The following is a 254017-nucleotide window of genomic DNA, read 5'->3' on the forward strand; positions in this document are numbered from 1 at the left end:
CTGGTCCTTCTTCCCAGCTCTTGGAGAGGAGACAGTCTGACTCTGTTTAGAGCAGCTGCTCTTGCCTTACAAAGCCCTCCTGGAATTCCTACCTGGAAGGTTAGTACTTACATGTCTCCACGCCTCCCTCTTGGGAATTCTGATGCCCTGGGTAGGGGTGGGGAGCTAAACAGGGCCCCACACACACACTCTGAAACCAAGGGTGGGCTCTAATTTCATAACAAGCCCATGATTTCCCATTTCCACCCTCCCCCTCAACCCTTGCACCCTGAAAAGCAAACACAGACACCAGAGTGGTTTCTAGCAGGGTAGTATCTGAAAAGTTATTAATAGAAACTTAATGCTTTACTATATTATTTATCCTTAGAGGCCATTCCAGTAGCCCCACTCCATCCACATCCTTCACTGTGAATTTCCTTCCACACTTGGTCTCATAAAGCTAACAGGGATGTGAGTGAGTGGACAGTGCATAGCTTGTTTTGTTCTAAGTAGTAACCACCACTACCTTGAGAACCCAGAGGAAGTTAACATCGCTTAACCTGAATTCTTCATAATTCCATAAACCAAATGAATAGGGGCCATTACATTTTTTTTCAAAAGCCTTGGTTTGTGACTTCTGGCTGTGGTGACTCGCTCCTCAGGCCCTAGGCTGCAGCCCCTCACCTACCCAATATCATTCCCAGCGTCTCAGTGGAATGGAGCATATATCATCTATGAGAAGAGTCCAGAGGGATCTTGAGGGCTTTGGATGAAAACGACCCATCGTATGAAAACAACAATTTATTTATCCATTCTACTATTGATGAACAATGTGAATGTGTCCGGTTTGGGGCCATTATGAATGAAGATGCTATGATCATCTACTAAGGTAAACTTATGCTACTGGGATATCCCTTTTTTGTGAATTACCTAGTCTCATTTTTGTTTTGTTTAGTTTGGGGTTTTGCCCTCTTTCAATTGATTAAGCTATCTTTTCTTTTGCTTTTTAGGAGCTTTTTAATTCCTGGATATCAGTCCTTCATCCAATAAATGTGTTACAGATATTATCTCCTACCTGTGGCTCACCTTTCCATGCTTTGAGTCTGTGAGAAACGTTCTCAACAAACTATGACTAAAAAGGAATCTTCTTAATTTGATAACATGTATCTACAAAAACAGCGGACACTATACATACTTAATGGTGAAATCGTGAATGTTTTTCCTTGAGTTCAGAAAAAAGACAAAGAAGTCCAACATCACCACTCCTATTCAACGTCCTATTGGAGGCTCTTGCCAGCACAATAAAGGGAAAAAAAGGAGGCAGAAGAGGGAGTATAAAGATTGGAAGGGAAGGAAAAGGGAAGAAATAACATTATCAGTATTTGCAGATAACATAATTGTGTGGATAGAAACATCCAAAAAAGCTACAGCTAATCTATCAGAATTCATATGTGAATTTAGCAAGGCTGTTGGATAAAAGGTCAGTATACAAAAATCAAGTATAATTCGATATACTAGCAATAATCAAATAGTACGTAAAAAATTTTAAATACCACTTATGATAATTTTAAAAGATATAAAATATCTAGGGATAAGTTGAATGAAAGACATGCAAAACCTCTATACATGAAACCATCAGACATTTGTTATGGGCTAAATTGCATCCCCCACCAAATTCATGTGTTGAAGTCCTAAGCCCCTTTAAAGAGGGGCCTTTAAAGAGGTAATTAAGGTAAAAAGGACATATGGGTCCCAATGCAGGGGGACCGGGTTCGATTAGGGAACTAGATCCTGCATGCCACAACTAAGACCTGGCGCGGCCAAATAAATACATTTTTTAAAAAACAAAATAGTGCAATCTATGTAATTATTAACTGTCTTTATTATTATTACATGCACAGGAACCAGAATGAGAAAAAAAACTTCTGCACACAGGGAGGGAAAGAACCCTGTGATATCATAACCAAAGCCTCTCCCAAGGCCATGAATCAAACTAGCTCCGTCCTCTGCCTCTCCCCAGCTACTCAGATGGTCTGTGACTTCATGAGGAGGAGTACAGCATGGTATTTAGCCGTGCAGGCTCCTGAGTCGGGCTGCCTTGGGTTAAATCCTGGGCTCACTACTTCCCAGATATGTGTCTTTGAGAAAGCCACTTACCCGCGCTAAGCCTCACTTTCTACACTTGTGAAATGAACATAAAAGCAATGTCAATTCCAATGAGGATTAAATGAGGAAACACAGGTAGAGTTTTTAGCACATCCTCTGGTCATTATCCTCATATGAAGCCACTTTCCAGGTGAGTGGCTTGCCCAGGCCTCAGGAATGTTTGCGGCCCCTTTCCTTAAAGGCTGTCTTGTTAAGATGATGCAGGACTGAGCTCAAAGGGAAAAAAACAGAGACCAACCTGACTCCTCCCAGATCTATGTGCCAGTTCCTAGAACAGTACCTGGTGCAAATTGGTGCTCAAAAAATAGTTGTTAAATGAATGAATGAATCAAGGAATCAATGTGCTTACAGCTCCCATCAAGTGCGCTCACAAAATGCCAGCTTTAAAAAAACCCACGCTGGGCTTCCCTGGTGGCGCAGTGGTTGAGCGTCCGCCTGCCGATGCAGGGGACGCGGGTTTGTGCCCCGGTCCGGGAAGATCCCACATGCCGCAAAGTGGCTGGGCCCATGAGCCATGGCCGCTGAGCCTGCGCGTCCGGAGCCTGTGCTCCGCAACGGGAGAGGCCACAGCAGTGAGAGGCCCGCGTACCGCAAAAAACAAACAAACAAACAAAAAAAAACCATGCTCCAGGCTCAGAATTCACTAGTGTTGCCCGTCATACCCACACCAGGATTCACCCAGGCTTCTGCCATTGGCACACACCTGGGAATGCTGAGCCAGATGTGAAATGGGAGAGGAGGACGCCAACTCCAGATGGGAACCCTCTAGAGAACCAAGCCTCTGGCCTCGTTTATTAGCGATTCCCAGCTCCGGTTTCTGGCACTTGCCTTGAGGCCCAAGAGACTTTTAGGCTCTTAGCTTCTTTCCAAAGGGCTTTAATTAAAACATATTTACATACCACAGAAAGCATGCCAGCCACGGCTGCGGTGCCCCAAGAGGTAGAAAAAATATTCATGGGGTCATTAAGTCCCAGGTTAGGTGAATGACTGACTATGGGTAGTCACAGCGTCCCAGGCCCGTGGTCCCTCGACTCCACAACGGGGACATGTCTTCCACATCCAGATCTCTTTTATTCTCTAACCTGGGTTTAAAGACCCGGACTAGCAGAATCCCAAGGAGAAATGAGGAAAACAAATAATTATGACTGACCTTCTGCTTTTGTGATAATAATAAACACTATGATTTACTATTCCAGGCACTCTGCATTCTAGCCCTCACAAGAATCTGTCAAAATGACACTTATCATGTTGACAAAATGACATATTGTCACTACGTGTTAGCTGAAGAAAGAGAGGCTCAGAGAGATGAAGGCATTACCCAAGGACACACAGTGAGGGAGTCAGACGGAGGATTCCCCAAGCTCAGGTTCATGCCACTGCTCCCAGGCGCTTCCTCTCTTCACACCCTGGGTCCAGACAAAAGGCCCTCTGACCCTACATGCATTCACATCATCAGAATAAAAAGTGAACCTTCCACTACCTGAAATGGAAAACCACCTACTGTAATAATCACTTTCAGCACAGATTTGTCCAAAACCACCACCGACACTGGAACAACTGTCCATTGTGGAGGATCCTGTGCTAAGACTCTGCAATCGTCCCAGAATTGGCAAATGCCTCTGGAGTGGGCTGAAGGGTAGCCCCCTAAAATATATGTCCATATCCCAATCCTAGAACCTGTGAATATTATTTTATATGACGGAAGATGTGATTAAGTTAAGGACCTAGAAAGAAGCGTCTCATCCAGGATCATCCAGGGGTCCCAAACACAATCACACGTATCCTTAGAAGAGAGGGGCAGAGGGACTTTCAGGACAGAGGCAGAGGAGGCAGCGATGTGAAGATGGAAGCAGAGGTCTGAGTGATGTGGCTACAGGACAAGGAACACCCAGGACTGTAGACAGCCACCAGAAGCTGGAAGAGGCTCCAGACATCTGGAGAAAGCACGCACTGGCTCTCGGACTTCTGGCCTCCCGAGCTGTGAGAGCTATTGCTTGAAGCCACCAACTTTGTGTTACTCCGTTACAGCAGCCACAGGTAACTAATACACCCTCCTAACATGCAAACTTCCTTGGCCAGGTCCCAACAGAGGTCAGGAATGATACGGCTCAGAGATGAGGTTATGGGCTCCTAGATGTTGTCTTAGGGTCCCTTAGCAACAAAAAATCCACAGATCCTTTTCATGGATGAACTAGAAAGATGTTCAGTTCGAAAATAAACCTCCCGAGGTAGGAAGAAACCAAACCGATGTCAAGAAGAGAGTTGAGGGACTTCCCTGGTGGCGCAGTGGTTAAGAATCCGCCTGCCGCCTGGAGATGGAAACAACCTAAGTGTCCACCAACAGATGAATGGATAAAGAAGATGTGGCACATATATACAATGGAATACTACTCAGCCATAAAAAGAAACGAAATTGAGTTATTTGTAATGAGGTGGATGGACCTGGAGTCTGTCATACATAGTGAAGTAAGTCAGAAAGAGAGAGACAGGTACCGTATGCTAACATATATATATGGAATTTAAAAAAAAAAATGTCATGAAGAACCTAGGGGTAAGACAGGAATAAAGACACAGACCTACTAGAGAATGGACTTGAGGATATGGGGAGGGGGAAGGGTAAGCTGTGATGAGGCGAGAGAGTGGCATGGACATATATACACTACCAAACGTAAGGTAGCTAGCTAGTGGGAAGCAGCCACATAGCACAGGGAGATCAGCTCGGTGCTTTGTGACTACCTGGAGTGGTGGGATAGGGAGGGTGGGAGGGAGGAGACATGGGAACGTATGTATATGTATAACTGATTCACTTTGTTATAAAGCAGAAACTAACACACCGTTGTAAAGCAATTATACTCCAGTAAAGATGTAAAAAAAAAAAAAAATCTGCCTGCCAATGCAGGGGACACGGGTTCGAGCCCCGGCCTGGGAAGATCCCACATGCCGTGGAGCAACGAAGCCCGTGCGCCACAACTACTGAGCCCGCGCTCTAGAGCCCAAGAGCCACTACTGAGCCCGCGTGCCACAACTACTGAAGCCCGTGTGCCTAGAGCCCGTGCTCTGCAACGAAGAGTAGCCCCCGCTCGCCACAGCTAGAGAAAGCCCGTGTGCAGCAATGAAGACACAGTGCTGCCAAATATAAATAAATAAATAAATTTATTTTTAAAAAAAGAAGAAGAGTTGAGGCCCAAAGACTCGGCCTGCCGTTTGACTGGAACCCGAGCTGTGCAGAATTAGACAAGCTTGGGGGAAAAGGAAGCTCCATATTAGGGTGGAGAGAAGATCCCCAAAGCATTGCTCAAATGTTCTAGAGCAGTAAGCACATGGCTAGGTGATCCGCATTTTGAATTTTAGGAAGAGATCTGTACTCAGGCTGGCTGATGATGGAGGAACAGCAACCCCTTCCAGCTGGCGTTTTCGGCCTCTGTAACAAGGGCAATGACTTATACTCCAGCATGGCTGAAAGGATTAAGGAAGTAACTTGAGACCTTGGAAGTTCTGAGAACACAAACTCTGGAAGCATTATGGGAAGTTTCTATTCTTCTGCTTCCCGCAACACAGGTGTGGAGTTGGCCAACCTCGTTCATTCCTTCCCCCAATATGTATGGTGCACCCTCAATGTGCCAGGCACTGAAACAGAACCCTAGTATAAAACAGAGATCACCAGAGCCACAATCCTGCTCTCCTGGGGGGTTCCCTAGAGCAATGGGTCTAAACTGGGTGTTATTTTGCCCCCTAGGGGGCATCTGGCAACGTCTGGAGACATTTCTGGTTGTCATGACTGGTGGGAAGGGGGTGCTTCTGGCATCTCGTGGGTAGAGACCAGGGATGCTAACACCCTACAGTGCATAGGACAGTCCCCCACAGCAAAGAATGATCCAGTCCCAAAGGTCCACAGAACCGAGCGGTGTTATTAGTGGCCTAACAAGGCCACCCCCATTGACACGATGGCGGATGAGAATGTTAATGACAGGGAAAGACAGGAAGCTGAAAGATCACAGACACCATCACTATCATCTACGTGGAGACCGGAAGGTTGAGGAATGAGGCTGCAGGAGCAGAGCAGACCTTCCAGGCAGAGGGCAACTGCATCTTTGAAAGCAGAAGGGCAAAAATGCTTTTAGGGGAAAGCGAGTGTGTGCTGCAGAGGGGGTTGGAACAAACAAGGAAGCCATCCAAAGGATCATCCCATCACTCCATGTGGGAGAAGGACCATCTTTACTACGCAAGGGGGCATAATTTGCTATCAAGAGCATGGGTTTGGAGTCAGGGCTGAATTTAAATCCCAGCTCCACCACCCTACAGGCTGTGTGGTTTTGGACAAGACACACACTCCGAGTTCCCAAACCCAGTTTTAGAAAATAAAGCAGAGAGTGGAGGGGGAGGATAATATCTACCTCAGGGGGTAGGCGTTAGGATGAAATGAGAAAATGCCCATCAGTGGCTTAGCACACTGCCACAAAGAACAGATATTGTCATTTGTGTTTTCAAAAGTCACTCTGGTCCCAGCGTGCAAAATAAAATGGGGAAGGACAACCAGAATCACTCCTTCCCGGGAATACAAAGCAAATGAAAACAAAATATCAAGATTTTACAGAACAAAACTCACCTTGAGCAAAGCAGAGCTTCCAAGAAAAGTCCTTAAGGACAACACCATGTAACCGTATGTAACAAGGGCAGTGACACACACAGCTTCCGTGCCCAATGAAATCACGTCCTTTGCAGGTGAGGCTGTCCAGATATGTGGAACCACGTATGCCTCCATCCATCCATCCATCCGTCCGTCCTAGCCAGCGTGAGGAATGAATGCAGTGGAAACCTTAGGAAGATCTTTACTGTGGCCCCTGGTTGACGATGGGGATGAACGCGCACCCCGGCCAGGGGAGAGCCCTGAACTTGAGTCTCAGGGATGGCAAGAGTCCTCCACGCAAACTTGTAATGGAAGCACCTTGATCCAATTTTCTAAAAACCTTCTTGCTTAACAACTGCTCACCCTGGCATCGCTCCCTGCATGTTAATTCTTAGAAAGAAATAAGGATACTTTCACATCAATGATCCTTGAAATGGCAATGATGTGGTTTCTTAAATCCCCTCCTGGCGAACTAAGTCTCATGAACCGGAATGAAATCATTTCTGCTTGATACTCTGGGAGGGCCGACTGAGATACATCCGAGTGACAGTCTTACAGCCAGAAGAGTGATATTTGCTTTCAGAAATGAACTAATCAGGTACATAAAGTGTGGCAAACGGACACTAAGAATGGGGGCAGGGGGCAGGTGGAAAGCAACCCCTCATAAGAGTTCAAGGCCCCTTTCTGGTATCCAAGTCACCACCCACCACCCATACCAACCACGGGGTCTCAAGTTCCAGCTTGGGAAAACATTTCTCTTGGTTAAGGCGGATCCAGCTTCCCCAGAAATAAAAGCCAAACTACAGAAACAAGTGACCAGCCTTTATCTGCACTAAGTTGCTTTTATTAATCCAGAACGGCATGCTACAGATACTGTACAGCATGAACATTTATTCATTACAAAAATGGCTTCCAAACCATTAAAAATGAAATTGGAATAAGAGCATAAAACGGAACAGTAACATCACAACTGTTAGGAAACATTCAAAGTATTCACAAAAAATGTTATAGTTAGCATTTTAATAAACCAGAGAAAAATCGGAGACAGTTTTACAATCGCTTCATGTCAACTACAATGGCACTGAATGAACAGGTTTCAGCTTTATACAGCATTTTGTAACATCAACATGCCTAGGTTTTTTTTATTTTTAAAGTTTGCTACCTACTTGTATGTCATACGTGTACATAAAAGCGGCAGCTGGTTTTTCCTTTAAGAGTAATCTAATATACAGAATTTTTGGCCCTTAAGGGTTTATACCTCTTCATTTAAAATGCTTTCTGGACAATCTGCTACCAAACACATCTTGTTATAGGTGACATTAAAACTACATACAAATCTACCTATGTAACATCACAGCAAAACATGATGAACAAAAATTACAGCATCAAAAGAGAGAGAAAGCTAAAGTCACTGAGAATTTTGGCACATAAAGTTTTGCACACGGTCAGTCCATGTCCTCAGGGTGCAGGGCGCTCGCCTGCGAGTTCACAGGGGAAACGGGATAATTTCCACTGTTGCTCGTACAGCGTCGCTAAAATTCCCTCACTAATTTTCAAGTCTTGTTTTACATAATGGCTTTTAAAGCAACTTTTGTTAATGCTACTGATCCTTTAATGCAACTATTAATGTCCATTTGGCGGCATCTGGGTTTCATACGGCAAAAAAAAAAAAAAAAAAAAAAATGTCCAAAAGGGAAACAAAAAATATATATATACACATTTTATATATAAACTTAAAAACCTTGTACAAATGAGTTGTTATATATAAGATGCTTATGCTAAGGGGAAAAAAACTTTATACAGTTTCAAGAAAAAGGAAAACATATTTTAAAAGGGACAACGTACAGGTTTGACAAGCAACCTCTAAAGCAATAAATACTACTGGTCCAACAGCGTTGTGATTCCATTAATTGTTGAATAGCATCCCCCTCCCCCCAAAAGAACAACACCATGGAACAAGGTATATTAACACATTTTAACCCTTTGTTTCTGTACATTTAAACAATAACAAGTAACATCACAATAAAAGTTGTTTCACACAGGAAAAAAAAAAAAGTAAATGGCACTGCATTCATTGTGCCCTTATGGTTTAAAAACCAGATGGAAAATGATTGGTTCGCAAGCTCGTATTTAATACAAATAATACAGAACCAACTCCTTTTGGAGGGCTGCTTCAAAATTGCTTCTTTTTTTTCCTTTTTGTTTTTTAATCAGTCTTTTAAAACTAAGCTATCCGAACTACATAACAGTTATGTATATATATATATTTTTTAAACGCTACAAAGACTTTAAACAGCTGTTGATAAAAATTTTGGTAGAATCATGAGGTTCTTCTCTCATCTACATATTTAAAAGGAGAAATTGAAATAAGAATGGGTCAAATATTGACCAATGAACTCGATAAACATTAACTAATGTAGCCACGTGGCACAAACGGAAAAGAGGACAAAACAAAAACCTGGCAGAAGGGGGCGCGGCAAATAAAGAAAAGCAGAACGCAACACTCCACAAAAGAGCAACCGGAGCTGAGGAAGGTAAAGCTATTCTAAAGACTTGGTGACGAGGGAGAGCGGCTGCGGCTGCGTCCCGGCCAGAGAGCCGTGGGAATGTAAGGAAGATGTCGACGGCTGCGCCAGGGATGAGGGAGGGATGGCGGGAGGCAGGTCCAGGGCCCCGTTGGCACAGAGGGCGGGGGCCTTGCCGTGGGCGGCCTCGGCAAGCAGAAGGGCGGGCGGCGGAGGCATCATGGGCAGGTGGGCCAGGGGATCGGGCTTCAGGGACAGCGAGAGAGGCTGGGTCTGCTCAGTCTGTGACTTGGCGTCTTGGGGAGGGGAGCCTAGCAGGTTGGGGGAGGAAGGAGGCGAGTCTAGTAAGCTTCCATCTGAAGAGGGTGGACTGAGGCAGCTGCCTTCACCTTGTATGTAGCGAACGCACTTTTTTTTTCTCCTAGAAACAGGGGAAGAGAGTTATCTGTGAATAAAGGGCAAAGATGCCGCGGGAGAGAGTTCTCTAATGCTCAGAGCCGAGGTGACGTCACCTAGCGGATGCCCTGCGGAGGCACGCCCAGCGGCCAGGGGACGATTACAGTCACGCTGGGGTGCCGCGCTCACTGAGCTAAGCCTGCTCCAGCAAACCGAGCATGTCAGACCACAGAACTCCCTACCTACCTGCTTCCCCTGCCCCCACTAAATACCCAGCGCCCCACCCGTGCCCAAATACAAGCCAGCAAGCGAAAGGGTACCACCTGTAGGCGGCGGCACAGATTTGCCAGAAGGTGGCTAGGTGCAAACTGAGGTGAACTCAAAAGTTTGTTATTTCTCTTTTGGCTTAGACACGCCCTCACTCCCCATCATAACCACCCTCCTCCATTTCCACCACTACCATCCCTACCCCGCCAATGGAGTGTGTGTGAGTGTGAGTGTGAGTGTGTGTGTGTGTGTGAGAGAAAGAAAAAGACAGAGCTCCCACCCCAGGCGCCTCGTATCAATCTGAAACTCTCAAAATGCTGACTGTTGAGCCCACAGAGCTGAAGGCAGTGCTAGCAAGAGGCTTAAAGGTTTTAACCCGTCACCATCACCACCATTACCACCATCACCACCACCATCACCACCACCACCACCACCACCACCACCACCACCACCAGAGGCTGCTGGCGCCCAGAGAGTTTTTGGGCTTGTCTGTTAAGAACCACACCAAATCAAGAGAGGTCAGAATCGGGGTGGGGTTGAGGGGGGGAGGGGTGGGGGAACGAAAAGAAAATCAAATAAACTCAAAAAGAAAACAAAAACAAAAAATAAAAAACCAAAACAAAAAAACCACCAAAAAACAGGTAGAAGAGGATAAACAAAGGTGGGGGAGGGGGAAGAATAAGAAAAACAGAAAATGATCCAAAGGAACGAGAATAACTGGTTGTATGGCCTGCAGGTTGTGGATTAAATTATGATTCAAACTTGATTTTTTTTTTTTTTAAGATTTGGGGTCTTCCCCTCCCCCACCCCATAGTGAGAAGGCTAGAAGGAGAGACAGTGAGGATGGGACGGAGGGGCATCCTGCCCTGGTCCACATGCCGGGGCCAGTGAATGGAGGGTACAGCCTGTCACAAGGAAGTGATGACAAAGAAGAAGTACCAGGGAATCACAGCATGGACCTTGTTGAATGGGGGTCGTCAGGATTAGGGTTTAAACCAGAAAGACTAATTTTGCCCTGCACCAAAACGAGAATCTCCCCTCTCCATTTCCTGTTTATGTAAGAAATAGGAATGAGAATTTCAGAGCCTCTCTTGCTTATCATCTAAAGTTGGGGACATCCATTCAAGACATTAAGCGTGTGACCTCAAAGCTTCTCCTATTATTCATCCCAGTCTGATGGGATAATATTTGGTAGGAAGAGTGATCCTGGCGATCAACCCCACACGTGCTATAAAAGTAATGCAGATACAGGGAATGTGCTGATCTAAGGAGAATACAGTCAGAACTACAGCTGATAACGCTCTGTCTGTAAGCGCCGGCTGGCTTCCGGTCATGGGAAAGCAACTAAGATGCTGCCTGGTTGAAGGCAACCACTGTCAGATGTCACTGGCCTTTGAAAGGAAGTGGGTGTAATGAGTTTCTCCTTGGTTCTGTGCCCCAGAGCTGTCTGATGATGCCCCTCGGTGCGTGGGCTGTGGACTCCGCAAGATGGCAGGAGGGGGGGGTGTGTGAAAGGGCACATGCTCAGCCCTTCCTGACTCCCAGAGGCCAAGACCCACCGGACTGGTGGCCTCAGGGTCTATCCATCCCTGCTCTGGGTCCAAAGGAACTCTAGGAAAGCAAGGGCAGCGCCCCCCTTCACCTTCAATTTGACAAGGTTCCTTTTTCTCCTCTGGGATAGACTAAAATAGACTGTGGGTTCTGCTCCCGTCCCAGAAACTCAAGACAAATAATTAAGCCTCTCAGAGTTTTAAACCACCTTAGCCTGCAGATCAAAACATGCTCAAAAAACTATGTCCATGCATTTTAAAAACGGGAGAAGAAAGGGGGTGGGGTGGGGGGCATAAGCAAAACTGAGAAAGCAACAGGGACAAATGGGAGAGAGGACAGGGACAAATGAGAGAAAGAGGGGAAAAAAATAACAGGAAACAAGGGAATGACATCCAGCAGCGTTCCATGCTATATTAGGGCAGAGTGAAAAAGATGGGAAAAGCAACTTGGTGGGCTCAAAACAGAATCTTGTTAAAATGTCCTCAAATGTCAAATAAAATTAGAAACCCTGCGCAGGGAGTGAGGAGCCCTGATTGGCTAGGAGCGTTTCTGGTGCGCCCCTCCCCCCTCCTGCCCTCCTCATGATAGGACGTTTCCGTGGTCGTGGGGATGAGTGGGGGCATCTGAACACGGGACACGAAGACTATGTTGACAGGGCGACCGCTCCTTCTAAGAGGTGGCGGAGCAGACGGCAGTGGAACACGTCCATTTCGGACAGGCCAGAAAATGCCTCGTTTTGCAACTTCCTTTTTTTTTAAGCACTTACTGATTTAGCATCAAGCTAGATCCTGGCAAAGTCAAGAAGAAACATTGAGGAAAAAAGGGACAAACCCCATTCTCTTACCCTCCCCCACCTACGCTCCTTCTCCCAGCAAGGGGTGGCCCCTTAAAAATCCATTTTTAGCTTCTTATGGATTCACTCTGAAAGGAAAGTAAGAGCTCTTCCTGACCCTATTTTGGAATTAGGCACTTAAAGGAGCAGAAACGCATGTGCTAAAGCTTTCAGAGTACGAAACGATATCCCCAACAGAGGAAGAAGGGCCCCACGGAAGGTCTAAGGGCGCTGAGGCGGGAAAGAGGAAGGATGGTGCTAAGGAGAGAGGAAGGACCTCTGAGCACCTGCGCTGCCACACTGACAGCTGCCCCCCCGCCCCCAAGCTGCACTTTAGAGAACCATGTTGATGAAGCAGCTCCGAAGGCTTGGGGTGGTTTGTTTTTGTTCTGTGAAAATGTCATGAAAATTCTCGTTTCTGAGGAAGATTCCACACTCCGCTTTAAGCAAGGTGCAGCTGGGTGTGAGAAAGGACTGTCTGTCTGGTCAATGTTGGTCATGATTAACTTTCATCCCCCAAAGTGCCAAGTCTAACTTGCAGTTACCTGCTTCCAAAGCAGAAAAAGGGACTCGTAAGCCACCACTCGCCTCCCACAAAATAAAATACACAAACCAGGCAACAAAGCACATTGCGAGGGGCGCACGATGGTGTCGGCCATGTGTTTCTACAGAGCGTGAGAAACCCTCCCTTAGGAGTGGGCATTGCAATCAGCTAACCCTTCACCGCGGCAGGCGTCTCAGAGCAGGATTCCGTAGCTAATTAACTTCCCACTCAGCGCAAAGAACAATCTGACACAAATTCACCGCCTAGATAGGGTCGGCAGAGTTCCCATCTTCCAGGCCAGCCCTAATGAAATGCCTAACACCCTCCACCAACTGCATCGTGAAACTTTTCTGTTGCACAGACAAGACCCCGGGACTGCGTGGCAAGGCCACCTGTCACCTCCGTGGGCACGGTCAACTCATAGAATGGGGGGGGTCCCTCTCTCGCTGGACATGCACCCAAGGCCCCCCGGTCCTCCATCAATGGGCATGAGGGTCGCCTGTGGAGGGCAGCCTCTGTCAAGACAGACTCTCGGGCCCTCTCTCTCCCCTCAACGCTTGCTCAACGCGAAGCACTTCGCCCATGTCTCGTCAGGCGTCAGGGGAGGGGAAGAGACACAGGAGACTGGTGGGCATGCACGTAATGGAATGGACATCTGAGCTAACGTCTAAACACGGAACACATGGCAGGGCGTGGAGGAGAGGGACACGTGACAAGGGAGGCACTACAGACAGGGGAGCGTGTTTGGGTGTTGAGATACCTACCATCATAATATTCCAAATTCAAAGACTGCTTGTATCAGAACAAAGAAACAACAAATTTAACCAAAGGTGGTCATTAAAGGAAAGGAAATGAGACAGGAACTAGTTGGTATCCCTCCACCAAGAAGGAAGTACCTACACCTTCACCTTCCCTGAAATTACAGGTTGGATGGAACCTGCAGGTGGAACACAGGCGTTTAATTTGGACTCTCCTGATTCACTTTGGAACCAGTGCTCTCTCTGTCTCTCTAGATATATGTATAGAAATATATTTTTCATTCTGCAGGCTACCAGCACTGCAGTACGTGACTGCACGACTCACTGCTTGCAGCCCTGCAGCTGGTGCATGCCGTTCAATGCCACGCTTCTTTTCAGCACTGTAAAACAATGTCAGCTAACCAAGCTCCTCTGTCCAGAGACGTGGTTTTGAAACAGAAAACAAACAAAAAAACAAAACGAAACCAAAAAAAGCCTGCCCCAGAGCCCTTCTCCAAGTGCCTGGACTCCAAGTGCATGGGAATGCTACTGCTGCCAATTTGAGCTCATTGAAACCTCGGGACATGGTGGCGCTCTCTCTGTCCTGCAGACACGCCACGGAAGCACTGACAGGGCCGGGCCAGTTCCAGAATGCTGGCTTTCAAAGCAAAAGGGTAAGTGCCCGTCCTGGTCTGTGAGGGCTGTGGTCTAGGTCCTACCACCAGGGATATGTTATTTGTAAGAGCAGGGGAAAGAGAGAAAGAGAAAAGTAGGGAGAGGACACGGCATAAAATTAGCAAGGAAATTTTGAAGAATGAGGATCATTAGTCATTGATACCAGCGGGGAAGTAGATAGGAATGAGGTCAAAATATATTGACACACTAAGGTACCAGAAGGACAGAATGCTTTGATTTTTCCCAAAGGCCTCGCAGTAGGGAATATACCTGCACGGTTTGCACCATAAAGTCTGTCGGTCAAGCCCGAACAGTGCCCGACACTTCTTTGGAGTATTTGCATCTGTTAGCATAAGGTAAACACAAAAAATACAACACAATGGTGGGTCGTGCTCAGTTGGATGTGAAATCTCAGCTACAGCTGACTTGTCTTCGCTATCATCTCGGTTCTATTTGACTGTCTTCCCTCACCAAGGACATGAAAGGAAAGGACTTCTATGCATCGAAAGAAAAAAAATAAAATAAAACGATAAAACACAAAGAAAAAAACAACAACCAGAAACCAAAAAACAACAAGGAAAAAATAAAAACAGAGAGAGAAGAGGAGGGGAAAAGGTGACGTTATTTGCTTCTACCTAGGCCAGGCATACGATGGATGTCACTGAGCCCCCATCCTGGGCTGTCGGGAGGAAGGGGCTGGCAGGCAACATTCCCTGGGAGGGGGCGCGCTGGGGTTTGCTGTCGCTGACCCGAGGAGGCACGAATGATGCTGTTTTACAGTGGCATTTTGGCTAGCAGCAGCGAGGAGGACAAGCACGTCCCTCACAGAGCAGTGTCCCGCGCCCTCCTGTCTCCTAAGATCCACACACAGAGCTACAAAGCAACAGGCCAGAGAAGGGGGGAAAGGACCAAATAGACCAGCTGCAAACCAGCACAGCGAATCTGGGAAATCTATACACACCTGCAAGGGCCGCACCAGTTATTCTGTTGATCAAGGCCAAAGCGCGCTCGGCATTTCTTAGGAGCGCTCAGGTCTGAATGAGTTCAAGAGAGAAGCGAGCGGAAGAGGAGGACGTGGGAGAGAGGGAGAGGGAGAGGGAGAGGAGAGAAGAGGAAGAGAGAGAGAGAGAGAGAGAGAGAGAGAGGGAGGGAGGGAGGGAGAGAGAGGGAAGGAGAGAGGAGGGGGGAAGAGAAAGATACAAATAAGAAAAAAATAAAAATAAAAAAGGGAATAAATCAATGACCTGGTTACTAATTACATAATATTGACTTTCGTTTTTAACTTTCTTTAATTAAAAAAAAAAAGGTAAAAAAATCACATTCTTATTCAACTTGTGAAATTAGCTGTTGCAAATAAAGCTGCAGTATCCCTTCTTTAAGGACTGTCTCTCCGATTTGGTTTGAACTGATAAAGGGAAGTTAGATACTGAAGAACTAAGTTTTAAATGTTTTTCCTCTTTTGGTTCTGCTTTTTGTTTTTTTCTCTCTCTCTCTCTCTCAATTTGTTTTTCTTAAAGAAGAAAATAAAGCAAAGGAGGGAATTAAGTTTGTCACATGCTTTTTTCTTCTCAGAGTACAACAGTTTAAAAAAGAAAAAAAAAACTACAAATAAAAACAGAACAAAACGAAACAAAACAGAAAGAAATAAAGAAAGAAAGGGGTTGTGGTACTGGGATATTGCAGCTTTTGGAATGTTCGTATTTTCTTTTTGTAAATCTATTTTCATTAATATTAAGAGAGGAACAGATAAAGGTCAACAGGCTGTGTGAATGAGCTGTTAAGAGTTAGTTGGAAGCTCACAGCAGCATTTAAGCAGGTACAGTCAGTGAAATGCTAGTGGATTTGCAAGTTATGAGCAGAAAAGCAAAAGGAAGGAAAGAAAACTAAAATAAAAAAAAGCAAAGGAAAAAATAATCATACTGCGGATGCATGCTTGCGTGAGAAAACTTAGTGGGAGCGATGAAAAAATGCCATTAGATTAAGGAGGTTTATTACTGAATTCCTTCCATTTTGTTGTTGTTGTTGGTTTCTGTTTTTTTTGTTTTTTTTTTACCAGTCTCTTTTAAAGAAATACTGCATATTCAATTTGCACAGTTAGTTCAACTCTAAATCACTGTCATCATGGCTTAAACAACTGTTACGGGAAAAATAAATAAACAAAGCAGAAGTTAAATTAAATTCAAAAAAACAACAAAAGCAACTGAAAAAAAAATCTACCGAAACATACGAAACCGTGTAGATGGTCATTTTAAAGAATGTTCAAAGGTCATACGTGTTTCATGTTAATAAAACTATAATGGCAAGAAAAATTAAAAAAACAGTTTATCAACTATTTTAATGACTCAAAATGACATTAGCACCTGTAATCGGAGGAAGTGAAAGGCAAGGATTTAGGAAACATTCGCTGTGTTCTGAAAAAAAAGAACAAATTATACAAAGCCTTCAAAATGTTTTTGTCGTTGTTTGTAAAAGCCTGGCCTTCTCGAAGGGACCTCTGAGATTGCCTATGCAGTATTTCTAATTTCTTCTAGAGAATGACAAACCTCCTTAATTTAAATTGGGTGCAATTGACCACTGTAAAGGCATGCATCAGAACATTCAGGAACGGCCCAGTTAATATCAAACACTGGCACACACCCCTTCTGCTCCCCTAGCCCCCTCCTTCTCCCTACTCAGACACATACAGAATAAGCAGAGTGTATAAATCCCCGCCTAGGCATGCCTACCGCTCTCCACTTACAAGCTCTGCAGTTATTTTAAAACACATTCCACTAGACTTAACAATGTGCTTTTCATGCAACAATGAATGTTACTAGCTTTAAAAGGGCAGTCATGAAGCAATTAATTAAAATGCATAAACAAAAAGGCTGGCTAAGACAGGTCCCCCCCGCCCCCGCAACAATGTCCTGGCCTTGAATTTCTCCTGCCTCCCCCAGATAGAAGCCTGACATAAAAGAGTGGTCCTCAGAGTACCGCTCCCTTTCTCCATCCTGCTTATTCAAACTTACCATTGGTCTCCCCGGGCTGCTTGTCCCTTTTCCTCTTCTTCTTCTTCCCCTAGATGATGAACAGATGAAACACAGGGAATTATTTCAGGAAGCAGATGGGAGGAGGGCGCCTGGGCTCACCTGGAAGGGAGGCAGGAGGAGAGGCACTGGCTGCCACCTCCATCCGCACCGGCTCCTGAGTGTTTTCCCACCCCCCACCCCCCTTTAATCCAAGCGCCCTGCAACTGTGCTCCAGCTGAAGGAACGCGCGCCCAGCAGAAGAGAAGGGATCAGCGGGGCAGAGAGGAAAGACCTCTTTCCCGATACGTCTATGTCCATCCTCAGACCTGACCCCGAGTATCCATAAAAGGGGAGAGGAGAACTGGATGGCGAAGATTCGGGGAGGTGTGGAGAAACGGGGCTGGAAGTGGCCCAAGAGCCTGGGGACAAATGAACGACACTGAGATGGCTGTGAGAGCCTCCTTGCCCCACGCAAAGCTCTTCTTAAGGCCAAATGGTCCTCGTTCGGAATCAAAACATAAAAGCCTCAGTACGGGATTTTCTTGGCACTGTAGCGTGGGCCTTGGTTTTAACGACGGAAGGGGAGAAAAGAGGTGAAACAGAGCCAGAAACCATCTGAGCTGCTTTTCAAACTGCCGAGTGGACACCCATAAAGGGGAACATCCAGCTCTCGCCATTTTCCACTTACGTAACGACTATAATACTCTTAGTAATAACAGCTCCCATTTACTGATCACATACTATGTGCCAGACATGATTCTAAGTGTGCTATTCCTAGTGACTCATTTATCCTCACACAATCCTATACACCAGGTGTGATCATCGTTCCAATTTTACAGATAAGGACACTGGGGCACAGAGGAGTGCATGCACTCTGCTGAGATGACAGAGCTACCGGATGATGGGGCCACGTGATGGGAACCCGGGCGATCTTGGCTCCACAGCCCTTACCCGCCAGGCTACACCGCCTGCCTATTTACTGCCTTGCCCTCCGAGGAAGGCTCTCAATGGATTACGGGTGATACGCTGCATGGAGTGATTCACACTCTCCAATCTGACCCTCCCTGATATCTTGGCGGTCTGTTCCCGTCTGTGGATTTGGCATGGGAGTAGGGAAGAACTCTGTAGAGGTAACCGCCCCCTTCCAGATCTGAAACTAGTTCTCCCTCACCCCGTTAGCTCCAGTCCCATCCGTAGGAATCAGCTGCCTGGTATATACGAAGCGTCACAAACAAAAGGAACTGGTGGTCTGACATGTCTATTTGTTTCAGAATATCTAAATATTAACCTTTGCCTAAAAGTTCTCAGGGTATGTTGACGTCAACTCAAGAAGAGACAAGAACAGCCACTGGTAGAAAACTCGAGAACCCATAAGGCCCTGTAAGGAGAACCCCAAGGCAGAGATGCCACTGAGCTTCAGATCCAGCTGAGGGCTGAGAACCAACGGTTCTAGAGAAAGCCTCTCAGATCTGGGGGCCTGCGCCTCTTGGGAAATCTCTACGGGCCTTCAGTTCAGTGTTTCCATCGGAAACATTTCATGTTCCTTGGCATCCAGTTAAAAAAAAGAAAAGGAGTTCGTGTGCCTTCTCATGAACCCCAGCAGCCCATCTTCATGTCTGTGTCTCTCCCGTGTCAGGAGCAAAGTACCACCTGGCCATCTTGGAACAGGCAGGAGGGTCTAGTTTCAGTTTATTTAGGAACCTGAAAGAAAATCTCAAGTGGGGCACAGAAACAGTTCAGCTCCAGGTGGTGTCAGCATCCAGGGAGCCAAGGGCTTCCCAGTCATCTGTAATACAGGCCTCACCCACCTCCAATCTCCTGCAATATGTTCTGAAAGGCAGGTGAAAATATCCGCTACCCCTGAGAAACTGTCTGTTTAGGATACATAACTAAGATGTTCATGGCTGAGGAAATGATCATCTAGACTAAAGGCTTCTAGAGGACAGGGACTGTGTTTTAATCGGAAGAGGACATGAAGAAATAAACACTAAGTAGTGAAGGGGGAGATGCATCTCAAGGGAAGCGGCCATCCCATTATCTCGGGGCTCAAGATATGCAAATGGCCTGGGATTTATCGCGTTAACCTAACGGAGAAGAGCTAGAAAGGCAATAACTTCTATTACAAGGCCACGGGTTAGATATCACCATGGGACCAAAATGTTTCTTCTTGTGTTCCAGAATGTACCTAGTCCAACAACCCAAATGTGACTGTTTTACTCAACTCTATTTTGCTAAAATAGTGTATAAAGGCTTCTGTCACCATTGGGCTGGAAAAGCAGGAACGTGAAAGAGGGATAAGGTGATTAGCTGAGAAAAGTTTTTCTACAAGAACCTTGTGAACTTTACAGTACCCAAAGTAATTTATAGAAGCTTCTATTTCAAGTCAGTTTAAAAAGAATACTAACAAGTTCCCACCACAATCAAATCTATAAACAGTTTAACTCTAATTCTTGTTCCACAGACCATTTCCTGGGGGAGGGGAGGAGGGAGGGAGGGAAGGAGGGGGAAGAAAGGAAGGAGAGGGAGGGAGGGAGGAAAGGAGGGCTGTGCGTGTTCAAACTCATGTGTAACGAACCACTGATAAAGGAATCTGACAGTACCCCTTACAAGAGGTAAAGCTCCTAGAGCCCCAAATCCAGATCTACCTCTAAGTCTTTTCAGGGGTTCCCCTATTATACCAAACCTTATCCAAATGTAAAACTGAGCTAAAGTCATTTCAAGCGTCTCGTGAATCTTCTGAAACCTAGAAAGCACTTCACAAAAAACCTTGGGCAATACCTTGTCTGACTCCAGGGAAGTCCATGGCAGCATTCTTTCGAAGCTCTCACAAAGTCAGCTTTGTGCCTTTGTGGAGGTTTCACCCAGCACAACTCCAGGAGGCACCACACACATGGACCACAGTGTAAATGGCACACTCTAAAGTTGTGCAGTGCACGCCCTGCACAGCTGTACGTGAAGGCCCTACTATGACCCAAAATGTCTACTGGGGATAGGATACCTATAGTGTAGCTGAATTCCTCTCTGTGGTACCATTCTAGATTACTCAAAGAATTGGGTCTGTAGCAGGGAGAAGCTGGAGATGAACTCTAAGAACTTCTGACCCGAAACCAGGAAAGCAAGCTGTCCTGAAATGAGACGGCTGTGTATGTGGAGGCTGCAGAGCCTGCCTGCTGCGGGCAATCTCCACCTCGAGGTCAGGTGAGGGCAAGCAGCAAGGCTGTGGGAGAGCATTAACTTTCTTATCCTCTTCCTTTCAGCTCCAGAAGAAAGGCTTCCCCACTGCACACATGCTGAGGACAAATGGAAAGGTCCCAAGCAGTTAAGACCCTGTGCCTGACCATCTGTGAGTGACAAGGGCTCTGAGCAGAGCAAACGTGCCACTGAGAGGTACCAGCACTAATTCCTGTTTCAACTCCCGGGAGGAATACAGTCTAGTGCTGCCAGCTAAAGGCATGGGACCTACGGGGATACGGCTGGCAGCAGTGAGGGAGACACGGGCGTCTCGGTCCTCCCCCACCCACGTGGCAAAGAGCAGAGAAGCGACTGTGTGTTTATAGGGATGAGACTATGAAAAGTGATGAAAACTGCTACTCAGAGCAAGCAGAAGACAGCCCTCACTCAGGACCCACATATCCACGCAGATGGCTGGTAAGTTCTGAGAGAGTTCTGATTTAACTCTGAATCTCCACACCCTGTGTGCACAGTAAGTTCACAATCAGCGATAAATGAATGGATCTCAAGCCACATACACAGAGAGTTTCCTCACCACGGATGACGGCCAGGGGAGAGCTAGGTCAGGGAGCACTGATGGGCAGAAGAATCACCCACGGCTCTGTGCCACTGACAAGAAAGAACTGGGAGGAGAAGGCTGCTACCGGCGTTAAGACAGGTTTTGTTTTTCCCCAAAGAGCGGATGGTAAAAATCACTTCATGAAACCAAATGCCATGTAATACAGTATGAGGCAAAATAAGAGACATTTCATCCATTTAGCGAGGAGAGCTGGCCCAGAACTTGAGCTCCTGGGCAAAATACAAAATAAGAAAGAACAGACGAGAGCCAGTTTACGGGAAGAGAAGAACCCTGAGTGTCGCTCTCACTGTGATTAGTAAAGACAACAACCCTACAGTGTTTTCTAAAACTCACGGGAGGAAATTAGGCAAATGCTGCAGCCAACAAAGAGAGCCCAGGAACACACACATCGCACAACACACACACTTTCTCCCTACCCTGCTGGGCCCTGAGTCACTTCATCCATCCCGCCAAAGGATGACTTCTACTGGCTACTTTCAGGGATATTCCCATCATGCCCCTCTCAGGATGAACTAGGCTTCCAACGTCTACTGTACCACAGCCTAAGGCAACTGTTTCATTTTTCCCTCTGAAGGGTGAAGGCCCTGCTAACACAGCTGTGAGGAAGTAAACGCTCTCCCTCGACCCCTACCCCCGGTCGTCTCTGCAAGGCCACCCTCACTGCTGAGAAGCACACAAGCCTCACTGGGTGTATACCCGGAGCCACGTCTCTTCAAAGACGTGGGCAAGAAGGTGTGAACAGCCCTAAACTGACCGCACGGGCCCCCTGAGCTGGAACATTAGAACACGAGCCTCATCCCTCTTCCTTGAAGAACTATCCCACGCTGATGGGAGCCCTACAGGAAGCCAGACAAAATCCTCCAATCCGGTGCTCGGGTAAGATGCTAACGGTCCTAGGACTGGGCAGACTGCATGGTAACTGAGGCCTGACTTGTGTTGGCAGGTTGTGTTCCCTTTGTCCAGATGGACAACCAACACATCTCTACAGACTCTAGTCCTGAGAAAAAGCAACCACCTACATAGTTATCCCGTGCGGACCAGCCGGGGTACAGCTGCATGTGAAGCTGTCGCTCCTTCCGGGCCAGCTCGTAGTATTTCGCTTGCTCTTCTCTGGACAGTGCGTGCCACTGGAGGGGACACAGTGGGGGGAGAGAGAGAGATGCAGAATCGTCACAAACCACACTGTGGCTGGGGCATGGAGAGCGCCTCCAGCGGAAACGCTATCATCCGCAGGTGCCGACAGTCTGCAGGGGCCCGGCACTAACAGGAGGGCTCAGCCGGAACCTGACTTTCTGCCTATGTTGTTCTAGTCTCGCTCTCTCTGCAGGTGGGGAAAACCAGGCTGTGGCCGTTCCGAACCTCACTCGGGTTCGGGGCTGCTGGTCCCAGCTCCACGCTGGCCATGGAAGGACTCAGAGTGGCTAAAGGGAAAGGACCCTCCAAAGCAGCGGGGACAGGGACGTGTGCCAGCCCACCCAGCGCGTCCTATTCTGCCCTCTTCTCCCAGCGGGGGAGCCGCCTACCCTTCGGCCCAGGATCTGGTTGATGGCTGCACTTTCTTTCAACGTGCACTCGGCTACAACCTTCGCTCTCATTTCCTTCATATACAACATGAACGCGTTAAGAGGTTTCTTTATGTGGGGCTTCTTCTTTTCTTCTTCCTTTTTGGAGTCCTGATGCTTTCTGGATGGAGACAAAAGCGACAGACACCACCCAATAAACAATCGCAAGGTGCGGCTTCCTCCGCAGCAGAAAGCCCACCTCCTCGCCGCCTCAACACCCTAGCAGTTTGGAAGGAGAAGCGCACTCCCACTTTGGGTCTTCTCCATCCTGGAAAATGGCACAAAAACAGGTTGGGGAGGGGGGTGGAGGGGTGAGAGATTTTGCTATCACTTCCTCAAGGCTCACAAATATACAACTGTCCCAAGCTGGAGGGGAAAGCACACTGTGGCCGTTTCCATCTCAGCTGGTGTCTCTCATGCTCGCAGGACACAGAGGGGTCAGGGACGGGGAAGCGGTTGCAAATCCCAGTCCGTCCGAGGACACAAAGAAAGAGTCATGTTCTCTCCCCCGCAGTGGGCGCCAGCCGTGAAGCCCCGCGTGGTGCATGTCTCCCTCTTTGTAAAGCTGGGTGCTTCCTGGAGTCACACCAGCGCAGCCAACCTTGGACAGAGCGCCACCACCCAGGAGCCACCGGCTAAACACGCGGCAAAAGAGAAACTGATCGGAAGGAGGACACTTACGCGCTGTGGAGTGAGCCGACGTCACTCTGGGAAGATTCTTGTTTGACTGTCGGCGTGACTATGGCCGGGTGGGGAATGCCGGTCGTGTGTAGAGTATGATGTGGTGGGACCATATGGGGAGGGAACCTAGAAGACAGAAAGCTGTGTAAATTGTCAGAATCAAAATGAATGAATGGGGAGGGATGTGTACACACAATTTAAAAAAAAGAAAAAGAAACAGCACGTAACACTCACATAAAAGCAACTCAAGGCATATGAAACCTGTCAGCATTAATTAGCAATAAATTAAACATAATGATTCTTATAATGTCATTAAAGCCAATCTCCCCCTTCATTATTGCTACTGACATGAGACATTACGATTTTTAACATCTCTAGCAAAAGACAAGTTCAGCCCATATACTTGGGTGGAAAAGTAGGCTTGGACTACCTGCTGGAGATCACAGGTTTGGGGGGACATTATTAGTGACATCTAAGAAGACTATTTCCTAAGTCCTAATCAGCACTAGAATAAAAGGTGAAATCTTTTGTTGCATATAGACAGCTAAATAAAATATTAATGCGGTTGAAATATACACACATTTTTTGACAATGCTGCATAGGCCTCATTAGGCCTCATTCTGTTGATGGGAGTGCAGTCATATTTTTATTTCTCTTTTGCTGCTGTGCCCCCCATCACTTTGACAGGAATGGGAGAGAGTGAGGCAGAAAGATGGGGGACATCCAAATAGTTCCTATCTGGTTCTCAACGTAGGCCACGGACGTTTTAAATAAGTTTGTATCAAAGATGACTCAAAGCAGTATTTTACACACACACCCACAAACAAAGCTTTGAATTCTGATCTGTACATCCTTTCCCACTCTAAAATTCTAGGGTTCCTAAATTACTTTTACTTAAAACACTGCCTATGCATTGAAACGCCTTATAAATGATGATCAGAATTGTTAACAAAGAAAAGAGAAGTTTGTGTTTTTTCCTCTAATACTGTTTATTCTTAGGAAAGTTTTTTCAGACACAGTTTAGGCCGTGAATTGGCATTTCTCAACCATGCAAACTAGCCAGGACGTACAGAGCTAATTTTAAAATGCTCCGGGTCCATCTGCAAACTGACAACAGGATCCGACAAACAGCTCTCGCATTTTCTGATACGCTTAGAGTCACCATGATTTGTTCTGGGTTAGAAGAACCACCCTCTTAAAGGAACGAATACTACTGTAGAGAAAAGTGGGGTGAGGGACTACAAGGGGAGATTCCCCCAAAGAAAACAGAACGGAGGCCCCCAGGTTCCGCCCTGGCAAGATCACGCGAGATCACTCAAGTTCAGGTGAAGGGGGGATCCCAGATGAAGCAACTGTTGCTTTCAGAATAAATCCAAACCACAACAACCCCATGTACCCCCCAGGGAATGAGCACCTGTTCTTTAGGAAGCTAATTCTGCTGGGCACTGAGGTGCTAATGAGACTTTGCTGTGACAGTTATTTCACAAGGATCCTGTACTTATCTACAAGGTTCTTTTCATATATGGACTGGAAATGAAAGTAGCTTCCATTTTACCAAAAGAATGCAGCAAATGTTCATTTGAAAAATTATGAAAAATTAAAGTCCTAACTGACTCTGCATCGATCAACAGAGAAAATATCAATGAATCATGCTGATTTTTGAAGGGGGCCCAGAAGCAGACTGGACATTTGACTCAGAATTTCTACCCTGATGTGGCCCCTCTCCCATGGCTGCCTTTCCCAGTTTAAGTCAGTATCAAAGTTTGGTAACAACGGCATGATTTTTTCATAAGAACCATGCGAGTTCTTTTATGGTGTCAAGAAAAAGAAAAGAAAAACCCTGAGAAAGAGCGAGAAAATAAGAGAAAGAAAAAAAAAAAGAACTTCCAATCCCACGCCCCCAAAAAATGAAAAGTAAAGCCTTGGGAGGCACTTGGCTTCCCAAGTTACACCCTGTTCCTTCCCAGAGCTTGAAGGCCTCTGAGAAAACATAAGTGAAGAACATGTGTTCCTCGAAGCCCTTGGGTGAAGCGGTGGGCGGAGCAGCAGCTTTTGCTGTGAATTTTAAAGGCTTGACATTCCTCAGATACATATGTTCCCTTCCTGCTGAATGAGAATATGTGTACGGTGGGGGGGGGGGGGGGGGAGATAAAAACACTGTGTGTGTGTGTGAGTGTGTGTGTGTACACCAAACACCACAGGGAGACACCACAGTTTGAGTACATTCTGGGGTGGGGAAAGATTTCCGGTGTAGCCATGAAGACCAAACACTTCGAAGTTCACATACCTACATACATAGTCCTATACCTGAGAAATGTTTAGCAGAGGAAGAGATGTATGTGTGGTGTGTGTGTGTGGGGGGGGGCGCTATACGCATACCTTCGCGTAAGAAATTCCCTTCTGCAGACAACTATCTCATGCAATGCAATAAACACCCTAAAAATTCCAAGCCGCTCATTATATCCCCCCATCTGCTTTCATGGCTCCGAGCCAGGATATAATGATGAACCTTAACTTCTTAAGGACAACTAACTTTTGTTTCTGGCTGTCTCAGGGGCTTCTGCCTTCCTCGCTCTCACTTTCCTTCACTGCTGACACGTTTCTGTTAACTGGATACCATCTGCAGGCCTTGATTTCAGGCGCGGGCGGTGGGCTGCATTTTCCTGTGCAACAAGCCTGCTTTGAGCTGCATTAGGTTCGCCATTATTCTCTCATTTCCCCCCTTGCACTTGTACCATTTCATCTCTTCCTGCCTTATTTTTTGTGAGCCACGGTGCACCCACATTATGGTTTATACATGATCTCTCTCTCTTTGAAGCCGGCGGATTTCAGAGCCGCTCTCGTCAGGAGAAGAGCCTTGCGCCAATTTAGCAGGCTGAGGGCCCGGAGCTCCAACATCTCAATCTAAAGGGGGTCACAGGGTGGCACAAGTGAGTGTCAGCAAGAGCTGTTTAATTGCCAATCTAGGCTTCTCCATGGTGTTTAAAGTATAATGACCCATCACTTAATTCTGAGAAGCCCTGGCCCCGCTGCTGAAGAGAATGAATATCAAAGGGTGTTGTGGAACAGGGCAAGCTGCCTACATTCCCTATAACTGCCATAAGTATAATAGACCCATACTTCTGTCGCCCCATTACCACAATAATGTATTTAATTTGCTGTATACTCTTTTTAACTAGCTACCTTTCATAAGGCCTACCTGGGGAATCGGCCGCCTCCCCCCTGCACCTCAAGCCCCCTAAACTTCCCTCCCACCGTTCCCTTTCTTCCCTCCACCCCATGCTCACCTCGAAATCATTGGCTAACCTCCTAATGATAATTCAATCGATGAGCTTAACCTCAATCCCTATCCTACGATTACTGCACCGCTTTTAACCTCTGGAACGCACCAAAGGAACAAACACGAAAAACAATGCGTTCCACGCATGCTGCTTCGGAGGAGGGTGAGCTGTGGATTACAAGGTGCTCAGAAGCAGCTCTCCTCCTGGGAGGCTCCCTATTCGTTCCCAGGCTTTGCGAGGCTGTGATGACATTATTTAATGAGGATAACCTTCCTCTTCTCACTGGAGAAGAGGACCCACAAGCATTTTCCCACCTAACCGATACTGGTGTGGATTTAGAAATTGAGATGATCTATCACATATGGGACACGGATCTTATTAGCTCCATGATACCCATGGCATAATTACAAACGTTAGAGATGCTACAGTTGGTGTTTCTTAACGACTGTGGTTCTTACTCTTTCCTCCACCAAAATCACTGTTTTGTGAGTAGGAAAAGAGGCATCTTGGCCTGCCTTTCCCACCCTGCCTCTGGTCTTGGGTCCTCATGCTGGCTACAGAGATTGGGGGAAGAGCTTGGGGGATGGCATCTATGCCATGTTCATGCTGATTTAATTAGGTACCATCCTCAAAACGGATTAGTTGTTGCAGCCCATCGGGAAAGTCTAAACCTCCGCCGATTTAATTAACTTGACTGAAAATCAGATGAGCAGAAAATAAAACTATCATTAGGAGCAATTAGCGACTACTTAACCATACTGCTGCCAACCAGTTTGTAAATAAACTAGCAGTTGCTGAAAAATTAGTCAGAATTAATTAGAAGGGGGAAAAGGAGAACATGGGGATTAGAAAGATCTAGGTACACGTATGCAGGTGTATGTGTGTATGTATTATATATACATTTATATGCTGAAAGATATGTGAATGTACACACGCATATGACTTTTTAACTTTCAAAAACCTATCAGAGCTACACAGGCCAACGTGGTCCCCACCAGCCGCGTGTGGCTTACTAAGCACCTGAACTGTGTCCAGGCCAAACTGAAATATGGTGGACGCGTGAAATACACATCAGATTTCAAAAAACTAAGTACAAAAAAGGTAAAACCTCATTACTAGTTGCTTTACAGTGATACCACGTCAGAATGAATAATATTTTGACTCTATTAGGTTGAATAAAATATATCATGAAAAAGAATTGTCTGGGTTTTTTTTTCCCTCCTTTTAAAAAATGTGGCTACTAGAAAACTTAAAATTCCCTATGTATATTCCCTGTATATAAGGCTCACCTCCTATTTCTACTGGACACTGCTACTTCACAGAGAGGTGTGTTTGGGTTGGCGGGGGAGTAGGGTGTCCTTTCTTATTGATGCTTAACAGTCCGGAGCTTTGAAAAGACTGATAACCTTTCCTCCAATTCTTCTTTGTATAATAATAAACTTACCTGAACCCTTTCCTTCCTTACCTGGTTTAGGGCAACAGAGAAGTAACACTTTAAAAAGCTCTACACGTCCTAATTACTTCTTCCTGCCTTCTTAAGTTTTCCTTTTTTTTTTTTTTTTTGAAATATATTGACTCAGAAATTCAACCTTGAAATTCTGCCATCATCTACCTGGGAAGTTCAGGGCAATTTTTCAGTATTTTCTAGGAGGAAAGCCTAACGCACTGCGGGTCTTATACCCTTAGAACTACACGTAGCAGCAGTCCCTGGATGGTCTGGGAGCATCTAGAGAACTTTCTGAGAAGTGACCCATGGCCTTGGTTGAACGCCCTCTTTCTTGGAACTCACCTGGACATGGAAGCGTTGACGGTCAGAGCTGTGGGGTAGGGGTGACGGAATCCTCCTGTCGTGATGGGGTACACTGGCTGACCTTGCCTACAAAGAGGGGGTACACAGTGAGAGCATGCAAACAGGGGCGGAGGTGGGGAAAAGGAAAAGAAGAAAAAAGGAAAAGTTCTCTCTGCACAGTAAGCTTTATTCTCATTTTCTCAGAACAAAAATCTTGGGGATTGTACAGGAAGGATCAAAGGGAAGAAACACAGAACAATTTGAATACCATAAATCTGATAGGAATGGCTAATTAAATTTTATAACCTTTGCTTATGTCAATAGAGACCCTCTCCCCAAGCTGAAACTAGGTGTTTTGTTGTAATAATTAAAGGCGAAGTCTCGCTTGCTTTAATGGAGCCATCACACTAATTGAGGGCTACACATCCAAAGGAAAACAATAATGAATGTAAATTTATACCAAAATAAAGTACAGTGAATCAAAGGACTTCAGTTGCGCTTTGGGCCTCTTTCAGTATTTAGATCTCGGTGAGAAAACATTAAATTAACAGAGCTTAATTTGTAGCCTTTTGTCAAATTAACAAGTGTTGACAAGAGTTACCGGGGGGAGAGTCCCCAAGAAGAATTGTGGGTAACCAATAGACAATCACACCTCATTACAATAATTAAAAAATACAGCAACATGCAAAGTAGCATCCTCATGAAAGACACACAACTTTTTCTGACAGAGGGTTGTCTGAGTTGGCTATTCCTTTTTATCTATCCTTCAAATCTCTCTCCATCAGCTGAACGGGGCAAGTGATGACTGAGGACTCTGGGAGGCATGGTCCCACCCACTGAAGAAGAAATAGGACACACATTCCCATCCACGTCCACCCTCCCTAACAAGACCGAGGAGCAAAAACTCAACAGAAACTCGGCCCAGGGCTGGTATTTAGTGCAGCTACTGCGTAATACAAGATGGGTTTTTTTGTTGTTTGTTTGTTTTTAAAGTGTAGAATACGCTCAGCTAGAGAAATCAGGGTAGAACTGGGGGAGAGGAGGTGAACCCCTCCAAAACTGTATCTTCTTTAAGGCTATAAAAGTATGTCTTCCCCAAGACCCAAACTTGAGAGTTTTACCAGGAATTACTCCTGTTAAGATTCAACAAATTGTCCTGTGTTTTTTAAAGAGTAGAGATCACCGATAAACGTGGAGAAGTATATATACAAAAGCGCATCACCATAAAACACGTATTACACACATGCATACAAACACACACACACAGAATTCTTACGACATTAAAGGCCTTTCTACCGTGATTTTTAAAACACACATTTTTTAAAGTTAACTAAGCAAGGTTAGCGGGTCTATAAAAGCAAGCCCGGGCGACAGGAAGACAAATTGTAAAAGGCAGTTTGATGATCTGGGCGCTGCCAGGACCTAGGGTTGACAGGAAGGCCCCACATGCTGGAGTGAGGATTCCAGCTGCCCCGCCCGCTCCCCTCAAAATTAGATGAAGCACTCCACATGCAAAGACTCTCAGAGAGATGCTGGTTGAATAACATGGAGCTTCTCAATAGACACAAATTTCCACTGTGGTTGTCAATCTTGGGAGTGATGGTTGGGATGGGGGGTGGAGTTATAACCCCCCACCCCCACCCCCAGATTTCAAAACTAGGCTGTGCCTGTACCCACTCCACTGCTGCCTCAATCCAATGACAGGACTCCAGTTTGAGCTGCCACCAGCAGAAGAGCCATGATCAGCTTCACAGGGGAGAAGCCCTCGGAGTCTTCTGCAATTCCCAAAGCACCTTAAGGGTACCTTTGTTCACAGAGAAGAACCTAGGGCCTTTGGGGACCATGGGTTCAGAGCGCCAAGTATCAACAGCCTTTTTCTCACATCATCCACCTGAATGGCTACTGACTTGCCTGCCTTTCCACAGGGCACTTCAGCAAGCAACTTCCCCATGACCTCCCACCCACTGCCCTCCCTCCCCAACTCTGTCTTCTGCGAACACAAACATACATGCACAGAATAAATAATAAGCATGTGCCCATGTGAGAAACAAAAAAGGAAATTAAAAAATGGAACTCCTTACTGTGGTACTAACCATCCTAGCGGATGGGGGATTTGTCCTACAGCGCCGGGCGATAGCGGGTAATACGGAGATATATCTGGAGGGTGCGGAGGCCGTGGGATTCCTGAGAGAAGAAGCAGAATTTTAGGTACAAGAGAGGGAGAGAAGGAAAGAGAAACTGTCAGGTGATGGGAACAGGTAAAGGATAAAGGGAGACATTGCCTCTGTAATCCTAGCATGAGGTTCTTTTCACAATTCTGATCCTAAGAACTTGTGGGTAAGTTTCATCTCATTATCCCTCTGCCGCAGCTTGAAAAGTTTATCTCACTCTAGATGGATCCTACACTGGCTAAACGCAGACAAACTCAGAAAATGCCAGCTTGGGTATTTCTGCCTTATGTGATTGGTATGATTATTTGAATTGAAAAAAAAAAAAAAGAGGGCTTCCCTGGTGGCGCAGTGGTTGAGAGTCCACCTGCCGATGCAGGGGACATGGGTTCGTGCCCCGGTCCGGGAAGATCCCACATGCCGCGGAGCGGCTGGGCCCGTGAGCCATGGCTGCTGAGCCTGCGCATCCGGAGCCTGTGCTCCGCAACGGGAGAGGCCACAACAGTGAGGGGCCCGCATACCGCAAAAAAAAAAAAAAAAAAAAAAAAAATCTAAAAGGGTTGGCACATAGTAGGGGATCAAGTAATATTAAATCCCTTTGTCCTCACAACTTGTCCCTTCCCTCCTTCCTTTTAATTCTAATGACTTACCTACATGAGTTACTCCTCTGGTTTCTAATATACTTTTTGAGTTATGGCTTTTGAAAAGTTACCCGTGCCTTCTTTCAAAAAAGTTAATTCTGTTTAAATGTGTCCAACTCCACTTTGAAGATGAGCTGTAGGAGACACTCACACAATGCCTTGGCATCTTATCCAAGGCAGAATCTGAACTGAACAGACCAGGAGATGTTGGAGGCCTGGTCCACTCAGTTCTAGAGCCTGGTTTTCTAGAGGACCAAGTTGCCTGTGTGAGTTAACCCATCCGCTGACTGGGTACTGCTGGACCACGGGGGCTGAGGAGTGAGTTCTGAAGGCCTGTGCCACCGCACACTTATTAATTCCACAGGAACACATCCTGCAATCAATCCTTAGAAATCAAGAGGGCTGGGAGCAATTTGGACCCAGAGGAGCAGATCCACGCAGCTCACGTGGGAAGCAAAACGAACAATTCCTCAGAATTAAAACAGTATCGAAGGGCATGAGCTGCGTGTTCGCGGATGAAAACTATTTCATTTTTTAAAAAATTCTTTCAGGAAGCTTTTAATCTGTAAATTAAGCCTCCCTGGGTGACATTTTCATGCAGACATTGCTTTCTCTCTATTACAAAAACCAAACAGATTAGCTGGGCTTGGACCCTACACCAAGCCATTCGCACACTTGAAAGAACATTCGCAGAGGAAAAGTAAACAGTCCGCAGACGTTAATCATATGCTTTACGATAACCATTTAAAAGCTATTCCCTGTACTACCATTATTTAAATGAGACGTTGAAGCTGCCATTCACTCGCGGAGCCTGGGGCCGGCTGGCAGCCTCCTCCAGCCAGCCAAGCACCAGGCTGGGTCCCCCACGAGCACAAAGGGGGCTCAGAGCTGGTGAGAGCCAGCTCATGTGTGGCTTCATTCAGGGGCAGCCAAGGCGGCCTGAACAGGCAGTCTACCTCAGCTCAACACCGAACAATTCCCTCCGACAAAGTGACATGGGAATAGCCATTCTGAATCCATCCTTCTAATTAGCTAGCTGGGAAGAGAAACCAACCCCAGCCAGTGCATCGCCCAGCCAGAAAGATACACCCTTGGCCTTAGCTGTTCTCCCAAGACCACCCCGCCTTGTTTTATATCTTGTTGCAGGGAGCTATAAGTAACCTCGCCTTCTCCCTCTCTCCTCTTTAGGGAAAAAGCACATGGGATGGAAAGGAGGGACAAGCATAAAAGCTGGAGTAATGTGGCATCTTCTGCCTGAGACCCTATTGGTTGTTCCGTGATGCAATGAGGAAACCATGTTGGACTTGGGTCTTCCCATCTGCAAAACGGGCTTGATGATAAATACCTAGGATATTTCGGGGGAGGAAGACCTCAAAGAAATCAGCAAACAGAATGCAGAACCCAGTGATGTGGTCCCTCGAGGCTGTACCAAGTCATCGTCAAGTGACTATAGTCCCTTAGCCACCAAGGAAATGGGGCTTCAGGGAAACACGCCGTTGGGGCTCTTACACTTGCAAGGAGCTGAGGAGGAGTCCATGACATGCTTCCAAAACTGCTACTGCCTCCGAGTCTGTTTGAGGCTCTTGGAGTTATAAAAGCCACTCCTAAAAATCACCGAGTGACTCACAGCCAGGCCCCCCACACGGCCCCTGCAGGCGTACCCGGAGCTCTAAAGAGATCCTTAGCGCTGCAGGTGGACTCCTCCAAAGGGGAGGAGAGATCCACTCCCTCACCAGGCTCTGGCCTCCCTGAAGGGCTTCCTCCCTGAAGGGAGAGGAACAGAGCCTCTCCACCGCCACTGCAGCCAGTCCCCAAGTCAACGTCCCTCCCCAGCGGGTCCTCTGGTGGCCCTGAGACCAGCACACTCTCTTTGCACCCAAGCACTCGGCCTACCTGTTTTGGGGTCTACGTCAGCTGGTAAGTGTGGAGGCGGGTTTCCCGGCGTGAAGTGTTCATTGCTGTATGTGATAAGAGGCGTGAGAGGGTGGACATGGTGAGGGTGCTGCACAACCGGTACTTTGTTCGACTGTGGGGAGGGAAAGAACAGAGAAGGACACCGTCACGCCAGTTCCGACAGCCCAGGACTCCCGACCCTCAGGATGCCCTGACCGCTCCCCACACCCTCCCACACCTGGACTTTGTAAGATGCAGTCAACTCCGCCCACCGCCCTGGTCCACATACTAAAATACCAGACAGCTGTGATTCCGCTCTCTGGGTAGGTGCGCCTCAGTCTTTACCTCCCCCCTGGGCCTGGCTTCCTACTGTGTTCCTGCAGGTGGCGGGGAATCTCGTACCCCAGGGCCCACGGGGGGCGACCTTCAGGAGGCAGGCAGGCTTCACAGGGGACCGGCTAGGGAAACCTTTGGTTACAAGAAACCTGGCAGGGCCCTAATCCCACCACCCCAGGCTCTGAACCCCTCCTGGCCCCTTAGAACCAGTGGGCAAACTACAATCCTTTCCAGACAGCCAGGACAGGATGGAAAGCCTCACTCGTGGTCTGGTTGGGAGTGTGAACTTTACCAGAAAGCTCTACACTGCCAGGCGAGCACCTGCATACTTTATGCCCATACAACAGCCCGGGTTCATCAGGAATCTCATTAGGAAGTCGCGGGGAGTGCTAACAGATTAACTGGATGATGACGAATTGGGCTAATAAAAGGTATGTACGCATTTTAGAAATGGGCAGCTCTAGAAAAAAAGGACAAGGCGTTTTAACGTCTGGGAAGAGTTGCTAGGTGGAGAGAAGGAGACAAAAATAAAAAGAAAACCATTTTAAAGATTTTCCTAGTTGCAATGACCAGACCTTCCCAAATTATCTTATGTTCCTTCCCCCACCCCAGTCTCCACCACCCCCTCCCCAGCCCACTATGAGACGCTATAACTCAGCCCAGCAAGATCACAAAGAAAAACTTAAGCTGAAACAAGCGAACTACTGGGCCATTTACCGAGAGTAATCCAATTGCAAAAAACCCTATTCCCAATAGAGGATTTTCACTAAAATCCTACAACAGGGACATTTAACCAGATTAGGTACCAGCAAAGATAAAGAGGCTAGTATTAGATGATGAATGGATTAGAGTCAAGTTTCATTTTAGAACGTGTCTTCATTTCCTTTTATTACTTTTAGGAAGGCACAACTTGCATTAACATCAAGGAAAAGGAATTGCATTAAAAGAAAAGAAGGAAGGTTCAAGTGCTGCCCACTAGCGCCTCTTGAGTTCAGGGACCACCAAGCAGTTAGTTCTCTATGTTTTCCTTCTTGTCCTTTTTTTTTTTTAATGGGTGAAGAAAGAAGGGGCGTGATATAGTAAGAGTATTTCTTACCACAGTTAATTGTGGGGAGGACATTTTAAAAGGCGCTTCTAACTTTTTCATGGGTATGTTTGGAAAGAAAAATATGGCTTTCCTAAATGCTCCTGGAAAAAAACACAGAAAAAGAAGCCAACACGCCCAACAGCCGGGTTTAATGATTTCTATAAACAACTGGACACTTTCAGAGAAAGACGGTAGCTAGTGGCTCATGGGAGACTCGTATCGTGAGCTATCATTTTGCAATCACAACATCGAAATTAAATGCACCCAGTACCACTTCCTTCGTCAGCAGCTATGAAGGTCTGGACATGGCCCAAGTCAGCTGACTGAAGGGCAGCCACTCCAAGGCCAGTGCCAGCATCTCCTGGCCATGCACTGAGGAGTCTTTTAGGAACCATTTCTGTTTCGGACAACTTGAAAAATAACCAACAAATAAGCTCTCACTGTGTGCTAGGGTGGAGAGGGAAAAGAGCAAGAGACGAAACCTACCAGATGGAGTGGAGACCATTAGGAGGAAAGGAAAATGATAGTTGCTGCCTTCTAGAAGTTTTCTACCTGGTTGGAAAGACACACACCCGCTGAAATGAAAGAAAGCAGACCAGGGCTTCCCTGGTGGTGCAGTGGTTAAGAATCTGCCTGCCAATGCAGGGGACATGGGTTCGAGCCCTGGTCTGGGAAGATCCCACATGCCATGGAACAACTAAGCCCGTGCGCCACAACTACTGAGCCTGCACTCTAGAGCCCACGAGCCACAACTACTGAAGCCCGCCAGCCTAGAACCTGCGCTCCGCAATAAGAGAAGCCACCGCAGTGAGAAGCCCGTGCACTGTAACGAAGACCCAATGCAGCCAAAAATAAAATAAATAAGTTAAAAAAAAAGAATCCACCTGCCAATGCAGGGGACATGGGTTCGAGCCCTGGTCCAGGAAGATCCCACATGCCGCGGAGCAACTAAGCCTGTGTGCCACAACTACTGAGCCTGCGTTCTAGAGCCCGCGAGTTGCGACTACTGAAGCCCGCGCGCCTAGAGCCCGTGCTCTGCAACAAGAAGCCACCGCAGTGAGAAGCCATGAACCGCAACAAAGAGTGGTCCCCGCTCGCCGCAACTAGAGAAAGCCCGCGTGCAATAACAAAGACCCAACGCAGCCAGAAATAAATAAATACATTTATTTTAAAAAAAGAAAAGAAAGCAGACCAGTCCCAGACAGTTTAAAATAAGTGTGGAGAAACTGTGGGATCCGTGGGAAGAACCACAGATAGCCCAAGGGAGGGAAGATCGTCACTTAGGAGTCTGAAGGACTTCCAGGGAACGAGGCCCCCACAAGCAGTGGAAGAAAGCAAGTGTATAAACCTGTGATGGGAAAAGGGCAGTGAGACTTGCATTCCCCAGCTCTGCTCGAGTCAAGCATCTCTCAGGATGCTTACCACAAACTTGGATCCCTGATACTAAGAAATCTCGCAGGAGGGACCTGATTCGGTAGGTCTGGGCTCAGGACCCAGGCATCTTGGGTCTGCCCATGGAGTACCACAGGTGTCTCTTCTGTTTAGCCATGACCCCTAGACCAGAGAACCACGAGATCACAGACAAGCACAAACGTTAAGGGACTTGAGTCCTAATCATGAAGTGTGTCCTAGTTCTGACAGAATCCATGGAAAGGGCTTAGTACAAAGCCTGCCACGTGGTAAGCGCAGGAATGGTGGCTTATTATTATTGTGATTTTTGTTGTTCGGGAGAAGCTGCCCGATGGCACGGTTCTGTCTGCGGTTCAGAAGTGCATATCCCATGGCTGTCTTCCAAGCAGGAAACGCTGGGGAGACCCTCTTTCTCTACCTGTCCACTGAAGGACGAAGATAGCATTTGGGCAACAGTGAAGTTCACACGTATGTGAGAAAAATGCTCCCTCTTCCTGTTAGATACACATATAAAGGGGATTCTAACAAAAGTCGGACACCTGTTCTGGCTGCCATCACTCTCATATCATTTTGCACATCTCAGCCTACTAGCCAATTAGTCTCTTCCGGTTCAGTCAGAACTCTGTAGCATGGGGAGGGGTGGTCAGAGGAGGGTGAAGGGATCTGAAGTTTTAACTGCTGCCTGGCTTTGGGATGGGGGGATGCAGGTCCCACTGGGACATGGAACTCTTCTGATGTGACTGCATGACAGGCAAGTCCCTAGAAACAATACAATCACACGGCTCTCCGGGCTGGCTGGTTCCTAAGCAAGTGCAGGGAGATGCAGTCATACGTGTAGAAACCAGGGTCTAATTGCCACTCTCACTGAACCTGCCTGTACCTGGACTGCTTGTATGATGGGAGGACGTCCTTCTAGAAAATGCCCGTGTCTCTCCAGCCTCAGATCCCCACAGTCCTTTCTGTCTGCACCATATTATGTCCACTGCTGGGGTCGCAATAACCTTTCTCGGTGCTACCATAGCTAAGTCCCTGAGGGACAAAGACGATGTGTTGCAGACCTTTGTGTCCCCTGTAATGCCCAGCCTGTGGGAGTAGGGAGCACACTCTCACAAACTGCATAAGAACCACCAAACTGCAACAGTAAGCATCAGAAGAAGAGAAGGACAGACAGAGCCAGCCTCACAGATTAATTTCAGTAAACGTCGCTGCTCTTAAATGGCATCTACTCAGAATCACAGAGTAGAGCCGGGGAGGCAGAGAGCACTTCAGAAACCATTCGGTCCAATACCTTATTACAACAGCGTCTTTAAAAAATGGTTTTAGAGTCCACTGGCTTGCACACGGTGACCAAGAGTGAAGTCTGAGAATTCCAGGAAGACTCGGGTTTAAATCCTACTTCCATCCAGCTGTGTAACCTCTCACAGGCCTTCGTTTCTGTGTAAACTCCGGATGAGAACTGTGTCTACCGAACAGGGTTGTTGTGAAAATTAAAAGAGATCATGCCTGTAAAGTGCGTATTAGCACAGTGCCTGGCACGTCCACACATGCCGTGCAAAGAAGCTTTGAAAACTACAGTCCAATGAATACTAACAACGAGGGACCAGTGAAGGTGACGTCTGCTACCCCTCCGGTCTCTTGTCATTAAAGTCACAGGGGGCAACGCAGTCGCAGACCGCACTCCTTACTGCAAAGGCAAAGATGTGCACGGCGGGGCAAGAGTACACGGACGTCCTGCAGCCACCCTCCCTCAGGTGCACGCCCTGCTTAAAAATGCCATGTTTGGTCCATAAATATATTTTATTATGTCTTTTGAGAAAAGCCATCACTTTATTATGCTAATAAATAACACTGCCACAGAAGAGTTGAAGGTTAAACGAGAATAGCCGATGACAACCAAGGTCCTTCCAGAATCAGGGGGAGGGCCTCGAAGTAGGAGCTGATATAAACGAAACGCGGAACCACCATCCAAATAGGAAATGTCCCTTAGACTTTCCCCTTCGCTACGAACAGCTCCCACTTCTTTAAAGAGGTCTTTAAGGATTGTGTTCAAAACTGTACAAACCTAAGAAAATTCAGATGTGAAAAGTACCTTTTGTGAGGGACATGGAAAACCTTCCAGAAATGCATCCAGGAATCTAAATTAAAGCTACAATGTCTGCTGGGAGTGTCGGTGGGGTAAACAGGCTGAAATATGTATCTCCTCCCTCTTTTATCTTTCTACGGAGTCCAGCGTTCAAGGCAAACAACTGTAACATCAAACTAGGTGCCTCTTAGGCAAGCGCTTTATCTAAATATTAAATACGTCTTCAAAACTACCCAGGGGTGCGAAATCATTACCTCCAGGGACAGCTAACTAAAGTTCAAGGTTGTGAGAGTGGCAATCATGGGAGGCTGCATGGAGAGCTTAAGCTGCTGCCAGTTAAGCCTGAAAGAATATGACGAGCACTGGGAATCTCTGAGCCACAAAAAACAGCGAACATTCCTAAAATATTCCACACAAGGTCAGGGAGTTAGGCCATAGTCGCCCATACACACCAGCACTACCGGCGCCTGAAACGCACCCAGAGCGCCACTCAGGACCCCTTGCCTAGACAGTCCTCTGACCGAGACCCCTCTGGCTCACACCAGCGCAGCTCACAGCTGCCAATCTAACGGAGCCTGTGTTGAGTGGGACAGACTTTATTCAGTCCTCACAAAGAAACCTATGAAGTAGTTGCATTTCCTCACCCAGCAGGTGAGGAAACCTGTCCCAGGTCACAGGCTTTGCGAGCTCACCTGTCCGACTCTACCTCCTGCTGCTGTGTCTGCGGAGACGAGCCCTGGGACGGGGTTCGCTGCCGGGTGGGGTAGTGAGCTGCACCCAGGAAGCCCAGCCTGGGCCAGCCTTCCCAGCTGGACATAGATGCTTCAGGCCTCATAAGGGGATCTGTCCCCCGTACTCCCCACCTGCCAGTCTCTGGAACCTAGACCAGTTCAGCACACAGTGCTCCTGCCATCCCCCAATTAGGAGTAGCTCAGGGCTCCCCGCCTCAGCCAGGCACACCCCTGCTATGGAGCACGAGGCATCTTTAGCAGGGATTTTTACACCATGTGGCGGATTATGGAGGGAGGGGTGTAGAACAGTTAGTGGCATGTTTCTGCTTCTCGAATACAGACACAAGCGATATCAGGGCCCAGCAGGATTCTGGTGATAGACGTGGTCAGTTCTGGCAGCAAAGAAAAAGTCCGCTAAAAGCCCGAACTTATTAAATGAAGGAAACACCATCTATTTAAAAGGAACCAAAATCCTCATCTGACTTTAAATTATTGAGGCTTTATGTTTTCTACCTGGAGGAATGGCTGTTACTCATTTCTCCCCGGTTCTGCTCATCAAGCCCTATGGGTTTTGAGCACTGAATAGTGAAATCAGAAAGAAAAGGTCCTTTAACAGCCCTCAAAGCACACAAAGGCTTTCCACCCAAAGTATTCATCCTACTGCAGTGGGAGGAGTGGGGAGGGGGCACCCCCTGTGGCTGACCTTTGACCCCTCGAGAACCCTTAAGTCCAGTGTTCTGGCCGTGCCACCCTCATCGCCGAGCGCCCACACACCCGTCCGCCAAATGTTGCTCTCGATCGGGAACCCGGCGAGTGAAAGAGTGATTCAGGCCCTTCTAGATCCCCCTGCCGGCCCTCCTCTCACCCCAACCCCTCCACCTTCTCTAACTGTGGGGAACCAAAGGGAATGAAAGCTCGCCATTCACCCCGCAACCTATTAATCAACAGACGTTGAAAACAAATAGAGCCATTGCTAGCCCTGGCCTCTCGGGTGGCCGGCCCTCCTCTTCAATACTCCCCTATGGCTCTCCCTTTCTGAAGAAGAAAAATGGGGCCAGAAAGCGCCTTTACGGGGCCAGCACAATAAAACAAAAGCAGCACAGAGGAGCATTTGTCAGCCTTCTCCCCTCCCCAGGGTGGATATGAAGGGTCTCCAGAGTCTCAGATGACCGGCCCTCCCAGGGTCTGAAATCAGCATCAGGAAGGGACACTGTTCACTCGAGGTTTACACTGAAAAATGGGTTTATGGCTCATCTCTACGCACTTTTTTCCAGATGCCACTTACTACGGCTGCACCAAGGTCAATGGCGACTAGCGAAACGTTCATAGACGCTGCTAGTCACTGGAGTCATGGAGCGCAGATGAGAAGGAGGGGCTGGGATGAGGAGAGGCTGTTTCTTCCTCATCAACGACCCCTTGTTGACTCAACTAGTCCTATTTTTTTGGGCTATGAACCAGAGTGGAAGGGTCAGCGACGGTAACCTTCCTGCCTAAACAACCCACTGACTGCATCAACAAAGGAGCAGCCACTTCCGTTACTGGGATGATGACGTCAGGGAGGAGCCTGTATCCAGGCCGGTGCGCACAGCCTCACTTATCTGCTGAGCATCTCGCTACTGTATCCTGCACAGAGGGGAAGGGTGGCAGGCGGACATCCACCACGGCCTGAAGGGCTGCTCTCCACCCTTTACTCTGCCCCTCTCCCCTCACAGCTGTCCGAAGCCCAGCCAGCGAGGACCCACCTAGTGCAGGGGCTGTTCATGGTTGGGCACTGCTCCACTTTAAGGCCCTGCCCCCAGCTAAGGGGGCACTGTTTCCCTGGGCAAGACTTCTACTGATGGCTACAGCACTGCCTGTTGGAAATAATAAATAACACCGAGAAAGTTTTGCTTGAAGAAATGAGGTGGTTAAGAGAAAGGAGGTCTACCTATGAGATGCAAAAAAGAAACACCCATTCTGCAACTATAGCCTGTATCACCCTGCATCACCCAGCCTGCATCACCTGGCCTGCATCACCCAGCCTGCATCACCTGGCCTGAATCCTGTGCGCGTAAGGCTGCAGAGTTATAGCTTCTGCAACCACCAGAGCCTGCCACTCAGGGTGCTGCTTATTTGTTTTGTGAATTATCGATGGCTGACTTCTTCTCCCTCCCCGCCGCAACCCTTCTTTCTCTGGAATCAAATCCATTTAGACAGCAAGAAGAGGGAGAGAGAAGATTCTCCCAGCCGTCTATGAAATTCTGCCGACTCACAGTTCCTCCTGTACTCACACAGGCATTAAAATTCCTCGTGCAGGGAAATGACTGAACAGGGCAGGCAGGGAGAGAATAAACGTGCAGCCAATTTTCATCCACATTCTCATACACACATGCATATACATAGAACTAACACAAACCATCCTAAGCTCTTGGCCTTTTTCGGGACGTTTTTGGGTTTTTTTTTTTCTTTGTCTATTTGTTTGTTTTGCCCCTTCTATAATATAACAACCCGGCGGGTAACACACCAAACAGATTGCCAAGCATAAAAGGTCTAAGGGGCCAAATTCAGCATTTCTTAACGACCTTTTCTCAATCTCCCAAAAGGGGGGGGGGGGGGGGGCTGGAGGTGTTAGGGTGGGGAGTGGACGCACGAAGGGAAACATTGAAACCTTGAAAATAAAGATGTGCTCCGGCCGCCTGGCTTTGTGAATGTCGCAGCCAAGGCCCAACCCAGCAGAGCTGTGCTTCCACAGGCTCTTGAACAATTACTTCCAGTTAAGTTCATTAAATATAATTCATTTCCACTCATTCTCATTTATTTTCCAATAAAAAGAAGGCATCCCATCGTGCTTCCCCCAACTAACCTTTAAAGCACTTGCGAGCTTAAGTCTTGGCCCGCCCAGTCCAGGCTCGCCCCTGACCAGTGAGTTCCCAGGGTTTTCTTCCTGCCTGCCACAGGATCCCGGGGTGGGGGGGGGGGGGGGGGGTACGGCAGCACAAGGGGGCCCTCTGACCATCTTAATCCTCCACCAGGTCTCAGAAATGAGGACCAGCCGCTCCACCCTGAAGTAATTCCCCAGGAAAGGCAACCTCCACCCTCCCGCAAGATATTTTTCTACTACTTGGGCATTAAATGATTAGCGCTAGCATAATCGATCTTGTTAAGTGTCCGAGTTTGCAGGGAATGTTTGGGACTTGGGTAAGAGAGTACAGCTGTTTCTAGGAGAGCCGATTTTCAAAACAGAGCCAGGAATAAAACTAACCTATTCCAAATGAAGAAATCCAAAAGCTCAAATTTAAAACAACTTTTAAAAAATAATGATTTCCAGACCATCTCCCCCCGCAAACACAACAGCCCCAAATCTAGGGATTCCTAAATAAGATGGAAAGGAAATCACCAATTTTGATTTAGAATAAGTTTTAAGTACATAATGGTTATTACATCCTGGGGATTTCAAGAAAGAAGCAGTGAACAAAATCTGATACCACCTTTCTAATTTATTTATAATGAACAGCTGTATAAAAATGTCTTTCGTATTTCTTAAACACCCTGTGCCTAACTTTCCAATCTAGACGGTATTTGAAAACCATGCCTGTTACATGAGTCTGATAAGTTTCCTTCAGAGAGCAGGTAGATTTCTCTCTAGTAACAAACAGGTGAACCGAGAGGAGGGATGGACATTTTCACGGGACCCACGGATACAAATGGCCAAACCTCGGATTTGGCAGGAATTCAGCAAAGAGAGACTAAAGAGAAGACGAAAGCAAAGGCAAAACTGCATCCTTCTGCTCTATTTTGCCCCGTTAGTGTCCCAAACGTGGGCATTCTTTAACAGACATCTATAGCCTCCATAAACGATACATGTAAAAGGACACGGAAATTCAGTGTGGTAAGGAGGACACAGCACCGCTACCCCCTCTGAGTGCAGCTGTCCAAAGTTTAAGGTAACATGGGAATGACCCAAGCAAAGTTCACTTAAAAAAAAAAAAAAAAGCCTTCGAATGTGTGCAGAAGTATGTAATCTGAAGGGCATGTCAGGATTTCATCACATTCCAAAATATTGCAGAAGGAAAGAATTCCATGACATAGCTCAACCAGGCCTCCACCATCCCCAAACCACAAAGGGGAGGTTTCCCTAAAAATACAAGGTTGCAGGCTCTGTTGCTTCCAGAAAACACGGAGGCAGCAGCCTGTTGTGACAATACAAAGATCATAATATCTGTATCATCAGAGTCGGGAATTTACCCTTTCAAAGGAACTCCCTTCCCATAAGCCATAAAGAATGGAGGTTTCCCCATCCCCAAAGCAGCAGGACCGCTATGAAGTAACCCAAGTAATTTGAGTAAACAAAGGTCTGGAACCTTTCAGGAATCTGGAAACGGGAGGCTGTGCTGGGTGGGAAATTTGTGGCAACACAATTTGTACACTTGCAGTGCCAGCCTGCACTCTCTTCGCCACAATTCTTGACAGTTTACACAATTGTACATTGAACTAGAAAGTTGCACAGAACCAGAAAGGAAAACCAAGACATACATCTGTCATTCCTTCACGCTCAACCAGAGAGCTATCTACCACCTTGATAGTTCAACACGACATGTAGGATTTTAATTCATGATTCTGAAAACACAAGGACTCTTACAGTGTGTAGTATATTTCATTCCTTCTTCCCCCAAATATGGGATCTAAGAGCTGACTGACCACTGCAAATGTTTCCGTTTGGCCATTTAACAACAACAAAATAATAACGAAAGCAATAATAAAGACAATTAAGGAATCGCCTGCGAATTCAAGAGAATGCTCTTAACAGCTCGTGGCAAAGGATTTGACCCGAGAGTTGAACAGAGTATCAAGTATTCTAAGCCCCAAATTGGTATTGCAAAAGGGCCTTCTTCCTAATCATTAACAGCACAATAGGCTGTCATCAGTCTCTTGCTCAGGTTTCCAAAACACATTTTATATTAAGTTTACAAAATACAAACACCGCAAGCAAGACTGGAGCCCTAAAAGGCCAGCAGCATCTAAATTTGGAGATTGAAAATAAATACAACCAAAGACATAGCAACACAAAGTTAGCATTAAATATGAAACCACAATACACGGTTTACATAAGCCCTGCTACTGGAAAAGCCTTATAGCTCAAAAATGTCTCAAGCTTCCAAAGTATGCTCCTCTACGAGGGCATGTCATTCTTCCTTCTCTTTCTTCCAGTGGAGCCCACCCTGGTGGGTGAAGTGGAAAAAAATTATTTGTTAGAAGAAATCCCAAATCCCACCGCCCTTTTCCAGATTCCAGCTCGCCTGCACTTGGGGAGCCAGGTCTGCATCGCTATAGAACCGTAAGGATTGTGATGAAAGTCAAGCTTTCTCTCCTCCCCATCTTTTTTTTTTCTTTAACCCTTTCCCCCTCCCCCAAAAACCACTATGAAAAGTACACAGTGAAAGAGCACAGCTTGAGATGACCATTTATTCTTGTCTTGTTTTTCCTTCCCACCGTCTGAATTTTTTTAAAAAAAAAGCACAAGGGTTTAATGGTCAAGACCATAAGCAAGGACACGAACACACACACATACACACACACACACACACACACACACACACACACACACACACCCCTCACTACTCACCCAGCAATTCAAATTGAGGTGCCAACTGCCCAACTGGTGGAAGAGAGTGAGCCCAGAGGCCACCGTGCCTCCCTTCCCACTCAAATCTTCCATTCCCACTAAGATGGTATCCCTAGGGTACATAATAGCTTTGGTTTTCTTTCTCTCCACCTCAAAAAAAACTTTCTCTGTACCTTCAAGATGGGACTGGGCCAGCTTTTTTTCTCCTCCCTTATTGCTTTTCTCACTTTTCTTCTTCCTCCCAGCTTCCCCTCCCTTTATTCCTTTCACTTAAAGAGCTGAAAAAAAGCATCTTAAAAGATGGAGATGGCTCCCAATTTCTGCCCTGGGGTACTCAGAACGATCACAATGCCTGCAGTTATTTTGTTGATTCTTCCCTTTCCACACACATGCCTCAGAAACCAAAAACAAAATAAAACAAAAGAAACCAAATAATCTAGTTTCACTGGTTGCAGATTAAATTTTTAAAAGTTAATGAAAAGAAATTGCTCCTAGTTTCTACTCTGTACCACTAGGAAATCCGTGAAGGAAGGGGGAAGGCCCATCTTCCCCAGCCAGCTCAGGGCACTAAGCAGACTTCCCCTCCCTCACCGGTTACCTTGGGCAGCAGGGACAGAGCTACCGCTAAGAGTAGCTAAGAAATTACGGTCAGCCGTGAGGGAAAATGATCAACCGAATGCAGTAGGCAGGCACTTTATCTGCAAGATTGTCAAATCCCTCAAAACAAATTTCTTAGGGAGAGGGCTGCCATGGGAGAGGGGGAGGGAGGGGGAAAGTGTATTTTCCTGTCACAGTGACACGGGAGTGACACTTGGTAGGGCCTTGCCAGCCACGCGTACACACCCCTCTTTTCCTTCCAGAGTAAGACTGTGCCTGAAAGATTTTCAACTGACCTCTCTGGAAGCAGAAGAACGGAAGCTTCCTGTGTTCACTGGCATTCCAGTAGTCTGAAGGCTGACTCGCTTTTTTGATTGTGAGTTTTGTGAGCTTCCCCAGAATGAGACGGGGGGAGAGAGACAGAGGGAGAGGGAGGGGGAGGGAGAGGGAGAGGGAGAGAGGAGAGAGGAGAGGAGGAGAAAGGAGAAAGGAGAAAAGAGAAAAGGCAATCCCTGAGTCCCACCAACCCGACTTACTTTTCCGGGGTCTCTCCTAGGTTCCAGGGCCGGGTACATGTGTGTGGGTTTAACTTAATTGGAGTTGAGAGACTCAGACATCACAGGCCTGAAATCGTCCTCTTTTCCATGAAGGAGGGGAGTGTGGGAGGGTGTCTGCTCCAGGAGGGGGTTAACAACACAAGAAAGTTGCAGAGGACAGAAGTCGCCCAGAAGACCTTTCAGGTCCTTTCCCACCCCAAGTGTTAATTAAATCATTTCGCCCTCTTCAAAAGCAAACACACAACTCTGATCTGCATGCAGGTAAGAAAACACCCCTACTGCCACATGGGATCCCGGCCCTGTCTTGCTTGAAGCAAGACTGGTGGCAAAGATTCGGTTTCTTCTGGTGCGAGACACCTAACGTACAGGAGATGTTTTTAATTTACCGACTCGACTGCCCAGCTGTTTATCTGCAAACCCACAGGGCTGTTTTCATGATGTTGGTCTTTAAGCAATCTGTTAATACACCAGACAAGTTAATAACCCTCGAGCCAGGGCCCCACCCACCATACCCCCTTCCACAAAAAAACACAAGGGCTGGAAGGGCTTCCAGATAACAAAAAAGTGAGGCTTCTTAATTTTCTTCCTCTTCTCTTTTAAAATACTGCTCCGTGGCCCCTCTTTCTGGACTCATCTGGCCTTCCTGTGTAAGTGTCAGGCAGCAAGCTTTAAGGAAGGCCCTTAATACCAAAACAAAACCCTGCCATTTCCCTTTACATGGAGGTAACAAAAGCAATGAGGCTCCAGTTTGACAAGTAAAAAGCCCCAACACAGCCCCCTAATTGCCTTCCCTCCCTCTATTCACGTGGACCACCACACTGGGGCAGCTGCCTTTGTCACACATGCAATTTCTTAAGTAAACTGCCAGTTCCTTCCCCGCTGACGGACAGCTCCCAATCATTCAGCAACAATAACTCATAAAGTGCAGCCAACAGGATGGGCAACTTTGACTAGAAATTTATATTCTGGCTTTCTCAAAAGACAAGGAAAATGGAAACAGCAAGACGAGCCAACACATTCCAGACAGACCTCCTCCTCCGCAGCCACCTCCTCCTTAAAAAGGACAGGGAAATCTTGTGAATTTCTTCAAACTCAGTCCTCCTAAGAAACTATTCCCAGATATCTGCTGCCCCACTGCTCTGTTCCGAGGCGGTCCCCAAGGTGCCCCGTTGTCAGCAGTACACCCACGTTTAGAACATTTCCATTAAAAACACCCCACAAGGTGATCGAAAGCTGCAAAGTTCAGTGGGATTATTTTTAAAAAAGACGTCCTCAAACCAAAACCAAAACAAAAAAAGCCAAAAAAAAAAAAAAAAACCCAGGAGACCTTCCTTTCAACATGAAATTCACCATCATGCAGAGGAGAAATACAGTAAGACAACGGGAGGGGCTGCCCATTTACACCCCACCGCCCTCATCCACATCTTCAACAAAGTTCTGTTTTTGTTGTTTTAAATAAAGAAGTTTGAGATGGAGGTGAGAGGAAATGGGTCTTGGAAGAAAATATATAAAAAGTACAAAAATGCGGATCCTTCAGGAAAATATTTGGGGAGAGCCAGAGAGGAGGGGAGCCAGGAGGGTGGCGCGTTTAAGAGGATTTAACTTGCTGGGGCGAAAAGAAACAACGGCCCCCCCCTCCCAAATATTCCCGTCCGAGTTAAACAATAATCGTAAAGCATGTTTTTATAGTCGCGGGCTAGAAGCTCAGAATGAAAAAGTCATGTCATTTTCTTCTTTTCGTTGTGTGTGTTTTTTTAAGAGGAGTTAAAAAAAAATTACTAAAAAGACCAACTCCATCGGGCACCTTACCAGTCAAGGGACATCAATCTTAAAGTTACTGCAAAGTGACAGCGAACCCTGCGGAGGCTGAGAGCAGGAGCCTGCAACGGCCTTGGACAAGCCGGGACGCGGCAGGGCAGGCGCGGGGACGCAGCGGGCCGGCCTCCGCGCCCCGCGCGCCCGCCCGCCTGTCCGCCTGCGCGCGCGCGGGGCCGCTTACCATCTAGAGCGGGTTGCGGGGCTCTCCTTCCCGCCGCCGGCTCGCGGGCATGCTGCCGCGCGCCCCGATGGCCGCCCAGGGCCCGCGCCGGCCGCAGGCTCCACTGGAGGGCAGCACCCGCCCTGCAGCCGCGCGGCGCACCCGCGGCACAGGGGAGCAGCTCACACCAGCAGCGCCGCCAGACAGGATGCTCAAGCACAGTTCCATTCACAGAATTACCTCGCTTGATAGGGACGGGCACAGTAACTGGGATCTCCCCCGATTCCACAACAATCCACCCCCCCAAAAAAGGGAGGAGTGTTTAACAAAAAAAAAAAAAAGAAAGAAAGAAAAAGAAAAGGCAGGGCTTTCTTACTCCTTTTTTTTTTTTCTTCCCCCAACCCGGCATTCAATCAAAAGAACAAAGCCTGATATTTTGTTTGCCGACTTGGCAAACATAAAGGCAATTTCAATAGTCCAAAGAAGTTCACCTAAGTTGGCGAAAGTAATGCTTTGCAGTTCTCCAGTGAAATTAAGCTTTAATAGCTATCTGATGCCATTCAGAGAAGGAAAGGGGGGAGGGGGGGAGCCAGCAGAATTTAGATAAAGTTAGAGGACCACTTCACTCCTAAGTTTTGTGCCCGCTGAAAGTACCCTCAAAATTCTTGACAGCATCCAGAGCTTAATTATCTTGCTGAATTCTTTTTTTTTCCTTTGGTGGGGGGGGGGGGGGGGGAGTATACAAAAGTCAAAATAGACCATTAAAAACACCAATATGTAAAAGAATTCAGAACAATTTACTGTATAACATTTTCCATGACTAACTTAAAAAAAAAAAACCTACCGAAAACTTGTGGATATGTTCCTTTAAAGCAAATGGTCCTAACACATATTAAACCACCGCTGCGCATCTTCTAAGCATCGTAGGAAAAAATGACTATTGATCTTCAAATAGCGATAATTGAAAAGATCAAAAAGATTAAACAAAATCAAGAATGTGCTGACTTACCATGCTATGCTTTTTTGTTGCAACTTTGTAGAAATTTCACTCAAAGAAACTGCATCAGAGGTGTCAAATTTTTTAGCGGACTGTGATCGTATTATTTCCGCAGCCCTGCCTTCCAATGCTTCAGAACTTTTTTCCCTTTCTCTTTTTTGTTTGTGGTACCTAGCTTTTTGCTATAGACTTTAAAAGCCTTCAGCTCAGCAAACCAGCACAAATTATCTTGCCACCTTGCGCAGCTCTGATGCTTTGGCCGCTAACTTTGGAAGACCCTTTACTACTGCATCAAAATTAGCATTGTCAAAGCAGTTAATGAATATTAATATTGTATTTGTCATTGGAGCCGGCCCGTTGCTGAACTCCGAGTCATCCATCAGGGACAAGATTAAGAACACAATTATTTCTGACTGACAGGGACCAAATCTGCTAGAATTTTTTTTTTAACAATTCGGGGGGAAAAAAACCCACAATATCATCATCTTAAGGTGTCTCCCAAGAGACTGGGAACCAGATTAATACGCTTTTAATGAAGTAGAGATCATTATGTATGAAGGGAAAAAAAAAAAGATGTACTATTCAAGCTATTTAGTTATGGTGGTGGCTAGAAATTTAAAAAAAAAATGCAGATGGCATATCTTTTTCGACAGCTGTCCAGATTTTATTCATACTGTTCTAAAGAAAAAGACGATTTTTTTTTCTGAAATCTTTTCCTTTTTAAAAAAAAGAACAGAGAATGAGCGATTCGTCCCATCTGGGATAATTTTCCATGTCTTCACTTTTACTGTAGCAGCTCAGGAAAGACAGCACGGTAAATAATTCCTACACAAATTTGACAAGAAACACCTTCATCAGCTCAGCTCCTTCCACCTCTATTCCCCAGATTCCAAGCACTGTCTCTCTCACTTTATTCAGGAGGAACCATTGCATTTACAGAAACTCTTAAGTTCCCTTTAACAGTGACAATCTTTCTGTAATAAACACACAGAAAACAACACAACTCAACGAAAGCCCACTCAACACACACTGCAGATCCCGAAACGCCACCACAGAGAGAGAGTATCCAGGTACCCTCCTGGCGAGCCAAGACTGTCTAACTGATGGTACCGCAAACTTGCAATGGAAGTTTTGTCAGAAATTAAACTAACCGAAGCTTAATGACCTGAGCCATCAGCCCAGTAGCAGAAAATGTCTTACAAGATTATTAAAACGCAGAACCTTCTCTAGAAGACAGGCAAAAGACTAATTAAAAGGAATTAAGTTTAAAAACTTGCAGCTTACCTGGCATAACCAACTTATTTGAATTCACCAAAATCATTTCAACATCTATACGTCATGCAAAGTTATATCACATATAACTATACTGTACATATATACACACACAGATATGTATGGCGATTTCGTAGACGTTTTAGGAATAGCGTGCTTCACTGGCTTGCTCCATATAAATTGTCTTCGAGATGATATTTCCACCCCCCTCTTCGTATTTTAAATGTGGTAAAAAGGGGAGAACTAAAAGGGATAAAATGACAGATGTGATGGTTAATCTACCCAATGAATCGTGGGGGTCTAGGTAAAGCCGCAATGGCCACTGAGCTAATCTACAACACCCACTGACCACCCCACTGGCCTTCTAATACCATTATCAACCCTTAGATGAACATTCTAAATTAGAGTTTTGTTCGAAAAGGGTGTGAATCTGACCTTCGATGCTGGGAAGCCGGTGCTGTACATACAGATGGGGAAGTTCTTATAAAAAAAAAATTTTTTTAAGGTTTCTACTTTCTCGCGATTTGCATCTTTGAACTCTGTATCTTTACACCCTCCCCTTGGCACAAAGAAAAAAAAAACCTCTCCCCAAATCCCCTCCTGCAATAGCCACTGATGTCATCTCTACCACACACCCCACAATGTTTATGCTTATCCTTTAAGAAGACCCTAAACCAAACCATTGAAAACAAAGAAAAATCCCAAACATATATAAAAACATTCGCCCTTGACCCAACTTTTATTCTCTCTCTCAATTTTCCAGTGCCTTTACCTACTGGTTTACTTCATGTCCAACAAACTTATCATAAAAAATGTATCATATCATAAAAATGAGGAGACTTGATTGAAACCCATGTAAGGGAACGGAGATAGGGTTCAATAAACAATCCCATTTGTTTGCACACACATCGAGTTATGCTACAAAGAAGGAAAAACTTGGGGCTAAGACTTCTCCTGAAGAGCTCCTTTTTTTTTTTTTTAAAGTGGATCAAAATGGACTTGTGTCAAATTATTACTGCCTAGGTATTATTCACTTCAGGAGATATTCCCAATGCCACTTAAAAAAAAAAATCAGCATAACCCGCTATGATGCAAGCATACTTTCAAAGCTCCCTTTAAAAACCAGAAACAGATTTTGTGCCTTTTCCCCCCACACAACACCCCTTGAAAACCTACAGTGGTCCTTATGCAAAGCTCCCCTTTTATTTTAGAAAGGTAGGGGTGTGTGTGTGTGTGTGTGTGTGTGTGTGCGCGCGCGTGCGTTTCCACGGTCACATGTTTATCTCTACCAAACGGACATTGTGTACACACAGGTACATGTGTATCCAAGTAAAGATTTTTCAAGCGTGAACTAGCTTCCAGATAACCTGAGATGTCTAAATTAAGGACCCCTTGCTTTATCAATTCACGGCTTCCCCATTCCTGGCCAGAGCCTGTCTTTTCAGGGTCAGGGATAGATCGGTAATCTGCATCTTTGTGCGCTCTGTACTGGAGTTGTTAATAGGCAGCTTTCTCTGCCTCTCTCTCGGCTTCCCCAGCACGACCGCATCAGCACTAGTATCAAATTAACTCTCCGACTTTGAAACTTATTGATCTGCTATTAAGACACCAGTGAACTTGATGAAATGAGTGCTGTAGGTGCAGTCAGGACTTCAAAGTCTAGCACAGCCACATAAAGCAAGCGCCTTTGATCCTAACTCCGATCTACTGAGGGTTTAAAGCCCAGCTCTCCCTAAGCTGCCCTTCACTCTCGTCATGTCTGATGTCTTACCAACTAGTGACTTGATAATGTTAATAATGCAAATTTTACAAATGATTTTTACAATGGCAAAATTAATTATATGAATGGATGCTTCTTTCAATAGGGGTTTCTGTACTTCTCTCCCTTGTAACATAACAACTGGAGCAGTTGGGATGGCTAAGAAGGGGTTCGGGGGCCCCAGGCAATTGCAGACAACGTTTTACTGCCTTCTTTCACCTTCCCAATTTGTACTTAAAACCTAAATAATTAAAACTAAAAATTCCATTCATAATCTTAGTAACTTGTATTCTGTAGTTCTCATTTACTAGTAAATATCTACCATGGAACAGAAATAGCCCCCTCTGTACACAAGGTTTCTATGTTTGTATCACAAGTCAGTACAAAATCCTTATTTTTGTGTAGAATTTCTTCTCGATAGTTACCACAAACCCACAGTGAAGTTGTCGGATCTCATACCCTCCACTACTATTTTTTCAATTAGGAATTATCTGAAATGGTATTATGGTGAAGAATCAGAATGAACTACACAGATTCTGCGACCTGGAAAATTCATATATGCATACATTCTCACTCAATCTGGTTAAACAAAACTTTTCATCTAACAATTATTTTTATCACCAAAGAATATGTCTTGAAACATAGATAAATTTTATAAATTCCTTCAGTAAGAATTCTGAATCCTTGCTATTAAAAATACGTTTCAAACTCAAATTCTCTCTAAAAAGAAAGATAAGCATCACAATTCTCAGTTTCCCCGAGAAGTTTGGATTTAAATACTACGAAAGGTTGTTATGGTCTAGGATAAAGTAATCTTATATACACCAGAACAGCAACATTTAAGCAGAATCGCATCTTTTGATATTCCAGTGAAGAATCAATATCTGAGAACAAATCCTTTGCCAAGAGGTTATTCTCTGTATGTTGATTTTGGACAGAAGAACATTGGTAGCTCAGAGTAAAATGTGCTCCACTAATAGAAGCTTCATGGACCCCTTTTGACTTGCAGCATGTTATGTAACGTCTGTGATATTGCTATTCCGAGTCCATTTATTATAGGAAGAAACGAAGGAGTTAGAATGGATGTATTTCCCTCCATCAACATGACAATGTATCTTCCCCAATTCCTAATGTCAGGACTGGAGCCCCCCAAAATGACCAAACGTCATAACGAAAGTTTAAAAGGACCATCATTTTAATACTTGCCTTCATTTGTGTGTGTGTGTGTGTGTGTGTGTGTGTGTGTGTGTAATCCAATTAGTTTGTTTTCCAATGTGACTCTAATCATAAAATTTAGGTGGTAGTAACTTTGTGTTAGTGTTTTCCCTCCTCCAACACCCCCCCACGTTGATACTCACTTAACCTACTTGCAATTCTAAAGAAGTCAACACTTGATTGTGACAACGTTCAAAAGAATTTCCTCTGCCACTAGCACAGTAAAAAAAACTTTCACCAATTAGTGCAGGAAAAAAGGAGGGAAAAGCCACAGTGCTGGCGCTCAAAGAGCCAGGCCTTGCGGCAAATCTGTCATGTCGAGAGGATTGATCAACAGGACGGCAATTTCTAATGGCATGTTGTCATGAAAAGTCAGCCACAGGGAGCCACCTGCTTTGCTCCTCACAGACAGCTAGGAAAGGAAAGAGGAAGAGGGCGGGAGGGGGAGAGAGGGGAACCACTCTCCATTCCTAGCCCTGCCAGTTCCCTTTTGCTAACAACTTTGGTAGAGGTATCATGATTTTTCGTTCGGTTGAAATATGTCAAGTCTCCAATCATATTACCCTTCCTCTAAGACAACAGTGGTTTGAAGCCTGGCTCTTTCTTTTCCCTCAATCCCCTTTTCCCCCGTTTTCAGCAGGGGATGAGGTACCTTTATTATGCTCTACTGCCTCCCCCTTTTTGTCAACCAATACTCCTCAGATCAGAAGACATCTCTAATGGCTTTAAATCAACAAGGAGCATCCTGACTTAATAAAATCCAAGTCTGGAAGATTCTGGAAGACCAAAGAGATAGAGTGACACCATCAGCTGTTGTTTTTCTGAGCCAACTGAACGTATGTGCTGCTGGCCTCATACTTCGTGGGGCTTCGTCTAGTTGAGAAATAGTCCTGAAACTAGGTTTTGTAGGCTATAATCTAATCCATTAGAATCTACTCTGGGGAAAGTGGTGCTGATAGTTTTGGCTGTACATTTTCTGGTGCTCAATGCAACTCAATATCCCGTAACAACCTCCAACTTACCCTTGAGAAAGAGAAGATGCTCTGCCTTTGACTACTCCTCTAGAAGTTATTATTTTCTTGGTACTCAAGACTCTGATTACCAACCACTCCAAAGAAAAGGACTTTTCTTCCTCTTCCAAATGCCCTACTCAATGCTCTCTAGTCCTTTCAAAGAATGCTGGATTGGATTACTAGTACTTACAAGATACTCTAACGGTACCATTCCCCCAAATGTCAAGCTCCTGAAGGATACTAGAGGGACTCAACACAAAATCACAACATTTGAAAAAATGCTTTCCGTAGACCGGATGCCAGAGGGTTGACGTGGCTGCTCTCCATAAATGCTGGTAACACAAAGGGCCATCCTCACCATCTCCGTGAAGATGGTCCGAAATATCGCTGTGACCTACTGTCCCCGGTAATTTTCATACTTTAAACAGTCACAAATATACTCACCCCTCAACCTACTTTGAACAAAAGAAAAAAAAAGTCAAATAAAAGTTAAAGAACTTTTAAGCTCATGAAACCAAACCTCACTTGGCATGCAAATCACGTACTGTAACCTTTTATTGGCGGAGCCTCTGGTCTCATCAGTCGATGAAATTCTCAGCCCGCGGCAACAGCTTAGCCGAGGGACACAGACCAATGAGAAAATATTCATTGTGTTAGCATTTCAAATGGCGAGAAAGGAAGAAGAAGCGCTAACTGATCACTGCCCGTGGAATTAATTGGATATTCCAAGAATAATGTCTCTCACTGAAGATCCTTGGAGGCCGAGCGCTGGTAGAGACCACATTTTGTGCGGTGCCTTCAAAAAGAGACCGCTTGGGGGTACTGGACATATTAGGGTTTTAGCGCATTTCCCTAAAGGCCAGAAGATAATCAGATGCACTGAACCAAACTCAACTAATCCAATCCATAATTATACACACAAATCCAATAAACTTTGCCACATTACTGGAAAATTAAACTATTCCATTAAACTTTCAATAACTTAGAAAAATAATTTTAAGGGGCACCACGGCTAAAATGTTTCTTTTGGTGGTTGGGGACATGTAGCCAAGAACTCAATTATTATTTTTTTGCTTGCAAGTCAGAGCCTTCTGTGAGGCTCGAGGACTGATCTCAGTGCCAACTCGGTTTCTTTATTCAGGGAGGGATTTGCGTTTCGGCTTTATTGCACATAACCCAAGCATTTGCAATGACCCTGACCGATATTAGTATATCTTTCCTTAAGACACATCTTAATCTAACCTTTTTAAGACTCTTTTGCTTTCAAACTCAAAACAGCATAAAAAATAAGCATTGTTGATGGCTCCGGGAGCCTGAACTGAGGCCCTGGCGTTGTCCGAAGCAATAGCCCCCTGAATAAACAGCTGCTGGTGAAGCTAAATAACCATCGGAGACCAAAAGGTAAGGGGGGGAAAAATGAGATTAGGAACTTTCCCAAATGTTCCATCTCTCCTATCGACCACTGGCCTAGCGTGAGGTGTCAATTTTGACTCCAAAGAATTCGCAGCGGTCCCATTATGCGGTCTCCGCTCTCATTGTAAATTCTGTCAACGAAGTCAATCTTATTAACTTCCGCACTGGTTCACACATGACATTTTCTTCAATTTTCTTGCTGACATCAAAAACATCAATTAGCAGCCCGAAAATAGGAAGGAACGAATGACAGCGTCTGATAACGTCGACTATTTGAAGCCAAGGGTAAATCTATTCTCCAGTTCTGAATGCGTTCATTACAATTGCATTTTCAAAGAAGACCTCCAAATAGCAAAGAAAATTAAATTTATCATCTAGAAATGCCTAGAAATTGTTTTTTTAATCCTATGTCTATCTCTCAATCCCAGAATGTAATACAAAGTATCGCAATTGAGTTTTACGATAACATGCCCCAACTTTAATAGAAAGTTTATAAAATATGCAGCCTGGACCACACTTACTATCAAATAACAACTACAAAGCTTGGGGGGAAAAAATTTCCCCAACAGATTGTGGCCTCGCCTTGTAGGGTCCATCTATTTTCCTGTGCTGTCACTGCTGGCGAGGCAAATGTGTCGGTGAATACACACACACGCGCACACACAACAGACAACAGACAACCAGTTGGTTGAAAAGTTTTTAAAAGGAGAGAGAAAAAGCAACTAAGGTCTACAGTTCAAAACCCAAAAGTTTTTACGGAGAGCAACCAACACTATACCTCCCTATCAAATGAAAACTGTCTTACTAGCCCCATACCCTATCTCCTCCTCTCTAAGAAACAAGTTTTCACATAAAATCTTAACTCCCCCCACTGATCAACCCAAGACGTATGTACATAAGCCTTGTCCAAGTAGCCCAAGCCCGGGACAAAACACTTATTCATCTGCCCGACGCGCCCCACCTAATTATCACCCATTTCACTCGTATTGACTTTTTCCCTCCAAAATCAAATAAATAAATAATAAAAATGTCAAGTGTTCTCCCCTGACCGGAAAATGAAAATGCCCACGAGTGAATCCTCTACCCCATCTGCTGGGCTCCAGCCTGGCGAATCTGGAAATGGCTGGAAATGGATGGAGAGACCCAGGCACCCCAAACTCGGATTTCAGCGTCTTAAAAGCAAAGCTTTTATTTATTTTATCATTTATTCATGGTGGGGAGAGAGAGGGGGCGCGGGGCGAACAGGCTAACGTGCCCGCTTTGTGAAGCATCCCAGCATCTCCCAGGGAAGGAGGCAGCAACGCGACTTCGGTGCCGACCCCCCGACACCACCGCCGACTTCTGGGGGAACAGAAGGCTCCACCCTGGTAAACAGCTCGCATTCCTGCCGCCCATTGATTTTTTGATCTTTTGACATTTTTTAGTTGCTTCCATTCCCTTCCTTGTCTTTTCTTCAATGTCACAAAAGACAAAAATGTCTAAACAACTGAGGGCAGAGATATCTATTAGCTGTCAGATCGCTGTTTTCCCGGCACTGACTAAGCGCACGCCACACAGAATGCCGAGAACCGGTAAGATGACAAATTATATCATTTTTTTCCCCTTAAATAGGGATAATCATATTCCAATACCTTGGCTTCTCCTAGCCAACCAAAACATGCTGTGCGAGAAGGGAAAGAAATCTCATTGTATCCTTCTCTGCAATTTCTATTACGTTAGCTCTATTTGTTGAAAGAGGAAAGAAAAAAAAAGAAAAAATCTCTTCGAGGAACGGAGTAACATATTTCAGGTTGTAGCATCTGAGAAGCAAAGCATATCTTCCTGATTATTTTCCCTTAAGAACTGCTTCGATAGTGCAAGTACCACATTAATAAAAGAAACAATTTGTTATACTTAGGGATGAAAGACTGCAAAAAAAAATGAACGGATGTCCCCCAAGTTACTTGTTTCCCCCTGAAGACAAGCAAAGCCATTCTTTCAAAGCAGTTAAATTGTAGATTTGAAGTCCGGCCAACCTCAACTTTCTAAAATCTAAAATCTGAAACTTATCATTCCTATAAATAATGCCCTGACAGGAATACTTTTAAAAAATTATTTCAAATGGGTTCTCTCTGCTTGTGATTTGACTGCCATGAACATGTGTACATCTATGATTTCAAAGTTAAAATTCAAAACACACACTGTGCTTTCCTTCAAAACCAATAATCAACAATTTATGGACAAGAGGCTAAAATGGATCAACTGTACACTTATATTTGAGAAGATTAATGATTTTCTTTCAAGGAAGCAGTATGTTAGAAGCATTAGTATCCAGCATATATCTGTGTAGGTAATAAAAATATTAAACTGGGTAAAAATCTATTACTTAGAAACCTATTTTATAAGGAAATGATTTTTGAACACTTTTTAAAAATGGGCCCAAATTTGTAGGATGCACTTAAAAAAAAAAAGAAAAAAGAAAACAGAACTGTTCTAATTTCAAGTAACTACCACTTAATCTTATAAACAACTATTTCAGAAATAATCAAAGGAATCTCCAAATTTAATCTGTACTTGTGTTTCTATTTTACTTATACAGGTTCCTATTTGACATTTAACATCTAATGTTTATTTTTCTATTTCCAATGACGCTCTTGATAGAGACTAATAAATATTTTAAGATACTGGTGCATGTTTGCACTCTTACAATACAAGGAGAAATATTAATTAGGTATAATATTTAGATTGCAAGTGATAAAATAGAACTAATTCAAATTCAGGAGGAACGGAGCCCTATTACGCTTTTAAGAATTGTATGAAATATCCTAACAATACTCAGAATATTCAATCTATGCTTTTCAAATACAGCTTCAAACCAGCAAATATAAGAACAAATGTATAAACTCCGAAAGAGGGATGGGAATGGGGGAAAAATGGTAAATCAAATTTTTCATCCAATTATCAAGGTAAAATATGTTTGCAAACATAATGAATCCGATTTTTCTGCTGTTACAGTAAACTGATTTCTGCGTTAATGTCAGCTATATACATCAATGTGTTCTTAGCAGAGCACACCATAGTCAAATAGTTTCATTCAAACATGTTAGTAAAACAGGACCAAACTTCCTTAAATCATTCCGTAATTATGGAAGACAGGTATCGGAAAGGATCTCTCTCTCTTTCCCTCTCCCCATATACGTGTGTGTGTGTGTGTGTGTGTGTGTGTGTGTGTGTGTAAAATATTGTTTGGGTTTCTTTCAAGTTTATGAAATAAAGTATGACGTTACAGCAAACCATGTAAGTGGGGGAAGGCAGTGGGAAATCACGGCAAGAGGCAAGCAGACACGCGCACACACACACACACACACACACACACACACAAAACTGACCAAAGGTTTCAGACGGGATGGTCAGTAGTTGTGGTTTTTAAAACCGCGCACTGTCCTTGAAACGGAGGCCGCACACGGTTCCATTAGACACAGATCCAGTGCTCTTGATCTATTATTTACAAAGAAAAACCCTTCACTGCTTAAGTGCCCCCTCTACTCAGCCTTCCATTTCAACAGCTTCAAACAACTTAGTGGGAGAAAAACACAGGACACAACTTGTGTTCATCACAACATTCCACGCAAGTCAGAATTCCACTTCGATGGAAAAAATATATATATCAGAATACCCTGAACACAGGATGTCAGCTAAACGACAAACAAATGAGAGGTTTGCTCCAAAATACAGATTGTCGTTTTCTAACAACTGACGTGAGGTTTTATAATCCTTCTGTAAGAGGAATTTCTCTTGGGAAAAGAATGGGAAAAAATTCAGGAAAACCATTTTTTTACCTCAAGGATGTGAAAAGAATGTTTTCAGAATGTATATTTGGTATAAAATTCTTTAATTATCAAGTCTGCTCTTTGAATCAAACTGCATTCGATCTAATTAGTAAGCTTAGATCTCACCTTCATGCTGAACTTTAAACTCTCTGAAGCCAATTAAAAACTATTTAAATGAATATTAAAAGGATTACTGTGATCATTTCTGACATGAGAGAAAACATGCTTTTCAGCAAAAAATAGGTTTACAAAGCATGCCTGCATTTCACAAAATATTTGAATTGAGTTTTGCATTTAATCTGTCTATTACCCTTCTTCGATTCTGTCATCCAATGCTCTTCCTGGGCTGTTTTATCATCCTTGTTCAGGCATATCTGCCGCCAATACAGTTTCAACTGCAATTAGAACTGTTTTATTATTCAGTGCCCTTCAATTTTCAATAACTTATTAAGATTTACTGGATGGGACCCATTTCCCACTTTCATTTCGATACACTATTGACTTGAGCACGTATGAGGACGCACCAATAAAAGTTGGAATTAGAAAAAAACTTAGCCATTTCCAACTTGATGAGGCAAAGCATACTCAGACCACAGCAAACATCAAGTTAAATACACACTCTTTCTCTCTACATCTAGGCCTTGAAATAGCTTTTTGAGAATTAATAAATTATTCTGTTTGCTTATGAAATTAAATGCTCCCATGCAAAGCCGTTACAATAACACCACTAAATGTGTTAGGTTACACTGAAGAAAGCCTCACAGTGTAATTATATCAATGAGTCATTTAACTCACATATATTAATTCAATTTATCTTCATTTTGAACTGTGGGGACTGATGGATTGTCATCATTAGAAATGACAAAGCTCCACGCTGGAGGGAAACACAGACCTGCTAAGGCTGTGACTTCTCGCAAGACCACACATCATTCCTCCACCAAGGGCGCCCACAAGTCATCAAGGGATGTATTCTCTGTTAAGGACCAAAAAGTCAGGATGCAAAAGAATAGCAACTGGACTCTCTGGGACCTACACACCAGTGTCAATAAAGCAAATTCCTGTACAAAGATCAAAATGGTAATATGTTCTTAGCACAAGGACCATTACATATTTGGTATTAAAGAAAAACTCTCCAAATACTCCTTGGGAAAATACTACACTACAAATGCCATTTTTCCCAACCATGAACCTATTGATAAGCGTTTCTGATTTCAAACAAAAAAACACAGCAGTGCCAGAGAAAACATATTAACCAAGAGAGCTCAGCTGGGGATACTGTCAATAAAGAAGACGTTACCAGGCAAAGCAATTCCAGGATTGCTCATCAAGATTTCCTTCTGAAAACTCACAGGATTAGAGGGGTCATGATTAAGATTTTAAGAACGACTGAGACCATATTCGACCAAGCTAAACCTACCCTGATGGCCATCCTAGGTTTTGAGAAACAGAATCACTGTGGGAAATTCGAGGCTAAGTGACTGACTTTTGCGTTTGATTCTTAAAAGGATGATTTTTTAAGATCTAATACCTTGAAACTCCTGACTCAATTATTTAGTTTCCCTTCCCTCTTAAAAAGACATCCTTGAGTTCAAAGATGCCCATAATGGCATCATTTATCTCCAGTTTCTCTAATCTGGACAATGGGGAAACAAAGGAAATTAATTTTAATTTCTTTGAATGCTGGTGCAAAAGGGAGACCGCAAAGCTCTCTGGGACTAGGAGAAATGAGTACAAAGATGTACAGGAATGGAAGGCCACAACTTCTCAAGGGGGCACCCTTCCTTTCTCAAGGTCTTCGAGAACTTCTCAACCTGGCCACTGCACCCAGCCCGGTCAGCTCTCGGTGGAAGGGAGGATGCCCTATTCCCTCTGATTCATGTCCTCATAGCCACTGATCAAGTGCTGGGGGAAAAAATTACAGAAGCATATCAAGCTGTGTTGAGAAGTTAGAAGCCGCTGATCTGGTCAAATTAAAATACTTCAAAATTACACACTTATGGGGATCTTTGCATTCATTTGCTGGATCAGAACTCAGTGCTATGCATCTCCTCCACTGGTCTGCAGGGAGGGATGGAAGGACCCCACAAGGTGTCAGGGTTTCACTGGCTTGACAAGGCAGACCCAGATGGCCAGTGCTGGGGTGACTCTCTGGTTACAGAACTAGAAGACTCCTGTCACCCATGAGGCCCCTAATTAGATACCACTGCAGCAATATGACAAAAATAAGGGAATTTGGGGAGAATAAAGGGAATCTGCTTTACAGAGAACTGCGTCTCTGCTAGAACCAAGAGTTGCAATTAACAATGAATTGGGAGTTTGTGATTAGCAAAGGCAAACTATTATATATGGGATGGATAAACAACAAGATCCTACTGTATAGCACAGGGAACTATATTCAATATCCCGTGACAAACCATAATGGAAAAGAATATGAAAAAGAATATATATATTCATATATAGATATAGATATATAAATGAGTCACTTCACTGTACAGAAGAAATTAACACAACATTGTAAATCAACTACGCTTCAATAAAAAAAATTTTAAAGATGCGGGTAATAATAAATTTTAAAAAATAAATGAATTAGAAGGGAAGTCATTTTATAAACAGCAGTGACACATAGAAACTCACCAGAAAAGCATAATAAAGGAAAAGCGCCCCCGCCCACCCTCTCTAAAAGGACAAGGATCTGAGTATATGGGCACTGGCTAAACTCACCTCCTTTTACTACCTCATATGCTTAAAATACATGATTGCTCACCTCTGGGTAGAGACAACCTGCCATCAAAACATTAGAGAGAAGATGACAGCCCAGGACAGAATGATTCTGTTCTGAAATTCCTTGGTTTTCATTAACAAATAAATGATGTTTTTGTGGAGTCTGAACCTTTGCTTTTCACAGCAAATTTAGGAACATTGCCAGGAAAAGTCACCCAAACCCGGTAAGTAGATTTCAACTCTACTAAGTAAGCACGGGGACTTGCCATCCCCTTCACCACACATGTGTTCTTTGAGAAATTAGGTTCACACACGCTGCTGCCCCAGGAAATTACAGGGCTGAGGGGAGGGGATTTTAGGAAGACGGGTCTTTCTGAGCCTTCTGAGCCACTTGCTGACTGGTGATGATTTCACCCCTGGCCAGTACTGGTGCTGGATGCCAAAGAAGAGAGGGGTGTGTGTGTGAGAGAGAGAGAGAGAGAACATGCCTGGCCCTTACACTGACAAGACAGCTTTATGGACAACACAGCCTCTACCTCTTTGCTAAGCTCCTTACAAACACACCCAGAGGCTAACATACAATGGGCACATCCAGCAAATAATAAAGTAAAATTAAATTATGTCATGCCTCCCCCATAGCAATGCCCACTGGCTGTCTGGGGAGCGCCGATGCCAGTGTGCCCGCCACAGTGTGGAGTTGGAGCTCAAGTGTGCTCCTTCAAATTAGGCACAGATGGAAAGCATGTTGCTTTCCATGTTGCAACCACCCGCCTAAAGCAGACTGTGAAACTGGTTCTGGATGCAACCAAGCATCTTAGTATATAGTCTGGACTGGGGTGTTTCTTCAAAACCATCTTGTTTTTGTCTCGCACCTCTTCAAGGAAGTTTGGGAGGGTGTATTTCTCATAATCAAATAAAGTCTTAGATGACAACAGCCCCATTTTATAAACAGAAAAACAAACAAGCTCAGAGGACTTGGAAGAACGCATTTGAGATTAGCTGGTTAGTAACTTTAGCAAATGAAAAGGAGGAGAAGGAGAAATTACTGCAGCCAAGGTAGGAATCGTCCCTACATTCTACACTTAAAGATGCACTCGCTGATTCTTTCATGCCTGGCACTGTTCTAGGCACTAGGGATAAATCAGTGACCTGAGGGAAATGGTCCTTGCCCTCAGGGAACTTACAATCGAGAGAGGGCGGTAATAATTTACGAATGTCAAAGCGCTACCAGATGCACTCCTGGAATACCTTCATGGAATAATCTAGTCAAAGCCAAACAGAAACCAGTTCTCTGACTATCCAGCCCAATGTTCAACTCCAATTATTCTGTTCCTGAAATATGTAATTGAAAAGCTTGCTTCGTATGCTTAGAGAAGAAGCACAAGTTTTTAATCATCCCTTTCTTGGTTGTTTTTAAAGAATCCCAAATGCTAAATTATGCTGTCAAATCACCTACAGATGAATAGCTGTTTGCACTGGAGGTCAGAGAACATCACAGACTTGGGGAATATGGAGTAACATTCAGATGCCGGGTTTTTCACACCATCCTAAACACAGAGCTGTTGACTATTTTGTTTGATCCATATATAGTTGGCCAAATTAGTCTATGCTTGGGACAGAAACATCACTGGAGCTCAGGGAGGGATCATGAATACCAGTTAATACTAATTTAATTTCTTCTCTTTGACCCAATACATAACATGGGCTTTCTGGTGCTTCTGTACTTAATCCTGGAGCTATATAAACTACAACTCCTTAAACTACTAGCATGAACTCAACATTTTTAGCTACTTTTCCAACTATAAATTAGATAAAACATACAGGTGTAGAGGTCAAGAACAGCAAGTAGAATTTACTTCATTCTTCACTGTAATTTGGGGGCAGTCAAGCTTGTAAGAAGAGTTTCCTTTACCAAAAAAGTGGGTATATCACATGGTGATCACCATGTCCTAAGTATAAATACACAGAACAAATTAGCCCCGGGTAGATGCTCAAGAAATGTTTGTTGCAGGTATTTATATATAAAAACATTGCTGCTGGAGTACATTTTAGAAAAAAATTGAAAGAAAAACTCCAATAGACAATCTCAAAATATTTCAAAGCACATAATGGGATCAGAAATTCTTTAAATACAGCTCCTAAAATGGATTTTTTTAAACAACTGTTCAGATTGTGATGGTCTGATGAAAAGGTATCACAACTTAGTGTAAAGAATTAAAGTTCATTAGTATCTACAAAGATAGTATTGTTCTAAAAAATGCATACTCTACTCAGACATCATAGAGAGCTATAAGAACTGATTCCTCTAACAGAAGAGTTTCTTAAATGCAGGGAAAGAAGCCCACAATTACTTATGTTTGCTTTAAAATGAGTATAAAACTAGTGGTTTTTTTTAACATTTTCTAAACTTGTCTGTTTAGTGGCTTCAACAAGTGTATTTTCAAAGTGTAAGCACAGCAAAGCTAATCTGTGTGAAATTTGTTACAGTCTTCAAGCCAGAGTCATGTTTTCAAAGAACTGTAAAATATTATATACTCTGATGCAAACCACTGTTTAATTAGAATATAAAAATTATCAAAGAGGTAAAAAAAAAAAACCCAGCAAAATGAACTGTATGCATGTTATGTTTCCAAAAACAGACGACGGATGCCATTGTATCATAACCTCTAGGTTACTAAAGCGGCATGAGGTCTTACTTCATATGATGGAACACTGAATGGCCCCTGTGCAATGACGCCTAAAAGTTGTTCTTTGCCCTTTCATAAACACCTCATTTAAATCCCACACCATTCCTGGATGTTGATACCACTGTCCCTATATTTTTAGATGGCAAAACTGAGGCTCCCACGGAATAAGATAACTTCCCCAGGATAACACAGCAAGTGGCAGAGTCGAATTTGAACCCAAGTCTTCTAACGCTCCCCAGTCCTATGGCTAACATCCCCTTCCAGTCAATACTACAAGGCAGAAGTTCTAGACGGAAGCAATTCGAAAGCTGCCTGTGATCAACACATCAGTTTAGATGGCCTGCGAGTGTGTGTGCACGCGCGGGCAGACACTGTGTCAGTAGGGACTGTAGCAACTCCCTTTGCTAACCAAGGGGACAGTTGGCAAGTACGTTGGCACAATTAGTACAGATAAACCCTCCACAGCCTATCTGCCTTCTGATTTTTAAATAAACACAGGCTGAATGCTATAATTAAGATCAGAAGTGCCTCTGAAAGACCAGATGGCAAAAGGGAAGTTACACAAAAAAGTCGCTGGCAGGGAATTGGGTGTTATCCCTAAGGTGGAGTGAGTGATTTTTAACAAATGTTTTTAACTCCAGTGCCTGGAAGAGAACAGCAACCACCCTGCAGAAATGACGGGTGGGCCCAAGGCGGGCAAGCATCCTGCAGGTGCAGAGGAAGGAAAGGCCCACGACTCAGATGCACACAGCGGGCACCAGGTCTATACTGCAGGGGGCTCCAAGGAGCTTCCTATCTGGGCTGACCTTGCCCACCACTCAGGTCAGGAGTTCCTCGAGGATAATGCAGACCTAGAAAAGCAGTCAGTGCAGTCGCTACACTGATGCCTGGAGGTCCCCAGAGTCTTCCTCCTTTTCTTATGACTCAGAAAACAATGGCATCTCTATGCCCTCAATGGCTTCAGTGTGAGCCCCTCCCCGCCACAATGGCCCCATTCAATCCCCCACCAAGAGCGACTGCCCCAAGTTTAACGGCCTGTGTTAGGAGAGCACTGGACACAAAGGGAGGTGTTTCCAGGTTCAGTGAACACTTTACTTCCATTCATCAGAGAAGGAACAAAAGCAACACCACCCACACTCACCCCCGGCCATTGACCTCGGGCACTGCAGAAGCTGGGCTCTGCCAACCCCACCAAAATGCAACCTTTTCCTGGTGGAGGCAGGGACCACGCTGCGTTTCCAGATCACTGTGCAAACAGGGTTCCAGATTATTTCTACCTTCCACGAAAGACATCTACATAAAAATGGGATTCTTTTGACCCCTAAGAAGGACCAAGAGGAAACTAGGGGTTGTGGGTGGGGACCATGAGAGCAAAGGGAGAAAAAGGCTCCCAAATAAAGACCAAGATGGTCAGCGGACAGACGTTAACTTATACTTCAGAATCTTTATTAGGACACTAGCCCACCTCTTTCTTTGCTTTCAATTTTTTATTAGGGTTGACTGCTATTTTTATTAAGGAACCTAGCATTTACTTTGTACAACTGCTTAAATTACTGAGTACCACTGCTCGCAACACTTGACCAATACAGGCTAGGTGTTTAAGAAACATCATTTCACATAACCCAAAATTGTTATTTCCCCCGACTGCAAGTGATATATTCACCTTGGTGTCCTGACCACACATTTCTACAGCAATATTGGGTATCAGTCAACAGCCCCTGATTTTACTAGTTGGTCGTAGGCTCAACTTTTTTCTTCCTTTTTCAGGGGGTTGGCGGGGGCGGGGTTTGCAGAGTTTACACAAAGTGCTAACATTCAAAATAGCACAAGTCATACCTCCCTCGCTCCTCAGAGAGACACCCACCCACCCCTTTCCCCAGCCAAGTTGGATTAGTCATACTAAACATAGCCCATTCCCAATCAACCCTTCAAGCTTTGGCAGGCCTAGCCCAGCTGACATTCCGGCCCAGTTTAACGTTACATAATGAGAGCTTCACTCCCATCACCGGCTGCAAGTCAAAACAAACCTGCTGAACTTGACCCAGAGCACCAGCTTGATTCTCAGTTACAGGACGTGGGACTGCAAGGGACAGAACAGAGCTCTTAGCAAACATTTAAAAAATCACCCATGAACTCCTGAATCCATTCTTTTTGTGGTCAACTCCGTCAGGGTTGCTTTGACTTCAAGTATCGGTGATCCCCAACCTAGATACTTTCCAAGATTTATCACAGAGTGTTGGTGTCAAGCTAGCTTTCAAAGGATCATTTTCACACATTTCTATGTTTGAGCTGTAAACACGAGCCCAGAAAGCAACCCTGTAACAGGATTCCCAAAGACCAGTCCTCTGGGAAAGAAGGGGGTGGGGTTATATAAGAGGATACAATTCCCTGCCAGAGACTAGTTCATTCAAAATGCATGTATGAACGGTAAGATCTGATTTTCTACGTATTGCTAAAGCACACTCGTTGCTGGCCAAGTGTCCAAGATGGTGTGTGTGTGAATTCCTGCTCACTTCTTAGTTAACCCCTAGCAGATCGTATCAGCCCATCCTCATCACCCTCACGAGCCTCGTCATCATCACACGTCACCACATCAGCACCCAGGGCACCCCAGGTAAACACAGCCTCGCACGTGGAAAATAAGCGAATTTATACTACACTTGATCTTAGCCAAAAGGCCGAGAAGCGATGAGCGAATTCATGCTAAACACACTGAACTTCACACAGTAATCCAGAAAGAGCTGAAAATGAATGGCACTTAACACGAACAAAAATCAAACTCCACCTTAAATCAGAGGTGGCAGGATGGAAAGAGAAAAGCCGAGAGGTCTGGAGTCTGGTCTCGACTCTACCGCTATCTGGCTCCACGGCTGCATGGCCTTACGGTCATCTCCGCTCTCCAGGCCTTGGTTTCCCCAGGGTTACAGAGAGGACTGGATGGCATGGGTAGGTCTGAGTTACCACTCCGCTCTCACAGTTCTAAGATTTTATAACTGCCTCTACCCATCCACCCACCCCAACCAGAGTGAACAAATTTGTTTGCATTAATACTTGGAGGTCACGCAGGTCCGCTTCCCTGACCTGAGTTATTTGATTTGCCTTGCACCAGAGGCCCAGGCCCATATGCACAGTGACCTTACCGGCAGCCTACGACCTGTTAGGCAACATTCAAGTTAAACCTACCTGCAGGACAATCCCAGTCAATCTCCCTAGGAAACTTTGTTTCTTTTTTAAAATCCCAGAGACCACTTATTTTCTTAATGTATCAGGATCCTAATTACAAACATTGCTTACCGGAGCACTGAGGGCTGCCCCCCCATTCTAAACAACTCCAACTTACGGTGCTTTCACAGTTATTTTTCTCTCCCCTTCTTCTAAACTGTGAGAGGCTGGAATTGCCAGAGACTGCTCTGCCTGGATCTTTGGGACTGAAACAAAGACTTAATGTTGGACAAGGAAGAATGTAAATATGGTGAGAAATTCCTCAAGATGGGGAAGATGGATTTGGGGAAGAGGAGGGAGAGTGGGACCAAAAGAATGCTGCTGACCAGGCAGAAGCGAGAGATAAAGAAGCAGAGAAGGGGATGCCACCAGACGGTGGCATCTAGGCTGTGGTCAGAAGCTCCCAAACTTTGAAAGCGGACTTGTCCACAAAACACACCCTCTTCAACACGCCCTTCCATGGCGGCCTCACCACCAAGACCATTCGCACGAAGATGGAGGGATCCCGTCATGGAAGGCGTTCTAAGTTCCCCAGGAGCTCAGGAGGCAACTTCCTCTGATGATGCCTCAGAAAGGAGCAGACCTCAGGGTGGGCAGGGACTCTGCGGGAGACCAAAAGGGAGCAGAACGTCCTAGGGACTCAAGTCATAACTTCCAGCTAGAAGGGCGACTCCCTGAAGGCAAGGACTCAATCTGTCTTGCTCACACCCTCACCCCCAGCACTGAACAGCACCCGGTAACACTGTAATTAATGAGCTCAAGCTGTCCCAAGTGCTGCTGGTGTTTCTGTCCAATCACCCTGGAAGTCAACAAGACCTATTCTGCAAACTTCCTCGTAACTTGTGTCCAGAAGCATTACAGGAAGACACCATGGCTGTCCCACAAAGTCAAGTTAATCGCCTTTGTGACAGCGGTCAGTCACAAGTCTGATGTCTGAAAGACTCACCTGCATCCCCGCTTCACTCTACAACTTCCAGACTCCCTTTAATCCGAAGCTAAGCTTGTAAGTCAGGCTAATAAGACGATGCTGTCTTGTCTGCCTTATAACTTGGCCTGGGAACCAAGCCCCCAGACAGCCAGTAGAGTAAAATAATCCTTCCTGGAGTGTCACCCAATGTTACAAAAGATATGGACGGATCTTCTGGCTTTATAAACAACCAGGAGTAGAGCTCAATAATGCTGAGAAATTCAAGATCAAGTTGAACAGGTAGCTTACCAGGTATTTTTTACGCCACCTACAGGTCCATTAGGACGCTGTATCTTTTGTCCTAAAATTGTAGAGTACACGGTACCCAACACTGTGGCGTCGCCACAATTACTCTGAATGCATTGCCCTGAAAGGGATAAAGAAGAGCCTGGGAGACTGTAGCATCAAGGGGCAGCGGCATTTTACTTCTAAGACTTTTCCCCCGTGCTTCTCTACGCCCCTCCCTGGTGTCCAGATGACATCCATTAAGTTCAGGCACTGCTCCACAAGGGATCTTGGCCTCTGGCTATGAGAAGAATAGCATCAAAAAAATTGCTTGCCAATAACCCATTAATTTAAACAAGTCAGGATGGCAAGAGGAGGCTGCCTGGGAATGATCATAGAAGAGAAGTCAAAAGCAATGTGGGTTACAATGGGACACACAGCCCTCCGGCGGGATGTTCCTTCTCTTACAAAGGCAAACCCTTAAAGCTCCCACGAGGATTAGGAAATCATCTCTTCACCCATGTGACCAGTTACACTCTTAGAACGACAAGGAAGGTCTCAGTGGGGATGTGAGGGGTGAAGGATTTCCAAATGGATAGCACATCTGACTTGGTCAAAGGCACCAACTCAGACCCTGGCCCATCCTCATTCTTAGGAGAGGGTGAGAGTGAGGGGAACAACATATGAGCCAGAGCGCCAGCATCATTCGTACAGAAATGGGGGCACAGCGTGAATCATTCGGGCACAGTCCTAAGAAACCAAGAGTCCCAGCGACACTGGCTGAGTCCTCCTAACATGGAAGGAGGCCTGGTTTGTTCCTGCCTCAACGATACAATCTATACCATGGAAACTTAAGGCTGTACTAAGGCTTCCTCGTCCTCCTCCAGCCCACCATCCTGGGTTGTGGAACGCAACAGAAAGGACCACACGCCGCGTAAATATATGCTTCACACTCAGTCCTCACCCCACCTGCACAAAAGACATACCATTAATAAGTATAAAAAACGTAGGTTTCCTCCCAGAGTCATCTTGTACGTAATCCGCCCCCCCATCACTGGCAACCACCGCTAATGTCATTCGATTCTGAATTCAAACAAAGGGGGAGGTGAGAAGCAAGAAATCCCCGGCGTTTACACATCTGAAGCTCACCCTCTAAAATGAACTTTCCTTTCGAAAACCCCTTTTTAATCAGTCTACCAAATGGACTCGTTTTTTTTTTTCCTTTAATTTGCGGGATCCAAGCAATTTTTACTGTGGGTGGTAACGAGAGTCTAACTGTTTCTAATTATTTAAAAAACAGAACCACACACACAAAACAAAACAAATAAAAAATCTATGCTGCCAACTGCCGAGAGGCTCAGAAGCCACAACTTCCGGTAGTAAAGATTTTTGTTCCCAACTATCATAAACCAGCGGATCTGGAGAGCATCTGGGCATCTGCTCGACGTTTCCCATACATGAGCGCGGCGAGCGGGTACCATTCACATTTAAGGAACAGAGGCTGGCAGGACGATGGTGAGGTCAGTACCCTGACTTTGCAAACGTATGAAGATCCAGCCTGCAAATGCAAGCCCTACCACTTACTCTCAGCGGAACCAAGGACAGTTTTTTTTTTTAATTTTGTGCCACAGTTTCCTTCTTGTTAAAAATGGAGAAGATGGTTCTTACCTATTGGGAGGACGAAATGAGTTAACATATGAAAACCACGTAAACTGGAGCTGGTTCACAAAGAAGCACTCAATAAATGTTACTATTAGCTTATTTATATATAAAATTGCAAAAATCGTTTTTCCTCCTATGGAGGAGCTGTGAAGAGTGAAACAAGAGTATTTATGAAAAAGTGAACTCAGTGCCTGAATGACAGCAAATTTTTCATAAATGGTGGTTAATATTAAGCCACACCCCCACCGAAGAAAGGGTTCATCCTTCTTTCCTCTTAAACCAAAGAGATGAGTTTAAGAAAACCCACTGAGAATTAATAAGTAAGAGCTAATGTTGACAGATATACATGTACTCCACACCTTAACTCATTGGTAACTCCCAATAAATGAAGGGAGGTATGATAATTTCCCTGCTTTATAGATGGAGAAACTGAGGTCTAGAAAGGTTTCATACACAATGCACATGGTCACTCAGCCAGCCAGTAGCCAAGCCAGGGTTTGAATTCATGCTCTTAATCATTCCATTAAACAGACTCTGCAAGAACCAAAACCGAGTGCCAAAACGCATTCTCTATTCTTCTGAGGCAAGATAGCTCATGCCAAAGAGGCCTGCAAGAATTACGACTTTATCATTACATCTGAAAGAGGGAAAAACAAATAGATCCTTTTTATGGAGAGGAAATCCACTACAAAGACCCAGAAGGAGGAGCTCAACATGGTAGAAGGAGGAAGGTATTTCTTTGGCCTACCTTGGACCTCTGTGTCGACAAAACGGCCCTATTCTACTCCACGTGAAAAAGAATCCTGCATAATCCTCTACCCTCCAGCCTCCGCTTTCTCCCCCACTTGTTAACCATGCCCAAAGGGTGGCAGTAAGTTGAACTGCAGACAGTAATTTTTGTTAATGGAATTCTAAGCCCATCAGTTTTCAGCTAGGAGGATGAGAGACTCTTTCACTGTGCTTTTCTAAAGCAGATATTTAGTGCTTTCATCTTTTAGTGCCCTAACATGCAATCTGTCACCCAAATAAGAACACAGGAGAAAAAAAAAACCTTCTCATGTGTTTGTAGAAATTATATCATGTTTCCGGCGTCGATCAGACAAATGGCAAGCACTTCTGGAAGGGGACACACGTCACCCCACATGCTCTTCTCGAGGCGTCTTCCAGAGTTAGGGCAGCCGGGCCCCGTGGTTTACACTTGCTCCACTTGTGAAAATCATGCCAGCCCTGGCTTTCCACAGCACCCCTAGCACGTCAATCACGATGCAGAGAAGCAGCTTGTTTCTGAGCTGTTCTGCTCCTCTCGTTTTGCCTAGGCACCTATGCTCACGTTACCTGGTTTCGTGTGTGATCTCTTTAAAATGAGAACCATTTTTCCTCCACCTGGAGGACATTCTTCTACAGAAACCTGTTGCCAGACTACAGTAGTTTCTTATCAGCAGAACTCCCTCCTCTCAGCTAAACCATGGATGCTCTGAGCCCTATCACATTCCGAGAGATTCCTTCAGCCTGGCAAGAGAGAAAGGCAGGGAGAGGGGACACAGACAGGGAAGTGGGGGTGACTTTCGTAGAAGGCAGTTCTAATTCTTCTTCCTGATTCTAAAGCGAGTTTCGATTCCAGAAAGCCAGAAGGAGAGCTACGACTGTGTTTCTAGATGTTACCTCCCCTTTCCACCCCTATAATTTCTGTTTTCTGCTCTGGGTCACCGCTCCCACTTCTCAACTGGCTGCAATGGCAAATCTCCAAGTAATTACAAAGGCAGGAATCAGATTACACCAGATTCTACATGTGTGCGATTGTTGCCACCTTCTCCAGCAAAATCCACAGCAGAGGCACCATCAACTGTTCAGTCAAGTGTGACGTTCTGAGCTGGGGACATCTGAGGTCACCTCTCCTCGTTTCCCAAGAGGAGGACAAGCACACACACACACAGGATCACAGCACACAAACGTCCCTGCAGTTCACTTTTCCCTAAGAAAGCAAAAGCCCTGACCGCAGCAGGTGAGACACAGCTCTGGCCTTCCCGTGATCGGACCAGCTTGTGCCAGAACCTGGGTAGGGATGCACAGATAATCATGGAAGCACCTCAATTGCTGGCTTCACTTAAGTAATGGGACAAGTGAGGACAGCTGGGGAGAACCACGTTGGGCCAACAGATCTGCAGGTGATGCAGCATCTTCATCTTACACGTTATGCCCAAACCTTGATCATCTGTCCTGACATCTGGGAAGGAATAATATAGATAATTCAAAGCAGAATACTCCAGAAGTCGTTTCCCTTCACAATGCTGCCTACATGGTTAGCAAGAACAGTTCCCTCGCTAATTAGATTTGTCTTTGGCCACTGTCAGAATTAGCCCGAGTTCTCCTAAATCCACCAAGTGGCCCAAAGCATCCTAGGTGTGTGGGGCAAGGACAGCCAGTACAAAAAACAGACAAAAGCCAAACAACACTTGTCAGTAACTAACAGGCTGACTAGCCAGGCACTCTGGTTACATCTCTTTTGCTGGAGAAGGCGTGGAGAGCAGAGCAGAGACTTATAATCAACAATGAAAAATGAGCCTCTGAATGAAAGAGATGAATCAGGCCAATGCTATCTTTCGAAGGGTAAAAATGATAAAAATAAAAAAATAAAACCTACATCTCTTGTAACCATAAAAGGGTAGCACGGGAGTGTGTGCGAGGTGATGAAGCTGTTCTGATTGTGGTGGTGATAATACGAACGGATGCGAAAACTCACAGAACTGCGGACCAAAAGAAAAAGCCAATACTGTTGTATATTTTCAAATATAAACTTTCAAAATCCCACATCTCCAAAGAAACCTGCTCCTCAGACCTAAAATCTGGGGCACAGAAGTATATTCAGTAAGTGCAACTTCAAAAAATGCACAGCTGCAGGTGACCCCACCAAACCAAGACTGCAGGGAGGAAAGGCCCCCGGGAGCCTGATTCGAGTCCACTCTGCTGTCCCCAGCAGGACAGGGCCAAGGACAAACAAATGTCCGAGTCCCTTTAGAAGCGCACATATCCCTGCGTCCTGACAGCAGCGAGCCCGTGCCCAGACACTGCTGTTCCTGCCCCGCCAGGCACAGAAATGCCCCACCGTCCCTTCAGGAACTGCCCGGATTTCTGAAGCCAGTAACAGCCCCATCAGCAAGCTTGCCCTGCCTCTCGCCTCCACCCATCTTCCTCCTGGGTTCTTATAAAGGAGGCAGGAGGAGAGAAACTTGTCCAAGGGGCAGAGCCGTGAACTGGATCTCCGTCTGGATGATTCCACGTTTCTTCTACTCTCTGGTGGAGGGGCTTCTCCTTTCCCCAGGAGGAGAGGATCTCTCCCCTGCCACACTGGCTGCTGGAGAAACACCAGGCATGCCAGAAACCCAGAGGGCAGGAGCCAGGCTGAGCACGCAGTGATTGAGCTCTTCCATGCTCTCTCTGACCCCGGCCCCGTACATCATGGCCAGCCCAACACCATCTCCTGCCAGCTCTGCTTTTCAAAGCAGCAAGAGGCCCCTGCCGGGGCCTGGGGCTGCGACACAGGGGCTCCGGCGAAGCTGGGCAGACCAAGTGACAGGTGGGGCTGGGAAATAAGGCGAGCGGGGCAGCGTGTCCCTCGGCCACCCCCTGCCTCCCCACCTCCCTCCACTCTCACTTCTTCTTTCTCTGGCGTCTTTAGTTCCTTCCTTGTCCCCGCCCTCCCTTGTCAGAAGGAACTGGCTTTTCCAAAACAGAAACTTTCACTCTGAGCACAAACAGGCCTGTTATTTAGACCTTCTCAGAGAAAAACACAGCCAGCTGTGAGCAGGCTCTGGGCGGTGAGGCCTGGGAGACAGAATGCCCACGGAGGAGCGCGCGCACACACACCGGGAGGTCGCTCACAAAGGGTTTAGAACTCCCTGGCTGTACAAAGGCCACCTCCTTCCTCACCTTCAGCTCAAGCAGAGGAGGCCACCACGGACTGGGAAAGGACAGTCCAAGGAAAACGTGAACCTGGCCTCATCAGGGAAGATGAGTCCACTTCTCCCACTTAGCTCCCCAAACCACACCAAAAACATGTTTTGGTAACTACTACATTTCTTTCATGCAAACAGGCGTGACATGAACTTTCAGAGATGTGATGGGAAAAGCTGGAAAAGTGTGGAATAAAGGATGAAAGATGAGGTAGCTCCTAGAATCATCTCTTGCTAAAGGAGCAGCAACTAGTGCAATACCTCTGAATAAGGTACAGAGGACTGGCCTGACAGAGAAGGATAAAAACTAAGATCCTCCACTTCGCTTACCTGACAAGTGCCTTTAATAAAAATAAGTAAATTAAAGTTCCAGAGTCTGGGCTGAAATGTGGTTCATCTCTGTTCCCAAATTCCAAACATCTACCTCACTGACATCATTAAAAGGACTGATCATAGGAAGGTACTCTGAGAAACAAAGGTATCACAACATGGAGAGACAGACAGACAGACTTGATAGATAATGTCAAAACCGTGAGTAAAAAGCATCTATGACCTCTCTTCAACTACAGACCATGTATTATGATTTGAGGGGCCCCTAAGGTATAAAAAGCCTGAAGGTTAATTTAAACTCTCCCCTGACACAGCGTAGCCCATTAAAAACTGATCTGTGAGGGCTTCCCTGGTGGCGCAGTGGTTGAGCGTCCGCCTGCTGGTGCAGGGGACACGGGTTCGTGTCCCGGTCCGGGAAGATCCCACATGCTGCAGAGCGACTGGGCCCGTGAGCCATGGCCACTGAGCCTGCGTGTCCAGAGCCTGTGCTCCGCAACGGGAGAGGCCACACAGTGAGAGGCCCGCGTTCCGCAAAAAAAAAAAAAAAACTGATCTGTCACCTCACAGAATTCCAAAAGGGGAGGATCCAAAACAACGAACTGTGTGGATGACAAGATGTCCTGCACGGAAGGCCCAGAGTCTTCTCTATTAATGACCTTTGTCATATGAGATGCAAAGAAAACATGTGACTCACAAAGAAGGGGGAAAAGAGAGGCAGCCACAGAGATAAGAGCCGTGATCGAGTCTGTGGTGTCCGAGCGGATGTCAGGTGACCCCAGAGCCTGGATGCAGGGCCGGAAACCACTCCCACCATCCAAGGGATGGGGTCCTTAGAGGACGTCCACGCACCCTGCCTGGGCTTCCTACTCTGTATACCAACCTCCCGGGGCGGAGAAAAGTGTAAGAAGTGAAAAGAACAGTGTTCACAGCCTTTAGTCCAAGGAATGGTCAGCTTGGGAAATAGGGCCCAGAATGATCCTCTCCCTCTCTGGGCCTGTGTCCCTGGTGGGAAGCCCTGTGCAAGTTGTGGCCAAGCTGTGTCCATCCTGTAGGGGGCTCTGATAAGCAGCGGGGGAAACACCACCATTTCACCTGGGAGTGTGGCTTCTTTGAGGTGCCAGAAATTCCAAGTTAGGCACTGCAGTGCCCACCTATACTACTGGGGCCGTAATTCGGCAGAGGAAATTCACGTGCCCATTTAACCCAGAAGAATTCAACAAAGAAGCTTTGCACACAGAAAAAGGAGAAGCTCTGCAAAATAATATGAGTGGTCCCATCAGCCATCCCACCCTGAGAAGGAATTTAGGGAGGGGGTGAATTTGCCGGATCACTCGCTCAGAATGACCCAGGGCTGTGCGCGCTATCCTGGGGACATTATGGAATGTCCAAAGTCATTCTATTCTGTCTTTCTTATTTTCAACTCACACTCTCTCCCACATGAGATGCAACCAGACTGTAATAGTGGAACTTCAGAAACAGTGTGTTTGCACTGGGGCAATGACTGAGCATATCGAGAGGTACCCAATTCTGGAATGGACACCACTAGAAGTTTACCAAGAGTCTTCACAGGATACGCAGGAAAGGGCTTCTATTACAAGAGATGTGAGACAGACAGAAAGTAATTGCATATATGATAGGAGCCCACCTATGATTTTTTTAAAACACATCCTTTAAAAGACTGGAAGGAAGTATGTCAAAATGTTAACTCTGCCTTTGAGAAATATTTTTACTGTTTTCTCATCCTGCTTCTCTATGTAATCAGGAGAGGGAGGGTGAATTAAACATTTTAGCTTAACTGAATGCTTGGTAATCCAAAGTTATAATGCAGAGATTTATAAAGCAAATACTTCCCCTTTCTAATGTACTTTGTTGTGTAAATCCAGATTTTCCATACATAACATATTGAAAAACATAGAACTAACTAAGGAAGTGAAGCAATATCTATATTTGTTTCAATGACTAATAAGCAAAAATAAAACTTTGGCCATGATGCCATGCTTTTTAGAAATCAGACACATAATAAGCCACAGATTTATAGGATGTGGTCTAATAAACCTAAGAAAAGTTTCATTTCCTCTCACCAAAATGGTTAACTCCCTGTCTCTGTGACTGGCTTTGCAAAGTTAGCTGAAACCTTTTTTTTTTCCCTTAAATGCTTAACTTGAGAAGTTAATAAGCAAGTACCAGCAATAATGTGCCCCCTCCTGAATTCACACACACAACACACACACACACACACACACACACACACTCACTCACATACCCCAAAAGAAGAAACAAAATTAGGCTCAAAACTAGCAAAAAGGTAGGTCAACCAAACTATCAGAAGGGACAGAGGGTATCGTCTTCCTAACCCCCAGCCACTGACCAGGAAGAGTTCAGAGAAGCCCTTCAAGACGAAGGAATAAGAGAAGGATCTGAACAAAGAACCTTTTAAAAGTTTGTTTGCAAGCATTTCCGTAAAAATGGTATTGACTAAGCAATTACAGGAAAAAAAACTCTTTCTTTCTTATCTGAATGCATTTATGCCATGGGTCACGCCCTATTATTGTCACTATTAAACATGGTAATAGCCTCAGTGTAATGACTTTGTGTGGTGAGCTTTAAAATGGCCATGAATAGCTAACTAGAAAGAAGTGACTCATGCCTGCCCAGGTGGACGTTGACTTTCTTAGTCATAGTTAATCAATCAACTGGTCTACCAACCTTAATTCCCTAGAGGAGACAGCCTTGATTCTAAAGGGTTAGAATCAAGCCGAATCACAGGGAAGAGAGAGCAGGGACAATGAAGGTTAAGTATGGATGGGGTAGAAAGTATTCTAGATATGGTACCTGAAAAGCAAAAACTGGACTCTGGATGTCCTGAACCAGAAGTTTCCTCCCAGCTCCTGGGATGGCTGGGCGTTGAACAGGACCTAACCCAATCTCCTTTAGCAGGTGGAAGATGATTGGTGGAGAAGGCTCCAAACCACGGGCTATTTTGCCAGGGTCTTTCAATAACAGCAGTTTTAGAGCTCCACCCCTTTGTGACCTTAAGCAAGTTACCTAACCTCTCTGTGGCTCATTTGCAAAATGGCAATAATCACAGCACCTTCCTCTTAGGGGTGTTGTCAGGTTTTGACGAGTTAATATACACAAATCGCTTGCGGAAGTGCCTGGGCCGTAGGAAGCACTGTATTAAAAGTCTCTTTGATCAGTATTTCAAGGGATCCTGATAGGTGCCCAGTGAAGCAGGCTGGGCAGGGATTCCCCTACCATTCCCTTTTAACAGACACAGGGACGCCTCACAGAGGGATGAAGCATCTTGCCGGCAGAGGTGGGAGAACGCTGGACTCAAACCTAGTTCTGACTCCGGTCATGCAAGGTTCCACTATGCTGCCCAGAACCATCTCGAACACACCCAAGCTGTGCGTGGAAAGCATGCAGCACGACTGAGATACCGCCCCCCCTCCCCCCAGCAGAGGCCAGCCCATCACACGGACACACTACCAGTGTGCGATGCCTCCAGAATCCTGCTGGGTGTCTGCACCAGACCAAGCACGCCAGCACCTCTGGCCAAGCCAAGCCCCCGCTTTATATCCTCAACTCCACTGATGCTCACAACAGCTCACATGTCATCTTGGGGAGACTGAAGCACAGAGCACTTGGGTAACTTGCCTGAGGTCACACAGCCCGAGTGGTGGTGTCTCTGTGTCTGGTCTATTCACAACTTAGGGATTTAGACCCAATTCTGGAAGCTGGGTGTATTAGCACTTCCCCAAGAGATGCTTCCCTGTCCTGAGGGCAAAGCTTGAGAAACAAGCGTAGTCACTGGTAGTCACTGGCGCCGGGGATCTAATCAGCGCCTGTGGATCTTGAGTTATAAGGAAGAAACCCCGACTTTCTGTTTCATTTTCCTCAACTCAGAATGGGTGCCTGGTTCTCTTTTATCTACCTCATAACTCTGACCAAAGATTAATGAGTTACCATTTGCCAGGCCCTGGTGGAGGAATAACTATGATCGGTATGGCCTTATCGTCCACAGTCAGAATGAACAGAGACTCTTATTAAAAGCCAGACCAAGGAGTGGCTGCTGAGAAAAAGCCTCCTTCGGGTCAGGGCTGCTGCAAAGAAGTGCAACAGCTCTGTCCAACCCAGGCCAGTTAAAGACACGGCCGTACACATGCACGGGACACGTGTAATCCGGGCACAGTCCTCATCAGAAGAGGGGAAGGAGCATGTGGTGTCAAAAGACCCTAGACTACATCCTCAGTTTCAGTCACATCTGGCCAGAGGGGAACAATTAGACAGGAAGATTTCCACAAGACACCCACGCGTGAAGTTACTAACCAGAATTAAAACGCATTATGGTGTATAAGAGCAACCCAGTGAAAAGAAAAATACAAAACTCTGTAAGGTACCATTCCAATTTTACGAAACATTTTTAATTTTAGACACATGAATGACAAGAAAGAACTGCATCCAAACATTAAGAGATTATAACTAGGTAAAAAAGAACGTGGGTGTTTATATTTTCTTCTACCTGTTTCTCTTTGTGTCTCTAGTTCTCTCATAGGGCTATTTACCACTTTTTAGATCAGAACAAGCTTTTAAAGATGATTTCACCCGCCTTTTCCCTCTCCAAAGGCAAGACGCACGTACACGTTACCTGCGATTCTAGGCCTCTGCTGTGTTCTGTCCCTGCAGCCCTAACACGCAGCCCAGCAGCCAGCGCACAGTAGGGATACAATAAGTATTTTTCAAAGACAGAGGCTTTACTAATTGCCTCTTAAATATTCACTTTTCTTTCTAAAAAAACTTAAAAGCTAGCATTAGTACTCAAGCATTCACTCTTTAAGTCTAAAGAGTTACCTTACAATTTATCTGCATTGACTTGTGCTTTTCTGAAGATGAAAGTACGTTCTAGATGTTCTTTATTCTTTGGGACTACAAATTTGAAGAGAACTGGCACTCTCAAGCACCGAGCAGTGTGGGGTATTGACATCGTATTGAATTATTTAAAGGAAATTAACAACGCGCTTCCTGTCCTTGGAGAGTGACAACTGCCAGCAAAGCCATTCACGGGCTGCCTCAGGAAGATACCACTGCAGAAGGGCGGGCGTTGCCCAGCACCTTGAATTCTAAAAGAAAATCTCTAAGTTCTAAAGAACAAATAACAAAGACAAAGTTCAGGTGATAACTTCTCTTCCACTGGAAGCTCTGAAGAGTCCCAGGAAATTGTCTCCTGGGGGTCAAGTTTAATGGGATAACGTGTTGCTCATCGTTCTCACGGAAGCTCCGCGGAAGCTCCGCGGGACACCGGCCCACGTGGCTGTAACTGGGAGCCCGGCGCCTCGGGTTCGCGGGACCACCTCCCTCTATACCCTGTCCTGGTAAGCTGGCATTTTTATGGCTATGATAAACCTATCCGTGGTCAGCACACCCAGACATCATGGCACCCGAAGTGACAGCGATGTGACGGGAACTGGGGACCACGGCGGTGGGCACTGCCCTAGCGGGAGGTAAACTTTGGATGGGTGGTTTCAGTTCAGAGTCCGCTCATCTCATACCGTCATTCTGCTCCGAGACCTACCTCCAAACACCAGGGCTCCCCAACCTTTTGTAAGGAATGGCTCCTTTTCATGTCCCTGAAGACTTGAGTGCTGACAGTGAAGTCTGAGGGGGGGTAGAAGTGCTGACAGTCATGTCCCTGAGTGCAGCAAGGGAGGGGGCACTGCTGCCAGGAAGAAAGGGGAACAGAGTGAGGCTCGGGAGGGAGGCGGGGCGCAGTCAGCAAGGCATTCACGGCCCCCAGCCTGACTTCCTGTCCTACCCCCGCTTCTCTACAAACTCCAAGCGGGGAGGATCACGGTTCCCCGCACGAACCCAGAACTCTTCCACCTCCCTGCTGGCCAGAGACATCTTCAACACAACCTCCTCTTAGCAGCCTTTCTGATGCATCCCTTCCCGCTGAGCCCACCCTTGCCCATCGTTCCCCCTAGGGACACGCCACTCCTTCCTCTCAGAAGCCCGCTGGCTAGCATTTTCTCTCTCTCAACTTACCTTACTGAATCTTCCATTAGTTTAAACCATGTGATATTGCTGCTATTTCTACCCTACAAAACTGCAATTGTATAGGGTTCCACACAATGCTAGAGCTGTCTGGGGAGCTGTCTTAATACCTTTCCCTCTGCCAGGCTGCAGTCTTTTTGAGAGCAGCAACTACACTGACATATCTGGACCCCTTGAAAGATCTGGCAGCTCACACCCTGAGGGCTCAGGAAGTACGTGCTCTACTGCACTTCAACCCAGCTGGAGCCCTACGATGAGCGCTGCTTCTCTGGGGTTCTGGACAGGAATGTTCATATCATTCCGCTATTCCTCACAACCACCCTGTGAGGTAGGTACTACTGTCGTGCCCATTTTACAGACAAGGAAACTGACTCAGAGACGTTAAGGAGCATGCCCAAGGTCACACAGCTAGTAAATGGCGAGGGAGGGGGGGGACCTGGACCAGGTCTCAGTCAACTCATGGTGGTGCTATGTGGATGCATTTGCCTGTCCAGATGTTGACTATTGCTCTGTAAATGGGGTAGAGAATTGAGGGGTGTTAAGAGCGACGTGGGGTCCAAGAAGGGCTATTTCACAACAAGGAAATATCATTCTAATCGCCTTTAAAAAAAAAAAAGAAAGAAAAGATCTATGCCTTTTGTGTTCATTGCAAAGGATTATGTCTTCCTTTACAATGAAGTTTATCTGCCTTGTAAGAAGTTTAAAAACTTCTCCACTCTAGTTTTTAAAAAGTTTTTTGTGAAGGAAAAGCCCATGAACAAATTTTTCACCCTTTTTAATCCCACAGAATAGAATTCAGGATTAAGAACATGAGATTGAGCACAATATCCGATATCTTATGTTCTGCTATTCACTGAATAGCAGGATGAGCATAGTGGGTACCAAAGACTCTAGGAGTTAGGGAAGCAATGGAAATACGGACAAATCTACAGAACAGCAGCCACGTTTCTAGAATAACTTACATGGTTCCCATATAACCTGGTCCTCCGATGGGGGAGGTGGGGGCTTATCCAGGTGGATTAAAACCAGCCGAAAGCCATGTGAACACCCAAATTGAGAAGAAGCCACATCTCCTGCAAACTGGTGCTACTCTAGGGCCCTTGCTGGTTGCAACTGTCCCCGTGGCTGGACTTTTAAAGTCACCACTGCCGGGAGCCCCAAGCTCTGCTCCCAGGAAGGACAGCCGAAGCCCCAGAGGAAGCACTGGTTGCCCATCCCTGGAGGTCTCTGGTCTCCACCCAGGAAGCAGAGCCTCCCACTCTGCATTTCTCCACGGGGCTCGTTTGTAAACAGGAATGTGAGTCACTGGGCAATCATGAGTCCATTTTCAAGATTAGCCCAGCTTGACAACCAAGGTCCTCCTATTCTGCCTTGTCGCAGCCGTGACTCACCTTAACTGCCTCCCACCAAAGGGGCCATGGTTTAGCCCTCCAATTGTTCCTGAAGGGAACCCAGCAATATGGGGGTTTCAATCCTTGTCTGCTTATTTTGTTTCCTAACACAATGCTGAGAGCAAAGAGGCAAGGTTCCCGAGGGCAAGCACCCCAGGAGTTTGTAAAAGAAGTGTATCTAAGGTTACCGCAGACCACATTCTCTTTATTATCTTCCCATGGCCTTTCCTTAGGGCCTGTACTCCCACAGGGGCTTGCACACAGGCTTGTTATGCTCGTGGGCACGCGCGTGCACACACACACACGCACGCCTCTGTATAGGATCTAGATACTCTTCCATTCCTGGGAACCTCAGAGCCAAATCTGCAGGTCACTCCTACCAATACTGTAGGATCTACCAGCTTTGAAATGTGTGAGATTAACCTTACCCCCATCTTATCCTAGGGGTCTACCCTGCTTTGCTCTTTATTCTAATTTCCTTAATTATTCATTTCTAATCTTTTTACGTAATATGAGGTCTTACAAGCCAATTCAAATCTGGGGGCTATAAGATGTCTTATAAACAGATCCAAATGTATATACAAATACCAAATCCTTTTGTTCCATGACAAAACTCTAGTTGAGCCTTTCCCTACCAAACCTAAGACTCTTCGACACATCCTAAAGGCTATGAAGGCAGATGTCTGCCAAGTTTTCTGCTCAGCATCTATTCATGCTTTTTCTGGTAACAGTGCCCTGAATTACACAGCAGGTACCACCCTAACTCTCAAGCCATACAGTCTGGGTAGAGTGGACCCTATCCCGACCTGCACGGAGGGGTAGGTGTACACGGTCCAAATGCACTCAGCACATCACACCCCCTTACCCAGCCACCGATTCAGAATTGTGGGGAAGATAAAGTCTCTCTGGACTCAAACCTGCTTCCGTGCAATGAAGTCAACCTGGAGGAGAGCAGAGTCAAGGGCTGGAAGGAAGTGATGTCCTGGTATATGGGCCCCCGGATCCAGCCACGCTACCTGTATACTTTTCAATTATGGGTCAATACACTCATTTTCCTTAGGCCAGTTTGGGCTGGGTTTGAGGCAAGGGAAGGGCACCCTGACCGGAGAATTCTAGTTGCCTTAGAATGACCTCGGTAATCGTCCATCCACACATCAAGCAGTAAGGTGGAAAAAACTGGAGACGCTCCAGGAAAAGTAAATGAAGGCCTCGCCAGTTTCATGCTCCAGGCATGATGTGGGGATTATTACAAGGCAATATATTGGAGTAAGTGTCTAGTACTTTTCAAAATAAGAATGAACGTGGCTTGTGGCCAGTCTCTGGGATGGGGGTGGTAGCCTTGAGAAACCACACCCCTGCTAGAACCGTCACTCGGCCCTCCTCCTCTAGTGCCTCTGAAGCCACCAGCTACACTGACTGACTCTATTAAGATGTGGTCTCCAGAAGTTGAGGCTGTACCATGTCAAGACAGACATGGCAGGTTTCATCTTCTCTGATGGCTTGGCCCCTGAGGACATGGGGTGTTGACCAGTTCTGGACGTGGCCGCATGGAGCAGAATCAAGATGTACCACTAAGAAGTTAGAGCACTAGTTGAATATTCTACTATCTGGTTTCTTTATGAGCTTACAGCCGCCTTCAACAGGTGGCTGGGCAATATTCAAATGTTAATGCAACAGAATGGAAACCAACGAGCCAGAAAGGACAAATTGCTCTGCCAGGAAAAATAAACACAAAAGAAAAGAATATAGGAGGAGCTGAAAAGCATTTAAAAACCAAAACCCTTAAATAGACTAAAGCCTCCAGAAATAAAGATTTTCTATGAAATTTGTTATTCTGACCAAATTTGGCCAACAGCCAAGAGCTGTTGGGAGAATTCTAAACCCACCTCTTAGGGCAGGAAGAAAAAGGCAAACGCTTTCAATTTTGTTTCAGTAAAGTTTGGTGTGATTGTTAACTTTATATGTCAACTTGACTGGGCCATGGGGTGCCCAGATATTTGGTCAAACATTATTCTGAGCATTTCCGTGTTTTGGATGAGTTAAAATTGGTAGAATGAGTAAAACTGAATGCCCTTACGAATGTGGGTGGGCCTCATCCAATCTGTTGAAGGCCTGAATGGGAACAAAAGGCTGTTCCTCCCCCAAATAAGGGAGAACTCTGCCTGCCCAACTGCCTTTGAGCTGGGACACTGGGGTTTTTTTTTTTTTTTCCTACCTTCGGGATTGGACTAAGACATAGGCTCTTTCTGGGTCTCAAGCCCGCCAGCCTTTGGACCAGAACTAATACCATCAGCTCGTTTGATTCTCAGGCCTCCAGACTTCAACTACAGCTACACCATAAACTCTCCTGGGTCTCCAGCTCACCAGCTGCAGTTCTACGGGCTCGTTGGTCTTCCTAACTGCATGAGCCAGTTCCTGACCATCAGTCTCTTTTTCTACTTGTCTGTCTGTCTGTCTATCTATCTCCTATTGGTTCTGTTTCTCTGGAGAACCCTAATATATTTGGGGTTGTGTTTTTATATGTTTTCTCCCCCCAAGCAAGAGGGAAAGGATTATTTGTGGGTCTCTCAAAGATATCAGAATTGTGAAATGGAATGGGTCTTAGAAATCATGGAATTGAATTCCTTATGATTTTTTAAAATCTCTAAGTCTAGGCATAAAACTAGGACCTACCCAGGACGACACAGCTAGAAAAGAACAAACCAAAACCCAGGTTTTAAAAACTAGGAGATAGGGGTTCTATGCATAACATGGATGAGTTTTATTCTGAAACTGCAGCATCTTTGGAGGGATAAGAAATCCATTTGAGAGAAGGACGTGGGCAAGCGCCCTTCCACTGAAGAAGCAAACTAGTAAAATGACAATTTTTTAAAAATTGGAGGGAGGGCAAAAACCTCTTATCTCTTTATCATTTACTCACATACACACGCACATGTGTGTACAAACAAGGACACCAAAACAAATAAGCAACAGCAGGCAGCCAGCCATCCATCCAACCAACCAACCAGAGCCCACACACACGTACATAACCTCGAAAAGAGATTTCAGGTCTACAGGTCATGCTGATCTAGCTTTGAGTCCATCAATAATTACCACCTCTGAAGGTAAGTTAACTCTGGTGGGAACTACTTACGTTTGAAAGATCTTGCCAAACAACACAGATGCAAAAAAACTGGCATCACGGCTCCAGGCAAGCTACCATTTTTGTCATTAAAGGTGAAGCCAGTTTTTCCCCAAAACAGGATACCATCACAGACGTGGCAAATGTGTGCAACGTTATTTTTCATGATTATTTTTCCAAAATGTGAGTGTGTGTGAGTGACAAGGTGTGAGAGTCTATGTGTGGTGCGTGTGTACACACTGAACACCTGTGTGCATACAGAGGTAGGCGGGTATCCTCCAATATGGAAGACAGTGGCCTGCAGTCAGGAATGGCAAGTACCCGGCTCACCTACGGCAGCTCCCTCTTCCCTTACCCGTGTCAGTATCACCTGGCCACCCTGCTCAGAGCTGGCATGTGGTGAAACGTAATCATCACCCCTACACTCAAGGAATGTAGAAATAAAGTCTGCCTTGGCCATTGAGGACCTCATCTTAGTGAGAGAGAGACCAGGATCCAAACAGAATGAACACAAAAGGAGCCGATGTTAAGTCAACCCTTAGCCTAGCCTTTTGCAAAGCACAGTTCACCTCTTCCTCAGTCTCAGCGGAGAGACAGATGTGGGGCCTCACTGTCACTGCCACTTCCCACCAACTAGCTGTGCGCCCTGTACTTCTGGGGCTCAGTTTGTCAAGTCACGTGAGGGTGCCAGCTGCTAGATGACTTGTGAGGGCCCTGTTCACCCTCCAGCGTGCTCCAATGCTGCAGGGCGAGCAAAACGTAGAGGCGGGGGATACAATCAAGTCCTCCAATCGCTCTCAGTACAAATCCAACGTGCCTGGATATCTAGACGTGGCCATTACATAAGAGGCGATATTTACTGAAGAAAGTTATATTCAAGGAGCAAAAGCTTTCTTTTACCAGATAAAATATCTACATGGCCAAGGAAAAATATTTTAGCAATAAGGTATAACAAACGGGAATTTGTAGCATCATTTCAAAAGGTGTTTATTAGTTTAAAGAAAATGTTGCCAACTTTTGTTTTCTGGGGAAAAAAATACTTCTCAAGAAGTTGAAAATAAAACATACTTTTTAATTATGGTATAAACAATGAAGGAAAAGTCATATAAAATATCTTTTGAAGAACTGGGAATAAAGTTTAAAAAAGTTACTTGAGTAATTTTGAATAAAGCACATGCTTTTATTTTTTAGCTGACATCAACACTAAATTAACTGACTTAATTGACTAAATTATTGGTTATGTCAAATTAACTAAATTAATTGACTTTAAGTGAAGGCAAGGCTTTCTGGGGTGGTGATAACGTGAAATAGCTAACCTTAATATTGGGAATTTAGCTAAGGCATGCAAAAAATAAATGAAGTTCTAATAGACATCGCTGGAACACTAAACGAAATCCTTTCTACGGCCAACCTCATTCCTTGGACACCCATACACTAGCAGAGCACCAGTGCATCTTTCCCATCTGTTTCCTCAGACAGTGATGAGGTTCCGTGGTGACCTCAAGCAGGTGGAAAAGTGAAGCTTTTCCCTGCGACCTCCATCTCCATTATTTGCATATGGACCTGAGAGATTAACAGTGTAATCTTTCCAGACAAGCAAAATGCCAACAAGCTCATCCATTACTTTGAGAGAACAGGAGCTGATTCACACGTGTGGGCAGAGGACCCCTATGGAAGAACTGGAGGCAGAAGCTCAGGTCCACTGTGAATCCAGCTAATAAATAAATGTAATATCGTGCTGTTAATGAGATTTTTGCCAAAGGACAGCTCCTCCTCCCAGGAAAGCCTCCGGGAAGGGATGTGGGTCCATATGACGCCCCTGGGGGCCATGAAGAGCACTGCACAGAATCAAGGGACCAAGAGGGGGAGAGTCTGATTGGGATTGGTGATGTGTACTTGGTAATCCTCTCTTTAAAAACCAACGTATCGCCTACAAAAAGACAAAAAAAAAAAAAGCACCCAGAAATGGAGCTGAGAGGTTGTAAAGACAACAGAAACCAGGTGTGCCTGGGGAGCTAGTTACTACTCAGGAAGTTTAGAGTGCTTTGCTCTGAAAAAGCAAGCAGTGGAGATCAACAGCACCCTCCTCTCAGATCAATGGGGACCAAATGTTTTAGAATGCAAATAACAGGTTTCTAGACAAACCCTGGAACTTCTCCTGGAAATGTTTTTATAATTCACATCTTGTTAGCCACAGGAGCCCCAATTAAATGTCTTCTCTTCTCATTTCTACTCACCAATTATTAGCATTAGATAATAACATACTATTTTCTGCTAATATGTTTCCTGACAACATCAAACTCCAGAGGGTCTTCATGGTGCAATAACTGTGCAAATGACGGCTAACCGACGAGAAAATGTTATTTAAACCTTCTCAGCGTTTATGAAAAAACAAACCATTTTGGCTGAAATGCATTATACTAATGGCGTAAAAACTTACTGAATTGAAATAATTTGAAAAAAAAGTTCTCCCCAAACATCATGAAAGAGGGACTCACACTGCAAGGATATAAGGTTATAAATATTCAAAAACAATGGACGATATGTGGAACCTAGAAAAATGGTACAGATGAACCGGTTTGCATGGCAGAAATAGGGACACAGATGTAGAGAACAAACGTATGGACACCAAGGGGGGAAAGTGGCGAAGGGGGAGGGGGGTGATGAATTGGGAGATTGGGATTGACATATATACACCAATATGTATAAGAACCTGCTGTATAAAAAAATAAAATTCAAAAAAACACACAGAAAAAAAAAAAAAAGAATGCCCACAGGCAGGACCACTCTTGACACCATCTCATTCAGAACGGGAAGGTACATGAGAATTTGGGGAGAGGCTTGCCAGCTCCATTCTCTAACATCCCTGGTTCCAGAATGACAGTCATCCCCCAGCTGTCATCCCCCGAAAGAATCACACTATTGGTAATTTCATAACTTGAGCGGCCACCACTATTGCCACTGGGCACACACCTGGGACACCATAATGGGTCCTGCCTGGATGGGGGTGATGAATTCTCTCAGGACTATGGTATTCGGGGTTTCTCAGCTTGAAAGGGAGAGTTGGAGCCACAGGATAAAAGATAAGGGGATGAGACAAATTATCCCATGCCACCCAAGTTGTTGGCTATTCTTCTACCCCGAATACTTATATTTTTAATAAAGAGAACCTTGAGAGAGAAAAAAAAAATCCTAAATTGTGTGTGTGTGTGTGTGTGTGTGTGTAGAAGGCAACAGAGACAGTACACCCATAAGCTGAAGGAGTCAATCCCATCCTGCTCCCATTTCTTCTCACCACTAAGTGGATGGGCCCTGCTAACGTGTAGTCAGGCCCAGAAAAATCACTCACATATTCTCACTGAGATGGCTCTGAGGGAACACCTAGTTTTCAGAGTTCTCTTAAAGACTATTCAGGTTTCTTGGAGTGAAAATCATCTTCATATGGCTCACATGTGCAGCCAATAAAGAAAAAAACTCACGTGTGCCCTGAAACGTTTCCCCTCAAAGCACTTAAGGGACATGAATGCCAAAGACAGTCCTGGAGGGTAGTGATCAGAACTGATGACCAAGCGACTGACCCAGGCTGGGCCCACCACCCTGAACAGAGAAATTCCACCTTCGGCCACATCAAATCAACCACAGTGCAGACGCGAGCCAGTGCAGCAAATCGGGACAAGATGAATTTTCCTATCTCCAGAGTGTCAACATACCTGGGCTTCTTAATATTTACAACAGGTAAAACTAACAAACCAAAGCAGTAACAAAAAAACAAACCAAATATAAAACAAACAGACTCCCTAGACCTCTTCTCATCACAGTCTTAGGTGGATGCCATTTGAGTCATTACCACCTGAGGAGAAAATAAAGAAAAAGGAGATAGCGGCTATCAGGAACAAGTGTGAGTCACTGGAGATAAAATCTTAATCCTTGGTCAACATACAGAAAAACTTATTAGCAATAGTTACTACTTCCATAGATTAAACGCATTCAGTGCCTCCGGGAGACCCAAACTCTGAAGTCATCTTTATCCAATGTTTGGTTCCAAGCAGAGTCTGAGGAGGTTAAGTATGTCTTCAAATACGCAGACCACTCACAGACTTGGAAATCTTTGCCTTGTAACAGTATTTATCATAAGAGCACTTAACTTCCGATAAAAAGGAAAGGGATAATTTCAACAATTAAATACGGTCTAGATTAATATTTTTAAAATTCTGAAGTTTACCATCAACTGATAAATGGATCAATAAAATGTGATCTATCCACACAATGGAATATTATTTGGCTATAAAAAAAGTAATGAAATAGTGACAGACGCCACAACATGGATGAATATTGAAAACACTAAGCTAAGTGAAAGAAGCCAGTCCCCAAAGACCACATATTGTATGATTCCATATACGCAAAATGTCTAAAACAGACAAATCCACAGAGACAGAGAATAAATGGGGAATGGGGGATGAGTTGGGGGAAATGGGGAGTGACAGCTAATGGGTATGGAGTTTCTTCTGGAGGTGATAAAATGTTCTAAACTTGATTGTGGTGATGGTTGCAACTCTGCAAATACACTAAAAATCATTAACGTGTACACTTTAAATGGGTGAACTGCATAGTACGTGAATAAACTAATTTTTAAAAAATTCTGAAGTTTCAGTTGGTCTAACCACCATTATCGTATCTCTCACTGCTTTCTATTTGAATTCTGAGCACATTTTATTTGAAACGAATACACGACTCTGGGAAACAGGCAGGATAAGAATTATCATTCCCATTTCACAGGAAGCAGAGGTCCAGAGACCTTCTGTTTTCTTTGCACTGACTGGCTAGGTTTCCACAGGGCACAAGGAGGAGTGTGAATTATGGAGAAGTCATAGGTCTTACCGTTCCCCCAATCAGGGAGGGATTAATATCCAGCTCTTGCCAGATGTCTAGAAATGTATATGGTTCGGTCATGCAGACATGCTACTGAACAAAAGACACTGAAAAATAGCACTTGGATTACTGGAATGCAACTCTCAATAGCATGAAATTCAGGTTAAACAATTGAGCTAAAAAAGCAGGGCAGGAGGAGGAGTCGTCTCAAGTTGGTATCTGGTGGGGTGAAAATATACCCAATTAGATGTGGCCATATAATTTTCACATCAAACATCTTGCGGTCCCAAAGGCAACTAATAGCACAGCTTGCCGTGGATTTTCCCAAGTTTTCAAAAGCAATGACAGCCCTCTTCGACAAAGCCATTTAACATAACAGAAGGTTAAAGTGGGAACCACAAACACTTGCTTTTCTTAATTTACACCTTTCATTTACTTCCCCAGAAATGTCATGGAGGAGCCATGAAATTTATGATGTACTGTTCATGCATCATATGTACGGCTCCTTTTAAGAATAGGATTTAGAAAGCAGAATGTGAACTCTAGAAGGTAATCTGGAGCTATACCTTAAAAAAAAAAAAAAAAACTTTTAGTATTCCAGGAGAAACAAGATGATTTGGTTGGGTCTTGCACTTAAATTTAAAAAAAAAAAAGGGGGGGGGGGATGGAGAGAAAATATTAGGTGAGTGGGAAACTAGTGGGTTTTGACAAATGCAAATATGACGACTTCACATCATCTATTCGACTAACGAGGGACCATCAAAACCCGTTGCTGGAGCACAGCAAACAAAACACAGCTCACAGGGGCTTTTCTCTGCATCACAGACTTTTGGAAGCATGAGAAGCTACTAACTTTTAAATCATCATGTTTGTGTAGTTTTAACCATTTCTTTTTTTCTTTATTTTTTTTTTTGAAAAATAGTCTAGTAAACCACTAAGGTATTTTTTAAGTACATAAAGTCATTGGCCAAAAAAAAAGACAACTTAAAACACACATTGGCAAATTGGGATGTCATTCATTTTAAAATATTCTTTCTTAGTCCTTAGACTGTTCTTTAGTTTCAGGAATAACAGAGGGATGGTTGCTCAAACACTCACGTTAAAAGCAGGACTTCTCAACCTCAGCCCTACTGACATTTTGATAATTCTCTGTGATGCGGAGGGGGTGGGGGGGAGGCTGCCCTAGCAGTACCTCTGGCCTCTACCCACTAGATGACACTAGCATCCCCTGCCCAGCTGCGACAACCAAAAATGCATCCAGACGTTGCCAAACGTCTCCTGGAGAGCAAAACCACCCCAGCTGAGAACCAGTGAGTTAAAGATAACTGGCCTGAAAATTCTCCTATGACATGGACGGATGCAGAGGCCCTAGCTTGAAAAGGCACCCAGATCACAGCAGCAGCCGGCAGCAACAACAAAATCAGCCAACCTTCATCCAAATCCTCCAACAGCGATCAGTTTCGGAAACCCAGAAAAATATGATGATACTGTAAACATCCCCCTGAGCCTCCCCAGTGACTAGTGTGTAGCCTTCAACTGTGTGCCAAGGTCCCATAGTGCCCTGCAACTCTTTTAAGCGTCCCTAATACTGTCATTCACAAATGAAGGGACAGTACTAGCAAGATTAGTATGTGTCTAAAGGCGGGGTGGGCATGGTCCCCAGTATGTTTTGGTCTCTTTAAAACCACAGAGCTGTAGTAATCTGCTGATCTATAATAGATACCCCAGTCGCTCAAGAAAACCCAAACTACTCCCTCTTCAGAGTGGGGGGAGTCTATTGGTAGCCAGACGGCAAAACAATGAGATTTTTACCTCTGATCTCCTTAATGAAAGAATCCAAAGAACAAAATACAAAATGGAGCCCAAGTCTAATTCATAAATGCAGAAGGTTCTGCATAAAGTGAGTCTGAGGATCTACTAGATCCCAGAGGATGTTTGTGCTCAAGCAAGAGACGGGCAGCATCAACACCCTCGCGGACCTCTGGTGGATTAGTCAGCCTGCCGACGGCGCTCGAAACTGCCACGGGAAAGCATTCCTCTGCTCACCGGCCACGAGCACAAGAGGTCACAGCAGTGCCAGAGGGAGGGGGGCCAAACCCCAGACCCATCTCAAGACCCCGGTGCCTCCTGTCCAGAGTGGAGAAACGCTGCGATGCATCACCATTCCCGGGGTGTGGTTTGTTTTCTGGACGCCGTGCCAGCAACTCCCGCTGGGAGCCATCCAGGCCACGGGGATGGGCAGCATCTGGCTAAGTGACTCACGCCGAGGCCAACAGGTTGGAAAGGCTTGCAAGAATAAAAATGGGAGCGGGAAGCAGCTCCGCAGGGAAGAGTCCAGAACATCCTGTGACCCATTTAAATCCAAACCCTCTCGTGATCATCAAAAGCTAGGTTTCCAGGGTTGACACTCACCCAATGACAACTCGATGGTTCTTTCTCTACAGACCCCGAGCAGGAAGGGGGCCCAGGAACTCTGCCTGCTGTCCGAGTTCTAGACTGGAAAGACACCTGCTTGAAAGACACAGCGATCCACCCAGGTGCAGTGGGTGCGCGCCGCGCTCTCCCATCTCACGCCAGGCCACCCGGCTCTGCCCTATGGAAACACAGCCAGTCTCCGGCATCCTGGTGGCCTCGTGGACATGAGCGGTGTACTGACTCTAGTTCAGCATCCAGGTTCATCACTCAGCACTTAGCACCTGAATTCATTAGGCCGCCTCGAGAAGCCTGGTCTCCGCGTTTTTATCTAACACGCCAGAAACATCTCAGACCCAGTGCCAACCCCCATATCATTACCATGATGTATGCAGGGAAGCACCCTGCATCTTGTTTCTCTTCGCCCCAAAAGGCAGACAAGAGGGCTTCCCTGGTGGCGCAGTGGTTGAGAGTCTGCCTGCTGATGCAGGGGACATAGGTTCGTGCCCCGGTCCGGGAGGATCCCACATGCCGCGGAGTGGCTGGGCCCATGAGCCATGGCCGCTGAGCCTGAGCGTCCGAAGCCTGTGCTCCGCAGCGGGAGAGGCCACAGCAGTGAGAGGCCCGCGTACCGCAAAAAAAAAAAAAAAAAGGCAGACAAGAAACAAGAGCTAGCCAGAGATCAAGGCAAGAACCAAGCTATGAGCTCCCACCAAGTCACTGCAAATAAAAACTTCTCAGTTTCCACTGCCAGTCTTCCAAGCGTGAATAACATGGGTATCGGCTCCTCTTATCTAAGGAGTGTATAAGCGAGCGCGTCATCTGGAAGGCACTTTCCCCATTTATTAACAGCAAGTTGTCTGAACAGCCACTCTCCCTGGGGCGCGTGACTGAAGATGGGGCGCCCCGACTCTGCTTCCTCCAGCACCCACAGAGCCCCAGGCCGGCCCCCAACCCAGAGGAGCCCAGTCATCTGGGATGGCATGGCAGTCTTCCGGGGATCTGCACCCGTGTGACCTGCCTGAAGGGGTTTGCACCATCCCCGCTGTTGGGGTCGCTGACGCCCCGGGCTGCCGAGGACAAATCTCCGTGGCAGGCTCTGCCGTCTCGGGCTCAGCTTCAGTTTCAGCTCGGGCACCTCGGGCACCGACAAGGTTTGGACCCGTGCCCAGTCCCAACACTGATAACATTCCTTGCAGCTGCCCCCCCGGGAACAGAAAAGGTAAAAGATTCCTCCCTCCGATGTGTGAACCAGGGGAGAAAAGCCGGGGGGGGGGGGGGGGGGGGGGGGGGCCTGGGGGTGAGAATACAGAAAAGGAAAGGTTTCCTGAAACTCCCCTGGAGCCCCTCTTAGCACCAAGGGAATCGGTACCCTATCTCCACGTCTGTTCCAACATCACAAAAGACAGATACTCAAGCTTCTGCGGCCCAGTGTACCCTCAAAGCAGGAATTCCCCCTGGAGGTGAAGTTGAGGGAGACAGCGTTTAACCCTCTCCCCACCAACACTGGAGTCGCCACCAGGCAATAAGAGGGAGGAATCCATGGGTCCCGGGTCCAGAACTAACCCACCAAGCGTTCCACTACTAATATTCCAGCATGCTCGTCTGTCCTCACGACGACCTCTCGAGTGTTTCTATCTTCCGGCTTCTTGTAGCAAATAGGGGAGTGAGGCAGAGTTGAGGGAAGCAAAAGGACACTGACCTCCAGAAGGCTGAGGCGAAGAGGCCACCTTGGGCAAGTTTCCATCATAAGTCCCTCACTTTACTAAGTGAAAGGAACCAGACCATGAGGTGTATGATTCCATTTATCCAATATGTCCAGAAGAGGCAAATCCACAGAGACAAAAAATACAGTAGCAGTTGCCTAGGACTGGGAGGAACTGGGGGGAATGGGGAGTGGCTGCTCATGGGGACAGGGGTTCTGGAGGGAGGTGATGAAAATATTCTGCAACTGATCGTGGTGATGGCAGCAAACTCTGAATATACTACGACCATTGAACTGTACACTTTCAATGGGTGAACTGTATGGTATGTGAATTATTTCTCAATAAAACTATCGTTAAAACAAAAAGTTTAGCCATCGCAAACATGGGGCTTTCATCCTCTTCTGGCTGAGTCAGTTTTAAATGGTGTCTCCTGGACTAAAAGTAAAGATAATCTGGAAGGTCTTTAGAAAGTATCTGGATAAGCTATTAACCTGCTTGAGACTCAAGCTACTGGTACGGAGCTAACAATGTTATCTACCTTAAAATGTCACAAGGGTTCAATTCCAAGGGGAGGTAAAGAGCTTGGCACAGTGCCCTGGACATGACAGGTGCTCTACAGAACGCACCTGCTTTGCATACCCTCCTGCAGGAGGTCTCAGAGAGAAAGGCCAGGTTCTAGAGAGAAGGACTGGCAGCCATCTTTGCCTCAACCCTGTTGCTTTTTTCAGCATTCTTTCCTCACCTGCCATATTAAGAGTGTGACCAACTTAAAAAGCAATTAATAATAAATGCCAAAGTCTGGGAACTCTATGAAAGCTGTATCTGCAATGGCAGATCCTAAAAATATACTGCATACCCATTCCTACAGGGCTCTCCTTTGCCAGAGGGTCTTGCCCCTATTCAGCAGATGGGACACAGCAAAGAGCACAGGGAATATGCCCAGGATTACACTGGATTCTACAGAAGGAGGTGTCATGACCAGTTCTTAGCTCCAAAAAGGCTAACCTCTATGATCACCTTCACAAGCGAAGGCACAAAACTAATGAAGAGCATCTAGTAGATACCAGAAAAAGAGCTAAGAACTTCACAACACCTGTTTAATGCAAAATTCAATAATTATTTTTAGAAGATGTTGGGGGTAGGAGTTTATTTATTTATTTATTTTTAGCTGTGTTGGGTCTTCGTTTCTGTGCGAGGGCTTTCTCTAGTTGTGGCAAGCGGGGGCCACTCTTCATCGCGGTGCACGGGCCTCTCACTATCGCGGCCTCTCTTGTTGCGGAGCATGGGCTCCAGACCCAGCAGGCTCAGTAGTTGTGGCGCACAGACCTAGTTGCTCTGCAGCATGTGGGATCCTCCCAGACCAGGGCTCGAACCCGTGTCCCCTACATTAGCAGGCAGATTCTCAACCACGGCGCCACCAGGGAAGCCCCTAATTAATTTTTTCAGACTGACTCCAGCTAATTCCCCCAGGGAATCACCCTAACACCAGCCAGTCATGTGACCCAATGGGAGCTTCCATCTTCTTACTTGATCCCCCCTTCCCAGCCTCACTGATTGGTCCAAACTGGGGCAAGAATCCCACCAATGAAAGCCTGCGACACTACCCATCCTCCAGGACTTCCCACCAAAGCTCTGCAGTAGGAGGAAACGAAGACAACATAGAGAGGACACACTCAAAGGGCCGATGTGCCCTCGTGGGACAGCATTTCAGTTATCCCTTTAGCAAGCCCTACCTCTGCCATTCCCAAAAGTTAGTTATGGGAATCAAAGAACTCCCCTTTTCCTTGTTTAAACTTGTTCCGGTTGGGTTTCTGATACCTGTCACTACAGAATTCCATTAAAGGAGTTTTGTGGCGTTTTTTAATGTTCTATACAAAGGGGGAGGGCATTCCAGATTAGGTAACTTTGCTCTAACACACAGGTAATAAGGAATGGTGCCCAACACCTTGGCCAGCCCATCTAGCTCCAGAGCCTTGGCCGGTCCATTCCACTACACCATCCCAACCCACCACTCCTATTAAAATCCTACGCCCGAAACAGGACCCCAGGGCATTTGGTGAGGCCCTTAGTTTGCCCTTAGAGTTTTCAGAGGTTGTCTCCAAAATACATATGTGCGTACTCAAACAAGAAACCAGCAAACACAGAAGGCCCCTTCCCCCAAGTAAGCACCAAAATGATCAAACTTGGACTTCTCCAGGTCTGTGTGTGTGTGTGCGTGTGTGTGTGTGTGCGTGGTCCACCTCACACACCCCACACAGCACCGCTCTGTTACTAGATGTGATGGAACACAGGACTTCTACATTGTGGAAGTGAATATTAAAAGACAAGGAAGATATCTGTAGAATTAGTGTTTAGAACCTAGAGTTGGAAATTAGCAAGTGGAGCTCCCCAGCACAAAAGGCTCCACCAGTGCTTGAGTGAACGAAGTGTTTGAATGCCCTGAGTGAACACACTAAGCACCCAGCGTATACGCAGTCCCCCAACAAGCAGAAGACCAGATGGGTCTACTTCTTTAGACACGTCCCAATTCCATTTCTGAATAACGTCCGAGTGTTTGCGGTTGTTCGCACGGCCCCAGCACATACTCCCGGAAGGCTTCCGTGACTTAGTCCGGCAGAAAGAAACAGGCTCCCGTTACAGACACACTTCTCCCTCTGAGCTAGACACACCATCGTGCCCACCACACCCACCATCCGCCCCTGAGGAGGTCCACCCCACCCTGGGCTTCATCCCACCATGTGCAAGCCCCTCTCTGATAACTGGACTGGAGACAGCATGTCACCCAAGGACGGCCAAGGCTGGACAGTGGCCATCAGCAGGCACAGACACACCAGCCAAACAAGGGGTAGGGAACCAAATTCTCCCTCTTGGTTTTTTAGGGTTTTGGTGTACCTAATCAGGAACTCAGAATAAACTGGGACATAGAGAAGAAGTCCATGAGTTGAAAGGGCCAAGGTGGAACGTGAGTGTGGAAGTGAGGAGAACAGGGGACTCAGGCAGAGAGCATGAGGGTGCAGAGAGAAAGTGGCCTGCAGACTGGGAAGGGTTAAGAGATGATACACAAAGATGAGAGGAGACAGGCCCAGGGCTAAGTAACATCTCCGCGTGGAGCAACTCCTGCCCTGCCGTCCCTCCAGCAGCCTGGGGTTGGAAGCAGTCCCCCAGTCCCAGGACCAACGGCCAGCGGCCCCTCTCCAGCTGTTGAATTCCTGTCCGTGTCTCCAGGAGGCCAAACCACTTCAGCAGCATCTCTTCTTCCCGATTCTCCTGTGTAGCCTTAAAATAAACCCCGCAAGACTCACAGGAACCGAACTGCAGGCTCTGTTCCCCAAGCCCACATGCTCCCCGCTTTCCAAGCATCCTGGACCACTCACAAGGGCTTCTGGGTCATCACCATCCAGGTGGGCCCATTTTTACCCAAATAAATAATCTTGTTCACTGTCAACAGTGCGCAAGAGTGTACAGAAAAGAGGGGCCGTGAAAACCTTGTACACAAAAAATCGTCATATTTTGTTCAAAATGGGAAGTTGGTATAAGCTTCATGAGTCATTTTTTTTTAAAGGGGAGTTAAGTCTACACTGTTCTCACATGTCATAAATGGTCTCCCAGGACTGTTATCTCCTCAGCAGGTTTAATAAGGCACTTAAGACTTAACAAAATACTAACTTTCTAAAAGGGACTTCAGAGTTTAACTGAAGTCCATAAAGTTATACCAAATGCCATGGAGGAAGACATGTCCCCAGTTAGAGGTTCTGCGACCTCTCCCGTTGCGGAACACAGGCTCCGGACGTGCAGGCTCAGCGGCCATGGCTCACGGGCCCAGCCGCTCCGCGGCATGTGGGATCTTCCCGGACCGGGGCACGAACCCGTGTCCCCTGCATCGGCAGGCGGACTCTCAACCACTGCGCCACCAGGGAAGCCCCCAGTTACAGGGTTTTAAAGGGTACCCAGAGATGAAAGAGCGAAGAACAAGTTGAGGAGAATCCTAGCCCTCCAAGGTTATAAGGCTCTGTCCACTGACTCTATTTTCCATTTTACAGTCACAGCAGAGGCAGAGATCATTGAATCACTAAGTTTCCAAGCTACAAAGGACCCAAAAAAAACCCAATCATACATAACCCCTATTATCTTTTTTAAAATCTATGAAATAAAACATGCCATGACTTGCCCAGGGTCACACGGCAAGTTTCTGACAGGAGTAACAAAGGACTCAGTCTCCCTGGGTCTGAGCCCAGGCCTCATTCCCTTCTGGCCTGGAATTTAATTTTCAACACATTGAAAGTTTCTGTGAAATCTAAACATAATTACATCAAAAGTCTAGCACTACTTATGAAATCTAACAGAAAAATAGATTGCCTCTCAGAAGCTTCACCAGAGGAGCTTGGCAACAGAGAAAAATTATGGCTAAGTATTTCGGAGGGGGGTGGGGGGTACATAGAGGTTTGTGGATAATAAAATCACTTCCAACCCAAACTGACCCACATTTAGAAGTCCAGATCCAGTTAATCTGACATCAGTCAATTCTGCGCTGCAGTCCAAGCATTTGAAAATTTACTTTGGGCTGAGTAGCACCAGAAGATTCTTCCTGCCACTGGTCTGCAGTTCATTTCTTTGTATGACAACCTCAACACCCAGGACTCCAGTCCTTCTGGAGCTCATCCTACAGGCTCTTCACTGGTAGATTTAGTTCAAGGTCCTCAAAGTATACATCACTGTCCAATTCACATAGTATGTTAATAACTGTGGGCTATTATGTTGATTTATTCAAAACCGCTCGTGGCAGAAACACATACTCTTTGGGCCGTTCTTCCACTGTACGTTCAAATGCATCACATTTACAGTAAGGTTAACGCGAGGTGCCCATTCTTCCCGAGAGAATACAGAAGAACGGTAATACATTAAATCCTCAAATATCGCCTTCTGATGAAGCGTCTGTAATCATTGTTCCCATTGCTGCTTTAGCCCAACCCTTCCAATGGGGAGACGGGCTAAGGAGAGCTTGGAATGTGGACATATTTTCAATGGTGTGCTGATGGAGAAGCAAGCTTTGCACAGCAGCCCAGATTCATCATCTTCAACACTAGCACCTCCCTTTAATGGTCAAAAACAAGGTGAAAACTTGGAATTGCAGAATCTTCATTAACAGAATCCTGTAAAATTGGTCCACGTGATCTAAGTGCTGATCTTTGGCCGATCCTGTCTCAAGACTCTGATTTGCTTTTATTCTTTCAGCGCAGCTTAAAAACTTGATCCACAGGGGCTTCCCTGGTGGCGCAGTGGTTGAGAATCCACCTGCCAATGCAGGGAACACGGGTTGGAGCCCTGGTCCAGGAAGATTCCCACATGCCGCGGAGCAACTAAGCCCGTGCGCCCTAGAGCCCGCGAGCTACAACTAATGAAGCCTGTGGGCCTAGAGCCCCTGCTTCACGACAAGAGAAGCCACTGCAATGAGTAGCCCCTGCTCACCACAACTAGAGAAAGCCCGTACACAGCAACGAAGACCCAACACTGCCAAAAATAATTAATTATTTAATTAAAACAAAACAAAACAAAAAACCTGGTCCATACAAATCCTACACCTTTACATGATTGGAAGTGGGTCTGGAAGTTTCTTACGTAGCATTCTTTTGAAATTTAGAGTTCCAAACTGCCCAGCCTTCATTCAAATTATAAACGAACACAGGCATAGCTTCTCCATCCTAAGATTCGCATTGTTCCTCCATGTTGACATTTCTGAAATTTAGATGCATGTGATAGGTACAGAAATGTAACACAGGAGTGTTTCTTTACTCCCTGAAAATGTGTTATTAGATTAAAGGCGTATCTTACAACTGTTGGTGTATGCGGTTTAGAAAACACGGTACTGCCAATAGTCATCGTCATGCATTTCTCTGGCAGGTTCTTGCCTTCACACACAGACACAAACCAAATAATAAGAACTGACATAGCTTTATTTTGATGCAAAAGACTTATCTGCAAAGCCCTCCAAGTATTAGCAGCTCCCCCCTACTAAACATTGGGCAAAGCAACATATCCTGTTTGAAAAGCTGTTTCTCTACCAGACTCACAACTTCTCTGACTTCTCATTCCTGATGACAATCCGAGAGGGAGACAGTTATTATTTTCCTCACTTTACTGATAAGGACACAGATTGGTAACTTCCCAAGCCGACAGAGTGAGGAGCCCGCGGGTCAGGGTGAAAACCAAAGGGCGTCCATCTCCAAAGCCAGTGCTCTTAACCGCTAGGCTCCACAGCCCTGCCCCTTCAGAAGCCATGCTCATCCCCCTTCTTTACAGACGAGTAAGCTGAGGCTGCATACTAAGACGAAGATGACGTAACTGCAGGTGGAGAGGCCGGGCAGCGGGAGCCAGATACTGCGCGGGTTTGGAGGCAGGAAGTACTTTTTGCAATGCACTAGGCGAAAAGTACAGGATGGTCCCAAATGGCTCCCTTGAGATAATGAATGAATGAACGAATCAATGAATCCGTGTGTCCTTTACTTTGCACACCTGAGTATTTGGGATAAAGTTTCCACTTACATGAATGGATCTATGGACGCCTTCTCGTCTCTGCCCTTGACCCCGCCCGAAATGTTTCCCAAATGTCTGGATATTACATTCCATACTTCTAAACAAGAGGCTACTTTCCCCACATTCAAAACAGGCCTTCTGCCAACCCATGAGATTGCCGGCCTGGTAAACAGCCCTCACACTGGCCACACTAACAACCTGCCTTACTCTGGGTTCCAGAAGGAGTAGGTGGTACCGAAGAGAACGCAGCCTCTGGGAGCTGGAGCCCTGCCTGACCCAACTTCCTGGCTTCTAAATTCGATGAGAGGCAGGTCAGGGAACCTGGCTACACTTACTTTTCTCTCTGGAGAGTGGGACAACCTGGGCATCATTGACTCAAAGCCTTCTTGCCACTGGATGCGTACGTGGGGAAACATGAAGGCAGAGCATTATTTAGATGAACGGTGATTAGCGGTAACAATAGCAGTAAACAAGTTCAATTGCACGGCCCACTACTCAACACATTCTGGCGAGACACCTATTTATACTTCAGCTGAAAATCTATGAGCCTGCCTAGAGAGGGGGCGAGATTTCACTTGAAGGAATGACAGAATATTTTCCCAGGCCCTCGGCTGCTTCATTAATGCTTGCCTTATTTGGGGAAAAAGAAAAACTGGCTGAGGCATCCGTGGTAGTTTTACATGCCGTGAACTGGCAATGTTTTGGAACAAAAAACAACTTTTGCGCTGGGTACTTACGGCATCATTATCGCATTTTCCAAGCCCAGCTGCGGCGCTGCCAGGGAAAGAAGGAAGGAGCTGGGGAACAGTAGTACCTTCACCAGCGGCAGGGCTGAAACAAGGGGGCTTTAGAATAAACCTTGGTCCGTGTGCACATTTATGGCAAAAGAACCCATGTGCATTTACCTTATAAAAGTGTTACAGGTAGGCATACTTATGTAATTTATTTAATGTTCTTTAACATCCATGCTTACTTAGGTTTCATACAATTTATTAAGTTTTCAGTCTGGCCTGCAGAAATGGGAAAAATAAAAGCAGATGTGAACGGACTACCCCCATCTAAATGTTCACCAACCTCCTGCAAAGCCTGGAACCAGCTAGGAAATACCTCTGCGGCCACCATTTGCAGCCTGCCCTGGCCGGGGGGTCCTCGCTTCCATCCAGGAGAAGCCTAACCTTAAAGGTACAAGGGTCTCTGCAGCTGAGTCAAAGAATAAAAATCTCAAGCAAGAAAAGCCTGATGCCCGATTGGAAGCCTGGTAAACATCACAAAGGAAACATTCAGGAGATAAAAAGCAAGATGGTGGAGGCCCAGCCAGACCCAGCCAGTCCTTAAGAGTCTCCAAGTAGCAATGTACTCCCCCCTCTTCCTTCCTCCCAGGAGTCCCCTAGACTTGTCTATTTCAGGAACCCCACAGCCTTTTAGGAACTTCCTTAAACCTGCCTGGATGACACACAATCCACCCATCCAACAGAACACATATAACACACTTGTACTTGCAGGCACACACATCGATGAGCGTGCACGGACACGGCCTCTCACACACACACCCTTCTCCTGCTCTGCCTAATCTTCCTGCGCTTGGCCCTGTGGTTTAATATTGACCACATCTCTCGGCACATTCCCCTTTTTGCTAAATAAAAACTCTTTCATGGCTCTTTTCTTGGCCCCTTTTTCTTTCTCCAGCCTCTGGCTCCTTGGGAGAGGCTCAGAATCACCCAATTGAGGGGTCTTAAGAGAAGCCAGACCGGAGGAGAGGGAGGGCTGGGAGGCAGGGGTAGTAGATTCAATCCAACAGCTTCAGGTAATAGAATCAAAATACTGTCTGGTGTCGTTTCCTTCAGCTCACAGAGCCCACACTCCTTCCTGGGTCCACCCAGGGTCCACTGAGGCTCCCACCTCCTCCACTCTCTCCCCGGCCCTCATCGCTCCCTCCAGCCAGAGCAGGGCCGTATCTCAGGCCATCTCGGCCCATTCACCAATACAGACGGCTCTGTAAAATGTCACTGCTTCATTGTTTAAGAAACTGGGAGGAAACAAGGAGTATGTTTTTGGCCCATCATAAAAGCAGCCTAAGAGTTTGGTTTGGGGCCCCGAAGCCAATGACTGTCAAAGGGGAAGTTTATTAGTAAATACAAGCATTAGCCTATCATCAGAGAGTGTTTCTCTCTAAGGTCAAATTCACATCTGCAAATATTATTGCACTAAGAACAGAAGACATGTAGACAGTGTGTGTGTGTGTGTGTGTGTGTGTGTGTGTGTGTGTGTGTGTGTGTGTGAAGGGGGGATTGTTGGATTGTTTCATGAGCTAAGAGCTATTTCTTGAAGTTGAGCTATTTCCTAAAGCTGGGCTTAGGAAGGCTATCCCCAGAGAGATGACAGGAAGTGTGGGACTTCATAACAGAAACACTGTCCTAACTGTGAGCTCTGTGGTCAAGTAGGGGAGAGAAGGCTAGAATGCAAAGTTCCCAGGTCCAGAGTTCATTCAGTGCATTGTCTTCCCTAATGTAAAATGAGAAAGATGAGAAATTTTATGCACAGTCCCCCCTGATTATTCATGGTATATGTGTGTCTATAAACACACACACATTCATCCCCCCTCCCCCCACCTCTGTTGTTAATATTTAAGGAAAAGCATCAAACCCAATTTATTAGTCAATCTTTGGTAGTAAAGAGTTCAAAATGAAACCCTCATTTATTTATTAAGACCCCAGAGTGTCCCTCAGGCCCAAGACCCCAGGGGATTGTAACAGACCACAAAGTCCTGACCTCCTGTCTTGCTTCAACCCCTTCCCCAGCTTAGACCACTCAGTTGCTATTGAAATATCTAATGGGCCCTTAACTGGGTTGATGTTTTACCTAGTTGGCGTAAATGAAATAATCTGGTCTGGAAAGACTAAACTTCACTATTATCTGTTATCCCCTCACTGGCCACACACCCCTCCTGCCCAAAAGGGGAGGGAAACAAAAAGGGGAAAAAAAAAAAGCGCTAGGGCCGTACAAGAAACACGCAAGAAACACACAACAAAGAAATGTGACCAAAGGCAGTAAAAGACACCCCTAACATCAGGAAACTGTTGACTTATATTCCTACCGGGTTTTACCCAGGCTTTCAGGGAAATGCGGTGCGGTCCACCTTCTCGTGGCTTCACATGGATGTATTCTGCGGGCACATGGGAAGTTAAGAACTAACTGGGCACTGAGGTGCTTCCAGTCTCAGCGTGAGGCAGCCACTTCCAAGATGGCGCGGCAAGAGTGAGCAGAAGTTGGGCAGAGAACATGGGGGTCCGAGGAGGGCCTCCTGAAGGTGCCTCCGAGTTTAGCCATGGAAGAGGCAATGAAGGACTCACTGGATGGCTGACGCTCAGTCATCTTCATAGAATTCATTTCTTCCACAGGAATAACATTTCTACTGAACAGTATGTCCAAACTCTTTCAGCCATGGTGTAAGTTTAACCTTTCCCTCTCCATGCCCTCCCCCAACCCCAGCAGAAGTTTTCTAAGAGGAGTCTCCTATCCTTTGTTAACAACAAGAATAAACAGATGTAGAAAAGACGGTATTTGCCCCTTTCCTCCTATTTCTTCATGTCATGCTTCCAAAGCTCCCTTTACCTCTAAGTCACCAGAGATTCTTTTAGAAACATCTTCTAGCTCTTGCGTAGGAAGAGACTGAAAACACCCATACTCTCAAGAGGGCAGGTAGTGCCAACTTTTAACTCTTAACCTGCTGGTGTGGCCACCAGCTGACAAACTGGGAATTCCCTTTGTCAGGAAAAAGATCAGAATATAGACTGTATGGTTCCAGGGGAGAATCGATAACTGTCAGAGCGGGGGAAAGGGAGAAAAGGCAGACACTTAATTCACTGCCCTTTCATCTCAATGGAAGAACAAATTTCCTAGGTGACACTGTCTTTTCTTTCCTCCAAAGTCTTGTCCAGAGAAGACCACAGGAAATACTTATGATTTGAATGTGTCAAATTAGTGCCTGCAATGATTATTACAAACATGCTCATGAATACCTAGACATAAGGGAAAACTGAAGACTTAAGTTTTACAAGTCATTGGAGAGGTTATGCCCATCCCTTAAATTAAGGAAATAGGTCTGAAAAGCGGCAGTTTATCCTAGTCAGCATCCCAGGTAAAGACACTGGGCCTCGGCACACACTCCATCCAGGAGGGGCAGGTGGAACTGTCATCATCCCTGTGCTCTCTGTGAAGTGACCGAGAAACGCAAACCCCCCATCCAGCAACTGGGGGACATGCCAGCCAGTAACCCCAAACATCACTAAGCTGCCTCGTGAGAGAAGTTTAAACTTCTTGAGAACTTAACTTACCTGGAAGGAGGGTGTCCTTAGCTCCCTGAATAATAGATAAAGGGGAAAGAGGGTAAGTATACACACAGAGCTTGACAATGGATTCCCAAGACCTCCTGAATCTGTGACATTATCAAACAGCTTACTTGACTCCCACCCTTAAGACCTCACGGCTCCCAAGTGAACAATGTGAGATCTCTCCCAGACATGAACTTTGATGCGGCTCAGTGAGGCCAGGGCTCCCCATGGCAGCTACAAACTCCTCTTCATCCGGCAGCCGGCCACCCTTTACCGCCCCCTCGCTCCAATCAGGGCAGCAAAGCCCACCGGTTCCCAGTGGTGCCCTCGCCCTTGGGGAGGCACCCTCCTGCCAGCACCCTCTCCCCTAGGTATTTTGGGCACGCCACGATCACATGGTGTACCAATTTATGCTTCCGCATCTAGAAACACAGTCTTCTGGGAAAAACAGGCTCTTTTCGGTGTGGCCAGGGAGTTTTGCCACAGCTTGTAATTTTGGCTAAGGAAGTGATTTCCTGTCTGACAGGAAGCGGGAGCCAGAGCTGAGTTTAGCTGCTGCAAACCTCTGGCTTAAAAGTTAAAAAGGAGAGAATGGCAACCACTTCTACTTATCAGGGAGTCAGAATCCGAGTCTTCCAAGAACATGAACCTCTCCCTTGACCCCTATTTATTAAAACAAGTTTATCTAACAAACAACCCCAGTGCCTTCTGTCCCGAAAACGTGAGCTGGGTCTTTGCTTCTATAACAACACAGTCCTTTTAAAGCTTCTAAGGACATAATTACCAGTTGAGTTTTGAACTTTGCCCAGGTAAAGGCTGATACCAGGCTTTGCTATTTGTTTCTCTAATCAACTGAATTCAAGTGTGAACACAATTCTGGACTTCTTTTGTACCCATTTCTCCCTCTAAGATATAGTTACTTTTCCCCCTTTCTTCATCACGAAGTGAATTTTTATGGATAGTAGAATACGTTTTCTTTTATAAAATTCTAATCACTTGATTTTTATTCCATCAAGGCATTTTTAAGATAAAATTCTAACCACTTGATTTTTATTCCATCGAGGCATTTTTAAGAGGAACAGACACTAATAGGATATCAGCTGAAAGCTAAAATTCAAATTGTTATCAGAAATCCTGCTTCCTTCCCTAACCCCGCTGTCATATCCACTGGGGGCAGATAACTTACAGGGTAGCTATCTTTAAAAGCTGACAATATGCAAGGCTAACATTGAAATTTAAAAGGAAACACCCTGCTCTCCCTTCTCTCTGCCTCTCCGTCCCTCTCTCTCTCCCTCTCCTCTCTCTCTCTCTCTCTCTCTCACACACAAACACACACACAAACTGTACCCAGGAATATGGACTTGAATGGCAAACGATTAAGAAAGAAACAAGCCACACTTTTCCTGACACTTACTGACATCTTTAATAGTTTCTAAATAAAAGTGCGATTTTCTTTTTTATTCTTCCTTCTCAAAGCAATTTCCCAGCCAGCCTTGGGCAGTAAACAGTTAATATTCCACTCTCCCCTGCTGCCTTGAAAACCAAGGAAACAATTGAGACATTGTCCAGTGAACAAGACTCCCAGGGACTGACATTTTTGTTTATGTCCCAGTTCTCAGCCTGTCAATTTCCACTAGGCTGCCTGACCTGCACCAATACGGTCCACTGTGAGCTGAAAGGGCTCTGCTTCATTTATTTTATTAAAGCTTTGGTGTCTGTTTTTGATTCAAACTCCAAACCTCCCCACCCCCGCCTTTTCCCCAGAAAGTTGCCTCCTAACTTGGAGGCTGTGTTGCAATTCCTTCTTGGGACACGTTGCCAAGAAAAGTAACAAAATATTTTTGAATACCAACGTTTGCATGGTTTTGCCAAAGTGTGTGTGTGTGTGGGGGGGGGGGGGGGGGGTGAACCCAAACACCGTCGCCCAGCCTTGAAAGCCTCGTGTTTTTACGGAGTCCTGAAAATATTCCACTGAAATGTGTCCATAGGAGTGGATACCTACGGTGACCTAACATCCAAGCTCTGGTGCTTGGAAAACATATAAAAATCCACAGATACGTCTGAAAAACCCAAACTTCAGGTTCAAAAACAAAAAGGGTACATCAATATTTTCCTCCCAACCAATGCCCCTGCCTGACTAATTGTACAATTCCAGCCCCAAAGCTCCCTCCCCGTCCTACCTCCCCAGTCCTTCCCATGCTCCAACGACTACCCCACACTAGCCTGTGTGAGTAGGGGGGCTGCACAAGTGTTACTCTGGGGCCCCGCTCCTGACACTTTATCTGCACGAAGAGCACATACAGCAGCGACCATTTCCTGTTTGCGGAGTGGGCATGAACCAAATCACACCCTGTGCAGCAGCTATGGAATCCCACAGCATACAGCATTGTATAAGGATTTACTATGGAATAAAGGCAGCAAAGCTCTCCTGCTGCGTCATATCAAATCCTGTCACTCTGCGCCTGGAGGTCTCTCTCTTTCCCACTAACCCAAGCCCATCTCTTTCCATTAGGGTACCACACACACGCACGCACGCACGCACGCACGCGTGCAGTCCCAGACCCAAAACCTGAAACTTTTACAAGGAACAGGATACTTGAGAACTTGAAAGTCACATGGAGCCAACTTCCATCAGTCCTCCTAGATTGCTCCAGTTAAGAGACATAGCCCCCTCTTTTCACAAGCCGACCAGGAAGCCAAAGGATCAGGCTGGGGCTGCCAGCTGTCCCAGAGTGAAGTCCACGGTGAAGTCCATATCGCACTCGATCCTCAGGCACCCCACACAAACTCTGTATAAAAACCACATTTTCCAACTAACCATCTATACCATCCTTTTCCTTCTCACCCTCTCCAAAAAGAGCGTTTCTCTACCTTCCCATTGCGATTCTTTGTTTAGAACTGAGGATGCCCCAGCCCCTTTTCACCTCTGCTCTAAAGGGCGTCTTCAGACCCTTTCACAGTCTCCTCAGCGTCCCCAAGCTCAGGTCATCAGACACTGAAATAAATGGTGATACTTTTATGGTATATCTGAATGTATTCTCTCCCATTTCCTAAAAGGAAGCCCTGTTGGGCAGTCGTAGGTTATTCCTGAGCCAAGGTTGAAAGGCAGAATCCCTAAGGGCCAAAGGTAAGATTGTAACATTTACAGTCCCCAGTTCTCCCCGCTTTCAAGGCCCTAATGAACCAGCCTCCGGTCCAGGCAAGGCATTAACTCCTTGCCAGAAGGTTCCATTTGCCCCGCTGGGTGAGCATCACAGCTCTGGAACCTCGCACGGTTCCGATCTCAGCTGGGGCACTGTCTTCTTGGGGAGCCCTCCGTGACCACCCCATCTAAAACAGCCCCCAGCCCATGGTGCTTCTCTGTCCCCCTGTCCTGCTTTATCTTCTCTGTGGCTCCTACCACGATCTTAAATGACCTTGCTCATTCTCAGCTGGAAGGAGAGCACAGTGAATAAGATCTTGGCCACTGACCAAACTAATACTGCAAAGGTCTGACTTTCTAACTATGAAGAAGCCACTTCCTTCCTTTATGGGCTTCAGTTTCCTCATCTGTAAAATGGGCATATAATGACTGATGATAATAATAATACCTCTGTACTCTCCAAATGGTTGTTAAGGATCGAAGTAATACATGGAGAATCTGGCGCATAATATAAATGCTCAAAATATTGTTCTTATTATATTATTTCATCTTTTTCATATCATTTATTTACTGGTTTGGGTCTGTATGCCCTCCCCATCCATCCTGCCTATAGAATAGAAGCTCCATAAGAACAAGAATATTTTCTTGCCCATTGATATATTCCTAGCCTGTCTCCTTACGCGTAATCACTAAATATTTGTTGGAGGTTGTGAGAGAGAGAAGGAAAAGGGGCAGCGGGGAGGAAAAGGCAAATGTCTGGTTTTTCAGTTTGAGCAATCAGTAATCATCCTAATTATTATTAGTGGCTTTCCTCGACTGATATAAAGGGGCAAAGACAAAAAAGATCTTCCTTGGTTAGGAGGTCTGTGGTCTTCAGACACACTTAGACCAGATGACATTTGCATACTGGCTTCCTCACTTCCCCCCACTTGCTGGAGGAGGAAGAGTCAGGGGGTATCGGAAGGGCCTGCTCGGCAGAGCCCAACACAGGGACCAAGTCCTGGGAAACAGCCCTCAACTAGGCGTCCTCCCCGGCCTGCCCATCTGAAGTGACAATGCTTTTCCGAGTGGTAAATGAATCATGTCAGACCAAAAGCCATTTTAAAAGTACACTTTGTAAAAAACCCGTACTACAGCACATTTCATTTATTAATTATGCTATGGATTAGGGATCAAAGTGGTAGAAATCTCAGTGTACTCGAAATAAATGGCTTTTGCGGTTACCTAAATCCTCGGAGTCCCCTGGAATGTAACTCCTTAGGCAAAAACAGCTTCCCAGACTTCTTGCCTCCACCCTCACAATCATACAGAGGAGGGCGATTACTCAGCATCAGACCTGCATGATGCAATGATCTGGGCTTTTAACGTTTTAGTCTGTGAAACATGGAACTCTTCCTTTTGAACTGCCCTCCTAGTGATGGGTTTCGTTTCTATTATTGAATCTCAAAACCTTCCCCTTTTCCTTCCTGTCTTCCACCCTCACCCCCTCTTTCTTTACAATTAGATTCAAATAGAAAATAACCTATAAAGAGGTTGGAACTCAAACAAATTCCAAGTAACTTTCAAGAAGGCAATGGGGTGTAATATTAAGCACACAAGCTTTGTGGTCAGAAAGATCTGGATTTGAATGTTGGCTCTGCCACTTACCTCATAAATTTAACTTCTTTAAGCTTGGGTTTTTTATCTTTAAGTGGGGATAAAATCACCTACTTCAAGAAGGGCTGCTGGAAAGATTGATGAGGTAAAATGAGATAGCTTCTGTCCAGAGCTGGGCACCGGCACCTCATCAGTATATGACCAAGGGTTATTTATTACCTTCGTACTTCCTTATTTTCCAGATACAGGTCTGGTCCACAGTTTCTGCACCTTGCTCCAAGTGAGTTGTTTTAATCATATTTAAATTCTAGTTTAAAAAAAAAAAAACAAACCATTCCTCTGACTTAGATTCCTACCAAAGAAAAGTAATCTCCTTACATGTGACTATTAGATAGCAGACACCCAAACAAAATCACAGTCCCTACACCAACTACTTGCAGATTCGGAGCTACTTAAAGTAGGTACAAAATGAAAGCACAGGGGAAAAGGGTGACAAATTTGAAGGTATTAAAATTTAAAACTTTATTATTTAAAAACCCATCCAAGGGCTTCCCCGGTGGCGCAGTGGTTGAGGGTCCGCTTGCCGATGCAGGGGACACGGGTTCGTGCCCCGATCCGGGAAGATCCCACATGCCGCGGAGCGGCTGGGCCCGTGAGCCATGGCCGCTGAGCCTGCGCATCCGGAGCCTGTGCTCCGCAACGGGAGAGGCCACAACAGTGAGAGGCCCGCGTACCACCAAAAAAAAAATATCCAAGCAAAGTTTTAAAACATCACAAACCGGGAGAAAGTACAGTCATCCCTTGGTATTCATGGGGCATTGGTTCCAGGACACCCCCTCGCACCCCCAAGCACACGTGGATGGGTGCTCAAATCCCTTATGCGAAATGGTGCAGTATTTGCATGTAACCTACACACATCCTCCCTATACTTTAAATCATCTCTAGATTATTTATACCACCTAATACAAAGTAGATGCTATGTAAATAGCTGCTGGCACCAGTAAATTTAAGTTTTGCTTTTTGGAACTTTCTGGATTTCTTCCCCCCAAGTATTTTCAATCCATAGTTGGCTGAATTCACAGATGCAGACCCCATGGATATGAAGCGCTGACTATATTTCCAACACAAATCTCCAACTTATAATAAAGAGATCTTATAAATCAATAAGGAAAAACTATCTGATTCTTTATAATGAGCAGAGGAGTAAACCAGGCAAGCCACAGAGGAGAAAATAAACAATGACAAGATTGTCAACCTCAGGAGTCAAAGAAATGCAAATGAAAACACGATAAGATGTCACTGCACGCTAATCAGATTGGGCAAAAATTGTAAGTCTGACAAGTGTTGGTGAGATGTGGGGAAAGAAAGTGTTTATGCTTCATACTCGTGATGCAAGTACTAATTGATCCAATCATTGCACAGAGTGTGATGACGGATATCATGTGAACTATGACTGAATATTAGCATCTTATGTCCTACCAATGATTCTATATGGTATGAACCTCAGAGAAACACGTGCCAACATACACCTACCTATCCAAGAACGGTTACTGCAGCATAATTTGTAATCTTAAAAACTTGTATGCAATCCAAATAACTATCGATACAGAAATGGGAAAACGGTGGTATGTCCATACTAAGGAATAGTACATAGCAATTAAAATGGGTGAATCAGATTTAAATGTACAACAAGGGTAAAATTCATACACAATGCTGAATAAGAGAATCAAGCTAGAGAATACTATGAAATATGAAACCACTTACCTAAAATTTAAAAACCACTAACATTAATTGTAATACATTTTAATCCACATATGTATGTGCACAAAACTGTAAAAACCTGGACTGGGAAGACACCAAATTATAACAATCGTAGTTATGTATCTGGAGGGAAGATTATGGACTAGGGAGGGGAACACAGATTTGCTTTGGTTCTTTTAAAACACAAGAGAGAAGATTAATAATTGTTACCGTAGGTGGCAGGTACATGACTGTATTTGTTATATTATCCTTTTACACCATGAAAGAGTGAATGGTTGATAACCTGAGAAAAATACTCACTAAAGCCTTCCATCCCATGTAACATACCGAATAGATCTGATAATTCACCCACAAGTTTGCAGACACACACCTGTACTGCATGAAGGGAGGTATAATTTGAATGAATGGAGGGCTCAACTTGATGCAACTCTCCTTTTGTTGGCTCCTTTCTTTTGCCACGAGTTCATAACTTGTCCTCCTAAAAACCCACAAAGCCTTGTTTCCCCAACAGGAATAAACAGCATCTCAAAGGCACAACATGCCTCCAAGTTTCCTGAAGCGGCCAGGTCAGCACCGGCCTGGCTATGTGCTTCCTCCCTACGGAAGCAAAAGTAACACCTATAAGTGAGAGCCCCAGTGCTGGAGTCAGACTCCCCGCATCCAAATTCCAGCTGGCCACTCACCACCTGTGTGACCCTGGGCAGATCATCACCCCACCCTCCATGAGTCTCAGTTTCCTCATCTATAAAATGGGATCATAACAATTGTTAGCTCATAGGGTGTTATGCCAATTCAACATGACAATCATACAAATTACTTAGAACGGAAATTAGTAAAAGTAGTAAATTACTGGAACAATAAAGTTACTGGACCTAGTAAGTGCTCAATAAACCTCCAGCGTTATCATGATCTTAAGTACATCTCTCCATTTCTCAATGCACCCATTTCTTAATTATCACCATGAGGCCTTTAGACCAAGAGAACCCCCCAGTTCCCTTTCAACATGCCAATCCATGATCAACTGTGAGATTTAAACAAAAATCAGGAACAGGAGAGTGAGCACGAAAGAGAACAAGTCTCTGGTCTATCATGTGCAATTCTGTTGGAAGTGAGGCCCCAGGACAGTGCTTGAGGAAAAGTTCCCCAAGCCCCTTCCCTTGGCTTCGGTTCTGACCTCTGGTATCACAGCCCTGCACCTAACAGGATCCGGACAATCCCCACCCTTGGCTCCAGATCCAGCAGATCGATCCCACGTTGCCAACTGAAAACTTGGGAGGAAATTCACACAGGCATCCAGACACCGGAACATCTGGCCAAAGCCACCCCTGCTGGCCTCTGGATGCGGCGCTGGCCACTGCTGGAACCCCCGGCCACTTCCCCACGCCAATGGCCCGCCCTCCCTCTCCTTGACACACGCCCTCTCTGCCCACTCACTTATTCCACACAGATGTCCAAACACGCACTGGCTCAGCATATGTCTTTATTGCCTCTCAGCGGCTTATACTTTTCAAATCATGTTCTAAAGCTTAACCACGGGATTGTTGGCAAGAGAACTGTGCTTGCGACTCACATCAGGCCTGGACTCATAGAGCAAAGAATAAATCGGGATAAAAGTTATCACAGGTAGGTACCAAAAACAAACTAAATAAACAACGAGTTGGTTCATTTAAAAAAAAAAAAAGGCCTCCCTTCTAAAATAAAAGTTTAAATAGCATTAAAGTTATCACCCTCTTTAGACACATCTTGATTTTTTTAATAGGGCAACTTTTAATTGTAGGGTGGGAAGAAAGAAGAAATGTGGGCTTCATCCCTGAAGTCCATATTCTAGTAACTGTCAGAAATCTGTGTACGCTGCCAACACTTGCAGGTGTGATGCACAAAAAGTGGGCTGAATCTGCACATCACACGTGGTCCACATCATGTCCTGCAAGACCTATTGGTCCTGGAGGGCAAGGAGAGCTCCTGGCCGTGGGAGGAACTAAGTAAAATAAATCAAGGCGGCTGAGCCACAGGCCAGCTCCAAAGCTGAGGCTCATTTTCCCATCCCTGGTTCAGATAAAAAAATGTTGCTCTTTCCCATCGCTTCGTTTGGAAAAAATTTTTAAATGGTGAGTCATAAGAGTGTCCATCATAATGGACATTTGAATGGGCTCTGATAGACCCAGTAGAAGGCTCAATTTCTGACACTTTCCCCCCAAAGCAGAAATGACATTTGTGACACCGACGTCCCTCACTCCATCTTCCTTCACCCAGATATTAATCCATCAGTGCCTCCTTTCCCTTGGAGCCATGAATATAAGGCCTCAGAATCTCTCTCAACACAATGCTCCAAACAGGTACTACCTAGCCTCAGTCTAGGTACATACACTGCACTCTGCTCACAGCTCCTGCAACAACAGTTTTTTGGTGTTTTGGAGTTGCAGGATCCTCCCCTGGTGCGTGTGTGTTTTATAGGAAAATGGATAGAACCTCATCAAATAGTAAAGTTGTAATAATCAATATATCAAGCAGAAATAAACACCTGTATGCTCAGTTTGCCGGTAATTATCCATGATAAGAAAGCAGTGCTTCTAAAATAATATGAGTGAGTGTTAATACGTAGAGGAGACCACTGGTACCTCCTTATTTATGTGGGTTAAGATCACATTTTTCAACAAAAAGGGCCATGCTTATTAGTACTATTCATTAACTGGGTGTTCCTTAATTATCCCAAATAACAGAAATAAGAGCACTTTAGGGCAAAGATGACTATGTTAAGTAGAAGCCAGAAGAGAAAACTCTGTGAAACTAAAAATATGAAATCAGGAATTTCATGAAAATGCCTCAAGTTCATTTTCAAAATTCCCCATGACCACGGGAGCAAACCGTGGAAACTGCCTTTTTTTTTGCCTTTTTTTTTCACACAAGTCGAGAGAAATTCACACAAGTCTAGAAATTGTTGGTGGGAGAAATTGTATATGGTGTGTCTCCCTCAGATCAGCACGAATTAACCCAGTCTTAAAGAAGGCACGTGTGTTTCCTTCACGGGGGTCCCCATTTACATAGTAGCAGAAAAATCAGTTCACGCTCCAGTATGTTTGAAAAAACTGAAACAGGAAACATTTCTTATAAGCCTAAGGCTTGGAAAATGATTGGCTAGAACTCCTTTGGTCGTAAGTGACAGAAAACCATCTCAGACTCTTTGGCTTCCTTGGATAGTACAGGACTGGAGCTGAATACACAGAATTAAATGGTATCATATAGACACTCCCCGACTGCAAATGAGCACCCTCCATTCTGTGTGTGTGTGTGTGTGTGTGTGTGCGTGCGTGCGTGTGTGTGTGTGTGTGTGTGTGTGTCTGGAGGCAGCTGCAAAGAGCCACAGAGTTAGACCCTCTCTGCCTAGTGAAGGCTCCTAAGTATCTTTGCTTAAATCACATGCCTGCCCCTTGCCCAATCACATGTCTACCTGGACCAACCAGAATAGGGAAAAGGTAGTTCTCTATATTTAGGGGGTGAGGATGCTGTCAGCAGCAGCAAAACACACACACACATACACACACACACACCACAAAACTGGCGTAGAAATAAATGTGGACTCTGCTCCGTTGTTAACATTTGGTTTCATATACTGGAAGGTCAGTACATAGATGTTATTCTTGATTCCTGAAAACAACCTGATAATTTAAGAGGAAAGCATAATAAAGACTATGCCAATCAAGCACTTTGTGGAAATGGGATGGGAAGGGGTTTGAGGAAGAATGGAGGAGAGATGTTTGGCTGTATCGTAACCATGGAAACGGTTTCTCCCGGTCAAACACGCTTCTTCCATCTTTGACAATGTCTTGTTGCCTTGATCAGTACAATTTTGGCTTCAGACGTTCCTTCATTTATGGGCTTTGGGGGAAGGGGGGCTAGATACCTCTTCCCAAAAAACTATTTTCTCCCGAGTTTTTGCTGAATCATCCTAAATGTTTGCCCAGGAGCCCCTCCTCCCAGCCATGCTCCCCTTTCTTGTTACTGAGACTTTTTTTTTTTTTTTTAGATTTTTATGTTCTCCCTCCACCCAGCAATGTTGGCTTCTCCCTTGAGTCCGAAAGGGCTGGATAAAAACACTTCTCTCAGAATCTTATGTGCATCCCTGAGTCAGGTCTAACTGCAGGAGAATTAGAAAGGGGAAGGGTCAGACGTCAGGTCCAAAGACAAGTCTCAGTAATGGGGACCCCACACCCCCGTGGTCTCTGGGGGCCACGGGGACAGTTCGGTCCCAAGGCTGGTGGTGCAGGCCTGCCTTCCTTCTTCAGCCTTTTTAAACACTTGCTACTTTCTTCACCCCGACACCTGGGCAACACAGACAATGTTCTTGTGAGAGAAACAGGCAGCTTGCGCCCTCCAGCAAGAAGAACAGGAGGCCTTTGCCCTACTGCACTTTGGCAAATGGTGAGCCCATTTCATTCAAGCCTATTAGGCAGTCTCGGTGATGCACTGAACCACGGCCCGGATCCACTCGCTACGCAGGCTCTGGCTGGAAAACAGATTGCATCATGCCTGCCAGAGTTCCTCACGAGCTTCTCATTGCAGACAGGCTATGGCTGCAGAGACTGCACACATGCGGACATGGGAAGGCTCGGGTGTGATGCAGTGGGAGGTGGACCAGACATGGACCACATCCTGCTGCACCAGCAAAGGACTGATGGACGGGGGCTCGCTCACCCTCCCTCCAGCCAACACGACACTCTCAGTGCGGCCCGTCCTGGGCCCAGTCGACCTGTATGCTCTCCATTCTGAGAGAATCTCCAGGTCCCACTTTCCAATCAGGTGACAGAGCTAAGTACCTGTTCATAGCTGCTCTGTGTCTCTTTCAAAGGACAATATCTATCCTCCAGGTTTTCAGTAGAAGTATGCGACATGGTCTGTTTAAAGACTTAAAAGGTCATCTCAAATATAGGAATGAAGTGTAGGGACCAAGGGAGGAAAATGGGAAATGACAAAAGTGCGAACTGGGGAGAATGGGGTAGGCGCTCTGGCAACGCCCCAGTGAGAGATGCCGGCAGCCTGGACTTCAGTGGTGATGGCAGAGGTGGTAAAAATTGGTTGAATCCACAGCTATTTTGAAGGCAGAGCTGATATGCTATGTGGATGAATTATGAGCCCACAGGACAGGCTGGTGGATTGAATGTGGGGCATGAGAGGAAAAGATGAGTTAAAGATGAACTCCGGACCTCCCTGGTGGTGCAGTGGTTGAGAGTCCGCCTGCCGATGCAGGGGACATGGGTTCGTGCCCGGGTCCGGGAAGATCCCACATGCCGCGGAGCGGCTGGGCCCGTGAGCCGTGGCCGCTGAGCCGGCGCGTCCGGAGCTTGTGCTCCGCAACGGGAGAGGCCACAACAGTGAGAGGCCCACATACCGCAAAAAAAAAAAAAAAAAAAGATGAACTCCAAGATTTGGGGCCCACGCAACTGGTGAATATTGATGATCTTTACTGTGACAGTGAACAGCGGGAGGGACAGGCTTGGTGGTGGAGAGGGTGGAAATAAAAGCTTTGATTCTGAACAAGCCAATTTTCCCATGTCTATTTGGCATCCAAATGGAGGCTGAAGCAGGCACTCGGGAGAGCACAGGCTGGAGAAAGGATCTGGATAATTGTCCGAAAATGGCTATTTCTGCCCATGGAATTCTGAGCAACTCCGCTCACCCAAGGGATTTTCACATCCTTATATGCATAATGGACATAACTATGAACTTTCCCATCCAGACCCCTCTACGGTCCCTCTCTCTCTCTCCCTATTTCCCAAGTATACTCCAAGGGACAATTCTGCAATCCAGGTGTTCAATTCTATTAATTAATTAAAAGAGATAAAAATCTGACCTGCAACCCATTAACAAGCCAATCAGGAAATCACTGCACATACCCTACCTACATTGTTGAAAATACTCATTTCCCAATCATCGAATCTTAGATTTCCCAATTGGGTACCCCTTAAAAAAAAAACCTCAGGCATCCTATAACAGGATTCCTAAGAACAGCCGGTTTCAACAAGATTGGAAAGAGAAAGAAACCCTCCAAGCCCAACCTTCTGGAGCTTCTGTGTGAACCACATTTACATAAATGCTACTGGGGTGACGATACAGGTTCCGCTGTGAGCTGGAATGTATAAGGGTGGATGGTCAAGTTAGAAAGCAGACACGTGGACAAGCTCTTGTTCAGGACGATGCTGAACTCTCTATGGTAACAATGAAGTCACACTTGTTCCAGACAGAATCAACTCCTGTCTCTCACCAGAAATTGGTTTTCTGCTTAATTGACAAAGCACCCCAGTAGGAGGAGAGCAAGCCACCCGCCAAGAAATAAAACCACGGGGCTCCTTGGCTTCAAGAAACTTACAATCTGGTTGGAGAAGCAAGCCCGATACCTAGCGTGAATCAGCCGGGCAAGAAAGGACAAGCAGCACAGCACTGCTGCCAGGTGAACAATTTTGTTTTATTTCCTGGAAAGATAAACATGGGCAAATCCACGAGTGGAGCTCGAGGTACATCCATGTTCATTTAAAACAAGCTCCCACGCTGGGTAAACAGAGCAGGTACTGCAACTTTGCAGAATACGCACTGATCTTGTCCCTGAAGATGCCAAGAAGAATTCTCTAGTCAAGCAGGCCTTGGGGACTCCTCCTGCAGTTTCCAAGCACCCAGAGGAGTCAAGAGCCCGCCCTGAAGAAACCGACGCTACACAACCCAGAGCTTCCCTAAACCTCTTTAGGAGGGAACCCTTTTCCTAGTAACCTTATTAACACTCAGTGACACAAATGTCGGGAAACGCTAGCCCAGAGCTGCCAGAGATTTTTGCGCCCGAGCGCAGGCACAGCATTTGGAAATAGTCGAAACGGATCTGAAGCTGCCAGCCCCCACGCTCCCTGTGTGGACTGATCTTAAGCACAGCAAGAAATGGCGTTTTTGAAAAGCAGGTATGTTTTCCCAGAAACATAATCCAGGATCGTATTCTTAACAAGCTCATACACAGCATCAAATAAATAAGATCTTTGCCCAATAACATGCTATTAAAAGAAGAGATACTAAGACGTCAAACAACTCTACAGTTCTTTGGAGTTCTAAAACTATACTCCAAGACCTCCAAAGAATAGCCCTAAACGGGCTGCATATATTCAGGGGGGCTAATAAAATGTATCTAAAGAGGTACACTGTATCTAAAATGAATACACATCATTCTGTACAACCATGGTAACAGGAGCTGGCTTTCAAACCTGCTATAACCATAGAAGAAGCAATCATTTTGTTTGCCTGTTTCGAAGGTGAAAGGCCTTAGGAAGGGTGACTTGGATCGGGCTGGTTGGGTCTCTTTTCTGGAGCAACATGGAGTAAGAGCACATCCTTCCAGGGAAGCCTGAACTTTTTCTTTTGTTTAATTCCCCAGAGACAATAGAATCATTCTGATCATGGTAAGGCTAACTGTCACACACTGCTGATAGTTATAAAAACTGAGGCCTAGCAGGAAGATATTTGTGGTTATGTATCAAGAAACTGTTTTAAAATTTTGTTCTCTTTTACCTTTCCTCCTAGTAATCTATCGTAAGGAAATAATACAGGATGGGGGTGGGGGTGAGGAGGGAGCACACAAAGATGTCCCTCGCAGGATTATTTAGAGTAGCAGAAACAAAAGGAGATACCCTAAAGACCCAACAATACGGCACTGATTAAGTAAATTGGGGTATGATCATAGTATGGGCTATTATGTGCTTATTAAAAATCCTTAAGAATTTTAATGACATGGAGAAGTGCTTATTCACTACAGCGATTTTTATTTTAAATAAATACAAGGCTGAAAACATTAAGCACTACCATGAGCTCAAGAATGTTAAAAACAAATATTAATACACTCAGCAGAAAAAGTCTAGAAGGAAATATACCAAATATAGCAAACAATTCGTAACATAATCTCTGAGTGGTAAGGTTAGGGGCTCTTTTCCAAAGTGTCTACAATGAACATAAATTTGATGAATGAGGAAAGCTACAGTTAATAATTAATGTCACCTACTTTAGGGGTAGGATTTTTCAATCAACAACGAGCAATTCCCATCCTTAAATAGTTCAAGATCAGTCACTGAAGATGTGAGTCACAATGGGGGATAATCTTGAAGAGGAAACTTGGTGATGAGGGAAGGATGCACAAGACATACCTTCTTATTCTCAAGATGGGTAAGTGGAAGAAGCCTGAGCAGAACTGAACAGCAAAACACAAATCAAGTCTGAGCATTTCAAGGAGAGAGATTTCGGTGCAATACGAAGACAGAACTTTAAGAACCCCTGTTCTACCAAAGGAAATGGTCTGCATCAGGAGATAGACAGATGCCCCATCTCTATGTTCAAAAACAGTATGGCCAACAGAGGACTTCTGAGCAGTGATTAAACAACAGAAGGGACAGCACTGGGTGACACGACATGTGATTTGAAGGTTGTGAAACGTTCTGTGATTCTAATCTGAAGAGGATACAACTGAGCTTACACAATCCTTCCTGGTAGGATATTTCCATTGCCATGGTGGTCAGCTGCCACACCATGAACCCAAACCTCAAAACTTCAGAACTCCTCGCCGTAGAGTATTTTCTGGAAGGAGACAGGAAGCTTGGACTTTTAACCATAGACTGTTATGGACCATCCTGGGGTTTACTCCACTCTCCCTTTAAAGCACACCTGATCCGATCTACCACGTCTTCCCTGAAGAAAGATAACTTGGTTGCCTGGTTCTCATAGCTCTCCTTATAAACACACTAATATATGGGCAGGGCTCGCAGGCTTGCTTTATACCCTTACACAAAACATACACCCTTAATCGTGGTTTTTTCTGTGAAATGGGAAAGGTCTGACTCAGCCACTGTTAGGAAACACATCCTAAGTATTCTAGAAAGTCTGGCTGAGTCACAGATAAATGGATTTAAAAAAAAAAAAACACAAGAGGAAAGTGTATGTGCAGTGGACTGCAGAAAATGCACAGGGAAAGGCTTTTAGGAAGTTGGCACAGTTCACACCCTCATATCACCTGATGTTCGCCTGCCCCCGGAGCATCTGCCCTCCACTCCCACAATGTGTCAGGGAGTCTTCTGCAGTAATCACACCCAGAAACCAAATCCCTAGCTGACCTCACATCCCACTCTCCAGTGAAGCGAGCGGGTCTCCTCGGGCAAGCCCACCCTGTCCAGCGGTGGCTGGGGGCTCCACCTGGCGGTCCCCTGGCAGCACTCTGCACACGGCATTGTGCCCCAGTTACCTGTCTCTTTCTCAGCCACCTCTGGGGTCGGTGGGGTTAAGAGGATGACATGCTCTGGGGTAGGCTGCCTTGCTTCATGTCCGGACTCCCACAGCTGGGCAAATACTTCACCTCCCTGTTCTGAGTGCTTCCTTTGTAAAGTGGGGATAATTAAATATCTGAAAAGCACCTAGCACAATGCCTGGCAAAAAGGAAACGTCCCAGACTTATTTGTTATTATTGGTACTATCATTCATCACCGACTCCACTTTCTGCATCTAGAATACTTTTTTCCCCACACGGTAAGCGATCACTAGATATCTGCAGGATCAATGAATGTGGGTCAGTGACTGAATCAACGGTGAATACAAGACCAAGAGAGGAAGACCAACCAGAGCTACTCACCTAAATTTTGGGGAAGGAAAGGGAGAATTCTCCACCCTTCCATAAATACATTCTGAATAAACGGAAATCTAATAGATAATCGACATAACTCTTAAGTTTGGATTGTTAATTAAGTTTGAATTGTTCCCATTTCATATCGCCACACTGCTTTGTGGGGTCAGGAAACCTAGAATCTTAATCTCTCTAAAAAAGACAACTCAGGGAATTCCCTGGCAGTCCAGTGGTTGGGACTTGGTGCTTTCACTACCGTGGCCTGGGTTCAATCCCTGGTCTGGGAACTGAGATCCTGCAAGCCGTGAGGTGCGGCCAAAAACAAAAGAAAGACAACTCATTCAGCTGTACTCCAATTAAAAAAAGAGAGACATCTCTTGAACTGAGCAGACATTTTTCCAAAGGAGGTACATGAACTATACCAATAGGTACACAAAAAAACGCTCAACATCACTAATCATCAGGGAAACGTAAATCAAAACGACAAAGAATTAATCACCTCACAGCTGTCAGAATGGCTGTCATCAAACGACAGGAGATAGCAAGTGCTGACGAGGACGTGAAGAAAAAGGAGTCATGCGCTGTTAGTGGGAATGTAAACTGATGCGGCCGTTACGGAAAACAGCATGGAGGTTCCTCAAAAAACTTAAAAATGGAACTACCATATGATCCAGCAAACCTACTTCTGGGTATATATACAAAAGAAACAGAAACAGGATCTCAAAGAGATATCTGCACTCCCATGTTCCCTGCAGCATTATTCACAATAGCCAAGATGTGGGAACAAGCTAAGCAGCCATCAACAGATAAACGGATAAAGAAAATGTGTTACATGTAGAGAGTGGAATATCATTCAGCCATGAGAAAGGAGATTCTGCCGTTTGTGACAACATGGACGGACCCTGAAGGCATTATGCTAAGCGAGATAAGTCAAACAGAGAAAGACAAATACTGCATGGTATCACTTATAAATGGAATCTTGAAAAGCCGAACTCACAGAAACAGAGAGAATCCAGTGGTGGCCACCAGGGACCCAGGGGTGGGGGAAATGGGGAGACGTTGGTCAGAAAGTACAAACTTCTAGTTATGAAATGAAGTAAGTTCTGGGAACCCAATGTACAGCCTGAGGATTATAATGAACAATACTGTACCATATACTTGAAAGCTGCTAAGACAGTAGATCTCTAATATTCTCACCACAAAAAAGAAATGGTAATTATGTAATGGGACGGGGCTTTAGCGATGCCGTGGCGGTAGTTATTTTATAACATATACGTGTATCAAATCAACACGCTGTGCACCTTAAATTTACACAATGTCATACGGCAGTGATATCTCAATAGAGCTGGAATAAACAAAAAAAATTTAGAAATTAAATTCTTCCTCCCTCACTGACAACATCGAATCCATCAGCAGTTCTACTGATGGTCCCTCCAAATGTGTCCACTTCACCTTCCCCACTCCCAGCAGCTTAGCGCAAGCCCAAACCCCCCGATAGTTTCCCACAGTGGTTAGGGTCAAGCACCCAGTCCTCAGCATTCCCTACCCAGGCCACTGTCCCTGTGCTTCCATGACCAGCAGCCATCAGAGCTAAGCTCTCTTCTCTTTAGGACCTTCATACATGTTTTTCCTTCTGCCTGGAATGTACTCCCACCTCCCATCATTCCTTGGGGAATAATTTCTACTCTCTTTTGAGCACAGATTAGGAACCACTGGATTACAATAAACAAGATGCTGTATCCGTTACAGGAACTAAACTTTGCGGGGCTTGATTCTTAATATAAATATTATTTGATCGATTGAACTCCACTTGTTAAGAACATTTAATCTACACATTCATTATTTTACAAGGTGGTAACCCATATACCACGTGAGAAAAAAAAACCCAATCAGATTAAAATATGCCAACAAGATGCTTCCCCTGGCCAACTCCAATTGATCCTTCAAATCTCATTTTAAATGTCATTTCCTCAGGGGACAGTCCTGGCCAGCAGGGGACAGTCCAGCAGCTTCTCAGTGAACATCCCATCTCCTTGATCACACACCCTCACGGGCCCAGTACCCCTCACGACATCTGGCACAGAGAGAGCCTCCCACACAGATAGGGGCTGCGATGGTTTTGCTGGACCTCAGCGTCTAGGACAGAGCCTCCTATCACACACTAACTGCTACCAAGCATCTGGCGGAACAGGACAGAATCCAACCCAAGTCAAATAACACAGCGAAACACCCGCTTGTACTTAATAACCAAGAGGATGCTCTCAAAGTAATTTTTTTGTTATTACCTGCAAGTCAGCTCCCCTGCACCCCGCCCCCAAACTCTTCAGAAACAACAGTGGAAGATTCAGCATGCCCTCTGAGCTTGAAAACGCTCAACTCAAACAGCAGACACCCTGTCTGAAGTCCTACCATCGTACATTTCGTAAGAGCTTTCCCGCTCTCTTTCAGCATTTAAGCAACAACACCAACCAAAAAAGAGAGTTACACGCTCCAGTCTGGCTCCTCAGGATTCAGACAGCTTTCTCATCACACACCCGCATGTTCATTACACAACAAAACACACAAGACCCCAAACCGCTAGAAATCCACCCCAAGGTAAAACTCCACACCAACTTCGAGAGGAAACCCCCAAGACACAACGGTAGGAACTTTTGAAGCCTTTTGCCATTTTGTAAGATACATACTATACCAAAATACCACCATTTCTGGTACAGAATCTTTTTTTGCTGGGTACAAAGGAAGTTAAATGAAAGTCTTTGCATAGCAAAGACACTGGGGGTGGTGTCCGGGGAGGGGCTCCTCACAGGGGCCCTGGAGGTGGTTTAGACAAGACTCAGACACCACCACGTAGCACAGCCCAGCTGCCTGGCACTCATTTTGGAAGAGGGGGAAAAAAAGGCAAAGAATTTAAAATATAAATTTAAAAAACCAGAGAAAGAAACATGAGCGAGTTCTATGAATTAGAATACAAACTCGGGAGGCTGAAGAGAAGAGAGGATACTGGCACTTGGGACTTCAAAAGTCCATGAATTTCTGGGGGAATCGGGGGGAAAGGGAAATCCAAGAAGAGGGAGAGACAGACAAATCTGTGGTATAAATTCCTATTTTTTTGGCAAAACAAAAAAATCTTTAAATCATCATCCTTGGGGAATAATTTCTACTCTCTTTTGAGCACAGATTAGGAAGCACTGGATTACAGTAAACAAGATGCTGTATCAGTTACAGGAACTAAACTTTGTGGGGCTTGATTCTTAATATAAATATTATTTGATTGATTGAACTCCACTTGTGAAGAACATTTAATCTACACATCCATTTTTTTACAATGTGGTAATCCACATACCACATGAGAAAAAAAATCCAATCAGATTAAAATATGCCAACAAGATGCTTTAAATTTCCATCTGAAAATTCTACCCCCATGGGTACCAGGGAAAGTTATTTTCTTAGCAACCTGTGATAGCTATAGTCTCTATAATGGTTAGTAACAAACACTGGACACTTCTCTAGTTTCAAAATAAAACATTAGAAATAATTATGAAACAGCCTGGCCCAGAAATTACAATAAATCAAAATTTCGGAGAAACTAGGAAGCAATCCTCAGGCAATTATTTTGAAACAGGTCTGATGAAACACTGTGATGTGACAACATTTTATTCAAAAGAGTAAAAAAAAAGAAAGTGAGGAAGAGTCCAGTGTCTCGAGAAAAGTTAGCCGTTCATCAGAGAATCTGAAGGAGAACCAGAGTCTTCTGGCCAGTGTTGAGCTATACAGAGACCCGAATGGTACATCTGCCACAATCCAGAATGCCCCCCGTATAAATACAGATACACTGTACCTGCCAAGCTGGTCTGGGTCGGACACGTTGCCCTACGTCCAGTGAAAAGGTATCATAAATTTATACTACCAAGGTATACAACTCCTCAATCCCCCAAAACTATACGTGACCGCGAGGTCAGCAACCTCCAGACTTTCTTCCCCCGGGATGTTCCCATTCTCCCTCTTCCAACTCCCTTCCCACCTCCACACCCCCTCCTCAGCCCTCATGTCAGGTGGAGACTGCAGAAATGTACAATTACAGGGCTGACTCATATAACCAAAGACACCTTCAGTTGCCACAAGCGTTAAGTGTTTCATGAATTCAGTTTCCTTTTTGTCCAAGTTCATGGCTTCCGTCTCCAGCTCCCAGAGTCCACCCTCCACCACCACCCCATAACCTCTGTGCAGTGCCACTCCCCAGGTCCCCAGGAACAGAGCAGAACGCACAGAAGATGGGATTACAGCTGCCCGCTGTGGCTCCTTTGGACAAGGGTCTCCATCAGAACGTTGGTGTAGGCTCCACAGTGGTTGCTATGGTCACCATGCCTCCCCATCAACAGCAGAGGAAAAGGGAACCCAAGACCCTTCACTACGCCCCCTGCCAAAATCCACACCGGCTCTGGAAAAATGTTTCACCAACTCCCTGATCGGTAATTTATACACGAGAAAACAAAGTGCTTAAGGCCTAAGTTGCGGCAACTGCCCTTATGGGATCTGAGGGGCGGGGGCCCCGTTTGGGGGCGGCAGTCATCTACCTCTCTCCAAATGGACAAACCCCATTCCTGGGGGGGGGGGGGGGGTAACGCTTGCCAGCCTAGAGGTGGCTCACCTCCAGGCCACACCCAAGAGGGGCTGCAGCCACTGGGAACCACTTCTAAGAATTGCATCTTCTCCCCAGACTCGAGAGAGAAAAAGCCTCCAAGAGATTTTGAAGATATTGTCCCTTCCCTGTGCCTCCAAAAACAAAAAAAACAAAAAGAAAAACAAAAAAAAAACCCATGTGGGCGAGTCCTGCCCACCATTTCCAAAAGCAGAAAAATAAATTTCAAACCTAGACCCCCCATTGGGAAATTCAGGGAGGCAGGAAAAGTGAAACAGACCAGCTTCCTTATTGTCCCCTCAAGGACTTGTAAACCAATCTTTGTGTATTGTTAAAATATTTTTTTACATGGTATTCATTTTTCTGGGAGAAACCTGCATGAGAACCCCAAGTCAACAACTTCTTTATGCCTATGACACTGTCCCTAATAATGAGCCAATTTAGAGTAAGCAAAACAGAACCAGCCACGGAAAGTTACTTTCAACTCCCTTAGGAGGACACAGTAAAAGAGAGCAGAGAACTGGGCCCAGTTCCCGTTTTCTGGCCGCTAACTCAGCGTGTGACATTGGGCAATTCACTTAAGGCATCTCTGGACCCGTTTCCTTTTCTGAGAGCAGGTAGGGCCTAGCTGATCTAAGGTTACTTTCCAGCCCTGAAACCTCAGCATTATAAGAGCATGTGTAATTATGAGCATCTGTTTTATTGTGGGGTTGAAGGAAGGAAGAAGCTTCCGGAAAATGTCAACCTTCTTTCTACATGCCTCATTTATAATATAAGAATTCGTAAGACCTTTTCACAAATGATGACTCAAAGAAGTGGTTTTAGGGAAATAAATTATTTTCTGATATATACACACACATACATATATATTTAATATTCATATAACAGAGGCAAAATTCATTAAATAATATATACTCAATTATAGCAAGCTACAAAATAAGGAGGCAGTTAGCCTGAAACTTGACACACTGTATCTTAAGATTTTTCTACTGAAAATTATTTTGCCATTTTTAGAAATTAAAAGTAACATAGAGGCAAAATATATTAATGGATAACATTTTGTGATACTTAAATGAAAAACACATGAATTGTTTTGTGCTTTGCATAATTCTACCTGTCACGGATTCATTATAAAAATGTCTTCCATTAATTACTTCAAAAGTATGAAGTCCAACTCATGATATAAATATATAGAAGAGAATATTCTAATAAGGGTGAGCTACCTTCTCAAGAGGTTAATTTATAAGTTCCACTTTCAGAGCCTACAAAATCCTAAGAAAGTGCATTAAAAATACATGTAGACATACACTTCATGTTGTTGTCTCTTAGTAGTACAAACAAATGTTTTCTGTATGAAACCCACACGCTTTCAAAGCCATGGACGTACAGATTAAATTTAAGCCTTTCCAAGTTCATTTGTACACTACGTTTACAGTCAATCAGCCCAGATGAAAATTTTCTGATGTCAGTCTAGACTGTTCCTTTCCAATAATTAGGATAAATTGGTGAGTGTTTTGCTTGGGCCGGTGGGAGGAGGTGCAGGGGGTATGACTGGAAAGTCTCAAATCCAGGCTTTCCCTTTCGAGTTGCCTAATTCTCCGCTCTGCAACTCACCTCCCCTAAATGACTTTTTCAGGAAAGATTTGGGGTATTATATTTTTTTAATTGCTTTAATACCATTTCCAGTCTTCCCCACACCATGGGGATTGTGCCCTATTAACTGGAATCCACAAAGCTAGATTCTAACCCAATACTAGGAGAAAAGGGTGGTGGGAACATTTCCAGCTAGATACCAAGGTCCAATAGCAGAAAACAAGTACCTTCTAGATATAAACCATATCCAAGAATATGCCCCAAAAAACTGTTTTTAAAGAAAAAAAAACTGATACACAAGGCCTGTTATCAACAAAAGAACATTTTGCCTCCCCACAATAAAGGAAGCAAATGCCTCTGTAAGATCACTTACAACGATGTGCGCCGGCGACGGAGAACGGGCATCCTTGAGGGCTTGTCTGCTCTGCAGGGTCCCCGCCTGGACATCAAGCAGTGGCCATTTCATCTGAAGATACTGGAGGGAGCAAACAAAAAGAACGTGGAAAATGAATTTAGAAACGAAATGCAAAACAGCTACCATGACACATGGATCAGAAACTGCAAAACTTAGAAGCGTGCAGATAACGACACCAAAAAAACTTGAAAGCATGCAAGTGACAGCAACATCAATGACAACAGAAAAATCATGCAACACCGACAGGTCCTGCCTCAGAGTTCATGTTCAACAGGTACAAGCATAGAACATCAGTATCATTAGCAATTAGTTTTGTCTTTACATTCAAACCACAGGGCGGCCTCAGATAAAATGATGCCATTAATACTACTCATTTGGAGAAGAGCAGTGGGGACGGGGGAGAGAGAAGAAGAGACAGGACACATCTCTTCCGAAGGAATAAAGCAAATGGAGCCGCAAGCCAGAGGTGCCCTGGGAGACCAATTCCGAATCTGCTCTTTCAACAACCTTCATTTCTAAGATGCCATCATCCTTCACTTTCAAGAAAGCTCAGTATATACGTGCAGCTGTCCTTTACTAGAAGCTACCTGAGTAAGGTGAGAATGGAATTCCTCATCCAACCCCAAAGCTTATAAAACAAAAATATTTCATTGTTAAGAGAGGCACAGACAGGGCACGATGCAATTTCTACACTCGTCTCAAAAGGCCAAAGAAATTCTTAACACGCAGGTTTACCACAGAGAGAAAAATAAAGGTATATGCCAAATGGGTCCTTCTCTACCCTTCTCCGAGGTAGAAAATGAACACGTGGCACAAGAGCAAGAGCTACTTCTGTCCAAAGTGATACCTCAGCTTTCAGAGAACAATCAATTGATCCAGCTGCGCATCGCGCAGATCGGGGAATCTGAGGGAAGGCGGCCCCGTCCGGTCACAGAGATATTTAGCACGTGTATAAGCAACTCCCAGATTTTGACTTCTGTTGGTGCCATTACACCAGTTTCATTTCACAACCAAACAAAACTTAGACACGATGCTAAGATTTTAACAAGGACACATCAACACTAGCCTTTGTACCTCCAAAGGCCGACTGATGAAGGCGCCATCTTGATCTTTCCAGCGGCTGGTTTTATTACTAATTCTACAAAAAACTTACTTGAGGAACATGGATTAAAGCTTGCCTCATGCACAGCCTTCTTGTGAAGCATCATGGAAAGACAAAGATCTGTTCCTTCAGAGAACCTAGGCACACGTGAGGGGGCCAACTCACCACAGGTAAGTCAAGACAGAATGTGGTGAAGCTCTGACAGAGACTCAGGGAACGTGCCCAGGGAAGGCCTGGAGAGAAGGTGGCATTTCTGAGAAAAGAGACTGAGGAAGGCTGCACAGAGTAGGTCTTGTCAAGTCAGAAGGATTCAGACAGAAAGAAAAAGGACGGCAAAGGGCAGTCCGGAAAGAAAGAAGGGTTTGCTCCACCCCCAAATGAAATGAAGAGCTGAAACCATCCACAAGCTTTTTTCCATGGGTTCCTCCAAGACACGACTGTTCCGGCAAATTAAAACCAAACTTGGTGATACCTAAAGCTGGAAGACCTGACGCACGAGCCGCCGGCCAAACTGCACTGTTGTTTTTCCCAACCTAGATCTAGACGGGGTTGGAGCGACTTCTGCCACTCCAGAACTTTTACCTAGAAGCCTCCTGTGGTGAAGAAACCTGGATACGCGTTCTGGGAACTCACCACAAGACCTTCCAATTTCTCACCTCTAAACTGAAGGAGTTGTCCTAGCTGTGAAGGGGATGGGTGAGGGGGACCAAGGGACTTGTAGGATTCTGGGACCCCAGACAGGAAATGTCAGCAGGCACCCCCCAGTGACCCTTTTAATCAAACTATTTCCAAATATTTGTCCGGAAGCAGCATCATCCCAAATTAAGAGACACTGAAGTAAATGTTTCCATGGTCTCCCTCAGCCCTATAACCCGAGCCAGCGGGGCTATGGGAGTCTAGTCTGCCCTGTCTCACCCTTACTTCTTCCCATTCTCACTCGCCACATAAACATATGGGCCTCATTGGTCAAAACCACTCAATAGGGTCATTTCCTTGAGGCCAACCAAAATGGACGCCCGCCAACACTCACCTCTTCATCACATGAAAACCTGTGAAGAAACATGGCAAGCTGAGTCGCCACACACCTACACCTCCCTCTGCCCTCAGTGGTGAGGGTTAGATTCATGGACAAGTTTTTGTCTTTGGCCATCTGCAAAACTGATTTGATTGTCTCCAAATACCAGCTCCCCAGAATGAGGAGATTCAGGCTTTGTTGAAGGCGACAGGCCTGCCCTGCGGACCCCACCCAAAAATGATCATACCCATAATGCAATATTAATGCGGAGACTTATAATTCCTACTTTACATAAAAGCTTCATTGTGCGCCCCAGCCAATCTCCGCAGGCTACCTGCACCACATACTTTTATGAGCCTACATTTCAGCACTCCGGGCCTACAATACACATAATTTTCAATTATGTTAGGGCAGCCCAGGATCACTGCCTATATAACATTACTGGTTGGAGGAAATGAGACTCGGCCCTGCTGCCCAGAGAGAGCTAACCAAATCCAGATGGTGGGGAAGACAGCCCCCGCCCGGCCGACTCACAGCGACCCTGCAGTGACAGCCTCAACCTCTCTGTCCCACTGCAACTCGATCCCACAGAACCGCTGGGTCCCCGCAAATCTGTGCCCGTCCCTTGGGCCTTGGTTGGCACTCAAGCTGACGAGGTTCCTTTTGGGGAAAGAAGTATTAGGCCAGGATTTTTTAAAGGAAGTTATTAACCTCCTGCAAAAGTGATGGGTTTCCCAGGTTCCTTCATCTTCTACAATTGGTCCTTATTAATAGGGAAAATAAATAAATAAAGGGAAGAAAAAGGAAATTAGGTACTATTACAGCCCAGAGGAAAATCTTTTCCTTCCTGGAGACGTTTAGCAGCAGGAAATTCTCTTCTGTTGGGTCCTAAAGGAAGACCTGAAGGAGGGGCATCTCGGATTAATGAAAGGGCTGGATCGCCACGCCACATTTTCCCAACAGTTCAACTTCAGTTTTATATCCTTTTGGGGAAGGGGAAAAAAAAGTTCCCACCATCCCACTATAAAAGCAGCACCGGGCTCCAGGCTCCCTTCCTTTTAGGCTGCTCAACGTGGAAATTATGAATTGCCTACAAAAACATTAAACTTTTCAACAAACTGCAATCAAATGGGGCTGTGGGAATTCCTGCATTGAAAACTGTTGAAATGGAGTCTACTCAAATTTCATTTGTAAAAATAAATAAATAAGTAAATAGGGTCATCTTGGCTTAAGCATTTCATCCTTTGTTTCATAATAATGTTCTGCTGAAGGACCACTAGGGTTCCCCCCGCCCCAGTCATATATTATGACATATCTCAGGAAGCTTAAGTTAAGCTTTGGACCTGTGGGCAAAGTCTTCAATATATACACCACCAATGGCCTGAAATGAATCAAGGTGGTTTAAAGGCCTGTTGAATTGTCAGCAAAAAAGAAGGTATGCAGCTCTAATTTCTCCTATTCCACCTTCCCCAATAAAAAAGGAAAAGGAAAGGCAAATGGGGAGGGTCTTCCAAGTCAGAAGCCCCCTCCAAGATCTATGTTCCTGGTGATCGGCAGGTACTCAAGTGGGCCTGACAGGACCCGCTCCCCCAAAGGCATCCGCATCTCCATGAGTCCCATTTCCGGGACAAGGATAGCGAGGAGGGGCTGCTGGGAGGTCTTTGTACAAATGCATTATCTAAACACACAGGACAACTCAAAGAACAACAACGATGATGCTAATGAAGTTGCCGGGAAACCCCACATCCTTGATACAACACCAAGGCAGCTTCCCGGTACTTGCTTTCATTCACTCCCTTCCATAGATGGACGGGCACATGGAGACCACCCCCTTATTTGTTAGGAGCAGGGTTGGCAAACTTTTTCTGTAAAGAGCCTGATAGTAAATAATCTTAAGCTTTGTAGCCCACACCATCTCTGTCCCAACTACTCAACTCTGCTGTTCTAACACAAAGGCCACCACAGGCAATACATGTATGCATTATGTCATGGCTGTGTTCCAAAAACTTTATTTACAGATGCTGATATGTGAACGTCCTATGATTTTCCTGGGTCAGGAAATATGTATTCCCCTCTTGATTTTTTTCTTTTGCGGCACGCGGGCCTCTCACTGTTGTGGCCTCTCCCGTTGCGTCCGGACGCGCAGGCTCAGCGGCCATGGCTCACGGGCTTAGTTGCTCCGCAGCATGTGGGATCTTCCCGAACCGGGGCACGAACCCATGTCCCCTGCATCGGTAGGCGGACTCTCAACCACTGTGCCACCAGGGAAACCGCCCCCCCCCTTGACTGATTTTTTTAGCCATTTAAAAATAATGAAGGGGCTTCCCTGGTGGCACAGTAGTTGGGAGTCTGCCTGCCAATGCGGGGTACGTGGGTTCGAGCCCTGGTCCGGGAAGATCCCAGGACCTTTTGGATGGAATTGTCATTGGCAGACTCAAGTTTGAGGGCAAAAGCTTGGAAAAGAATATGAGCTCTCTGGCCGTGACTCCCAGTCACAAGGTCTAACCACTGGACCACAATCTCAACGGAAATAACCATTCCTTCTTCCAAAATTGAAGTTTGAAAATCCCTGAGCAATTCTGGCTGGAAAAGGTTCGCATGTCCAAAAGTTCTCATCCACTTCCCAGGAGACACTAGCAACGCATCCCATGTCAGGGAGTCACCACAGAAGAGCAGCAGGCAGGGGGCTTCCCTGGTGGTGCAATGGTTAAAAATCCACCTGCCAATGCGGGGGACACGGGTTCGAGCCCTGGCCCGGGAAGATCCCACATGCCGTGGAGCAACTAAGCCTGTGCGCCACAACTACTGAGCCTGCGCTCTACAGCCCGCGAGCCACAACTACTGAAGCCCGCGTGCCACAACTACTGAAGTCCGTGCCTAGAGCCCATGCTCCGCAACAAGAGAAGCCACCGCAATGAGAAGCCCGAGCACCGCAACGCGGAGTAGCCCCCGCTCGCCGCAACTAGAGAAAGCCCGCACGCAGCAGTGAAGACCCAATGCAGCCAAAAATAAAAATAAATAAATTTATTTTTAAAAAAGAAGAGCATCAGGCAGAAATTCCGCAGGTCAGGGGTGACGAGCCCTGGATGCTTTGGGATCAACTTTGCAGGTTCAGAAGCTCCTTTTTTTTTTTTTTTTTTGCCATACGCAGGCCTCTTCACTGTTGTGGCCTCTCCCGTTGCGACGCACAGGCTCCAGACGTGCAGGCTCAGCGGCCATGGCTCACGGGCCCAGCTGCTCCGCGGCATGTGGGATCTTCCCGACCGGGGCACGAACCCGTGTCCCCTGCATCGGCAGGTGGACTCTCAACCACTGCGCCACAAGGGAAGCCCACAGAAGCTCCTCTCTTGCAGAAGTCCGTCACACATCACATCGTTGGAATTAAGTCCACACTGTGCCAACCCTGTTTGCCACCAACAGATGGCATTAGCCCCCGGCTTGGGCAAAATGCAGGGTTCAGGGTGGGAAAAGGGGCACCGTGGGGCCTGAACAGACTGTTCAATGGAGATTAAACCAGTCTCTTCTGGAAAACAGCCCCATGGAAAGCCTATCACCCAGAAAAGGGCCGATTTTTAAACTTTGAAGGCCTTGCTCCCCTTCCCAGCCTGATACGCATTCTTTACCTAAACACAAAAACGCCTACAAAACATCCTCTTCAATCCAAGCTATTTCTCAGTAGGGGTGCTTTTTCCTAGGAAAATCCATTTTACAAGAATTCAAATTAATTGGAAACCATTCTCATGGTAGATTTGGACCACAAGGGCTTCCTAACTCACTAGTGCCAGAAAGCGGTACAAGTTGTGTTTCTTATAAAATGGAAACACCCTGCCTAAACCCCCCACACTGAGAGTACTGCCAGCCACGGCCTATCACGTCCAAATGCATTCATCCTTCCTCCCTTGCAATGTAACTTGCTCCCACCTTCCCCCCGGCAGGCTCATCATGGACCAGGCCAACTCTACTACAAAACTTTACTCTGGAAGGGGTAAAACCATGCTTAAGTTCACATCACTGAACTTGACAAAAGAAAAGGCTACCAGCAGCCCCTCATCCTAAGAGGAAAATAGGAAAACTTAGTAAGTGAGACAACAGGAAGCCAAATATTAACACTGACGGCACATACACACTTTCTTCAGGAGCTCGTACTATGAGGCTCACCTCTAATACACATCTACACACTTAGGTCTGCTAAAGAACAGGCTTGCTGTCACTTTCTAAGCCTTTTTCACTTCTCAGAACTGGAAGATGGAAAATCCAGCCCATCTTCTATCAATAAATAATATGCCCTGGAGATCAGGGACCCCCAATTTACCCAGCATGGTTGAAATATAAGAAGCTGTGATTAATTTAATACTCTAAAACATACAGGTCCCAACAGGTTTCCAAAAGTCAGCAGTGATCACATATACCAAATAGCATAAACTCTGTGAAACCATTTCAGAAGGCTCCAGAATCCTGCAGGATCATCAGGGGCCGCAATTATAAAACGCGTTTGATCAATTTTCCTACAGATGCAGAGGGTATAGGAGATAGGCTGCTTTGTCCTAGGTTAAAACACAGTTCAGTAATTCCTTCTTTTGAAAATCCACTGAGAACCTAAGATAGAGGTTCTGCTTAAAGAGGCATTATTTGCCTATGAAGCATGACTGCACAGAAGAAGAAAATTCAGGAACATGTGGTTTCTGCTGCTTGGGATTTAGCATAAGTGAGGATATACTCTAGTTACCTAGGAAAAGAAAACCAAAGACCTCAGAAGGCTCTCTCTCCCCCTCCCTCAATGAAACCAACATAATAGGAACTTTGAAATGTTCCCCTTAAAGTCACTACCCCATTTCTCAACATAAAAAGAATACGGGGAAAAGGGCAAGGAGGCGGGGAGGGAAGGGACAATCAAGGCATCCGTGCAAAACAACAGTTTAATAGCTTTTTTATCCTCTATCTCTATGGGTTGGTTGTTAGAAGATTTTTTTTTAATTGAAGTATAGTTGATTTACAATGTTGTGTTAGTTTCTGATGTATAGCAAAGTGATTCTGTTATGTGTGTGTATATATATATTCTTTTTCAGATTCTTTTCCATTATAGGTTATTACAAGATATTGAATATAGTTCCCTGTGCCATATAGTAGGTCATTGCTGTTTATTTGCTTTATACATAGTAATGCATATCTGTTAATCCCAAACTCCTAATGTATCCCTCGCCCTCCTTTCCCCTTTGATAACCATAAGTTTGTTTTCTATGTCTGAGTCTATTTCTGTTTGGTAAGTAAGTTCATTTGTATCATTTTTTTAGATTCCACATGTAAGTGATGTCATGTGCTATGTGCCTTTCTCTGTCTACTAACTTCACTTAGCGCGATCATCTCTAGGTTTGTAAGATTTTTAAATGAAACCCTTACAGTTAACCTTTTTGCTCTTAATCATAATAACTAAAGGGTCCTGATAGTATCACTTCACATTCAGAGAGTATTTACAGTTCATAATCACTTCCACAACAAGCCTACAAAGTAAACAGTCAGGCAGGTACAACCAACATTTGACAAGGAGGGCACTAGGGCCAGCACGGCAGCCCCAGCCCGCCTGAGGTCCCCGGGTCAGCTGGCAGCCCCACGGTGCACAGGGCTCCAGGTCACCAGCATGTTTCAACTTCATCCTGACGTAATTTACAACTCCCCTCCACCTTCCTTGGGTTTCTTATCAACTAACTGTGAGGCATCCTCACCTGAACTCTAACCAGGGATCAGTGTCTCAAAGGGCATGGCTAAGGGAACGCCTCACAGTGTCCCCAAAGGGATCCTTTTCCATCATCTACCATCTCTCTTCTCCCCCCACAGGTCACTGGGCAAACATTCAACTATTTTCCTCCAAGGCCACCAGAAAATTATTTCTACCAGAGCTCCCGAGGACAGTAAGGTAGTAAGGGAGAAACAAAGCAACACAAACAAATAACAAACGAAGAAACGAACAAAATCCAATAACCAAAACTTGGGACTCACTGTTTTCTTTACCTGGCCAACTATTCAACACCCAGGTCCCTGAGATATTTTTGCATTCGCCAGGTCAGTGGTTTTGCAGGAAGGTTATGGGATAGCAGCTCATGGAAGCACAAGCTGTGAAGTTTGTCACTTGGCCCTTCCTCTCGAACCCAGATGAGGCCCCTTAGACTGGGGCAAGGCCTTCCTTCCACTCTCCAGATAAAGTCAATCTGAAAATGATGACTGACTGTGTGCTCCTGGGAGTAGCACATTGGGAGAAAGGGTCTGGAAACCTACTTTCCAGGCCCAGCTCTGCTGCTAGCTGGGTAATCGCTTTGATTTCACTTCTTCACTGGGCAACCTCTTCCCCACTCTGGGCCTAAGTCTATAGTAGGAAATTGGGAACATGACCTCAAAAACCCCCTCTGCTCTAACACATGAATTCCTGCAGCATTTACAAAGCATATGCTTAGTATCCAGTGTGGACTACATATTCTGAGGCCTAGAAAAGTCATCTAGGACCCAGCCAGTAAGACAGTAAGCTAATGAGTGGTACACAGACCACCACAAGAGAGATAAGAGAAACATCGTGAAAAAAGATTCAGTTCCTGACCGTGACATGGTCCCAGGCTCCCAAACCACACTGGTTTGTTTAGAGAGAGACTTTTCTCCTGACCCACTGCACACCTGCTTAATCAAACTATCTGGGACGGGGCCCAGGGGTCTGTATTGTCTTTGTCCCAACTTGCCAGGTGACTCTGATGATCAGTCATTAGCATAAATGATCAGTGCGGGGGGGGCGGCATCAATGAAGAGTCCCTTGAGCATATATGCAGATTCCACCTTCCTTTCTCAAAGGCTCTTTCAAACCTCTAAATTGATTGTCACACCCTTCTTTAAGTGGTCAATGCAGATAATCTCCAAACCCATTTTAAAAGAGGAGAAAGTGAGGCAGATAGAAATTAAGTGACTTAGCCATGCAGTCACTAGGGATTCTGAACCAGAATGTAGAGTTTTGGTATTTTCAGGCCAGAATTGAGTGGAATGGGCAACGGGTGTCCCCCAGAAGAGGGCAGAGAAGATGCACAGGAAGGGAAAGTGTGCAGCCACCACCCCTACACAGAGAGCCAGCAGGAAACCAGCCTTAGAGACAGGGTGTCCCCCTGTCGTGACCAAAAGCGCCCCCCACTCGCCATCTCACACTCTTCAGGCAGCTTCAAGATTGAGTTCCCCAAAGAAAGGCTGTGAATTCCAAGAAATGTCAGCCCTGCTGCAAGCACCCAAGTCTCTGAGCCATGCCTAGTGGACATGAAGCCACTAGAAGAAAGGAGAGGAGGAGCCCTGGTCCCCCCGTCTCGCTCAAGCAGGTCGCCTGGTCCCCAGCCTCCAGGCAGGGCAGCCCCAGCTCGTTCCCCACGGCCGCCCCGACGGTGGCTGACAAACAATGAAGGCTCACATGCCAATGTAGGGACTTCACATTAAGAGACAAACCAGAGACAACCCAACTTTAGGCGGAGAAACATTTACCATCTTCTCATTTTCAAGTCAAACTTGTGGTCACCACATTTTTTCTTACTGCTTCTTATAAAAAGGTCCAGTACAGTCCAGTTAATTGGAATGTTCTGGTTACCACCTGCTCCCCTACAAGCGTGCTAAGGTGGATGCACGCACCTCAAGACCAGGAGAAGAAGTTGGAATTCCTGGAGCGGCTCAGGGTCCAAGTATGGGCATCAAGGGAGCTCAGAATATGGAGAGATAAGGGCACACCAAGTCTCAACCGATGGATGGATAAACAAAATGCGGTGTCGCCATGCAAGGGAATATTAACTTGGCAATAAAAACGAATGAATACTGCCACGTGGATGACCCTGGAAAATACGCTAACTTAAAGAAGGCAGACAGACAAGGTCACACATGGTATGATTCCTTCTGTATGAAATATGCGGAGTAGGCAAACCCATAGGGACAGAGAGTAAGTTAGTGACTGGCGGGCAGTAGAGGGATGGAGGATTAGGGGGCGACCACTAAAAGAAACGCTGGGTACAGCGTTTCTTTTTGGGGTGATGAGAATGTCCTGATGATGTCTGCACAGCCTTATGAATATACTAAAAACCCACTGAATTGCATACTTTAAATGAGTAAGTTTTACGGTATGTGAATTAGATCTGTTTTTTAAACGAATTACCAAAAAAAAGTCACTTGATGGTTTTCACACTCATTTCAGAGACAAGTGGGGTAGGAGAGGACAGACACGTATACACAGACCCCACCCATAATGCCTAAGGAGGAAGCAAAAAACAGGTGAACCTCTTCTTTTTCTAAAAGAAGCAAACATTCCAAAGTTTCTTGGGCAACAATTTCCAAATGTGATTTTGGCTGGCGTTGGATCTTGGGGAAGGAATGTTACCATGGCAGGTGAACAAGACTTCGTGAGAGACGTAAAGAGCGTGGGATACCCTGGATTAGAACTGCCGGTTAAGAGCATGGGACTGAGGAACAGAAGTGTGTGCTAACTGTTTCAAGGCCCGTGGCTAAAAACAAATAGAGCAGAGCAGATGAGTCAACAGAACCACAGGGAGTTCAGAGACCTGAACGCTACAGTCCATCCTCCACTGTCCTGTGACCTGGGGCAGGTCAGGGTGGCTCTGCACCTCGGTTTCTCCATCCAAAAAATGGGCATGGAATTGCTTGTCTAAAATCTCCTGACCAAAAAAAAAAAAAAATCTCCTGACCGACCTCTCCACCATCCTTCCGAACTCAAAGGATAAATGGTATAAATGAAGTAAGGGAAAAGAATTACATAAGATTAAAGAGACTTAAGATTTGCTATTTTTTCCTCCAACTGCACCGGGGATTTAAAAGCCAGAAGAGTTACAGGTCTACCAGGTAAACTGTTAGAGACGTAGCCAACCAGATGACCTTTGAGAGGTACGAAGCCAGAGAGTAACAGGGTCCTGACGACCCGGAAGGGTTATTTTAAATGCATGCATGATCCGATCTCAGCAGATATTAAAATCAAGAACGCTAAAAAATTCCTTCCTTTCTCCACGGCCGGGAGCTCTCGAGGCTTGGATTTTTCTGATATAGGGCCTCCTCCCTATTCTGTATTTCTTCCCCCCATTCCATGACAACGAGAGACAGCGGCAGTCTTGGCAACCAACAAGCAACCAATGAACGTGCTTTAGTCAAGTTCACGTAGGAACCAAATGCAAGACAGACCTCGGCTCCGGTCCTCAAACTCCAACTGAAACCGTGAAGCAGGCTGCGTTTCTTTTTTCTTTTTTTTCCCCCCTCCGGTCACATCTGAAAGAGTTCAGTGGCTCCAGCGAGGTCTCCCTGTCCGAATTTTTATTGTCCGATTCTAGCTGTGACAAGCATGTGGTGACGCTTCGTAATGTGACACCCAGGAAGCCGAAAGGTCAGGCAGCGGTGCTGGTTAATTTTGCTTGGGGAGGAACAAACCCCCGAGCCAGGGGGAAGATGTAGTGAGGCTGACCTTCTGGAGGCCCCCCGACCCCCCTGCACACAAGTCTCGCTGCCTCGGCCAGAAGCGGCCTGCCACTCAAGTATCATTTTGCTATAACAAATTACTCCTAACCCAGGATTACGGCTCTTTCCAAATCCCTCCTAGAGAGCAGGGAAATAAACATTCTCTCCCAGGACTCAGCCCCAGTCGTTTCTCCTGTTGGTAATCCTCGTCTCTATTTGCTGCTCCTACAAGCCCTCGTCTGGGAGGTCTTCGAGACCGTTCCGGCCCACTCTCCTTTCAGACATGGGCTGAATGTCTCAATTGTCCATTAAGCACAGTAACAGATGAAGGCGGGCTTTCTGTCCGGAGGAGCCTCACACAATAGTTCCCTTTGCCCACACACTTCTCGTCCGCCGGCGGACTCCACTGGCTTAATCCCAGTCGCTCAAGGAAGTCCACACCCCACATTCCTTCCTCACGTTCCAGAGGGACGAGTGAGGACAGGTCGCCATCAAGGCGCTCTGCTCCAACTCCACAGCACTGCAGAGAAAGAAGCAGGGCTGCCCCCATGGGAGAGCATACCACTGGGGGGTAGGATCAATGGGGGGGGGCGGGGAGAAAGATCTAGAAAGAAGAGGGAAGACAGCAGGCTGCAGGCAGGAGGAACTGCCTCTGACCCCAGCCTGTGGTTTCCTCTAATAAACTACCAGGAGATATTTCGAGCACAATCACCTCATTTGGGGAAGGAAATACAGTTCTGTCCACTTCCAAAGACTCCTGTGAGATACTGGGATACTACGCGCACTTGGGACAGAGAAGGCTCTTTTGTGTTTTTAATTGTACGCAGCGAGAGACCAGAATATGCCAGGAAGCAAAGGGCAGAACAATGGATGTTACAATCAAAGTGGGTGATTTGAAGAGATAGGGATCTCGGGGTTATTTTACAGAGACTTTCTCCCTGGAGAGAGAGATCGGTTGACAGCGTACTCTCTGACACACTACGGGCTGGGAGAGAAACTTTCCAAAATAACCCAAAGGCACTGAAGAGACAGAAATACTCCCATCAAAAATCCAGACAACAGAGAAAGACAAATAAAATATCATATCACTTCTATGTGGAATCTTAAAAAAATGATACAAATGAACTTATTTACAAAACAGGAACAGCCCCACAGACTTGAAAATAAACTTAGGGTTACCAAAGGGGAAAAGTAGAGGGAGGGATAAATTAGGAGTTTGGAATTAACACCTACACACTACTATATATAAAATAGATCATCAACAAGGATCTACTGTACAGCACAGGGAACTCTACTCAATAATTTGTAATAACCTATTTGGGAAAAGAATCTGAAAAAGAACGGATGTACGTATATGCATAACTGAATCACTTTGCTGTACACCTGAAACTAACACAACATTGTAAATCAACTATACTCTAGTATAAAATAAAAATTAAATTTAACAATTTCCAGACAAGTCAAATTCCTGTTTCAAAAACAAAAAAAGGAACGCCAGGTAAAGAAACAGAGTTAGGTAACACAACTCATTCTGAATTGAGCGCAACATTCACCCTCCCATGTGTAAGCCCAAGCTGACCACTTGCTCAACAGGGCCACTGTGCCTCTCTAAACCAACTTGTTCTCTGCTTTTGTGGTTTTAGGCTTTAAAAGAACTTGGCTGGGGAAGGAGCAGTAACGATCTAAGCTACCACTTAGCTCATTAGTATGTCATCTGGACAGGCAAAATCAATTCCAACAGCATCAAGTTTGGTTATTCCCTCCCCCAAAGGTCTGCACTATTAATAGCAAGAAAGTTTCCCAGGCTTCAGTTTATTTGCAATCCCAACCAGCCCTGACCACGGAATCTGGCCATCTCCACTTCGAGAGCTCCCAGAAATCTGAGAGAAGGAACTTCAGGTCTCGGTCTTTTGACAGCAGCAAAGACGCAGGAGGCAGGCTGAACTTAAAGATTTCAGGTCAAAGAGGGCTTGATCCCCAGAAAGGGCTGGCCACCTCTACCCATCTAACCAGGTCCTGTGCTCTCTCTTCCAGCCTGAGCTAACCCTGCGAACAGAGGTCACCACCTTATCTCCCCACTGTGGAGTCAGCTGACAGAAGCTTCTAGAAGCAGCAGCTTGGTTCAAAATAAACCTAAGGGCTTCCCTGGTGGCACAGTGGTTAAGAATCCGCCTGCTAATGCAGGAGACACGGGTTCGAGCCCTGGTCCGGGAACATCCCACGTGCCGCGGAGCAACTAAACCTGTGCGCCACAACTACTGAGCCTGCGCTCTAGAGCACGCGAGCCACAACTACTTGAGCCCGCGTGCTACAACTACTGAAGCCCGTGCGCCTAGAGCCCATGCTCCACAACAAAGAGTAGCCGCCGCTCCCGGCAACTAGAGAGCCCATGTGCAGCAACGAAGACCCAACGCAGCCAAAAATATTAATTAATTTAAAATTAAATTAAATTAAAAATAAATAAATAAACTTAAAACCTCACTAATTCAGACCAGCAGAATGTTAAGAGCACAGGCCCAGGAGCTGGAATGCCTGGGTTCAAATCCAGGATCTGCGGCTTAGTACTTCTAGGGCCTTGGACAAATGGCTTCACCTCTCTATGCCTCCTGACCCTTGCCTGCAAAGTGAAGATACCTCCCTCTTAGGACAGGTATGAGTGAGTGGTCGTGCACCACTACAGCTACACCCATTTGATGTATGAGACGGAAGGCCAATGGGGTTCATGCTCATGAAGCACGCGATCTAACTGCAGGGAGCAAAGAAGGAGAAAAGAGAAGCGTGCACTTTGTGTAATAAACGCAGGAAGTCAACAGACAGGCTGGTCGAGTTGGCTGCCTGATGAACAGACCGGCTGATAATGGCACGCCATTACTGTCCACACGCCAACGGGAAAGTAAGAAATGGTTCACTCGGGGGGCTTCCCTGGTGGCGCAGTGGTTGGGAGTCCGCCTGCCGATGCAGGGGACGTGGGTTCGTGCCCCAGTTCGGGAAGATCCCACATGCCGCGGAGCGGCTGGGCCCGTGAGCCATGGCTGCTGAGCCTGCGCGTCCGGAGCCTGTGCTCCGCAACGGGAGAGGCCTCAACAGTGAGAGGCCCACGTACCACAGAAGAAAAAAAAAGAAAAGAAAAAGAAATAGTTCACTCTAAGTATTTAAAACATATCCCTCTTCCTGTCTTTACGTACCCTGGCGAAGGGCTCTGCCTTGAGCGTTCAACCCCAGCTGTCTAAATTTCCCCACGCCCCAAGGAGGGGAAGCCAAGTTCATGAGGTCCCTCCGTTCAAGTACAGGTGACTAACCAGTCGTCCCATCTGAAAGGCCTTCTGGAGTCCGCCCAACACGCTCTGCAGGCACGGGGCGGGGGAGGTGGGCACACAGCGAGTCACACGCTGCCGCAAATGGAGAGGAAAACACTAATGCAGCAAACTCTCCTGAATGACAGTCCACGCTACGCCCTGAATGCCCAAGTGCCCCGGGAGCCTTGTTCTTGCCTCCCCGAAGTCCCCTTGCTCCCTTTCCTTCGGACCACTGAGCCCCCACTGGGTTCATCGAATCTACTACTGTGAGGACCTAAGGCAGCAAAACAGGGGTCACGGGGCCTGCATGCGCTCAGACCAAGTTCCCAGATCACATGCAGAGGCAGCTCGGACCGGGGTTCAAACCCCAGCTCCGTAACTCTGATCACTCACCAAAGTATGTATTGAGTGTGTAATACGTGCCAAGCGCTGACACTCCAAGAAATCAAGTTCTTTAAGAGAAGATACCAAAGCAAACCATCTAAAAGTAGGGGGAGCTCGGGTAAATGATTTCACCTCTCTGAGCGTTCGTCTTCTCATCTGTACAATGGGAATATACACAAAAGCCATCTCAGAGTTCTCGTAAGGATCATATGCTTGCCAGGGTGCCTGGCTTAGTAAATGCTATTCTATTATTAGCTAGCTATGATATTGTTATTAACATAATCAGTATCAGCGGAATAAAACGCCTGGAGCTATTGCACAATTCTAAACCATCCAGAAAAGTTAATCCCCAGGTATCATCTCATACTTAAAGGGAAAGGAACACTTAGCCTGAAGTAAAGCAAAGTGACCAAAAACATCCCTCGTGAACCAGCCTCTCCTCTCCAGATTACTCCCGCCCCATGCACCAGTACGTTCATTCCCAGCCTTCTGGTCAAGTGGAATTTTCCTCTGTTACTGTGTCTGGTCTCCTTCATGTCTGGTCTCCAACTAGGTATACCAAAGCTCAGCTGCAGGCCTCGTGTTCTAAGCCACTGCATCTCTTCCCTCCAACTGGCCCTCAAACTTAAAGAGATTTCTTAAATGTCTGCAACCCTAACAGAATTCTGATCCTTCCCTTTCACCCTCTGCAAACAGCAGACACACAAGGCACAAGTTGGCCCACAGAACAGGGGGTTGCAACGCACTAGGTCAGACTCAGCAGCAGCTGCTCCAGGGCTACCAAGAAACCACACGAACTCATCATCCAAGAGAGGTTTTACAATGTGCATACGAAAGAAAAATGGCAAAGAAAAAAAATCTCGAAAAAAAAAACCTACAGCTTTTCTCCCTGGCCATGTCTTGATTTTTTTTTTCCTCCTCTTTCTTCAGAGATGTCGATCAGATTTAAAGCCTCACCTGTTAAAAACATTCTCTAAAGAAGGGGCAGACAGTGGGGAAAGGGAAATTTGAAGACCTCCCTGGTGCCCCTAGCTCGCCACCGTCAGGCAGAAAAACAAGAGTCAGTCATTGGCACCCTGGTTCAGTCCAAAGACCAGTGTGGGTTTCCTTCTGCACTGACCATGCACTGCGAGAATGGGCAGAGCAAACGTCAGGCTGTAAACAAGCCAAGTGAGATACGAAAATGCCCAGAACAAACACAGGTGGGTTGTCAAGTTTTGGGTGCAGTTTATAAAGAGTGGGAAGTCGGACCAATTCTAGTGCTGGAATCCCAGACCACCACCCAGTTCCTTAGAGACTTCAGGCAGGGCACCTCAGTTTCTCTGTCTATATAATGGGAGCTACAACAGCTCTTTCAAATCAGAGATGCTGCCACATCAAGACTCCAGGTAGTGGAACCCAGCACATGGTAAGTGCTCAAGGAATAAATGTCAGCTCCATGACCACCGTTATTAAGTTGACATTTGTCACATTTGGGGATTTTGGCAATCACGTCGGGAATGCTTTGTTCGTTGTTGTTATCATCCAACACTACAGTTTGTCATCAGAAATCTATTTCCTAGGAGGTAGAAACAAAAAGGGAAGCTGTGTGGTTGGAAAAATGAAAAGACAACAATACGCAGTAGAAGTCCTCTAATATTTGCGTTCTTCCTATAGGAAATGCCCTCTGCTAAGTCCTTTACCCATTTTTCAGATGAGTTTTCAGGAAACTGAGCTGGGACACCGTAGGCAACCAGCCCAAGGTCACAGGACTTGGAAGTGAGGGTTACGAGGGCAGAAAACATATGTGTCTCTCTGTGCTCCTGTGTCCAGTGTGAACGGTCTCTTTAAGCCTCATTTAACATTCGACAAATATTTATTGATGCGGGAGCCGGGCATTATACTGGGTGCTAGAGACAGAAGAGAAAGATCTGCGGGGCCTAAGAGTCAGGTGACGTGGGTGTCAAGTCCCAGCTCTCACCCAACTTGCCATGTGACAGCGAGCAGAGATTACAGCTCCCCCAACCCCCAGCTACTGTAAAATAATTTCCCCTCAACCACCTCCCTCACAGGGTGGATGCAAAGAGTCCCCTAAACCGTCATGGAGCTGCTTGGCGGCTTCTAGCAGAGCTTCAGGATTCAGTCAAGATTGGTTCCCTTCCTTCTATCCCACAACCCTGCCCGTCTCCCCAAACAAGCCCTGGTTAGTGTATCTATAAACTAAAGAGAATAGTAAGGTATCTGAAAAGCACTTAGACTGTAAGACAATATCAGATATTATAAACACACAAGTTATTATTATTAGAAGAATGCACCAGCCTCTGCATCCAGTTGCCTCACTGCCACGGGGAACTTGCGACTGGTACAGTCTCAGCAAAGCACCCTCCTATCAGGTAAAGCCAGCGCAGTATCCCACCCTGGAGGGGAAAGGGGGAGGGAAGAGGGAGGGAAGAGGGAGGGGAGAGGGCAAGAGGGAGCTGATCTGTACAGGATGCTTGTACTTCCAGGCAGGAAAGAGGGGCACAAAGCAGCAGACTGGATCCACACGCAACGAGGGGGTAAAGTAGGGGGCGGCAGTTCTGCCGGCTTCCATGAGGACACACGCTACCTTCTTTTCAGCTGGTTCCCCATCAGCATGGCAGCCACTACATCTCGCTCTCAAGGCCTGTATCAATCAAAAAAGCATGCCAGGCCCCTACACTAGGCCAGGCACGTTCTGGGTGACCGGAACCCTCAGGTGAGTGGTAAGGTGGCATCGCTGCCCCCCAACCTCATTATCTTCAGGGCCAGAAGATTCATTTGTTAGACGAACACAATACACATAACTAACTTCCATAAAGCTCACCTAGGGCCACAGCACTTCCCAGTATTTTAAGAGGCATCCATCCACTCACCACCTATTACTCCTGCTTTTAAAGAAGGGCAAAGGTGACATTTCAGCCTGTCGCTAGCTAGCTCGAAGGTTACAACAAAGAAACCAACAGAGCGCTTCTGGGTTGTCAAGTCTTTAACATAACGTCAACCTGCCTCCTCCCCACGCTGTCCACAGTGATCCACAGGGAAACTGGCAGACAAATAAGGCAGGGGTTTACTTTTCGTTAAGGGGCAGGTGTCAAGCCTGGCTGAAACCCACATGAAAAAATGCTGGCTGTCCGTGTGACCACGTGCACGCCTGAAAAATCAATATATCCGAAACACTCACCTATTTACCACTTTGAAAAAGAAAAATCAACCACCTTTAGTAATGCTTTTTCTCCAAGTAGCAGGATTACAGACCATTCTTTCTTGTTGCTTTATGTTTTCTAACATATCATTTTACTCCTAAAGAAAAAACTTTAAAGAAAATATATTTTCCAGTAAACTAGCAGATAGCCGTAACTTATGTAGGACACAAAAGGTGAAAGGGACCACCATGTTTGGTGACATTTAAACTGGTTATGTTTGTTGGGGTTAAGCCACTGCACACTTCTCCAAATGGACTCAAGGGCCTCTAAAACCACCAGTGGGCCCATCCAATAAACCAGAGACACAATCAGACATGGCTTCCCCTGGACCCTCCTGAGGACTTCTTCAAAGGTGCTTTGGTCACAGAGAGAATCCCCATTCTGGGTTTCAGGCGCTCTGTCCCACTGGCCCCAGAAACCCACTCTCGCTCCTGTGTCGCATCTGGACGCGGCCCAGATTTCCACCATCACACCCATAACTTTACTCCACTTCCTCGTTCTCATGGCTGCCTTCCCAAGGTCACGTCTTCCTCACCTCTCTCTCCAGCTCCTAGCACTGCAGCTGGTGAATGCTAGGTGCTCAGGAAGTGTGCACTGAAAGAAACAGACGCCTGGCTGTCCACCCCAGCAAGGCTCTCACAAAGGACTCGGGATAAAGCCCGCAGGGGTGGCCGAGTCTCTGGCCAGCCACCTTCCACCCATTCTCAATACCAACACATTGAGGACCTCGAGAAGACGCTCATCCCAGCCTTCCTAAAGCCTAAAGGACAGAAAGAATGCAGCAGAGAATAACAGGGCAACATACCCTAGAGAGGGGATTTCATCTCCTCCCACATCTTGAGAGAGGCTAATCTTTATTGAGCACCTGCTATGAGCCAGGCACTGGTCAAACGCTTTCCATAGGTCATGGAAGCTTCACAACCACTAATGTAACGATGTAAATGTATTTGTTTCCTCAGCAGTGATGGGAGACGGGCTGCGGGGGGATGAATTAAATTACTCAACACGGGCTTCCCTGGTGGCGCAGTGGTTAGAGTCCGCCTGCCGATGCAGGGGACGCGGGTTCGTGCCCCGGTCCGGGAAGATCCCACATGCCGCGGAGCGGCTGGGACCGTGAGCCATGGCCGCTGAGCCTGCGCGTCCGGAGCCTGTGCTCCGCAACGGGAGAGGCCACAGCAGTGAGAGACCCGCGTACCGCAAAAAAAAATAAAAATAAAAATTACTCAATGCCTCTTAGAGACCAGCAGTTCCTCCATCGCCCAGCATTGGGCCTACTCCATAATTAGGTGCCGATGGCTCCAGCGCCACCTTGCTCAGCTCTCTCCAGCCCTCTTTGCAAAAATTCTGGTTTGTAAAGAAGATGCATTTTCAAAGCCTAAAGGTCTACACTGAACCTCTCTGGACCTCAGTTTTCTCATTTGTAAAATGAACATAAACATACTATGTTTGCAAAGCTGCTGTGAAAAGTAAGTGAGACACAATGAATAGGCCCAGCAGGGGACTTAATAAAAATCTGGTTCCTCTGGTCATTTTTCTGAAAAATAAGGTGACCAGGACGGGAATGCTTGACTCCTCCAATAACTAGATGCTTTCTTAGGCGATGCTGCAAGGCGCATGCCCACCAAGGAGGGCGCTGGGTGGAAGGGAGAAAGTCCTCAGTGACCAGACAGGGTGTCTCTAGGTGGCCAGCCCTCTCCTCGGCTCAAATGCAAAGGGTCACATCCACCCCGATCCCCACCCCTCGCTCCCAGCCAGGCTCGGACCAAGAGCAGCAGGGTTCCCCCAAGAATTCCCATTTAACGGTGTCTCCGTCACTAAAGTACAAGTGGCAAAGGAAACGGTGTGCGCAGCTGAAAAGCGCACCTGAGGAGGGACCAGAAAGAAGGAGGCTTAGTTCTCCATCGCTGGTCAATTTCTCCGTTTCCTCAGGGGTAAGATGGGACACCACCCGCTTCCACCCACTGCATGGGTCCTTCATTCCAGCAGCCGTGCCCAGCTCATGGAGAAAATCATTCAGAAAACTCTCAGGTCCTGCCCCAGATGTTACTCCGAATCCCTCATAGTTTAGGTAAGTCTTATAAACTAAATCCACGGTTCCTACAAGAAATTGTTCAGGTATAGAAAACATGTACCAATTTTTGGCTTCACTGCTAACTAGGATATGAGTATTACTGGCTGTTCCGTGTTAAGAGGAGACTAAGAGTCGAAGGTAATATGCTGGGGGTGAGGATGCTGCTGGTACAAGAATCTGCAGCCCTGCTAGCCGGGGGCTCTTTGCAAACTGGAGATAAGCCTCAAGAAGTGGTCAGTCCTCCGGGTTTCTGAGCCTCGGGGCAAAGAGACACCATCTAGTTTACAGAACACCAGGCAGCAGAGGCTGCCGGGGGCTCACACGGTGCTCCTGTCTCGGAAGATGTCAGGATCTGGGGGCAGCAGGGCTATTTATTAATGACTTGCTAAGGTTTTTTTTTTCTTTTGGCGGGGGTGTTGCGGGGGGGGGACCAATCATTCTGCTGATAAGCAGAAGGTAGACCAAATCTCTCATTTCCAAAAGGACTGGCCCAAGGATTTTCTTTCCTCTCCCCCTCCCCAGCCCCCTCCCAGTTCCATCTCCCCCACCAAGCCGGGCAGCTGATAAATTCAATTCCAGCCTAAGAAAGAAAGTGGAAAGAGTCAGAGAGCTCCCCTCGGGGTGCCGTGCTCTGCCCTGAGCTGCGGGGTACCTGCCTTAGCATGCCAAAATGTTATATGAAGAAATGAAATGTTGATACACACATACTTGAGGCCAAAATAAATCAATCTGGAACATTCTACCACAGCAAAAGATCATTCTCGGTCCAGATTCTCTTGACACAAGTACCTCTGGGTCCCCAGGAAGCAGATTCCTTAGCATTAATACCATTGAATCAAGCGAAATTGAAATTAAAAACACAATACACGGAGCATAGGCAAGGAGAACCAATGGCAAACCCCCGCCTCACCCCAGACCCCACAGGCATGGAGGCCCTGGTCATGCCCGGGCTGAGAGCCCCCTGTTCTGCACCCACTGTGCGCCCGTGTTTCTCCACCTCCCCTGGCCACAGTCTCGGACAGATGATGACTGAGTGCATGACTGAGTGCAGTCCCTCACACTTTTCTTCAGTTTTATTGGGCAGGAAAAGACAGCAGAAGGAACGGGCTTGGCTCAGGCAAGAGGCGCTGCCCATTCTGGTTCAGACTAATAATAAATAATAATACTTTGTGCTTCTCTGGTGCCTTTCATCTGAGCATTTCAAAGTGCTCTGCAAACATTAACTAATTATTCCTCCAGAATCCTGCAGAGATGGCAGAGGAAAGGAACTGACGTAGCCTGGACTCACAAAGATTTCAGGATTTCTAAGGTCCAATAAATTCCCAACTCACCCCAGGACGATGGTGCCCCGACGATGGCAGAGGGGAGGTGGCAGAGGGGTAACGGGCAGAAGCCGCCCTGCAGCTTTTTCCCTTGCTCTAATCCACGCTTCCTCAAGTGATGCGAAGGTTACTAGCCACGGCCGTCTTTGATAATAACAGGGGTGACCATATAGTGTAACTGCCAAGCCAGGGCCCTTGTAAGAATAAGAGGGGCTTAAAGTAGAAAGGTCCAAGCCAAACAAGAGTCTCTGACCCTTGTGTGAAACCTTCTCATTTCAGGATCCAGGCTTAGCACAGGGCTTCCTGAATTCACGTACCAACATAATCAACAACCAGAGCTCCAAGTGCCCAACGTGTGCTTCCATTCTAGAAGCATCACCGGGTCTTGAAACTACTAGACAGGCTTAATCTGGCTCCAGCGGGAATGATACTCCAAACAGGTAACTACAAGCAGATGGCCCTTCCACAGGACCCACCACAGTCCTGAAGTCCCCTACCTATGCCCTTTACAGTTCCTGGTTCATGAAGATCTGGGAGGGGAATGCAGAGCATGGCATATTTCAGGATTTTGACCTCCAGTGTTTCAGCCGGACACTCACCAGAAACTAACATGTTCCCTAACCAACCAGCCCTACTACTCAGAGGCCAGGCTCCTCCAGAGGCTATGCCGTAAGTTCGTGCACCCCTGTTCTCACTTGCCAACTTTACTATTTTCTGCGTCCGTATCAAGGTCCAGCAACAGGCTCATGGGTTACAGAGACAGCGGAGTATCTAGAAAGCCTCAGTCAGCGCTTACTGGTTCTCACCCATCAGCTGAAACTGTTGAAAAACGGGAATTGCAGATGGGCATTATGTGTAAGAAAAATGTTTTGCTATCTTCAAACACTTAAAGTAACCCCAAAAGAAGCAAAGTAAATATTCCTTAGAGGAGATCCTTAAGGAAGCTGCAGAAGTGATTAGCCAGGCAAGGTGTTTGTACATACATGACAAGGCTTCTAAAGGATCTGGGTGCAGCAAGTCAACCTGTCCTCTGCTAGCTCACTACTCAACGCCCACTAAGCCCTTTCATCACAGAGAGAAAAAGGAATTTCAGTTTGGGGTCCCAACCAAATGACGGGTAATTCAGAAGTCCCGGGTATCCTCCTTCCTAAAATGCTTCTGCTCTCGGAACCCCGTCTTCCCACTAGTTCAGACCATCATAGCAGCACACGGCTGTACCCACAGCCCTCAGAACGGTACCTGGCCTGCTGCAGGCACTCAGCAGATACTGCAGACTCCGTGAATAAAGTAAGAAAACAACTGGGATCATCGTTCTCACACCCATCTGTCCTCTCCATTCTATGAATGGAGCAGTCAGTCCCCCCCCATTCAAATTCAGCAAGGACCATCCCACCCCCTACAGCAGGGTTCCTCAGTCCTACACCCTGGAGTCACTTGAATATCCTTCAAACATACCGATGTCTGGCTCCCATCCCCCCAGACATTCGGACCTAACTGGAATGGAGCATGACCTGGGCATTAGGATTTTAAGTTTCCCAGGTGATTCTGCCGTGCAGCAAAGTTTGAGAACCACTGCCAAGAAGCCTCATAGTCAAGGCATGAAAGCAGCAGCTACTGCTAAGAGGTGGGAGAAATGCAGACCTTCAGGACCCGTCGTCCCAGGCCTACAATACCAGAATCTGCATTTTAACCAGCACCCCGGAGGATTCATGTGCCCATGAGAATCTGAGGTCTCTCTAGCACATGGCATTCCAAGTCCTTCACGGTAGAGTCCCAAACAACCTTTCTAGCCTCAGAACCAGCCACCACCACCCGATCTCTTAACTGCCCTTTGACACGGCATTGCAGCCACCCTGCCTTTCTGAGAACTCCATGACTCCGTGCCTTTGCTCATGTGGTTTCCTGCCCCTGGAATCTTCTAATCTCTATGTCAGAAAATTACTGCTCAAATGTCACGGCTTAAGCATGCAGATACCAAATGTTTTCCAACCTACCGGAGCCATCCCCCACCACACCCCCATGCCCCTAACCAGGGCAATGACGTGGACTCTGGAGGCAGATACACCTGGATTCAAAGCCTCCTTCCACTGAAGACTAACTCAGTGACCTTGGTCAGGTGCTCAAACCTCTCTGAACTCCAGCTGTCTTGCCTCTAAAATGGGGACCACACCACCTATCTCCTTAACCGCTTGAGGACTCATCGAGATGACATATGTAAATACTCAGAAGCGACCTGAATGATTAGCATAAGTGACTCAGAATGCAGATGACTCAAGTCTCGACCTCCTAAGACAGTGCTTCCTAGACTTTGGAATCACTTAGGGATCTTTACAATTACTGACTGTAAATTGCAAATTTTGTAAATTGCGAACTCCCTGGCTCTTCCCGCAGAGTGGAGCCTGGGCACTGACATTTTTATAAAAGATCTCCGGTTGACTCAGGTGTGCAGTACATTTGGGAAATCACTGTCCTGATACCTGATGGGTAGGACACATCCATGGGTAGGAGCTGTTGTCACAGAGAATGACTCAGAGGCGCATCCTCTGCACCTGCTCCAGTGACCCCTCACCTGGCTGCCTCACCCCAGCCACTCTCACCAGAAGGCCCCGCTCAGCAAATACAGAAGCAAGCTTCTATAGGCTCCGTAGGAAAACTCAAAGTTCCCAAAGACCCCCAAAAGCCCCATTCTTCAACCCCCAATGGTGCATTTCAGCAGACGAGACGGGGAACGATGAAAACAGAGCCCATGGGGGCCCAAAGGTGACTCACAGGTGTAAAGTTAAAGGAGACCAAGCAAAGATTTAAGACCCCCAAGTGAAAAGTAAATGGACACGTGTGCTTGTCTTTCATGGTCTCCCTTAATTACCTAAAAGAACAGTCCATGCTATCAAGCAGGTCTAGAGAAAGCCTTTCATCTCTCCCTCGCCTCTCCCCCTACAGGAGACTCAACAGGTTTTCTTAAATGTATGAGAGGCTCTGTCCAGGAATGCTAGCTTCAATTCACCATCTGCTAAGGAACATGAATTGAGAAGCTAAACAAATTTGACAATGGCCTTTTATAGCTTTAAGCTGGGCAAAAAACACCCATCCCAGGGAAGCCAGTCTGGGCATCGAGCTCAAGGGATTAGGGCAAGCAGTAGCACCCTCCCAGAGCAGCATTTCCTCAACACCCCTGAAGCTCTGAAGACCCCTCCCCAGGCTGGCATCTTGTATTTTCTGAGGAGTACCCAGAAGCCCACGCCCATCACTGGCAGGAGACGCCTTCGCAACAAGGCACCAAATGGCCATGTATAATGAATGCTGCTGAGAGCCTCAAGGGATGAAAACCTAGAACCACTGGGTACTCGTGCCAGCAACTCCGATCGAGAGGTGGCAGGGATTTGCCGAGACCTGTCAGAAGGTAACTCAACCCAGAGCGATCTCGAGCTGCCCCAGCCAGCTCCACGATCCGCCTCGAAAACTGGTGGCACCCTGAAAAACTGTGAGGACTCCGAGGACGTGCCTGCAGATTTAGACAGGCAGCATGAGAAGCGATGGGGGAGGGACCTACCAGATCAGGAATGAATTCTAGTCACTATAGAACTGATTTCCAGAAGCCTACAACCATTCCGTGTGCAGAATTTTGAATACAAGCGCGAGCTGAGCAGGGGTCAGCTGGCCTCAGGAGCAGGAAGAGAAAGAAGAGACAGCTAGGCGTCAACAGATGCCCAAACCTGCAAGCCACCAAAAAGGGAAGGGGTTGGGGGGAGGGAATCTCTCTTTTAAAGCAGCGTTTCCCCAACTGTGGGGCTACCAAGCATGATTTCAGGCGGTACGAGATGTTACCTAAGGGGCTTCCCTGGTAGCGCAGTGGTTGAGAGTCCGCCTGCCGATGCAGGGGACGCGGGTTCGTGCCCCGGTCCGGGAGGATCCCACGTGCCGCGGAGCGGCTGGGCCCGTGAGCCATGGCCACTGAGCCTGCGCGTCCGGAGCCTGTGCTCCGCAACGGGAGAGGCCACAGCAGTGAGAGGCCCGCGTACCGCAAAAAAAAAAAAAAAAACAGATGTTACCTGAGTCGTTACAGGATTAGATTCAGGTGTGTTAGAAAAAAATAAGTACCACGTCAAACTCATAATTTCACAGACGTTAAGACTTATAGAGCAATTGAGTTTAAATAAGTGAATCCAATGTTTGAATGCACCAAATAAATAACAGTGCATGTGGTATACAGTGATGCCAAAAATCACGAAAGGGGTAAAGGACGAGAGAACCTAAGAAACCACAGCAAAGCGATCTAGTGGGAATTCTGGCTACGTCATGCTGAATTAATCAGGGTTGAAAGATACTGAGAAAAGGGGGAGGAGGGGGTGCGGGAAGGGGCTGGAGTGTCCTGCAGGGAGAGACACGTGAGGTGAGAGACAGGTGAATGCGGGGAGGGCTGACAGTGAGGGGAGCGGTGGCTCCGGAGGCGGTGACAGGGGCAGATGCTCCCAGGAAGCTCGGAACACACAACGAAAGGAACCCAGGCAAGTGTGGGGAAGATGGTCGGCTTAAGGAAGCAAAACCATCCCCCAAAGTAAGTCATTTGCCACTGGTGTTGAGGCCAGAACGTGCTAGAAAACTATTCGAATGCAGCTTTGGCCGAAAATCTAAAAAGGAAGCATTGCAGAAAATGTTCAATGAAACAACCTCCAAACAAGTGTCCACAGAGCTCGGCAGAGGAACCGAACAGCGGGGAGAGGAGGGTGGATTTCACCTTTGCTTTTATTGGTAATTCCCTTCCCAGCTCTCGGGCCAGCTGCCCTCTCCCTGCTGCAATGTTCGGGCTGCCCAAGACTTCCCAGAGCCCCAGCTAAGCAGCCTGCCTGCGGCCTTTGTTGAATTCCATCAGAATTCAGAAACACCCAGCTGAACCGGGAACAGTAAGGGGTACAGAGATGCCACACAGAAAGGCAGGCAGACAGCACATCCCGGAATTGGGGAAAGGGAACTTCCAGGGCGTGATCCACGGGGTCACCTCTCTCTCATCCTCCCTTTGGACTCCATCTTCCCCCTCTCCACACACCCCCCAACACACAGCTTCTCCCCCACGTTTCCACCCTTCCAAGGAAAGGGGGTGAAGGAAAGAAGCTCTCCCTGCAGCCCCGGGTTCATTCCAAATGCAAATGAAGCCCTTTTACAATATTAGCTCCATTTCCAGGAAAATGTGGCAGAATCGCCATGTTTACTTCAGCCTCCGCAACGCTACCAGGACGCAATACAACCTTCAGTGAAGCTATTAACTTGAACGTTGAACTTCACAGCCTGGCTGTCTTCCTCAGCCTTCCTTTTGATGTTACCTCCAAAGCGAAAGATCAAAGGCTCTGAGTGTGGTGAGGGGAAGTCCCAAGCTCTTAGCCTAGCAGCCTGTGATATATGTTAAAATCCTGACCAAGAGAGCGAGCAGGAGAGGGAGGCTGCTCCAGAGGGGCCTGGGGAAGCGCCGGGGTGCAGGAATGAGGCTGGACGAGAAATGAGGTCACTTGTGACACAGACATCGGGGACAGTGACAATCCATGTGCTTGAAACATCTCCTACCTGGAAACACACACAGAATCCCCAAGAACAAAACCACCTTGGCAGGCATCGTACACGCCCCCCCCCCGGCACAGAGCCCCCGAAAAGAGCCAAAAGCTGCCCCATGAGCCCTTGCGATCATCCAACCAACTTGAACTGGGCATCCGCTACGCACCAGATACTGCCCTGCTCTCATCTAAAGGGAAAGCACATGTTAATCAAATAACCACATCAGGCGATGACGATTACAAACAGAGCAGCCAGCCCTGCAGGGAAAGGACTGTAGATTCAAGAGGGGGCGAAATACAGCAGCCGCCCCAGGAGTCCCCCGAGGTTGTGGCGAGTGGAGGATGAGAAGGAAAACAGCAGGTTAACCTGTGGAGGCAGCGTGCACGGGGGCCTGGCATGATGCGGGAAGGAGCAACTAACAAGGGCCGGAGGACGGGCAGGGTGGAGGAACTAAAAAGGGCCGAAGGATGGGCAGAGGCCAGTGCCCACGGCTTCCAGCAGCCTGGGGACCTGAGTGTCCCAGACAAAGGTGTGCTCTAGGCTTTTGCACCAATAATTCTGTGACACACAGGTAAGACACAAAAAGCATTCTTATGAAGAAACATCCAAAGACTCCAATAGACTGGATTTTGACAGAGAGGACGGGTATGAAATTAAAATTAAAACACAAGTGATGGGGCTTCCCTGGTGGCGCAGTGGTTGAGAGTCCACCTGCCAATGCAGGGGACACGGGTTCGTGCCCCGGTCCGGGAGGATCCCACATGCCGCGGAGCGGCTGGGCCCGTGAGCCATGGCCGCTGGGCCTGCGCGTCCGGAGCCTGTGCTCCGCAGCGGGAGAGGCCACAACAGTGAGAGGCCCACGTACCGCAAAAAAAAAAAAAAAAACCACCAGTGATGGTTCTATGTATATGAAATTCAAAAAGAGAAAAGCTACGGTTATAAACGTCCGAAGTGGTTCTCTCTGGGAAGGGGCACGAGAGGGCCTCTAGGATGACTGGAAAATCTCCTTTATCTTGAGCTGGGTCGTGGTTACACAGGCGTAAACATGTAAAAAGCACAGAGCTGGATACCTGAGGTCTGTGCACTTTAAGTTATACTCTAAGTCAAAAGGGGGAAAAAGAAAAAAGTTCCACCGATAGCACCTTGTGGCCGGCACCTCCAGTGTGGGAGGGTCTGGGCAACGACAGCTTCTAGAACACCACAGTGAATCAATCCTTGGGCTTTGCTTGTTCTGACCCAGAAAAATGGGCTTGAAATATAAAATCTGAGGTTTCAACTAAGAAAATAAATAAGCCTGTCTCTACCCCCTTTCCCCTTTTAGCAACAGAAATTTGGCTAAAGGAATAAAATAGAGAAAGAAATTCTTGTGGGACGACCTTTCATTATGGACAGAATGTGCTGTTTCCCAATCTGCTACATCTCCTGAGTTTCATTTCATTTTTTGCAAGAAAAGTCTCTAAAAGGAATCGCAGGCCCTTAAGGGCAAATTTATCTTCACTCTCTCCAAATCTAACAAGTTCTTTCTCTAGGATAACAACAGAGCTGTTTTTCTCCCCCCTCCCCCCTCTCTGGAATGTTCTACTGGCCCCCCCTCCTTTTTCTACCTCTATGGATCCCCCAGATCAGTCTTGGTTCTTATTTCCCAGAACACAAAACAGCTACATTCCACATTTAGACAATGACACCATGGCCCAGACTCTGGTCAAAAGAAAACAATTTTCACAGAGGGGAACTACCAGACCCATCAACTGAAATCCTTGCCCAAACCAAGAGTGGTTTTCCCTCTTTCATTCCTTTGGATTCCAGGAAAGAACTCAAGGGGGCAACCCTCACCCCTCAGTGCAAGGAGTGGCCGTTCAATCTCAAACCCTCAAGCAAGACAGGGCAGCAGGGGTGGCAAGGGAGAGGGTGATAACCACAGAAGCAGCCTGGGGCCAAGCACCGGGCCACTTTAGGAATCACTGCTCCCAGCTCCAGGGTCATCAGGGGGTGAGAGCATTTCCAAAGCCAGAGCGAAGCCCAGCAGATCACACCGACGATGAACCCCAGACTACAGGAAAGGACTTAGAATTCCACCAGCTCAAGCCCAATTTAAAGCCCAGCGAGATGGGCACCTCCTCTGCAGTGACCCTGCCAGCTGTCACCAGACAGGGACCTCAGACCCATCCTCCGAGAACCAAGCTTTCTGCCTGCACATCACCACAACCAGCACCACGCTAACTGCTCACTGCACAGTGGGAGGACGCTCTGCTCAGACGTGCGCCGCATACCACCCAAGCGACCCGACAGCATGTCAGACCATCTATAAACCACCCTGAGCACCATGGGCTTCACTCATTCATTCAATCATTCATTCACCTTTGGCTCGGTACCCGCCAGGGGCCAGGAAACGTATTCAGAGTCTGAGCATCATAACACAAAGCCCCCAGCCCCGTTCCCCTGAACCACCACAACTACAGAGGCTTAGGCAGGAAGACATTCTGAGGGATCAAAAAGAGGGTTTAAAAAAGCGAAGCTGTGCAAAGACCCACACCCCACAGTACACTCCGATTCAGTGTGGGAAACTGAATGTTAACTGTCTGAAAACATATGGTGAGTCACAGCTGGGAAAAGAAAAATGCCACCTCGATTCCAGACCGGGAAGTCTTCCTGTAAAAAAGTTGGATTTTGGAAAGGATTCCTATTTCATTGCGGACAGCCACCATCTCTAATTTCTGACAGAGCTGGACCCTATAATCTCTGTCCAAATAATCTCTCATTCCGAATAATGACCAAAGGACCTTAAAGTACCACTGTCCACTGAGCTGCCCCATCCTCCAGGGGAAGGTCTCACCTGCAGCTCCTTCATCGCTCCCTAAAACACTGATGGATCTCGCCGGTGACCCAATCCATCCTCTGGCCGTGACCCCTCCCTGCTCTGCCCTTACACGACTTTCCTACCACAGTGGCTCACACTCTACTTCCTGCTCCAAGCAACACTGCACCCCAGAGCTCCCCACTCCCTGGCACTCCTCCTAACGATCAAAAGTCCACCCTCTCTTCAAGGAACCAGGGAAATCACTTCTCATTCATCAAGTACAAACTAACTGATTGATCTTGGGCAATCAGCTTCCCCTTTCTCTGCCTGTTCCTTCCATCTCTGAAGTTCCGATGGTTTACCAATCCCAGGCTCCACCTGATTCTTCCAGCCCCCAGAGGATCCTAAAAGGCCTCCGAATGTGTCCATTCTCCAGGCTCTCCACACGGAAGGCACGTGTCCGCAGCCCCTGCCGCCTGTGGGTGGGCACAGAGCCTCCAGCCTCAGAGCCCTGCCAAGCCCCGAGCCATCTAAACGCGGTGGTGGTCCACCACCACCTCAGGGGTCTGGGGATCTGAGTCGATCCAGTCATCGACACTTGCTGCCTGTGGAACCTCAGGCGGGTCCCCACCTGGCTCCTGAGAAGCCCACCTACTGGCACCAAAGGGCTGGTGAAGTGACAATCACCGAGCGCCGTGGCTGGCACGACGTAGGTTAACTTAGACGAGTTCCCTTTGCCACTCCCCTGCCTGTCCAGAAAACATTTGGTAAGTTACTAGAAACAAAGCTAAAAATGGCTCAGGCTAGGAAAGGGGGTCAGGGAGGAGGGGGGAGGGGGAGGAGAGCACAGCCATTATTTCTGAGCCCAAAAGTGACTCCAGAAGGCCTCCAGGTCCAATCACAGAGACCATCCCCAGGCCATGCTGGGGCTCTGGGGACCGCTCACCACAAAGCGATGCTACTGGCACCGCATGGGTGGTTGGCAAACAAAGGTTCTGGCAGCCAGAGGGTCTCCAGGGGCGCATGGGTGAGATCCCACAAAGGAAGAGCGTCAAAAAGAAGCCCCAAATCAAGACCCGATCACATATCGGCCGCAATAAATAATGTTTGCTCAAAGGTGGGAGGAATAGAGAGGGGCCCTCGTCGGAGAAGGCCAACTTGCACGGCCAATGTTAAAGAAAAGCTTGTTTTGTATGTTACTCAAAGGAGACATTGTTCACAAATGCTTTGCCCATATACATAATCAGGGCTGCCTCTGGTCATTATATAAGTCTCTGACGGCTTAAGATTCCAAAAATTAATTTCTTTCCATCCTTATTTCCAAAAATTAATTTCTTTCCATCCTTATTCATATATACGCATGAGTAAAAACACATTCACATGTATATAAAAATATATGTTCTCATATGTAAGGATATATATACACACATATATATGCACAAAGGCCTTGAAATGGAATTTAGAGATGGGCAACATTTACAGACATATCACGTAGTTAAAAGCAGTTACATCTGAAGAGGTGGGGAACTCTGACTCTTTCACTAGGCCCTCTTCCAAGAAAAAGTGGAGGGATAATGTGGGTTTTCTTTCCTTTTGTGTTTTACTGTAATTTTTGAAGAGAAAGTCTTTGAGTCTTCTATTTTGAATAGAAGTGAAGACAGCTTAATAGAACCACTAAATAAATGCAATTAAATTCTTTCTCCTGTTGGATTCTAAGGGCTCTTCATGGGCCTGCTTCGATCCTGATGTTCCCATAACCAACACCAGGACTGGGGCACAGATGCGCACCCACCACAGTGATCACCGGGGCAGCACATGTGGGTCTCCTTTCCCGATTGTAGAACGGGAAACACACACACATGCTCACTCACACCAGACACTCAACCAGGGATTCTCACCCTCCACACTACTAACACCTTGGGCTGGATAATTCTTTGTCATGGGGAGGGTATGTCCTGTGCATTGCAGGACGTTTAGCAGAATCTCGGGCCTCTGCCCACTAGATGCCAGTAGCAACCCCCAAGGAATGGCAATCCTACATATCTCCAGACATTGCCAAACACCCCCTGGGGTTCAAGATCAGCTCCATTTGAAAAGCACTCAACTAAACAAGTTGGACCCAGCAGCCCCAAGGAATGACAGAGAAGTCAAGCCCCCAGCCGGCTTCCTCGGCGGCCAACCTATCTGGCCCACAACATGCACTCAGGGACCAGGTAGTTAACTGAACCCAAAACATCTGGGTCTAAAAAAAAGTTTTATCAGTCCGCCTCGATATTGTCCGGGGCCTCATACAAAGCTGAACGTAACCCACAGGTTTCATAAGTCACAGCTTTCTCTTCCTAAGAACAGGGGCTGAGGGCTGCAAGCTCCCAGCCCATTTAATTCTCACCATCATCCACAGGGTGGCAGAAATTACTGTGCCATTTTACAGACGGAGAACTGAGTGAGCCCAGAGAGAGCCGGGACTGGGGACGAGCCTCCAAACCCGAAAGCAGCTAGGCTTGGACCGCACAAAACACCTCGCGCCTATGCTGATAAATGGAAACACTGAGTGCCCGGAGGGTTTTTAATTCTTTAGGGCATTACTTTGGGGGAAAACAAATTGACTGCCTTAGTGATGCCTGGCTTAGATTCACATCTCTTCTGTTTAACTTTAAACTCAACATTCAGAAGACAATAGAAACTTCCTTCTTGCTAACGCGGAGTATCTTCAGGGGTGATTCGGTTCACGGGGAAGGGGGGAGGGGCACACACATCCCCCTCAAAGCTTTCTTTGTGGCACAAACCAGAAATGCTAGAGGACCCTTTCGGAGCTAACATGTCTAGAGAAAAGTTTGAAGCAGTCCTCCCTCCACACCACAAGAAGAAAAAAAACCCACTTAGTCACTGAAAACTAAGGCGGTGGAGAAAACAGTCCGCAGCTCACTTACCCATCCACCTAGCCACTTCTCTGAGAACCAACCTACCAGCACACAGCTCAGAGCTGGCTGGCTGAGGTTCTGCCTACCCTGCAGGCATTTTTCTTATCTCAAAGTTTCTATTAACTCCCCACTGATGTGCCCTAAAAGAATTTTTAAGGGCTCAGAAACACATAAATAAAACAGTCTTTGTAGAACCAGCACAGCCAAATGAAAGTCTTTCACCTGTAGCCGTGGTGATAAAAGTTTCAGGTCCCGCTTTTCTAGGAGGCATCCGAAGGCTTGGGAGAGGCTGGAGTTCTCCAACCTGCCCTAGTGCCCCTGCCCTCCTAGCTGGGGCATCCCCAGCCCAGGGCAGGGTGAGGGAGGCCTGCCCACTGCATGCACGGGTTGCAGGAAACATTCCTGACTCCAGGCCTGCCCTCCCGAACGCTCCTCTGGAGCCTGCCCAAAATACCCAGTTCATAATGCTTGTCAAAACCCAGTTCACATGTAGTTAAGGATGAGGAAGCTGTGGCCAGCTGGGTGGAGGCCTGGGGAGTGGAGGGTGGAGCATGGACAGGGAATTTGGAGGAGGAGAGATATGACCCAACCACAGCAAAAACCCCGAAACAGAAAAATAAAGGTGCCCGTCCAACCAAAGGCAGTGCAGTAAACCTTCAGTCATGGAGCGCGTGAACAGAGCCAATGGACCGTGTGGTGTGCTCGTGTACTCAGAGCCTTCTACCAGAGGTATGATTTCTCACCCTCCCCTCTGGGCCCAAGAGATGGTTTGCCAGTGCTAGGACAACAACAGCACTGCCAAAGGCCATCCTAAGCAAACAGCATTGCCTACACTGTCCAGGAAAGACATCCTAACACCATGTGGCAGATTAAACAGCTCTGGTGTCTTGCTCTGAGTGATGTCAAACCTCGGCCATTCGTTAACTGCAGGATCCTAGGAGGATCGTGCTGCCTCTCTCTGGGCCTGAAGACTGCTCACCTTTGGAAATCAAAGAGACTGGCCAGACTACGGCCAGTTCCCTTCCAGTCATACAACTGCGTACCTCTATTTGCCAAGGGTCTCAAGCCTCAGTCCGGGTGGGTCCTGATTTTTCTTCTTCCCTCCAGAGCCTGGTCACGCTGCATAATGAGTCAGACAAGCACTAGTAGTAACGCAACGCTCCTCCCATCACAGTTTGCCCGCCCAAGACGGTGACCACCCCTTGACCGAGCAGAGATGCCTGTGACCCACCACAGATACAACAGAGAGAGTGGGGTGAGACTCACCTCAGACAGGGGAGGCTACTCAAATAGCACCTAATCCCACAGCTCCCAGGGGACATTACATTCTGCCCTACTAAGAGCTGCCGATTCTCTAACTGCAGGACTTCTTGGACCTTTCAATGGGCACCTGCTTATGCAGACTCCCTGAGAAGCACCCAGCCCCAGACTTTTCGGGGGAAACTCCTAGGGTCTCACGCTAGAGGAGAGAAAACAGGCCCCGGGGAGGTAGCTCAGATTCAGTCCAGGTCTCCGCAATCCAGTCGGCCTATCCTGCTGGTTTTAACACAATATAGACAAAGGTATTTATAGACAAGAGTGGGCGGCCAAAACTACAAGTTCTTTGGCATTTCCAAGGATCCGGACAGGTCCTGCGATCTATGGCCAACACCCATTAAGTAGCACCAGGTTCTTTTTTTTTTTTTTGGCCGCACCACGCGGCTTGCAGGATATCTTCGTCCCCCAACCAGGGATTGAACCCGAGCCCTCGGCAGTGAAACTGTGGAGTCCTAACCACTGGACCACCAGGGAATTCCCAGCACCAAGTTCTACTAACAGGGAAATCCTCAGGCCAGGACTGTTTTCTACCATAGGCCTTACTTATGGGACAAACCACTAAAATTTCAGGGTATTCAGAATTCTTTATCCAGACAAGGAGAAGAATGGCCCAGCAACCCCATTTCTCAATACCTGTATTCAAATCCCTCACAGAGGAACTCAGCTCTCCCTCCTCCCAGAAAACAAACCGCGATGGTATCTGCAGAATGCGAGAGCTTCCCGGCAGGAAGGCATCCAGCTAAGCCTAGGCGCTGTTATGCAATAACAGGGCTCCTACCTCGGCCCGACACCTCCTGCACTACGAGGTGCTTCCCGGCCTCTCCCAGGTCAAGGATGGGGCTGTCACGTCATGGACAGGCTGCCCGTTCAGCCACACGGAATGCAGACAATGACCTAGGACCGTTTCAATTACTCCGTTACATAGGCCTGCATGGACAGGGTCGTCCTGCAGCAAAGAACCCCGTTAACTAGAAAGCCCCGTACAAACGGGGAGAGCGTGCTAGAGCCCCAGCATCATTTCAGAGGGCCCCAAGTCCACCCCCCAAGCCAGACTGATGGAGCGGACACAGAGCGATAACCTCTCACACTGCTAAACCTGTCTCTTCGTTCCATGTAGATGCTGTGATGACTAATAAACATACAAGGCCATGCAAAAGCACTACCAGGGCTTCCCTGGTGGCTCAGTGGTTGAAGGTCCGCCTGCCGATGCAGGGGACGCGGGTTCGTGCCCCGGTCCGGGAAGATCCCACATGCCACGGAGCAGATGGGCCCGTGAGCCATGGCCGCTGAGCCTGCCTGTGCTCCGCAACGGGAGAGGCCACAGCAGTAAGAGGCCCGCGTAACGCAAAAAAAAAAAAAAAAAAAAAGCACTACCAGAGTCTTAGAGCTTTTGGTCACGGTGTGTGGTTCCCAGTCAGCAAACACAGAACATTTATATTGATGAGAGGAGATGCAGCAGCTAAGTGCTCAGGCTTCTAACCCCTTCCCTCACTGTGTGACTCTGAACAAGTCACTTGCCTTTCCTGCGCCAGTGTTTGCTCAGCTGGAGAAGGAGCGTGGCCTCATGCAGCAGTGAAACTGCAAAATATCTACCAAGTGCTTAGCTCAGTAACCACTCTGTAAATGAGGGTTGCTTTAAGGTCTGATGCAGGGAGAGTGTGTAATTTTCACCACTTAAAAATGGGTCTTCTCGGCCCCTGGGCTGGCAGAGACTTTCTCACATTGGCACTGCCCTCCGACGCCTCCCCTGCTCGATCCAGCTTCCCCCCCTTTTCCTTTCACAAATGCTACCCTCCAAGTGCTACTTATACCTAAAAAAAGCGGGGGGAGTCCTTCGTATGTGAAAAACCCAGGAATGTTTGTTATAGTCCAATTCAATTTACAAATAAAGAAATAGGGGACTTCCCTGGTGGCGCAATGGTTAAGAACCTGCCTGCCAATGCAGGGGGCACAGGTTTGAGCCCTGGTCCCGGAGGATGCCGCGGAGCAACTAAGCCCGTGTGCCACAACTACTGAGACGGCGCTCTGAGAAGCCCACGCACCGCAACGAAGAGTGGCACCCGCTCTCCGCAGCTAGAGAAGGCCCACGTGCAGCAATGAAGACCCAACATAGCCAATAAATAAATCGATAAATAATTTTAAAAATAATAATTATTATTAATAAATAAATAAATAGGTCCAGAAGGATGGTTTGTACAACCAGAAAGTGACTAAGCGTGAACAGAACTTGGGCCAGGGCTATGCCCACAACCAAGGACACCTCCCCTCCCTTCATTGCCCACCCCACGCTCCACATCTTCTAGAATAAATCAGGAATAGCATCAAAATATCCCTCCCCACTCCTTTTTCTTTTAACTGTCAAGGCAACTGGTTAACCAACTCCTCCTCTTGGGGGCCGCAATATACCGGAAACAGGACAATCACCCGTGGGGAAGCAGGCCAGGAATGATTAGCTTACAATCCTGGGTCGCTAATAAAATTGCTCAGCGGAAGACCAGAACTCTACAAGCGTTCATGAGGTAAGGGACTGGGTCTCAATATAACACCCAGCTTCAGGGGAAAAGAAGCCAGTATGGAATCTTTCTGAGCTTGACCCCGGGTCTGAGAAGGCAACCCCTAGAGGCAGGACAGAGCGGATGAGACCAGGAGACACTCTGAAGGTGCAATCACTCGATGGGCTGGTCCCCTCTGGTCCCTGGCCTCTTCCCTCGTGGGGAGGGGTGTCAACCCTTTCCTGGAAGGCAGCAACTCCACAACTTCCTTCCCAGTGAAGCCCACGGGCCTCTTGCTCCTTTTCAGCCTCTGGGGGACGGCCAGGTGACTATCACCCAATGGCATGATGCCATCATCTCCTCAACGATCTCACAATGAACCCCTCAGGCCTGGTACCTCTCAGCTTTCATCCCATTACCCTCTGAATGAACAAAACATCTCTCCCATCCTCCCTTCATGTTACTTAAAGTTTCAAAACAAAATATCACAACTCAAATCAAGACAAAGCACAATGTCTCCAACTGCTTTTTCAAATGCTGATGGACCTGTGGTCTGTCTAAACCAACCTACCCCCGTCAGACTGACGTCTGCTCCAAGTTGAGAGATGCTCTACCAGCCGTAGACAATTCTCAAAGACCTCTAGTTGCCGAGGCTACGTCACCCCAATAGTGGAAGGTAGGGAGGAAATTACCCAATTGACCATTTATTGTAATAACTACAAAGCCCATAGCAAACATGCTTCAAGATCTCTTAAGAAACCCATTGCTTCGTTATTTCTTGAGGAGAAGGATGCCTGAGCAAGAGTCTTGCTAACCTCCTTGGAACCACTTGGAATTCAGCTCAGCTCCTCTCCACCACCCTCATCGCTACGCACAACCACAGCAGAGCGGGAAACCTCACCTCTTCTGTTTTATCTTTCCCCAAACTAAATTCTAACCTCCGAGGAACACAGGGTCTCCCTGATGTCTCAGAAAACAGAAGGCCCTTGGAAAGTGCCCCAAATCTGCAGAAGTTTCCCCCTAGAGCCCTGGGCTCTAGCCGTAGCTCAGCCACTAAGGGGCTTTGACCTTCACCTCCCTTTCAGATCCCTGATCTGAAAACGAGGAGGTGAATGAAACAGTCTCTCTGGCCCCTTTCAGCTAGAAGGCCCTAAGTTGGCATACTACACACACCGCATCAGCCTGCTGGCTTCACATGTGCTAAGTGCCGGCCACAAAGTCTTGTGCCCCACAGAAGCCAGCCGAGGAAGGAGAGGTGGGCAGTCGTGGCCTCTGGCCTTCCTAGATAAGGATCACTGGTGAGCATTCCAGCCTCCGCCAAGGGCCTCAGCAAGGCTTTTCCTAACTGGTTCTGCGGCCATCACTCAGCGCTCAGGAAGCCCTGGTCTTGGCGGTGGTCGACAGCGAGAACAACCTTCTGGATTCTGGGGTGTCTCCCAGGCCCGGCTCTCTCCGTTGAGCTGCCTGCTTTGGCACGTGGACCACCACACTGCCCCTTTTCTGGCTTTTAGGCAAAAACCAATTTAGCATCACTTTGGATATCACTGAAAGCAGTCTTTTCTTGGTGCCCTAAAAGATACCTTTCGACAGGGAGCACAAATCATTTTGGTTACCATAGCCAAGAGGGTCACCATCCTTCTCCCCAAATGTCTTTTTTTTCCAATGCACAGAATTCTTTTATTTGTTCATTCCCTCCCTGGGGGAAAACAGAGCTCTAAGGGCTCCGGGGTCTGGCCAGGGTCCTAACTAGGCTGCACCTCCTACTGGCCTGTTTCCTCACCTGTAAAATGGGACTCTGTCCATGACCACCTACCTCGCAGGATTGCGATACGGTATAAACGAGATTAATAAAGTCCTTAGCCCCGCGCTGGACACAAAGTTCCCAATAAATGTTGACCATTATTATTTCTTCTTGAATATAATTTATTAAATTAGAAAAGAAAAGAATCAGCTCCCAGAGGCTCAAAGCTACATGCCTACAGTCACTGGATACTTGGGGTAAAGATTCAACAGCTCATTTACTCGCGATTATTTCTGGAGCCCCCAGACAATGAGGAGAGAGCAAAGAACTGACTTCCTATCCCCGTGGAGCGAACGTCCAGGTGGGGAAGGGAAGAGCCGGGTAGAGGAAGATGCCAGGGTGTGAGGATCAACGCACGGAAGGAAACCAAGGGGCAGGCCTGAGGGAGGTGAGGACCCCTGAGGAGGAGGTTTCAGAGAGGGGAGCTCTGTGGGAGCGGCATTTAAGCCAATTTCACCAAAACACCAGGCAGCGGTAGGCTGAAGGAGAAAACGATCTGAACCACACAACAGCCTGGGTGAAAGGTCCTCCTAGATCAGTCCCTCCCTCTGAGCTCCCCGGCATGTGGTGACATGCGCAAGGCCACCCCCATACTTAGTAAAATCCAGCGCAGGCCAGGGTCTCTCCATCCCTAATCAGTCCCGCCCCATGCAGGGAACGACAGCCTTTAGGAGAGAGGGGCGGTCGCTCCGTACCCAGGGCTGAGACAGAAAGACCACCACGAAACAACAAAGTCCAGCCACTGTCAGGGAACCAAGGAATCTCTCAGCAACTATCTCTGTGGGTAATCGTGTGCTTCAGCTCGAATATAATTACATCCAAAATGTACAGAGGTTAGGAGATTCTCCCCCCACCCCCCTCGCCCATCCCAGCCACAGGTCACCTCTCACAAGTTCCTCCCGTTTACCTGCCCAAGTCCCAGGTTCCCATTTACAGCCATGGAGCCTCATAAGAGAGTGCTGGGATCTTTGTAGATTCTTTCTAGTCTGCACGACCAACCCCATCTCTGCCTTTTCATCTCACCCATGGGAGAAAGGAGAGAAAGAGGCAACAGCAACTTGTGAAAATCAGGTCGAAACTCCAGTAGCTAGAGACTCTGATTTAACTGATCCGGAGATGAGACTTTTATTTTCCAGAAGCTCCCAGGTGATTGTATTATGCAGCCAGGGTCAAAAACTCCTGGGTTACAGGAATGTAACTGATAGGTGTCCATCCAATTATAACAATGTGGGGGGAGGGAGTCTGGGGGGGACTTAACATGACCAGTTTTTTTAATAGACAATCTCTATACTGTCTCTGGCAAAGTCACATGTTGCCATCTTGCCCAACACAACTGGCACACCACAGAACCCAAGGCTTTAGAAGTTTGGTTGTTCCTCAAAAAGTTAAACATAGAGTTATTATAAGATTCAGCAATCCCACTCTTAGGTACATACCCAGGAGAAATGAAAACATATGTCCGTACAAAAACCTATGAATGGATACAGAAAACGTGGTGTGTGTATATATACATATATATATATATATATCCATACAGTGGAATATTATTTGGCCCCCAAAAAAAGGGATGGAGAACTGACACGTGCGAAAACACGGAGGAACCCTGAAAACACTTTGCTTAACTAAGCAAAAGAAGCCGGACGCAAAAAGTCATATATTTTGCGATTCCATGTATAGGAAATGCCAAGCATGGGCAAATCCACAGGGATCACCAGGGCCCGGGGGAGGGGAAATGGGGATTGAGTGCTACTGGGTATGGGGTTTCTTGTTGGGTGTGATGAATCGTTCTGGAACGAGATGGTGTAGATGGTGACACAACTATATGCCCCAAATCACTAAATTGTGCACTTGAAGTAAGAGAATTATCTGGATTATAAGTACCTCAGGAGAGCTACCGGCCCAGTGCAGGGCGGGGAAAGGAGGCAGCCCACAGCAAAAAGCATCTTTACAAGCAGGTTATTACCAAAGACACATTCCCAGGTCCTGCCTTCCAAGATTCTGATCAGTAGATGGGGTAGGGAGAGGACACTCGAGGTAAGAGTTCCCTGATCAGGAAAGCCTGAAGCATAATGGCCTAACACTTCATTCCAGAATCTCAGAGGAGGATCAATGCGGTCGATTACTCTTCAGGAGAGGCCTCAAGGGGCCAGAACAGAGCCTGAAGTCTTCCTCAAGATGCTCCCATCCCGCGTCCTAGGACTCCCTCTCCCCCCAGGAGCTCAAAGCCCTTGGCAAAGACAATGCAAGCTTAGCGCCCCACAGCATCTAGCTCAGGAGGCCTCGCTGGGCAGCCCGCACTTCTTTTGATTCCAGAAATGTTAGCCCAGCGCCCAGGCGATTGGCAGTGAGCTGGAACTCGAACCCAGGAATCCCGACGCCCACGCGTTCTCACCTCCAGCTCCCACAAAGGTCTCTTTGTTGGGTCTGGGTGTCTCCCGGAGGGCACGTTTCCTTCCAGGGCTGGGGAGAGGAGGCGAGGGCGGTGTGTAGAATGGAGTCTATGCCGCCGCCGACGTACATTTTCTGCTCTCCATGTTGCCCAATCCCACCACCAGAGGGGATGGATGGGCAGCGCTTTCCTGGGCTTGGCATGGGGCGTCCTGGAGGGAGTCAGGTTCCGCCCCTCCCCAGGCCTCGCTGCTCTGAATGCAAGGCCTCCAAGGCCGGACAGGCCGCCCACACCCTGCCAGCGCAACAAGGCTCAAACGAACAACGGCACTGTTGTTCAGACACGCTCTTTAGCCAGTGAGGTTACCCTCTAGAAATACTTCTAAATAAACACATAGGCCAGCCCATCCTGAGGTCTACACGCTGCCCAGCTTTCGGCACAATGCTTGCCTCCGTGGCCTTTCATCTTCCCCGTGGCCCTGGCAACCACCTCTGTCCTCCTTCCTGTCCGAGGTGAGGTTTCCTTGGGAACCAGAGGCAGAATCCACAGGCTCCCTAGCCTGAGGCCGGGTGATCACAGCAAGCCAGAGTTCTTCTTCCAACACCCCTGGCCGCCTTCGCCAGGGAGATCTCTGCTTCAGACGTGATGCTGCCCTGGCTGGGTGATCGGGACGATCCCAAAGAGAGATCCCCGTCCCTGCTGTGGGGTCGTACCCTGACCCCTCTTGGCAATGGGAGAGACTCACCCTGTGGCTTTCCCTACCCTGGGGGAGGGGTTCCCTGCTTTCGGAACCACTCAGGAGCCTGGGCTACATCTTCACACTGTATACAGGTACCCCACTAATAAGATCTCTGCAGCATCCCCACTTCCCAGAAAGGGAAACCGAGGTCCCAAAGGTACTGAGAGAAGCCAGGGGGCCACAGCCCTGGGCCCCCCAACTTGGCATGTACCCCAGCTGGCAAGGAGGGGTCCAGTACCTGAGGGTTCCTGAGGAAGGCCACAATGCTCACCCTGAGGGGAACTGCACGAAGGTGAGAGGCAGCTCTGAGCTATAAAAATACAGGATTCAGACTCTGACCAAAAGACACAGAATGGTCTCAAATTTAAATGCCTGCCTAACACCACTTTTCCCCCAGAGGGCTTCCATCAAACTTTGTCCCTTTTGGTGCTTCGAACTACCCACTGGGGTGGGTAAGGAAACATTATTCCCATTTTAAAGGTGAGAAACACACTTGGAAATGTGAAAGAACTGTAAGCACCTGTCAAGTTAATTCTTAACATCCTTTTACGTCGTGAGATTGTGCATCTGCCCCCAAATTCAAGGGATTCGGATGTATGGCCGGGGGAAGGGTGGGAGGGATATAAATTTGAGTTACCCTGGGGATCTGCAGGACAACCACTAATCCAGTCCCCATTGCTGTGTGTCTCACTCCATGGAGAAATAACTACCTGTGAGGCCTGAAAGGCAGGCAGTTGCCTTTATTTAACAGTAATGGAAACACACTACCAGGAATAACGATTCCTGCATCATGCCAACCTGAACTTTCATTTCACTGTACGAGCTGCTGGGCATCAAAGCCAACAAATTCGCAGAAATGCTCGGGGAAGAAAGGAGGGGGAATAGAAGAAAGCCCAGCCTTCTGCCCACCACCATCCCCCCACCCTATCCATTAGAAAACATATTTCTAAATAAATCATGAGAAAGCCCAAGCTACAAAATATTCCACAGTGCTAGGTGCGCCGAAACCCCCAAAACATCACCGCAAAAAAAAAAGTGTTTAGACCTCAATCTCACTGATTCATCTACCCCCACCTCGGTCCAAATCAGATGAAATGCTATCATGCTGCTGTTTTAAAACAGTGTCCGAGAAGGTAGAAAAGGTTACCCACAGCAAGCAAGGACTGCCATCCTCACCATAGCAACGCACCTATTTATAATATGGTCTACCTGCTTCAAAGGCTTGTACAAGACACTCAAGGCAAGTCTAGTGCTACATCCAAGCCGAAGAGGAGCCGGAAACTCTCGTGAGCATGTCAGTGAAACACTTCCAATTACATTACATGCCACAATTATTAGCATTGACTCTCCATTTTTTTTCTTTCTACTCAAGCAAAAGCAAAGGGGAAAATGAATTACGACAGTTTCTAGGACACGGTAGAAACCCAGCATGTGACTTTCCAAAGTGCTTTGGCTATTTCTTTCTAATGGTTAACCCCGACCCACACTTGAGGTTGCTGAATCCTCACCGGGGTCAGGCGCACACAGCCTGGTAAGGTACCCGCAGGTCCACAAGCAAGGCCTCGGCCATGCATACCAGATGCAGAAATTCCAGAACCCAGACTCAGATCTACAGTGGACCATGGAGGGAAAAAGAGGCTTTTGTTTTTAGAGGGAGATGTAGGCAACCACATCCAATTCGCCTCCAAGGCCCACATTAGAGCTTCCAGAGAGGAGCCCAACTATATTCCCAACAGCAGCCTCCCGTTTCCATGTCAAAGTAGCAAGCATACAGCATCAGGCAAGGCCCGGATTCAAACCCCAGTGCAGCCACTTACTAGCCATGTATTTTGGGGAAAGTCCCCTAACTTTCCTCAGTTTTCTCATCTGTAAAATGAGGATGATGCATAAAGTTGCTGTGAGCATTCAGTTTAAAAATATATGGAATGTTCTACAAACTGACACATAGCAAAAGTTCAACAAACAACATCTTTTCTTTTTGTTACTAATATTAAATTTCTTCTGGAGTGATGATTGCCGAGTAAACAAAGTCTCAGTTCCCGCACATGACAGTACCACAAGGATGCCTCAGAAATGTGAGTGTTCCCCTCCCTTAACACACACTCCAAGGGATAATGCCCACCCCATATCACAGCTGGAAAAACTGAGGCTAGACTCACACGTGTACCAGTGATAATGCAAACGTTCAAACCTGGGGGGCCAGAGGGAAGTTAAGAGAAATAGAAGGGTGAGTGACTTACAGGAACCACTAGTGGAAGGCAGACAGAGAGAGACCCACAGTTTTCATTCGGTCCAATGGAAGCATGACAAAAAGCATCCCTTGGACCAAAGTGAGTGACCCAGAAGATTGGGATTCACAGTTCCAGACACCCCACTCTGCTAAGTGCTTTCTTTTCCCAATAGACTGTACACTCCTATAGGGCAGGGACTATCTCATTGTATCCAGGCATCAGCAGAGCAGTGGACACATCGCAGACCCTAAATAAAGAATCTGTTTCTGCTGAATGCATTCGGGGGAGGGGGGAGCTTCAGCTTCTTGGGATCTCCCCTAAAATGTAGGCCTTTTTTTTTTTTTAAGCAAAATAAAAGCAAAAGATACAGTGTTATTTCACTTTGTTATCACAACAATCCTTTGAGGGATATTTTTATCATGCCTATTTTACAGACAGGGAAACTGAGGTTTAGGGAAGTTCTAGCTCAAGATCATACAACATCACAAAGCAGCAAAGTCGGGATTCAAGGTTGGTCTGTCTGACTCTAACATCAAGCTCTCCACCACTTCGTTATTCTCTGTATGTCTCTTGACGTATCATGTGTAGAATAGTCCTTAGCTACGAGCAGATGCCAGTAAGTATCTTTAAAATGGAAACGCAAAAGAAATGGGCAACTCAGGTTGTAGCTCCCAGGACTCACAAAACCCTAGATCAACCACAGCTGAGAGTGCTTCACCATTGCCTTGCACACTCACTGCAGACGTCCCGGAAGAAGAATTCAATGCACATTTTCACCCACCCATCTCTGCAAGAGAAGGCCCAGGAGCAACACCGGTGACATGAAATGGGCTGGATCTGGTCAGGTCCCGAGTATTCAATTATTCCAAACCAGGGATCCAGCATCACCAAAGAAAAGGGAGCGGGAGGTCAGGGCAGCACCCACCTGGGCGGAGTTCTCGAACATGACACCTTCTCCAAATCTTCCTGGGGAGGAGTGGAGGCCGCAAGGAAGGGAGGGACGCGGAAAATGCCCTAATGCGTCCTCTTAACCAGAGCCTGAGCGCTTCTCCACCAGAGAGAAACACAAGCGCAACAACGGTGACTTCTAAGTGCGCAGGCTGATTATAGCTTTACTTTCAAAAGAGCTTTGATTGATCTTTTTTGATAGACCTGAAATAAATTAAACTAGATTGACTCACTTGAGAATGGACTCTAATCCCTTAGTCAGATCCCGGAGAACTCAAACCAAACCAGCTGTTAATTTAGGCTTTATAAGATAAAGCATGAGAAATCCAAGCTGATGTACCCCAGAGCAAAGCTTACATCATCTCTGTAAGCAATCAACTTACTGCTTCTTTTAGGAACTAATCAGTTCTTGGGTAAGTGGGTACCAAGCCTGCACTCTCACAGCGAAACTAGCTCAAGGAAAGGAAGAAAGGCGAGAGAGGAAGAAAGGTCCCGAGAAACACTGACTGACTCACTCCTCGACAAGCTCAGAACCAGCCCAAGACATTTTCGTTTTGCTTTCTGCTAGTCATCCATCTCCGGCTCCAGAAACTGCAAGTGAAAGGAAGCTGTGGACACTCTTAATATTTCTTAAAAAAAAGAGGGGGTTGGGGGGGGAGGAACTGCAGAATTACCCAGAAAATATTCCCCACTACGTTTTTATCCTCTCATCTTTGAAGATCACACTGTCCCCTTTATCTTTGCTCCTGGGAGCCTTTGATTTGAATATAGGAACCCCAAGGCTTTCAAGTGGTGGCTACCCATGGCACTAATAGAGTTACACACACACACACACACACACACACACACACACACACACACACACAGAGCAGGCTTCTTCCCAAACTAAACTCTGCTCATAAACAGGCAGCCCTCCCAACTTTCACCAGGATTTTTGGAAAGGGATTCATTCCTCTATCCCCAGTGAAGATGGGCATTCACCTTGCCTGGACCTCACCCACAGTCTCACCCCAGGAGGCTCCACCACAGTGCCTTTCCTTCTGAAAAAAGCAAGGCTGCTAGCCTCTTGCTCCCAAACAATGATGTTTCATAGAACACTCTGTTTACTGAACATAAGGGGATCAAGCATTGAAATCCAATTTAAGGAATTATGGTGCCTTCGGACTGTTTTTCTTCAAGGATGAAAAAAGACAGGCATGTTGTTTCTGGAATTAAGCCAGAAGAAACTGATCCTTGTAGTAATACATGAAAAAAGAAAGAAATCAATGAATGTATGTGTTTATGTATGTGGCTGGAGGGAGAGGAATAACTAAAATGTAAGTTAGAAGCTGAGGAGCAAATGAATGTGACTCCTGCCATGGAAAGGTCCTGACGTTGCTTTCAAAGTCCAATTTTAATACCCATCTGACAAGGAGAATACAGTTCATCTCTCAATACTTCTCAGAAGCAGAAGCAATTTAACCAGAAAAGATGGCATGAAAATCAAGCACAACGACTGTCCACTCGCCTTCATTAGCAGCAAAACAAACCACGCACCCGAGGAAGGGTCAGAACCTGAAAGGACGACAAATATTCCGCTTTGAACAAAAGTAACCACTGCTGCTCCGTACTCGGCATTGGTCACTGTATGTATGTTTTCCTCTTTAATCCTCTGGGATCAGTTCTGTCCCCATTTTGCAGATAAAAGTGCTGTGGCAGGGCGGCTCCAGAACTCGCCATGGTCCCACATGCACTAAATGGGTGTGACTTGAGACGCCAGGTGTGTCTAACGTCAGTGCCAGAGCCCTCATCCATCACCCTAGAATGCCTCCTTTTTACAGCAAAAACGTTGAACTCCAGATAGTACAGCACTTTCACAGCTTCCCACCTCTGTGCGCATCCTATGGAGGCATTTCACAGACAAGCAAACTGAGGCCCAGAGAACAAAGCTCTCCACAAGCAGATAACTCAGAGGCAGACCTCCTGGACCCCTCATTCTAATTATGAAGCTTCATCCTCTCCCTTAATTTGTTCTTCCCCACTGCCATTCCCAAAGACAAAGTCCTCCCCAGAGGAAAATGCCTCATCTCTCCAAGGACTGCCCGGGGAAGGAGTTTTGTGATTGGAGTTAATTTGGGGAGAGGGGGGATAGAAAGGAGGCAAAACTATTAAATGAAGTAAATGAAGACATTTCTGAGAGGTATGGCGTAAGTCATCACTTAGAGGGACGGACCAGCTGAAAAGGTAAGGCACTGCTCTGGATGAGAGCTACGCCACCAGCCAGGATGCTACAAATGACAGCGGAAGAGGGCAGGGAAATGGAGGCGCCTTCTGCAGCCCAAGGCCACTGACCGGCTACAGAGGTCTGGCCAAGGCCAACAAAAATACCATACCTTTCTGATGAACAATGACTGCTAAACACAAGTCCTTTTTTTTTTTCCAAGGGAGGTGGGAGGGTGGGAGAGCGTAAACACACTCTTCTGTTGTTTTACGCGTCCCAAAGCCAAACAGAGGGGCGTGAGGATTTAAAAAGAAAAAAAAAAGTCCATTGACTGTTTTCTGACTTCTCATATTTCACTCTCTTTTCCTTTTGGCCTCTGAAAAAGCTAAAGAGAGCCATAAAAACGGACAAACCGCCCAGCCCTGTGCGTGAATTCGGCCTTCTGCAAACGAGGGAGGTTTGAACCGGACCTTCTGGAGCCAGGAGGTGTTAAAGAAACAGTGACTGCTGTCAAGTCGATTGGGAGAATAGATGTCATTTCTTAACCTCCACTGAGAATAAATCACTCCGGACAAGCTCCTTACTGCATCGCTGTTATCCAAGCGGAAGTGTGAACAGGCCTGAGAACGCCGTCCACTCACTGATTTCTTGCCCAGGAGAACCTCCCAGGAAAGTTCCAGCGAGGGGACCTGTGTTGTGGGCACGGACTCAACTGCAGACATGCTGCCCCTCCCACCATGGGTGCTGGCACCCAGGGCCCCGGAGCAGTGAGCTTCTAATCACAGGTTCTGAAGGCCTCTTGTCCCCAGAAACCCACTAGGGCCACTTGTCTTTGAGACAAAGTGGAGGAGGACGGGGCTATTACACGCTTATTACAGATTCAGACAAACAATAACCTGACCACAGTGGCCCCAGGAAACTCCCTTATAAAGAAAGAAATAAGTGTTACTAGGTTCGCAAGCCAGGAGCCAGCCCTCTGCCTTTCAAGAACCAAAAGGGATGCCTTTTAAAATCTATTTTTTTAATGAAGTTCGAAGCAATAGAAATTAGACCAAAGAAGAGAGCAGACACTACAGCCAAAAGGCCACGAACCCCTGTCTTGCTGTCGCTAACTTCACGTCCATCAGAAGCTGAATAATTCCAAGTCCAGTCTCTCGATCCGTTTTTTGTCTGCCCTCCCCAGGGAGATAAATTATGTCACAACCCAGACTCTTCAAAAGGTATTCTGGCCTCCTGATTCGGCCCACTCGCTTACAGGAGAAATAACTCAGAACCAGATTCTTTTGGTGGGGGCGGGGGGGAGTAGAAAAAGCACAAAAAGGTATGCCACACAGTCCATCATCAACTTGTCAACTTGGCAAGAGTGTAACAACAGTGTTGTCAGGGTGACCAACTGTCCCCATTTGCCTGGGGCCGATGGGTTTCCTCAGACACCCGATTGGTAACAGTAACACCACCATTAAACCTTTCTCATGGACCAGGCACTGGGCTAAACCCTCTCACAGGATCTCACAAAGACCCACACAGGAGGCAAGTCCTCTTATGAAACCCATTTTCCACAGATGAGAAAACGGAGGCACAGAGCCATTAAGCCATTGGCCCAATTTAAAGTTTTCAGCTTTACGTAAAAACAAAACCAAAAAAAAAGAAAGTGGTGGAAATCAAATACTGGGATAAAGAAAAGTTCATACTTTATGGGAAATTTTGACCTGGAAACTCGTTAATGAGGAAAAAAATATTTCCTGCCAAAGAAGATGAGAGGAAAGCAAGGGAATCACGGGAAATACAGAGAACAGGAAGATCAATCACAAGTTGGTCTAGATGTTTCCAAAATAGTCCTTAGAGACATTACATAACTAACACAGAAAGAGAGAGAAGAAACCCCAGGTGGGGAGCGTGTGACAGCAGAGGATCCAGGACGGGGACAATGGCTCTGCGGCCACTTGCCAGGGAACCCGGGCCCAGGCGCAGATCTCCAATCTCAATATTCCTTGGGAAGGCCAGCCTGGGACTCTCTCTCCTCAGACTCTCACGGGCCAGGAGCCCTAGTCCCTTTGGTCCCCAAGCAGCCAAGTTCACGAGCTGTGATGGCAACTGGAAACCACAAACCATGAACGGAACCAGAAGTCGGCCGAAAGATAAAGATCCACTCTCACGGAAAAAGCAACGATAGCAGAACCACGGAGGTCGAAATCAAAACCGTATCTGCTTTGCATGGGGCATGTGGTTTTGTGTGTGTGTATTTTCTACACGTCAGCTCATCCGCTCCCGACATGTGCAAGTCACTGTCGGGCTCCTTTAACTGCTTTGCAAAACCAGGGGCCTGGAGAGAAGCATTGTGGCCAAAAATTCCAATAAGGCCAGAGGAAAAAAACACCAAACAACTCTCAACTTATTATTATTAAAAAAAAAGAAAAACACAGTTGTGGAGGCAGAGGCATCCAATCCGGTCTACAACAACAACGAACTTGGTGCCTTCCCTACACTCTCCTAAAATGACAAAATCATGGCAGGAGGAGTGTGCTTGTGGGGAAATGATAAGTATATTCAGACTTACTTTCTGATGAAGATAAACTGGCAGATGTAACCCAACTGAAAAGCCATCAGAGCAAAACATAGTTGTTTCTTTTTTTTTTTTTTTTGGTTGCCCTTTTTTTTTGAGGCAGGGGTTCCCCTCTTCCAAGGAAAGAGGGTCTACCATGTGACTGAAGCCTTTTCCTCCAGAATTCAGGCCCTGAGTGCCAATTCTTCAGACAGAAATGGCTTCACACATCAGGTCTTCTGTGACATGTGTCAACTGCTTTCACTCACCATTGTGAAAATGTGACAAGTGACAAGTTTTTTAAGACAACACAAAACAAAATCGGGTACACAAAGCACGGTGGTGGCTTGGGAAACACCTCCTTGAGCCTGGGGACATTTTTCAACCTTCCTTTAAGTTCTCTTTCACGAAAAAAATGCCTGCCTACGTTGGGTCAGTGAGGTTTTTTTTTTTTAATTAACAGGAAAATTCTTGGCTTCTTCAGCCCTAACTAAGCACCTGAAGACCAGGAGGAGGAAAGAAGAGAGGTTTGCTTTTGGTTTTAAGGATAAGAACCAAATTCAGAACTTTGTGATTCCTGAAACATCTTCTGAATTGTCTTATAGATTTCATACATCAACTAATCCCTTATCTAGAACTTGATACCATAAGGAAGCTAATTATCGTTTAATTCTATAGAAAATAACTTACTTTAAGCTCAAGAGTTGATATTATCTCACTATTTCATTTTTGTATCATATTTTAAGTATTCCTAGGTCTTCTACTATCTATTTATATCTGAGGATCTAATCAAAAGGACAAAAATGCGTCTTTGCACACATGACTGCCAGATTTCAGCCCTGTTCCAAGACCAGAAAGGGACAAGTTAATCAAGAAAGCACCCCTCCTGGACCCTGAAAAGACTTACCCCTACCACAGATAGGCCATTCTACCCAGAAAGTGGATGCTTTCTTTTCCCTAAGAGTCTGTTTTCCAAAAACCCCCTTACTCACCGCCTGCCCAGTGCACATTGTCTATACCCCACCCCCAGGAGTATAAATCCTGAAAGCACTTTCGAGTCAAACCAGACAGAGCCCCAGTAAAGCTCACGGGACACAAGGGATGCTCCCTCTTTCAGTGCAAATTTCTTCCTTCAGATTCGGAAGCACATCTCAATGTTTCTTCCAAATTCATTTAGTTGCATTACTTGTTCTGAAATGATTGGGAGGTCTACCAACAGCCGGATCAACTTGAGGGCTTCGATGTGCTTGGTGGGTTTTGGTGGAGATGGTAGTTTAAATTATCTCAAATTCTACTGTTAAACTAGTCTAGAATATTCAGATTCTCGGAATTCAGTATTGAGCCATAATTGTAAAATCTTAACTTTTTATTATCATCCCTGGATTCTTTCCTCAACTGAGTTGGAGAAAGTCAGAAAGTAAAATTCTAATAAATTTGCCTCTGGGAGAAAAGATTTGCCTGGAAGGAACACTTAATGTATACCACCACCCCATACAATGAACTGTACCCCAATCAGAGAAAAAAGCTCCTAGGACTTTAACCTTCATTTACACCAGCACTCCCAATGGTTAGACTTACGGGCTGGGGGCAAGACTGTACAACCATGAATTTCTTGGCCGTCCACTGCCAAGCTCCTCACTCAGTCCTCCAGTCTTTCAAATGCTCCTTTGAACAAGCCTGGAGTCCAAGTCCAGTCCACTCCACAAAAGAAAAGCAACAAGAAAACCCCAAAACCAAAAGAGAAAAACCAAACAGTAACAACTCAATGGCAGGCTTTACCAGCTCCTCCCAAAACAAAAGGAAACTAGAGTCTTCTAAGACCATCCTGGACCAAACCAAGACTATAGAAATGGGGGGTGGGGGGAGTAAAACCAGAAATTTTTAGATGAAAATCATAAAATTCCCAGGAATGCAAACTACTGGATGAATCTAGAATACAAGGTCCACATAGATCCTAATGAGTCTGAGTTGTGTAAACACCAGTATTTAGCTCCGAAAGTTACTTCTCTAAAGTTCAATGTTGCCCTTCACCTCATCAGTATATACTGAGCACCTACTATTGAATACATACAAAGCTGGGTCATCCCTCAACAGCTATTAAAGAAAAATAGAAAACTTTAAATAGATAAGACCTTCCAAACTCTCTTCCAAATATGCATAATATATGTATTTCAGAATAATAATGCCTTCTTGACTGCTTTCCAGTAGAGAATCAAATGCCCCAAGATTATCAATTTAAACTTAGCTGTCCCTTTCCCCTCTCTCTCTCTCTCCCTCTCTTAAATCATCATTAAGGAAATAGAAAGAGCATTTCCTAGGCTTCCTACTACAAGGCTTGGAAAAACCCACAAGGATATTATTGGGGAGCTGGAAACACATTAAGAAGAACCTCAAGTTTCCTATATATTTTGGACCGTCAGCAGCATTTAGGAAAAACACCTCCTCTCGTTTCTGCTTCATATGTTTTTCTTATTGGTTCATTTACACAATGCTGCTCTCCTGACGGCGGTCAGTACATCGTTTTGTCATTTCCGCCTTTCCCCGCCATTAGTGCAGGCTGCTGAGACGACAGCCCAGATGCCTCCCCAAGTGGCTAGCAGCATCAACGCATCCCCTTCCTCCAAGTGGTCCCCCCGTTGACTAATGTTCACCAACACTCATACATCATTCCCAAATTGGTCCAAATGAATTAAACACAGCTCTGCTTAACATTACGAGATTTAAATGGATTTTCTCTCTACAGGTCTGCCCCATAATTGGGTTTATCCATCTTGTTGAAGTACAGTTTACACTTGCTAACATCACGCCAATTCAAGCTACATTTTCTGCTCCAGTGGCAGGAGCAAGGCAGATTTGTCATCGGATCATAACAGGTAATTCAAACAACAATTAGTTTGATGACGGCCCGTATGTCAATGTCTGCTCCCAGCAGCCCGGCTCATACTCCCTGCTCTGTGTTCCTCAAGATGAATTGTCTTCACAATTCTTCAATTTCAATCATCAACAATGCTTACTGAATCAACTTAAAAACTATTGACACAAGACTATCTTCCCTATGGGGCAGCCTCGCCAAAGCTCTGGCGAAAAGAATCCTCTAGTCCCCCACCACCGCCCCAGGATGGGCTACGACCACACACACATCCATTTTCAAGCCTTGGACAGTTTCTGACAGTCAACCAACGTTTTTTTACGCTAGAGCTTCATCTCAACCTCGAAATTCAAGGAGGCACAAGGTTTGGGAATAGAAAGGAATGAATTTGCTTGTGAAGGATCATCCAGCTACAAGTAGGAAAGTGCTTAATTTATTATTTTTTTTTTTTTTGGTAAGTCCGCTGCAGGAATTAATGACAATTGTCAAAGTCTGAGAAAATGTTATAATCCAATGGGTAACACTACTTGTCATTTAAAGAAAAAAAAAGTTAATATTTCTTTTAAAAACCAACTAACCTCCAAGCATCTTGAAAATTAGAAGATAATTACATAAATATAAACCAGTCCAACTACGGTTATGCGTTGTTTGGGCAGTACCATCGTCATTAAGACAGGGTACAAATTCACGCACTGAAGGAGAGCTGAAATCAAAATATGAGATGCCTGGGAGAGAATATTAAGTTTACACGGGGACTGAAGGCCTATCTCAAATTATTTGGTTGAGTACCAGAAAAATATACTTATTGGTCTCTCATGTTATGAAAGAGGTTATTATGAAAAAATGCAAACTTACGTCCTCTGTTCCCTTTCTGCCCACAGTATACAGTATTTCAACACATTCACACCCCTGCTGTATACCTACTATGTCCCAGGCATTCCTACACAGTGCTCTAAGGATACAAAGATGAGTAAGACACACCTCAGAAGAGCTTACATTCTAGTCAAATGTTACAAGGACTAGGCAGGATTTTCAAGTGACAAAAGAGAAATGCAAACAGCAACCAACAGGAGTCATAAATCTTTGCTACTCAGCAAAGATAGTCCATGTCATCAAATTTATCATGTGTGATGTTCTTGACAGGAAATAAAAAATATACAATGCATGACGGAATAAGGCTGATCTGAAATCTACAAATGAGTACTTCACATAGTTCCCCGTGGTTAAAAACAGCTGCTTGTATTTATCAAGCAGTGTGCCGCTGCCCTACCCACCTCATCACAGACCTGATCTCATTTCATCTCCCAACAACCCTCTGGAAACTAGCATCATCCCCCATTTTACAAATCAGGTAACTAATTTACCTAATTAGTAGGTAGACACTGGCAGAAACTGGACCTGAACCCAGGTTATCTAACTCCAGAAGCACACGTGCTGAACCGCCCACCTCCTCTTGTACCTATCCCTTTAAAATGCAAAGGTAATGCTCCTAGGGCTTCAGTGGCAGGGTGCCCACTTGAAGCTGAAAAACTAAGCCCGTGGTTCTCAACCAGGGGCAGTCTGGGCCCCCGGGGGACATCTGGCAAGTTCTAGAGACGTTTTTGGCTGCCACATTTTTGTTGGGTGCTAGTAGCATGGAGAGGGGAGAGGGGAGAGGCCAGGGCTGGAGCTAAACAAACATCCTGCCGTGCACAGGACAGTCTCCTGTGCAACAAAGAATCAGCAGCCCGAAGTGTCAACAGTGCTGAGGTGGAGAAGCCCGCACTAAGCCGTCTTATCTCATCCAGCCCGGAAAGACATGCAGATTTCCAGTCCAGGCCTCAATCGTTATAGAAGCTGGTGGAACCAAGTGTCTTTCCAGCTGGTACCTCAAAAAACTAGGGTTTTGTGAAGATGCTTCAAAGAATCCACAAATATTTGATTCTAATGTTTCTTTTTATAACATGCCATAGATAAAGAAATATATAGTACCTGTGCCTACTCTGGTATTTTTTAAATCTCAATGTATTACTCATTAAAATATTAAACAAACCGCCACCCACCCAGGGGTTTTGGTGGAACCCTTAGGAAGAATGGTCAACCGCCGCTTCTGTTTCACTGAAGAGTATGCTGCAATTCCGAGGTAAACTGTTTAAAAACAAATTGCAACCACTTATCTGTTTGACCAGGATGTGATACCGTGCAACCAAACCCAACACCAGAAACAAATTAAGTGCTAAGTTTGATAAGCCTGCAAAGGTCAGCCATAACCCACTTAGAAACGTCTGTGCTTAGCTGAAAGGCCCCATGACTCTCAGGGACTTTATAAAAAAAAAAAAAATACTATTATAAAGTGCAACTTATAAAATGAAGTGACTGGGAATTCCCTGGCGGTCCAGTGGTTAGGACTCGGTGCTTTCACTGCCAGAGCCCAGGTTCGATCCCTGGTCGGGGAACTAAGATCCCACAAACTGCTCGGGAGTTTGGGACTGACATGTACACACTGCTACATTTAAAACAGATAACCAACAAGGACCTACTGTACAACACAAGGAAGGCTGCTCAATATTCTGTAGTAACTTAAATGGGAAAAGAATTTGAAGAAGAATAGATATATCTATATGTATAACTGAATCACTTTGCTGTACACCTGAAACTAACACAACATTGTGAATCAACTATGCTCCAATATAAAATAAAAATTTTAATAAATAAATAGCTGCAAAAAATAAATAAATAAAAAATAAAATAAAATGAAGTTACTAAGAAAATACAACCAGCTGACTGCCACAGACCAGACCTCTACACCTACTGGCTGTGGTCCATATGGGGGACCCAGATGGCTGATACAGAACAGTTGTTTCCATTCTTTCCGGTTGTTCTAGTCAAAGACAACCAGAACTTCTCCGCATCCTCACCAGCCCTCTTACAGGCCACGCAGGCTGGGCCCCAAGTGCCTTAATATGGTGGAGAATGAAAAGATACAAATAACTCAACTTATACAAATACAATGATACAATTAGAATAGACAGAAGTTAAAAACCACTAAGTAAAAATGAGATTGTTTTATTTTATCTGGCCAATGCAATGCAACTGCTATTGGCTTGGACAGGAGGATAACTTCTCCCTGAAAGATGGACATTAAGCCAAACTGGACTCCTGGCTTCTTGTCTCAGCCCTGTTTCCACCAAGCGGTGGGACCTCAGACAAACCAGTTCGCCTCTTTGCTCCTCAGTTTCCTTGCTTTTCAAAACGGACTCTACCTTTGCTCCACTCCAAGGGTGTTCTGGGGCCCATCAGCACCCCTTGGGAGTGCGTCAGAAACGCAGGATCTCAGGCCCCAGCCTGGAACTACTGATCCCACATCTGCATTTTCACAGCACGGGGAAGTCTGAACAGCACTTAGACTGCCAGGCCCCTCAGCCTCAGGGTCCCACAGCCCCCTGCATATGACAGCAGAGTCCCACCTTCTCACACTGGTACTAACTCAGGGGACGGTGCCCATCACTGAGATTACCTGTTAAAGAAATGCTCTCAAGAGAGACTCCTACCACTGAACAGACATCCTTTAGAACTCCGAATGCAACCAGTCTCTTCTCCCCCAGGGAAAGAGTCAAGCTAAAATAAGCCAACAGACAAAAGATTTTACAGCAGTTGTTCTCATGAAGCTACATGCATCAGAATCTTCCAGAGTGGGACGGGGTTCAGATCCCAGCATCCCCCTAGGCCGGTGCACTGTTTTTAATGCTCCCCTGGGGATTGTAATGTGCAGCCAGAGTTGGGAAATACTGCCCTTGCCCACCGGTTCTCGAAGGTTCTGTGCTGTCGCCACAGAAGCGGCGTCAATATCACCAGAATATTTGTTACAGCTGAAACTCTGGTGGGGCCACAGATGCGCATCTCAACAAGCCCACCAGGCACTTTCTAGGTGATGCTTGCTCAAACCTGTGAAACACAGACCTAGTCCTGATGAATGAGGATCTCCAAGGGGTTAAAACCCAGGATTCTGTATTTTTGAGCGGCTCCCAGGTGGTTCTTTTGTATAGACCCCAGAGAGCTGGTTAGTCGCCATTGCTTGAGGAACCCCCAGACCCTGCTGAGCTTATATTCTGAGCAGACAGTAGTCAGCATGAGGCTGTGTAGTACAGGCTCTCTCCAGCCCAGTTTCGAATCCTAATTCCTTGACCATGCGCAAAATATCTTGCGTATCTGAGTCTCCATTTCCTGGTTCACAAAATGGGGATCATGGTGGTAAGAGGAGCTACGCCATCTGGGTTTCCTTCTGTGTTGTTATGAAGAATCAATAAAGAATTCACATACAGCACTTAACACCAGACCCAATGCGCTGGGAGCATTCAATGAGCAGAAGCTGCTACTACTATCAGCTGTTGTTATTGCCTCTGACCCCTAAGACCAAGCACGTCACTGCCCAAGCCACTCTTCCATAAACAAAGAAATCCCTCTTCTTGAGCCTTACAGAAGTATCTGGCTCTCCTCCCATAACCAGGGAGAAGGAAAGGCCTCAAATGCTCATCAGAACCTAAGGGCAGTCTAGTTTCTCACTCAAAATGAGAAAAAGCTAAAAACAAAAAAAAAAATGAGAAAAAGCTATCCCCCTTAATTACTTGGCCAGCCCTTAATTTTTACTCAGCAAGCGAAAATGACTGAGCAGCCGATAAGTGATCAATTGACTGATTTCAGAAGCCTCTGGGGCAACAATTCCAAAACTTCAGTAGGCAAAAATCAGAACCCTGATTAAAAATGCAAACTCCCGGACTGTATCCAAAACCTACTGAGTCAGACCAAGGGGGGTGGGGTGCTTATAAATCAACATCCAAAGCATCACCAAAACTGAAGCTCCCTTGATACGTGTTGCTCCCTGATGAAGTCCCCAGGGGCCTGGCACACACTAGATACACAATAAATATTTTTGAATGAATGAACAAGCATTCTGAGGTATGGACTTAAATGAGACAATTAGGCTAAAATGCACCACTATAGCAAGTGAATGAACCTTTTGAATACGTTAACTGGCACCCAGAGGCTTTGTCAAACTACTCTAGTGAAATGACATCTGTGTCTGTCTGTCTCTCACATACACACACACACACACACACACACACACACACACACTGCATTCTTTGTGGAAAATGGACATGAAATCTCACAGCCAGTCTGGTGATGGGACTAAAGAACTGTATGAAGAACTGGCTTCTGCGAGTTCTCCCTCTTAGCCCAGATCTGCTCCTCAATGGATATCGCAAACCCTCACAAAACCTGAAAGGCCAGGGAACTTGTGGAGCGAGGGAGGGCCTAGAACTCGAGAGACGACCATCCGAAACATGAACTAGGGAAAAGCCAGGCACCCTCAAACATCCTGCTCAAACCTGCTGGTACAATTCTCTGGACGTTTTTATCACGAACACCAAGGATCTACTGGGGCAAAGAGATGGACCCTGAGCCATAGAACCTCAGGAATCTTAACAATGTTATGATACGGACAAGACTGAGTGCCAAGTTCACATTCAAGAATAAAGGACCAAGAGGGGACAGGACACTCTCCAAATTGTATCCTTCTCTCGCTGGCTCCACAAAGCACCCAGGCCCTGGAGGAAGGTCCTCAGGCCGTAGTGAATCATGGCAGACGAGTTCTAAGACCAAGCAGAATGGTATGGGCTGGGAGAACTCAGATGGAAGCTTGCAGCCTCGAGGATGAAAGGGAAAGCAACACCCACTACAAAATCTCCACCGCTCAGCTGTGTAAACAAATAAAATGGTCCATTTCTTCTGGATCCTCTCCTAGTTGTCTTTGTGCACGCGCACACACACACACACACACACACAAACCACTGCACATCTGAAAAGAAAAACAACGAAGAAAGGTCTACACAGTTTGTTTTTGCTGCGTGTGGAGTTTTTTTTTCCTAAATCACATCTGACTTGGTGTTAAAACATCAACCTTTGGCCAAAATACTCTTAAAACAAAGGCTTAATTGGTTGTGAAGTAGCCCTTCTGAAAACCAACGGAAACATCTTCTGTGGATCCTGACCTTGATCCCAACACTACTCTTGGGTTTGGAAGGAGTGTGGGAAGAGCTCTCTTCAGGGAGATAGTGGAGACAGTGCTTAAACGTTTATCCACAATCACCTGCAGGGCACTCCTGGGAGGCACCTGCAAAGTGAGTCCACCTCTGCGCTCAGCCTGCAGGATCTCTTCCGGGTTAATGAAGACAGTGGGAGGAGTTCCCAGAAACAGGCCCCCAGTGGGAGGAGCTCCCACTGGGGCCAGAAAGCAAAGCCCTGCGTGAAGGGGCGTGCACTGGAGCTTGGGCAAGCTGGCCTCTGATCCCACCCAGATCTTTTTTTTTTTGCGGTACGCGGGCCTCTCACTGTTGTGGCCTCTCCCGTTGCGGAGCACAGGCTCCAAACACGCAGGCTCAGCGGCCATGGCTCACGGGCCCAGCCGCTCCGCGGCATGTGGGATCTTCCCGGACCGGGGCACGAACCTGTGTCCCCTGCCTCGGCAGGCGAACTCTCAACCACTGCGCCACCAGGGAAACCCCCCACCCCGATCTTTTTACTGCTCCCCCTCCTGTGTGCCACTCACACACCCAACAACCACTATGCTGGTGCATTTCAAAAGATATCATTTGAAATCCAGTGTTCAAGTCTCTCTCAAAAGGGCAATGCAAGCTAAACACACATATCACTCTCCCAGTCCACTCCTGAGTGTGAACAGAATCCAACACACATATCCCTCCGAAAGATCTGGGTGAGAATGTTACTAGGGCCTTATACTCATAGTAGCAGGAAACTGGAAGCAATCCAAATACCCAAAAGCACAGAAAGGACACCTGCACTGTGGCACAGTACATGGCAATAAAAAGGAGCAAACCATGCTGCTGGCAATAACAGGGGTGAAACACACACATACGCTAAGTAGGGCCAGACATGAGACAGTCTATTTGCTACACAATCCCATTGCTAAGAAGCTAAAACAGGCAAAACTAATCCATGGTGATAGATGAAACTAATCCAGGGTGAGAATTTTGGTCAGCAGCCGTGGGAAGCTTTGAATAAGTGAGACCCCAGGGGAATTGGTAATACTCCTTTTCGGGGCCCCACAAACTACAGCCTAGGAGCCAAATTCAGCCACTATCTGTTTTTATGAATAAAGTTTTATTGGGACCCAGCTACACCTACACCTATTCCCGTAGGTATTACTTTTGACGGCTTTCACACACAATGGCAGAATTGAGAGGCTGCCACTGAGCTTGTTTGGCCTACAAAGCCTAAAATACTCATTATCTGGCCCTGTACAGAAAAAGCATTCCAACCTCATTCTATATATTGCTTTGGGGGATGGTTTCACGGATGTTCACAAAAGTAAAAGTTCGTCCATCTCACCACTGAGGATCTGTGCACTGTGCTGTACTTATATCTCAATAAAACTCTCTACAAGTCAATAGAGTTAAATATCTATGTCTGTAAAAAAAAAAAAAAAGCCTTTTAATTTTTATTCCAATTATACTGTGTTAACCATTTAGGGAAAATACGGCTTTTGTGTTGCTCTTGTCTTTTCAAAACTGAGAGGAGTTAGGAGATTGTCAAAAGTGAGGAAGATCCCAACACATCAATTGATACTGTGTCCAAACCTTTTAGAAGAACATGACAGACGCGTCTAGAGAATCACTCAGAAGCCATTCACATAAATGTTGCACCTGGCCAAGTCCTGAGATTACAGGAGGGAAGGGAAAGGGGGAGGAATCTCATGGGATGCACGGTGTCATACTACTCTAGGTTATTTCAGGATATAGCTTAGGAAAGCAACCAGCTCAGCTCAGATTGAAATACTGTACCTATTAAGGTTAAACAGTTTTAAATTTCCAGGGAAGAAAATTCTGCCCTGACAATCACGCCGCATCTAAGCCTTAAACTGGAGAATGGGGCAGAGGGCACACATCCGCTCTACTCTGCACGAAAGCAGGGCCACCCTCTCCTCTCACCCTAACGTTGCTACTGAGCTGCCATGTGCCTTGGGAACAATTTTATTGTGTCTGAGGTTTCCTCTTTTTTTCCCCTTTGCTTCTTTCGTTTCGTTTTGTTTCGCCATTTATCCTTTGATGGTCAAACTAAAATTACAGCTAGATGCCATGTGGCTTTGACCTCATCCTGGTCTAGCAGAGACTGGGGGAGAATGAATCCTCAAAGCATGGTGGTGCTGGGTCTCTAATAAAATATCTCTCTGTTTGCCCACATGGGCATCATGCCTTAGCAAACAGAAGCAGAGGAGAACAATACCACCTGTTCATGGACGAGTAGTAATGGTTTCAGTCCTCCAGACAATGAGCTCTGTAACTTACTCCATCTCCCTCCTGAGAAAGCGCTTCACACGGCCCGCACTGTGCCAGGTGGTTTGGAGAAAGACGAACTGCTCGGCCTAACAAGGGACACTTCAGCAACGGGTGTAAAGACACAAAACAGCTACTCTGGGCTCGGCTGGTCTCCCAGTGACATGGCCCCAGCCAGCCTTTCCACTCCAAGATAGGGATCGTGATGCTATTCAACCTTGACAATTCCCATACCCCAGGCAAGGGGATTTTCCAGCCCCCCCACAAGATGTGGCAGTCCTCAGGACACTGTTCATCACCCACTCATCAAGAGTTAGGGTTTGGGCTTGCTCTCCAACCAAGCCCTGAGTCTATGCCCTTTTCTGGGAGCAACGTTCACTGTGCTGCTGATCAAAAGGAAGAAGGGTCCCCCAGGGAGAGTGCCAGCAAGAACACCAGCCTTGGGGACTTCCCTGGGGATCCAGTGGTTAAGATTCCATGCTTCCAATGCTGGGGGGTGGGCCACGGGTTCGATCCCTGGTTGAGGAACTAAGATCCCACATGCTGCGCAGCGCGGCCAAAAAAGAAAACAAAAACAAAAAAACCCACCAGCCTTGGAAAGACTCTGGGGGTGGAGGAGCATTATCGAGAGTCGTACTTTCCCCTAAAATACACACACGGATCAGCAGCACGACTGCAGAAGGAATCCAAATATTTTTTAAATAAGTTACTGTCACCTTGAAATGAGTACAAAATACTAGGGGCTCCACCGAATAACAACGTCTGCTGAGTCCTACTTTTCACTGGTGGAATAATTCACAATGTACCTGGGACAAAGGGCTACTGGAAAGTCTTCTCCAGACAGAGGCAGATTTGAAACAGCACAGCTGCAAAGATGCGATATGGCTGTGGACCACATACACACAACCAAGTTATCCGCAAGGGCTAACCACAAGAAAGTGAGCAAGGGAAGAACGGAAATGATAGAACCAAGCGACACCCGCTTCCAAGGAGAGAAGACCCCGGAGCCAGACCTGAACGCCCCAACAGCGGGTTTCAAAAACCTCCCCTTGAAGGGTTAACCCAGAAGCAGAGGACTCAAGAAGTTTCGGCACCATTAGTTACACCATGAGGTCCATCCATCCTGGCCAGGCCAGGCAGACAGACGAAAATCGTATTAGTCTGCTCTCCCTCCACGACTGCACTCTGTTGGCATCAGTTCAGCTCTGAGTCTATATTAGTCCGTGATTTGTTTAGCCTTTGGATTTAAGAGAATGGAAGTACTACGTGAGCAGGAAACAGGACACTCATCAGAAGCTGGGATCTGTCGCCTTTCCCTCCCAGCACTTCCAGTGTCATGTATCAACAAGTCCTAGAGAAATCAACATTTCAGAACAGTCAGGTCAAAAGTGATATTCTTAGCACCACTTAACATGATTTTGATCCACCGGAAACAACTCTCTGGCTGTCACACAGCCTCCTCTGCTATCTCATCCCCCTTAATTCTTCCCATTCACATTCTGTCACCTCATGTGACTCCCAATTTAAGACCCCTCCTGAAGCAAAAAACAGTAGCCAAGCTAGGGGGTCTGTGTGCCCATCATGCCTGATCGAGATGCTCTTAACAAAAAAACACAGGCTTCTCCTTCTTTCCCTATCTTTAAATCATTTTAGCAGCATTTCTTCTGCTCTTGTTTCTTCTTTGCTTCCAACCTCCCCCGAAGAATCAACCACAACCACACTGCCATCATCACCACCATCATCATCACCTAGGTCAGGGGGAGGGGTGGAGAATAAGAGACACAAGAGACCTACACATTGCCAAATCAAGCTTCGGGATCTCTTGCATGTCCTACCTGAATTGCAATCTGGTGTTCAATCGTTTTGTACGCAGAGTAATGTGTGCTCCCGGACTGAAAATAGAGCTGTAGAAAGAAACCAAATCAAAGCGTTCTGCTTATGTCACAAACTACAAGAAAACATCTTAAGCAGTTTATGAATAGCAGACAAACCTTCCTAGATTGAACTGCAGCCTTGGCATTCAATCAAGACCTCTGTATTTTTATTTGTTGCTATAAATAAGATGATCATAATCATCTAAAGTTTAAAAAAAAAAAAGCACCTATTCAATAAGCAAAAGGGGGGTGGAGGGGGCCGGGAGCGAGGATCAATGACACGAAAAGGAAAGACGGACGCCCATTAAGACATAAAGGAAGCCAGTGTGCTGAGCAAGATGCTGCAGAAGAATTAACTGTATGCTGCAAACATCATCAGAATTGCGACACGTAGGCAGGAGGGAAAGACTGGGAGAGAAAGGATGTGAGAAGCCACAAGACTGCAAAGGTACAAGCCCCCCAGAGTTCTAAGAACTAGGCTCTCACCCTCAAACACAATTCTATTCTGGGGAAAACAAATGTGGCAGGCAGCATTCAGGGGCCACTCGATGCCTTATACATTCTTTCACAATGACTAAGCTATCAGTCCCAGGACGGCTCAGGACGGCTCTGCAGCCCGCACGCACTCTAGGAAGCCACACTTCCCCAAAGAAGGAACCAACCAGTGCCAAAGAGCCACTGAGTTTTCTAAAGACCACCTATATATCTGGGGGCCCCCGGGTGAAGGTACATCCCTGGTTCACCCAGACTCTCCACAGCAGAAGGCTAAAGTCTCTCCTGGGCCTTTCCCTCTGAAGCCCTGTAGATCTACCATCAAAGAAACGGGTAGCCCCAAATAAAAAGAAATACCAAGAGGCCTCTCCAAATTCTTCTTTTCCCAAAGAGTACTTATTCATCTGGGGCTCCTACCAACTGGGAGAACAAACACCATCTGCTGACTTATTTTATAAACCATACAACAAACACTAAAAGGTCTCAACAATATCTGAAAATGCATTTTAATTGGCCATAAACGAACAAATGATGAAGAATCACACGGTCCTATGAAATCACTGCCCATCTCCCTCGCAGTAATAGGCAAATTGGTTACATTTCCAAACACAGATCTGTATTACTATAGCCAACTATTGCCATTACTACCACTGTACGATTCCTATTACCAGAACCTTCCTGTATAGCAGTTCTTTAGACCCCATTATTTTGTATCTTGCTCCCTGCAAGAAAAATTATTCAGTTTATACAGGTTTTTATTTGGGAGGAAAAGAAAAAAGAAATTCACATAAGAACTTCTGAACCAACTCATACTAAACGCAACGCAGTAGTAATGAAATTTTTTAAACAGCCTAAATGCACACCGCTCATGGGATAAGGCTGTACTGTTCCCAGTTGGGGATATGGTGGGTTCTGAGATCACTGTATCTGCTCCAAGTGAACAAACAAAAACACACTGCCTGTATATATGTTAGGAGTCTGCTTGCTCCCAAACAATACTAATCAAAGTTAAAAGGGGGCACAATAAAGGTGGGCCAAAAATATATATATTCCTTTACCTGTCAAAGCAGAGTAATGAATCACACTCCCTAAAACAACAAAAGATAAAGGCTGAGCCACTGAGATAAGCCCCCCTACGCACACAGCACTCCACCCCTGCGCACACACACTCAGGAGCAGTTCATCCAAAGTGAGTCACTGAAAAAGACAGATGAATTTGCCCCCTTGGCCCCCCTGTCCTTTTTGTGAAAACTGCCAGTCAGTAAGGAGATCGCACTAATTACTGTGACAATTCTGCATTGTGTTAAAACAACTTTTGTGCGAGGGATAGGTTCCTCCGCGAGTTTGGAATTCCTGGCTGAGAGCAGCTCTTGTCGGAGCGAGGGACTCCCCTGCTCAGGAGAGAGAAGGCAACACTAAGACCTCGTCCCCCTTTTCAGCCGGTTTTATGCTGCGATTTTCCAACTGCCTGATTCAGAGCTTAATGGAAACTTGTCCAAGCTTTTCTTCCCACAAACCTTGCGGAGCCCTAAGGCGATCTTGCACTCAGGGTAACCACAGAAATCTCCTATCGTCAATTAAAATCGAATGGACACCTGATAACTAAGTATACGTCGAGTAAACAAAATTTCATATAATCACGGCCCTCTGAATAAATTAATGAAACTGTGGCTAATCCAAATTCAATTTCCATTTGTCCGGGTCCACACTTAATCCTCACGTTCAGCACCACCCAAACAACAACACAACCCCAGAGAGAATGCTACAATTAAGACAGTACAAATGCAGCTGCAAGGTCCTTAAGAATCTGGTAGGACAAAGTTAATTTCACCTTCACACACACCAATCTAACATCCCCAAGTAATGCAAGTCCCCTCCTCAGGTATCCAGGCACACGGAATAACCGCCACCAGCTCATAAATCCACACAGTACAAGCTCCAATCAGCTCTTCACTCCCAGCCAGTACCCACTGCGTTGGAGAGATTTTCAGCTTAAACGCTTCCCCCCAGCAACAGCGACGAAGACAATTTTCTCGTTTCTCCTTTGGGTTCCCACCCCCTCTTTTCCCAAATACTCTTTTCTAAAACACACCCTTTAAATACTGCTTTTTCCATCCCTGGAAAACACAGAGATGCCTTGTTCATTATAGTCTAGCTTTTTAAGACAAACATAAAATACAAGGACCCGGTAAAAACTTGGCATTCTAAACTGGAACAATAGTTTATTTATATCTCCGTAAAAAGCTAGAAGAAAGAACAAGAGAGGGTTGACCCTTTGTGCTTTTGTTTGTTTGTTTGTCTGCTTTTGGAAGATGAGGGGCGCTTGAGAGATCTTAGGTGGCGATCTAAGGCTCATCTGAGTTCAAGAACCAGGTTCCCCCAGGCCTGGACTCTTGGGACCACCCCTGCTCTTGGCCACCTGCAGCACTGCACGTCATTTCCGCATCCAGCAACTGTGACTCCTGTACCCCGGGTCCGCAACACACCCTCACCGTGGTTCCCCCCTGCCCCGCCCCTCCCCAGGCACCCTGAAGCAGTACCACATGAGAACTCCAAGGTACCTTTCATGTCCTCTTCCTGTGAAACTCTCAACAAAACAAACCTTCCCTTCCTGTGTGCTTGTTTACAGTGGCCAAGCCCACCCAACCACCCATCTGAACACCTCCCGGTGACCCAGCCCCCTGTGGTCCAGAGGAAGAGCCATGGAGACGCGCTGGTGCTCAGCACAGCCTTGCCTACATTTTCCAGCAATTCAAAAACCAACATTTTACGATCAACCACCTCCCTTATCAAGAAATCCTATCTTGATTTCTCTCATTTCATTTCTAATCACTACTGCTGGCCCTAAATTTGATGTTTCAGATACAAGACATCAGAGATAGCCAGGGATGGGAGAAAAGGGAAACAGCTTTTTCAATCACAGAGATCTCATCCTCAGAGGCAACTAAAAATCTTGAAACACTACATTGGGTTTCCAACTTCCAGTAGGATGAAGATTAATTTTGTATGCCTATTCATTCCACTAAATTGGGAAGAGTGGGGAGCATTTGCTGTATTTCCAGTTTTATGAATCACCAAGCTTTCAATTTAAAAAAAAAAAAGAAGAAGAAATTCAGATTCATTTCCTAAACGGTTTTGGTTTGGGGGATTTTTTGGTCCACCTTCCTCTCCCCTGTAGCTACCACCGTGAGGCACTTGAAGTTTAATTTCCATGTCATTAGCATAAAAGGCAGAATAGAGGCTTAAATACCTAAGACTTTTTAAGTCACCAGTCATTTTGCAGGACAGAGACAGCACCCCCAGCCCTATGCTGGGAGCCTCTTACATTTAGTGGGAAACTTCTGATCAGGCCTTTGGGTGCCTGCCCGCCCCCTTAAAAGATGCCAAGGGGACTTCTAACTTCCACAGGGAAGGCAAAGCCAGCACTGACTGCTAGGTATGGAGGCTTAAACATTCCTGCAAAGATCCAGACACAGAACATCTGTACCCTCCTACAACAACAACTTAACAAAGGCAACCCCTTTTCACTTCCTGGCATTCTCCTTCAGAAATTCTGCTGCAACAAAACACATGCCTTTAGACACAGGAACAATCTCTCTTACTGTCTCAACGTTCCATCAAATGTCTATTTACCCTCATTAATTTTTTCTTTTCTTTTCCTCAACCTGAAACCATCAGCTATGAGTCAGAGAACGATCATTAACTTTTACAGCTTTCATACACATCCACCTACTCACATTTGGGGAAAGAAGTATTGACTTGCAACACTGCCTGAGACCAAAATCCTCTAAGAAGAAAAAAAGGGGGGGGGGGAATCACTTCAATAAACATATCTATAGGTCTATGGGGGATGCTACATTCATTGTTTTTCCACTTTGTGCTGCAGTCTCTTGCAAAAAAAAAAAAAAAAGAAAAAGAAGTTGAAGTCGAACTTGGTTATGGTGATGGGCATTTCTGGATTGGTTTTTTTTGAGGGAAAATTAGATGATTTTCTTTAAACATCAAAACATAATTACATTTCTTAAACTGTTTGGGAGAGGGGAGAATAAAGTGAAGCAAGTTTCCTGCTCTTGTCCAAAACACATTTCCAGCATATAAAAACACGTGGGCTAAAGTGCTGAGACATGTTCCTAACACAGCATTTTTCATTAAAAGTTGCTACACTAACACTCTTAAAATGATGCCCCATCATTACTCCACTTAGCAGTCACAGGCTGCACACTCATAACCAATTAATTTGCATTAATGTGGGTTTCATGTGTCCTTCCCTGGGTATGCCATTGTGATTCAGGCTTAATAAAACTGACACGACAATAACATAGTGCCTTTTATTTCACTTTCCCAAACCAACCAACCCACCCAAAGACCCACACAAACCCTCTCGATTTTTTAAGCATTTTGCTAATATATTTAGTACATCATAATTGGTCCAGCACGCAAGAACCTAGTTATCTTCTCAGTAAATATTTATAGCATCACTCTTTCCCATTCATTCTGCATTTTCTTAGAGAATCTCACTGTAGCCTACATCTGCAATTCATTGACTTTACAATTTACCACATGTTGGGATGGGAGAGGTCTTAGCTCCATTTGAATCACTACACAAATATGCAAGTGATTTATCGGTTTCAAACTAAAGACTGCAAGAGAAGGACTCCACTTTTCCTGAACATTACTTCTTCTGGCAGACCATGAACAATTACAGTTCGTACTAATTAAGCTCTGTAAATGTGCTGTGCCTTACTAATGTCTACCAGGCCTCAAATTTATTTTCATGATGCCAAACTTTAGCAAGCAATTTTAACTCCTTCAGAGCTGATCCCACTAGTAACCATTCCTTCCCCCTGTAGATCGACCTGTTTGGGGCTACTTCATGACCAAAAAAAAAAAAAAAAGAAGGAAAGAAAAGAATAAAATATTAGACATATTACCAGCCTGAAATCAGATGTGCCCAAGGAAGAAAAAAACCTATCCTGGGAAAACCGAAGAACACCAGGGCTGATAACCCGTTCAAAGATCCCACAGCCCCATCTTTGTAATGAGCTGTTAAGGGATTCATATCTGTCCCTGAGGGCTAGTAAGTTTCTGCATTCCATTGATTAGAAAATAAAACCTTTCAGCCTCTGTCTTGAAGTCTGGGTTGGATGGAAGGAAGGCTCCGGCCAGCGAGGACAGCGCGATCAGCTCCTACCCCCCTCAACAGTTACCCACACACCTCAGAATCCCACTCCCCCTTTACCAGGTGGTCAGTTTGTAACACACACACTAGAAAGCCCACTCTTTTAAGAATGAATTAAAATCAGGAGGATAACTGGCCTTCTCTGTCACATCGGGGTCTTGACCACAGATGCCCCATCCCCAGCTCCTCACACAGTAACTTACATGAAAGACTATCTGCTGCTGGATAGAGCTCTTTGGGTGGAAAGTGGATTGCGACCAGTTTTTACTGAGCTGAGCCATATAGCTGTTAACAGCCACCCCCCACCCATGGTACTTCTACCTCTCGCTAAGAAACTTCTAATCCCTAATTTCAATCAAGCCATTTCCTCATGCCCAAATCTCTGTCCCATCTTCTTACCCTTTTCTAATCTTTCTCAGGCAAGCACTTATTCTTCCTCCCCTGCTACTTTTCTGTGCTTCCTCCCCCCAGATACCAGTGCACTTCCCCCAAATGAATGGCCTTCCCACTCCCAAGGTAAATCTGGAATTTTTTTCTCATCTATTAATTCTTTTAATCAACTCTCCTCACTCTGTGGCACTTTTTTTTTTTAAACCCTCACGTTAACTAGCGCACTCTGCAATGTGTGTATTTTCCCTTCCAGCTCAGTGGAACATCGTATAAACTAAAGACCCATCTCCCGTATCAGGTTTCTTTAAGTTTTCTGGGAAATATGCACAATATAGGCAAGAGGGTCTCAGAAAAAAAAAAAAACAAGAAAGAAAGGAAACAGGGAGAAGCCAGAAGAAAAGGAAAAAAGATGCAAACACCTAGAGCAACTTTGCTTTTGAAAAAAGGCATTTGTGCCGAGCCCCTCCCACCCACCCAACTGAATTTCCATTACTGAAAGTGCTCTTTATAAATGTGTGTAACAATAGCCTGGAGGAAAAGTACAAGTCGGCTGCCAAAGGAGGAGGGGGTGTCTGTCTCAGTAAGCTCAGATTGTAGGCATGGGGGTCAGAGGAGGGGAGAGGGCAGCTTTTGCGAAGGGGTCTCCACACCCCACCCCCATCTCATTGCTTATAATTAGTGAGAGAAATCTGAGCTACTGCCAGTGTCTGCGGACCTTGAATATTATAAGGCCAACGTGGCGTCAAATATCTTAACATTCATAAGTGTTATGGGCTGTAAATAAAGCCTGTGGATTTATGACCCGGTGGCGCTTGCCAGCAAAGGACTGGGGCACATTTCTTTCAGCAGACCTGTCGAGGTGCAAGTTTGCCTTTGGTTGTAAAATTAACCATTTCCTTCACAAACGTGCTCAATTGTAAGTCAGAGTTGAAGATTTAGTTACACGGTTGCCAATATCCACTCCCAGAAGAAACTCAGACGCCCACAACACACGCCCCCTTCAAAAATAAAAGCCTCAAGAATTTGATTCACCCCGCTCCTTCTCAAAACTTCTGAAATGTGTCACCTCGAAACAGTTATAAATGTGGTTAAAGATATTATCTACTTCCACTCACCAAGACTAAAAAAGCTTACACCTACTTCCCTGGAAAGTGCTTATTTATTTGGCAACGCCATGTTTTAAAAAAACAATAAAGGAGTAAATCACTCCTTGCCTGAAGTTTTGTCCCTTCCCCCAATATAATGTCATCTATTTCCTGTGTAGGAGAGAGCCTCTGCTAAATCCAGGTTGCCTCAGACTTAACTGCCAATAAACCAACTTCCACAGAACTTCCAGACAGCTGGGGAAAAGGTCCTCGGAGTTTTAGTCATGGTCCAGAAACACAGGTCCACACAAAAATTTGCAGCTGTCCTTTCTCTGCAGTGCATTTTTAATGTGATTCGGGGGCCCCTGTTGTGAAACATCTGACAAAATGTAAAATCCTCTTAGATACCTTCTAGTTTACCCCCTGTGCATGTGTAAGAGAAGTTGCACCAACATTTCTCCACCAAGAAATCTAGGCGCTTTTCGTATGCACGCAGGCACCTCGTGGGATGTGAGGAGGCATTCAAAACCTGGAAAGACTTCTACTGTAATCTTTAAAAGCACAGCCTCTGGTGCAACTATTAAAATGCTGGTTTGCTAAAGCAAATATTTTTTTAATAGCGTGCAGAACTGCAGTTATCCTGCGCTGCTAACAGAACAGCATTCTTGATCTGCCAGCCCCCGGAAACCTTCCTGTAACTTTTTCACAGCTTGCTAAGAAACAGAGAGCGGACCAGCTTCCAGCAGGGACCCTAAATGAAATCCATATCAGTAAAATTAAAATCAAGGTGGAAAACTCCTAGCCAGAGCGGGGATTGTTTTCCTCCAAATCTTTTCTCAATCAGATAGGGGGCATCAGTGAAAGCTACTTCCCTTCAGCAGTCAAAAGTTTCCAAAAACACTTCTTCCAGATAAACACTCCAGCCTCCCGGACTGCCTCATAGTTTGTTTCTGGGGTTTCAGAAAGCTTTCATTTCAACAAACTGCAAAGCACTGGCATATTAAATTTATAATCATTAAAATATGACTTACTGGGTGAATGTTGAGCCCATAATCCAAACTGCAGACATTAAACCCCAACCTATAAAGATTAGCACGGAATTAATACTTTGCATTGAGACTGAAATCTAAACATGTTTGCCATAAATATTTCTGAAGGAGATGAAAAACAATTAGCATAAATACCAAAGAAGGGCAAGAACACCTGTTCTTTTTCAGGGTGATAAGCATTTTATTGTTCTCTATTTAAAATGTAATGACCTGTGTAATTACAGTAATATTACATTGTTATGTAGGGGCTTGGAATGTCGCACTTTGAAAAGTGTTGTCAAAACAATCAGGGGTGAAGGTGGGGGGTAGGAGGACAATGGGGAAGGACCACCATTAACCCTTCACACTCCGAGGTCTAAATCTTTTGTATTAAGAAAGGATTATGCTGTTTGAGCGAGGAGAAAACATCCATTTTTCACCAGGCAGAAAGAGAAGCTGCTGCCCGGCTAAATAAAACCCCAATGAATAATAGGCCCCTCTTGGTTTCCTTTAAATGCTGGATTCCAAGTTCAAAAATGAATTCAAGATGCTGCTTATTTATTTGTTCAACCTAGTAGCAAACAGCTTCAGCTGAAAAGCAAACAACTTTGGATCAAAGAAGATGTGAAAGCTCTAATAATCAACCCCTTAAAAAGAATTTCAAACCTAACTGGAATTTCGGCCACCGTATCCCATATTCTCATTTGGCAGGAGGGAAAAAAGAAACGTAAAACTACTCTTTCCTATCTACTTTAATATGGTAACAGTATTCTTATCTTTGGTATATACAAATGTTACCACAATTCTAATATTTGCCGTTCTATCACCTCCCATCTCCTCAACCAGACCTCTCACCTTAATGCTTTTTTGTATTCGAACCTTTTTAAAAGCTGTTCCTATTACAGTATCAAAGGCTAAATTAATGTGATGGAGGAATCTTTTGTCATTTTAAAATAAAATTATTACTATCAAGCTTTATGGCATCTCCAGCAATTAAAGCATTATTCTTGAGATAAAATATTATTCATCATAAGCCCATCTAATGATACTCCTTAATTCTTTACATTCTTAAAAAGAAAAGCAGAAATCAGGAATCCAAAGAGTTTGCTTTTTAAAGGATGCAATTGTTTACAGGTACACTCATAAGTTAACAGAAAATGTAGCAAAAGAACACCACCACCAAGGAGGGTCCGGAAGAGAATAGAACATACAGCTAATTTGTCTTTACACCTTGCCCTCAAAAACACACTCTATGAAGCACTAAGAATTTCAGATGAGCATGAAAAGACCGCTATCTTGCCTATAGATTCCTTCGGCAGCTGTATCAAATCTGGAATTGCAAGCCGGCCCTCTGATCGAAGAGGTCAGGAGTGACACACAACAGCCTCTCAGCCTCATTTCCATGGCTCTACTTACCGGCTTAAATAACCTTAATTCTGGAGCACATCAGCTAACCCAGGTAACAGATAGGAGGAGGAAGGGCCTGTGCACACTAAAGATGTCTGTTGGTGTTTGACACGCAAATACTAAAACTGCCTCCTGACTTCAGAAATGTCTTCTCAGACTCCATCTGATGTCACAGCATCAGGCCACCCGCTATGTCCTATGTCCACAATTAAAATAACTAGACGCCGAGGGTTCCTACGATGCCCACAGAGGGGACGGGGATGTTGGGAGCCATCCTTTTCGCACCGGGAAATCATTTATTTACCTTTAACAATTTCCCTGTTTCCTAATTACAGCGCAACACAACTGTTGCAGTTTCAGGAGATCTTGCGGCAAGATTGCCAGCGGTCACAGGCAGGAGTTTGCAAAGAGTCAAGAAGGCCAGCAAGCCCACCATCAAAGCTCAATATTCAGATGGCCTTTCAGATGGCTAAGTGGATTTTAAAATAATACCAGAGAGGCTTCCATCGTAGGGGGAGGGGAGGAGAGTAAGAAATTCTCAGGGTTACTTTGGAATGTCGCTTGGTCGGCTTGGTTATTACACAAACTCTCCGATTCTGAGCCGAATACTCCCGGTTCAGGATGCCCACAGGCTCCCAAGAAAAATACAACGTAACCGGACAATGTTTCCCCTACAGCTGCAACCCCACTGCCCGGCCCCCGCCGCCTGAAAGAACTGGCCCTGAAGGAGGAGGTCGGGCTGAAATGCTCTCCCAGCTTCCCAAGCATGCAGAAGCCTGGGCGCGCGGGAGGGGGAGGGAGGGTAATAATTATTTCTCTTTCCTGGCCATAACAAATGACCGGTCTAGCATGCCCTTGCCATTTTTGCCAGGGCCCCAAAAAACAAGTCAAACCTGATAGTTAATATTTTAATGCTTAAAAACACTTGTAGATCTGATCGACTCCCGTCCGGCAAACCCTCGGCCATTAGCACCGAATCCACGGCTGCTGAACAGTGGGTGCACTATTTCAAATTGCTATCTCGAGTTACCGAAAAATAAAAGAAAACAGAAGAAGTGAGTGTAAATAAGAGGTAGGGGGACCAAACCAGAGAGGGTGCAAAATGACAATCCCGAGAAGCCGGGCACAAACGTTTAGAGATTGCGTCTAGAGATTCGTAATCCAGGCTTTTTAGAGGAGGGTGGGACGGGGGGAGGGGGTTCAAGGCGAGGGCAGGGGGCAGAGGCCTGTCGGGGAAGAGGGTGAGCCTTATTCACAAATGTCACGGGGGGGCGCGGGACGCACGCCGCGGGAAGCGCCACCCCCCGGAGCCTGGCACCCCGCGCCTCCCTGGAGCCCCCAAAGTTGGGTGGCCCACGATCAGCAGCCCAATCCCTTGAAAGAAAGGAGCCCTCGGCCTCCCTCACCCTCTATACACCCTTGGGCCCCGCACAACCTGGTCTCTGGCCCCCCAGGGCCCACTGAGGGCCTTCTCGGAAGCTGGCGAGCGCAGATCCCGCTATAAACCCCAAGGCACCAAAATTCCCTAGAAATACATCAAGTCCGCTCGGAGGAGACCATCCCGGCTCCATACAAACCAAAACCCGCGGCCACAGGGGCCTCTCCACCCCGCGCGGCCCGGGAGAGCCCGCAGCCAGCGCGCCGGGCAGCCGAGCCGGCCACGGCGCCCAGGGCGCTCGCGGCCCTGCGGGGTGGCCCCAGAAAAGGAAGCCCAGAGCCCCCAAGTTTGCAGTGGGACCAGTCTTGGAAGCGTGACCTTCCAGGGGAAAAGGGAAGGAGGGCTGAGAGCCAGCCATCGCCACTAGAAAGCTAAACAAATACGCGGCCGAAAGAGAAAGACGAGGCGCTTCTCCAAGGCCCCGGGCTCCGCGCGCCCGCTAGTTCTCAAGTCCAACGCCTGGAGGACAATCCACTCTACCCCGCGCGTCGGGCGCAGCCCATTAACTCAGTCCCCGGCAGCGGCAGCCAAGGGGTTAACCGGGGAAAGCCCAAGACGCCACAGAAGAGGGAAGGAAAAGAGAGAGAGAGAAGGAGAGGGAGAAAAGAAAGAGCCACACAGTCATCTTCCCAGGGTGAAGAAACAAACGCCACCACCAAAGGGGGCGGGGGGAATCAGAGCGCAAAAAAAAGTTCTTCTGATTCCCCCCCAACCAACAAAGCCCTGCTTGGAAAGAAAAGTCTCCCCAACATCACGAGGCAACAAACTGAAAGCAAGAACATGGCGAAGTGCAAACAAATCCAGTCCACAAAAGGCAGAAAAGTTTGGAGAGTTTCGGGCTGCCTGGGCCACAAGAGGGGGAGGGGAGGCGGGGAGGGGAGGAGGCGGGGAGGGAGGGGAGAGGGAGGGAGGGGGCAGGGCAGGGCAGGGGCCGCATGCGGGGCCGGGCGGGAGGCAAGGGTGGGCGGTCAGCGGGCGGGGGCCGCGCGCGGAGGCACTTACGGTTCGGGCGGTGGGCGAGAGCGATCCGTTGGGGAGGTAGGGGCTCGTCAGGTCGGGGATCATGATGAAAGGGTAGCCGGGATACGGTGGCCCCTTAAAGAGCCCTCCATCTTGCCTCTTGGCCGCTAACATGGCGGGGCAGCGAGGGGACGGCGGCGGCCGCGCGGAGCGGGAGAGAGCGAGGAGAAACTTTTTAGAAAGTGCCCCAAGTGGCTGGGCGCCCCGGCCGGGCCGACGCAAGGCCCGGCCGAGCGGGGCGCGGGGCCCGGGCGCGCGGGGCGGCGGGCCCGGGGGACAGCTCCCGGCGGCTGCGGGGCGCGCGGGGCGTACTCACCTTCTTCCAAACTTTCCCGGGATTTATCTCGGAAACTTTCGGAGCGAGGCGGAGGCCGTCTTTCCGCCTTCCCGGAGGGGTGGAGGTGGGGAGGGCGAGGGGCAAACGCCACGCAGAGGGGGGAGATGGGGGAGAAAAAGAATCAGCGAGGTGGGGGGGTTTGGGATGGGAGAGAAAAACAGGGTTACAAGTTTTTGCAATGGTGGCACCACACGCACACGCCGCCCGCCCGGCCCCGCGGCGTCCCGCCGCCGCCCCCAGCCCCGATTTCTCCCCTTTAAGCAACATTTGCCAAGCCCAGGAAATAGATTAAGAACCCCGCCAGCCCGAGGGGCTTTTCCTACCTCGGAATCGGAGGAGCTGTTTTGATTCGTTTCTGATTCATTGACTAGAGACGATTTGACATCAGCTAAATCCCTCTCTGCCGAGGAGTTTTCGGAGCTCTTCTCCTCTTGCTCGCCCTCGTCTTTGAAGGAAATCAGTTCGTCGTTGGCGCCTAGGTCATCTCCTCCACCGCCGTTCAGCTGCGGCATTTTTTTCACCCACCAGCAGCAATTTTGGAAGAAAAATGAAGGAGAAAGAAAAGCCAAAAAAAAAAAAAAAAACCAAAAAGTTTTGCCCCCCCCCCAGAAAAATACTGCAAGAAAAAGACGAGTCCAAGGTGAACTTTTTTCTGCTTTGGGGTCTTTTTCTCCTGGGGAGGGGAAAGAGGGAGGAGGGGAGGGGAAGGGGGGGGAGATCTTCTGCACGCGTGAGTTTGGGTTTCTTTTTTCTCTCGTTCCCAAGGATCCGATCAATGTGCAAAAAAATAATAAATAAAAAAAGGGGGGTAAAAAAAAACACACACACCAACAACAACAAGAAGTCAGATATAAAGAGCAAAGGGGGGGGGAAGCCGAAGATACAGGAGGAGCTCGTGCCGCTCGGATTTGAGTGAGTTGAAGTTAGACTGAGAGCTTTTCAGTTCAAAGGCGGCGCTGATTGACAGATAGAAAAAGGGGGATCGAAATCCGGAGGAACGGAGTAGTCTGGGAGCGGAGATTATTGACAGGGAGAGAGGAACACACTCGCTTAATGAGATGCCGGGGGGCGGGGCCGGCCCGGTGACGTCTGCATAAATAAACAGCCGGTGTGGGCGGGGCGGGGGTGGCTAACAATGATCCTTTCGGGCGCCGGGAGAGGGAGGAGGGAGACGAGGAGGAGGAGGAGGAGGAGAGGGGCGGGGGAGGGGGGGAGAGACGGAGGGAGGAGTGTGCAGGGGGAGAGGCCTGCGCTGAGTGTGTGCGAGCCTGGGAGTCTGGGCGAGGGAACGGGGACTCGCTCCGGGAGGGGGGTGGCTTCAGAAAGACAATGCGGAGTAGGAGAGGAGGGGAAGGGGGTGGCGACCGCGTCAGGAATCCGAGCCGAGGAAGGCGGAAGGAAAGCCCACTTGGGGGGCGGGGATGGGGTGAGGCCCAGAAAAAGTGTACTTTAGAAATATTAGAAATAAGTCTTAAGGAAGGGGAAAAGGGGGAGAGTATTGTGGGGAAGGGGTGCGGGCTGGTGTTTAGTGGTTAAGCCAGCAATGAAATCGGCCACCCTTGGGCGGGATATAAGAGAAGTGGTCAAAAAGAGAGATCAACCCTCCACTTTCAGAGAGCTTGGGGAAGTGGAGGGCTGGGCAAAGTTCCTGGTTATCTGCAATGAAAGAAACTATTAACCCACGAGGTCTTCCCTCCCCTTTCTTGTTTATTAATAGTGAATCATTTCATTAAGTCTTAAGTCTCACTAGAATAAATATGCCAAGATGACTTTTTATCCAAAAAACAATCAAATACTGTAGTGTTTGTCAAGGGCATTAAAAATATCCTTAAGGAAAAATACATGATTCTTTTCAATGTAGAGTGTTGTTCTTTTTTTTTTTTTTTTTAAACTGACTTTGGAGGTGGTAGGAAATAAGCTAGGATTCAAAGTCCTTTCTGACTTTGGAGGTGAAAAGTTTGGGCGTTAACACCGCCAGGGAAAATAAAACTGAAAGTTCACCAACCCTTGGGACCAGTGGGTCTGGAGTCTTTCTGGAAGGGGGTCTGAAATGAAATCCCCAAAAGACTGACCAAATAATCAAGATGTAGATGGCTCTGGCAGGAAATTGCTAACCCAGCTGATGCTGGAAGACCTCTGGGAGGAGATGGAAAACCTGAGGTTTGAGGCAGGTATTTGTTGATTTTTAGGCTCTCTCTTGGAGAGCAGATTGATTTGCTACAAAATGGGGAAGAAAATTATGTCGAAGGGGGAAAGGCCTGGGTCCCAAAACACCGTGTCCCTAGAAAATGGGGCAAGAACACTCATTTTCTTGCAAATATCCAACGAGAAGTGGACTGGAATCTACAACATGAAAGGGGACAAAAAGAACCAGAAAAAAAGAAGTCAATAAGAATTAGCAAATTGTCTTTTAGGAGCAGTGTTGGCCTGGAGTCCAGGATGAGCTAAATTATTTCACCCACATCCCTTAAAAAAAATCTCACCTGCTCTTCAGCTGGCCTGTCAGCACCTAAGCTTTCCAAAAGAAAGCAAATTCAAATGTAATATTTAGAGAGTTTGGGTTTTCAGCAAAACTGTTTTATAGGCTAAGGTCTCAGCAAGAAGACTACTAAAAATGATGATACCAAGATTGACAAGGCCAATGCATTCCCTTGCACTGGAAAAAAATTCATAAGCACATTTGCACACTAAAGAGTAAGATGTGGGCAAAATAAAAATGTGGTGGGGGCGTGGGGGAGGGCTATGGAGGAGAATCACTGAAACTCCCAGCTTTAATATGAATCAGAAAATCAGAAGTAGAGTGAGAAGGAGCCTGAAAAGAAGTAAAACAAATGTGTACCTTTAATCAGACAGGATTGCATAGGATACAAAGCACAGGGCTAATTAGTCTCAGCAGGTAGGACTAACCTTCAGACTTCATAAATAAATAAGGCGGGCACAGTTTCTAAGAGGGTGAGTGGAGACAGAAAGGGGATTATTTCAAGACACCAAGTAAAAACATGAAGAATGAAATGCTTCACTGTTAAATCCATGTACAAATGGATTTAACAGTGTCCTTTTTTTAGGTCTTTTCACTTGGTTGCCTTTAGATTTACACATTTAGCAAATGACCATAGCTTCTCACACTTGCTAATTGTCACCTGTATACTTAGGTGGCTGAGTCTGTGTACAGCGTAGACTTTCGTAAGGCCTGTTTTAAAGACTTATTTACTCAAACGGGAACACATTTATAGTAACTCAATTTTGTGGCCATTTCTTTGTCCTGTGCAGTGGTTCTTTTATTTTAGTCTAAAGCTGATCGGAATTAAATTGGATACTGGGGTCTTCAGTGTCCTTTATAGGACTTACCTGGAAAATGAAAGCTCATAAATATACTGAGTTGAAATTTTAAAGAATGTACTTATTGTTTTTAATGTCCTGGCCTGCATTTTTATCGTATGTAAATATTAAGGGCTTTCTGCCGATGATTAGTAACCTCATCCACCTTGGCATATCCTTATATTTCTCATTCAAAGGAAACTCTTGAATCCTTCCTTCTTTAAATCTCTGATTTAATTAAGCAGTGGAAAGTTATTCCATGATAGCCCATGTGCCACATTAAATCCTGTTGCTTCGTGCCATAAACAGGCTTGGGGAGACCAGCAAGATCTCAGAGGGTCAATTACCCCTGAGTCTCTGAAAGGGCTTCAGGTGATGCGGGGATAGGGGAGAAGTGGGGGGAGGGTGTGAAATTGAAATTGGCAAAAAGCAAGGTAATACAATATTTTTTTTAAAAAGGTCAGGTTGGCCCACAACCTGGACATGTAATTTGTAGATTTGCTGTGAAATTTTAAACAACGGTTGGCTTGTGTCCCGGTGTTGAGGCTACTTCTCTCTCTAGATACTGATGACTGACTCCTAGTTTATAGGACCAAGAGTTCTACCCAAATAGCAGGGGTTCTAAACACAGGGAGGAAACCAGACCAGTTCTGACTTTAGCCTGAGCCAAGGAGTTTTGCATATTGGGGGGCTCTCAGGTTGGAGGAGAAGCTGGGACCTTTTCCCTTGGAGGCCTTTCCCGGGGCCAGCCCAGGTCCTGAGCTGTAAGTAGGCTGTCCCTCAACCCTCCTTGCTGTCTCCTTCTCATCATCCACTGCCCTTCTGCTTCTTCACTTCTCTGTTTTCTCCTCCCCTTCAGCCATCCCTCTATTTTTTTTTTTTTTTTTTTTTTGCGGTACGCGGGCCTCTCACTGTTGTGGCCTCTCCCGTTGCGGAGCACAGGCTCGGGACGCGCAGGCTCAGCGGCCACGGCTCACGGGCCCAGCCGCTCCGCAGCACGCGGGATCCTCCCGGACCGGGGCACGAACCCGTGTCGCCTGCATTGGCAGGCGGACTCCCAACCACTGCGCCACCAGGGAAGCCCATTCCTCTATTAAATCTCTGTGGACCTGTGTTGATGTTAGCAATCTGCATTTTAACCTCAAAAATTAAGTGAATACGTTACCTCTCCCGTTGGTACTTCCTTGTTCATCCCTATTGGGGAGCGTGAAAAGGAAGTTTCAGTTTATATAAATCACTTTTCAGGCATCAGTTCCCTACTGGGGGGCGTTATGGCAGAGTGCTAGATGTCCTCTGAAATATGGGACTGTGCTTGAAGGAATATGGCAGAAACAGGCTGGCCATTGGCCTTGTTACCTATGGCCCCTTTGTCCTGTCTCACCTGACAGGTGAGGTGTTTGGACTGGATATTTTCTTAGGTCCTTTCTAACATTCAGAAAATCCATGATCCCGTAGTTTCAGCCCACACCCCAGTTACGCTAAGAGGCTCACCAGCATAGCAGCAAAAGGGACAAACTGTATTGGAAGTTTGGCTTTAGAATTTAGGAAAAACAAGGATAGTCTTCTTAGATTCACCAGAAGTAGAGAATACATGTCAACAACCATATTCAGCTTCCCCAATCACCTGGCAAGGGTCTAGTAATTAAACCTAGATGGTGTTCCGTACATGTGTGTATGTGTCCTGTGTGATTTTTCTTTAAAGATCCAGGCTCCAAGATGGATAATCTGTTACCCACTGTGTTGGACTTAGCTATGCAGGGAGTGTGCTGACTGAGGAAGCCAAAAAAAGAATCTGAAAACATAAGGAAGCTATAAAATGGGGAAATGTTGAGAAGCCAAAGTCCTGATTCCACTGTGAGATTTTCTGTTTGCTTTTTGTTCTGCGTGGGTGATGGTTCCTTATTTGGATGTTGAAGAAAGCTACTCCCTTAGCCAACCTAGGAACACTAAAAATTGGACACCTGAGAGTTTTCAATTTTAGCAGGAGGAAGGGACAGGCAAAAAGGGCCCACTTCACAGGGAACCTTTTATTTTCCCCCAATGATTCTATCAAGGGACTCGGAAAGGCACACACCCTCTTCTTGAAACCCTGAGGGACACTGTTCTGTTTTTGGCATTTTTCTGAAGTGTCTGGCTTGATCACCTTGCTTCAGCTAATGACAGGTCCAGGTAAAGTGACAATAATGCCTGATGATCTAAGGGTTAATGGGGAGATGTATGCATTTGTACAGGGTTTCATCACCTGCCTTCATAAGCTGATCACTACCGCTATAGGCATTTGTGACAGGAGCAGCCTTTTAAAAGACATCAGTCCTCCATAAATATACCTTTCTTATTGACAAGATGTCTTTTAACCCTAATAGTAATGGAAGAAGGCCAATAAATGAAACATTTACTGCATAACTTGCCTTATTTTGGGGTGGTGTACATTTCCTTTCTAGCCATCTCTAGAAGATGTTTTCAGCCTAATTTGCTCCCTAGAAATTTCGCTTGCTACAGTTATACGTCTATGACGTTTTATTGCCTGAAGCCAAGTCTGCATAAGAACTTTCTTAAGATATACTTATCCTAATGCCAAGCTACAGGAACGGGGCTGCTTTATGCTGAATTATTTGTGCTACCCTGATATACAGGGCAGAGACTTCCCGATAGTCATTGCCATAGGGTAGGTCTAAATGTTCCTGAGAAGGGGAAAAAAGGCAGGAAAAAGGTGAAAAAAGTTTCATCTAGGTTGATTTGTAGAAGTCTTTAGAATTAATAATTGAGTATGTATTTAACATATTAAAATGCCTGAGGTTTTCTTTTCTTTTTTTTAAAAAAGAAAACGCTTCAGTGACCCCCATCCTTTTTCAGGGAACATCCTTGCCCACTCAAACCCATTTTTCTATTCAGAGATGTCATGGATACCAAAGCACCTTCCACAAAGACATGGGTACTTTAACTTGAGGCGGGGACGATGTCCGCCAGCATTGAGCCATCTCATAAGGTGGTCTACGTCTGTTCAAGGGACAGAGCAGGTGAAATTTCAGGAGAGGACATTGTTCTCCTTGTAATTTATCTAGGTGTGGGCTGACACACCTGCTTCTGGCCAAAAGCATCATGGGATGGAGGAGGATTCAAGGAGACTCCCAGGTCCAGAGTGTGAAGATTTCAGGCTCAGTCCCCCCAGGAATCCAAAGCAGCTTTAAGCCCCAGCCTGTCCTTGAGGAAGGTCTAAATCTATGTTGATCAAATCACTTGAGACTGGATTAGAATCAGCTTCCCCCCGCCTTGCAAATATCCCAATTGCTTCTGTAAATTCTAATGATATTCGTGGATTATAGTTCCTAATGAAACACTCATTTGGACAGGGAAAGGGAAGAAGGATAAATGATGAGTTCCGGGGTCCGGAGTGAGTTCGGATCGCATACAGACAACAGCCTGAAGCACAGAAACAAGGAGCAAGGCTTCCGGTGGAGTCATCTGGAGCGAGCCCTGTCTCTTGGTGCCTGCGGGCACGCTGTAAATACCTAGAGCAGGAGGGAAGGCATTAATCGTTATTTCTTAAAGGTTCCACAATGCCGAGAGGGAGAGATTATAATGACCCCAAAACCCCATAAGAAGCACAGATACCCCTCCCAGCAACGCCTCCCGTGGAAGCGTGGTCTTCCTCTAGGCACGGGTACCCAGACACTGATTCTCTCACCCTTTCTAGCGATGGCCCAGGTTCCTGACGGTGTGTTCGCAGAACAGGTAAGCGCGTTCCTCGCTCCCACCCGGCAAAGGGCTCTGCTCCCAGGAAAAACCAAGTCCTGGGCTGGGCAGAATCAGCAGAGGCCCCACCCACTCTCCCTTCTCTGACCTACCAGCGTTCATCAGGGGTTGGAGGTCTTGTGAGTGCTGGTGTCTTACTGCCTGTGAGACCCTCCTGATCCCGCCAGCAGCACCCCCAGCCCCCCAACAGCAAAGGTGATGACTGTCTGGAAACCAGATGGGGCATTTCTCAGGGAAGGATCTGATACTGCTGTCTTGGAGTCTTGTCTCCTTTGAAGGAACTTCACACACCCGTCTGTACAAGAAGCATCTTTCTAATGATCTTCTGGCTCTTCATGTTATTATTATTTTTTTAACATCTTTATTGGAGTATAATTGCTTTACAATGGTGTGTTAGTTTCTGTGTTCATGTTATTTTATTTCTGGCTACAAAACAGCATGTACTGTAGAGTTCTTTTTTTTTAAGTATAATTGTTCCTTAAAAATATTTGAAAGGATGTGCTCCAAAATGTCAACAGCACTATTTTTTCTCTCGATGATAGTATTGGGGATAATACTAGAAACTGCCATATGTCCCCTTTTGCGGGTGGGGGAGGAAGCAAAATCACCACCAGAGAACCACTGCTGTGCAGTGAACCCCCTCTCTGAAAGGAATATGATCAACTCACTTTAGTAAGTCAGTTCTCTAACCGGTGAAGGGAGACCACCATCTCCTCTTCCTCCAGCCAATGGGGACCTGTATCAGAACGGCCTGGGGAGTTTTTACAAACTGTGCCACCTCCCTGGTGAGAACCTATGCCCTGCACAAGAAGGCATCTTGATCTCACCAGAAGTGTTCAAATTTGGGCTCTGCCATGTACGAATATGTGACCTAGGACCAGTGCATGAATCATTCTGACTTTATTTACTCATCTATGAAATGGGGGCATGATATCTACATCTAAGTGGTGAGGATTCAATGAAATGACGTGTACAATTACCTTGATCACAGAGGCTTTCAACTGGGTAGATTTCCTTTCTTGCCTCCCCTCTCCAGACGGAGATATCGGTGGGAGGACTCAGTACATCTTAGCTCTTATCACTGTTATTCTACCCCTCCTAGTTACTCTTCTCAAGATTTGCTGCATTATAAAAAGGCAAGGTGCCTGCACTCAAAACAAACACATCTGGAATGGTGGCTTTCAAGCACCAAAGACAAGCCAGGCGGCAGACTCGTTAGGGTCTCTTTGTGGTGCTGTCCATCAGGAGGTGGGTAGCCCCACCACGAGAGTGTTTTCAACCAACCTCCTCTCCCTGTCCCTCTAGGCAAGTCCCTCCCACCCATTTAGGGAGTGTGGCAGTACAGATTTCGAAAGCCCTCAAGGCTTAATCTCAATTGTCTAGTAATTTAATAATAGGCAGCCCTTTGCAGACACTAATTAAGCAAGAGCAAGCTCCCTGGTGAGGGAGGCCGGCCACCCTCCCACCCCTGGCCCCAGGAGAAGTGGTTTGCCTGGAGCTAAAGAAAAAAGAAAGGAAGGAGCTAGGTCAAAAGGGAAGAGAGGAATTCCAGGTCAGAGGACTTCAGGGGCTTGGTCCAGTCAAGGTGACCATGGGCCACTCTGGGCTGGAGCATCTCCTGTAGACGAGAGGCTCTCCTAGCACTTCCATTTCTTAGGGGTGGGTGTCAGAGACCCCTTTGCCCATCCGAAGCTAGGTTTAGTCTCTCCCCAAAATGCACTATCACTTAAATTTTTGCAAATACTCTAGAGACTTTTTATTAAAATTTCCTATCCTAAATAATCATAAGGGGGGGCGAGAGGGATAAATCAGGAGCTTGGGATGAACACAGATAACCAACAAGGGCCTACTGCATAGCACAGGGAACACTATTCAATATTCTATAACCTATACTAGAAAAGAATCTAAATCTTTTTTTTTTTTTTTTTGCGGTACGCGGGCCTCTCACTGCCGTGGCCCCTCCCGCCGCGGAGCACAGGCTCCGGACGCGCAGGCCCAGCAGCCATGGCTCACGGGCCCAGCCGCTCCGCGGCACATGGGATCCTCCCAGACCGGTGCACGAACCCACGTCCCCCGCATCGGCAGGCGGACCCCCAACCACTGCGCCACCAGGGAAGCCCTCTAAATCTTTTCTGAATCACTTTGCTGAATCACTTTGCTGTACACCTGAAACTAACACAACATTGTAAATCAACTATACTCTAATAAAGCTAAATAAAAAAAAATAAAACTTTAGGGACTTCTCTGGTGGCGCAGGTGTTAAGAATCCACCTTTCAATGCAGGGGACACGGGTTCGAGCCCTGGTCCGGGAAGATCCCACAGGCGGCGGAGCAACTAAGCCCGTGCGCCACAACTACTGAGCCTGCGCTCTAGAACCTGCAAGCCACAACTACTGAGCCCTCATGCCACAACTACTGAAGCCCACCCACCTAGAGACCACGCTCCGCAACAAGAGAAGCCACCACAATGAGAAGCCCGTGGAGCGCAACGAAGAGTAGCCCTCGCTCGCCGCAACTAGAGAAAGCCCGGGCACAGCAACGAAGACCCAAAGCAGCCTAATTAATTAATTAATTAGTTAGTTAATTAAATAATAAAATAAAATAAAAACTTTAAATTTAAAAAATCATAAGTAAAGTTTTACGTTGGTTGAGTCTTTTACAGTCTTAGAAGCACTTTCCAGTAGGCAAGCACTAGGGTGTGGAGATGAGCCACACGAGTTCTAGAATGATGGCCTTGAACCTGTCAATGGCACTCACCAGCTGGTTTGCCTGCAACACAGTATTTCACCTTCCATTTCCTTCTGCATAAAATGGAGTTAGTAGGAGTAGCTCCTGTTAAAATTATTTCCATTTTACCGATGGAAAAACCGAGACTGGGAAAAACTGGACCAAACTCACTCAAGTCAATAAAGGCTTCAGTTGGAACCCAGGACTCCTGACCCTTCATATATCGCTCTGCCTCTCTATTAAAGCCTTTAAAACTTTTTATTGAGGTATAGCATTCAAACAGTACAGTGCAAAACTCTTAAATATTCACCCTGATAAATTTTTAAAAATGGGCACATTCACATAACTACCATCTAGATCAAGATAATAGAATAGTACTACCAAAACAACAGGAGCAATCTTTGTGTGCCCTCCAAGTCAAGATTCGCCCCCCCCTCCAAAGTACGATTGCCAGATTTAGCAAATAAAAATATCGCTTAGGACATACTTCTTATAAAAAATTCGTTGCTAATCTGAAATTCAAATTTAACTAGGTGGCCTGTATTTTATCTAGCAATCCTACTCCGAAAGCAACCACTGTTCTGACTTTATGACGCTAGAATAGTTTTGCCTATTCTTGTCACAGAAATGGAATCATATCTTATTGTACTCTTTTGTTTCTGGCTTCTTTTTCTTAACATTATGCCCAAGAGAGTCAACAATGTAGCAGTAGTTCATTTTCACTACTGTATAGTATTCCACTGTATACAATGGAATATAAATTTATAATATACAATGAATACAAGTTTAGTCATTGTATATTATAAATATATACATATACAATGAATATGAATTTATTTAACCACTCTACTACAGATGCAACTTTGGGGTGTTTTTAGAAGACAAACAGAGCTACTATAAACATTATTCTTGTGTATTCCTTTTTGTTAATATCTGAATGCATCCCCATTGGGTATAAACCTAGAATTAAAATACCTGTGACATCAGGGTATGTATGTGTTCAGCTTTAATGGATGGTACTAAATTTCTCCAAACTAGTTGAACCAATTTATTCTAGAATGTGCAGAGAACTTCTGTTGCATCACCTGCTATTGTCACTTTCCCCCCCTTTTATGGTGAGGATATAGGGAAATTTGCATTTCCCTGATGAGTAATGCTGTTGGGCATCTTCACATGCCTATTGGTTATTTAGATGTCCTCTTTAGGAAAGTGCCTGTTTAAGTCTTTTGCCCATTTAAAAAAATGAGTTGTCTGTCTTTTTCCAATTGATCTGTAAGAATTCTTAACATGTTCTAGGTATGAATTCTTTGTCAGACATAGGTTTTGCAAATAGTTTCTCCCTCTCTGTGGCTTGCCTTTTCATTCTCATAATAGTACATTTTGATAAACAGAAGTTTTTCGTCTTTATGGTTATTGCTTTTGTGTGTGTTAAGAAATCTTGACCTACTCCAAGGTCACAGTGATATCCTCCTATCCAGTGATTGCCTTCTAGAAGAATTTTCATTTTGTTTTTCATGTCTAGAACTACTGGACTATGGTATGCACATTTCTTTTCTTTTTTTCTTTTTTTTTTGACTGCGCCCTGCAGCTTACAGGATCTTCCTTCCCTGACCACTGCACCCTTGGCAGTGAAAGTACAGAGTCCTAACCACTGGACGGCCAGGGAATTCCTATAAATTTCTATTAATTTTTAAATTATTTCCCAACTTCACAATCCTACAGAATCTACGTTCATGTTCGCTAATATCCCCATTACTAATTATCCCCATTACTAATATCCCCATTCACTCCAGTCATTACTAAGCATCTTCATATGTGCTAAGGAATTATGCTAGATCCTAAGAATTTAAAACTTGAACTCAGCATGGCAGTCATCCTCTCAGAGCTCCCAGTGTAGCATCTTGCTCTATGGGGTCTGCCTAGATCTACATGTGGCTGCTGCCACACCCACAGTGTCTCTTCACGTTCCCTTTAGGGGCAACGTCCACTTAGATTTGCTTCTACGCCAAGGGCTTCGTGTCTGTCCTTCAGAGTCTGGGCAGGGAGATGGAAAGCACGCTCACGAGTGCTACTCCTTTGAGGCAGCTCTGATTGGAGGTTCAAAGAGAGAGACTGAAATCTTGATCATTGGTATGTTGCAGGTCCCTGTGCCAAGTAAGAGCCTTGTCAAGTCAATGGTGGCAAAGATGCATTGTCCAGTCACTTGGAGTGGCTCGAAAAAGCCTGGGGCAGCTGAAATGTTGGTAACAGGACAAGTAATAAACTATGAATGACTTTCGTGGTACCTGATTGTATCATAACTGGTTTGCTGGACTCACTAGCTCTTCCCATCAGTGATCAGTTACACAGCTAACACCCAGCTACCAATACCTTAGGCAGGAGATGGTGGCATGGATCCATAAAGGAACGGCAATCTCAACCTCAATTCCAGTGTCCAGGGCTTCCCTGGTGGCGCAGTGGTTGAGAGTCCGCCTGCCAATGCAGGGGACACGAGTTCGTGCCCCGGTCCGGAAAGATCCGACATGCCGCCAAGCGGCTGGGCCCGTGAGCCATGGCCGCTGAGCCTGTGCGCCCGGAGCCTGTGCTCCGCACCGGGAGAGGCCACAACAGTGAAAGGTCCGCGTACCGCAAAAAAAAAGAAAAAGAGTCAATTCCAGTGTCCTTCAGACCCTTGGTGCTGGTCCAGAACTAGCCCACTACGCTTGTACCTGGGGTTCTTGAAGATTCTTCTACTTTATTCCCAGTAATCATCCAGAATGCTTTCCTGGTTCCTGATCCCTGCTGTTGGCCCAGGCAAGCCCCTTTTCTTGGGACATATCAAATAATCTTGATTTCCTACTGGGCCCAGGACCCTCGTTGGGGATTAGGGCTCATTATCTGATTCTTCCTACCTCTGGCCACCTCAGATTAGAATACCCCACCTTCCCCAGTGAGCCCCAGCCTCCAATATTGACCTCCGACAACATGGACTATTGTCCCACCCAGGCCCATCACAACTTCTGTGAGAGATGGAGTCTAGACATTGTGGGAGAAGGGAACTTGCTCTCCAATTTTCCGGATATAGTCTTCCTCCAGTTTTCTGCACCAGCCACTCCCTCCAGGGAAGAACCTGAGGTACTCAGATGATGCCTTCCTACCTAGGACTCCCTTAGCCAAAGGAACTGTCCCTGGATGGCAGACAACTCTTACCTAAACAGATGGGGGATTCCAAGTACGTGGGGTCAAGTCACGGAGTTGAAATGCAAATGTGGGTTCTTAATGTATTTTAAAGGACTGAAGAAAGGCTGAGAGATTTTTCTGAGACCCCTTTTTTTATTTTTAATTTATCTATTTATTTTTCCTGTGCTGGACCTTAGTTGCCTTGCGGCACGTGGGATCTTCATTGCGGCTTGTTTTTCAGTTGTGGCCTGCGGGATCTTTTAGTTGCAGCACGTGGACTTCTTAGCTGTGGCACGTGGAATCTTAGTTGCGGCAGGCGGACTCTTAGTTGTGGCATGCACGCGGGATCTAGTTCCCTGACCAGGGATTGAACCCGGGCCCCCTGCCCCGCCCCCGAAAATCTATCAAGAATTTCTGACAACACTGCTATTTGTTTTTGACTTGATGGTGGGGCAGAGAGGTAAGCTTCTATGATGACCAGGCTAGGGGAAGAAAGGAACCTTTACTGGACTTTGTAAGGAGAGAAGCTGAGGGGTACAAGGCTAAAGGAGTTTCTTGGAGCAAACAAAGCAGCCTGGCTGTAGACCACAGAGAGGTGGCAGGCAGGCCTCCGGGACAGACTGACCAGGAACAGACTAACCGGGATCGAATAGGTTCGATCCCTACTGCAGGCCAAATATAGGCATTTAAAAGGAATTAGGACTCCTGAGGGCAGTGTTGGGAGAAGAGGGCTGAGTTAACTGTGTCCTACACTCCAAAGCCAGCAGGTTCCGCTGAGAAACCGACAGGAAAGACCTGATTCCTTCAGGGACAAAGGACTCAGGAGGGCCGACTCCTGTGATCACAGCTCATAGAAGGTGCTGGAACTAAAGCAGACTGTTATACACTTAGTACCTGAGCCCAGGGGCCCCTAGCAACTCCAGGTTCTGTTTAACTCCGCTCTACTGAATTTCCACAAGATAAAGGGCCTGCCCTGTGGACTCAAGCTTGCTTTCCCCCCCCCCCGGAAGCAGCTGCAGGTGGCCTTATTAAGGAAATGCTTCCTCTGGGACCTAGGGAGGGCTCTTAGGAGGGAACCAAAGGCTTGAGAGCTGTTTTGGAGAGTAAGTCAAGCAGGTGGAGTGCACATAGCCCATTCATCCTCCTGAGGAAGCATACTACTCCTGTTGTTATTGTTGTTGTTGTTATTGTTATAATAACAGTCGATCCCACTGAGGAAAGGAAGGGAAAACAGGTGAGTGCTATTTTTGAGAAATAGCTTCGCACATTGGACTGAGCCTCTTACCCCCGGTTGATCCCAAAGACTTTCCAGGGCAGCCTGATATGGACATAATTTAGAGGGTTATGAATTCTGAGAAAAAACATTATATTTTTATTTTTATTGAACTCTCACTGAAATTTAGCATTTTCTTTTCTTTTAAATGTGGGCAACAAACTGTAGTAGTATTAGCAGTTACTGTGACACTTTAAAAAAAATTACTAGCTTTTAGGGGACTTCCCACGTGGTCTGGGGGATAAGGATCCATCTTGCAATGCAGAGGACACCAGTTTGATCCCTGGTGGGGGAACTAAGATCCCACATGCCTCAGGGCAACTGAGCCTGCATGCCACAACTAGAGGGAAGTCCGCACAACTCAACAAAGAACCCGCACTCTGCAACAAAAGATCCTGCATGCCGCAACTAAGACCCGATTCAGCCAATAAATAAATACAATTATTAACTTTATATTTAAACGTTGTTTTTTTTTTTGGCCACAGCCTCTCAGCTTTCTGGATCTTAGTTCCCCGACCAGGGATTGAACCTGGGCCATAGCAGTGAAAGCACCGAGTCCTAACCCCTGGACTGCCAGGGAATTCCCTATTTAAACATTCATAATTATTTCATGTGTTACAACCAGCATATATTCCTTGTGTAGTGGACATAGTTTACAATAAAATATAATTAAAAAAACCAAAAATCTATAATTCTCCAGATAACTACTAGGCCCAGATGTATTACCCATATTAGGTAAACAGACTTTCAGAATAGAGAAAAGGAACCGCCTAACGCACTTTGTGAGACTAACCTTAATCCCCAAACCAGGGACTTCCCTGGTGGCAGAGTGGTTAAGATTCTTTGCTCCCAATGCAGGGGGCCTGGGTTCAACCCCTGGTCAGGGAACTGGATCCCACATGCATGCCTCAACTAAAGAGCTTGCCTGCTGCAGCTAAGACCTGGTGCAACAAAATAAATAAGTATTTAAAAAAAGATTTGTGAGGTTGGAGAAAACTTAATCTTAAAAAAATATATATCCCCAAACCAAAACTAGACGATGACAAGGCATGAAATAAACCTTCAGATCATCAGGTTCTGATGATGTAAGACTCACTTTCTCTATTTCTTGGCTTTGTTACTTGGTGTTGGCAACTGTGACTTTAACGCTGCTAGAAATCACAGTTTCATGTCATGTTATAATGGTTATGGATACCTCAAAATAGCATTTATAGTCACCATTAATTATAAATTATAGTAGTTATTAGATTTGCCTTAGTAAAAAAGCACATAGGTAATTATATCACAGATTCGTTTTAAAAAAATATTTTGATAGCTGCATTTCAAAATAATTGGGCTCTTTTGTAATCCTACGTGTATTTTTAAATTAATTTTCATTTTATCATCTTTATTGAGGTATAATTGACATGTGATAAACTACGTGTATTTAAAGTGTATAATTGGTAAGCTTTACATAGTTACACTTGTGAAATCATCACCAGAATCAAGACAGTGAACTTTTTTTTTAAAGATATTTATTTATTATTTTGGCTGCACCGGGACTTAGTGGCGGCATTCGGATTCTTTGTTGCGGCACGCCGGATCTTTATCGCGGCATGTGGCGTGCGGGCTTCTTAGTTCCGGCGTGTGTGCGGGATCTAGTTCCCGGACCAGGGATCGAACCCGGGCCCCTTGTATTAGGAGCACGGAGTCTTACCCACTGGGCCACCAGGGAAGTCTCAAGATGGTGCGCTTATAAAGCATCCCCAAAACTTTCTTCGTGCCTATTTGTAATTCCTCCCTCCTGCACATCCTCATACCTCAATCCCAGGAAATCACTGAACTGATTTCCATCACCATAGACTTGTTTGCATTTTCTAGAACTTTATATAAGTACAATCATACAGTATGTACTTTAAAAAAAATCTGCCTTTTTTTTAAACCATTTAAAAAATTGAAGTATAGTTAATTTACAATGTTGTGTTAGCTGCAGGTATACAGTAAAGTGATTCAGATATACATATATATATTCTTTTTCATATTTTTTTCCTTTATAGGTTATTACAAGATATTGAATATAGTTCCCTGTGTTATATGGTAGGTCCTCTTTGTTTATCTATTTTATACAGAGTAGTGTGCATATGTTAACCCCAAACTCCTAATTTTCCCCCGCCCCCCTGCTATCCCCTTTGGTAACCATGAGTTTGTTTTCTATGTCTGTGAGTCTGTTTTGTAAATAAGTTCATTTACGTCATTTTTTTAGATTCCACATATAAGTGATAGCGTATGATATTTGTCTTTCTCTGTCTGACTTACTTCACCTAATATGATAATCTCTAGGTCTATTCAGGTTGCTGCAAATGGCATTATTTCATTCTTTTTTTATGGCTGGGTAATATTCCATTGTGTATACATACCACATCTTCTTTATCTATTCATCTGTCGATGGACACTTTGGTTGCTTCCATGTCTTGGCTATTGTAAGTAGTGCTGCTGTGAACATTGGACTACATGTATCTTTTCGATTAGAGTTTTCTCTGGATATATGCCCAGGAGTGGGATTGCAGGATCATATGGTAAATCTATTTTTAGTCTAAGGAACCTCCATACTGTTCTCCATAGTGACTGCACCAATTTACCTTCCCACCAACAATGTAGGACAGTTCCTTTTTCTCCACACCCTCTCCAGCATTTATTATTTGTAGACTTTTTAATGATGGCCATTCTGACTAGTGTGAGATGATACCTCATTGTAGTTTCGATTTGCATTTCTCTCATAATTAACGATATTGAGCATCTTTTCATGGGCCTGTTGGCCATCCCTATGTCTTCTTTGGAGAAATGTCTGTTTAGTTCTTCTGCCCATTTTTTAAAAATCTGCCTTATGTTATTCAGCATAACTATTTTGAGATTTGTCTATATGGCTTAGTGTATCAATAGTTTGTCCTTGCTTTTTTTTGTTTTTTGTTTTTTCCTGAGTGGTATTATATTCTGTGGATAAACATCAATTGTTTATCCACTCACCTGTTGATGGACGTTTGTGTCTCCAGTTCCTGGCTATTACAAATAAAGCTGCGTTGAACATTAGTGTATAAGTCTCTGTGTGAACATAAGCTTTCATTTCTCTTGGGTAATTACCTGAGAATAGAATGACTAGGCCAAACCTTTCCCCAGAGTGGCTGTAGCACTGACATTCCCACCAGTGGTGCAGGAGAGTTCCAGGGCTCCACCGCTTCATCAGCACTTGGTATGGTTAGTCTTTTTCATTTCAGACATTCTAGATATGAAATGATATCTCACCGTGGTTTTTGTTTGCATATCCCTCATTGAATAGAAAAAAATGTCCTTGTTCCTGAAAGGCTTCCTTTAACATTTCTTATAGTATGCTGGTGATGAATTCTTCCAACTTTTGTATGTCTAAAAAAAAAGTCTTGATTTCCCTTTTGTTTCTGAAATATAATTTTGCTGAGTATAGAATTCTAAGTTACCAGTTGTGGGGGTTAATTTGTCCTGCTTTCTTTTTTAGTTTCAGTACTTGAAAGGTTTTGGTCCACTGTCTTCTGCTTGTATTGTTTCCGACAAGAATTCTACTGCTATCCTTATCTTTGTTTCTATGTGTGTAGTGTATCTTTTATCTTCGGCTGCTTAAAAATTTTTTCTTTTTATCACTGATTTTAATCAATTTTACGAAGATATGACTTGGGGGCGTAATTTTGTTCATGTTTCTTGTGCTTGGGATTTGTTGCACTTCTTGGATCTTTCGGTTTGTATTTTTTAATCAAATTTGAAAAGTTTTTGATCATATTTCTTCAAATATTTTATCCTTTGGGAATCCCAGTTACGTATTTTTTGGCTGCTTGAGGTTGTCCCATAGCTCAATGGTGCTCTGTATATCTTTTTTTTAAGATATTTTTTCTCTTTGTGTTTTATTTTGGATAGTTTCCAAAGTCCACTAATCATTCTTCTGCAGTGTGTAACCTCCTATTCATCCCATCCACTGTATTTTTCATCTTAGACATTATAGTTCTCATCTCCAGAATTTCTAATAGGGTCTTTAAAAATATCTGTCTTTGATATCCCTACTTAACATGTTCACTCTTTCCTATAGCTTCTTAAATATAACATTTTCTTGTTTTAATGTCGCTGTCTACTAATTTTATCATTGGTATCGTATCTGAGTCAGCTTTGATTAATTGAGTTTCATGCTCATTATGAGTTGTATTTTGCTGCTTCTTTGCATGCCTGGTAACTTTTTAGCACATGCTAGACACTGTGAATTTTTGGATGCTGGATTTTTGGGGGGGGGCAGGGGACCCTCAAGGCTTGCAGGATCCTAGTTCCCCGACCAGGGATTGAACCCAGGCCCTTGGCAGCAAAAGCTTGGAGTCCTAACCACTGGACCGCCAGGGCATTCCCTAGATTCTGGATATTCTTGAATTCTTTTCTATGCTTACAAATATTCTAAATATTCTTGAGCTTTGTTCTGGGACATGGTTAAGTTAGTTGAAATCCGTTTGATTTTTTTCCAGCTAGTTTTTAAGCCCCGTTGGGTGAGACCAGAGCAGCATTCAGTTCAGAGCTAAATTTTCCCAGCCACTGAGACAAAACGATTCTGAGTACCCTACCTGATGCCATGTGGATTATGAGGTTTTCTAGTCTGGTGAATGAGACAAAGAACTATTCCTGATCTTGCGTGAACTCAAAGAATTGTTCCCTCTGATCTTTTCAAGTGGTTCTTTTCCTGGTCTTATGCAGTTTCCTCACACGTACATGCTGACCAGTACTCAGCTAAAGGCTCAAGGGAGACTGCTCTAGGTTTCTAGAGTTCCCTCTTTGAGCAGTGCTCTCTTCTTTGGTATTCTGCTTTGCAAATCCCAGCCACTTTGGTCTCCCTTTCTCCCAGCTTCTTCTCCTCAACCCAGGGAGACCACCGGCTATGTCCTTGCACAGGGTTTGGAAACTCTCCAGGCAGTGAGCAGGGCAAGATTGCAGCCCTCACCTAGTTTGTTTCCTGTTTCTCAGGGGTCACTGCCTTTTGTTGCCTGATAGTCAATGTTTGGAAAACTACTGTTTCATATACTTTGTCTAACTTTTTGGTCATTTCAGGCAGGAGGGTACATCTGATCCCTATTACACTCTTGGTCAGTAGTAGAAGTCTGCAGTCAATCCAATATCTTTTATTTAATACATTAAAAAAATATGGACTCTGAGAAGGTGTCACCCAACGGCCAGAGAGGATTATCATGCAAAAGGAGGTTAACAACTGCCGCTCAGCACCTCAGGTATTAGTTCATATTTTTTGGACCTCCCTGCCTTCCAGGTGCACAGATTTTGCCTGGGAAGGTTGGGACAAGGCCTGGGCTGCTTTTAGGGCCCCAGAACCTGGGGTCCAAGCATGGATGAGAACCTGACATGGTGTTTGGGAGGCCCGGGCTCCCAGGTTTCCCCCTGGAGTAGGTGTAGGAGGAACCTGGTTTCCACTCTGCACAACATCTCTGCTCATGTTGGTTGTGTCTCTGTTGCTTCTTGCAGAGAGATTTGTAAATCTTCTGCGTGCTGTGGGCAAATGTGTCATAGAGTTTTAATATCACAACAAAATCAGTTGTTAAGGTTTTTTTTTTCTCCATGTCTTTCCCTTCCCATCTCCACTGCAGACTCTGTCCCATTTCCCCCGCCTCCATAATTAGGGCTTAAGCTTCCTGAACCTGAACGTCTTTGCCTGGTGAAGAATCTATGTGCACCCTAGCAGAGCATGTTTTGTTAATTCTGGTGCACAGCCAGAACAGGTTAGAAGACTCTCCTGTCTCTGACCGACAAAGGAACTGGAGGTGGGGCTGGCTTCCACCTGGAAACTATTCATTTAGTCCTGTATTTTGCCCAGTATTCCAAGTCTTCCATAATTCCCTATGGAAGATTGGAACTACCTGGACTGCTCTGTAGAGACAAATGAAATGAACTCATTAGCATTTGTAAGCAGGTCTGTGGGAGTGAGGCAGGAGGGACTCATTCTATGGAGGTTAACACCAATTTGGCCCCCAAAGATGAGCTCAGCTGTATCATGCTCAGACGCATCTTTTTCTGAATCTCTCCTCTCTCCCGGGTTAATGCACCAGGGGTAACAAAGCCATCAGAAAATCATAGCCCAGCACAAGGGACTCCAAAATCCAGGCTTGGTCTTCATGCATTTTTTTTTCATTCAATAAATATGTGAGCACCTACTATATCCCCATCCCTATACTAGGCACTGAAGATAGAGCAATGAGCAAAACCAAATGAACTCTTCAGTTCCTCTTTATGTGAGGCTTACCATCTAAATGAGAGACAGACATTGGCGTATGTGTGTGTATGTGTGTGTGTGTCTGTACAAACACGTGTATGTATATATGTCTATATATATATATATATAAATGTACACACATATATAATTATATGCATACATTTATACAAACATATGTAAAATATAACTGTGATAAGAATCAGAAATCATAAATTAAGGGAGCTCAGGAAGGCTTCCCGGAAGAAATGCTGACTCAACTGAGATAGGAGGGATGAGCAGGCCTTAATCAGGGGAAGAAGGTAAGGAATGTTGCAAGTAGAAGGAACAGAATGTGCAAAGGCCCTGTGGGCTGAAGGGAAGCAGGTGTGTGTGTCAGGTGGTATCGTCCAGTAATGCCTGCATCCCTATGGGATACCACACAGCTCTCCTTACAGTGTGTCCCTGACACTCATCCATTGCGAGGTGGGGTCTACGTGTCCTCCTTTTGAATCTCAGTGGACTTCTGACGACAGCAGAGGTGAAGCCATATGACTTCCAAGACTAGATTTCCCACCTGGTCCTCTTGGGACCTAGCCTCCATGCTGTGAGGCAGCCATGCAGCCATGTGAAAATTTCCAACTGAAGACTCAGCCGGCAAAGGGCATCACCCTCCAGACACATGAGTGAACAAACCTTTGGGTGGTTCCAGCCCTGGCCTTTGAGCTGCTGCATCTGATACCGAGTGCAGCAGAGATGAACTGTCCCCACGTGGCCCTGCCCAAATTGCATATTTGTGAGCAAAATAAATATTGCCATCATTTTAAACCACTAAGTATTGGAGTGGTTTGTTCTGCAGCTGTAGGTAAGAGTGGGGATGGGGAACTATGAGAATAAAAAAGTGCAAACAGTTTGGAGCACTATAGTATGAACTGAGAATGGAAGAGGGGGCAAAGGCTAGATCCAGCTCAGCCCAGCGACACTAGAAAAGACACCCCCTCAAGGCAAACAAAGATCTGGGGGCACCTGGCTTGGTGATTGGAGTGAGGGTTGGATTGTAGCCCTCGCCCCCATCACGGCCACGTGTGCTCATCCAGGGCACAGCCGTACAACCACACTCAGGGGCGCTGGCTAGATCATACGAGGGGCATGAAGCTTGATAGGGATTTTATTTTTGTTTTTTTTTTTTGCGGTACGCGAGCCTCTCACTGTTGCGGCCTCTCCCGTTGCCGAGCACAGGCTCCAGACGCGCAGGCTCAGCGGCCATGGCTCACGGGCCCAGCCGCTCCGCGGCATGTGGGATCCTCCCGGACCGGGGCATGAACCCGTGTCCCCTGCCTCGGCAGGCGGACTCTCAACCCCTGCGCCACCAGGGAAGCCCTTGATAGGGATTTTGATCCTTATTCTAGGAGCTATGGGGAACCAGGTGAAGGAGCCAGTGAAATGATTCCTATCACTTAAGTCCAGAGGCTCCCGAGACCTGCTGTCCAAAGATTTTAGGTCCATGTCCAAGGAAAAAATGTCACCAGAAAAGTCAGGTTTACTGTTCTTCAATATTTCTTTTCTGTGGAGGTGGAGATGATTTCTCCCACTTATGGGCTCAACATACTAATTCCGGTCCTACCCTAATCCAGAATAGTTAAAAGATGGCTAAAAGTGAAGGTCACACTAAAATCTCATCCCTTCGCTTTTTCAAGCCCTCCATTCTAGTGGCTTGGTGTTGACCCAATACCTCGATGACCCAATGGATTTAGATTTCTGCTCTTGTCTTTGCATCCTCTTCCCTTCCTTCTTTGTTCTCTGTCACCTGATCACCAAGAGAATGATCTCCAGTGCCCACCAAGAACAAGGTCAAGCAGTGAGCCGTGACTAGTGAGGTGAGGCTTATGTACAGAGCAAAGGGTATGATGAATCAACCATGGGTGGACTGTGGAAGGCACTTTTGGCCACCCACATAATGCCATTCTCTCCATCTTCCTGGCTAAGAGCATCCTGATTCTGTTCACCTTACTCAGGTGGTCACAGCTTTCAGGACAGTTGGACTTCTCCCCAACCATAGGGCTTTGACGCCTGATTGATTCAAGCCAGTCATGGTGGTCTCATCCTTCTTGCCAAATGAATGGTTTGGACTCAAACCAATGAGATGTGAGGGGAAGTCTGCTGGGGAGTCTCTCAGAAAGTTTTCCTTGCTCATGGAAAGGCATAAAGAGCTAAGCATAATAGCCACATGGATTGCTGAGTGGATGTTCTCATTTTCACAGCCATCTTGGGACCACGCAATGACAGGCTGAGGATGACAAAGTGAAAAGGTGGAAATAACATGCTTCCTTGAAGGTATCATTGAGCAACTAAATTACCAACCCTGGAATCATTCTAACGCCAGTCCAGTTTCTCATATAAGATAAATTATCTTATTGTTTAAGGCACTTAATGTACATTTTCGATTGCTTGTGACTAAAACATCCTAATTGATGAAGGGCCTCTTGCTGTGAAATCCCCCATCATATACCTAGATTTTTCTTCTACCTGTGAGTAGAAGCTGAGAGAGGGATGCTAACATTATAAGCAGGTACCGTGTGCCAGACGTTCTGCTAAATGCTTTCCATGTAATCTTTCCCACGAGGCACTGTATCAGTTTTAAAACATGGCTGCAAATTCTTTAATGCTTTTCCCATCAAGAGGTGGGGTTGTTCTTTCATAACTCGTCTTTTTGCTTATATCTAATCCATAAAGTTTCACAGTCATGGAGCTTAACAATAATTTATGAAGGTGTATGCATAAATAATAACAATCTGATTTTTCTCTTAAATAAAATAAAATTCACTTTATAAAAAGTGGTGGGATCTATGTGTCTTGTTTTTGGATCTGGGCGGAGTTGAGAGTACTTTAACCAATAGAGTCCAGTCAAAGACTCGGTCACAAAAAGCTGTGCAGCTTTCTCCTTGTTCACTGGAGCCACGTAAGAAGTTCAGCTACCCTAAGACCACCATGCTGGGAGTCCCAGGGTAGGTGCTCTGGTTGACAGTCCCAGCTGAACCCAGCCTACCAGTCATCCTTGCTAAGGCTCCAGACATACGAGAGACGCCATCGGGACCCTACACAGTAGCCTACGAGCCAGCTGAGTACCACCAAGTGACCTCCACTGATGCCACATGGAACAGAAGAATTGCCCAGCCAAGCCCTGCCTAGAACTTCAAGCTGTAATACAATGGCTGTTTGTTTAAACCACTAAATTGTTGAGATACTTTCTTACACAGCAATAATCAGCCTAGGTTGGCTTCGTTGCTTCTACTTTGTAGATAGGAATAGCTAAATGGAAACTCAAGCCAGTGAATAGCAGAGGCAGGACTCAACCTCAGTTTGTCTAACTCCAAAGCTTAGATTCCTCCCACAGTCATGCCTGGGTCCTTCCTTGATATCCAAGCACTGTCCCCGGCTTTCTCTGTTTTCATCTCCAGCTCACAATTTGGCTTTATTCTCTAGACTTAAGGTCCCTACATGCCACTTCTTTCTACACTGTTGGATTTTCCAATGGAGACCATCCACTTAGTCCTTCTCTACCTGTCTAATCAGTGGCCTGGCCATTGCCACCGGCCCCCGGTACTCCTACACCCTCCTGGGCTGCTCTGTTTTCTCCCAGGCTTGATCCCTGCTGGAACTGAATGCTGTGCTCTTCATTTAAACCACACAAATTTAGTGCTCAGTTCCAGATACTTAAGAGGCAAACACAGCACTCCACATCAAATAGGATGGAACACGGAAATCTTACATTTGATTTGTTAACAGAGACTACCAGGTAGAAACATCTAGGTGGACGCTGTGTCTTTTCAAAGGAAGTAAGACATTTATTCCAAGGTTGTGCCATGTTCCACATGTGCCTAAAAACGCATCAGTTATCTTGGGTTTTGTTTCTTTGTGTGTGGGTTTTATATATATATGGAGGCATTTCTCACCTCTGTTCTCAGTCTGGTTCCCCAGACTTAGCTTTGAAAACAAAACTCAGTCACCACTGAAGAATCCGAAAAGATGTCTTGCTGGTACTAAGGACAAGCTCTGCTTTCTCCTTAGTTCTCATGGGCTAACTTGGTGTTTCCTCTTTTGTCCTTGCCTGTTCTTTCGTCCATGTCACTCACTCCCTGTGCTTACCCTACTGGCATCTTGAGTTTCTGGGTCTTCAGGACTGAGAACTAGCTGGTCTTTGGGTGGCCTCAAGATGCTGGCCAGAGAATCCTCAAGCTCACATTTCCTTTGTGTCTCCCTTTGCCAGTGAGTAACTGAAACTAGAGAACCTCCAGGACCAAGAAAGTCTAATCGGGCCAGAGGGACCATCTACACCATGCAAAAAAACTCCCAGATAATCTGACACAGAAGAACACTGAGTAGGAGCCATGTAGGATGCTTTAAGTAGAAAGGAACATATTTAATTTTATAGAGGCTGTGGACCAAAGGAACAGAGAAAGAGGATAAACAGACACTGGCCCACCTCTATCACCTACTAGTTGTATGACTTTGAACAAGATTCTTAACTTTTTTGACCCTCAGTTTCCTTATCTATGAAATGCGGATAATTGTATCTACCTCAGATGTTGTGAGGATGCAATGAGATCATATATATAAAGCACATAGCATAGTGTCTGCCACATAGTAATAGCTCAAGACTTGGGAGCTATTTATCATCATCATCATCATCACCATCATCATTGTTTTCAAGTTCATATAATATGTCCTCTTAGCACCTGGAAGGTCTTGCATCCTAAACTTGTGAACAAAAGGGTTAACTCCCCGGAAGGCACCCTTCTAGTTCCTGGTAGAATCCAGCTCTGAGAGCTGGATCAAATGACCCCAACGTTTTCCTTTCCAAGTCAGTGGTTAGGGGCTCTGACTGCCCCACCTGCCCCAAAAGGAGTGGGAACACATTCAAAGAGAAGCCAGGTGGAACTGGATTTTCTTCCCCTGTTGCTTTAGCAGATTTGTCTTATAGTCCTTTGTTCTCCCAAACAAAGCAAGAGGAAACCTTCCCCAGCTTGTAAATACTACAGCTACAAACCCAGGCTGTGGCAGTGTATAAGCGACCTTCACCGGGGGAGAGTACGGAGCATTCCTCCAACGCCCCGTGAACAAATGAATGAAATGGATGGTTGAGTGGATGAGCGGAATGAATGTGAGCCTCTTCTTAGTCCAGGCAATCATTTCATCCTCCAAAGAGTCTATGCCAAGAACCCCCCTCCCTCTTCCCGTGCTCTTCCTTTTCCACCAGCCTTTCCTCATTCCCTCCCAGAGCTGGGTAGGCACTTTCAAGAGTTCTGTCATCCAGTGGTTACTTCTCCTAAGCCTGGAAAACAGATCTGTCCAAAGCAAAAAATTGGACAGGCATCTGTAGAATTATGCCAGAGAAATGGTACTGAAGGGATCTCAGGTGACTAAAAATGAACAGCTGTATACAGACTATTTCATGCATTACTCGTTCTCCATCAATCTTGTAAACTTGCGAAAATGTCAAGGAATGCAGCTTGGGGAAACAGCCTCCTTTCTTAAACTGAAGCCTCAGATGGATAATTGAAGGCAGATAATAGAGGGCTCTTAATATATCAATTAAATTTTAGATAGTCTTTCCTCCTCTGTTGAGGACTCATGTCTGGGGCCTGAGAGATTAGAATATTAGGAAAGATCTGTCTCAGAATGCATCAAGCTGGCTTGTTCTACGGTCAGATATTTATTTGCCAGAAACAGAAAAAAAAAAAAAAAATCATCTCAGCAGGCAAGCAGTCAAAGATAGTGGACATTGCTTTGGTTTTAGAAAGTTCTGGCTTAAGCAGCTTCCTGGATGTGGATAACATAATAGGCTTTGGGAAATATATTCACTTAAGCCCCCCACCTCGTCCCAGTTGCTGTAGATGTGAATTTCACAATCCTGGATTGATATGTTAAGGTCTTTAGTGATCTCTGTCTGCTTTTTTGCAACATCTGAACCATCTTATTTACGCTTAGGGCAAAGTGGCTCATTGTGTATGGAAACTGCTTTTGAATAAAAATAAAAACAACCAAATTAAAAAGTCCGGTTAGCATTTGGTCAGGAAAATCATTAGCTGGGTATGTTGAACTGCAGAGCCTTCATATATAAAATAACTGTACTGAGTAGAACTGTGTATTTTTCGTTTTCAAAGTATTTTCATGTCCATTTCCGCATTTGGTCTTTCAGGTAAAGAGGATAGGAATTATAACTCCCTTTTCAATTATGATACTTATTAGTGTCATTTATGGAAAAGGAAACTGAACTCCAAAAAGCAAATGGGACTTCTCCTTGGGAATTAGCAAAGGAACAAGGAGCAGAAATGGGTGACTTCAGGTCTCATCCTCTTAACCTGTACAGTTTTTTTTTTTCTGAGCGTAAAAGCAGAAATAGAATTCTATTTGTGGCTACATAAGGGTGTACTAAAAAGAGCTTTTCACTTCTTATAAGGTGGTTGTGACTATAAACATCGTTAGCAAGCTTTAGCCCTCATCCCCAGAAATTCAGATTCATTAAGGCTGGGATGGTGCCCAGGAACCTGGATGTTTCCTAAACTCCCCCAGGTGGCCCTCAGGCAGGTGCCTTGAACCATATTTGGAGAGATTTGGGTATTAGGCTTCTTCTTTTCCGGACTGATTCAGGCCAAATCAAGAATATTTAGTTTTTCCTTTGAGTTTCTCTCCAGAACAACAAGGCCACCTCTGAAGGTGAGAGCTTACTAATTCCTGAGACTTTTCCAGCAATTTGTAGGTAGTGACTCTGCCCCCAGATCCAAACATTAGCCGTATTGCATTGTACTGTCTTCCAGGGAGGGAGTGAATAAGAGGCAAACCACCAGTGGGGAACATTTAAAAACATACCCTTAAGAATTTCACCCTGAACAACTGAAATTTCAGACTGGGGGGTGAAATCTCGAGACTTTTCATGAGCAAGCGCTTGAATTCTTCTTTCCCAGCTACGCTGGGAATTCTGCTGCCAGATGGCTATTTTCAGCACGCAGTCGTGAACTCTAGAAAGTTTAAGCTGCTGTATGGTATGAATGACTAATTTACTAGATCAATTACCAAAGGGTTATGGTGGTCAGTGAAGAGAAATATGACAGCTATAATTCCACTCTGACTCAAGCCAGACATTTTTACAGACATCATTTCTAAGAGCCTGAGAAATTCTGCAGCTCCATTCTCACTGATTCCTAAGGCCCTTCTCAATTATCCAGGGAGGATGGTCACTGATCAGCATGCTGTTCCAACTCTGTTTAATAGTTACTTTAATTCATGGTTACTAAGTTCTCAGTAGTGGTTTTCACGTCCTTCACGTGGCAGCTGCACGCATGGAAATAGGTAGCAGTTCACAACCATGGCCGATATCAGAATCACCTGTAGAGCTTTTAGAAAAACCCAGTTGCTAGAGACCCACCCCGGACCTAGTGACTCAGAATCTCCTGGGATGAAGCCTGGGTGTGTTTGTTTATTTGTCCTTTTACATTTTTTTTAAAGCTTCCAGGGAAGGTTCACCGCCACCGCCACCTCCACCCTTAAGAACATTGATATGTTTTTGTGCTTTTTATAGTAATGAAATCCACCATTTGTGAAGGCCTGTCCTGTGCTGGGGGTTTTGCCTATAACACATCATCCCAGCAATACTGGAGGCTAGGAATGATTATGTAGCTCTTATTACAAGTGAGGCAACCCAGGCCAAGAAACGTTTAAACAAATTGTCCTAAGACACTGAAGTCTGTCTCCAAGTCCATGTTCTTTCTACATGAAAATCCGTCATAACTTAAGAGGCTCAGGGTTCAGCAAGATGAACTCCTTTGCCCAGTAGGGTAGCAGTTACACTTGTTTTCTTTTTTTCTAAAAATGTCCCACTGCCCTTCCTCCTTCTTCTCATCCTTTGGGTCTCGGCTTAGACAGCATTTCCTTGGGGCACTTTCTCTGACTCCCTCTGGCCAGCATCCCCCTTTTTGTGCTCCCAGTGAGCTCTGCACTGGACCTGATGCTGTATAGTAATTGTCTATTTCTTTGTCTATATTCCTCACAAGACTGTATCCTCCCAGAGGGCAGATGTCTACACTTACCACTGTATCCCTAGGTCATCACCTAGCTGAATACCTAGCTCATACTAAGTGCTTAATAAATATTTGTTGAATGAATGAATGAACGGACAGATGAATGGATGAATGGAAGGATGGATGGGTGGATGTGCAGACGAATGGATGTGTGATTGATTGTGGACTGAATTAATGGACAATGGCAGCAAGGGAGCAAAAATGAGTACTGATTCATGGCCACGACTAAGAAAACCTTGGAATTCTTTGAATAGGAGAATCACTTTTTAAAAAGTCTCGGAATCCTGTTAGTAAAATGGGGGAAGACTCAGAGCAAACAATTTTTGGCATAAATATAAATAAGACCTTTCATGTTCCCAAGGGAACATTTAGGTTACAAACGAACGAATGGCTGAATGAATTCAAATACTGTTCTTATTCAGTAGTAACAACAATGCCACCTTGGTTTCTAGATGATCCTTTTTTCCACCAAAGAGGTTAAATCACTCAGGAAAGGACAGAGTTTGTCACTTCCCATTTCAAAGAACTTTTTCAACTACCTGGTTATTCCAAGTGTCTGAAAAGAAAGAAGAAGGAAGGGAGAATAAAGACCATCTGTATGACAAAGTAGGAAACACCCTTGCCCTATTGCTCCATAATGCATCACATAAAGAGAAAACGTTTTGAAATAATGGCAGGTCTTCAAGAGTAACAAAGGGCATCTTAGAAAGAAAAGCAAAAACAATCAGCATAATACAGCTAGGAAGGCAGCATCCGTGCAGAGGAAGGGAACAGAAAGGGCTCCGGATACTGGAGAAGGTAGCTCCTTGCTCTAGGACTTGGGTAATCTGTGTAAAAGGAAAAACCTCGTGATATTACGGGCAGGTCTTCAAGAGAAATAAGGTAGACTAAGAAACAAAATTCAAAACGCTGCGCATGCGTACACACGCACACACACCCCTACCACAATACCATCTTCGTTTCTCTCCCGGCTCCTCTTTCTTAATACTGTATAGCAAGGAGTCCGATACAAGATTAAACCTACTTTGAACATTACAGTGAATAGCAGGCCCCCTCAAACCAGAACATGTTTTTCCTCATTATCACCTCATAAAGATGCCCCTAAGGCCCTCGCTTTTTATACGGCGATATCAGGCAAGGAGCAGGTCCTGTATGCCTGCGATGAAGCATGACTGATACTTAAGACCAACAATTCAAGAGCATTTGATCGCTTTTGTGTTTATTCAGAATGGCATGTTTACATGAGGCCATAAAGTAGTGAATTTCCTATAGAGCTGGGAGTGTGTGAGCTGGGGCCGGTGGTGTGCGGAAGGCTGCAGTAGCACAGGGGTGCCCCAAGACTTCTCTCTGAGTGTGGCCACCACAGCCAAACAAGAGACGGTACGACTTCCCTGTGAATTGCTGTGTTCAGGTTGCCAAATCCCTGAGCCACCTCTGAGAAATGGAACGGAAGAGGAAGTCATGTCAATGAGGAAAAGAAGATAGAGAAAAGCAAATTTTCCTGACAAGTATGTCATAGACCTTTTAACTAGTTAGTTCTGAGAAAGGGAAACCTTTATTATTGCATCTGACCTCTGTCTGAGATTCCAAACGCTTAGGAGATGGGACTCTATGTGGCCGTGGAAAGACTGCCACCCACATAGATATAACCTGTACACAGATTCCCCGGTTTTGGCCATAACCTCAAACTCAGCTGCCATATTGGCCTTTGGGAGGGAGGAAGAACAGCTGCGGCTCCAGCTGAGTGAGTATACAACCCAATCTCCATTGGGGGATGTGGGTTGTTAGTATGTAAATGCAGCTTCGATCTCCTATTCAACCAGATTGTAGCTCTTACCTTCTCTTTTTAACTTTTCTTGAAGAATAATTGATTTACAATGTTGTGTTCATTTCTTCTGTATGGCCAAGTGGCTGAGTTATACGTATCTATATTCTTTTTCATATTCTTTTCCATTATGGTTTGTCACCGAATATTGAATATAGTTCCTTGTGCTCTACAGTTGGACCTCGTTGTTTATCCATCCTATATATAATCGTTTGCCTCTGCTAATCCCAAACTCCCATTCCTTCCCTCCTCTACTCCCCTCCCCCTTGGCAACCACAAGTCTGTTCTCTGTAACTGTGAGTCTGTTTTGTTTCACAGATATGTTGATTTGTATCATATTTTAGATTCCATATATAAGTGATATCATATTGTATTTGTCTGTGTTTTCCTGACAGACTTCGCTTAGTGTGATAATCTCTAGGTCCATCCATTTCCCTTTTCTTTTTTTCCCTTTTTAAAAACAACTTTGTTGAGATATAACTTCCATGCCGTACAATTCACTCATTTCAAGTGTACAATTCAATGGTCTTTGGTACCTCACGTCATCAATTTTTCAAATTGTTCCTGTAGTTTCTTTTTTTTTTTTTTTTTTTTTTTTTGTTTTGTTTTTTTTTGTAGTTTCTTACTAGAAGTTTCAGTACCGCCACTGAAGAAGGAAAGAAAATGGAATATAGAAGAAAATAGTAGAAATACTGGAGGGGAAGAGAAAATGAGTCAGGGACAGAAAGAAAGGAAACGAAATGCTTCCAAAGAAGAGACGCTAGCCACTCCTGGATTTCTCAATCTTTTAACCAGGATTCAAAAATCAACGTGGCGGCACATCCCCCAAAAGCAGAGACAGGAGGTAGCACTGTGGCTGCGGGAGGTTGTGGAGGAAGGGACCGGAATGGGCTTTGTAGATTGGAGCTGAGAGAGGAAAAGGTCTCTTGGCAACCACAGGAAATCTCGAACCCTGTCCAGTTAGTTCCCTGTCCCTCTACGGAGCCCTCCACTGCAGGGGAGCCAGGCACAGCTGACGCCGAATAACAGCTCAGTGGCCCGAACCAGGTGCCACTTTTCAACTCAGTCCTTTTCTTGATTCTCAAATTGCAGCATTTGATGAGGTAAAACATCAGATTACAGAGAGCTTTTTTTTTTTTTTAATGAGAATTCAGGGAAGTTTCTGGGTTAGTTGAGAAGTATGAAAGTATTTAACCTCTGTTCAGCGATCTGCCCTTTATTAACATTCTCCCTTCTACTGTTGCTCAGAAAACTGCACTTTCTCAAACAAGTTCACCATTTGGTGTTTGGATCTGGTTATAGCCAGACGATGCATATCACCATTACAGGGCACAAATCAGCCTGGAGCTTAATTTAAGGACCAGAGGGCTCTTCAGGGTAAATGGTGTGGGGAAGGAGAAGAGCAGAATGTCGCTCTCTGAGTAAAAATGTGGCTTCTCAGTTGGCAGCGGACGCTGATGGTGCGCACCCCTCCTGTTTATAATGATCAGCATGGGAGTTGCTTTCAGAGAGACCCACTCTTTGCGAAGGATGACCCAGAATGTCTTCCATAAATCCCATGGAAGCGTGGCTTTTTGACTTTTTACAAAGTCAACTCTTTGCTTTGCTCTTTTCCCAAGGGGACACATGACAGTGATAAAATGGGTGGAATAGAAGCAGAAAGGGGGCTTCCGTGGTGGTGCAGTGGTTAAGAATCCACCTGCCAATGCAGGGGACACAGGTTCGAGCCCTGGTCCGGGAAGATCCCACATGCCATGGAACAACTAAGCCTGTGCGCCACAACTACTGAGCCTGCACTCTAGAGCCTGCGAGCCACAACTACTGAGCCCGCACGCCACAGCTACTGAAGCCCACTTGCCTAGAGCCCATGCTCCGAACAAGAGAAGCCACTGCAATGAGAAGCCCACGCACCGCAACGAAGAGTAGCCCCCGCTTGCCGCAACTAGAGAAAGCCCGTGTGCAGCAACAAAGACCCAACTCAGCCAAAACTAAATAAATAAATTTATTTTAAAAAAAAAAGAAGCAGCAGAAAGGGACCAAAAAAGAACACTACCTTCTCCTTTGTGTACTCTTCTTTGTAAGCTACTGAAGGATGCAAAGCAGAAAACTTTATTCCTGAAATCATAGCTCTTTAGAACTGGAAGTCACCTGAGAGCCATCTGTAGTGGACACCTGCTCTTCATGCCTTCCCAGGATCCCTGCTCCCTTCTTTTGCTTACAGCACCCTGACTTTTCTTTGGGAAATCAACACTCTGGCACCCTCAGACCTTTGGATGGGGTCAACCTACCCCTTGACTCCAAGGGCTGTACATATAACCCAGGCCTGGCCAATGGATATATTCTGGCCCTCCAATTCATTTAGGATGCACAAGTGACTTGACCCAGTTCAATGAAAATATATATTTTTGGGTTTCCCTGGTGGTGCAGTGGTTGAGAGTCTGCCTGCCGATACAGGGGACACGGGTTCGTGCCCCGGTCCGGGAAGATCCCACATGCCGCGGAGCAGCTGGGCCCGTGAGCCATGGCCGCTGAGCCTGCGCGTCCGAAGCCTGTGCTCTGCAATGGGAGAGGCCACAACAGTGAGAGGCCCGTGTACCGCAAAAAAAAAATATATATATATATATATATATATATATATTTAACTATTGGGATAGAGAAGTCCTATTTCTGATGGAATCTTTGGCTGTAAGGATTATGTCAGGCTGGAGCTCCTGGAGTTACCACATAGAGTGAGCATGCCTGAGTATGAAAGTGTAAGGAAAAAACAAAAGCACAGGAGCTTTGTTTGAGGCCCTGGATCCAGCAGTACCTGAAGCCAACATAATCTCTGAACTTTTCAGTTATGTGAGCCAGTAAATCCAGGTTTTAGCTTAAGCCTGTTTCAGTTGGTTGTTTTCATTTGCAACCAAAAGAGCCATGGCTAATATACCACCCAGTTCTTTCATTCTACAAACCCCAAATCAAGGAATGGCTTGCCCAAGCTCTTACAGTCAGGGACAGTACTGGACTAGCATCTAAGCCCCCTGATGACCAGTCTAGGGCTCTTTCTAAAAGCCTTTCACAATTCTTCTTCCTGTTTGAGGCAGCATAGCACAATTATTGACAATAACGTGAGATAACCATGTTTTATGAGACTTTTATGGCAAAGGCTTCTTACGATTGGCAGGAACTGGCGCCTGCGTATCGGACTGTTTAATTGCAGCAGTTATGATTCCCAGACTGTTCCACGGTTTAGAGGGGACTCAACCAAAAGTGGCTCCAACACACCATTCCTCAGTCTTTCTTTTTTTACTGGGTGGAGACAGATTGTTAGGTGAACACCCTGATACGTGGGTCTGAGGTTCACCAACACATATGGATATGGCTGTGCTGACTGTTAAATTGTTGAAATATATCTGTCCTGGTTGGCAAAGAGCTATTTCCCTGAGCTCCCTGAAGGTCCCCCGCTGCCCCTGCCCATCACCCGGGACCCCACTCCCCTAGACCTCCTGAATATCTCGTCATTACAGAGTTAATGCCTAGCTTATGGAAAGGGGGTCTTCAGAACCTTGATCCAGCACTGGGTCAGGGTCCATTCTGATGGGTTGTGTCTGAACCCAACAGCTGGCTTCATATTTTGAATTTTAGCTCCGTAGGCACAAGCACACACAGCCCATCTCCTAGAGGGAAACGTGAGACAGAAATATCCGAACCTGTTTCTCCTCACCGAGGGCAGGGGGCTCCTACAGTGGTTTTAATTTTTTGATACCTTCTTCTCTGGCATCACAAAGATATTGGCTCGTGAGTACTGGGAAGTGAGTACTGGACCAGGAAATAGTATACTGGGGTTCTGAGCCTAGCGTTCACCCCGAACGTCTGTGGACCTAACCCGACTGTGCCTCAGGCATAAGGAATCTGAGGGCAACGCCTGCCTAGTCTACCTCCCTGGGATGCTGTGAAGATTCTGAAAAAGGACCAATGGATGAGTCATCATTATCTTGGTTTAAAGAGGAAATTTTAATTAACACCTACAGAGCGATTATCATGGACTGGGCACAGATCTAAGTCCCTGACTTAGTATATGAAATCCTCCAATTCTCACCTCTCGGAGGCAGACACTGCTATGGTCACTAGTTACAGATGAGGGAACTGAGGCAGAGAGAGGTTCAGTTACTTCAGGCTAGCCTCAGAGAGTTCAGGCTTAGTCAGGACACATTGCCTCGTCCAGCACAGTGGGTGTAGCTTGGGCTTTGGACACAGAGTCCCCTATCCCACACCAACCCTGGGTTCAAATCCTGAGTCTGCTGTTTGTAAGCTCTGTACTAAGCTTCTACTTCTATAATATTAATAGTAACTATTAATGTTAATAGTAACTATTGGCTACAGCTATCGTGAGGATGAAATAAGACCTAAGATTGCTAGATTTAGCCAAAAAAAAAAAAATCAGTATACCAGTTAAATTTGAATTTTAGATAAACAATGAGTGGGCTTTTAAAAAAAGTGAAAGTATGTCCCAAGAAATATTTGGGACATACTTATACTGAAAAATGACTCATTATTTATCTGAAATTTGAATTTAACTGGTTGTCCTGGATTTTATCTGGCAGCCCTACACAGGAAGTGCTTAGCACAGGGCCGGGCCTGGAAAGGATATCAAGACATGAAAGGTGTTCCTGTTGGGAGCTGAGTTCTGAATGAAGGCTTGGAGGGGTTGAGGAGGGGGAGACGGAAGGAGGATCGGGTTAGAAGCTCTAAGGCACCAGGACTGGCCATGGACCTCGATGGCTGTTTCCGAAGTCCAAGGAAAAGCAGAGAGCACACAGGCTGGGGGAGAAATGGGGCTGTGGTGCAGAGCCCGTTGGCCTTCATGCCAGTTCTGGCCCCGGCTGCGTTGTGACCCTGGTGTCCTGTCTGTCCCCAGAGCCTCCAGGGCTGCCCCAAGGGACTGGGCCAGGCCCATCCAGTATCCCCACCAGCTCCCCTTCACCCTTCGGAGGCCAGTGCCGCCGTCATGTCGGTGGCCCAGGAGGACAGCACGCTCCCAGGCCTTGGAGCACACGGGGTGCTCTGACTGCACGTACCAGGAGCACTGGCCACAGTCACGTGGTGCAGGCGAGAAAGAGAAAAAACAGAAACTTAAAACCACCCTGGGCTCCCTATGAAGACGAGCACGAGAGAAGGAAGAAGGGAAGGAAGATCAGAAGCAGAGGCTGGCACCGTGTCACACAGGGCGGAAGAGCCAAGCCAACGGAGAGGACAAAGCAGGCCGGCAGAGCCACGCTAGGGATGCCAGGAGCACCCAAGGGCCGTGCGCCCGAGACTCCACCCCCTTCGGACCTCCCTTCCTGGACCCTGCAGCTTTTCACAGTTTACACTAACCTCCAAGACCTTCCTGGTGGGTGCAGGCTGCCTGCCACTACACGGGCAGGTCACCCTCACTACCTACTGCCTCGGTTTCTTAACTCACTAAGTTGGGATGATGCCATAGGACCACTTAGGAAACTCACAGCTTTACTTCAGTTTTGCTATTTATCACGGTAGTTAAGAGCATGGGATTGGGGCTTCCCTGGTGGCGCAGTGGTTGAGAGTCCGCCTGCCGATGCAGGGGACACGGGTTCGTGCCCCGGTCTGGGAAGATCCCACATGCCGCGGAGCGGCTGGGCCCGTAAGCCATGGCTGTTGAGCCTGCGCGTCCAGAGCCTGTGCTCCGCAACGGGAGAGGCCACAACAGTGAGAGGCCCGCGTACCGCAAAAAAAAAAGAAAAAAAAAAAAAATAGTTCCCATTCACCAGAATATTTCAAGGATAAAATTGAGCTAGAGAGGGGCTTACCTGGTGGCGCAGTGGTTGAGAGTCTGCCTGCCGATGCAGGGGACACGGGTTCGTGCCCCGGACCGGGAAGATCCCACATGCCGCAGAGCGGCTGGGCCCGTGAGCCATAGCCGCTGAGCCTGCGCGTCCGGAGCCTGTGCTCCGCAATGGGAGAGGCCACAACAGTGAGAGGCCCGCGTACCGCGAAAAAAAAATAGTTCCCATAAACCAGAATATTTCAAGGATAAAATGAGCTAGAGAGGGGCTTACCTGGTGGCGCAGTGGTTGAGAGTCTGCCTGCCGATGCAGGGGACACGGGTTCGTGCCCCGGTCCGGGAAGATCCCACGTGCCGCGGAGCGGCTGGGCCCGTGAGCCATGGCCGCTGAGCCTGCGCGTCCGGAGCCTGTGCTCCGCAATGGGAGAGGCCACAACAGTGAGAGGCCCGCGTACCGCAAAAAAAAAAAAAAAAAAAAAGAGCATGGGATTGTCAGACAGACAAAAGTTTGAATTCTGACTTTATGCTTTGGGGCAGGTGTGTTAACCTCCCTACGCCTCAGTTTCCTTAGCTGTAAAAAGGACCTGCTTCCACCTCCTGCCTCACTGGGTCGTTGCAAGAGCCAGCCAGCAACTTCAGGTCGGCTGCCTTCTGAGCTCCCTGGAGAGGCTGCCGCCAAAGAGCAAAGTGCGGTGTCATCCCAGGCAGGCCTGCAATCAGCAGTAGCTCTTAGGATGTACTGAGCACTCCCGGGGCGTCAAGAAGCTCAGGAGAAACGGATGCAGTTGACGGTATTCCATGCCCTGGAGGGCTTTACAGTTTGGTGGGGAAGACAGACTATTAAATCATTAGAGGAAAAGACATAAGTAAGAGATATGGGAACATATGTATATGTATAACTGATTCACTTTGTTGAGCAGAAACTAACACGCCATTGTAAAGCAATTATACTCCAATAAGGATGTAAAAAAAAAAAAGACATAAGTACTTTCCTATAATTAAACTGCAGAGTGTGTGGTTCCAAATGTAAATACCACGGCTCGGGACTCTCACGGAGGGAAAAAGGGTAAAGTGGGTGGAAGGACTCAGTGCTGGGGCTCCGGGAGGGGGTCGGGGGTGGCACTCTGTTGATTGGGCGACCTTAAAGGTGATGCTCGGCCAGTGGCCCAAGGGGAAATCCGCATTCTGTAAAACAAGTCATTCTTTTTTTAAAATTTTTTTAATTTTTGGCTGCACGTGGGCTTTCTTTAGTTGCGATGAGTGGGGGCTACTCTTCATTGTGGTGCGTGAGCTTTTCATTGCGGTGGCTTCTCTTGTTGCGAAACAGGTTCTAGGCGCACAGGCTTCAGTAGTTGTGGCATGCGGGCTCAGTAGTTGTGGCTCGCGGGCTTAGTTGCTCCATGGCATGTGGGATCTTCCCAGACCAGGGCTCGAACCCGTGTCCCCTGTATTGGCAGGCGGATTCTTAACCACTGCACCACCAGGGAAGTCCCAAACAAGTCATTCTTGCTTCGCTCTTTAGACCAGACTTTCTTTGCCAACACCAAGCAAAGCCACGTGCTAGCCTTAGGCATTATTTCTCATCCATCAGGGACATTCCATTTAATCATTCAAATAGCTGACAAATCCCACAGCCTCCCCACAGTGGATCAGAGAAGACAGAACTTTCTCTGCCCTCACTCCTGGGCACAGCTTTTGTGGGTGTCCTCACCACAGGTCCCCCAAGCACTGTCCCTTCCTCCTCTGTTTAGCTGTACTCTGAGGAGTGCAAAGAAGCAGCCGACGTGGCCATGCTGTCGAGCTCCCTCTAGTCCAAGCAGGGGAGATAAAACTTGATTACAGTTCATCTTGGTTTCCAGTTGGTTATCAGACATGTCCTGTGTATGGGTAAATTACCTCTTGGAGAGACACTAGACAACAGACTCACACTCTCCAGATGTTTCTCTGATGATCAGAACAGCTTGTATAGATGGCAATGGGGTTTCTTCTGTGTGTATCATTTCCCGTGAGTCACTTAACAGCCCAGTGAGAAAGTAAAGGTCTACAGAGACTAGATGTTTGCAGATATAACTTAGCTGTTCAGAGTACCTTCATTCTGGCCTAATTTGTTTCCTTTTAAAAATTCAGTCTCTTTATTTTACAGCCCAAATCTTTGGGTAAGAACAATAAGACCAATACAAGAAGCAAGTCCACAAAAGCCCCATGGGAGGGGAATGAGCTAAGAATACAGACCTTCCCAGGGCCACCCAAGCCTCTTTTGAAGCATGCAGAATAACAAAATATCCAAAACAACCAAAATGAAATGCACAGACACACACACACACACACACACCACACACGCACACCACACACACACACCACGCGCACACACACACACACACCACACGCACACACACCACGCACACACACACCACACACACCCCACACACACACTACACACATCACACACACACCACACACACACCACACACACACACGACACACACCACACACATGCACACACACACCACACACACACCACACACATGCACACACACACACCACACACACACACCACACACACACACCACACACACCACGCACACCTCACACACACACACCACACACACCACACACACCACACACACCTCACACACACCACACACATCACACCACACACACACCACACACACACACACCACACACACGCACACACCACACACGCACACACACCACACACACACCACACACACACCACACATGTACACACACACCACACACACACAACGCACACACACACCACGCACACACACACCACACACACCACACACACCACACACATGCACACACACACACCACACACACACATGCACACACCACATACACACACACCACACACACCACACACACCTCACACACACACACCACACACACCACACACATGCACACACATCACACACACCACACACACACACACACCACACACACGCACACACCACACACGCACACACACCACACACACACACCACACACACACCACACATGTACACACACACACCACACACACACCACACACACACACACACACACACACCACACACACCACACACACACACACAAAACCCCAACAAGAGTCAAGGATTCTGTTTTTCAGGGCTCCTTAGCCAGTGACGGTGCTGGTCCCCATTTCAAATGGTGCTGTTTGTTTAGGAAATGAGCAGGTGCCTTCCTCTCTCATTCACGCCAGGAACAAAGTCCAGTCCTGGCTTAGGCTGCTGGGGACAACCCTTAGCAGCAAGAGGATGGAGGGAAAGGAAGGCTGGGACAAACTTTCAAGGTTGAAAAGGTTTTGTTTTTTTCCCATTTTTAAAAGTAATCTCTTGTTGGCAAAACTACTGGATGAAATCTGACTAGACTCTGTGTCCAAATAAAAAACGGGAAAACTGAAATCCAAGGGAAGGCTAAGGGCGGCAGTGGTGGATCCCGTGTCCTCCTTGGCACATCCTGGGTGGCCCAGCTGTCATCTGCCCTCACCTGTCCTCACAGGTGGGCACTTCGAGCTGTGGTTTCGGGGACCCATCAGGAAAGGATCTCAGAGATCAGCCTAGGGATCACTCCCCTTGTCTTGTTTGAATGAGCACAAAATAGGCCCAAAGAGTCTGGCATTTCCTGAATGCTCAGAAGAGAAGGAACCTGTCAAGTAAACCATTTTGGGCACCCCCAGGTCCTGATCACTACCTCCAAAGTGATCTTTTTAGGGGAGCTGGATGGAGGCCTTTCTCCACGGACCTGAAGACCTTATCATTGGCCCTAGACAGAACCAGACTGCACTCCCAGCTCAACTGCTTCCCAGCTATGTGAACTTGGATGAATTGCTTTACCTCGAGTCTATTTCCTCATCTGTAAACTAGAGATGATAGTACATACCTCACAGGCTTGTTGTGAGGAATAAAAACAAAGATGATACTAGTACAGCAGGTCTCAAAACTTGTGATCTCGGGACCCCTTTACACTCTTAAAAAATTATTTAGATAACCAACAAGGACCTACTGTATAGCACAGGGAACAACATTCATTATTTTCTAATAACCTACAAGGGAAAAGAATCTGAAAAAGGATATATATATATATATATATCTGAATCACTTTGCTGTATACCTGAAATTACACGACATTGTAAATCAACTATATTTCAATTAAAAAATAGATAAAATAAAAATTAAAAAATATATTTTTTTAATTTTAAAGATTAAAAAAAATTATTGAGCACTCCAATGGCCTCACTTTAGAAAATTCTAGAAAACACATTCCATTGGCCACCAGAGTGATGACACCGTCACACATCATGGAGCTTCTGGAAAATTCTATTGTAACTTTAGAGAGAATGAGAGTGAAAAAAGCCAATAATGCCTTAGTATTTTACGAGCGTACTGTGAAATAGTTTTAACTTCACAGACAGACACCCTGAAAGGGTCCGGGGACTTTGAGAACTGCTGTACTCAGGCGTGTAAGTCCTTAACAGAACGCTTAAAGCACGGTAGGTGCTGGATGCCTGGTGCCAAGGCCAGTGTGTAGGGTCCGTGGACTCGGCCCTCGCGGCTGCTATACCTGGGCAGGCGTATGCACCTTGCAAACCCGAAGCTGGTGTGTAAACACCACTTGCAGTGCTTCTGGCAGGAGGCTGTCTCTGGGCTATCAGCTGTGCTTTGCAGTTCTTCCAGTCAGGGCCTGTAGGGAAAGGCCAGAGGGAGGCCAAGCAGGCCTGGGGAGCCGGCTGGAGGTATTTGTGGGCAGGGCCCGAGAGGCTACTTTTCAAGTTCCTGTTGCTGCTCAGGGAGAGTGATTCATGCAACCCGGGCCAGTGCACAGACGTCATGTAAAGAGAGCTGCAAGGAAGAAAGGCGGCCGACGGCCCTTTGAGGGCTTCCGCCCAGTCCTGCTGCCTGCTTCTGGAGAGCAGAGATTTTCTCAGCTGCACGAGCCTCAGCTTCCTTGAGTGTAAAACAGAGACAACGTTGACCGACAGAGATGCCGGGAGAATTCGCCGAGTTGCCCGTGGTGAGAAGGGCAAATTGTGCAGAGGAAAGGAAGTCTTACCAACCAAGCAACGTTCCCCAAGAGCAGCTCTCTCCGTCGGCCAAATCCAACCCTTCGCTTTGGTTGACTGCATGAAGATTTGCTGAGCTCCTACGCTGGGGGCTGGGCTCCAGAAGGCCGGAGTGAAGTGGACGGCGCTGGCCCTGAACTTGTCCTGCTCCTTGTAGGGGGAGGGGTCTGCACTGTCCTGCCACAGCCAGGCAGCCCTGCCTGCTGGGCTCCAGCGATTGTCTGTAAGAGGGGCTCATTCCTTCTTCCCGCACTGTCCCTCGTCCCCAGGCAGACGCCAGCTCCGAGGGGCGTTCAGGATGGAGATCCCGAGTCCACACGTCTGCCTTCCAGGCGTCCTCTGCTCTCACCACCTTCTCACCTGCTTCTGGGATTTCTTCTTCCTGGGCTCCAGGGTGGCCATCTGCCAAGGGACTTGGTGGCTCCAAAGGTCCTTCTGGTCCTCACAGGGCTGAGAGGTGCTGTCATCAGCACCTGCTGTGCGCTCAGCATCAGGAAGGGCCCCGTCCCCAGTGTCATTACCAGCACACGGAGTGTGAGTGGATGGTAGGGGCTTTGAGTGGGAAATAAGCTCCACATCTCCGAAGATGAAGGACACAGCCCTGAATGACCTGCGGTGGCATTAATGAAATTCACCACCACCTCTGCCACACATTGAACTTCTATGAAGCACCAGGTGTGTCCTTTACCTATCCCAGAGGTTGGTAACATTTTCTGCAATAAGACTAGAGAGTAAATATTTTAGGCTTTGGGGGCCATAGAGTCTCTGCTGTAACTTCTCAGTTCTGCTGTGGTTAGCACAAAAGCAGCCATCGACAATAAGTAATTAAAGGGACATGGCTGTTTTCCAATAAAACTTTATTTAAAAAAAAAAAAGGTGGCAGCTAGACTTGGCCCACAGGCAGTAGTTTGCCCACTCCTGACATAACCTGTGTCCAGTCCTGGCATTTACTCTGCAAAAGCAGTTTGTTGACTCTATTCTATAGCTACATAAAGTGGCTCAGAGAGGTTCAGTGACTGGCACAAGGTTACACAGCAGGGAATGACCAAGCCAGAATGAAAACCCAGTTTTGACTCTAAAACAGATTCTTCCCATGTCTTGACTGGAGCCCAGCCTGAGAACACACTTGATGGTGCTGTGAAGTCCTGTGTAGGATCTGCACCCAAGATGAGAGGTGCTGGAGTCCTGCCGTCCTGCCGGCAACTCCACCGGCTGTCACCAACCACTGTCTTCCCAGGAAGGAGGTGGCTGGGGTGATAGCTCACGCAGGGCCAGCATGACTCGGCCAGAACCCGGGCTTGGCATCAGCGCCCAGGTGCCCAGTTAAACTTTTGACTTTCCAAATTAGAGAACCTGAAAGTTCTGTTGGGCTTTTTTTTTTTTTTTTGAGAAACAGACATTTTTTTGTTGTTAATAATTTACCAGAATCGGATCTTGGATCTCTCTCTCTCGCTCTTCCTTCCCCACTCCAGGAATTATCTTGTCTTCAATTCCCCCCCCCCCCCCCACTACGATTTAACACTGTGTTAAGAGGATTCCGGGGCTTCTCTCTCTAGACAAAGGAAGGGTGAACTGTGGTCAGGGAGGGAACGGAGGGCTCCTGAAAGCCTTTCTCTGGAGAAGTTGCTTCCTATTGGTCCAAGCTGGCTACCCCTGCATCTGATGTATAATTTAGCAATCCGTTTCCTCCCACCCAGCCCCATCTGTTATCTACTTGTATTTATTGTGTCCTTCACCCAAGAAACTGCCTGGGATATTGGTGGGGAAGGCTTGCGATCCCATTGTCAGAGAGGTTAAACATTAAAGTTGGGCTCGAAGTTTGCTCCCTACCCCCTACCCCCTTAAATTCCGCCCTTAAATTCCCTTTTGGCTGCACCTCCTTGCCAAACCGTGAGGTGCTAATGACCTGATTTACATCTGTGTAAACCCAAGCTCCGGACACTAATGAGGCCTGAAATGAATGGAAATGCCGCCGAGGCTAGCTGGCCAGGCCAACGTGTTGAGACACCGTGGAGGGGAAATCCAGCTGTTGCTTGTCCAACACAAACCCCGACAGACACACAGAACAGAACCCCAGGCCGAAACTCTTGTCACCAAGGCTGAGGCAGCAGGGAAAGGGTTAAGCAAGAGGCAAGTGGCCCCCGTACTGCTTCTCCCTCTCCCATCGCCTCTTCTCTCCTCAATTCCCGGGGTGCCAGGCTTAGCCCAGCGCCATGCATAATTGATAACACCAGCAAGCCTCCTTCCCCCAAGCTGGCAAAGACAGTGAATATTCACCCTGTCACAGGCAAGGGCAGAGCACCTTAGTCTGAGTCACCGAGCATCCAACTCAGTCCAGCACTTTGGGGACAAAGGCTCCGTGTACCAGAGGAGCTGAGGGTGGAGGAGGTGCAGCCGTTTCCAGCTCTAAGGTGCCCAAGATGGCTTCAAGGCAGACGGATGGGGGCTTGAGTTTCCTCTCCACAGCGTCCTTACTTGAGGAGTGACCTTGAGAAAGTCACTTTACCTTCCTGAGCTTGGTTTCCCCGATCTGCAAGGTGGAGACGAGACTAGACCTAGCTCTGTCCTAGAGTGTTGGAAAGCTAACACGTGCTAAGACAGGTGGAGAGCTTTACAGGACACCAGGTGCGCCATAACTTTGTTCATTTATTTCTACCTGGTTGGCCCTGAAGACAAGTAAGGATGAGGGATGGCAGGGAAAAGACATGGATTTGGAAGAAGAGGGACCCTTCCAGCACATGCCATGCAGAGCTGCCATTGTTAGCTGTCTGATATGGGGCACGCCCTAGGTTTAACCTTGCCGAGCTCAGTTTTCTCATCTGTGAAATGGGAGCATTCGGGGTCCTTGCCCTCCTGTCTTGTAGGTTTGAGGTGAGGTAAAGAGTGTGAAAGAGCTCTGGAACCCATAATCCCTTTATAAATGCCAGGGAGTGTTAAGGACATCCCTTGCAGTACGTTCCTGATAATAATAATAATGGTGCTGCTGCTGGTAACAGCACAAATGCCAAGTTCTCCAAGGTCAAGGGCAACACATTCTGTGTCATCCTCAACTTTTTCCCCAGGGCAAGCACACGTGAGGGGCTCAGGATGCCGCTGGACACATGCATTTGAAGCAATTTTGGGGGATGGGTCAGCACCACCTGTAGGGCTGGTTAACAAGTCACACAAAGCAGGGGCTATAACTTGCATTCCTTTCCCAGGAAGACTCTTCCTCCCTGTGTCCAGCCAAGGGCCTGGTGCCTTGTAGGCACTCAAGGTGTTGGTTGAATGAATGAAGGAAGGAGGGAGTGAGGTATGTTACTGTTACCAATTCAGTGGCCCCGCAGGAATGCTCTGCTACACATTTCCATAGAATAATACTCCTTTCCTCTATAGAAGAATCATTCATTCGTTTTTGTCATTGTGATGGTTTTAAAAATGGCCACCAGTACATTGATACGTCTTCCATTGAGAGATGGAGCTCTGTCCTTCCTCGTGGATCTGGGCAGAGCAGTGACCGCTTTGGCCAGAAGCCCAGGCCTCACAGGGAGGCCACATGCTGTGCTCTCATTCACACAGTCGCAGCTTGTCCTAACCTTCAACTCATCATAGCGAGATGCCAGAGTTGTGAGTGACCAAGCTCCGGATGCTTCCAGGCTCTACCTGGTCTAGCCACTTCTAAATTGCAAATCTTCCAGCTGAATCTCCAAACATTGTGGAACAGAGACAAAGCATCCCCTCTGTGCCTGTCTGAATCCTTGACCGCAGACCGTGAGCATAATAAAATGGCGTGGTTTTATGGTATGACTCTGCTTGGGGTGATTTGCAGTAGTAACTGGGATGTTGGTAGCTTGTCTGTCTTCTCTAGGCTGTAAGCTCTCTGAGGACAGAGTTCATGTCTGGTTTCGCTCACTAGTCTGTCAGGGTGAAGGAAACCAGGTCTCTAAGGCACCACATTTAAGGAGGAAATCTAAATTAAAACATCAGCATCTTGGGAAGACAGGATGAGCGCCTGAGAGTAAGTGCTTCTTTAAACTTAGAGCCTTTAGGTGCCCCTCTTGGATCACCTAGACGTGGCCCTCCTCCCTAGAGACCAGCAGAGAGCCTGGTCCATAGGAGGCACCCGACAAATCCTGACTGGATGGATGCGTGAATGAATGAATGGAGGAATGGATGAAAGAGACCATGAAATGGTATCCCCTTAGGGAGGTGATGGAAAGACAAGTACTGGACTTGGAATCAGGTGGCCTTGGGTTTGGAACCCAGTGTTGCTGGCCATTAGCTGTGGAACCTTGAGCAAACTGCTTAGCTTCCCTGAGCCCGTGGGTAAAAATACCTCCCCAGGGGGTTATTGTGAAGAGTAAATGAGATAACACTTATGCAAAGTGCCTGGCATACCTGTCATTTCCCTCTGCTTCCCCTTTCCCTCGTGGTAGGCAACAACCCCTAATTTCACCAGACCACCCCAGGGGAACTCTGCTGCAGCAGCATCCCAGAGGGGAGGGGGCCACGTGGTTTGGAAAACCCTGATTTTGCACCAGCAGGAGGTTTGTTTTCATTTGTTTGTATTTTTATTACTTAGCCGAGAGGCCCGTAGGGCATAGTAGTTAGAATCATAGGACTTGGAGATAGCCAGGTTTGACTTAAAATCCTAGCTCCAACTTTTATGCAACCTGCCTAAAATCACTTAATCTAAACCTCAGTTTTTTCGGGTAACAGCTGCACATAGGAACTCTAAAGTCTCAATGGCTTAACAGAATGGTAATGTATTTCATCATCACATTACAATCCAATACAGGAGTATCATTGGCCCTCTGTATCCCTGGGTTCCACATCTACAGATTCAACTAACTGTGGATCAAAAATATTCTCCCCTGGGCTTCCCTGGTGACGCAGTGGTTGAGAGTCCGCCTGCCGATGCAGGGGACGCGGGTTCGTGCCCCGGTCCGGGAAGATCCCACATGCCGCGGAGCGGCTGGGCCCGTGAGCCATGGCCGCTGAGCCTGTGTGTCCGAAGCCTGTGCTCTGCAACGGGAGAGGCCACAACAGTGAGAGGCCCGTGTACCGCCAAAAAAAAAAAAAAAAAAAAAATTCTCCCCTCAAAAATTCCAGACAGTACCCAAAAGCAAAACTTGAATTTGCTGTGCACCAGCAACTATGTACATAGCAGTTACATTGTATTGGGTGTAGTAGGTAATCTAGAGATGATTTAAAGAGGATACGTGTAGGTTATATAAATATCAATACTATACCATTTTATATAAGGGATTTTGGTATCTGTGGGAGTCCTGGAACCAAACCCAGGGACAATTGTATTCATCAGGTAGCCTTCTGTCTGGAACAGGATTTACACACTCAAGCTCTTTTCATTTTGTAGCTCCACCATCCTCTAGGCTTCAAGGTCATTGGCTGGATCCTCTCTACCTACTGTCAGAAGAGAAGAGGGAGTATTGCAGGGGAGGTTTTCATGGGCCTGCCCTGGAAGCGCACATGCTACCTTCTCTCTTATTCCACTGGGCAGAACCCAGTCATTTGGTTACAACTAATTGCCCGGGAATCTGGGAAATGTGGTCTAGCTGGGCACCCAGGAGGAAAGGGAGAGCACACAGCAATCCTTACCACATCTCATAGTTAAACGAGACAAATGTTAGGGAGGGCTATTGGGAGATTTCAAAACGACAATATGTGCAGAGTGCTTGGTGCAGATCCTGCCCCGGGAATACGTGTTCCGTGCATGGTAGCTATTTGAGTCATGATTTACGGCTGTGTCGCAACCATTCTTTATCGGCTGTGGAGTACGCTAGAACATGGCAGAAAGACACCCCCAGTCTGCGAGGGTAACTTTGCTTCCTGGAGCTGGGTAAGGTACCTCCTTTTATTATCAATGAACATCAAGCGTATATATAGTACTTCATAGACTGGAGTCCGTGGGAGATGAAAATAAACAAAAAAGGATCCTATGCTCGGAAGGCTTATTTTCACTCAGTGTGGGCGATGGACTTGGGCCCAATACCTGAAATACAAGTAAGATATGTTGTGTCCAGAGGGACATATGACTTAATGTTAGCTAAAGGCATTGGCTGAACCATTTGGAGGACATGATATCTGAGTTTCACAATGAAGGTTTCTACAAGGTACAACAGCAGGAAAAGGCATTCCAAGGGAAGGGGCCAGAGCGAGAAAAGGCACAGAGGGAAGGAAGATGAGAGGCAGTGTGGGCAGCAGCGAACAAGTCAAGTGGTGGCAGCGTGGTGTGTGGGTGTCGGGAGAAGTGAAGCCGTCCTGGCAGGTAGGAATGGACACGGGGACTAGCACCGTGATGCGCAACGCTGCTCAATTCTGTGGGCGATGGGGAGCCGTCACCAGTTTAGGGTTCACAGCAGCATTGGACAAACTTTTTCACAGTTATTACTTATCCTTATTACAACCTTGAGAACTGGGTAAGACAGGCATTGTATTTACATTTTACAGATGAAAGGTCTGAGGCCAGAAACTGTCTAGCCCGATATCACAGTGTTAGTAACTTATTTCATCTGTAAAACCAGAAGCTGTATCAGTAAGGTTTTTACTCAGCAGTGCTGTGTAACAAACGGCTCTTAAGTCTCAGAGGCTTACAACAACAAATACATGTAATTCTAGCTCATGGTTGTATGAGTTGGCCAAGGCAGATCTGCTTTAGGCTGTAGGTTGATAGGGTTGGGCTCCAGGTAGTGAGTTAGGTCTAGGTTTGCCCAGTGTGTCCTGTATCCTCCTTGGACCAGTGACTTCATAGGGCGTGTTCTTTTCATGGCATATGGCAGAAACAAAAGATGGCAAGCCAAACGCACAAGCACATTTATATGCTACTCATGTCATGTCTGCATTGGCCAAATCAATGGCTCAGCCCAGTGTTCAGGGGCAGAGAAGTAGTGTGCCCCCATGAAGCTGTGGGAGGGAGATTATAATTCTATAGAAGGGAGAGAAGGACAGAGGGAAGAATTGGGAACGATAATCTCATTGACCAACACTCCCATTGTTAATGCTCAGTGATTCTAAGTGGGAGGGCCCATCATTCCACCACACTGCACAGGAGTTGGTGGAAATAACAAGAAACAAGCTGCTGTACATAAGTGGATATACGCTGGGTTCCAATTATATAAATATTTAAATTATAAGGACTCAGCAACACACACACACACAGAGCAACTTACATGGTGTAGTTGATCTTGTTTCCCTGGGTGAGCCTATGTTCCCTTGGTCAGAGGCTGCTCATAGGGTGAGCATCTCACCACCGGGCGGGTGGGAACCAGGATTTTGTGCAACACAGCCCTTACGTGCAAGCTCAACTTGGCAGCCTCAAGATATGGCAGCCTGTTTCCACTGGAAGAAAGGAGGGAAAATAGATTGCACTGGATTTACTGAAATACGGCACTATTGCACTCTTTCAGGGTGATTTCAGGGATTCTCAGGGTGATGAAGACCTCTGTGGAAGCCTTGCTGGATGGTGGGACCTGGGCAGATGTTGGCAGTTAATCACCAAAAAAGTCAGCTAAAATGGGGAATCTTTATACACTAGACACTTTTGACAAAATTAAACTTGATAAATGTACATTTTCTTTGCCATCCTTTTGCTGCAGAAGCAGGCTCTTCTGTGCTTTGCAGTCCCAGCTTCTCTTTCGTGGCTAAGCCAGCCGCACATCTTTGACAATTTCCAGTTGTGGTTTTCTTAAAGTGAAGTGAGATCTGAAAGTCACTCATAGAACAATCAGAATGCAAGACTCTGAGGATTTTTATGTTTTATGTCTCCGGATCTTTTTTTTGTTTCACCTGCACTTATTATTTTTCTGATCAATTTTATGGAGGGATAATTTGCATATAATAAACTGCATCTATTATGGTATATAATTCAATGGGTTTTAACAATTGCATACGGTTCTTTTTTTTTTTGATGTGGACCTTTTTTTTTTTTTTTTTTTTTTTTTTTTGCGGTACGCGGGCCTCTCACTGTTGTGGCCTCTCCCGCTGCGGAGCACAGGCTCTGGACGCACAGACTCAGCGGTCATGGCTCACGGGCCCAGCCGCTCCGCGGCATGTGGGATCTTCCCGGACCGGGGCACGAACCCGTGTCCCCTGCATCGGCAGGCGGACTCTCAACCACTTGCGCCACCAGGGAAGCCCTGCTTCTGTTTTATGTTTTGGTTTTTTGGCCTCGAGGCATGTGGGATCTTAGCTCCCCGACCAGGGATCGAAGCCGCACCCCCTGCATTGGAAAGTGAAGTCTTAACCACTGGACCAACAGGGAAGTCCCACAGTTGCATACAGTTCTGTACAGCTGTATAAAGCAATGCATTTCCATCGCCCCCTAAGATTTCCTAATTTTATGAACTTTTTTTTTTTTTTTAGCAATTTGCCTTTATCTTTCCAAAACATTCATTAGTTTTCATAGAAACCACAATGCTTTCTTTACTTGTATTTCATTGGTTGCCATACTTTTTAATTAAGTGAATGATTGCAATGTAATGGCATAAACAGATTTGGCTACAAACCTGGTGGACTCACAGTAAGCATTAAACTCAGCCAGGGAAGCAGGAGTGCATGGACACACCAGAGAGGAGCCTACTGACCCTGAACATTCAGAGGCCCATGGGCACACATGCCCTGGGGTGTTTGACAGAGGGCAGGAAGGGCAGCCAATGGATCAGAGTCAACTAAGGGAGGCTGACAGGAGAGTCTCTGTTTGGGAATGCCATATACTGTTGTTCAGTTTGTGCACTGCACAAGGTGTCAGAGAATGGGGCAACTGAGGGCTAAAATCCTGCTTGAGCTTCTTGTTCCAAGCCTTGTGCTCTGCTGCAGATTCTTCTGTTCAGAGGAGACACCTTTTTCTAATTTGTCTAGCCAAAGTGGGTGTCTTTTTCTAACTTGTGTCAAGGCCTGATAGAGGCTAGCAGCAGTACCACTCTACTCCTTCAGTGACTTTGACCTTAACACTAGTCTTAGAACCTGGTCAGTAAATAAGATGAGGCTTCACTGTATCATCGTGGTCATCCTCTATGAACCTAACACCACAATGCATGGGGTACCTCAACATCACTCAATGTCCCCACAATGACCTATTACGTCTCAAGGAGTGTCCATGCTCACGGAGCTGTCCCTTTGGAGTTGTGACTTTCCCCAGCCCAGGCCAGGATGCTGCTTTCTGGGGGGCTTTCTGGGACCCTGACTTCTTTCTGATGGGGTTTGCAGATCCGCAGTAAATGGCTACAGTCTGCCGGGTTAAATGCGATGGACACTAGGAGATTCTGTGGGGTTCAGCACCAGATCAAAGTTTCCTCATCGCAGCCCCATTGTCTTGATAAATCTGCTGCACCCTATTTTTTTGGTAGTTCAGCCTTATTTCTGGTTCCTGAACCTGAATGTCTTGCCAGGCTTTCTCATCTGCACTGTGGAGAGGGAAAAAAGTGAGGCCAACATCTTGCCTTAATCTCTCCTGTGAGCTAGAATTTCTTTAGTTAAGTGATAGAAACCCAATCCATGTTGCCTTAAGCAGAAAAGAGAATTCACGACGGACTCAGGTAATTGGGAGCCCAAGTGTGAACTTCAGGTGCAGCTGGATCCAGGGTGATGTCAGCAGGACCCAGTTGTCTTCC

At 46.2% G+C, this 254017-nt stretch overlaps 1 protein-coding gene across 34 annotated transcripts; it reads right to left on the bottom strand.

Annotated features, from left to right (window-relative positions):
- Window positions 1-7579: 7579 nt before the first annotated feature.
- On the bottom strand, window positions 7580-204264 carry TCF7L2 (transcription factor 7 like 2). Of its 34 annotated transcripts, XM_033841501.2 has the most exons (17): window positions 203497-204264; window positions 203153-203219; window positions 202819-202943; window positions 190759-190827; window positions 127907-128008; window positions 80329-80472; window positions 33134-33266; window positions 30513-30615; window positions 28432-28518; window positions 23362-23502; window positions 22642-22801; window positions 22138-22245; window positions 17308-17356; window positions 16660-16710; window positions 15261-15333; window positions 14570-14642; window positions 9580-9718 (listed from the first exon to the last, which is right to left on the bottom strand). In XM_033841501.2, exons 1-16 carry the CDS (start codon window positions 203683-203685, stop codon window positions 14600-14602), a joined length of 1644 nt encoding a protein of 547 aa, XP_033697392.1. In that variant the 5' UTR covers window positions 203686-204264; the 3' UTR covers window positions 9580-9718; window positions 14570-14599. The 34 variants fall into 34 exon arrangements, with proteins under 34 accessions (XP_033697372.1, XP_033697371.1, XP_033697375.1 ...); XM_033841481.2 differs by lacking the exon at window positions 14570-14642 and having other exon boundaries at window positions 7580-9718; window positions 30525-30615; window positions 203497-204259; XM_033841480.2 differs by lacking the exon at window positions 14570-14642 and having other exon boundaries at window positions 7580-9718; window positions 80329-80469; window positions 203497-204257.
- Between the last annotated feature and the right edge of the window lie 49753 nt (window positions 204265-254017).

This window comes from Tursiops truncatus, chromosome 16 (genome assembly GCF_011762595.2).
Source record: "Tursiops truncatus isolate mTurTru1 chromosome 16, mTurTru1.mat.Y, whole genome shotgun sequence".
Classification (NCBI taxonomy): domain Eukaryota; kingdom Metazoa; phylum Chordata; class Mammalia; order Artiodactyla; family Delphinidae; genus Tursiops; species Tursiops truncatus.

Coding starts and splice junctions, on each gene's coding strand:
- TCF7L2 (XM_033841479.2), bottom strand. CDS start 203,685: ATGCCGCAGCTGAACGGCGGTGGAGGAGATGACCTAGGCGCCAACGAC. Junction 202,944..203,152: donor CCGGGAAAGTTTGGAAGAAG/GTGAGTACGCCC, acceptor CCGCCATGTTAG/CGGCCAAGAGGCAAGATGGA. Junction 22,802..23,361: donor GTCGGCTCACTCCACAGCGC/GTAAGTGTCCTC, acceptor GTCTCCATCCAG/AAAGCATCAGGACTCCAAAA.